The sequence below is a fragment of the Scomber scombrus genome, chromosome 20 (assembly GCF_963691925.1).
Source record: "Scomber scombrus chromosome 20, fScoSco1.1, whole genome shotgun sequence".
Taxonomy (NCBI): domain Eukaryota; kingdom Metazoa; phylum Chordata; class Actinopteri; order Scombriformes; family Scombridae; genus Scomber; species Scomber scombrus.
Genome location: NC_084989.1, coordinates 11,477,527 through 11,721,319, shown reverse-complemented (window position 1 = coordinate 11,721,319; position 243,793 = coordinate 11,477,527). Strand labels below are relative to the sequence as shown.

General features: G+C 40.1%; 11 protein-coding genes and 1 non-coding gene across 17 annotated transcripts; 7 read left to right on the top strand and 5 right to left on the bottom strand.

Annotated features, from left to right (window-relative positions):
- The first annotated feature begins 3,185 nt into the window (after nt 1–3,185).
- myripb (myosin VIIA and Rab interacting protein b) lies at nt 3,186–99,109 on the top strand. The gene is made up of 17 exons (XM_062441957.1): nt 3,186–3,310; nt 45,560–45,781; nt 70,063–70,199; nt 81,710–81,796; nt 82,544–82,641; nt 82,983–83,063; nt 83,731–83,892; nt 86,175–86,343; nt 87,364–87,890; nt 88,188–88,337; nt 88,579–89,367; nt 89,666–89,728; nt 94,727–94,918; nt 95,028–95,189; nt 95,563–95,652; nt 95,897–95,957; nt 99,066–99,109. Exons 1-17 carry the CDS (start codon nt 3,201–3,203, stop codon nt 99,107–99,109), a joined length of 3,144 nt encoding a protein of 1,047 aa, XP_062297941.1. The 5' UTR covers nt 3,186–3,200.
- A 2,925-nt stretch (nt 99,110–102,034) lies between these two features.
- On the bottom strand, nt 102,035–103,996 carry prlh2 (prolactin releasing hormone 2). The gene is made up of 3 exons (XM_062441856.1): nt 103,929–103,996; nt 103,207–103,390; nt 102,035–102,240 (listed from the first exon to the last, which is right to left on the bottom strand). The coding sequence occupies exons 2-3, from the start codon at nt 103,367–103,369 to the stop codon at nt 102,035–102,037; spliced, it is 369 nt and encodes a 122-aa protein (XP_062297840.1). The 5' UTR covers nt 103,370–103,390; nt 103,929–103,996.
- Nucleotides 103,997–106,611: 2,615 nt separating this feature from the next.
- On the top strand, nt 106,612–106,684 carry trnar-ccg (transfer RNA arginine (anticodon CCG)). Its single transcript has one exon. It is a non-coding gene; the product is annotated as a tRNA-Arg (tRNA).
- Nucleotides 106,685–107,658: 974 nt separating this feature from the next.
- shrprbck1r (sharpin and rbck1 related) lies at nt 107,659–118,329 on the top strand. The gene is made up of 15 exons (XM_062441725.1): nt 107,659–107,985; nt 108,084–108,372; nt 109,561–109,735; nt 110,747–110,824; nt 111,083–111,224; nt 111,363–111,453; nt 111,555–111,873; nt 112,281–112,381; nt 112,620–112,790; nt 114,495–114,655; nt 114,830–114,941; nt 115,548–115,727; nt 116,082–116,180; nt 116,402–116,545; nt 116,801–118,329. Exons 1-15 carry the CDS (start codon nt 107,972–107,974, stop codon nt 116,879–116,881), a joined length of 2,157 nt encoding a protein of 718 aa, XP_062297709.1. The 5' UTR covers nt 107,659–107,971; the 3' UTR covers nt 116,882–118,329.
- A 1,879-nt stretch (nt 118,330–120,208) lies between these two features.
- On the top strand, nt 120,209–134,805 carry oplah (5-oxoprolinase, ATP-hydrolysing). The gene is made up of 28 exons (XM_062441387.1): nt 120,209–120,327; nt 121,283–121,496; nt 122,338–122,529; nt 123,178–123,292; nt 124,654–124,777; nt 125,443–125,638; nt 126,031–126,196; nt 126,493–126,631; nt 127,289–127,356; nt 127,863–128,038; nt 128,156–128,296; nt 128,462–128,574; nt 128,792–128,962; nt 129,100–129,237; nt 129,527–129,665; nt 129,780–129,892; nt 130,154–130,305; nt 130,543–130,703; nt 130,857–130,958; nt 131,072–131,246; nt 131,944–132,128; nt 132,219–132,365; nt 132,487–132,621; nt 132,861–133,010; nt 133,114–133,271; nt 133,398–133,558; nt 133,667–133,764; nt 133,938–134,805. Exons 2-28 carry the CDS (start codon nt 121,326–121,328, stop codon nt 134,088–134,090), a joined length of 3,939 nt encoding a protein of 1,312 aa, XP_062297371.1. The 5' UTR covers nt 120,209–120,327; nt 121,283–121,325; the 3' UTR covers nt 134,091–134,805.
- Nucleotides 134,806–138,178: 3,373 nt separating this feature from the next.
- foxh1 (forkhead box H1) lies at nt 138,179–140,740 on the bottom strand. Its single transcript, XM_062441873.1, has 3 exons — nt 140,267–140,740; nt 139,392–139,496; nt 138,179–139,147 (listed from the first exon to the last, which is right to left on the bottom strand). The coding sequence occupies exons 1-3, from the start codon at nt 140,738–140,740 to the stop codon at nt 138,179–138,181; spliced, it is 1,548 nt and encodes a 515-aa protein (XP_062297857.1).
- Nucleotides 140,741–155,201: 14,461 nt separating this feature from the next.
- On the top strand, nt 155,202–162,501 carry ppp1r16a (protein phosphatase 1, regulatory subunit 16A). The gene is made up of 10 exons (XM_062441650.1): nt 155,202–155,448; nt 156,042–156,112; nt 157,248–157,393; nt 157,751–157,854; nt 158,299–158,423; nt 158,586–158,711; nt 158,794–158,869; nt 159,024–159,153; nt 159,262–159,424; nt 160,496–162,501. The coding sequence occupies exons 1-10, from the start codon at nt 155,202–155,204 to the stop codon at nt 161,024–161,026; spliced, it is 1,719 nt and encodes a 572-aa protein (XP_062297634.1). The 3' UTR covers nt 161,027–162,501.
- Nucleotides 162,502–166,477: 3,976 nt separating this feature from the next.
- si:ch211-217a12.1 (alanine aminotransferase 2-like) lies at nt 166,478–177,102 on the top strand. Its single transcript, XM_062441915.1, has 12 exons — nt 166,478–166,621; nt 166,726–166,879; nt 171,927–172,016; nt 172,163–172,271; nt 172,458–172,591; nt 173,261–173,504; nt 173,644–173,723; nt 173,979–174,115; nt 174,272–174,446; nt 175,752–175,907; nt 176,181–176,293; nt 176,458–177,102. Exons 2-12 carry the CDS (start codon nt 166,733–166,735, stop codon nt 176,546–176,548), a joined length of 1,476 nt encoding a protein of 491 aa, XP_062297899.1. The 5' UTR covers nt 166,478–166,621; nt 166,726–166,732; the 3' UTR covers nt 176,549–177,102.
- A 73-nt stretch (nt 177,103–177,175) lies between these two features.
- pdia4 (protein disulfide isomerase family A, member 4) lies at nt 177,176–183,214 on the bottom strand. The gene is made up of 10 exons (XM_062441914.1): nt 182,972–183,214; nt 182,161–182,326; nt 181,838–182,043; nt 181,605–181,743; nt 181,288–181,493; nt 180,988–181,146; nt 180,419–180,570; nt 180,030–180,186; nt 178,310–178,543; nt 177,176–177,888 (listed from the first exon to the last, which is right to left on the bottom strand). Exons 1-10 carry the CDS (start codon nt 183,045–183,047, stop codon nt 177,473–177,475), a joined length of 1,911 nt encoding a protein of 636 aa, XP_062297898.1. The 5' UTR covers nt 183,048–183,214; the 3' UTR covers nt 177,176–177,472.
- Nucleotides 183,215–183,454: 240 nt separating this feature from the next.
- Nucleotides 183,455–223,297, bottom strand: LOC134002640 (polycystin-1-like protein 1). The gene is made up of 57 exons (XM_062441981.1): nt 223,199–223,297; nt 218,883–219,028; nt 218,070–218,204; nt 217,701–217,873; nt 216,785–216,946; nt 216,312–216,652; nt 215,150–215,236; nt 213,213–214,386; nt 212,649–212,817; nt 211,830–212,069; nt 211,569–211,701; nt 211,289–211,492; nt 210,719–210,900; nt 210,424–210,627; nt 210,133–210,296; nt 209,795–210,052; nt 209,641–209,703; nt 209,244–209,447; nt 206,006–206,071; nt 205,749–205,928; nt 205,585–205,662; nt 204,962–205,104; nt 204,371–204,491; nt 204,122–204,251; nt 203,670–203,862; nt 203,461–203,517; nt 203,113–203,352; nt 202,641–202,898; nt 202,449–202,562; nt 202,086–202,234; nt 201,907–202,007; nt 201,096–201,294; nt 200,873–200,956; nt 200,505–200,712; nt 192,166–192,272; nt 191,922–192,021; nt 191,710–191,838; nt 191,417–191,590; nt 191,118–191,304; nt 190,836–191,017; nt 190,300–190,745; nt 190,089–190,173; nt 189,792–189,977; nt 189,593–189,711; nt 189,391–189,501; nt 189,175–189,283; nt 188,860–188,943; nt 187,793–187,934; nt 187,392–187,657; nt 187,180–187,284; nt 186,730–186,870; nt 186,329–186,463; nt 185,870–186,082; nt 185,544–185,705; nt 185,219–185,383; nt 184,986–185,074; nt 183,455–184,890 (listed from the first exon to the last, which is right to left on the bottom strand). Exons 1-57 carry the CDS (start codon nt 223,295–223,297, stop codon nt 184,500–184,502), a joined length of 10,287 nt encoding a protein of 3,428 aa, XP_062297965.1. The 3' UTR covers nt 183,455–184,499.
- Nucleotides 192,536–200,105, top strand: LOC134002255 (uncharacterized). Of its 6 annotated transcripts, none has more exons than XM_062441565.1 (18): nt 192,536–192,671; nt 192,806–192,868; nt 193,187–193,239; nt 193,466–193,594; nt 193,798–194,702; nt 194,870–194,911; nt 195,001–195,035; nt 195,183–195,237; nt 195,518–195,580; nt 195,852–195,914; nt 196,140–196,202; nt 196,354–196,416; nt 196,525–196,587; nt 196,813–196,875; nt 197,027–197,089; nt 197,198–197,260; nt 197,469–197,597; nt 199,772–200,105. In XM_062441565.1, the coding sequence occupies exons 5-18, from the start codon at nt 194,381–194,383 to the stop codon at nt 200,053–200,055; spliced, it is 1,371 nt and encodes a 456-aa protein (XP_062297549.1). In that variant the 5' UTR covers nt 192,536–192,671; nt 192,806–192,868; nt 193,187–193,239; nt 193,466–193,594; nt 193,798–194,380; the 3' UTR covers nt 200,056–200,105. The 6 variants fall into 6 exon arrangements, with proteins under 6 accessions (XP_062297549.1, XP_062297551.1, XP_062297552.1 ...); XM_062441566.1 differs by having other exon boundaries at nt 192,546–192,671; nt 192,764–192,868; nt 193,062–193,239; XM_062441570.1 differs by lacking the exon at nt 199,772–200,105 and adding an exon at nt 198,165–198,202 and having other exon boundaries at nt 192,546–192,671; nt 193,062–193,239.
- Nucleotides 223,298–233,543: 10,246 nt separating the features above from the next.
- skida1 (SKI/DACH domain containing 1) lies at nt 233,544–236,009 on the bottom strand. The gene has a single exon (XM_062441876.1). The coding sequence runs from the start codon at nt 236,007–236,009 to the stop codon at nt 233,544–233,546; it is 2,466 nt and encodes an 821-aa protein (XP_062297860.1).
- Nucleotides 236,010–243,793: the final 7,784 nt, after the last annotated feature.

The window sequence follows — 243,793 nt, the reverse complement described above, 5'->3', positions numbered from 1 at the left end:
ATATCAATAGGCTAAGATACTGTGTTAGTTTTCCAATGTCAGTAAAGAATTTGAGGGGCAAAATACCATCAAGGTAGTCAATCTTCAAATGTGAAAAACATATGCCCCTGTTGCTTCAATTTATATGTATACATATACATACATGCAAGATTGTTAGAAATGACATCTGAGTTGTATTTAGAACAATAGCTTTCATTTATGATGTATTAAAAGGCTATGTGTTATTAGTACAAACATGGAATAGTTCAACATTGTTGGAAATATGCTTATTTGCTTTCTTTACCAAAGTCAGATGACAAGAGCGATACTGCTCTCATGTCTGCTAAATATACAGTAAGTATATTAAAGCATAAAAACTGGAAACAAAATGGAAACTAGCTAGCTAGTCACTACATTTGGCCAAGAATTGTTAATCACATAATCCGCTGTAAAACTGTGACTATTTAAACTTTGGTTTTTGTACAGATTAGGCAAACAAGATCACAACCCATTTTTATGCTAAGCTCAGCTAACCAACTGAGTGTGTTTGCTTCGTATGTCCTGATCACCTGACCGTCTAATGATTGATGATTAAATATAATTGTATATATAAAGCGTTATTGAATATAATTTAAAAAACTGATGAATATTTAAGGAAATTGCTAGAGAAAACTTTATCATCAGTAGTTTTTGTCAGGCAGGTGAAACAAGCCGTTAAGTGTTTATTTTCTTAAGATAAATGTTGCCTTTCAGTCCAGCATAGCCTAATATTTTTGCTGTTTGCTAACAGCCTTCAAAGTATTACTGCCAGCAACATTGGGATGGAAATTGGATGCATAAAGGGTTTAGGCGTCTGGGAACATTGCACAGTGTTCTGTAATATGAAGGGATGTCATCATGCTACTTCCTTTGAACATGAGGTGTGCTGTCATACAGGCTTAGGCAATATATATTTAAAAAAATCATTTCCTGTGATATGTAGATCAGTCACAGGTGGTAAAAGTAGAAGGACCACCCACCTAGAGCAACAAAATGTGACTTTGAAAGATTTATATGAAATTATTACATGATTTATATCAAAGAAACAAAGGACTGACGGTGCCTGACAGCCATATTGTGTTTTGAGAGCACATGTTTAGTATGCATGGCCACATGTGACTGAGTGTGTATTCTAACATTTTGTGTGTAAAGTTTCTGTCAGACTGAGCCTTTTCAGAGGCAAAGGGCAAGGTCTCTTATCACATCAGCTGAATGAGGAGAGTTTGTGAATGGCATTGTGACAGTCTGTATTTACACTGCGATACCAGATTTCTGAGACTGAAAGATTTTGCAGCTTTTCTCCGCTGTAGCTGGGAATGTGACAAAAAGCTCTTTCTCACACTTTGTGTGTGTATGTGAGATTGAGTGCATAAGACAGAGCGCGAGAGTGTGTGTGTGTGTGTGTGTGTGTGTGTGTGTGTGTGTCTGTGTGTGTTTGCCCTTGTGGGTTAGGTATTACTGTACTGAAACAAATGACTCATAAAAAGCCCTTGTTGGAGAAATCTGTTAGTGTGAATTAAGATGATAGCTTGAAAAACAATATTCCTTTGGCTTCCCTGAAGCTTTTTCTATGAAATGACGACCACTTCTCCATTTTTAAAGAAACAGATGCTCCAGAAATGGTTGATGATATTAAAATATGCATTGAATGACTTTCACTGTAGCAAATTGAGTGCACAGTATAACCTTGGAAATTTTAAAAGAGGAAAAATGACTCATCACTCTTTGGTTAGCTTATGTAAAACCCCAAAATACATCTAAATGTTTTGTTTTCATTTTTTTAAAATCTGACAAAGTTGAACAGCAGTCTGTCAAGAGATGGGACCTGAGCTGAACTGGAGGAATGAGTGATACCCCGAGTAAGAGGAGAGGCACTCTGTCGATGAAGCTATTGGCCCAATAATAGAACGGACATAATTGTCTGGCCTTCTGAGTCATCATTGCTCTCTCGGCTGCCTGTGCACTCCCATCTACTTGTTTAGCCACCGCAGTTAATGGACCTTCTCCTTCTGTCCATCTCCCATCCCTCTCTGCTTCTCCCTCCCTCTGGTCTTCCCTCTGTGTTCCTTTTTATGGGCCGTCCCTCGGTCTCTCCTCTCCATCAGTCTTTTTTCAATTCCTCCTCCATGTGAATTTGCTCATGTCCTTCTCACCCCTAACATATTTGACGTCAGACACGTTTTTAACTTGGTACAATCACAAACTGAAACCAGATCTTCAGCCTTAAAGTAGGAAACCATTTCCTGTACGTCATGTATAGTGTTGACTATAAAAAGGTTGACTAGCAACATGTCAAATGATATGAAACAAGATTACACAGCCTAATGTTTTGCTAATATGCTGCGTAGCTTGGTATCTTATTTGGACAAGGAAAACACTCTAGTTAATGTGAGCTAGTGTGTTTACATTAGAACACAAACCCACTCACATACCAGATAAAATGACCAGCTCGAAGTCTGTTACAGGTGTATGCTACTGTGTTTGGTTTTGTTGAGTGTGGACACTTCTTTATAGCTCCCTGTCTGCTGTTTCATAGTATCAAAATAGCCTGAAGAGACCATACAAAATGCTATTAGAATACGCACAGTAAGTAAAGTTGTTTGGGTTAACAAATGTACTTTATTTCTGCCTAAGGGCAAGTTTAAGTATCAAACTAGCATAGACCTGAAACAGTAAGAAGAAAAATCTTTTCAGCCACTGCACTCTGGTTTGGAAACAAACCTCTTACTCAATTTTCAGCTTCCTCATACAGACAGTCATGCTGCAGGAAAGCAACTGGCGCCACAATATATTTTGCTCACAAGTCATAAAACTAAATGTGTATTACATGTTGAGATGTTACCATTTCAATGTATCTTTCTGTTGGATAGCTGTTTTAGAGACTAGAGACCTATTGATGTGGTATTTCCTTAGCTAATACATGTCAATGAAAGTTGTAAATTACTCAATACCAAGTGTACACAAGTTGTGTTCAGAAACACTGGCAAGTTAAATGTCAATCACATGAATGTTCAGGTTTAAAGGAGTGGATTGTTTCTACAAATGCACAAACACATTTTTAATTTCTCCATCCCTCTGTCTTCCTCCAGGGTTGTCCCAGCCTCGGCCCCCAGAGCAGCAGCGCCCTCGCCTCTCCTCCTGTCTCGGACCAGCAGCAGCCTGACGTGTTGAGGCCAGGAACGATGGGCCGGAAGCTGGACCTGTCTGGCCTGACAGATGATGAGGCCGAGCACGTCTTAAAAGTGGTCCAGCGGGACATGAAGCTGAGAAAGAAAGAGGAGGAGAGGCTGAGGTGAGATGGGAATCTCCTGCCAGCATTTTTTTCTAGTATTTAACACTTTTTTTTGTATTTAACACATTTGAGGTGACACATACAGAGTGATTTGAGAGGAGCTGATAAGGAGAAATGACATTTGCCTGTGAGCAGAAATGACCAGATATAGTGTGTGCAGCTGTTTCAGCTGACAGGCACTTATCATGGCACTTACTGGCAGCGTCTGGTTTAAAGGACCAGTGTGTAGGCTTTAGTGGCATCTAGCAGTGAGGTTGCAGATTGCAACCAACTGAATACTCCTCCCCTGCTATGCATGTGGGTTTCTGTATAAACATGGAAGTGCAACATGGCAGGGCTCTGTGGAAGAGGATGTCATCTAAGGTGATAGAAATACACCACAGTTCTTATTTTCATGTGATTTTACACTAATTAAAACATACTTGAACAAATATTACATTAATATTATATTCCATTTCTGCCAAGTCCTTTCCACTGAATGCCACTAAATCTCACACATTGATCCTCTAAGTCTTCCCTCTACAACTTCAATCATTTCATTGCTTGATGTCTTTTAATTGTCACTTTTTATATAAGGAAATATAAATTGTAATGATACTGCAGCTTGTACATTTTGGACATAATAGCACCTGAGCTTCAGGCAGAGGTGGCTGGTTGATGTGGAGCACTGGGGCGAAAACAAAAGGGGGAGCCTCTGTGCTTTTAACCTGTGCTGCTAGTTGATGGTTTGGGACACAATCAGCTCCTTTTTCATTACCTGCAATGTTAACTTGATGTAGTCTTGTAGTGTTAGTGTTATCACTGCTGCCAGACAGGTGATGCAGGTGCATGTGATTACAGCGATATATATGCTGTAGTAGACAGCCATTCAGTTTCAGTTGGACCTTGGTATTACTGAGCCCCTCAAGATGATAATTTTCGTTCATGTTATTTCAACACCCTCTGAGTCATCAGCAGCTCCTGCACATTCAGAGCTGTCGTCATCGCTCATTTTACTTTACTTTTACTTGGTCTAGCTTGCATGAGCTGTCTCTCTTTCATTACCAGTTGTGGTGATGGGAAATTACCAAACTGTCCCATAACATCAGCTCTCTGTAGGTTATCCTATGATCACAACATGGAGTAGTGTTTGGAGTCCCTGATTAATATAAGTAGTGGTGAGTTCACAGATGGGGCTAACAAAGCCTCCCCCCAAGCTGGTTAACTACCTTTGTAGTCATTAGGATTTAAGGGATATTTTTTAGAATATTTTTTAGTGCTCGTCTACACAGAAGTTGCATCAGTGAAATACCCAGTACTAACACATACTGGTGGAACCATAAGTTCATAAGTTCATAAGTTCACGCCCACTGGAGAACACTGATTTGTGACTGCAGAAAAATGAATGAAATGTTTTTGTCTAAATAAGTCCAAAATAAGTAAAAACTAAAACAAAGTATCGAAATATTTTGATTTCAGTTTGGCTTGCAAAGATGTTTTTGTCAGATCTTGGTCAGAAACTAACACTGCGTCATGGCAAATGTAATCAAATCCTTTCTTGGTGACTTAAGACAGCTTTACGGGCAGATGATTTTATTTATGCATTTTAATTGATGGGATTGGCCAACAGACTATTAATCCTCATGACATCTTTATGCATTTGAAGTCAAGGCGTCAGTAAAACAGCCCGACACTCTCAGTTATGAATGTATTTATACTTTACAATGTAATCCACAACATCCCTTCTGTTTACCAGAGGTTGTACTTGACATCTGTTCTCATGACGTCGGATTGAAAGATGGCAGCGTGATTTTTAAACAAAGCTGCAGTTATTTCTTTACAAGTTTTACAGCAGTATGGTTTATTGCAGCGTCTCCATCTGGACAGCCTGCTGTAAGGAGTTAAGATTGTGTTTTCAGCTTGTGGGCTGTCAGGTCTGTCAGGGTCAGTTGGGCCAGGCCTCAGGGCTCTGCTCCGGTGTCACAGCTTCTTACTTAACATGCGACAAGTGCTGGCCCGTTCCTCCTCCTCCTCACCTCCTGTCTTTCACCCCCTCCCTCCTCTCCCTGTGACAGCCTGTATTTAGGTAGGGAGGGTTTCAGTTTCATTGTGACAGGCCTCCATGGGGGTTTGGCCATGAAATGTGTGGTCAGATCAGTGTGTCTACTTTGCATTGTTTCAGAAGGACAATACGACTATGTTGTTTTACAGTGTTTTAAAGTGTGGTTGTACCCTGCAATTTCGTAATAAACAAATATGTTCCTTTGACTACCTACCAGGCCCCAGCATCAGCTATTTTGTTTTGGAAATGTGATGTCTTCCTTCATATTTGAACTGTGATTCTCAGCGGTTTCATGTTCTTGAGTGGATGCCATGAGTGATTAGGCTGCTTTACTTGGAGCACTAAACATCTAAGCTGTACTCTGAGGAGCATAACAAAGTTGCTTCACGAACCAGAGAGCAGCCGTTAGTCTGTGCTGCTAAAACTCAAATTCAACTTATTTTTCCAGAATAAGTTTCAAAACAAAGATGGTGTATTCCCAAATTACTGGGCTGTGAAATTTTCTCCCACCAAGCTGTCATGAGTAATCAAAAAGACTTTCTGCCTCGCAGGCTGTTAGTATTACTGCAAAAAGATAAACGGATTAATGTTGATGTAATAGCGCAGAGATACTCATTAAGCAACGGTTCTTCATAAAAATAATCAAAGCTCTTTAATTGTAGCTTTATTGAGTTATTATGACTTGTTTGATGATTTAAAAGCAAAGTTTTCCAAAGTGGATATTAGATGCACGTTGACAGTCAAATTTGCTTGTTTTAGCAGTTAAAACCACTAATCTGTTACATAATTACCATCTGGTAGAATGGCCTCATTTTTATTGTAATTTGTGCTTTAACTGTTAGACATGTTTCATGCAGCAGAACCTCTTGAAAGCCCCATTAAAGGATACTGGGTGTTAGTGTTTCCCACACTTCTCTGTAATTTATGAGGAAAATGTATTTAGATAAACGATATAAGTGAAAGGGCATTACATTACTGCACAACTTCAAGTAAAGCTCCATCCTTTAAAACTTAAAGTCCCACTCTACTCTGTGTTTTGCTCATTGTTACTTCAGCTGGATGTGTGACTGTCACTGTGCAGAATGATGTATGTGCAGAAGCTGCTTTGCATTCACCTTCTGAGGGGGGAAAGTTTCTTGCTTATTTGAAAATCTGAGATTATGAGTACCTATAAGCATGAATTGTGACATTGCAACTAGTTTGGAGCCAGTGTGTTCCAACTTACAAAAGTGTGATGTGGAAACTTGAAGCCTACAGTGCACGAACAGTGAAAATAAACTTTTCTGTGAAGGAGGAGACATCCTGTGTCCGGCTGTTAAACTTTTGAAATGACAAATATTTGCATATTCATTGATTCTGGATTTTTCAATAAAGGAGAATGAATAGGTTGAATATTAAGATTTTGAAGGAAGGAGGTAATTATACTTTTTGTGAGGAAAAAACATGTTAGACAACATGTTATTATTAATAGAATATATTATTATTACATTATTGATATATCTTACAACATGTCTGGAGGGGATCTTTCAGTAAAACATACATAATATATCTATCATATATTTCTGTAATTTTGTATGTTTTTTTGTATTTTTGTGGAGCCATTGCCTGGTTAAATCAACATTATTGATGCACCATATTTTATAAGATGATCATATGTTTCGTATGTTAAATCTTTATCAGCAAAGTATCTAGCAATTGTAGTTGTCTAACACAGTAGATGTAGTGGGATTAAAATAACTGTAATATATAAAAACATGATTGAACACCTTTTGAATTATAGGGGAGTAGCAGAGAATAAAGTAACATAAATCTTTGAAAATATACTTTTTTTCAAAAGCACTCTTTATTCTGAGTAAAACAAATTGAATTGGATGAGTATGTGTTTACTGTTTATCAGAATATTATATATATATATTACAACCCCTGTCAGAATCAATAGATTTATAAAATAAAAATCAATTTCTCCTAGTTCCTCCTAGTAAATATAAATCCACTGATAATATAACACAATTTCACTACATTTTCAAGTGTATAAGATTCAGTAGAACATTTGAAGTAGTAGCAAGTACAACCTACTACTTAATGTTACTCCATTTAATCTTAACAACAATGAATGTCCTCTGTCAGTATCTGGAGGCATCTGTTGTCTTATGAATTGCATTTGCATCAATCTTTTTTCCACTTTATCTGATTAAAGTGTGCTGTGTGCTGATGCCTGTGTACAATCTAGATACTGTAGTTAATAGAGATCAGAATAGCATTTTGGTTTTGCCGCAAATCACCGGAGAACAGAAATAGAGAGAGAAAACCCATTTGCCTTTCATGAAATATAAAATGTTGCAGTATACAGTATATGAATAGAAATATGAAACTTGCTCACAGCAGATGGTGGTTGAGTGTTTCAGGAAGAAGAGCTCTCCCTGTGGGATTTTCTTCTCCATGCATGGCTGACATTTGTTTTTGCTTCCTTGAATGAAGTCAGCCCTGCAAAGTTGTAAATTACCCTGTTGAAGGATTCATGGGATGGTTTATAAGCCTCCGCCGGCACTTTAAATGCTCCATTCTAATTTTCTCCCATGCTGAATAATACAAAATGTTGAAAGACTTAACTGATATTACCTTCGGTCTCATAAATACTGAATTGTAATAAATATGTAAATAAAAACGACGCACACAGCAATGAGCTCAGTCAAGGCTGATTTTCACTGTTTTCGAGTTTAGCTTTCAAGTTTTCATGTGGGCAACTACATGTCGTTTATGATGTCTGTGCACTTATATGCTTTTATCATTGTGTGAGGGAGTTTTTGTTGTCATGCAGTGTATTAGTGTTATTTTCAACTGTACAACAAATCAAAAAAGACTGAACTTTTGCAGATCCATATTCGTCCATGACAACATGACTTTATTAACAAGTAAACACAGGCTTTCATGAGGTGTCTTTGCCTTACTTTGTATTATAGAATCTGATTTTGCATGATTAAATTGTCAGAAACCAGTTATTAGTCTTGGTACAGTATTGAAAAATCTCCTATGACCATTGGTGAGGGCATTTCTGATATTGCTGCACAGCAGTAGGCTATTATTTACTCTATTTGCTACCGCATTTAATTCAACATTTTAATATATAATTCCATGTTTATACTGATGACAAAAGCACTCTTGGTTAACCTAAACTGTTGCCTGATTTCTATGAGAGACTGGATATTTATGACTGGATGATTATCATATGGTTCACAGTTAAGTAAAAAAATAAGTGAAGTCTCTACTTTTTTCTTGTGTCCTTACGCATGCTTGAGGCGTCACATTTGTGGCGTCACATTAATGTCCCAGTATCTTGGCTAAATATGAGAGGAAGACTGCTCGTGTGGTTTTTTCCTCAATAAACTCTTGAAGATGTTCTGGGGTAAGCTGAAAGATGCTTATTTTGGTTAATCAAGGCCAGTGGTGAGTCTATGTCCGTTGGGAAAAGGGAGATTCTTTTATGCTTATGGCTCCACAGACCCAGGCGCCGATTTACAGATTGTGTACACATGGCAAAACACTTTCTGAATTTTCATTTATTAAGTCGCTGTATTCTATGTATTCTATTTTTTACTTAATTTCATCTTATGTTTATTAATATTATTAAGTAGGTTTTATTTTCTGTCTCTTATGCATTTACATGTTTTATGTTCAATTCATTTTTGATGTGAAGCACTGTGTAGCGCGTGTCATTTCTTTAGTTGTAAATCATTTTAAGCTGCACTTTTGTGTGAAAGATGCATTGCAAATACATTTATTATAATTTAGTCCATTAGCTTTTATTAACTGATGTGTTGCCGTCTCGTTTATGTTCAATTCTTGTTTGCTGTATTGTTTTAAGCTTGTTACAGTCAATTGTATACAATTGTATTGTGCCTGTGGTATTAATTTTGAAGCAATTTGTAACTTTGTTTTGGAAACTACAACACTGTATATATAAATCTTCAGTAACTTCCACGTGCACCCTAGTTGCTCTGCTAGTGAAGGGCACGAGTGTGATGCTGCCAATTAGAGAGGGCGAGCAGCTAAACCTCTGGCCTCCTCCATCTCAGTGGCCATCCAGCTAGAGAGGCTCATTATGGAACAGCAGGAAACTCAGGGGAGCAGAGGCGTGTGTCTACTTAACAAACAGCACAAGCACTCCCAAGGGAGACAGACTTTGAAATGATAATAGATGGAAATAGTTATCCACCACTGTGTCTTTGTGGAAGATGGCTGGAGCTCGAGCTATTGGTAACTCTTATGGATAATTTGCTCTCAGAGTCAGGAAGGATCCTCTTTAAACTTATCTGCTTGTATAGGTAGGCCAATTACTGTACCTGTAAGGCTTACTTCAAAACTAACTTCAATTGCAGCAATGGCAGCTCTCTCCTCTCTATTGAAAGAGAAGGCTCTACATTATTTCAACTTATGAGCTTGTTGAATAAGGCAAAAAATTATTTGGAAACTGAACAATGCTCCGTGGATAAGTCTCAATTATTTGTGAATGTGTGTGCAGGCGCCATCGATCACATTCTCTCAACATCGTAATCTCTCTTTCTTTCTTTGTGTCGGGTTTCTGGCTGGAGAATGCAACCCTGTCTGCTGTAACAATTGTACCCGATTGTCAGAGGGTGATATTTTGCATCAGCAATTTTAATTCGTTTGTCAAATCATGAATGTTTTTAAAATGAAAACTTGACAAAACACAATGTTGTGTTCAGAGTACACAGATCTCATTAGTGTTTGACTTTGTAGTGTTAATCAAACCATCTGTTAATGCTTTTATTATAAGACTAGAGAGTACACATTTACAGCCATTTAGGGGGTAATTCATTTAGTAAGATTTGAACAATTGGTCAAGTATATGTGTCATGCATCCAAAGGCTTCAGCTTCTTTCTATCTTTTTAATTGTTGTTTTCTCTTTTCTAGCTCTCAGAAATGGGACAGGCAGGCAGGTACGGGGGAGCAAGAGTCACACTGAGAGGCCAGGATCTTTTTGAAAGAAGGTGGCAGAGGATGTCACTCTGTCTGGGACAGAGCTGACCTCTATTTCCTCCTGCATTTATCCTGTTGACTCTTTGTCTACAGACGGTAGAAATACACACAGCTTGTCTAATAGAAAGACAACGTCAAAATAAATGTTTTGCCAAGATAAAACTCTGTCAGGTTCTGTTTTGGCCCAAATGGCTCTTTATTCATGAGGATCGATAAATTGGCGTAATTGGATTTCAGAGCACAAGCAGTCAGAGGATATTGCCCTTCGTCGCAGGACAGTCCCTTTGGGCTGCTGTGCCATCTCCTCTATTAAAGCAGCACTAAATGGGGACAGATCAACCTTCTGCCATCGACTCTCAGGCCTGAGGTCATGTCCTCCCACAGCATCTGCTCAGATTTCAATTTAAGCCGCCATTTGATAAACATTCATCAAATTAATTACAATAGACAACCACAGAATATTGAATCGTCTATGTATTAGCTTGTAACTACTTGATGATGTGTTTTTTTTAATAAAGCTGGGTTCCCAGACTACTGAACTAATAACCTCAACTTGTTTCTGTCAAGGGAAAATCCAGAAGTGGTGTAACTCGCCGGTGCAGCTTTGTGGCCGTTTGAATGGCTCCATTGTGTTAAACAGACACGTATTATTCCTTTCTTCTCAGTGTCTAAGGTGTTTATTCTGTGCCATAATCCAGTGTCGGGTCCCTATGTTAACATGTGACATTCTTTCACATGAAACGGGCCCAAAGCTGCAGGGATGTGATGTGTAACTGCACATACAAAGAGGACTCTTAACAGTAAAACAGCTTCATGTGGCAACTCAACCCCCCACACCCTCACCCCCACCACCACCATTTTTATATAGCAGCCAGAAAAGCGGGTCTGGAGAGAGTTAATTTCAGTCTAGCTGTTGTTGTGGCAGTTGTTCTCTTGGCTGCGGTTTTCGTTTGTTGGGGATTAGCTGTGTTACGTTAGTGGTGTGGGTTATTTGTCTGAGTCATGTTGATATGGATTGTTTTTGATGTGGAAGTGCTGTGTTTGTGTATGTGCTGATCTCGTCAGCAGTGTGTGTGAGCGCATGGTGAACGGGAAGGGCAAATCCTTCCGACCTTTTTTTCTGTTGCTGTAGTGGCAGGTGTATTACCAGTATGATTTTGTGAGTCATTTCACAAAGTAGAGGGTCACATTTTAATGGTTATACAGTAGCTGTTTGGTTACTAGATTGAACTTTTATAACTGATATGTTTACTTTTTTATCTTTATATCTGGGTTTTAATTTTTTAAACGTGGTAAAGCAGTGAATGAAAAGTTAAAGTATAATAAGCCTGCATAGCATTTTAAGTGAAGATCATCAGTTCTCTCTCTACTTATTACCTATTCTGACTGACTTGTGGCTATGATTGTAGAGCTGATTGGTAGGGGTCTGACTGTTGTGCAGTAGATGTTTTAATAATGTCATTCTCTCCCATGATACATGATGGAGTACCCTGTTGAACATGAAGGTGGGCAGATTTAAAGTTCAAAGTCTAAATGAACTGTAAAAGGAAATGTATATCAAGTTGTAATCTTGTTCATGTTTTTATCTAAATATTGAAATGACACTGAGATTTGAAAACTCTCTCTACCAGACTGATAGGAAACGTTACGTGCTGATTTTTGATCAGCATGATTGTGCTTTAATTTGCTTTCATGTGTTCAGGGCTGTTGAGGTGATCTGTGCAGCTACAACAGACTCTGTGATTTCTAATTAGTCTTTAATATGGCCCTTAGTAGATGATATTTAATATAATTAAACTTAATTAGCAGGCAGAAATATAGTCCCTTGGACCACTGCAATTATGCATGGGCATGGTTACGCATGCTGTGTTTAGTCTGTCTGTCTTTTTCACACACACATGAAGGTCCATTCATCAGAGGTCCACCAGTTTTTTACATTAAAGGGGTCATTTTATGCTTTTCCATTTTTTTAGTATATATAGTCATATCATATATATATATATTTACAATGTATAGTTACAGTGACAGATGTTCATATTAAATGTGGCTGATGTGTCAAATACTGAGGTAAACAGTCAGTTTCCAACGTTTTTTTGTCTACTTTCAGCCTGAGCTGATGTTGGCTCATGACAGATTTCTTTATGTGGTCACCTGCTCTATGCACAGTGCACACGTTTGCTAGTCATTCTACTAACATTATGGCATTTTACCATTGTAGTGAGGGTAGTCAAGCCGAGCCATGCCTCGAGTTGAGTTGGCACGCTGTGAGTGTTTTTCCATTGCACAGCACGGCAACATAAAATTAGTTGTTGTGAAGTTTTTTAGCACTTATAACAAAGCTTTTCTAATTCAGTGAGGAACACGTTTCATTTCCTGTGAATTCTTCATGATTAAAGTCTTCCGATATATATTCATCTAAAAGCTTTTAATAGCAGTAAAGCAGGAAATGTTTGGTTTGTGTCGGCAGTAACTTAATACAACCCTGATATGGCTGCCCTTCATCAGATTTTCGGAAAGTTGGCCAATCAGGTCAGGGGTGCCTTAAAGAGACAGGAGATAAAACTGCCTGTTAAAGACATATACTGAACTAAGGTGCTGCATATAGGGCCAGCATAATAGCTTCCTTCTTAATGTAATGCAGTCCCTTACACCTTATTTGTCAAAATAAGAAAGGTCAAATATATTTTTACCATCCATTTATGAAATATATGTTGTAACATGAGTTAACACCTTGGGGGTGTTGGGCCAATATGTCTGAGTAAACATTTGCTTCAGTGGATGCTGTTGCACATTTAATTTCCTCTTTATAGGCTACCTTATCAAATCCATGATACATTTAAACACATAAATTAGGATGCATAATGTATGTGTATTTTTTCAAATAAAATTTTGAGCAACAGTCCACAGTGCATCAAGCTTGCCACTTCTTCAGTGCAATAACATTCAAATTCATGCGGATGATCTGTCAAGCAAGACAGTTGTACTTGAACATAAAAAGAAGTTTGGAGCTCAACATTCCAACATGTCTAAACCTTTCTGAATTTTACGTTTTGCCTGTGCATCAGCAGACCCTTCCTGAGCAAAATGTCCTGAGCTGACAGCGGTTTACGGCGTCTTACGGGGGAAGACTCTGATTTCCCCTGAGTGTGACATATCAGCAGCTGCATGGTGCCGCTGTCCTCTGGAGCTGCTGAGCCCACGGGATGGGCTGATGAGATAGTGAAAAATAATCCACCCGAGCTACTTGTGGCACAGTTGCTTTCATAGTCCTATACGCAGCTTTAGCATTTCCAGCTGACTGACTAGATAGGTTTCTCCTCAGTAACCTTGCCTGCATGAATGTGTATAACTCTGTGTGTGAGTGTCTGTATGTGGCATTTTAGCCTTTGCTCACTGACGGTCAAATGAAGGTGAACGGATCACTGCTCAGCCTTGTCTTCCTCCAGATAAACATGTATAAATTTTTACAAGAAGATAGACTCTAGAGTTCTGTAGGAAGACTCTGAGTAATCGCCTGAGCTGTTACTTTTGTATTTGTCCAGGTCTGCAGTGATTAGTCCTGCTACCAGCCAAATGTCAAGGGCTGTTTTGACTCACAGTAAAACAGTTGGTTGCAGCAGGAAGATGGTGTTATCTCTCTTGTGTGATTTTCTCATCTAGTCAATCTTATTATCTCCACCTCTGTTTCTCCCTCCCCATTTTCCATTCAGAGGTCCTATCCCTCTCAATTCCTCAGTCTGTTCTCTCTCCACCTGTGTTTTCCCTCTGTAGACCCTCATTAGTGGCAGCTGTGTTGTTTTGAAATGGAGGGCAGCATTGGACGAGCTGCTCTCTGTCCAGAGGGAGTGAGCGATGCTTGGTGAGACAGCAGGGAGACTTTCCTTTTGTCTTGAATAACCTCAACACTTCTTATCCTAGTCTGACTCTTTATTACGCCCAGGCCAAGAGACAGAGGGCTCATTTACCTCCTAGGAGCCAGTCATTTATCCCATGGGCCTTATCTCTTGTGTGATATTGAAGTGATTGAACTTCAGCCAGCAGTGTTAATTACAAAGGTTTTGGGCTGTTTGCAGGAGCGCAAGCCAGCAAGGCAAGGTTCAAGTACTCGGACACAGTCGGTTAGCTTCAGACAGAGACTGTCTTTATGGGAAGTGCTCGGCAGAATGAGAGAAAGTGAAGGATCCTCTGCAGGATTACTGTGTGTCTGAGAGGTGAGGAGCAAGACAGACAGTACACTCTGTGCAAGGTGTAATTTGCCTCATTACAGACAATGAATCCCCCTCTTCCTTTTGTATAACCTGTTGCACTGTGGTGTTCTTAAACCCTCTCTGTATGCAGGCTATGTTCTGCCTCTGTTCCAGTTGTCTTAACTCTTTCTCTGTGGTGTGTTTTCTGCCATAATCCCCTCCAGACTCTTCAGTATGCTGTCTGGCACTGAATAAGAATGCCGAGGAAGACTTTACATATCTGTTGCATCATGTGTTTCCAGTTTTGTACTTTATAAAGTTGTTTCATATATTCATTTTTCTTCAGAGACCGGGCTAAATGTCAGCAGTAATCACATACAGTAGAGAATGTATTAGATACAGTGAAAGGTTTACCTGTCGGTTAGTCCATTTAGCTTAAAAAAAAATCTGGATATGACCTCCTGTACATCCATATCAGGATTATAGAATTGAAACGATTAGTCGATAAAGCAATGGATTGATAAACAGAAAAAAAAAAATTTCGGCCATTTTTGAAGCAAATATACCAAACAGGAGTAAGATTTGCTACTTCTTTGTCATATGTCATCTTACACTGACTGATAAAGGGTAGTAGCAGCACTAGAGATATTTATGTAACCACCTTATGTATGGTGATGGGAATCCAAAGACGGAAAAAACAATTTCACTTTTCTAACTAAATTAGCTTTATGTTTGAAATGTATGTTGTGCATATGTGTATTGCAGAATTTCAAAGATTTGGAGGTATTATCCTTACCTGCATGCCCCTCAGTGTGGGGAAGCAGAAGCAATCTGTTTACATTGCGTCACATCATTGACGACAGAGCAGCATCGACATTCTGCAGAGTGCTAGTGTTGGTAATACTTCATCCATTACGCACACAAATAAGCAGACACACTAACACACACATGCACAGACAAAATTACATTAGTGTAGCGCTTTCCCCACAGTCCTGTATTTCATCCGCCCCAATTAGATGGGGATCTCCAGCATCTTTGCCCCTCAAGCCACAACAGCTTTAATTTATGAGATGGCACCATCATATATGAATGTATAAGACACAGAGGATCACTTGACTGTACATTGACTATGGGGCTGATGCTGAGGTTAGCTCAGGGCAGTTTTTTAAATAATACTTTTTTTTTTTTTTGCTGGTTTCAACTTTTGAAATGTGATTATTTATGCTTTTTTCTGTTTTTTTCTGTTTTTCTTTTTGTATTGATGTTGATGTTAAACACTTTGTGACACGTATTCATAATGTGCTGTATAAATTTTAAATTAAAAAAAAAAAGTTTTACTAACTTACTTACATAATAGTAAACTGATTGACTTGAAAATACATTTTAAGTCACCTTTGACTTTGGGAAATAATTGTTCACTTTTTTCTGACATCTTTTAAACAAAGCGATTAATCGTAAAAACATCCGTCGAATTGATTAAGAAAAGAATCATTAGTTAATCATTAATTGTTTTCTTATAATGAGACCGCTCTGGTTTATTTATTGCCATTTTCTCCTCTACTAGTTTTAGTGTGTGTGTGTGTGTGTGTGTGTGTGTGTGTGTGTGTGTGTGTGTGTGTGTGTGTGTGTGTGTGTGTGTGTGTGTGTGTGTGTGTGTGTGTATGTGTGTGTGTGTGTGTGTGTGTGTGTGTGTGTGTGTGTGTGTGTGTGTGTGTGTGTGTGTTTGACACCTGTGTTTAATTTCTTTCTCTTTTCTCTCTTTCTCTTTGTATAACTCTCACTCTTTATCTCCGCCGATGCCAACCTGTTGACACATTATCTTTCCTGCACTTTCTCTCCTGAGTGTTTGTCTCTGTCAGTATCATCATGGTTACACACTATGTTTGTGTACAGTGTCTGTTCTGTGTCTGACGACGCCTTACATTGCTGATGGCTTTGATTCGTTTAAGGGGCTCGCTCTCATATTAACCCAATACTAAGGAGCCACATAAAGGATTCACAATTAAAGCAAAGCCACTTGATTTTCTGTTCTTTTCTCACTCTCATAAGGATCATGGATTATATTAAAAACACCTCTTAAAAAAGCTTTTATGAATGAGACTTGCTTTTATGTACATTTATGGGTTGTGATCCTGCTCCCTTTAAATCTGGCATGTTGTTACTCCTCTTTTATGACTTGCTTGTACTTATTTTTTTACCTCCTTTTATATTTATAAAGCCAGTCTTATACAATGAATATAAATTGCTTTTATAAGTGCTGTATTAGAAATTTGTTCTTATGATGTTGATGGTAGGGACAGTGATAATTATGTATTTTAATGTGGTTAAGATTATTTGTATGCATTCACTACCGAATATAGTCTTCAAATAAATGTAATAGTAACCAGTTACTTGCATCAGCTCCTCATAAGCCCCGTCCTTTCCATAATTCCTAGCACCCATCAAACTGCGGCTTCTCAGAGTGTGATGTTTGATATTTTGACAGAGCTCAAAAAATCTAATGAGTCTCTTGGTTTTTCTTGACTCTTCAAACATGTGTGGGTGTATTAATGCGTGTGGGAATTTACCGTTTCTCTGGTTACACTACATTCCCACACAGCCACACAGTTCCTGTGAAAAAGAAAACAAACTCATGACCTTCCACCACAATTGGAGTAAATACAGAGAGGGACATGGATCATTGCTACCTCAAGTTTATCCAAATTAAAAATGTCACAAGGAAAATATGTTACTGTTAAAAAGTTCTCTAACCACCTTCCTCTCTTTTAATTAAAAGTCAAAAACCCATCAAACTCCAAGGAATATTATCTCAAATATACAGAAATCACCAAACATTTATTCATCACACACAGTTGTAAACACAGTGAAATGCTCAGCATCTTCAGTGACATTCAGTGAACTAACTCACCAATAATACAAACAGCACACAACTCCACTTAAATTGACCAGACATGCATGGAATCTGTGACTTTCCATGACTTGTAATTATAAAAACCCTATAATTACAGTATAAATCCCTCTACAGAAATCAGATTACCGCCATCACCGACTGCAGTCTGAGGTGAGAGGAGCAGGCGCCGATCATATAATGTGATAGGAGAAGAAACCTGTCAGTCAAAACCTGCCTCATCAATAAAGATTTTGTCAAAATCATCTTTTTCTGTTCAGATAGAGAAACTGCATTTTAAGATGGAATGAGATTTCTTTGAGGGAAAGGAGTGAGATGGATGTTTATGATTTAAACTGTTGATTTGAAAACCTCTAGTCTACACATGCTCACCCACTAGTCTCGCTCTGTATTGTTTCATGATTTGGGGGTGCCACTCTACCACCAGTGGCTTTTTCAAGTTTTTCCAAGAAATGTGTTTCTCAGGGGAACCATCGCTGGTTGAGCAACTGGTTTCTGGAGATTATGAGTCACATCTGGTGCTGCGGCCGGCTCGGCCCCTTCTGTTAATGACTGCAGGAGTAGAGTGTTCTGATAAAACTGTTGCTTTGGTAGTGAACCAGCAAGCTGAACACTCATCACAGCTCCACGTTTTTTAAATGTTTACCAATGGTGGGCTATTGAATTCAGTTCATGGCACATTTCAGAGCCGTCAAACCTTTAGCCCAGATTCTTGCTGTCAAGTGTTTAAACGGGTCACCTTATCTCAGTAGTTTATCCAGTGCTTGTGGAAAACACTTACAAAAGCATTCTTTTTTATTATGCTACCAGGTAGTTAGCACTGTTTCAGTTAACATGTCGTTGCTAATAGCAACCACTACTGACACAGCTCCATGTAGCAGTTAGCTACAGCTGACATTTTTAATGCTACATCCAGATTTTTGTCAGATCTGTGAACATGCAAATATTGATAATCATCTTCTGTCTTCTCCCCAAATGCACATGGTGGAGAGTAACTTAGTACATTTACTCAAGTACGGTACTTAAAAATTCCAAAAACAGAAAACAGATCACAGGTGTATCAGAACTTATCCCTTCTTGCAAGTCCTCCAACTTTAAGGGGAGAAATGAAGAGCAATACTAAATCACTGGAGTACTGTTCGAAGAGTAAACAGAAGCCTAGCTCCCCTTTGTATCACCCCTCTGTTGCTTTAGTATTATAAGAGCTTTGTTCAGTTTTATTAACAATGTTTTGAGAACATTTATAGATGGTATTTCTTGCTTTTAGATTTGAATAGACTCTTTGGGATTTCAATCTGCCTGATATAATTTGCACCTCAGCCAGTACTTTCCTACCTTGCCTAACTTCACCTGCGAATATAATGAAATCTATATCTGTTTGTATGTTGTTCTGTGTGTTCTGTGCTTTTGCACACTCCTGTATGCTTGTCTAAGGAGATAGGAGAAACGCAAAGTCTGTGACGTGTGGTCGGTCGAGGTGAATGGTGATTGCAAGGACGGGCAGGGGGAGGGGTAGACAGGATAGGAGGTGGAAAGACAGAGAGAGAAAGGGAAAGGTAGATAGGAGAAGGACGAGAGAGAGGAGGGAAGACAAACTGTCGGAGGATGTTTTTCATCCGTCCTTGATGAGACACAGGAGATGCAGATGCTGCTAGCTCTGCCCCATTAGCTGAGGCTGTTGCTGGTTTGTTACAGCAGCTGCAATGTGTTTGTGTGAGAGAGGAGAGGTCCTGATCAAATTTATGCTTTATATATGTATGTGTGTGTGTGTGTGTGTGTGTGTGTGTGTGTGTGTAAGCACGTGTATTTATATAAAGCATCTTTAAAGGGCTCAGGAAGGTGTATGAATTTATCTTCTGTTCAGTACCAAAATGAAGACATATAGTGCAGCATTAATCTCTGGTTGTATGATTAAGTGCACAGACTGAAGGCCTTTGCTTAAAGCATATTGCAAAAGATATGCCGTTTTATCATGCGTCATGGCATACTGCTGATGATTCATTGTGTCTAGGGGAGTCACACCTCCCTCTGTGTAAGTGATTGAGATAGCATTTTTTGGAATGCAACTTTAGTGGCTGGAAGACGAAGTGTCTGCTATCTTCCTCTGCTGTCATAATCCATCCGTACATGTTGTCTGCTCCTGTTTTTATTGTTGTTGTTGTTGTTTTTTAGGAGGCAGTGAGATGTAGCCATGTGGGGAAATACCACAATAACAAGCAGTCATGTGTCGCCCCAGCAGAGCCCTATAATTCAAGCCGCTCCTGTCAGAGGAGTGTCTCCAGTAGAGGCGATGGAGCGCCATCCCCTCCTCCAATTACTCGCTGAGTCAGAGTCACAGAGCCAGCCCATTAGAAAACTCTGACCCAACTGAGGCTTGACTTTTATTCATGTGTTGACTCCGCGTTAAATGATTGTTGCCAGTATGCTGCTTTTGGTTTTGTCACCTGATCCATGCCTTTTTTCCCCCTCATCCCTACCACCAACTTCCTTCTTCTATGTCTCCTTCTTTCAATTCCTCTCTTTGATGTTTGTGCTTTTGGCAGGACTGCTAATACCTTCTCTTGACATATATTCCATTTTCACAGGCTTGGTACCTTCTCTTAAAGCTGATCCAATATCCTCTGCTCTCACCTCTGTAGTCCATCACTCCCCTAGTAATGTTCAGCCATCGTAAACACTTAATACTTGGGGCTGTACAGTATACCATAGTGTAAGGTGGATTAAGCCTGAGGCACACTGCTCTTCTGCTGCTACACATTAGTTCAACACTGGATCGCCGCCAGCTCCACATCTGCAATGACAGTTGTGGTCAGGTGAAGGAAAGCAGTGGTGTAGGTAGTTGAGGACATCTGGAACATGTGGAATACATATCCAGACTTCTCTTTGTCATTTAGGGAAACCCAACATTCATCTTTAATCACAATTAAATATATAGTAAACTGAGGTTATATCCTGCTCACTATGTTTAGCAGGACTATAACCACTTTTTCAGCTAAAGCGGGAACGACAGATTGATAATCCAGTGTATAATGGAGTGGTTCAATAATGTGCCACCAGCACCACCTGCTTTCTTGGTTGTGAGACATGTTTTGCAGGGTGCACAGGAGTCAAACTGACTCTGTTCATTCCTTCTGCTTTATTTGAGACGCAACTGTGTTTTATGTCTTTGTCATCTGTATTGAGGGTTTCGCCCAGCTGCATGGCTCAGTTGCCAGGTTTTGAGACGCTAACCCAAATATGTTAATGGAGCTCTGCCCCTGTACTTGAGGGGTTGCCAGGCATGACCACAAGCTGGATTGCGAAAATGAAATGGCAAAGAATATGTTCTGTGGAAAAAAAAGAGGCATGTAATAGAATACAGTGCAGACTATAAGCAGTTTTGTTTTGTCAAAGGAAACTGTGATTCTGTTAAGTGCTGACTTTGAGCTTTATTTTAAAGGTGTTTATATCCACAGCTGATGAACCATGAAGCCCTTTTCATATTAGCTCCCCAAGCGACTCCTACACTGTTCACACAGTACACTGTAGATGTGAACACCCCCAAACACCCTTAAAGCTGAAAGTCAGCACTTTAAACCCATAGTTACTTTTGAAATCCAGGGTGCTGGAGAAGAGCCAAAACTATGAAAAGTGCATGACTGTCTTAATTCTCACAGAATACAGTAAACTCGACTGTAGTGTGTCCTTTTTATTTTTAGTTGTACAAATATTTCCCTTCTTTTTGAAGTTATTGCTTCTTGATTAAGAAGCAGTGACTAAGAAAGAAAGATTCCTCTAGACCATTAAAATGCACTCCAAGTCTCTAAACCCTCCCTCCATGAGTGTAGTCCTGCAAAATGACCTTCTCTGTGGGACCCATAGGGAGCACTGTTGTCCATGTTGTCAGGGCTGAGCTCGTCTACACATGGCTGCACTCGGTCGGTCTCACTGGCTGACCGCAGGCCTCAGACCAGACTGAGTGACACTTCTGCCAGTCTATTTTTAAAATCAGTCTCAAATCTGAGTTTTGTCCGTCACATTCAACCCTAATGCAGATTTGTAATCTGTTCTGCTTTGTTACTGGAAAAAAGAATAATAATTGCTAAGGTTGTCAGGAGATTTTGTATGAAAATATATGTTTTATTTTTCACTTTAAGACATTAAAGTGATATTGTCCACATTTGAAATGAAATACAAAATTCAATTTGTATTAAGGGGATTTTTGCATTTTCTCCATGGCTTTTTGTAACGTACTAATAAGGATTCAGCCAGTCCAACAGCTGATGTGTCACCGGAAGCTTTTATCATTTCTCTGTAAGAGAAGTGTTTATAGGTTATTACAACAATTTAGTGTAGAGTTAATTAATTCCAATATTAATTCACTGCTTTTAGTGCCCTCCTCTGTATTCAGGTGTCATTGCACATTTCTAGCATCCTCCAGTGCTCAGTGCCTCTCAACTTGGCCTCATTTGCTGCATGATATTACCCTGAACAGCTGAATTATGTCTTTTTTCTAATGCTTTATTGTACTCGGCTCTCTCTCTCTCTCTCTCTCTCTCTCTCTCTCTCTCTCTCTCTCTCTCTCTCGCCCTCTCCCTCTTTCTCTTTCTCGTGTGGTTAAAGAGTTGACAGAAGGATTTGGTGATATTGTACCTGAAAACTAATCATTCTTTCATTTCCGGAGGACTCCTGACAATAGTCACACACGCGCACACACACACACACGCACACACACACACACACACACACACACACACACACACACACACACACACACACACACACACACACACACACACACACACACACACACACACACACAAACAGACAACAGACAGATTTGTAAATCAGAGTAGAATAGTAGTTCTAAAGATTGAATTAGAAATGCTCTTACAAGGTTAACACTAACACTTTAAAGCATTTCTGTGTAAAGACAAACTCTAGCAGACACACAGTCAAACTTGGAGCTCTCAAGCTATCACAGCTCAGACAGGCTGGGTTGGTTTGCACAAACACAAATAAGGAGCGAACCGTATCTTTGAGCAGCACGAGATGATCGTAATAATTAGCGGGATGAAAGAAGACACTGATATAACATAGCTTCACTTGAGCAGGCAGCACACCACAGAATGCGTCGACAGGGGAAAGGAGCAGGAGGATGTGAGTGAGGAGTGGTGGTGGTGGAGGAGGAGGAGGGTAATAATTAGCTGAGCTTGTCATTCTAGTGATTAAACACTGATTTAGAAGCATGCTCAGTGGATGCGTGGAGTTAAGTTGGCTGTACTGCTGTTAGACGCGACATGACATGTGATGGCCGGGTCACTGCACTGCAATGCAGCAGGACAGACTTGCAGCTCAGTTCGGCTCCATATCTGCTCCGTCCATGAAGGTTTCACTGGGGTTTGTTTGTAGGCCAGACATAATGTTAAAATACAGGAAGAGTTTGCTCTTGTGCAGTGATCCCTTTAGTCATTTGGACCTTAGTTTTTTTATTCCTTCATCAAGAGTAATACTTTGCCTCAATTCCATATGATGATAAACGATTTTCATTAATGCTGCTGAAGGAGGCTGTTGTTTTCCGCTATCTTCAAAATGAAATTAGTGTATGTATTCAGACCTGCGGGCTGAATGCTCCAATAAGTAATATACCTTGATGGTTTCTATTGATGGAAAGTTATATTAGCCTTCTCAGCAGATACCTACTCTTGTATGATATTGAAATAAGCCGGTACTCCTCTCACATAAGGTTCATATTAATAACTACATACATTTTGACTCATCTCAACATATTCCTGAATAAATGCACAACTTTGAATCAAGAACATTTATTCCTACTAAACACAGTCACCTTGATGAATATTACATGAGAGTAATAAATCAACTGTTCTCCTTATTTTTTCTAACATGGCTTTTTAATTTCCATCTTATTGTGAGACATTTCACTGCTTTTATATTGTGCATTGTCCTCCCCAGACAAACTGCAGTGCAGAATTGGTTGTTGTTTAGATTAATGTTGAGGCAAATATTGTATGTTGTATTTACATCATTTTGCAGCAATGTCATGTGTGTGTACCAGTTAGGAATCCTGTCCAACAATTCTACTAAAAACTGGCTTCTAATGGGTTTGAATCCATTTTTTTAAGTGGATATTTCTTGTCTAACTTATTTTATCTGTACTACTTATTTCTTTCACTGCAATAATTTTAACAATCAGTAATAAATGTAGGAGTAATACTCAGCAGTAGTAAGTGCTGGTTCAATTGGTCACAAAGTTTAATTCAATCTGTGGAGACATCTTGGACTCAGTTGCCCCTCTGAAAGTAAGAAAACCCAAAGCCAAAACTAAGCCATGGCTGAACAACAATGTTCATGTTCTTAGGCAACTATGTAGAAAGGCAGGACATAAATCAAAAAAGGAAATAATGTTGAAAGGCTTTTTTGGCAAATTATCACCAATCTGTCAAAGCTGCAAGAGCAAAATATTTTGCCACCATTATTTCGAGAAATTCCACATTCCCAAGGTTCCACTCAATTAATTCAGTTCTCAGCACTGTTGCTGATATCTGTCATGTGCAAACCACAGCCATTCGTGAGGACCTCTTAAACTTTTTTTCCAATGAAAATCGATCACATACAATTTAATATCGCACTGTCTGCTGACAATTCCTCTCACGTGTCTACCTGCTCTGCAATGACTTTCAGTCTGTGTCTCTGTCCCACATTTATCACATGGGCCTAAAAAATTCTGTTAAGAGAAAAAATAAGAGAAGTCAACTCCAGATGCACCAAATGTTCTTAACCAGCCAAATCTGCTCTTACCCACTTGATCTTAAATTGGAGGCGTGAGGCCGATGGTTTGTTAATCTGTAAAGCATAGATAACACCCCCTAAACACTAAAGAAGGGCAGGTGTTGTGCTGTGTGCAAATCCTCTGGCACATGTCCAGGAATCAGAGAGATGCCACCAAAAAAAGCCTATAAGAAGAAGATGAACTTTAGCAGTAATGAAATTGACGTACTGTTAAATAAACTTAAACTTATTATAGTCCTAATTGGGATCAATCGACCAATAGTATTTCTTCAGCCCACAAATTTAACAATCCAGTTATTAAAATGACTTTGACATGATCATTCACCTTTATGTTCATTTAAATATCTAAAAGAAGGATCCAGAAATAATCATACTACTTGTAGAGCTTCTTATCAAAAAACACAAATACTATAAAACTACTAAATAAAACTTAGATGAAACATGAATAGTTACCAACTTCATAACATGACGACAGGTAAACTTCTGAGTCAAATATATGAAAAGGAAATCATCTGTGAGAATGTGTTTTTTTCTCCTTTCAAGTTTGATTTACATCTGGCAGAGCCTAGAGGTCTGTACAGCAGAGGCCCAGTCATTATTTAATCATTTATGACGCATGGACCTGTTTCTGGTAAGTCCCTACATGACATGAAGACTGTAGTTGTAATTCTGTCAAGCCAGTTCCCAAGGTAACACTGAGAGGAGTTACATTCTCCACATGAGAAGAAATCTCGCTGTGGAAGCTCAGCTTTTCTGGTGCTGCGCTGTAATTTATGGCCCCACTTTGTATTATCGACACTTTATTATCCTAACATGCTCTAACCGGTGTTGTCGCCGTACAAATTATTCTCTCTTCAACCACAGTTCAAGTTGGATATATTTATGAAGCAATTATAATAAGAAAAGTGTTTTTTTCTCTGTCTAAGTGATTTACAGAACAATCAAAAGCTTAATAAACATGAGGAAACAAACACAATGCGGGTGAAGACATGATGTTAACTGGAGCATTAATTATTAAACACTCCCTTCTCTCTGTATACGAGTTGATGACCTGAAAGGAAAAGGACATCATGTGATTCCAGTTTTTATTACATTGTTATCATAATCAGGCCATAATGTCATTGAGTTGTAAGGATATGTCAGAAAAGACAAGAAAAGTAAAGTTAAATGAATAATACATATACTTATTTGGCCATTCTTCACCCTTCTTCTTCACCTTCCTTATCTCTGCTTGCACCTGTTGGACCCTGCATTGCCCAGTGAAATCATATTCCTATATTACAGTCATATTTTATGGCCCTTAGTTTGGGCAAACTGTAGATACTTTATTGTTTTGTACTTGCTGGTAGCAGTGGCACAAATACTGTTTACCACAAGCCACTCTGGGGTTTACATATGCTGCCATATACCTCTATAGTGACTTGCACTATGATAGCCATGTTATAACCTTTATTACAGCCTTGGGATAGTGCAATATAATCTTATAGCTTTATTGATACTTTTTCATAATGTCAAGGAGAGGTAATAGGTTCCTAGCGGACTTGTTCATAAATATATCAGATTCTGTCCTGTTGAAGGCAATTTCAGGTGGGCTTTTTTGCACCACTGTAAAACACCATACAGGAATTGAGTAGAATCAACTAATCATGCCATTCACTTCAGTATGTAAATTGTGTTAAGTTCAAATTAATTCAACTTAAAATGTCTTAATTTCCTAACTTAAGTTCACCTGACTTGAAGTCTTTTGACTTGAAATGATGAATTAAATGAATGTACTGCTGAGAGTTCACTGAACGTACCAAATTAAGTTTTAAAGAAAGGCAATTAGCAACATGCAGTGCTTGAGAGTTAAACTCTCCAGAGACCCTTCTCTTTTGTAGTTTGAAGAAAACATATATGATGAAAACTTGTTTGTCTTTAATACATATTAATGTAAGTTATGGCCGTTGTAATGAAAACAATGCATAATGGAGATTAGCATAGAGTTCAGTCCCTCCCGTGTAGCTGACTTTGTGCTGACTCTGCAGCAGCTATGACTTCTTTGTCTCAAATGAAAAACTGACTTATCAAACTGTGAAAATGCAGATTGAAAACAAATTGGACTTTGATGTTTGTTGACATGACTGAACAGTTCATTCAAAATTGATACATTATTGAACTTGTTATCTGTGAATTCACTTATCTCAGTTAGTTTTATACTTTCACAACTCACAATACTACATGAAACTAATTAGTCAACTGAAGTTCAGTTGACTCATTTTAAAGGTTTTAAAAGGTTTTGTGTTTCTAATGTGAACCAGCTCAAAATAGTGTAGCAATGGTCCCTAATACTGTAGGCTTGGTGTCGGCATGAATTTGGGCGTCTCACTAGTCGGTGCAAAGGTGTGAGGGCTCACAATAGAGGGTTATGGGGGCTTTTAGGCATGTAGCTGTGTGTTAATCAAACTGTGTGGGACACAAGTGTAGCTACGGCAGCAGAAGGATGCAGCAGTGATTCATAGAGTAATACAGCCCACTTCTGTGTGGAGTTTCAGGCCTACAGAGGGTTTCTGTGTAGGACTCAGTTTTAGAAAAAAAAAAGAATGAAACTGACACCCAAATACATCAGGACAAGAAAGGGGCCGGGAGAAAATGCAAATGTGTGTGTAAGTTTTACGAGCGTGCCACTTGATTACCTTCACTTCATCTTCAACTCTTATGCCACCTTGTCAGTCATTTCCTGTTGCCATAACAACGGTTGCACCTGCTAATGAGATTGCCTTCGTTTTTAGTCGTCAGGAGATTTTGGATTAAGATTCATCAGCATGGCTCTCACGTAAGTGCACATCACCACAGTGACATGATGAACTGCTTTTTCCAATTACTGCTTTACCGGCCCAAATTGCCTACATGTCACACACCGCATTCACAACCATGATCATCTCAATGGCATATTATCCTCCCAGATATTGTAGATGAAATTTTTGCAAATGTCTCACATATAATTGTTCATTGAAAATGAAATTTCTGTCTTCTCGTCAGCCTGATATTATACTCAACATGCTTATACCCAGCAAGGTATCATTACATAGCAGCTAAGCCTATCTTAATATTGGGATTAATGTCTAGATAAGGATTTGTACAGTATTAAGCCGCTGTACATGGATGTTCATCTGTGCATGTCGTCCCAACTACATGTACATGATGCACAGACATTAACATGTGCACGTTTATGCACATGTGCAGTTTATTTATGGCATATTAGGGCAGTGTGTGGGGAGAGTGTATATTAATGTACTTAAGCATTAAAACATTAGAATTGCAGTTGTGAATCCTAAAAGCTTACAATACACAAATTCAAACAGTGTGTGCGAGTGTGTTTGTTGGGCTATTTTTCCACTCCATCTCGTAGCAATCGGCATGCGTCCAGCTATGACTCATCCATGTGTGTTGTAAACTGTGCACACACACAGACACACAAACACAGACTTTCTGAGTGATAATCCGTTTCTTCTCTGCGCTCTACCCACTTTCATCTGGAAATCCCTGTTTGTTTGCTCCAATCCACTGTTCCTCCCCCACTGCTTTTTCCTCTCTATCATTCGCTCCCCTTTCTCTCTCTGTATTCTTTCCTTCATCTCGCTTTCACCCCGTTCCGACTGTCTCTCATTGTCTCCCTTAGATTGTCCCCTGTCAGCGGTGTCTGTCATACTCAGTCTGTTGCAGTGTATCTGTGGCTCGAGGCAACAGTGCTGTCCTCTCATCACCTGTCAACGCAAGAACACAACAGAACTCATTCCACCCCGTACAATGCATTAAGACCAGTGAGTGAGATGGTCATGTTGCATAATGAAAGGAATAATTTGAAATTTTCAGACCTGCACTTATATTCTTTATTGTCTAGATGAGCAAATCAATTGTTATATTATTATTAGTAGCTAGTAGTAGCAGAGGTTGCCTGGCAACCTCACAACCACAACAAGACACTGATGCTATGACCTTTGGCCATTTATTTGTCTTTTTTGCTCCTGTATTAACCGCTCTCTTACTCCTTGCCTCATTAGTGTATGCATTCAGTGAGAGTCTGTGTGACGAGTTGCAGGTGGAGGTTCCTTGAGTGGCTCAGGTGACGGGTTAGCTTTTGGCTGATTGGCAAACACCGATAATTTAAACATCAGCTGATGCCGGCTTCTGCCCCCCTTCTTTTTCCCATTCCCAACTATTGGGGCCTTATTGCTAAACCCTAGAGTTGTCTGTTAGTCGGGTGTATTTGAGTGGTTTCAGTAGGCTTGGACTAAAAGATGTGAGCCAAGTGTATATGGGAACTTTCCTATCATCAGTTGTGTTGTTCATTGTACACTGTGAATATTTAAAATCAAGGTGGCAGCCACAGTCAGTAGTAGTGAGAAGCCCTTTTCTTTTTGTAAACCATTTTTCTCCTGTTCCTCTTGGTCCAGCTTTATTTTTGTCAGGGAAACTTAGGGTTTGGGGTTAGTGTATTTCTGTTAATTTTTGGGACATTGCTCAAGTCTGAAGCTTTAGTAAATAAACTGCTACATTGTGAAGTTTGATGGTTGTTGGGCTGACCATTCTTGAGGTTGGGAAAAGTAGGGGCTCTAAGCATATTGTTTTCCTAACACTGAGAAGTTGCTGATTACAATTGTAAGCTAACCAGCAGCTAGCTGTAGCTTCATATTTAACATACAAGCATGAGAGCAGTGTTAATCTTCTCATGTAACAATTCCCCCCCTCACCCTATTGCCCAAAATGTTGAACTATTCCTTTAAGTATAAAGCTACAGGCAGGGTGTTATTAGCTTAGCTTAGCTTAGCCTGGAATTAAGGAGTTGTTTTTCGGTCCAAACTTTAACAATGCCAGCACATCTAAAGCTCACATTTTAAAATGGTCAAAATTAATTTTAGTTTTTAAACTTTGGATAGGGCTGCTTCCAGTCAGCTAATATTTAACGGACAGACATAAGAGTGGTATTGATCTTCTTATCTTTCTTGCCAAGAAAGCCAATAATCAATTTTTCAAAATGCCGGTCTGTTCCTGTAGCCATGCCTCGTTAGTAGAATATCACATTTTAGAGAGACACAGAAGATGTAGTAAAGGAAGCTCATTGATTTTTCTCACTAAGCGGTTGACTGCATTTTAAATGGCTGATAAGAGCTTGTATTGTCTGCAGTCATGTTTCAAGAGACGTGCCCATTTTTGAGGCCATTTTCTGGCAAAATGAATCAGAGTCTGATCTATACAGTACTGTATATCAACTGTATCTGAATCAATTTTGAATTTTCCCTTGACAGAGGCCCTTAATTCTCTCGGTCTGTGTCTATGCCAGCCAGGTTAATCCTCATTAACATCTACAAGACACTCCAGGGAGCAATTTGTCGTGTAGCCTACTGTACATGTGTGGCGGTGAGTGTGAGAGAATAGCACACACACTTGCAATTGACTGCAGTGTGTCGCAGTTTTTAATGAAGATTTATTTATCACTGTATGCCAGATCCACTCTGAAGTAGTAAGATAAAGCACCAACTAGAGATTTAACGACTGACTCATAGGTTTGGTGGAAAAATAACAAGAACTTCAGAGCCTGCTGGGAAGAAATGGCATGCCCTTTCCTCATTAACAAGAATTTCAAATTTTACAATGAGCTCTGAAACTAAACTAAACTCTTTTCATTAAATGTATTATATGTACATTTTATAATGCTTCTGGTTAGAGGTAAATTTGCTATTGCATTAGTTGCACGGCCTGGAACTTTCTGTGGATGTGGAACTATCTTCTCGTTGCTCTGGGGAATAATTAAGCTGCAAAACAAGACAGTTTTTAATGAAGTTACACTCATTAAAGGCACCTACTGTAGTAGATAAATACTGTAGGCACACTGTTAGTGACCGTCTGTGTATAAGCTGTGTTGACTTCTAAAGCTTTCCCCCTCAGTACTGGGTTCTAATGAATGGAAAAAGGCTCTGTTGTCACTTTGGAAGGTCATCCTCAGACACAGCTGAATTTTTACCGGCTGGGATCGATATAAACTGTTTGAAGTTGCTAAGAGCTTTTTTTATTTTTTTCTCTGTCTCATTGCTGTTCTTGCCTGACATTTATCTCTGTTTGGTGTGTTGTATATGTGTTTTTGTTCACACAGCTACACGCTTGCGTAACTTTTCAAGTATAACGTTCACTTCTTTAACCATTATTGTGTTTACTGCTAGATATTTTGACAACTAGGGGGCAGAAGATTTTGAGGAAAACTTAAAAAAAGCAGCCTTGGTTCACATTTGCAAGTTGCTAAAGCTAATAGCAAATAATTGCCTATTTACAAATTCAGCAGATAGTAACAAGAACATCCAATTGGCCTTGTGTTCTTGGCTTTTACCTCTATTTTTGCCCACCTACATTTGAGAAACATACAGTGATACATTTCAATCCACCTGTTTTTATCCACATTTTCAATTTGCTCCTAAATTAACCTGAGTGGAAATATTGAAAATTCTGACATATAACACATTTTGCAAAAAGGTTTTTATGTTTGGCTGAGGTGAGGCTGATGAATCGATAAAAGCAAAATGGAAAGCAAAGGCGAGGCTGATGAATTGATAAAAGGAAAATAGAATAATATTAATAGATTTAATGATTAAATCATGTGACTGTGACCACTTATGTTTCCACTCCACTTAAGAGATGGAAAATCGTGACACCTGTGTGGAGTAATGAGTACACTAATGCTCCTCAAATTTAAACACGAAACAAACACAAATATCATATTTCCATTATGCTTTCTAAGTTGTTTTTCATAGTGTGAGGTTTCAGTGGTGCTCTTTTAATTAAGTTATCTCGTCGCACCTGCTTCTTCACCACCAGGTGTTTATAATGATGAAAAAACTCAAAATATTCTTACTATGTCATTAGTAGTACAGCTACATTGTTGCTCTTTTTGTCTGGCTCTTTATAAACTTGCCCCTGCTTTTTAGCCAGGAATTATAGTGGGAGTTGGAAAAGCTGTTTACATTACAGTTTGTAATCAGTTGGCGGTATTCGCCCTTTTTGGGAGACAGCTGACGGCAATCAGATGGGGAGATAAATGGTTGCCATCGAGGCTGTCTGTTCAGTTGAGAGTTGGGGTTGTGGAGGTTGACACTTGCTGATGGTGAAGTAAACACACAGCGTGCCCTTGCATGCAGACTCAAGTAGACTGCCTGCCAAGTCTCTGATCTGCCAAAGTTGGATCTTAGCTGAGTGTTCACGAAACGTGCCATATCAGTGTGAAAGTAGTGTGACAGTGTGCATGACAGAAAGATTACATTGTTATCATTCTGGGAAGAGGTAGAGTGTGTAGTGGTGCCGTAACTGCAAATATTACTGCTGGTTAATGTAATAACTGTCAAAATGTCTTAAATATGTTGCTTTTAATAATTCAAAATGTAATCATAATGAATTGTTAGATAAGCTACCTTCCCATTTATGCATTAACCAGAAATGATTCATTCATGAAGGCTGTATGTGACTTACAATGATTTTATATATTCAGTTTTATGTTGTAAGATATTACTAACTTTATTTTACTTACATTTTATTGTAAATATTTATTTTATTTTATTTTGCAACTTGATTTTTATTATTACAACTGTAATTTGTAAGGAATTATTTTAACATTATTAAATACTGTACATTGCACATATAAAATGAAAATGTTAGAATTCGAGCAGAGAATTAGCAATTGATAACATTTATGATTTTATTGCAATCTCAACTCATGTGTAATGACAGCTACTAGCATCAGATGCTAATGCCTGTTCTTTTGTGAAGTTGCAAGTGTAACTGCAGACACACATATACACATATCAGATCATGGTCACTTTAAGGGACATAACATGGAATTACATTAATTTCCTGGAGACTTAACCTAACCATAACCATAACCACCACTTGCCTAACCCTGACTCTAACCTTAACCTTAACCAATGACAAGCCATCCACAATGAACTGGTCCCAAGTCTGAAATTTGTTCCAAAAAGAAGGCTGTGACAGACCACACAAACACTGTGTTACACTCACAGGGATAACTAAGGAGCTGTCTTTCTTGTCTTTAAGGCCATAAGCTACAGTGTGACCTATGAGTCAATGTCAGGTTACCAATGAAGGGGGAATGGATGGGGTGTCAGGACTGTGTCAGTCGCTGTCATCGCTGTCATTGGGGTTTGTTACTTCATTAAAGTGAGTTACTGAAGAGATGACTGGCTAGGGACATCCTAGCTCCAGGGCCGAAGTCAAGACCAAGAACAGTCAAGGCTGAGTTCAAATGGCCTTGAGCCCTAAATGTCAAAAGATCCTTTATGCATGAACATATTAGTACATACATTTCACAAAAATGTCTTTTATCTGACTTTTTCATACATAAAACAGCTCACAGCTCTGATATTTTGACATATTGACTGCATTTGTGTTGAAATAAGGGTGAAAATCTCTCCACCATTCTCATGCTAACTTATTTTATAACAAACAGATGGAATAGAAATGTATTAAATAAATAGTAACTGCACTGCACACAAAAAAATCTCATTTCAGTTTCATAAGGTTTTCTACCTTGACTGCACTTCATTGATGACTTGTACTTTAAGCTGATAGACGTTTATGCTTTTATGCAATGAGGCAGTTTGCCTCCGTAGCTGAATGCCATGAGATATGACTTTCTGACCGTTTTGTGATGGATGAGCCATTTTTGCCATTTTTGCCTTCAGCTGAATGCAATATTGTTGTTATTCTATGTGGCTCATAGCTCCAGAGTGTGTGAGGGTGTCCAAACTATGTGACGGGCTTGCTATGATGCGTGAATGCGTGTGTGTGTCTGTCTAAGAGTGTCAGTGTAGATGTTTTTGTTGCAACTCCTTCTGATGTTGCCAAGCTCTGAGGGGAAAGCAGTGAGTGAAAATGCTGTAATTGCTGGAGCAAAACTCTTTTAAGTGTCCTTTCGTTTTGTAGTAATCTTCCTGGTCACCCCAGTCATTCAACCCTACACCTGTCCAGCTGTGATAAATCTCTTTGCCTTAATCATTTTCTCTCTCACTCTCTCTCTCTCTGTCTCTGTTTCCCTTTTACTCCACTGCTAAGAAACCCAATGTGACCTGAGCAAGGACAAAACCGATGTGGATTTCTCTCCATAAAGCTTTTCCCCGTTCGCACTCTTTCTCTCTTTCTCTCTCCAAATCCCAGGAGGCTGACTTGTGTGATTGTTTGCTGCAGAATATTGTGCATGCACATGAGTTTTGGTTCGTTTGAACATGACTGCCTTGGTGTAAACTTTTATGTAACTGCAAGATTACACATGGTTTTCTGCCTGCACACTTCCATCAAAGATGAAAAAAATCCTTTTACTGGCGAGAATGCCTTAGGAAATAATAACAGCTTTGGAAATGAATGTGAAGTTTGAAAGGACAAGACCACAGTGTGAGTGTGGTCTGGAGTCCCCATGGTGCAAGCTGTCCAGACACCATATATATATATATATATATATATATATATATATATATATGTGTTTGTATGTGTTAAGGCTAATGTAATCATCTTCATGAGTGTCTCTATTGGGTTATCTGAGGATGCTTGAAGATGAGAGAGTTCACTGCAGCTCACAGCAGCCAGTATAAAAAAGCTGTAGTAAAAGGCTAAAGCAAATGCAAAATGACTATGTGGTCTGGATATGCAAATGTCTGAAATTAAATAACGCTTGCTCACTATTTCAGGCTTTCATAAAAGTCATAGTTATAATCTGATCAAGTTGTATTCAATTTAAATTCCACCTACCAATGATTTTCAACAAATTTTTGTAAAAAGCTGACCTTTTCTTTCCATCATATTCCCCCGGGTACAGCGTATGTTTGATTCAATGTGCCACTGAGCCACATCCAGGCACATTTTGGTTTTATGTTTTCACAGGTGGATGGATGGAAAAAGTTAAAAGAGATATTTTCACATTACTTTTGCATCCCTGTGTATTGCAGGTGTGAATAGCCTGCAGCAAGTTCATTGTGCCTGACATGCACTGTGAAGCACAGTACGAGTGTCTCTGTCATGTTGACTCTATTGATTTGCCACCCGCATTGTATTATCATTAAGCCAATATGCATGTCTGTCAGCCGTAGGAGGTGCATTAAGCTTGTTGGTGTGTTGCCACAGATCCATAAGCAAACAGAGCTACACGGACAATCAGTTTCCACCTTGATTTCTGTTATGTTTTTCCTCTCTTTCTCTACTTCTTTCTAAATGACATCTTCACAACCTTTTCTTTCACTAGCTGTATTATTTCTAGATCACTAATTTGCCACCATGTCATTGTGTAACTCACTTCTGTATTGAAGGCACTTATGCAAAATGCACTTAGCACTGATAAAATTTGAGGCTATAGCTGCTTCTCTGCTTTTCTGTCATTATCGGTCCTTCTGGTGCTCAAATCAAGTGCAGTTACAAATATTCTCTGTTCACAGCTGCGATCAATAGCTTGTCTTCTACATTCAATACTGAAATCTAAAGTTGCTTTCCCAGCACCTGAAAATGTATGTGTGTGTCACAAATCCATCAGGCACACTGAGACTGTGTGAGTGTATTTGAGTCTGTCTCTGTGTATGTGGCGTCGACATGGCCTCTTACCAATGTTCCCACAGTGCTGAAGCCATGTGTGACAGATTGATTTGATGTGTGTGCGTGAGAGAAAAAGAAGAGCGTCTATGCATGTGTGTGTGCGCGTGTGTGCGTCAGTGTGGGTGTGTGGTGTAATGTGACAAATGTCAAATCTGTCACAGATGCACGTCCTGTACACCACCTCATCAACACACACTCAGAGTTCAGGTATAGCAAGCAGGTGGGCTGTGGCTGCCAGTCAGGCTACCTCACCTCAGAGTCTAATAAGGATCTGAAGTCCTGGTCAGTCTGAGAGCCCTGGGGCCCCCATTATGTCAGAGCCGCATCCAAATCTCCATCCCTGTAATTGAATTGGCGTCTCCCAAAAATAACTTCCTCCTCTCTTCTGCTTGGTTCAGCCCTAATTATTCCTCTCTGCCTGTCTTTTTTCCTTGTTCATTCTTCTTTATTTTCCCCGCATAGAGTTCTCCTCTCATCACAGGGGAATTCAGTGAATGATGCTCCTCTGTAGCTCTGCGTCTTTGTTGCCACAGAAATAGCCACTAGCTCCCTGGCGGCTATCCAAGGCTTCCTCTTAAAGGGAAACTTGGGGAATTTTTCCACCTGAACCCTATATTCCCATCATTTTGTGCATAAGTGGCTAATGGGGTAAAGATTTTTGAAATTTGTCAGGTACTGAACGAGAACACTTCAGCCCGCAGCAGCGAAAAGGGCTGCAATGTAATCCTTTGGGCCAATTGCGTCCCATTATGTACATCCGCTGAAAATGCATGATTTGCCACTCTTTGACCAATTTGCAACTCCAAAGTTCCTGTACTTTTGGAAAGCAGGAACTTTTTGGGGGGCAAAACAATCTTGCTGGAACTTAATTAAAAACCCTGGACTCTTCAGTGGAAAAGCAGGTAGAAAAATTGTGTTCCTCAAAAGGTTCTTAGTACCTGAGGAAAGTTGCTGTGGTCGAAACACAGCTATATATTGTAGAGCTATTGCTACTATTAAAACTGAATGGTGAGATAAAGGAGCTGAAGTGGATTGAGATTTTAGTTGGATTTTAAGAGATATTGTTTAATTTTCAGAGAATGTGTGAATGTATAAGTGAAAATGAAGCTGGTTGAAGTTCGGAGATTACTGTAACTGCTGCCTCACTCTACATGAAGTATATACAGTATATGAATCATAATGTAGCACACTGGCAGCATATTGTAGGCTGCCATTGTTCCCTTGGGACTCCCTAATAACGGATTGACTCTCCCATTCAATGCAAACACTTCATTGTCCCCCTGATGGTGGTACTGGTGTTGGATGTGTGTTCAGTAGCCCCCCCCCCCCCCCCCCCCCAGCTTTCTTTTCTGGGCACATTTGGTTTGATTTTCCTGTGTGAATAGAGATTATTCAGCAAAGGAAAGAACAATCTGTGCCTGTTACTGTGGTTTGTAGGGCTACAGCTGCTAATCTGAGATATAGCTGGAGAAATTGGATGAAGGGATGAAAGGGAGGAGAAGTGGCCTGATGCAGCTTCAATAGACGTGTTTGATGAAGTGAGGGACAGGGATTTAGTTATGGATTAAAAGAGCTAAGGGTACATAGGAGAGTTGAAAAGAGAGAATCCTGATCAGATAAATAATAATATACACCACCTGCACACAAAATCACCGTTACCTTGCTTTCTTCTTCTTCTGAAGCTTTCAATGTGAGGTCTGCATATGAATTTTGTGACCCTCATCACAGAAATCAGTATAAATATCCACTTTTGCAGCCCATCTTTCTCTTGATACAGAGAAAGTCTTGTGAACTGCTTCAGCTTCAATTTTCTGGGAAATGATTGTGCACATCACTGAGAAAGGATGGTTGTATTAGACAGACGCCCCTCTTTCATTTCAATCTGTCAATAACGAGTAATTGCAGGGTCAAAACAATTATATTAGAATGCAAAACTGAATTCCCTCACTTGCAAATTATCTCAGCACCTTGCTGAGTTCGCGGTACGGTTTCTCACCAGTCTTTATCTCTCTCTCATTTTCTCACATAGTTGCCATGCGGGCAGGCCATTGTGATGGGAAACGTTATCAGTGGAGCGCACATTTGACTTGGATTGTTTCCCAAAGTGAGGGCTCATTATCAGCCTGTTGGATAATCGTTGCGAGCCGAAGTCAGTTCAGAGCGAAGTCTCCCCATCACCCCAAGACTTCATTTTAGCCCGGGGTTCACAGAGAGGAGAGGAAAAGGGGTTAGACGAAAAGTAAAGAGGCTAACAACTCAGAGTTTTAAAAGGATCATCAAGTCACAAATTCTTAGAAAGAAAAAAAAAGTGGAACAGTTAGTGCTCATATGCAGAAATCAAGGAAGGGCAAAGAATGGAACTGAAGTATGAAATTGAAAAGGAGAAAGGAAGGAGTTAACTGTGAGCGTGACATTATCTTAAATCAACGCCAGTATGATAATCGGCTTGGAAGCTGTGTATAATTGATTCCTCAACTGCATATAGCCTTTAATAACCGCTATGTCTTTGCTGTAAAGCTGTGGGTAAATGTGACATTAAAAATGCATTTGACCATGTCAATGTTAACACTCTCACTATATGCATATGCTTGAATAATGTTATTACTATACAGTATGTACACACTCACTGTCAGAACAAACAAAGACCTGTCCTTCTTTAGGAGAATTTGCCATGTGATGTGTTACCCTTATAGTATGTCAAGATTCAGTATAATTCTATGCGTCATTCCTCAGTTGCAGGGGTGAGCAAACACAAAATTGTGCTGCACTGTATGCAGACATAGTTGTTTAGGATTCTAGACATACAGAGCAGAAAGGCAAGGAATATATTGCGTATAATCATGTCTCACACTCAGGCATGCATACAACACACATGATAGGACTAGGATACGCAGCAGGCTATCACACATAGACACAAGGAGGGTGCTGTTTTGACATTTAAAGGGAACTAAATACTTATGGAATGTATAACTGCCATGACTGCATATGAAGATGAATGTAGGGAGGTGTGATGTCACCCATTTGCATTAGAGTGAATTTGAAGCCCAGAGTTGCTGTTTATGGTGCCAGAGCCATCCAAATAGAGAGTGCAAGGTGTTGTCTTTCATGCTCTGGAAACACGCCCACTACCTCAGACCAAGTATCAAGTCACATTAAACTTACTGAAATATTGCGACAATAGTCTGACTTCCGGTGCGGGGGAGAGCAGCAGGTGAGCCAAATGTCAATCACAGCTGTCAATCAGCACCCACACGGCAAACATCAAAATCAGCTGTGAGTTTTGAAATCTTATTAATGGAGCAGTAGTGACGACCAGCACACTTACTAGAAGGCTAAAATTTAGTAATCGAGATCATACTGTATTGTCGTGTTTTGATGGTTGTTAATTGGTGCCAGGGATTTTTTGGAGTCAGCATGTAGCAGCTATTGGCACTTTAAGGTACATCCAAATGAGCTTCAGTGTCAAGCTGTGGTAGTTGTTGCTTGGCTATGATAGTATGTGAGTTCTGAGTGTATGTATGTGTGTTTTCTAATAGCTTTTATGAACTTTTATACTTTCTCATTTAAGGAAGGAAAGGAGAAGGAGCAGCAGCAGCATGACATCATCCCTGCTGTGGTCACATTGAGCTCATCATACACTTACCTGCAGAATGATATAGGCAGGTAAGCTCAGGGAAGCAGAAGACATATTGCGCATGAAAAGCAACCACTGTGCCTGATATTCAGTGTGTTATTCAGTTTGAAGATGAGGGAGAGGGGAATAGCAGCAAAACAGAAAGAGGAGAGAGCAAGTTTGCGTTTCCTCTTTATTCATGCAGTGGATGAATAAACCACACCAAGGCCACCACAGAAAAATGAACACAGTTAATAATGTATGCTGTATAAATTAGTCACATCCCCACTCAAAATACAAAGAAGTTGGAGCTCAATGTTTAAAACAAGGTTTTTATCCCAATAAAATATATAAAAAAGTAGTGTGAATGCTGAAAACTAGGTTCAAAAGATTGAATGTTGAGTAAGTTTTTAAGTTAATTAATATTAGTATGCGTCGCAACTGAATCCTTTGGTTGATTGGCTAACCCAGGGAAAGTATACTTTTATTCATTTTCCCACTTTAATAATGCTATTCTGGGTCTGCTTCCTTATCAGTAGTTCTCTTGTACTTGGTGGAAAATCCGTTTGCAGTCTGAGGACTTTTCTTCCTTTCTTTCTTTCTTTCTTTCTTTCTTTCTTTCTTTCTTTCTTTCTTTCTTTCTTTCTATCTTTCTTTCTTTCTTTCTTTCTTTCTTTCTTTCTTTCTTTCCTTTTGCTTGCAGGGAATGAGGCATAAGCAACATTTTCGTTTTTTTTTTTACAGGCTTATTGTAATTAATGTATGTGCTGCTGAAGGGAAATTCATTTTGTAAAAGTTAAAAGAAGTTCATACGTAAATTACAGTTAAATTGCCCCCCGGTCATCATTGCTACAATAAAAGTGATGTACTGTAAGCTCTGGAGCTCCACTGTGTTTAGAGTTCATGCAGGATTCCGATTGTCAGCCAGGAGAGGTTGAAGGAAGATGATGGACTACTGTGATTATATCTCTCCATCATTTCAAATCACTCAGCTCTTTGATATTACAGATGGCACTGGTCAGAAAGCAAATTACCTTGTTGGCTGCATCCCGGATGAAACCTCTCCTCAGTTGTTGATACTGTGTACTTTTACTGATTTTCTGGAGTCAGAACTGCTGCTTATCAAAACTCTTGAATGAGAGTGTGGGCGTCAGTTGTACTGTTTAGAGTGAAAGTAGGTCTTAATAAATGTCCTCATGGCAATATAAAGTGCATTACAACTGTTCAATTAAATCTTTGAGAGCCTATTGTTGAAATGTAACAAAGCTACCTGATATTAGTTAACCAGTGGATTACTGGATTTTTACAGATAACTCTCCACACATGTAGAAGAGTGAGCAGTTAACTTTAAAATGTTTTTTTTTCTGACAGGAAATCTTTGGATCTTTTTTTGTATTAAACAAGCATCTCTGTGCAGCAAGTAAGTAATCATTTTCAGATGAGGGGTATCTCCCCTGCCTGCCTACAAGTCATATGATTTAATCCGAACTTCCTAGCCCCCCCCGATACACCTGCTCCTTAATCAACAGCGATAGTCAAGCAACGGAAACCCACTACCCTGAAATGTATGATCCGCTTGCCAGTCTGCCACTGCATTGCAGAGGAGAAAGAGAGTTGTCTACTGTAGTTCAGTCAACTCGGCTTCACCCGGTCGGGGTCCAAATGCAAATTTTGTGCTTCGATTGAGACAAAATTTGCTCTGTTCTCATCGCTTTTTTTTCTACCCTGGAGCAGATACAGATTTTTCCAGCTCTAATGCGTACAGAGTATGGGTAAGATAGAAATGTATGTGTGCATATATGCAACACACACTGACAGGCACACGCACACCAACACAGTGTGTTAATATGTGACTTCAGGCCGAATAACAGTAGGAAAATAATCCCTACAAGTTCATGCAGACTTAAGTTTAGTGCGCACACCCATTCATACTGATGATGTTCACACTCAGAATTGCCCGCTTTCAATTAAATGAACCATAAGCGTTCGGGAAGCCATCAATCGATTCACAATTACCAAGTGCATTTGGCTACTGTACACTCGAAAATACACATCGATCCGGATCAATAATCACACACATGAACACACACACACACACACACACACACACACACACACTCTCACTGAATCACTAAGGTGTGCTCTCGCATCCCTCTGCTCCGGGCTTCTATGATTTACCGCTATAATGGTGAACAGTAGATGCTGTAGTTGTGGGTTTCCACTGCAGCAGGCAGATCAAAGCACTGATCAAAGACTCTCTGCTCTTATTGTATGCTCATTCTCTCCAAGATCCTTTCCTCAGCTACACTAACACTGGGTTAACATTACTCCAACATGGCGCTCTCTCTTTTCTACAGTATCTCCTCTCTCTGTCTTTTTCCCCTTAATTGTTTTCCTTACATAGCATCTTAAGTATTGTGTGCAGTTGTGTGCACGTGTGTCCATAAATATATCCCTACCATGCAGAAAAGCCTGTGTGCAGTGTGAATTAACTTTACTATGTGACGTGTTAATACAGGATTAGATTTCTGCCCTTGCAGATTTTAATAGTCCCTCACTATTTATTCAATAATTAATTCCCATTCCTAATGCATGAAGGTGGATGGTACTGCGCTCTCGGGTTATTTGGTGCATCACAAAACCTGAAGGTATGCAGCATCCTGTATTTCAAGATGCTAATAATATATGCTATTATGAAGTTGCTAATGTTTATTACTCACTCATTAGTTTCAAATTCAGCTAATTGAATCCCCAGAAATATTTCTTTTCATTGCCATAATATAGCCACTTATTGCGGTTGCGACAGCTTTGTATACTGAATGATGGATACTCTCCTGCTATCACTTTCTCAGAGATGTTACCAGTACTTTAGGACCGGAAATGGTGTTTTACAGTAAATCACAGACTTATATCATACTGGTGTCTTTTTAGCACTCCTATTGTCTGAAGTAATTACAGTGATGCAGGGAAGCTGCTTTTTCTACTATAAAAGAATAATGTTACGTTTAATGAATTTACACACTCATATGTCTTCTCTTGACAAAGTCCACAAGCGAGTTCATACTGTGAGGTTGTGTTGGTTACTATAAACAGTAATTATCATGAAATAACATATTCCAAACACTATAGTTATTCTTTTGCACCTGAGATGATTCATGAAATTGCCTTTTAGCCGTGAGTTTCTCAGCATCATTAGTTTTGAGAGCTATAACTCATGAGCATTGCGCTGAGCAACACAACGGCTGCTAAGAGGGTGACATGTCATTAAAAAACCTGCTTTGTTTTTGTTTTCTGGCTGTGCTGCACAGCTGGACCTCAAAATGCCATTATCTTAATTATAAATCTGACCATAAGTTTACCAGGAACCTTGAGCTTATGAGCAATGCCTCCTGTGTCAGCTGAAAGCAACAGAGAAAAATGGACTGAAAGGAGAAGGAGAAATGAGGGGACTCTGAAAAATAACTCTGTTAATAGATCGCTAGCAGACATAGAGCGAGACAGTGAGGAAGGAGAAGCAGGGCAGGCTTGATGGGAAACGAGAGAGGGATGAGAGAGAGTCGAGTTAATAGATCTTCAGCACAAATAATATTTGCCAGGAGTGACAGGCTGTCAGAAATGTGCTGCATATCATTAACTCCACATACTGGTTTTAAATTACAAAATGAATTGGTATTCAGCTGAATACTCTACGCCCCTGTTAAACCCAGTGTACCCACGACACATGCACTGCAGTAACTGATTTGCATAATCAATCATTTTTAATTTAAGAGTTTTGTTTTCTTGCAAACTTCCATTATCCGTACAACTTTGTATTGCTCTTAATTTGTCCACAGTGAATGCTGTTAATCATGTTGACATTAAACAAGACTCTAATGGTTATCTGTCTAATAAACTTGTGAAATAATATGAAAAAAAAGGTTTTTGTTAGATACAGGGGCCGTTAAGGCACTAAATGTACTGTACCAGGGCACAAATCTTCATATGCTTTGACTATTGTCTAATGTAATTTAATGGCTGCCTTTGTCTGCAGTCCTTGCATTTACACTGTAGTCACGATTCCCCGTTGTCCTCACTGTCCCTGTTTATCCTGTACTTGCGTATGCTCCATGTAGCAGTGCATCCCACGGGAACAAAGATAATGATTTAGTGTTGAACTGCTCAATTGTGGCTCATGGGTAAAAGTTCACTGGAGCCAAAACAGTAAAATCCTCTGTAGTTATTTTATTGTTCAGTTCATTGCTTCACTCGCTTTACAATCGTCAGGATTTGTTATGTTTCTTTGATTTATGTTAATATGAACATATTTGGGGTCTGTGCTGTTGGTCAGATAAAACAAGAAATTCAAGTATGCTTGGACTCTGGGGAGTTATAATGGGCTTTAAGAAAAGGATGAATTGAGAAAAGAGTTGGCCGATTAATCCATGTTGTGATAGTTAGATGCAGCCTTTAAGTTGACAATGCATATTGAAAAGTTTTATTTATTTGAATGATCGACCTTGTTAAATAAATAAAATTTGTGCTTTTGCTTTTACCTGAAGATTAAAGTGTGAATGTTAATGAGTTTAACTTAATTATTAAATGAAATATATAATATAATCACTAGATAGGAAACACGTGTGTGTACTTAGCGTTCAGTAGCATTTAAAGACTCCTCTTAAAGTATCTCCAGAACATTATCTGTACTGATGTAAGCTGTTGAATGGTGAGAATTAGTAGCCATAAAAGTCTTCATGTTAATCGACTTGTGTTATTTCTTACGAGCTAATTGTACCTCACTGGCACCTGTATGACCCGCATGTAACTACAGCTACAGCTGAGAGATGAGCACAGGTTTTCATGTCTCATTAATGGAGATGTGAGTTAAAGTGAAGGGACGTCATGCATGAAACCCCTTTCCCTCCCGGTCCTTAGATATATGTGTACATTCGCCCACTTATTTAATTAAACGGCTGCAGCTAGCCGTCATATAACTGGGCTGTTCATTAAACCACATCACAGACGCACAGAGAGAAAATAGATCCTGATCCTAATCAGACCTGAAGGAAATGATTTCCAGACAAAGGCTTCTTCTAGTGAGATCTAAAGGTATGCTTTATGTACAGTATTTAGCTTGCTTAAAATGTCATTTCAGTTTGGAAATGTTGGATATTTCATGTTGCAGCCCTGAGAGAGCCTGTTTTATTTATGCTGCTCGTACTGTAGGTTCATTTAAATTGTTTTCATTTGATTGGGGCCTCCGTTTCCCAGCAGCTGTGACCTTGCATGTGAACGCTGGATACGAAACCCCTTTTAATCATCTTGGTATATTACAAGCATGTCGGTGTATATATGCCGACCACTGCCCTTCAACCCTAACACCCCTTCCCCCCTCCCACTTTCACATGACACTGTATATGAAATGGTTTGTTCGTCTTGTTAATATGCTGCGTCTAATGATGCATATGAAAAGCAATCAGCGAGGCAGCAGAGGATCTGCTTGAGGAGCAGCGTTAATAACTTAGGGAAGCGGGAGATTGCAATGCCCCCTCTCACACCACGTACACACAGGAAATTCACAATATGCTGGATTCAGCACACTGTTTTGCCATACACTTAATTTTCCTTGTGTGACTTGGTGGTTTAGTCGAGGTGAAGACACCTACACAATTTACAGTACATTTTACATCTGCGTGTTGCATGTTCACACAGGTTTGCTTGTTGCCTCTGTATTAAAGATGTTATTTTTGTCTGTTGTGCGCATGTCTTCTCACATATTCTGTAAATGGCATCTGCTCTGCATCTGTGGGATCAGTGAACACACTCTGGGCTGTAACCTGGCTCTGTGTACTGTATAGAGGAGCAGCTTGAATAATTTACTCACTGCCCATTCGTGCTGAACCCACTTTCACACCTCCCCAGTAGCAGCAACAGCTCCATCTCTGCATCTCAGCCTTCATTCACACCTAATGACAACTGATGGGCGACAGTGTAAACACAGATAAGTGTGTTACTTTAGCTCCCGTGTGTATTATTTCAAATCTAATTGACCCCAGTTCGATGTGTACTGATGATGATATGTTTATGATATAAATGCAAACCATTACATAATTTATTGTAGCCTCTGCTTGTGGTGCATTGCTCAGTCAGCAGAAATCCTACGGAGGAAAAACCCATGTGCATAATTTATGTGAGCAGTTGAGTACAGGCCTCAGATAGCATGCCTGCGCTGCTGGTTAAAACACTGATTAACAGCCCTTATTAATCTGTCTCTGCTTTTCTTTTACCTTGAATGTCAAACCTTACTTGTCAGTCGTATGCGGCTCTTGGGACTTCAGTGCGAGCAGTGGATTTTATTTTATTTTTGAACGAGCTTTGGTCAACTATTTCTGTCTATAATCCTAATAGTTCATTAGTCTCAGCTATTCTCTGAGGCGTTAAGATTAGCGAGGTTCTGCTGCTCTTTAGTGCGCCTTCATGACTGTAGTTTAAAACTGTAATTTTTGGACTAGAGCCCAAACGGCTCCCCATTATGGCTGTAAGCTTTTCATTACGGCTGTTTTTCTCTCAGGCTTTCATTACTGCTGTTGTGTGTGATCTCCAGCAACTAACCTTCGATTTAGTAGTAGCACTATTTATGCCAATTTACTACCATCATCCCTATCTTCATATTGCTTTTATTCAACATAGGTGTTATGCAGAGGACATGTATGCCGTGCACCTCTCAGCTGTGTTTTGTATAATGTGGGCAAACAAGGCATGACAGGTCCTCCCAAATTGAAATGTCAGCCATCATGTTAATTCCACAGAATCAGTGCACGAAAGGGAGAGAGAAACAAGGAGGAGCGGGCTTTTCATCAAACCTATGACCCCCTTCTGCCCTACCCTCTTGCTGTTGTAATACCCCCCACACACATTTTAAATTTTCATTTGTCATAGCATCTCCAATTATTCCGCATCGCCGTCCTCCACTGTTTCCCCATTCTACCTCTCGACTAGACGCTCACCACCCTCTCGCTCTCTTTCTCCCCCTCCCTCTCCTGTCCCCTCTCCCTCTCTCACGCTCTCTCACGCTTTCTCTCTCTCTCTCTCTCTCTTTCCCTCTCTCTGTTTCAGTGAGATGAAGCAGGAGCTGGCGGAGGAAGGCAGCAGATGCTCCATCCTCTCCAAGCAGCACCGCTTCAACCAACACTGCTGCATCCGCTGCTGCGCGCCCTTCACCTTCCTGCTCAACCCCAAGCGCCAGTGCCTGGACTGCCAGTACAACGTCTGCAAGACCTGCTGCACATACAACAAGAGCGACAAAGCCTGGCTCTGCTCCGCATGCCAGAAGGGCAGGTTAGCATTTTCACACACATTCACATACACACCGGCGGTGAAGAGATTAGAGTAATAGAGGAATGAATGAGGGACTGGAGATACGGGAGGAGCTGTGAATTGGTAGACTGGAGGGCGGTGAAGTAGGGGGACGACTTGGGATGGAAGATAAAAAAGGGGAGATTTATGAAGGGGGAAAAAAAGGAAGAGGTGTGAGGGAACATGGGCATGGTAGGAGACAGATGTGAGGGGGAAAAAAGTGAATGAATGAGACGGAAGGAGGACTTTGATAGAGTAAGCGCTGAAAGGATGGGTGTTTTCAGGATTAGGTTTTTTGACTTTTCTGAGCTCCCAACTCTCTATTCATTTTTTAATTTGAATTGAGAATGTTTTCAGCTCTTTTCACATCCCTGGTGGTTTTACAGCAAAGAAGGGAAAATATATGGGGCCACTGAAGGAGACGTAGTGAAAAAAGGATATGGAGAAAGAGAGGAAATTGAGGGAAACGTGAAAATGTACACTGCTGGAGAGAGACGGATACGCAGAAGGGCAAGGAAGATAAATCAGGATTCAAGCTTTAGGATTTTTGACATGCTACTCCGATTTCTTGTGGGAAATCTCCCCCCCCTGCTTGTTTTGTGTCCCCCTGCGCACACACTAGAAATCTGGCTTTAAGGGGAAAAGATGGAAATGTGTATTATTGAATAAGAGAAAACAATCTGAGGAGCAGAAAGTGCTGGGGGAATGAGCTACAGCTGGTTTTATTTGCAAATGTGGCTTGCAGAACTTTGTGTAACTGCCTGTGTGTTTGTTTCTTAAAGCTGTTTATGCCTGCATGTGTGGCCAAAGCCTTGGGAGTTGTTCTAGTGGTCCGACTCACCATTAGTTGAATATTAAACTCTGGCTGTCTGGGCAGGGTGGGGTGTTGGAAATACTATTGTCACTCTCTTCTGGATTCATATGTTTACAGCAAAATCAATTGCAGGCTTGGAATATTTGATATGTGAATATGTATATGTTGAGAATCCATATGTTGAGTAGGAGTGTCTATATGTGCCATTGCTTACTGTCACATTTCAGCATCTGCTGTTTGGTGTTCATGTATTTATGAAACATATAATATGATATCTCATATGTCCGCAGGTGGGATTTTGTTTTGGCAGACAACAAAAAGATAGAGAGGCAGGTGTTTTTGTGAGCGGCAGTGCATTTTCTGGCTGTTTGTGGGCGAACGTGGAGAGGTTGAGGTGGACAGCATTGCAGAACATAACAAAGCTGCTCAAAAATGTGTTGCCCCATCCGCTTGGCCCTATTCCTTCCCCTCAATCCCCTCACACTGTCTCTTTCTGTCTTTCATTGATTTTTGCTGCGTGGTATATTGAGTTAGACCCGCTGCCCAGAGTCCCGGTGTATAAGACAGGAGGGAGGAGCCGGAGAGACAGGGGGGAAGAGGAGGAGGAGGAGGAGAAGGAGAAGGAGGAGGAGGTGGGGAAGGGATGATAGCAGTCAAAAGAAGTGGCAATGTTTGCATCGATCATCTCCCTCCCTCTACTCCTTTCTCTCCATCTTTATGTGTGTATGATTCTGCCTGGGGCTCAGTAATGTTCTCATTAGGGGTTTAGACTGAGTCACAGATGGGCCTGATGTCACAACATTGCTGTCTACCAGCTACATATAAATACAGCACTTTTCATTAGCGCATTAACCAGGTTTAAATCTGGTTTTAACATGAATTACTCTCTCCGGGTGGAGTCATGTCATTTGGAACAGTGATTTACAGCCTGCATGTGAGTGTTAGCTTGAGGCTACAGAGGCCCCGAACATTTGGAAAATGGCTATTACAGTAGGTTACTGTCGGAGTAGTTGTTTGTATAGAAAAAGCATTGATTTGATAATCAATGCACTCTGTTGGGAAATAACTGCAGAGAGGAGGGGTTCTTAATAAAAGAATATGATCTTGTGCAGTAATTACAAAATACAAAAAGATTTTATTTTAAATAACCAAATTCTCTGTATTCATTGATTAAAAATAGATCAACTTATCAGTGCTTTCCTTTACGTAAGCATTTTTGGCTCTTTCTGTGCACTTTCTAAAGGGGCTCTGCTGAATTTAAATGCAAAATCATCGATTCACAAGAGAACAGACCGCCAAATGGTCTCACTAACATGCCGTCAACACTCACAGTAGCAAGGCTGTGCTGTTTGCAAGTGCAATCCATCCAAGGAAAGCAGATTTGTAATCACCACACACATGGAGACACAGAGTTTTAAGCCACCCACTCACACATAAATGCATACAAAAATATATGGACGTATATTAGGGTGGACACATGCACATGAGCATACATTCATGTGAGCATGTGAATTGATTATACTGCATGTTGGTTAATTACACTTATGAGCAGCTGCAGTTGACTGGTTTAACATTTTAGTTTTGCTAATAAAGACAACCAACTGGTAGTCGATGTTTGTCTGTTGATGACAGATGGTGTATGAAGAGGAAAGACTCAGTGATTCAGCAGCTTTGTCATAACACCTTCTTAGTTTTGTAAAACACACACACATACAAACAAACGCACACACCTGTATATGCACCACACATAGCTTTCACTCCAGAGAGAGTGGGACAAGCGTGACCATTTGCAGTCTGCTAGGATTAACCGCATCCTCTGCCCATCGTCCCCAAACACACTGTAACACACACACACACACGCACACACACACACACACGCACACACACACACACACACACACACACACACACACACACACACACACACACACACACACACACAAACACACACAAACACACACACACACCACATGACTATGGTTCAATGAGCAAAGCCAAAACATTTTTACTGGAAACTGAAGTGTAATTTTTTCTTGTTTTGGGCCCCACACTCACAGCAGCGAGGAGAATGTAAAAGGTGGGGAAGAGAGATGAGAGATGAAGGTCAAGAGAGGGGGGGGGGGGGGGGGGGGGGGGGGGGGGGTTGGCAGGAGGAGAAGAAGACATTAAGAGAGAGAATGACAGAGGAGGAACCTGTCCTAATTAGCAGAATGGGGAAAGCACTTTTAAAAAAAAAAAATCATTAAATTCTTCTTTTGTTTTGACTCTCACATCTCACACTCCATTGTTCCTTTTTGTCTTTGCCTTTGCTGCTCCCTGAGTTTTCTGTTCTCTTCCTTTTTATTTTTTGGTCCTGTCCTATATTCTAATTTATATTCTAATTCTCTTTCACTGTCACACCTCCCCACCTCCCCTGCCCACCTGATAAAGTCTCCATTTTCCACATTTACATTTGAGCTAGTACACCTCTGTGTGCTTAATTTGCAGAAAAGGACTGCTCTGTGCCATGAGTCCTAAGGCCACTGAATGATGTACCTTTTTATATATAAATGTATATGTGCCTGTGAGCATGTGGCAAACTGTTCTTACCGATTTATAGCTTTTATAATCTCGCCCTAAAGCATGTATGTTGGTGAACATGCACACAAACACACAGACAAACAGAATAGGCCAGAATATACCCACATGCACACGCAAACATACACTCTTACTTAATTCAACTGAAATGTGTGTCTGTGTGTGTGTGTGTGTGTGTGTGTGTGTGAACTGTAAGACGGTTGTGGTGGTGTAACCCTGTAGCTGACAAGAAGCCACACACACACACACACACACACACACACACACACACACACACACACACACACACACACACATATACTGTATATACACACAGAGTCCACATTTAATTATTTGCTTCTTTGTGATGGCGCTGCCTTGGTTTAAAGGCCAAGCAGAAGCCGGGTAGCTCAGGGGCCTCAGGACACAAGCTAACAAGCACATACAAAAACTCGCTAGTCGTAGTAGTTTGTTTAACCACACAGATAAATACTCTCACATTTACAGATATCACATGCATGTCAGAGCCATTTATTGTTACAAGCAGCAGCCCCTGCTTCTCTCTCACAGACTGAACACAGACTGTTTTTATTGCTCTCCTGTAAGTGGATGGGTTTTGCAGCATTAAGATGATTCAGATATCAGCAGACACGTTGTCAGTCACACAGCAGAGTGTTCAGTCAGGGATCATCCAGGTGATGATGAATGATGACATCATTTAAGGGTGCTTTTTTAAATATGGATGAAAATACATCTTTTTAATTTAAGAAAGTAGGCATCAGCAGCTAATCAATGTTTTTCTTTTGCGTCATTAAACATCAATGTAATTTTGATAACACAAAATGACAGTTCATTTTGGAGCAGTTCCCTCCCCTTTTTTACTCTCATCCTCCTTTTTAGCCTTACCCGACCCTTTAGCTAGTTGATATTGGTTGATGACATTGACCACTTCCCAGTCTATGCTGTGACTGGTTCTTGTCTGGTGTCTTTTATGATGTTCCTGTGTCTCTGGTTCAAGCTGCTGTGTGAGTGTACCAGTAGATATCATACAGTGTTAAAAAGATGGTTGTAGCTTACTGTTTAATTATCAACTGGTTGACAAAGCCAGAGCCCTTCTTAACATATGAAAAGGTTGAACCTAGAGCTGCAGTGATTCATTGAATGGTTAATTGTCAGAAAATCAATTGCTATCTGTTTTGATCATTGATTTATTGGTTCAAGTCATTTTTGAAAAAGAAATGTTAAAACTCTCTTATTCCAGTTTCTTAAATGTCAATATTTTCTGATTTATTTTGTCCTCTATGACAATAAACGTCATATCTTTGGGTTGTGGACTGTTGGTCAAGACAGTTTTTAATATTTTTTAGTTTGCATGACTCACAGGTTACACACCTGTGAGTTTATGCACATAATGTTTTTTTCTGCATGTCAAAGTGATCCCACAAATCTCAATTGTAGTCGGCGTGTATTTATAAAGACACTAGTCATATAAATTCCATCTGAACTCATATGAACCCTCTTGCTGCTGCTAGACAGAGCAGGAGAGTCACAGCGTGATCTTTTCCTGTCCTCCTTGCGGGAGAATTTTTATCAGTGCGGATGAGCAAAACTAGTCTTAGACAGGAGGAGTGTGCCCTACAGCACCTTGCTGCAGCCACCACAGACATCTTGGTTTTTTAATAAGGCATTTGCATGTCTGTGGGTCTTTCTGCTCTGCTGCTGTGTTTTTGTTAATATTTACACTTTCCATGTGTAAAGAGAAATGGGAGGAAGAGAAGAGGGCAGATTAGAAGCAGAAAAACAGCAACCACAGTAGATGAAGAATGGAAATCTCTCATTTCTTACACTGCAGCACTATCAATTTGCACTGTTTTATTTTAACACCAGCCAACATAAATGTGGAAGAATTGTGGAGCTCTATTTTGGGCTGAAACCGGGTGTCTGAAAATTCCCACTCTTGATACCCAGGAAGCTTTTCATGAATTGGAACAGTTTGAAGAACGTTGCAGCTGAACCAACTTGCAGCCCCTCATCTCTGTGAGCTGCAGGGACAGGAAGAAGAACCACTAATCACTCTCTCTCCTTTCTTTCCTCCCTCCATCCTTTCCTCTCTCCCTCCTCCGCGGCCTTGTCTCGTGTACAACCCATCTGACAGAGGAGCCACCAGTCGATCGTAACTCTCGACAGTGATTTGTACTTTCTGCAGTCGGGCCCGACAGCAAACACACATGGAGAACCTCACACACACACATAGCACACTGGTGATTTAGGTTCAGGTATCTCTTGGTGGTCCTGAGTTTGGCCAAGTACCTTGGTCTCATGAATTGAAATTTAGCCTATATCAGAAACTGTGCTTGAATTGTACTAATGCAATTTGTGCTTCATGTTTCTTAAAAACTAGTTACTGTTTAGTTTTTCAGCCTTGAAGACATCTCTGTGTGTCTTGTCAGTGTGCGTGTGCAGTACCTGTCTGTGTGTGTGTATATACTGTATGCTGTATTTATATTTATGCACAGCAGAGTGTGTGTGGATGCCTGCTATGTAAGTGATCGCCACTTTGTGAACCCTTGTGTTCCATGAAAAGCATTTTTCTCTGTAGGGGCTGAGGTTCTATAGCAGGTAATAAATCACTGCTATCCAGGTAAATGTGAGTACATGCGTATACACAGAGAAATACACGCACACAAAGGGAACTTTGAACGTTCCCTCTTGTGGGTGGGTTAATTTTTGTCAGTCGCGTGTATACTGTTGTGTGTTAATTTGCAGATATTGCTCTGAGTCATTTATGTCTCTCCGACTCTGCCGGTCGGCCTCTGGCTCTCATTCCCCCTCCTCCTCCTTTCCTGTTTGTGTGTGTTTGTGTGTGAGACTCTGATCTGAAACCGGTCACACTGAAACAGCACACTCTGCAGTTCCTGTGATGTGTACCTGCAGGTTTGTTCCGGTAATTCACGACTGGGGAAAGCAGCTGCTATGTCGGAGCACCCCACGTGAATGGGGTCACTTTTGGCTCACGGTGCTCACACAGCAGACCTGCAGCTCCAAGGTGATTGGAAATCTCATGATTCCTAAATCGGTTTATGCAGTAGTTGGCTAGTGGATCAGAATGGAAGCTAAAGCCCTTGTTGTTTTTATTGTGGGTTAGTGGGATTGGAGACGGAAACTGTGTGCCACAGAGTGGAGCAAGACAAAGAGAACACCTAAGAACACTTATTCTTTGCAGCTTGTAGTGACCTAACACCCACTAAAGCTGCTTTATTATTGTCTTTGCTGTGTGGTGCATTCAATGGTCAAAATCGCATTTTGCTTAGAATTCCTTTCTTTCCTTGGTGGTGTTTGCCAACTGCTTGAAAGTTTAGAAAGTTGCAGGTACAATTCCTTAAAGCATTTTAATTATCTTAATGTAAAACAAGTCAAATTGATCCTTTTAAAGGATTTATTTGCAGCAACTGTTTGACCCAGCTCCAGTGCAGTGTTTCTACGAAAAGAACTTAAGTCATTTATTTTCTAATCATGACTTCAAAAGTCATGACCTTTAATCCATCCACAAACACTTACAAAGGGAAACCTCATAGCTCCATAATCCCCACACACTGATTTACTCAAATAGAAATTTTGATGTATGTATAGAATCTCTATTCCCTCTGAACCCCCCACCCCCCCACCCCCCACACCACCACACCACCACCATCACTGGCCCCAGGCTACAACGGCTGGTTTCTGAAGATGTGAGCAATCAAACACATCTCCAGCGCAGGGAGGCACCCCACGGCGCAGCCAGTCATGTCTCATTGGGCTGGCAGCAGTGGCTGCCAGGGGAGGATGCAAGCTTCATGACTGGCAGATCAATGAAGTGGATCTCAGCTTTTTGATTAAGAATTATAGGACCAGTGTTTAAGATGGCATCTAGCGTTGAGGTTGCTGATTACTGCCAATCAATACTCTTCTCCTCATCCTCCCATTCCAAGTGTGAGGGAGAATGTATGGCGACCGTGAAACTTGCGAAAAATGCGAAAGGCCCTCTTGAGAGTCAATGTTTAGTTTGTCTGTTCTGGGCTACTGTAGAAACATGGCAACGTGGTGAGTTCTATGGAAGAGGTTCTGCTCCCTATGTATAGATAAAGGCTCATTCTAAGGTAACAAAAATACAGTGATTTTTAATTTTCAGGTGTGATTAAAACATAATTATGAATGTTCAATTTCTGTGAAATCTGTTCTGTTAGATGCTATTAAATTCTTCTACTGCACCTTTCAAGAAACTTTAATATCACTAAATTCTAATCCATTTGTTGCTTTTTGTTCACTCTTGCTTTTTGTCCTCTGAATTCTAATATTTTTGGCATGCAGTAATAGAAAGGTATTTAATGAATAGTAATGTTTCTTTCCCTCCTTTAACTTCACCCTTGACTTATTCTCTCACTCTCTTGTGCCCTCATCCCTCCCTCAGGCAAATCATGCTGTCTGATCTCCTGCCACAGTGAACTCTCTGTAGCATGAAAGAAATAAGATATTGGCGCAACAAGATTTTATTACTCATCACACATTCCTCACATGTCAACCCAAGATTCCTCTGTAATGAAAGAGAAATATTTGGTTTTTTTTAAATATTCCAGTATTTCCGTGTACGCTGAATCTTAAGTTTAGTTTCATTTTCAATTAAGTACTTTTAAGCAGAATTGAACTACAAATGTACTACTGAGAGGCTGCATAGATAGGGGATTAAAATGAAAGGCAAAACAGCTCTGTTCCCAGATGACAGTGACCCATCTGGTTGGTGTCAGATCATGTTAAATGTAGAGTTTGCCAGATGTGGCTAATATGAATCTGTGTCATGACATGATTATGTTGCAAAATCACAGAACTACTTGTAATCGTAACACGTTGCTATAGATTGAAATAGGATGATCAAACTTGATCAAATCACCCCTCAAAAGTGTATTTTGAGGGCGTATTCAGGGTAGTTATTCATAACTCACCAGCAGGTTTCATTCATGTGACCAAATTAGTATTTATGGAGACTTAAATTTGCATTTTGTAGGGGTCTTTTTAGCTCTAAATCATAATCAATTTCAGCTGCATGCTTTTTGGACAAAAAGGAAACGGTGAACACTATAAGTAGGAGACCAATCATCTGTGAAACAGAATATGTTAGGACATATAAGTAAAAAGAATAACAAAAAAAATCAAATTTACTAAATAATATTTTTACAAGCCATTTAAAAAGTCATGATTGCATTTACTTCTGAAAGTCAAAGTACTGAAATAAAATAATTAAGCTGCATATTTAGTTAAAATAGTCTTTGAAGCATGTGCGCATTCATGCTGAGAAATATAATGCACCCATCTCACACGCACATGGGTTTTGTGGACTGGGAAATGAATAACAATTATCAGAATATGCTAATGTCAGTATCCCTCCCACTCCCTCTGTGCTGCTAGAGTTCTGAGGGACTTCAGATGGTGTGTATGTACACACTCTCTCGCTCTCTCTTTCTCTGCTGCATATCAATGGTTGTGCATCGCTCCAGGCCTCTGTCTCATTGCACCTCCTCTCCCATTTTTCAGCGCTTTAAATGGGGCTTAGCTGCAGAGCTGTCTGCACTCCACTCACCTTGTTTAGTCATGATTTCCCACTTGAGCGAGGAGTGCTGTTTGATCTCATTTGTTTAAAATCATCGGATGTTATTAAGTCTGTACCTCCTGGCCTCTGGGTCCAGCAGGTTGGTGCTGGCCGGCTGTCTGTGCACTTGTCTTCTTGCTCCCCTCGTCGACTGGAGTGCAGTTTGGAAAGTTATTCTTGCATAAGTTCCTGCTATGTTTTGGAAATAATACTTTTTATTTGGCATTTGTTGAGGTAAATTTCTTTCAGTCGATTAATTTACTGTTACTGACTTGCTCAATAAACCATCTGAGTAGTGGAGCAAATACAGAATTGATACAGAAGGCTGAACATTTGCCATAATTGCAGTGACTAAGTGTTGATTGGCTTGTCATGATATGTATGATCAAAATAAAGCACATAACATCAATGGTGCTATTTTCATACATTGAATTTAAGTATAATTCCTGCATCTGTTTAATAATAAGCAAATAAACATATTGTTACTTAACTTGCTTCACAAAACACGTTTAAAAAGTGAACACTTACAATATAACAATGCTTCAGTTTTATGAAGCTGTTGACAGTTGAGGTACCATGGGACATTTTTCAGCAGGTAGCTGCTCCACTGTTGATACAGATAGCCCGGAGCAATCAAAACAACTGGAAAACAAAAGGAATCCCTCTGTCCTCCCCCTCTATCCCTCTCTCTCTCTGTCTCCTTGTCTTTTGGGCTATTTGTTCCAAGCAGCAACAGAGGAGCTTGGGTGATGCTGTCTGATTCAAACGGGATCAAAGCAGCTGTTCATATCAGGCCTGCCAATGGGAGAGATATCAAAGCAGCAAGTAGACACACAAGCACACACACTGGCTCCCACTTAAAACTCTCACACACACACATGCAAAAACAGAAAGTGAGGCACATGAAAGCTCACAAAAGTATACACACAAACAGAAACATACACACAATAGCCCAACTGTAAGTTTATGTGGTCTTGCGCTGATTTTTTACAACGAGAGTAAAGGCTGGGAGGACACACTGCAGAGGCAAGACATTTTGTGCGTATGTGTGTGTTTCTCAGCCAGTTGCTTTGGTCCGCACTTGAGTACTATTTCTGTGTTCGGATCTGCCCAAATGAATCATACCAAGTGAGAAAACAAACCAGAGTCAACTGGAGTCAACACAGGTTTGAAAACAGTCTCAGTGTATTTGTGGTCACCTGCAGAGGTGAGCTGCGGAAGCCCTGCAGCATCTGTAGTGACTGCCTGACTTGTGAGTTCATGCATTTTGAATGAAGGTCTCTCCTCCAATCTAGCAGCCCCTCTCTCTCTCTCTCTCTCTCTCTCACTCTGTTTCCCTCTCTCGTTATGTATCTCTGCTTTCCTTTCTCTGAGGCGTTGAATCTTCTCCACTCGTCTTCAGCTGAGATCATTTTTCACGCCGCTGTCAAACAGCCGCAGGACGCACATCCACACACTCTGTTTCTGTTTACCTCAACACCCTCTGAAACAAACACATCTTGGGTACATTGGGTACGCTTTTTCCCCCAACCAGAGCGAATGAGTGAGTCTGAATCTACCTCTGCCCTCTACATCAGTCTGCTGTTGATGTACTGATGGTAAATATCCTACCTGCAGAGGGCACACTGATGTTATGGCTACCACCTGGTGTCAGTGCTTCAAATATCTGCTGGCACGTAAACACATATGCACCATTTTAGACACACAGGGATGTAACACAACATGTAGGACAAAGTAACAGCTGCAAAAAACATCTTTAAACATGAATAAATGAGCAGATCCAAGTATAAAAACATAATGAAACAAACATAAAGACAGACAAAAACGGAAATGTAGAAATAAGGCAGAGTGTAAGCTAAACATGTCTTTGGGTAAGCTCGTCATGCTCGCTAATCCCTTTTTCCCCACCACCTCCATATCCTATAACACACACACAAACACACTGCATTTCCCAGCATCCTGTCATCACTGTAGTTATGTGATGTTAAAGAGGAAATGTTTTTTTGGGAAGCTGCGTGATTTGCATTACTTTGTCCCACCACTGACCATAATTACATCCTCCACATATTCAGAGAACAGCCAATTTCCTTCTTTAAGCTCTATTCAAGAGCATCCAATAGTGACATTCCTCCCAATGGAATGCACTTCAGTATGTCTGTTCTTACAATCAGCTCTCCAGCATTTAGATTTTACACATTTAGCTGATGTTTTTGTTCAGTAAGGAGTGCAGCAGTCACAGCCGCAGCACACAGACAAAAAACCCAAACTGTGGTACATAAATGAATATGAACCTAGCAGGAAACTTTGATTTTCCAGTCACTAATTGGATGAATCCATTATGTCATTGTTTTAAACTGACACATATAGTGAGTATTAACACACACATATAAAACACCAAATAACTTCAAAGTGTACATTTTCCTGTTGCCTATGAATATATTCTATTGTTGTCACATTAGCATTTTCTTATTAATATTGCACAGATTGACAGAGTTACAAAATGCTTCACATAGAATAGTAAAACAGTAACGTAGCACAAAAAAAGAAGAAAAATAATACCACAGTTAAACTGTACCAATACAGCCGAACTAGCATGTAACAGACACCCATGCCTGAATGGTAAAAATGCATTACTTTAACAGATAGATCAGATAGCAATGTTGCGAAGTCTGAAAAGAGCTTCACATTTCCAGTAACTTGTTTCACCAGCAGCCTGCAGCTTAGCTACATATTCATACATTGCCTCAATGTCTTCCAGTATTGACTTCGTCCTCAGATGGAGAGTATCACCTTGATGTCTGTACTGATCTCACTCAGAGGTCACTGATAATGATCAAAACAATTTCTAGTGAGAGGCAGAGAGAGAAGGTGTCTGTCCGCCCCCGCCTTCCACTCTCTGCTGCTTCATGGCTTCAATTACTCAGTGTGACGGCATCGGTATGAATAATGCAGTGGTCCCCTGCCCTGGCCTGGAGTGTGATGCTGGCCTGCATGCACACACGCTTGTTGACATGAGAGAAAGAGGCCAAAGATTCTCTTGAATGATCAAAGCCTAGTTGGAATAAGAACAGCAGCAATGTGGAAGCTGAAACAGCTATATGTTTTACACCGGTCATCCAAATGAGCTTAATTACTATACTAATACTGTATCCCTATGTGATCTTTGTACTGAGATGTCATTATGATCTAGTGTTGCAATGTTTAATAGTGTTTATAGCTGAGCTTTTTTTGCTCTGGGTTATTTTTGCTTCAGGCTATTGTCTTGCTGTTGAGGGATGTTTTATCCTAATGAGGCTGAGTCAGGTAATTAAAAAACTAGATAGAATATACCATTTACAGTAGAAGTTTGGAGACACCTTCCCATTCCCTTGAATGAGAAAGTCTGTACTGTAGTCTGTCTGGTGCTGTATATACTGTATATGTAGCACATCAATTATAATCTAACTGCATTTTGAAATAGTTTCAAGGCCAAATTTTGTGCACTCACACTGTGGTAAATCCCTCCTGTGATCGGTAAGTTATGCAGGGTAGAGTTGACTGTCACAGGGGCCACCAGTTGATGGATGGTGTTGTATTTCGACTATATGGCATCCATCTCCACATGCAATCTGTTATTCTCCTGCTTCACACCGTCACCCCTCTCCAGTATACAGTCCACTCATATGATCTCTAGCCTGATTATACTGCGGCCATCTGGGCATGACCACACTGTTAGTCTGACTATCATCATTTACATCAAACATAAACACCATCCTTTTTGAGTATTTAATTGTTTCTCAGATTTTGAAACATTCAACAGGAGAATTTCAGGAAAAAAACTTCAAAATTAGATGATGTCTCTCTGAATGTCTCAATATATTTGGTAATAGACATGAATGGAGTGACCAGCAGGGGAAAAAGGGCAAAAAGGGACCAGCTGCAAAGGCTGCAAAGTCCATGCCAGAAGGACAAAGGCCAACAGAGGCTATTAATGTTATTTCGGATCAAAGTAAAAAACTGAGGGAGGTTTTCTCCTCTTCTGTTGGTGAGCCATTCCCCTCTCAATCCCTCCATCTGTCTCTGTCACCACCAAATCAGTGATGGCACAGAGAAAAACACCATGCAGTAAATGGGAAAGGATGGATGAATAAGAGAGAGGAGATAAGTGTGTGTGTGTGTGTGTGTGTGTGTGTGTGTGTGTGTGTGTGTGTGTGTGTGTGTGTGTGTGTGTGTGTGTGTGTGTGTGTGTGTGTGTGTGTGTGTGTGTGTGTGTGTGTGTGTGTGTGTGTGTGTGTGTGTGTGTGTGTGTGTGTGTTCGCGTATGAATTTGTGCTTGTGTGTATTGTTTGTGATCTGTGTGCCGAGCATCAATGATTCATCGTCATCCGTCTCCCACGCCCTGTCTGCCAGACTGAGCCAGGAGAGTGTTGTTTGCTCTGCATCAGCATGTGAGAGCTCAAGGTACATGGTCACATGTGCCCTCAGTCCAGTGAAGACTCCCCACACTCAGTGCCAGGAAATAGGTTGTGATGTCATGGGTGCAATGTAGATAATTAATAAATATTGAACAGAGCGATCATAAAGTGTAAACATCCTGATGCAGTGGTTTACAGTCTAGACGCGTAATATACAGAACAGGCTGATGCACACTACAAGAATAATTACCCCTTCATTTTCTAACTCAATATACATCAAAACTACACTGTTTCTTTTCGCCGAGCATGCAAATTCACAAGTTGAATAATGGTGAGCTTTGACCTTTGATCTGCTGGATTTCACACTGAAAATAGGAAACACATTCTTTAATTTCTCAGTCGAGTGAGCTTCAATTAAAGTGTGATTCTACAACCTCTGTGCCAGGTGACTAACCAGTCAGGGGCGCAAATACAGCAATAAACAAATGAGCCTAACCAGTCATGTTAACTAAATCACACAAATAAGCCAAGTTTAACTGCAGGGATGCTCCTGAACCTTCTGCACTTTTTTGCTCTTAGTGAGATCTTGAATTTTGTTATTGTGCATGGCCAGGTTCCTGGGTAGTTTTGTCTTGTAGCCACGATGCCTGCTGCTGAGTGTTGGCGTTGCTATTCATAGTGTGAATCTTCGAGGAAGTGCAGAAAATGCTTCATAAATATATGCATACGTACAATGGTGCTGTGATAAAGTGGTTACAGTTGGAATCGGCTTTGAGTTATCAGCATTAGACTGAAAATACATTTTACTGCAGAAGAACTTCCTCACGTTCCACACGTCTGCTCTTCTGTTAGCTGTTCATTTGCATAAAATTGCACTTACTTCTTATTTTCAAGTTGCAGAGATCTCTACACTAGGTTTCAGTCTTCAATTTTTGTGTCTTAGTGCTAAATTGAATCAAGTGGATAAAGTTTGTTGCATGGCATTAGTAAGAGAACTTGATACAGTTTAGTCACAGAGTGCTCCATTCACAAAAAGCATTTTAGACTGCATTCTTGGTCCATAACATGTGCACAGTAATGTCACATAAATTAATTAATTGTTATGAAAAATGTACTCCTGTTAATGGTTCAAATTGGTAACTATAATAACAGAAGGAGATAGGAGTAATTGTGTGTATGTTAAAAAGTATTTCTGGTCCTGCAGTCTGCACTTTAAAATATGATAACTGCATCAAATCATCAAAGTGTTCCTTGAGGCTCGGTCTATTGCTGACGCCAGTGTAACAGTAGTGTTTTGATAACAGCTACAGTATGCTGCATTTACAGAAAGAGAGAAACAATCAGGCCAACAGACAGCTGACAAGTCAAACTGAGAATAATGGAAAACAAAGACGGAAGTTGGAAGAAAAGTCTGCAGTTCCAGTGGTGATTCTGTCTTCTTGATTGGTGTTGTGTGACTAACTTGATTGGAACTGCTCCCAGATTGAGGATAGCCAGAGGCTTGTTTGGGAAGCTGGCCACTCATTGGTTTCCAAATTGGTGGGAGTGCAGTGAAACGGCTAACTTTATTGGCCTGTTTTTTGTTGCCTTTCCTCCAATGAAATGCACTCAAGAGAGTGGAATATGTGGCCTTAAGGTCACAACTACACAGGAATCATTTCAGTAGGAAAACACTGAAACTGCAGACAAAATACACACTAATGTGATAGGAACTTATTTGTTAGGGCTATCAAAATGTCATTATCTTTATCAGAGAAAAGCTGACATCTCCTTCAGGCGAGGTCATTCATAATATTCATGAAATGGCTTAGTAAAATAGAGCCAGACATGCTGGTGTTAGTGATCAGATTTGTGGATATGGATTTTAATGTGCCTCTCTGTGTCTTTTGACTTATGACCCATTTGTGTTTGGATTTCAAACACAAAGCACTGTCCAGTTTAAGTCTTCAACTGGCAGCAATCTGCCCTTAAAACATTACAAGCAGTGTTAATCTGATTTATCTTCAGCAGCATGTGGCCTCTGCTGTGTAGAACATTAAAGCTCTGCTTACGTGAGATATGATGACACTAGTGCATTATTGGGAAATGTCTTTAAAGGCAAGTACTGCTGCAACCTGAAGCCTTTTTAATCTGGAGAGCAAGCAAGCACTTTACAGTTTCCCATCATGCCTTTAGGCTAACAGTTGAACTGAGTTGAACTTTTACATTTCCATTCGAGCCAGTCTTTCTGTGCTCTCTGCCTTCTTTGGTCACAGTAAAGCTCATTTATGTAGACAAATGTCAAACCTTGATCTCTGCAGTTGCTCTGTAATCTTCTGTGAAACTTCCTATACACTATGTTTGTCTTTTATAGGGAAAACAAAGGTTTTTCATAGCTTTCTGACTTATCAAGTAGTTTCAACAAAGACCGATGAATCACACGCTCTCCTCAAGATCTTAAAAGAGCATCTGCAGCCAAACATGGTTTGCCTGCTTCCCCCGCTTTTCCGTTGAAGATTGATTCACATGTATTACATAGACTGGGGATGTGCTTTGAAAAAGACTTCTACAAATAAACCCCAGGGAACAATTGCCCCATGTGCTTGGACTCCATGATGCCAATCAACGCGATGACCCCTTTCCTCAACGTCTCACATGCTCACTGTCCTTCGTTTGCCTGCATTTCCCTTCCCCTGTCGTCCTCTGCCCTCTCTTTCCCCTCTGTTGCTCCTCTCCTCCATCTCTAACAGGTGACAGCGTATATGTAGTCTGGTGTTGTCAGACCAGGTTCCATCTGCTCCCTAACAGGCCGTTAAGACTGACATTTCAGTACTTCGGACTCTGGCAGCTTCAGTATGCTGTTCCCCCATTGTCCTGTTTGTCCTTTTCTGAAATGACTTGATGTCTGCGGATGGAATTAGGTTAATGACCTTCACCCTCTGCATCCATCTCATTTTTTATTCTCTCAGTCTCCACTGAATGCTTTTACATTTTAAACACTGTACCCATATAGCTGACACTGTCATCAGCGGAGCTGAACTTACAGTACAGAGCACAGGGGCCGCAAACAAGCACTTTTGCAGGTCTCTTGATGGATACATTGGCAGTCAAGGTCCTTTGATTACAGGACAGATTTCAGTAACAACCCTGTATGCTGTGTAATAGAAAAATAAATCATCTTTTAAAAATATTTCTTGCGCACTCATTGTGTAATCTCAAAATTCCTGTTATTTCAAAGGATTTTCATTTCCTGGCCGAGGTGTTTGATGACAGTAATAGGATAAAACCAGAGTTCCCACCCAGACAGTGACCTTAAAAAACCTACAAAAAGCCAGTGATGCCACCTTATTTTAATTTAATTACCACCACAGCCTTTGAATCTTTTTCTACAAGGCTTTGAACACATTTATTTTGTTTACAGACTTTTGCCTCTTTCAGTCTCTAATCATATTGGCTCTACATGATTTAGACTCTCCATAATTGCTCAGATAAAAGCTGCAGGGAGCTGCAGTTTTCATTATCCACACAGAATAGCCAGATGGAGGAAGACTTGAGCAGTGAAAAGCGTAACCGCAGCCTATTCTGTCACTCGATTTCCCACATTGCTGGGCTGCTGCAGAGTGCTGCCTCCCCTTAAAATCCCATGTGGTGCTCTAGCTGTGCAGAAGCAGAAAGCAGATTATCTCCCTTTCCCATATGCTCTATACATCTTCACCGAAATAAATGTAGATATACAGCAGCCTGTGAAGAACCTGTCTACGGACTTTGTGGGTATACTCAGACTAAAAGTGTAGGCTCACTTTCATGTTTAAGTGACCTACTGTATGCCCAATATCAATTCATGCCCTCATCCAAAAATGACCCACATGTGCAACTGAACAATAAAGGATGTGACATCTGGCCAGCTGTTATGAGAGCCAAATTGTGCTCCATGCCCTAACCTAATTGTTTCAAGTGCTGGATTACTCTACTGCATGAATGCTCTAGTTTTGTTTTAACTCGAGGCATTTCCCTAAATGTTATTTTATTCCATGCATGAAATGTCATTCAGTAAAAACTACATGGATTTTGGTATTTATTAGATTATATTGTGGGCACATGGACTCAGCTAATATATGTATAAAATGTTCAACTTCAATTTTCAAGACCAACATTTTTTGATTATAATTAAGGGAAATGTGAGGAATCATGAAATGATGAAATCTGTTTGTAGGCTTATCAGACACCAAAACATTGCACAGTGGTTTGTGACACTGTGAGACTATATTTTACAACTCTGGAAAGTTAGTATGGGGACAACTATTTTTTGTGACAGCAGCTCTTTATTGGCAAAGATTGTCAAGTAAGTAGATTAGGGGCAAACACTGATGGATATTTTTCACCATTTTCTGACGTTCTAAATGATCATTATTTGCAGCCCTAAAAATCTGGCATTCATATTACATAATCTACGAGGAAGGTGGGCCCCCGCATATTTGGTTGTCCAACACAGCACGGATGACGCTTGCAGGATGATGTTGCATTGCAGTCTGGCAAAAGTTGAGCAGCAGAGATTCAACATTTTTCTTCCAGATGACCTGCTTTTGCACCCCCATAACATCCTACAACTAAATGAGAGAGCTTTTTCAGGGGGGCAAAAGTCAGTCTGGATGACCCATTTCATGATGAGTCATTACATAGTGGTAGTAAAGGCAACGGTATGCTTGATTTGAACTAGTTCACACAACTAGTTCAACTATGGGGAGAATGACGCACACTTCCAGACAATTACCCTTCAAATGCATTCATGGTGTTGCACTTTCTTATATGTACAAAAAATGTTTGAAACAGTTGTGTAAAGAAAAAAAAGAGAGCTTGAGAGAGAAGTTTAAACCCTGCCTACTTCTGCACCTCTACCCACTCTCTAAATGAAGTGGGCATCACTGTTGAATTGTTACTCACAGAAAGTTATAAAAAATTGTCCAACACAGCCCAGCCAATTACAATGTCAGAAAGGTGTTGGGATAGGGGGTCTCTGACACTGTTCAACTGTCTGACAAACACTTTGTTTGAGGTATACTGAGCCCTTGAGCATTCTGCAAAGGATGTTGACTCTTCGTGCAGAACATTTTTGACAGAATGAGCAAAGCTGAGGCAAGATTCTCCACAGCTGCTCTGAAGAAAGACGATAATAAACTATTGTATTGCCATACCGTGATAGGTACACTCGCCCTTTTATCTATAGCGGCGAGAGTACAATCTATTACTGTGTCAGGATGCACCGATAGTAGAATATCAAGTGTCAGATATTAGTTTTACAACCTAAAATAGAAAACTGTACAGTATTGAAGAATTTCTATAAAACTCCTGCTGTGAGTTTTATGTAACATTTTAGATATCAAACCCCATTCACTCTCACCTTCTGCCTCGTCCGTACAGAGAATATTAGATGTCTCAAATGCCTTTTTTTTGGTGTTCTTGCTTGTTGTTTTGCAAGGGTCAAGGTCTAATCTTGTTTTTCTCTGATTAAAAGATATTTAAAATCAGTATTGGCAGTGTTGCACAGATCTGACAGTCTAACTCCTAAAAATCAGGACCACTGCTTAGGAAATCACAGTGCGGGCAGCTGTGTAATTCACTTTAGTTCCTCGATCCATGCTCTGTCTGAGAGCACTTTGTCCAAATATGACTCATTCCCCAGTCCCTCATACTGTGCCATGGGCTCCTGCTGCTGATACATTCATCTGGAACACCCAGGATAGTGAAGGTCTGCAGCCAGAGCAGTGTGACAAAGAGGAAGAGGGAAGCAGAGGAAAGACGGAAGGGGAGGGAGAGGGTAAAGATGGCAGCTTTAAGTCTTGAAGGTAGAGATGGCAAAGTAAATTGGCTGACCGCTGCCTGGAGCTTAGCTGCTCCTAAATTTAGACCATAGCTGCATTCACTTCACAGGTAAGTGAAGTGAGGGCAGTAATAGTCTAATCTGAACTTTCTGTTGAGCGTTGTGCTGCATGCAAATGTGTCTTCTCTCTGACCTAAGGTCTGATTATTTAATGACCCTATGCTCTACATTGGGGACCCTGCCAGAGAGACCCTGCACATGTGGTCGCACACTGTACTGTAAGTTCACAAAATTCTCTCTCAATGTAGGTGAGTCTAACCTCAAATGAATTAATATTGTGAGTAAGCAGCACACAGTGTGCTGTTTTGTATGACTGCATTGCCTGTGTGTACACGCACTAAGCTGAGGTGTGTGTTTGTACTATGTTGTACTGCATACAGCTTACACACAAGAACATGCACTGTAGCGGCCCTTGGCATTAAGAATCCCAGCAGAGAGTCTCTAACGAATGCAATCATTTTAATCTTCTAGCATTATGATGAGCAGCATGATGAGCATCACATCTGCACTGTGAAAACTGAAAATAAATACAAAAATTGCTGCCTGTTAACCTTTTCACTTAAGACAAGTACATTTGGTTGTAAGCAAATCATATACATTTCAACTGTGTAATTATTATGTTAACACTTACATGTGCTTCACATTAAACAACTTAAATTTAAAAAACACATGTATTGACAACAATGAGTGTTGTTAATTAGCATAATATGCAGTGTTTCTGGCACCAGATAATGACATTTAAATAGCACTCCATGTAACTGTTTTCTTACCCGTTTACACAAAGAGCCCAATACTACATATTCCACTCTACCTCCACTTTAGCTATTTAGCTATTCATTACTTTCCTGCGCTCATAGTATATTGTTATACACCTATGTGAGAGACTGACCATGTATGAATAATTGAGCTTGTGGTCACTCACTCACACACACACACACACACACACACACACACACACACACACACACACACACACACACACACACACACTATAAACCAGGAAGGCAGAAATTACAATTTTTAAAAAAGAGTAGACAAAGCAGACAAAGAATGAATGGACACAAGCATCCCTCACCACCTTACATGTATTATACACATGATCTCTTTCCATGTTTCCCTTCCTGCCCATCTGAATGGCAATCACAGAGCCACAGACAGGAGATCAATATTCCAAAGGTTACATGCAGGACAGCTGCTGTGAGAGACCTGTCTTCCTGCCTGCTGCAAACTAAGCGCTGTTTTAAATCATACTGACTGGTTGGTAAGGTTGTGCCCATGCAGGTCTGCTGAAAACCTTGTTGGCTTTTTAGCAGTTGACCCATGCCCCATGTACTTTGTCTTTTGGCCTGTTGTGCCAATGCAGAATATATTTTAGAGGAGTGTTAGCGCTGTGCTGCAGCAACAGAGACGACAAAGCCCAGAGAAAATCTACGCACTGAATATGAAAATACTGTATTTATATACTGTATGTGGGTTCCGTCTATTTTATGCTCATATAACACTGCTATTTACAGCATGTACTGACAATATATCTCCTTTTTCCACCTTTCACTCATACAGAAATCTGCCGTGTCATGTACAAATACATGAACACATGAGTTCTCATAACAAAACAAGAGCAAGAGGTGTAATCTGATGTCTCTTGGTGTTTTCTGGTCAAAGTCAATGAATGTTGGTATGATTTAGTACTTTCTTATTCCTTCATGAAAAATGCTTTTCATCAGAACAGAATCATTTCCGCCTTCATACACAACAATAGAGTTGATGTAAAGGAAGCAAGACTGAACTAAATATGATAACTCTTCCAGCGTTCACTCATTAAGACCTCACAACTTGAGGGCTTTAACTTCCCGAACATCAGGCGCTTTGATTTTACCCCGAAGCTGAGAACAATCTAATTTTTCGTCTTATTTTCTTCTATTAACAAGAACAGTCACTCTGCGAGTCTTCAGAGGAGAATAGAGTCTATTTGATTTTCTGTTATAGTCAACCCCCACCCTTCTTTATTCTCCCTTTGCTGCTCTCTCCTCTCTCTCTACAGCAGCCTCAACAGAGGCTGAACCAATTCATTAGAAGGCTCAGAAAGTCAATTATGGTAATAGTTCCCTTTGCCGGGGGAGGCGGGAACCAAAGCTAGCTACTTTTTCCCGCACTTCTTCTACATATTCTTCTATATATTTTATTTAGAGCTCATTTAGATGTGCAAATCGATCTTCTGAAGTTTAGAGGGCAAAAAGGGCTGCATTGAAGAGTAGAGGATGAGAGGGGAAGCGTTGGTTCCCAAGCTTCCAGCCAGGCCAATGCGAGCAAAGAGATGATGGAGGAAGTAGACCCTAGTGTCAGGAGACCATCCACAGGAATCCCTCTCACTTATTCATGCAGCAGCTGAGCATCAGGGACTCTCCCAGCCTCATTATGAAATGTGTATTTGCAGAAGCTCACACAGCGCCGCAGCTCTTGCTTGAAAGCCTCTGCTTATCCACTCCCTTCTTCCTCTCTTTTTTACATTGCATCACTCTAGGGGAGCGATGTCATGCTTCAGTCATCGAGACGTTGTCCTAAATCCCCCTCCCCCTTTTTTTCTGAAAGGCAAAGCTTGGCTAATTTGAACAAGTTTGGGTAGCTGGCTTTGACAGAAGCATATGCCTGAGCTGTAGTTCACAATTACTTATCATCTGTTTCTGTGTGTGTGTGTGTGTGTGTGTGTGTGTGTGTGTGTGTGTGCGCGTGTGTATGTGCGTGCGTGCATGCTTGTGTGTGTGCGTGTGTGTGTGTGTGTTGCTCAGGCACACAATTTAATTTAAAAGGTGATTAAGATTCTACTCAGATAACTGTACATCATAACCTTGCAGCCCCTTTTCTGTTCTTCAATATAACTTTCAGTTCAAAGGTCGCTGCCTGTGCCTCCAGCTCATTTCAGAGTGCAGGTGGACCCTATTTGTATTTCTGCCTCATACCCCACAACACCACTCTGGCACACTGTTGCTATTCGAGATTCATTTCTGTGCCTTCTTCCTCAGGCCGAGAAGGAGATAAAAAAGAGCGTGCCTCTTCACTGGAGCTCGGTAGCTACCATTAGAGCAACTAGGTTGACCCGTGGCATGAAATTAAGGAGCTGAGGCCCATTGAGCAGCCCAGCTGATAGAGGCAGACTGAGATAATAAATCCACTGAGAAAGAGAGAGGGAGGTTGAGAGAGAGGGAAGGAGGGTGAGGATGGATGCGGTAGCCCATGGAGCCTCAGGGGCACTCAGGATTCCTTTATTAGCGTGGCTATTTTCACCCTCTCCTTCAACAGCCTGTCTCTTCATTGAGCAGAGACATCAACATGAACACACACACTGAAACACTCTGTCATGTACTGTGTGTACTCCCTCACTTTTCTCTGCTGCTCTTTCATAAGCAGGGTTATTTGAGTCAGTCTTAGCGGGATAAAAAATAAAATGAAGGGGTACACTGAGGACACTGAAATCAAAGCTCCCTTAAAGGACAAGGCTTAACATATTCTATATTTTTGTGACTGTCAACAAATCCCATTAAAGGACCAAAACAACAGTCACCAGCCTCATCCTTAAAAGACATGGTGTTGGCAATTTTTCGAATAAAGTCGCTCATTATTATTGAAACACCCATGTGAAGGAAAAGAATGATGTTATCATTTACATAATAATTACCTGATCATATACATATATGTTACACCATATTTCTTCATCAGTAGTTTAATGCTGTAAGTATAAATAAATGTATGATTCAAAGGTTTTTTACAGTTTCAAGTCAGTAAATCACAAAAAAATCAGTCCTCATTTCATTAATTAATAAAGTATGAAGGTGTCATAGGCTAATTAACAAATTATTTATATATAGTAGGCTGTCAGTGTGTGTAACACTTTACTTTAAGTCCCCATATTATTTATCAGTATAGTAAAATACAGTTGTAAAAAACATTTTAAAAAGCCTTCATAGGAGAATGTAATGTACTGAACATTAAGAAAAAAAATTGAATGTAGTTAAAAGATCAGCTTTTAAATACATTATGGTGATATTAACATTTTATAATTGTAAATTCTAAATCTGGGGATCTGAAGTGTTACTAGTACTTCTTTATCTTATTGTATGCACAAAATGTTCACACAAACCTAAAAAACATCATAGGTGCATGAATATTCATACTGCTCAACACTTACACTCATAAATATGTGAATAGCTTTCATTTACATGTTGTGGTTGTGTGTGTATTTGTTTAGCTGATTTTTCAGTCTTTCTGATTTAGCCTGTTTTTGACTGAGAATTTGACTGTAAATCTGTCATTGTGTGTGCAGCATCTGTTTAGTGTTGGGAATGTGTGTAGCATGGAGAAGCAGAGCAGGAGGGGACTGCAAGATTAAACAGAAAGTTGGCAGAGTTTCCTTCAATCCAACGCAACACCGGCGCAAAGGGAACGCTTTTCTGAGGGCTTTTCATAACACGCTCCGTTATGAATTACCGCTTACATAATCATCTGTTCTGTGCTGAGGTCTGACGGGTTGGCATCCAAGCACTGACCGGCCTGGCACCAAGAAATGAGGAAAAGCCTGGAAAATGATGTGGCGGTCAGACCTGAAAACCTGAGCATTCACAGGAAACAAATACTCTTAATCTGTTTAACACAGCCTCCACATACACACCAGAGCCAATTATTTGCTTCATATCATAGAACAAGGCTTCAGTCTGACAGCAAACAAGAACCTTAATTAAAAATACACCTGCCTGGCTGTAATTCTTGTGTAAAAAATTATCTCTAAGGAAAAGAGTAATCCTCATTTTGTCTCAAAATGACTGAAAAGGTTTGGATATCTGCACTCCATAGATACTCAAATTAAACAGATTTTATGGAAGTCTTGGCTTGAACTTAAAGTTATAATCCTTGTGTGACTATAATAGAATCTGATTCCTGTCAGTTTCTTTGCCATCTGTTCTTTTTGACTTAATGTCATGTTTTCTTCTTTCTTTCATCCCTTCTTCCCTCTTTCTTTCTTGTCTGCAGGGTTTTGAGGACACAGTCCCTTGAATGGTATTATAACAATGTGAAAAGTCGCTTCAAGAGGTTCGGCAGTGCCAAGGTTTTGAAGACTTTGTACAGGAAGCACATTATTGAGAGAGGAGCGCTCTCTGATCTCCCAGGTAACTTCAGCCTTCTTTAATCAGCCATGCATGGTCTCTGTTATGCTGCCATTTTTTGCTCTTTATTATCTATTATGATTCTCCTCTGTCTCATCTTTCGATTGTACAGCAGCCTTCTGTCTCTGTGTGATGTTCGTGTCAAGCTGTGATGAAAGCGATTTTCACTGTTTTGGCCAGAGACTTAATATAACTCTTCCTCAACTCGGGGGGAAAAAAGAGACTTCATTTCAGATGCAAGACTTTGGTCGACCAGAGTAAACAGAGACAAGCTGACTTGATTGCTCATTAGTTTGTTTTGTTAAATGATCACTGACGTTGTTTCACACATTTTGTTCTCTCGCCGACTGATTCACTTATTGACTTTCTCTCTGGCATCTAGAAAGAGAGATTTTTACGACAGAAAAATACACTTGATTACACACACACACACACACACACACCCACACACACACACACACACACACACACAGTAAAGCTCAAGGAGTCATGCTTTGTTCTTTCACTTTCCTTTGAATTTTATTACATGTGTATAATGTGTTTTATTTTATCACATATGTTTATTTGATTAGTGGAGTTTTTTTCCCTGGCGTGGCTTACTATTGATAATACTTTTGCTATTGCACTTGTGAATGTGAATAAGTCATCCCTCGCTTGAGAGTGTGTGCGTGTTTTCCGTGTGTGACACACTGCTTTGTGTGCGTGAGCATGTCAGCGGTGATGGCTTCTCCGCAGACATGTCCTGCCAGTTTATCCCTGCGGTGGCTTGGGTCACTTTTTTGTCCACAGTGAATTGTTCCTGCGCAGGACAGCAGCAGGACGGCTTTTATCCAGCCCCCCTCCCACCCCTCAGAGAGCACAAGAGAGCACAGAGGGGATAAATCAGGACAGACATGTGGCGAAACTGGATGAGGTCGAGATGGCGGGATGTTTAGGAATTCACCGGGTCACAACTGGGGGAAGTTTATTTTGGGTCCGAAGTGCAAAGTGAGACAAAAGTAACCAGTAATAGTAAGCAATGATGAGAAAATACATCTGCAATCACGCAACCCACACAGTAGAGGAATGCTCTAACTAGCTGGCAATGCTACATTTCTGTTAGTGCTGCAATGCTATTCCATTTTCCTCTCTGCAGACAGCATGTCTAGCCAGTGTGAAACCCAACATAACTATCTTGACAGCTAACAAATAGCTAGTGATGGCTCATCAGGGATCTACAAATATGTTGGTCAGAGAGAGGCTTATGTTGCCTAATACCATGATATGTCCGTTCAGTCTTCATTGTCCTGAGGATATTATTTTGCAGCAGGGCAGCATTAAAAACATCACACATAATGACAATAAACACACACTGGCAAGAAAACCAAAGAATTACATGCGCATGGTTGAATTTCACTCTTAGTCATCCATCTGATGCAGGACAATCATGATTTTTTTGTTGTTGTTGCTGTAGCGTCTGTGTTGTTGTGTTAGCAGACAAAATTATCTCTTTTTAAACCTCCAATTTTCCAATTTCCTCTCCACTCCCCTAATCGTCTCTCCTCCTCTCCCTCTCCTGTCCCCTTTTCACTCTCTCCCTCTACATTCCTCCATGCATTGCTGGACTATTCTCCTCTCCCCTCCTCTCTTACATCATCTGGGGAGGAGGAAGGATTATGTGACTGGGTTGTTGGTGTCCCATGCAGCTCACATGAGCCCGGCAGATTATACAGCTTCCAATTCTCAAATACTCGCATCGTCGCTCCCGCTAACTGGCCAGCTTGCTATATGATTATGGATATACTGTAATGTGTAAACATGTGTATGCTGCTTGTGTGTATATGGATATCAAAGCTAAAGTCAGATACTGTCTGTGTATATGGGAACACATAAGATTTATTGGCTGGTAAAGATTTTTCCCTGAGTTAAGGTATCATTTCTTTTCATTTTGTGTTTTACTGTGTGTGTTTACATTGAAATATCTTGTTGATTCCATCCTTCACCCTTCATGTGATTTATCAGATTGAAAGGGGATCGTCAAACTGTCGAGAGGAAGCCAAGGTTACACCAGCAAAGATATGATTGGGTTCTTAATTTATATGAATTGAAGAAAATGTGTTTAACCTCTTTTGCAGCAAATAATAGGACATGCTGTGTGTTTATCGCAAGTTTATAGTAACAGATTATCATGATGAATTTATCAATATTTCCATGCTTTCAATTGAAGAGAATACAAATAAATCAGCACTAGATTGGAAAAAATCAATTAGAAAAAGATGTTGCTCATCAACAAACTGATGTTACACCATCTACTTCACTCTGAGAGAAAAAGCTTTTAATATGCTGCCCAGAAATTCTGCCAGAGTCTTGATACCGGTCTCCTCTCTTCATGCATATAGAAGAGCTGCCACACGGGAATGTAACAACACTCTCATAAACCTTCCCATCTATATGTGAAATATAGGCTGCCTTTAAATGTACCCCAGTTAAAAATGCCTTACTTCTTTATTTATCACCAAGGGACCAGTGCTAGTGAAATCAATTGTACACTAGTGTGAAATGGCGGCTGACATGACAGTCGGAAAGAGAGATGTGACTGTTTTACATCTATCATGTCCCCAGAGAGAATATGTGACCTTCAAACCAACAGGCAGTGAAGAGGGAGAGAGTGATTTGTATTTTCATATCTGTCATCTCCAGTGGAAGGGAGTAACGAATACTCCTCCCTAGAGAGGTTTCTCATTAAACATGGATTAAATGTTTTTGGATAGTAAACTGTGTAAAGAATAACACATCAGAGAAGACAAAAAAGAAGATTTTAAAGGAATCCTCCATCATGTTTACATTTTGCTTGAGCAGCTAAATTTCCCATTTTTCAGACCTCATCCAAGCACCTCTCCCATGAAGTGGATGGGCAGATGCCAAGCACTCATCTGAGTACCTATTCAATTAGAAATTAATTCCTTTGACAGCAGTATAGCATGAAATGAAGCAAATACATGTGCAGCACTGTTTACTCATACATTAATCTATCCTCAGCAGTATAGTATTAAAGAGCTCCAGCCCGTGGTGCATGAGAAGCTATGTGTGTCAACACATTGAAATCATTACGTGTGATAGAAAACAGTGGAGCCACTGTAGTGTCCTAGAAAAAACATCTGTCGAATAAAATAAGCATGTCACTTTTTAAAACGAAATAAATCAATACAGTATTAATTCTTATCATTACAAGTGTCTAAACACATTGATTTGGGATTTTTTGTATATCAATAAGCAAAATCTAAATGTAAATACATGCCTTTGAAATGAATAGACTGACTTTTTGGGAAATATACCACTAAAATAGGTAGTATACGACTCAGCACAAAGACAGAAAATAGGGAAAAACAGCAAGCCTGGCTATGTACAAAGTTAACAATATCCACTTACCAAAGCTTCAAAGCACACTAATTAACACACTGTATTTTGTTTGTTTAATCCACAAAAGTGTTAAAAGGTATCATATTTTTATGAGGGAGATTATGCGCTGGACAAACTTATGGTGACAACAGTTACTGCAACAGGCCAAGAAATAATTTTCTCACATAACCCCGCCGTAAAACCTCAATGTGTTGTTTGAACACTTGTAATGTGTTAATGTATTAATAAATCTTTTCATCTAACACTCAGCAAGAGGAGTGTTTCCCAAAGTCACACTACAAGCCAAAACTGCAGATATATCTGGTGGTTCAGCATCTCTCTAAAATGTATTTGATGTTTGTTTCCACCGTGATAAATGGATATAAGCACATGTGCTAATACTTGTACATTTTCAAACAGCTCAGCTGTTCGTTTAATATCTCCATCACAGTGTAATTCTTATACATAACTTTCTACCACTCTAGTCTGGTTAAATGGTACATCATTGTAAAATTCACCATGAAATGCAATGTGATGAGTATGTTAAGAAATACCAAAAGCAGGAGTGATGATTTTTTTATTTTTTTTATATTTTTTTAAATCTCATTCATTTCAAACGGGGGATTACCGTTGTCCCACTTTTCTCGTGCCTTTTGTGTTTGCCGTCACATCCCTCCAAATGTCTGTGGGAGGCTTCGCACTTATCTAGTAAGATAAGGGTGACTTTAGAAATGTCAAAACATATCATCACCTTCAAACATGCTATTCTCTCTGCTGAGAAAATTGAGAGAGAGGAGAAGCAGAGAAAAAGGGAGTGCCGTGTTTTGAAGATTTTTATGACCGCAGCCACTTGTTAAATGTGATAACAGAGAAAGAGTTGATGTCCTTGAATTACCGCAATATATGTTTGATGTTAATGCAGAGACAGAATCATAACTGATAGCATCGAAGAATGCAGTGATGCACTTTATTACTTGGCAAGATAGGACCCACTTATGTAACTTAATGATGGTAACTTTCAAACAACATTGTGACAATATTTCTTGTTTATTCTTCTTAACTGAAACTGAATCTCTATAAGAAATAAGTAAAAAGGCAGTTTATTTCACTGTATGTGCTTTGAGTGTGTGTATGCTCTGCATGTGGGTTTTTGTGTGTGAGTGTGTGTGGTAATAGGAGAAATATGAGCTGAAACATGCAGATTAAAACTCATTAAAGGGATGTGTCGAAAAATTGTCAAAATTATCATTTGGAGCATATAAAATGAAAACAGAATTGGTCCCAATGTAGAGCTTTTGGGCACTCCAAAGTGTATTAAGGAGTGGGGGTGAAACATGGTCACCAATAGAAACAAAGCATTTGCAGTATGACAAGTAGAAGGTGAACTGTAGTAGAGGGTAATCCTCCTGAAGAAATTATTATTTTTTCTCCTGTCATGATTTCAATGTGCACGTACCAGAAGCCTCAGGTGTCCAGCCAGAAGAAGACAGGCTAGGCTGTAGTCAGACCAAACCAGGTGGTGCGGAGGACCACTGCATGGTTGAGCAGAGATGTGTGAGGATGCGGGCATGTTTGTTTGTCATCTAGAACGTAACCGCTCTTGTCTTTTCTCGTGTCTTTTCTTAAAATGAGTCGACAGCCGACATCAAAGTCTAACTTTACTTTTTATATTATCAAAGAGAAAACAAATGTCCTCCTTAAAAAAAATTTCCCATATGTTGTAATATGTATGAAAAGCCCCAAAATGAACACTGGAAGCAGAATACTTGATTACTATAAGCATTGGTGTAGAAATTATGATCTCCCATAAGTGGTTTCCACTGTACTATGCTGGGCAAGTACTTGCAAGGATTGCCATTTTATGTGGGCCGAACAAGGTCAGATGATGAATGTCCAATTCATTAAAATGTTTCTAGCTTCCGGGCCATTATTACAGCTTTTATGAACAGCAAAGCCGAATGAACCCAAATTAAACACTGCTTTCATGAAAACTGACAGCAGTATTCTTTCATAACTGTGGTTATATCAAGAAAAGGGAAGTCAGTGCCAAGACAATACAGATGACAATGACCTTCTTAAAGTAGAAGCAGAAGGACTTCTTGATTCACCTGGTCTTTCTAGAAGTTTGTACTCATTTAAGACTCCTTACACCTCCTTCAGATTAATCTGCTTTACTGTAGCTCAAGTACTTCAGACACTCACAGGCGTTTTGTCACTTTTTGGATCAGTGTCTGTGTTCTTTGAACTGAAAGCTTGGTGACTCAGAGTACAGTGTTGTGTCTGTAGGGATTGGAGGGCAGAATGTTAAACAGAAGCCCAAAGCCACTGCTGACAAAACGCAAACAACTACAGGGCTCGGGCCACTTTGGTGTCAGGAATGAACTGACTCTGCTACACCCAAGTACAAATGCCTGTTTGTCTCCATTCATGGACATAAGTGTAGATTAAAAACTCTGACCTCGGCTTATACAGCTATATCAGCTATACAGTAACTGATCTATGTATAAGGTAATAGTTGCCCCAAACTGACATAAACAGTTATTTGCTGGTGTGGTGCAAGTATTTTCTCACTGTATAGCATGGTAAGGTAAAATAAGTTGTTTACCTTGATGTTGGTGTTTTGGAGATGTGAGGAAAATGCAGTAAGAGTCAGTTGTCTGCAGCTCTTCATCTAACATCTTACTGTGGCCAAACGGTACTAAATATATCTATATCTTGGTAAATAGACCTGATAAATTGAACTCCAAACCTCATATTCAATTAGAAACTTCACAAGTAGTGCAAACAAGCACTGTACACAGAGACACAGTCACCTCTGGTCGCCAATGCAGCCACTCATTTTGAGTCGTACAAAACAGATATTATTTAAGAGGGGGTTAGTCACAGTTAGCCACGGTCAGACCTACTACCAAACAGGACCATTGAAGTGCAGCTCAGCATAGCTATTCCCCAGCCATGGTTGACCGATTCAGGTACATGGAAATACAGCCCAAGGCTTCTTTTGAGTATGGTATGGTAGCTCGCAGGTGACAGTAGTTGCATGTAAATGTAGAAATGAAATGCTAAAAGCTAATTGCTAATTATCGGAGACATTTTGCTTGTTCATTTTGCATTCCACCTCTATCATTTGAACTTTAAAGGGCATATTTGCCCTGGGACTGGTTCATTTCTGCATGCACACATGCACACACTTGTGAATGCTGCAAGCACCACTTGGATGGGAGCGATAAGTGTATGAATGCAATTACTATTATAATATAAAAAGAGCACGCTTTTGTTTTAAACACCCTACTTCATTTATCTTTGAGTTTATTTTATAACAGATTGAAATTTCATTGGCATCATCTCAACTAAAGGTGAGTAAACTCCTAAATAAAAGAGACAAATGAAAGAGTGCAAGTTTGTTTACTTTTCTCAACCTCCCAGCTTGTCGTGATGTAAACAGACATCCTGTCGCTTCAGCCATTGTTCTGAGGACGCTGTTTATGGGACTGTGTGTGCTGCCAGATGCTGCATTGTAATTAAAAGGCAACCGTCTGGACTCTGCTTCCTCCTCATGCTGCTGCTGCTGGCACTTCAAGAACGTTAGCTCTAAGTGGAGCTTTACTGGCTCATTTATTTATACACTCTCACACTCTTTCTTTTGTTCCTGCTGTCTATCCCCATATTCCGTCTTTATGACACTCTATTTATTTCACTCAACTTAATCCCCACATTGTGAGAATTTGCAATTTGCTAAGTTTCCAACACTTTTTTGGGCCAAAACCAGATAGGACTGATTTCTTTTGCATGAAATGGCCCCGTCAAACTATATTTTTCAACTGTGTGTACATTGGTCATGTCATAAACAACCTCCAGCAACTGGAACTTTTAAGAAGTGGGAGATGTCAGAGCTCTGAGAGGACAAAATAAAAAAATACAAAAAAAAAATGCCTTTGACTTAGCTCTTCTGGATATAGAGTGACCTGGATGACAGACACAGAGCTATGCTGCTTGTGTCTTTTGCCTTATTAAAATCTGTCACATAGCACAAAATGGTAACATTTAGAAAAGTGTGTGTTGTCACTACTTCATCAGCCAACGATAGTAACAAAAAAATACTGACCAAATGAATGGAAGAATCTTCAGCATGTTTTGACGCAGGGTCTTCATCAGGATGTTTTACATAAGATGTAAAAATGCAGCCTATATACTGTACATGAAGGCTGAATCATCAGTTATCCGATGAGAGCTAGACACACAGTTGGCTTCAAAACAAAATTACATCTGCAGGGGTTCAGTAACATTTTGATATTGATATAACAGCTTCGCTGTGTACCAACAGCTCTTGTCATCAGTAACAAAATGTACTTGCTCTGTACATCAATCACTGACAAACGCTGTTGGAAAACTAAACAATTTAGCTGTATTAATAACAAAAAAAACAACCAATGTATGGACTTGATATATCATTCACACACACACATGCTGTGCATGAAACAACACAACCTTGAAGATGCAGGCCGCCGCTGTCGTCTGTGCAGTTACCATGGCGATATCGAGCGATTTCCTCATCCACTTCCTTGAGCAGTGGAGTGGCAAGCAGCAAGGAACAAAGGTGAGATGATGGTCATAGAGAGGAAATATGGAAGTTGATCGTGAGGAGGAATGTGCTGGACTGAGCGACACACACTGACCTTCCATCACCTCTGTAATGACAAGGCAGCAATGCCAGTCTAGGCCAACCAATGAAATAATCACTTCCTCAGTGTATCGTAGCTACCTTGTCATGTGTGATTCATGGATGAACAGCATGCATGAATGGAGAGAACGGCAATATGACATATGAAAAATGCCACGAGACACATAATTAAACCAAGTTCTATCATGCATGGTGTTCGTAATATCACAGCTGACTAGTGGTGGAGGAACTATTGTTTTCCCCCTCCAGACATGTGTTAATACATATAAAGTTGATCTGCTTGGAACAACAGTGTGTGTCTACATCCAACTGTTAGGGACAAGAAGAAAAACATCTTTTTGAGTAGAGGAGGACTTTAAAACACGTTTTAAAATAGCAAAACATTTCCATTTCCCTTTCATTGTTAACTATTAATGCATTAACATATCAGCTACATTTTATTGTTATAGCTGGTTGAGTTGGAGCTCAATTTGGCACTTAATATACAGCTGGGTAATGATCCATTCTATTTTATGGGCATATATTGTATGTGAAATCTCAATCTGCAAAGTAGAATTGGTAGTAACAATAGCTGTTAAATAAATATGGATTTAAAGTGCAATATGTTCCTCTGAATTGTTGTGGAGTGAAAATATAAAATATTGATAGTAAATTGGAGCCAATTTATATTGACCAGACCAATATAGTATATTGGCAAATATTAGCTTTTATGTATAAGTGTCTGTGTTGGAGGTAGTTTAGAAGTAGTGTTGTCTCCACCAGAGAGCACTGAGAAAACAAGTTAACAAATGGGTTTTTTATGTTTTGTTAAAATACCTCAAAGCCGTCCCTCACAAATCCACTTAGTTACTTTCCATCACTGCATCTGACAGACTAATGAAAGAGATACAATAGTGACATGATCTTCAGTCCCAGTAGACAGTAACACATACCAGATCAATTTCCTTGCTTGCCCGTGATAAACACAAGAATGCCACAACAATAAGGCGTCCTGCAGACTGCGTCCATATAACTGACAGGTGACAGCAGTGGATTATTCTGTTTGCAAATAGCAAAGTTCTGCTGACAGGTTGTTGTTTCAGAGGTTGGTGTAGGGATGAAAACAGTGCTGAGCTGTGAGTGTAGTGTTGGCTTAGGATGAAGTGCCATGATGCACAGTCCTTAGAGGGTCTATTAGTCTGTTTATTTGTGTATTATAGCTTCCCTATTAGTCTTTGTGTGTGTGTGTGTGTGTGTGTGTGTGTGTGTGTGTGTGTGTGTGTGTGTGTGTGTGTGTGTGTGTGTGTGTGTGTGTGTGTGTGTGTGTGTGTGTGTGTGTGTGTGTGTGTGTGTGTGTGTGTGTGTGTGTGTGTGTGTGTGTGTGTGTGTGGCGTTACCTGCCCGCCTGTCAGTGTGTGACTTGCGAGGCAGCTCACTTTCCCTGACAGTAGTCCTTTTGTGTCTACATTGTCCTGAGCTGCTGCAGGTAATTTCCCCACCTACTATCCCTTTTCACACTGCCAGAAACTATAATTCAGGTCTAACCAAGCGAGAACAGTACAGCTCTGTTGAACGCGACTTCAGTCAGAGTGAGACAACTCTGGCAGTGAAGGACGGCTGGAGTGTGTAATGGTTTGGAGACTTGTTAGACCGTGCTGTGACTGGGACGACTGGGCTTGTAAGTGGAGATTCGCAGCATGGCAGCATGAAATCAAACACACACTCCTTCAGAATGTTGCCACTGTTAAGGCAGCTGTTGCCTGTAGTTAGATGTGCATGTCAAAGTGAAGTAATGTGAGGGTTTGTGATTGCTAGCTGTATGCTTACAGGCTCTGCACTAAAACGTTGCAGTGCTTTGACAAACAGTTCGTCTTGCAGTAAAGCTGGAACAGAATAACATATCTGACAGCTTGCTGTGTTACTGCTGCTGTCAAAGGGGGGGGGGGGAGAAATGCCAGCTTCTTTCATTTTGATGTATTTGTTTTTTGTTTGCCTGTCCCTGCACTTTTAAGGATTGTGGTTTCAATAAACCCTTTCTGAAATCATTTTATAAGTTGTTTAGCCGATATTTGCACAATATATCTATTTAAGTAAGGCGCACACTTGTGTGAGAGTTCTCATCCAATGGCAACACTGCGGTGCAGAAGAGTGATTTCTGTAAAATGGTGGGTTGTTTTCTTGGCTGTGTTGCTGTTCGCTATGGCAGAGATTGGTGTGTGGCTCCGGCTCCTTGAAGGCAGAGTCACACCAAACCAACATAAGCATTCGAATGTCTCTGTGCATTCAGCCATGAATTGTAAACAGGAGCACGGACAGGATGCTGCTGGCTAGATTATTGGCTGAGGCGAAGAGACAGGCAGAGGATGGGTGTCATGGAGTTTGGTTATGTTTGTTTTTTTGTCAGCAGCAGAGGCCGAAGCTTTGGAGCAAAGCTTGGTGGTGTTTTGGCTGCGGTTAATGGATGGAAATGAGCTGAAGTGAGGATCAGAGGTGGAATTGGACACAGGATGTTCCTATGTTTTGTCTGGATTCGTGGTTGGGAGGTGAGATGAAGATGTGTCTGGAGCTCGGTCAGTAAAGAGTGCTTACTTCTCTTCCTCCAACTGCTTTATATTCTACCTCGGTGGTCTGTCAGATCCCTCTCCTGTGCTGGCTGACACTTTATCTTCTTAATAAACTGCACGTCCATGTACACTGTCTTCATTTTTACAGCCTGGCTGTTGAGAGGTCCACAATAAACAGCAACCACTAGAGAGATATCTAACATGCGTTAATGGGCCACAAAGGGAATATGTGGTTTTTGAAGGCGGGGATGTTGTAACCGCTACACCTTCTCTGGGCTTTTACCGTCTCGACTTTACTCTAATTCTCTCCCTCTGCTCTTTAAGTGTGCCTGTCTAAGAATTACAATCACAAAATTTCCATTTAGGTCACACAAATGTCCCTTTGCTAGAACTACAGATTCAGAAGTTTGTCTGAGGGAAGTGTTTACGTAAATATAGCAGCACTAACTCTTAAGAGACTTGGCCTGAATGAGCTGTACAGAAACTGTACAAAAACCTTACTGGTTTATACGCACTGAGAATAGGCCTGTGATGTGTGCGAGTGTGTGATTTGTTTGAAAGGCAAAGAGAATTATCAGATGAATTGTCACATTCTTTCAACTGTCATTTTGTTTCTTTTTTCTTTTTTTTGTTTGTTGTTGTCTTTTTATGCACGATATGGAAAAAGCACGTAGAAGAATACAATGCAATTGACAAGACTACAAAATGTAGTTGACAAGAGTACAAAAAGGGTTTTTAATGGCAGTGTGTGCAGGGTAACCTACTTATAACGTGGCAACGGTGTGAAGGAAAGTCTGCAGCTACGTTATTATATGGTATGATATGAGCAGAGTATTTGCATGTTTGTGACAAGTGACAGATTGACAGCTTTTATCTCTTTCTATCCCTCTCTGTCTTTCTCTCTCTATCAGAAAGCAGTGTTCACGAGGGAAGCACTGGCAACGACAATGATGGCAGCATCTGTGGCAGCGACTCTGCCTTCTACAAACAGAGTGAAGGTGAGAGACGCGTGGTAATGAACGGTCGGCATTTTAAGGCAGTGCAGATGGGTAATTTCAGCCACGATTATAACTGGCATTATCTCTGCCCCTTTACAGTTGTTTCTTGTAGCTTTATTGATTTTTTTCCACCATTTGTCCTTTTTTTCCATTTTCTTAAAAGGTTGAGCTTTTATGTTTATTGCTCATTAATTGTTCCCTTAACGAATAGAGACCATTCTGTAAAGGGCATGTGTGAGGGGTGAAGCACAAAAATGAACTGAAACACAGAGCGACACACTTTTACACATTAAACTACTTGCCTTCACACACACACACACACACACACACACACACACACACATAAAATTATGCCCTCCTACACACTACATACAACCCTTTTAGATGCCATTTACATACACACACCTCCATAAACAATTACATAACAACCAAATAGCCCCAATCTAACGGTAAAGCTAGCATCACTTATTTGCCAATAATTATGAGTTGTTTATGCAATGATTAAGATCTGCCATTTTGATAATGGCAGCTCTTGAGAGGCCAACAAACAAACAAACACTCTCTCTATGTGTGTGTGGGTTCTATGCTTTCATTCACTGTAGTGTTTAAATGCACTATGCGTTTTTATCCTTAATAAAGCTAGGATAAAAAATAAAATTTGGTTCAATTGGGGGTAAAAGTTAGTAGTAGAAATGTGTGTAAGGGGATGTTTGGATGTTTATGTGTGCTTCATGTGTGTTATTTCAGGACACAGTATGGCAGAGACCCTCACAGTCGCCCTGCGTGTTGCTGAGGAGGCTATAGAGGAAGCCATCGCTAAGGCAGAGGAGTTCAGTGACAGCTTGGTGAGACCCCCCTTTTTTTGGTGCTTTCCTATTTCCTCTCTGCTCTTCACTACCCACTTTCTTTCCCTGCTTCCTCTGTCATGGCCTCTTACTTCTCCTCTACTCGCCTCCCTCTTGCTCTCTGTATCAGCGGGATGCAGTCATGGTTTTTGGCTAAGACTGGTAATTCGCTTTGAACAGAATGTGTGTGTGTGTGTGTGTGTGTGTGTGTGTGTGTGTGTGTGTGTGTGTGTGTGTGTGTGTGTGTGTGTGTGTGTGTGTGTGTGTGTGTGTGTGTGTGTGTGTGTGTGTGTGTGTGTGTGTGTGTGTGTGTGTGTGTGTGTGTGTGTGTGTGTGTGCAGGAGAAGCAGAATGAGGCTCGGTATCTGAGGGACCACAAAGAGGAGCTCATAGAGGAACTTGCAACAACTATTGTACAAAAAGTAGGTTGGCTAAAAGTGTGTTTCTGTTTTTGTATGTTTATTTTAAAAAATCGTGTAGTTAACCATATTCAAATGTTAATGCACAGTGGAAAATGAAGATGTCATCAACTGGCAGTAGACCATCAACATTTTAATCAAAAGCTTCTGCATTTTTATTACATTTTCCTGGAGAGATAGCTGAAGAACAGAGAAATGTAAATGAAAATGACTGCAGTTCATTGGTTCTTTTGAAACTGGTATTACAGAGCAGTTTAAGAAAAAGGGCAAAAAGGCTTTGAAAATAATACCAGTGCATTAAAATTCATATGACAATTGCTTTGATTTGTTTTTTTTTAAATGGAGACACAGTTGTCTGATTGCTTTTCAGTTTTAATTAACATTTGTTGGCCATTTAGTCTGTGGAATTACTGTCTTTATCTTCACTTTGTGGCTGTCGGTGCATAATATTGCAAGGAAATTCAAATAGAAGCTGAATTATTGGTCATAAAGTTATAACAAATTATTCATGGCTAAGTGTAAAAGTAAAAAGCCGTTGTGGGATCACAATTTAAGTTTCCAATTTGCATTTATTATTATTTAAATTGTTTATTTTATGTGATATATTTACATTTCTCACAGTCTATCTACACCTTCACTATCATTTTCCTCTTTCTGCTTTCCTTCTCAGATCATCCAGAGGAGGAAGCGTTCAGAGATGCAGACAGAGTATGACTTTGTCTGGCCTCAGCCTCAGTCCCTGATCCAGTCCAGTGAGCTGCCCTCCCCTTCACAGCCTCAATCTTCTTCACAAGGACCACAGAACCCTCTCAAGACCTCCTACTCCCTCTGGGTCAGTAAGCGTTGTCAGTAGCAAAGAATCAACTCTCCACATGATGTATGTTGCCTCCCTGATGCCTGTTTCACACATTTGGTCTTTGTTTTCAGGCTGTGAACACATTTTCATCAATATTGTCAATATTAGTGGGTGTAAACTGCTGAGTCTTCACCAGAAGGATTTGATTTTCTGTTGTGCGATATGTGTCTAAAGAAGGGAGGGTTGTTTTTTCTCTAGTGTGCAGGCTCCTCGCTTCATTTCAAAGCACATACAGTAAAATTCTCCTCTGTCTGTGTTTGATGTGCAGTATTCTGGGTGGACCAGTCAGTGTCTCAGTGTCTTTGCCAGGTTTGAAAAACACAAGAATATTTTGTTTGGCAGAAAATCACTTTCACTTTTTTGTAACATTGTGTTAAATGTGAGGTGAGGATGTGGTGCCATTTTACATTTTGCTCAAGTCTCTTTCTTTTCCTGCTGTCCTCTGTGGATTGTGAATTTGTCGTAGTGAAATTGAGGGAATATAAGAGAGGAAGGTTGGGTGGCTGAAAATCGAAAGTCTGACTCGCTTGAAATTAGACACACTTAATCCTTGTAATATTCCCAGGATTAGAGTATTCTCCAAAAATCATCATGATCTGGGTTTTGATGTGTCTCCAGATCCAGCTGCAGATTAAAAATGTCAAAACTATCTTTATTATTGAAATAACTAATTCAGAGGATTATTTGGACTTGGCATAGATGTGCCTCCTTTTAGTTTTATCGCTATTTTCCTTTGAATAGGGTGAAAAATTCACCAACAAGCAACAAAATCAACTAACAGGTGCATGTCTAATAGCTCTTTTTCCACTTTTTTGAAATATTTTACAGCTGATTTTCTCCCTAAGTAGACAAAAGCAAAGCATGAAAATGAGATTTGAACCAAGAATGAATCAATTTTGATTGATATGTGAGAGTGGGCCAAAGATAACAGTTTACCTGCTCAGTATTCTGATGTTAAATCCTCTCCCGTTTACACGTAATAGCATTGTTCCAATAAATGTGCCAGGGTTGGTGAGAAGTACACACAATATAGCACACTCATTACACAGACACACAGAGATATACAGTTACACATATTCACAAATCAGCCATACACACATACGCAAACACACACACAAACACATACACACACACACACACACCTGGCAGTGGTTCACGCTACAAGTCAGCAGGGACTTGTGGAGATTTGTCATCGTCCCGCGTGTGAGCGAAGCATCAAAGCTGCACTCCCCAGGCCTCTCCGTTCTGTTTCCCGCTGTTTCACTCAGCGAAAATCAAAGTCCTGTGAAATACACAAGGATCCCCCTCAACTGCTCAGCCTGCCACGGGACGGGCTCTGTTTATCAGCTCTCTGCAAACACACTCAATAAGACACAATGCTGTACATGCAAATGCACACTTTCTTGCCTCTGTGCTGCCTTAACATTGATCCTTACTGTAATCTGTGGCATCTCTCTAATCCCCCACAGCCTCACACTGTGCCTATGAACCTTTACCACTGTTTCCTTAAGCTATAAACAGGACAACAAAGACTTGAAGAGCTAACCTTTAACATGTGCTGTTACTCAAAAGACAATCTTAAACTTCTGATGTTACCTTTATATAAAACACATTGACTGAACTGTGTAGTGTAAAAATGTAAAAGATTATGGCAAAGAAAACCCACAATTGTATGCCTACATTTTTAGATGGCAAGTTTGGCATAATGATTTTGTCTTGAAGATTTAGGAAGATCTCTCATTCATTGTCATTGTAAAGACACTTTATGCGACTGAATTATTATAGTAGCACAAGATCTCTTTAAATGTATCTGTCTGTCTCACACACTGACACAGCATGTCCTCTCTGGCTTGTTATTCACTTGTTTTCTAGCTCCACCTGCTGGTGGGAATTTTGAGGTGCACAGATTTCTGCCAACACAGGAATGAGATTAGACAGACCAATTGCTCTCCTTTTGAATTTTGTTGATAATATATGTGGATGTAATATATGACTGTTCCTGAATACTGTACAGCTCCCTCTGTCGAAGCAGCAAGATTGAAAGTCTGTTTAAAGGGGCCTCTTTAGAGTCAAGTGAACAGTGTGACAATTATTTCAAGAAGCTGACATTCATTTTCGATTACCTGCACTTATGGCCGAACCTGTCCTCTGACCTGTGCATGCACTTCTGTGAGTTAACGGTGTATACTGTCTGTACTGTGACCATTCCAGTATTTTACCACTCACATTTGTGCTCCTCTACCTATGTGTGATTGCAGCGGTCACGCTCAGCTTTCTCCCTTACCAGCGACGACTCCCCAGAGAAAGGTCCAGAGGACGAGGGTGCCGGGGCTGGCGGTGGCTTGCATGAGTACGCCTCTCTGAAGAGGGAGGGCAAGGCCACGTCTCTACCCAGTTGGAAGAGTGTGGATCGCCTGGACAACTCTAGTAACTGCTTTTTAACATGTTTTAACACAACAGCTAATGTCAATGAATTCTCCTAAGCATTTGATGGCTATGTTATTTGATGGATTAAAGATGTCCTGTCTTGATAGCTATGTACAATATGGTATCATGTGACAATGATATGTGTGAAGGAAAGTTGTATGTCCTCGTCCCATCAGATTAGGTTAGTATTCAGAATAGTTATCCCAATCATCAAAATTGAGTGGCTATGGTTGAGTTATATTTTAGATTTACCAGCATTTTATCCAACTCTTACTAGCTTTCTTTACTTTGCACTTTAATGTTGTACTGTTTTTAATGCTGTGTACATGGATTCCCATTTAATTTCAGTGCAACTAATATGATATGAAGGGAATTGCTGTTGTTTTTTAATGAGGAGACTAAAGCATTTCGTCTGTTTCTATGTTCGATACTGGAGAGTAATTACTTCATTCAAATGTTAAACAGGTAAAGGTGCAATATGTAAGAATTATGTAAGAATTTAAGTTAAAAACATTCAAAAATTAACTAAAATGATCAAGACAATGTGAAAAAACAACAGTTTTAATACAATGTCAAAGACGTCTATATATTGTTATTGTGTTGCAAAGATTTCTACTGAAATTAGCATGCTAACCAGGTAGCCCTGGCCCATTCTGTCTGGTAATACTCACTGCAGCACAAGATGTAGCACTTCCTCTTCTAGGTTAGATTAATTCAAGTGTTAGCTCAGCATTAGCAATGAATTCATATTGCTATCATACTTGGTCAAAACCCTAGTCACCTAGTTTCATGGCCAGTAATGGACTATTGTATTGAGAATGGAGTATGAATTTGCCAATTCTTGCATATTGCACCTTTAAACATGCAATCTTGTATTGATGCAAAACTTGTTCTTTCCATTACAATAATGTTTCACACTCTCACATCTACACACACGTTTCAATGAAGTGCAAAAGAAAAATATGAAAAACAGTTTGTTTCACTAACTTAACTTCCAGCTCTCTGGTCTTGTTCACCCAGGTGCATCCTCAGTTCTCCAGAGTCCAGACGGTAACTGGATTGCTCTGCACAGCTCTCAGCTGTCTCGGCCCAGTCTGCTAACTAAGAGGAAAAGCCTGGTGTTCAGTGTGTTGGAAAAGGAATCCGGCGTCGTCTCAGCTTACGACGAAATGGGATCCAATTCTGAAGAGGACGATGAGGGTGGCTGGGGAGCAGCATTGAGACAGTTCAGACGCAAACTGTCTGACGAGACTTACTACACAGACTCACAGCACGACCCAGAGTGGACATACACCCAGCACCTCCCCATCACCTCACCGTCCTCTGGTCAGTACACCAACACAGAGACTCTCAATTCGGACTCTGAGGCCTCATCCGTGCTGTCTGCATGTCCTCGCAAACCGCCTCACAACCTCCTGAGAAAGAAAGGACCTCCGGACACACACCTGCACCCTCACCACCAGCCGCTCTACCACCAACACCAACACCAGAACTTCTCTACATATCCGCTCCTTTCGGAGACACTGGATGTGAACTTTAACCCGAAGGTGATTTGTCTTAACGTTATTGCTTTGCATATTGAAGTAAATTTAGTCTTTATCATTATTAGATGGGATGCACAACGTATTGTATTTATAAGCTCATCATGTGTTTTTTATTGAAAATCTTAACATGTAAAGTAGTAACTACAACTGCCAGACAAATATAGTGGAGTAAAAGCTATAATATTTCCCTCCCTGAAATGTAGTGGAGAAGAATAAATAGTATCAAATGGAAATACTTAACTACTAGTGCTCAAAATGTTAGTTAAGTACAGTACTTCAGTAACTATTCTCTGTTTTTAGGTAATGGGAGACAGCAGCGAGGCAGAGGAGAGGCAGAATGACCCCATCAGAAGATCCCGGCGACGCAGAAAAAGCAAGAGAGAGTCGTCATCGGAACAGAGCAGACCTGCAGGCCAAAACCCCCCACAGTCCCTCTACCCCTTGGTGCAGGTAAAATATCACTCCTGTAGTTGATTATTAATAGTAACTGAATTAAAATTCCATGTGGTTATAAAATACTGTTTCACCATTAGAAGGCAGCAAATCCCAATTCTGTAGTTGTTAATGCTCCTGGGGCTCCATCATCTCTTTAGCAATTGTTTTTTTCCAAATGAAAGTTTTTTTTCCTGGATATTTTCTTATTATTTTTTTCTTTTTTGTGTGTATTCCTGTCCCTTGTTGTCCACTCAAGGAGAACAGTGGTTTTCTACTCAATGCCCTGCTGAAGAGGGGTTTAAGTGAGGAACATCCAGTACCTGACACTTTGCCAATGGCCCCAGCTGCACTAGACGCCTTCAAAGTAGATGCCATGACACCTGAGCCAGAAGATTTGGAAACAGTGGCCCCGAATTCAGCGGCTCCTAGCCCTCCTCAGCCCTACTCTCTGGCTCCGGGAACCGAGCACTCTCTCAGCAGCTTGGGGCCTGGATCTGGCTCTGGAGACCCTCTGGAGGAGGAACTGCGATGCAGACTCAGAGAGCTGGTCAGCCGCGCCAACAGCAAAGACAGCAGTTCATCTGAAGAAGACTGTGCAAAGTGGCCTGCAGATAAACAGATGGATAAAGAATGTGACGGACAAAGAGAAAAGACAAAGTTGAAAGATGCAGAAAGGCAGAGGGCAAGTGATAGATTAAGAGCCAGCAGTAAGGAAAGAGAGAAAGGAAGTGAAATAGGAGAACAAGTGAACGGACAAGAGATGTCAAGACGTGAGAGGCTAATAAAGAGTCCATCGATGAGTGAAGAAGGAAGAGTTAGGGAGAGGAGGTTACAGAAAGGAGTAGATAGTTTGGAAGAGAAAGTAGATGACCAGGAGCAAAAGAGAGGAGACAGAAGAGAGGGGAATAGACAAAGTAAGAGGCAACATAAAAGAGATATGGACAAGGAAGCAGGACAGAAAGGGGGTGGATGGAGGAGCGGATCCAGTGCAAGCACGCCTGCTGTTACACCATCTTCCCAGGAGGGAGTGCTGTCTGACAACCAGGTAAGGTGATGAGAAGAAAATCTGGCAGATTTTTTTGTATTCACCGCCCATGTTCTTCTTCTGTCCCTGCACTGCTAGATCTGTACTGTCTGTCTGTCTGCCTTTTGATACATTTATTTTTTAACGACTTCTCAACCACCCACCTTCCTCTCTCTTCCATGTATTTATGTGACAAACACTGTCGCTCATCCTGTGCTTTTCTGTCTTTCTCTGTGCTTCACTTCTTCTCTTTTTGTTCGGCTGGCCTGTGTGTTTCTGTGTGTGTCTCTGTGTGCGTATGTTTGTCTGTGTGTGTCAGGAGCAACAGAATGACTTGGAGCAACAGCAGAGGCTTCAGTTGCTCTCCTCTCTCTTACAGCAGGTGAGACATTGGCTAAAAAAAGCAAAGGCATCTTGTGATACGTTGTGCAGGATGCAATGCTTTGAACCACAGGTCTTCTCTGCACCATTTTGCATTGTTTTTCAAAAAATCATACAGGAAAACATCCATCATAAAAAATCTGGAAATACATTTTTTTTTAAATTGACAAAATCCTCAAAAGGTCAGACTACAGCATAGCCACAAGCCTGGAATTTATTGCATAAATAGTAATTTTTACTCTTCACAACATGAACATCTGCAACCAGTTAACCTTTCTTCTCTGGAAGATTTTGAAAGGCGTTTTGGGTGATATAAGAAATAACTAAAATCTGAAAAATAAAGCACAGCAGCAGGTACAGCAAAAACATAGCAGACAACACTGAAATGCATTGAGTATAAGAATGGGATCTGATGTTAACAAACTAATGACATCCTGTTACAGGTTAATTGATATTCCATGCCCATACTATATACTAATTCTACTTTTATACTCTAGGAAAGTGACAACGTATCCTTAAAAATGTCAGTTTGCAGACTAAATCTGCTTGATTTGGGTGTGCTGTTGACATACTATACATTAGTGTGTACAATGGCACACACAAATTAAATTGAGGAACTATTCATTGGATATTCTGGGGAAAAAAGCATTACATCTTTAGGGGGGAACACTGTGTTTCCTGTTTGTGAGGTTTAATTGGCAGAGACAGTTGTTTATATTTGTTGGCTTACATACCACTACTAGTGTATTCTACCTGCAAAACCAGCTTTACTGTGATTCTGTTGGATTGTAAATTCATAAACATTCAGACATCAAGGATAGACACACACACACACACACACACACACACACACACACACACACACACACACACACACACACACACACACACACACACACACACACACACACACACACACAAAGAGCCATGGATATTCACTTTTAAGATCACCCCCTGTGTTTCTGGTGTTACTTACATCTGAGACACGTGGGTCGATGTGTCATTAGCCAGATTCATTATAATGGCTTCTATGAGTAATGCTCATCCCTTACAATGTGTATGACACATCTACTGGTGTGATCTCTTTCTGATGGTCTTCACAGCTACCTTTTGAAACCCAGCCAAATCGCTCAGTTTGATGTGAATAGGGGGAAAACATATGAGCATGATATTTGTGTCTTTTCATTCTTTATTTCATATTTACATCAAATTTACAAAATTAGTTTAGAAACCTCGTTATTTTTAAACTACATTTTAAAACTCCCGCACATTGTCTGGCTTACTCCTGACATATTTATTAATGTTGTGGGTCTACATAACCATCAGGTATATGAATAAACATTACAGTAGTTCCTTGTATATTTACACTTAGATGCTGGAAAGTTATCCACTCAGTTCCACCAAAATTAGGTCAATTGTTGATTGAAATACCCTGAGAAAACCTACACATTGCTGCCCAAGTAATCATTTTCTTTAAAAAAAAAAAAATCTAAAACATACACTCAAAGATTTTGAAAAAGATACAAAAATGCCAAATTGAAAATGAATATGTGCATGTAACACTGGCACTGGATTTTATTGACTGTAGAAGACATAATGTATACGTGTCAGACTGTTTGATCTGTTTCTTTGGAGTGGATAAGAACATCAGACTCTCAAGCATCCATTCCTCCATCGACCAACTCAAGTCAATATCTCAGAGTTGTCCTTGCCTCTCAGTCTTTTTAAGATCACTGAATGGTGATTTTTTTTTTTTTTAAGAAAGAGATAAGATGTTCAGTTTGCTGCCTCTCATCTTTCACCCAGTACTGTCTCTCATCTTGACCAAAGTGCTGCCCCTCATCCGTTTTCTTTCCCTACATGCCTCTCATGTCATCGGCTAAAACGCTGCCTTTCACACTGTCACAGTATCTGTCTTAGAGGGATCAATATGCATCCAATCCTACTGATCAAAGCTTCAGCCAGTGATTCATTCATTATTGAATAACATCTGTCTCTCTTCACCATGCTTTCCTTTTCTTGCACAGTGTTTTCATCAATTCAGTAAAAACCCCAGTGCTTTCTTTACCAGGCATCTTCACAGCTGAATTATCATTTGTCACAAGCAGCCTGAATTTGCAAACAGGCCTGGATTTTTGGATGAACAAGCTGCTCCAGTTAACAGAGACACTGACCAGTAAACACAGTGACCAACTGTTTATTAAAATGTTTTTTTCAGTTGTTTGTCAATGGCATTTTAATATGGTGGCAAGTGTGCCAACTCGCGTGTCCGTCCATGCCTTAATTAATTACTGCAGCTTGTGACATTTAACTAACAGTGTTGATGTAACATGTTGTCACTTTTTCACTTTCTTTGTAAACTTTTGTATGAAATCAGTAAAAAATTTTAAAGTGAAAGTTTAAAACTGGTGCGTTCATTTATTTTTGGAGGATTTGCAGTAGTGGACATACAATCTTGGATAAGGTCTTTATATCACCATATCCACATATACAGTTGTGACCAAAATTATTAGCCCCCCTTGTGAAATTAGACACAATTCTTTATTTGTCCATGGAAATGGCCATTAACAGCATGTGTTTATTATTGTGGAAACAAATACGCTACAAAGACAAAAGTTTGATTAGGATATTTTATTGATACAATGAGTTGAAACAAAAAAGGGCAAAAATGAGAAATCCAAAATTATTAGCCCCCTGGCCATTAATATTCAATAGTGTACCCTTTCTGAGCCACAACTGACAACAACCTCTTAGAGTAGTTCTTTACTAGGTTGGCACAGGTCTCCTGAGGGATTTTGGCCCATTCTTCCACTGCAAATTGTTCCAGCTGGTCCAAATTGCGTGGTTTCCGAGCATTGACATTCACTTTGAGCACCCGCCACAGATTCTCAATAGGATTTAGGTCTGGGCTCTGTGCGGGCCACTCCAGGACCTTGGTTTTGATATCCTTCAGGAACTGTTGGACCAATTTCGATGTGTGCGTCGGGTCATTGTCTTGTTGGAAGACCCAGCGACGACCTAAGGATAGACTACGAGCAGATTTCTGGATATTATCCCTCAAAATGTCAACATAATTTTCTTTTTTCATGATGCCATGCACCCGAACAAGGCTCCCTGTGCCTGAGGCTGCAAAACAGCGCCACAGCATGATGCTCCCACCACCATGTTTAACTGTGGGAACTGTGTTCTTAGGGTTGAAGGCCTCTCCCTTTCTTCGCCAAACATAAGCAACATCCATGTGCCCAAACAATTCCAGTTTAGTCTCATCAGACCAAAGCACAGACTTCCAAAACTCATCTTTACCTTTCAAATGTTCACGGGCAAACCTTAGTCTGGCTTTGATGTGCCGCTCTTTGAGTAAAGGGGTTCTTCTTGGACGATGGCCCTGAAGCCCACCACGATGGAGAGCCCTCACAACTGTGCTCCTTGAAACATCAACTCCAGAAGAGGCCATGTCAGCAACAATCATCTTGGCAGATGTCTGGAGATTCTTGCTAACATCTGACAATTTTCCTCTCTAGAGTTCTTGAAATCTTGAGCTTACGGCCACGCCCAGGTTTGTTTCTTACAGAATTTGTCTCCTTGTACTTGGCAATGATGCAACGTACGGCGGTTCTAGACAATGTGAAACGCTTAGAAATGGCAGTATAGCCTTCCCCCTTATCATGAGCCTCCACTATCTTCTTTCTGAGCTCAAGACTGATTTCCTTTGTCTTTGGCATGGTGAGTAAAAGTAGTCCCTCTCAATAATGTGTTCAAGTGCCCTGTTCCTTGGAGTCCTTTTATGCTGATTGAATGTCCAGGTGTTGTGAGGAAGCCAATTGACTGCACAGGTGTGGTTTGAAAGCTGATTGGTTAATTAGGTGTGTTTTTGAAAGCAAGAATTCACATGGGGGGAAATATTATTGACCACCCCATCATGGGGGCTAATATTTTTGACCTCCCCATTTTTCTCTATATTTGATATAAAGCAAAAATGTTATTTTATATTCCAAAATGTACCAAAAGCTACTTAAAAGCACTGGTGAATGTTTGATAATATCGAGTTTTATCAATGCTGCAAACATTGGGAAGAATTTTAGGAAAATGTTCCATAATTCCTGGGGGGCTAATAATTTTGGTCACAACTGTATATAGAAAATTGATTGATAAAATCCTGATTCCTCAGCTGCACACCCAACCATCATAATTGCTGTCCTGAAAATAATCATATCTCTTTTTTTGAAAATGAACTGCACATTAATAGGAGAGATCCTGTCCACTGCAACATTTTTTAATCAATCCTTCGGCTTTGCCTTAAAACACACTTTTTTTCCTTTCCTCCTCTTCTTCTTTCTCCTTTCACCCTCTGATTGCTCTTTCCAGGTCAAGCATGTAGAGATGTGCATTTTCATAAAATAACTCACTAGACATGAGGAAAAAGTGTCACAAATATGTCACTTGCTTGATATCCTTTTACAGAACCTTGCAATGTGAGCAAGGGGTCTGAGATGCTGATAAAACACAAATCATTGAAGGGGTTAAACCACATTGAGTGTATTTGCTCAAGTTCATTTTAGAATGATGATTTCAAAATCTTTTTCCAACCCTAATTATTTTAAAATGTCCCAAAAAATTGCATAATTGCTTTTTGTTGCATCCCCTTGTTAGCAGAATGAAACATATTTTCTCATCATCATTTCATATAATTATGCTACATTTAGCACCCGGTTTGTCATTAATGTGATTTTTTTTTACAGATTTTATATAGCTACATGCCTCCCACTATGTCCTACTTATGCATCAAGCACCTAACATATCTTAACAAAGCTTTCTCAGTTCAGCACTGAAATTGATTTTGTGGGGCTATTCATTCATAAAAGGATATTTTTGATTAATCATTTTTATATATTCCTTTTTATTCATAAATATACTTAGTAGGTTAAGTCAAATGAAGCCTTTCTAAATGTATTATTTTGATCACTGACTGTTGTGCTGTGTGTGTGTTCTTTAAATGAAGCAGAAGTACTCGGCTGCCTCTCTCTGCAGCATCACCACCGAGGTGCTGAAGGTTTTGAATGCCACAGAGGAGCTGATTGGTGAGGCGGGAGGTGATAGCTACACCCCGTCTGAGTCCATCAGTGTTTCCCCCATCTCCAGCAGCTCTGAGACCCGCAGGCTGGACCAGAGGCTTACTAAGATGGAGGAGAATGTAAGCTGAAGAGCGTCATAGCCCCTGAAAGTTTCACTTTCAATGAAAAAAAGTTATGTTGAATCCATCCTAATAGGAACTTAATGTCTGTGTCTTTTTCTCCATGCAGGTGTACCTGGCTGCCGGTGCTGTGTATGGCCTTGAGGGGGCACTGGGGGACTTGGAGCAGTGTGCCCGCAGTATTAGCAGTGATACCACAGACACAGAGCTGGCTTTCCTGGAAGACCAGGTGGCCACTGCAGCTGCTCAGGTCCAGCAGTCTGAACTACAGGTACTGGAAGGGTTTTTTTTTTTACCTGCTCGTCAGTGTTTTGCTCTTCAGTTGTCTATGAGCCTAGCAGCACCCCAAATGCCAAACTTTTCTCCCAGCTCACACACATTGTTCATTTTGTGAACAATTACTTCATTTTCAAGCCATTAGTTCTAAAATTTTGGGGTGATGTTACATGCTGCAATAAAATCAGGTGTTGGACTACATTGTAACTTGGGTACAACTAGCCCTGCTGCTTGTTGGTGGGTCAAACAACTTATTGTTGATAATATAACTAGAAGGACATCCTACTTGCCCGAAGCAGAACAAGTGTTGAATTAATATATCTTGTATTGGATTGTGTTTGTTGAATGAAGCCTCTTTCTCCTTTCAGATATCAAACATTGAGGCCAGGATATCAGCTCTGAAAACAGCTGGGTTGAATGTGACTGTCTGCAATCACTTCTGCAAGTCCAAGCCAAAGGTAAGTCATTGCCCTTAAAGCTCCATATTAACTCTATCACACACACACAAGCATACACAGCTTTTTAACTTAAGGTTCTCTATCTTGTCTGGTGAATCCAAATATCTTTGTCTGGTTGTGTATGCTCACATTTTATCATAATGTACAGGTATGATAGGCAACTGAAGGTAACTGACATAATACTTAAAGTGAGAAAATGTAGCAGGTTTAAGTGTTGATGGTTTGCGGATTTATCTCATTACAGCCTCAAACCCTGGACTCATCACGCCATCAGAGGAGGAAGCTGCCAGCCCCTCCACTGAAAGGTATTAAACAAGGTTATTCATTCAGAGAAAACAATCTTGTTTACTAAGAACTACTGCCATGGCACAGGTAGTACTGCTAAAATGTGTAAAATGTGTTGTTTGAGGATTCAATTTCCACTTAGCCTTACAGCTGCACCAGCTATCAACAGGCCACAAAGTATGCTGACCTGAGCTCAGCTCAGGCTAACAAATAGAAACTAGAGTTATCATTCATTGTTACAGTCTCAACAAAAGATTTTTTTGCTATCAGCAGCAAGCCACTCTCAAGCGTTTGTATCTCTACTCTCTGTCTTCTCTGTGTCTGCCTTGTGACAGGCTTATATTAGATAAGACCCACTCTATTGATGTTTGGCAACCAATCAAAATGACAAATGAAAACCTGTGAGCGTGACGGTACACACATGAAAACCAAGTGTATACTGACATTTTATACAAGGGGAAAAAAGATAAATTATAAACGAGACAAATCCACTCCTAAACTACGATCAGAATTAAAATAATGGTAAATGGGTTTTTTGGGATCAATCATGATGTTTTCCTAAAAGTGAAGAATTTCTGTCTGGCTTTGAATGTTAAATTGAACCTAAAATTGAAAACCTCCAAATAGTTATACATTCAAGCTGATTTTGCAAACACTCCATGGTTAGAATTAGTTTCAGTATTGAAGCAAAATTAAAAATTAAAACTTAAAATTAAAAATGAATCCTAACAGTATCTACTTAAGATGCAGATTCACTCCAAATTTATTTTCTTGAAACACCCATATATCCTCCAATAAATTAGGCAAATTACAGAAATGTAAATTATTTTAATCATTACTGAATAACATAATCACTTCACATTTTTAATAATTCCAATTCCAATATTTAAAAAACGTGACATTTTAAATCTATACTTGCAGAATAATTAATCCAAGCTTTTGAAGTTTGTAACTGTTGTGATGTTGTACCCACATTTTACTACTTAAAAGTCATCAATAGGTTAAACCACAGTGATGTGAGTGTCTTAACCTGTACCTTATCAATCCATACTCTCTTGACCACAAAAGCCTTGTACGCATACAGTCTGTCTCTGTGTGTGAGTCAGAGAGAAACCGAGACAGCTAGAGATGGAGAATGAGACAGAAACAGGGGGACACTTTTATTCATCTTTAGTTAACATCACACATTTTGTGCTTTGTTCTAAAAGAAAAGATCGGTGGCTGAATGGATGTAAAAGTGAATACACCTCGTAGAAAGGGACTAAGTAACTGAAAAGCTCCATTAGATGTAAAGCAGCCAAATGGAAACACACAGTACAGGAGGATAAGGCTGTTTTATCAACCAACAAGAAGTCGGTTCCTTTTCATGTCAGTGAATGGCTGTCTTTTATAGGGTTGGAGCCTTCTTTATTTCCTGTTTGTCTCATTTTTTCTTCACCAGCATCCACACAATAGCTCTGATTCAGGGTGGCTTTTTTAGCACAGCTCCAAAGACATAGGGCAAGCAGGACAATAAGGTAAAATCAGTGACCAAGACATGTGATCATATCAAAGTTGTTTATTGAGTTTTGCAAGAACATACAATTGTGTTATCAGAACATTTATTTAAAAAAAGTTTTTATATGTATATATTAACTTTAGAAAAGACATTATTAAAAAGTGGCAATTGACACCAAAACTGACTGAGAAAAAAAAAATTCAAACACAAATAAACAAACAAAAAAACACTCAGTACAGCAGCATATCACCATAGACTGCATGCCACAACAAACACAGTATTGATACCTTTCCAAACTGCAAAAATGGCTTCGATCAGGAATGAGTTGTACATTTATTCTCTTAACAAACTGAAAGAATGGATCCCATATTTTCTCAAATTTATTGAGGGAGCTACAAAGTCAGATTCTTTTCCAATCTAAGAAAATAAAGGATATCTTGTATCCACTGGGTATGAGAGGGAGATACCATTGTGTGTAACATGGACTCCAAGAAGCTATGTTGGGCAGTTTGAAAGAGTAGGTTGTGTATGGGATAATTCTTAGCATCTGTTCTAATAGGAAATATCTCACTTTTATTTCAGGTAAAATTTTGACAGATACTTGACTAAACGATTGAAGAGTGGCAAGGGCCATGTATATACTGTATACCATATCCAGGATTCTATTATTATCAGCATTATTTTATTTTTATTTTATTTTTTTATTTAAAAATGTTTCTTTTGCTCTATTTTTTCTTTTCTTTTTATTGTTTTAACCCATTTTTCTTATACTTATTTGGTGAGGGGAAGAGGGGATGGGAGGGAGAACAGGGAGAAAAAGTTTGCTTTGTTGCATGTAATAGTGACTTGCTGTTTGATTTGCTGTAATTTGCAAACAAAAAACTAATTAATACATTTATTTTAAAAAAGAGTGGCAAGGGTGGCAGGGACAGAGACAAACAGGCTTGAAACATACAAAAGGAGGTCATCTGCGTATAGGGAGACCTTCAACTCTGTACCATTTTTATATAGGCCTGGGTTAGATGGAAGCGCTATCAAAAGGGGTTCAATGGCAGTTGTAAATAATAATAGTCTTAAGGGACAACCCAGACTTGTAAAGCAATAAATGCGAAAATACTCAAATGGAATATTACTTGTCCTTATTGAGGCTTGCGGAGAAGAATAGAGCAGCTCAATCAAAACCAAATTTCTCTAAAGTATAAAAAATGTTATTCCACTCCACTCTCCAAAGTCTCATGGTTATTAGAGGTGGAGACATTGTAGATTGAATTGATCAGATGTCTAAGGTTAGAGAAGGACTGCCTGTTTCGAATTAACCCTGTTCGGTCTGAAGAGAGAATAGATAGTAAAATGGATTCTGAGCATGGCTCCAACAGCTTTGATAACAATTTAAAGTCAATGGGCTAAGGGATTTTTGCCTTTTTTCAAGAGGAGGGAAACTGAGGTTTGAGTAAGACTTTGGGGAAGGAAACCAATATAATCATATCATTGATTGCAGTTTCAAGTCCATCACAAGCTCTAAGTTTATGGCTGCAAATACCGCGTTGATAGAACTCAGCTGAACCAAATGTTACGACTCGTCTTTTTATGGACGCTACTTTTGCTCAGTGCTGTCATTTTTGGATTTCAGATAAATTGGAGCCAGAGCACCAGGTGAAAGTGTTTCGGCCGTAGTGACAGTCAGCAGCACAAGAGTCCCTCATGGCCACTTCAGAGCCGCAGGGACGGGGAGGCCCCTCTCATCCAGTGCCTTGACCCAGCGTCTGCCTCCAGCTCCAGGCCAAGGAGGAGTCAACACCTGCCCTGTGCGACACTCAAAGCACTCAGTCCTCAGCCAGGCACGGTACCGCGTCAGTCAAACGTCTCACAGATGCCTCACTCCGTTCTTTCCTTTATCAGCCTGAAGACATGACCTGCTTTTCCCTTTTCCAGTTGATCCTCAAATATCTCGCCATGCACATAAAACGTCAAGCAAGGATGACTCGACAGTCGGTGTCTCTGCCTTAAAATCTGCAAAACACTCCTCATGACCCCAAATTTGAAAAGAATATCTGTACAGAAAAAAAACCCTGTAATTTCCTTTTTCTATCTGTTTGCAAGAGTATTGTGATTTAATGTACAATGAAGACGTGTGGAAAAATCATGTGAAACTTTCTGTGATTCAGTGTCCCAAAAAGAGGCTGAGCCGTGTTTTATACTGCATCTTTGTCTCACCAAATGAAATGTTACAAGGAATCATTATCATACTGTAAGCCCCTTGAGAGCTTGTATGAATGATTGTCAGTTTTCACACACACATATACACAGCTATCAGATGGTAATCCTCATTTTGGGGGATGATTGTACCTTTTGACATTTTAAACATTCATGAACTAAATTACCAGAAAATAGTGTTTAGATGTGTAAAGTATCAGGGCCAAAACATGTTTTTCCTTCTTGCCTGCCACTGAAATTACTAGATGGCAATAATGGAACACAAAGCACATTCTATCATTAGTGAACAGCCTAAAACAAACTAGTTATAGGAATTGTTTTATAATTTTCTTTTTCTTGTTGTTTCTTGTTAGATGAGAAGATTGATACCACTCACATGGTATCAATCTTCTAATCTAACTCTCAAGAAGAAAGAGAACAAGGGTATTTCCTAAAATGTTCCTTTGATTAAATGCCAACTGTAATGATTTATAAATTAATAAAGAAAATGCTGTTAAGTACTGATCAGCAGTCACACACATACTCACTACAGCCTTAATATGGAAGCTACATTAAAGTTAATCAAACATGAGGTTTAAATAAGTCTGAATGTCAGACCAAAACATAGCTTAACATAAATAGTATAGGTCTGACGTTCAGGTTTGGCCTGATAGTGATCTCATTTTTGATTTAAAGAAACTCAAGCCACCCCCTCATGCAGTATTATTTTACCCAAAGTCATTTTCTTCCTCTCTGTTGTTTTCTTCGTTTACTTTAAAACTTCGTGGCCTTTTTATTTGAGCGAAAGGTATTTTCATGTTCCCCACTTCGCTGGGTCATGTCAGAACTTTTGTGTTGCATTCAGAAAGTCTTGTAAAGATTTTTACATAATGAAGTCTAATGGGCTAAATAACAAAAACACCATAAAACCATGATTTTGTTACGAGCAATTTATTTTTGTACTTACTGAACATTTTTATGCAATATCACTGAAATAGGTACTATTGCTAATTAAAGGCTTTATTCTCTCCTCAAAGGAGCCCTCCTCAGTCGGTCCCGTCAGACTCTCTCATGTGTGATGACTCAAAGTGCTTTCAGTGTATACCTGCATTTACCATATGATATTCTGCCAGTAATGCAATGGTAAATGTTACAAGAACACGGCATTTTTGGAGCGGCTAGTACGATCCATACTGTATTTGTACTCCTTAAACACTAGATTAGAGAATATTGCCTTTCATTTTTGGGTTATTTTACTTTACTCTGTGACACTTACATCAGTCAGAATATCCGTTAGCCATGCACATGGTTGTCAAAGCTTTTGCTTGATGATTGGGCTACAGTTTAAGAGCGGAAGAGAATTTCCTGATGGACTGCTTGAACTGAAAGGTGTGATGATCTTCTGTATGAATGCTCTGCCCCTTCTATCAGTGACCTTTACATCCCAACCTTTCACATCTCTGGTGTTGCACATTGATCCTGTTCCTTTGTCAATCTTGAGGTGTTGATGTATAAAAAGCATGTTTCTGGTTTTATCAAATCGATGTACAAATGCCCATGAGAAGCACAGCTACAAGGGTCCAATCATCAGTGTCCTGTATTTTTCTAATGTAAAAAAAAAAATACTATCTCATCTCAGAATTTGTTAATATATGTATATGTGTGAAAAGATGGATATGATATAGAATAATATGTGTATTGCCCAATCATAGTTGACCGATATTTCAGTGTTGTGTGCAAGAGACTGTGTATAATTGTCATGACTTGTAAGGCTGGATTCACACAGGACATCTAATTTACTGCTGTAACTGCGTCCCAGATACGGTCTCAGAAATGATGAGATATTCACACAGAGCTTAAAACAAATATCACTTTGTTCCTGTTTAAATCCAGTGTGAGTGACTACGATGAGGTTCACTGTGCACAGCTCCACAGGTGAGCCATTCACTTTTACGTGCAATTGTTTGTTGCAATCCATATGACATGTTGGGGAAAATATTAACAAGCAAAAAATACAGATTCTCTATGTGCCACAGTACTCTGAGAGAAAAAAGATGTATTATGAAATGAATAAAATTTGCAAACTTAAAACAAACTAACTCTTCTGAAGGAAAGTGTTTGTGTGCAGCAGCTTCAATAACATACAGAATGAGGATCAACAGATGTAATCACAACATCCTGGTTTATTAATCAATATAGATTGCATTTTCATATGTACAGGTACATTTGGAGAGTGATTTCATCAGAGATTTTGTCAACTATTAAAGGCCTCATAACAGAAACCAGAGAGAAATACAGAATGCAGTAAAGAGCGAGGGCGAAAGAGTACTTAACTTCTATCAAGATAAAAAATGAAGACACTCAAAGTTTGGCAGACACCGTGGATGGATGGAGCCGAGCATGCTGTCACGGTAACCAATCCCTGTCCTCGCCATCCAACACTTTCTTGAGGTTCTCCTTGTTTCTGAGGCTGTTGAAGAGCAGCTCCAACATCCTGACAACAGGCTGCATCCCCCTGCTGCCCAGAGCCTCCACACTGCTGTGCCTCTTCCCGAAGCGCCCGATGGGTCTCACCCCGCGCCCCACGTACCAGAACGGGTCTATCTCTGGACCTGCACACCAAACAAGTGCATCAGTGACAGATTTATGTAATGCTGGAAGCTTGGTACAGAGTAAATTAGTATAAAGAGATATACACTGGTGTTGGAAGGATGTTTGTCTGGAAGTGACTAATTTATGAGAACCATTTAATCTCAACTTCAGTTCTAATTTTCATATTTTCAAAATCTAAAGTCAGACTCCAAGTTAATGCTAAATGTAAAGCAGCAACTCCAGTTTCACTTATATATATCTTAATATAGATTGTTTATGTGTATACAGATTCTTTCCTCACCTTGTTACCCTTACAACGTATATATTAATCATCCACTCATTTCTTTATATTTAATGACAAAAATATGCTAAAGCAATACTGACTGCTAAACCTACTGCAAAATACATCCAGTGCCTGTATTACAGTAGCATTATGAAGTTTATAGTAAATAGTCCTGTGGCAAACTATCCACTCTTAAACATGGATAAAACCTAAAGTCATTCAGATGATATTAATACATACATTTGAATGTATGTACTTCATAAGCAATATATAATAATACAAAAAAATACAGCAATAACCACAATATTGCTGTACATAATGTACATACTATATAGCAGATTATGAAATAGGGTGCATTATTGATTAAAGGTCAACCACACATTATATTATTAAGATATCCCCACATTTTGAGTTGAATAAAGTTGTCAAGTCGAAAGAAGTATTTAAAATATTTTGTAGCTCATTGACAGCATATCTTAAATCTATGAAACAGTCCAGTAGTAAATACTATTTTTTTCTCAAATATTTGTCAATAAATCTCCATGAGAATAAGAAAAAAATCAGGAAGTACAAAGCCACTAAAAACTCACCACTGCGCGCCACAGAAACGTAACCAAAAAAGTATTTTAGTGATTTTGTAGCCTATCAAGTCTCCCTTTATATAAACTAAAAATAAAAATGGCTTAATAAAACCAAGCCTTACTTCTGTTGTCGAGATTGTGGACAATGTGGAAGTCGTGCTCCACAGTGGTGCTGTGCGCGCAGCTGAGGCTGGAGGAGAGGAAGAGGAGCAGCGCCAGAGCTGCGGGCAGCCAGCGGCTCGTCAGGACGCAGAGCCGGACATCAGCCGCTCTCCCAGGCAGCATGCTGTGGAGTCGCTGAAGGCACTGCAAACACAGAGGTCGACTGGTAAGCACGGCACCCACGGTTATAGAAAATTGATGCTCTGGCAGAGTAAAGCCTGGTGTCACAATTATACTACAAAGAAACATTAACTGATACTATAGCTTATATAAACAACTCTGAGTCAGGTAAGAGCATTATAATTTTACTTTTATTGAATACCGGTGGAAAACCCTAGCTGGTTTGAACATGGAGGATTAAATAGATAATACAAGGGATTAATTAATCACTAAATAGGATTAAGTGGTTTATACCTCAATGAGCAACAAAGCTCATACAGGAATATTATATGTTGAACTTACCAGGTTTTACAGAAAAGGCATCACTACATTACAAATGTTATAATACAAGCCAAATAAAAATAGTTAACTCAGATGCACTTGGAGTAACCCATTACCTATATATCAAAAGAATGGCCTAAACAATCATGTCATTCTCTTTCTTAACTCTCTTGGCTGTGATACATTAAAATTGTCAGCTTTTAAAAAATGAATAAGCCCAAACAGCAACTCGTTCTCTTACCCTGAACTTTGGTAACAGGCTGAGGTCAGCTGGCGGAGGTCTGAAGTCGTTGTTGTTGAGCAGGTGTGCTCAAGCTTATATATCCATGCTGCCCATGTGGTTGTTGGATGATGAATCAAGAACGTCAGTCACACAAAGTGATCCCAGACTGCAGGATACATCGCCTCCTCCCACTCTTTAAACCCCCCTCACCCCTTTGAGAATGGGCGCTTGGTTTTGGAGTTTTCTTGATGTCTGTCACGCAGCAGAGCAGTCCATCAGGGAGTCAGTGACATGCAGGCAACTTTAAATTAGTGAAGATGGGGGAGACCCACCTTGAGTAGGTCTGTCAGACAGTGACCCGGAACTGTGGTGGGCGTTTTGATGAGGCTTTCATCAATCAGACTGGACTCGGCAAGACACAATCAGCTACTGAAAAAGAATTCTGTGTATTCTTCTATAGGAAACTATCTTCTTGTAACTTTTCTCAATGATAATCAGCTCCAAATACTGAAATTTTAAATGCAAATAACATAAAGATAAAATAAAAGATGTAATTTTCAGCTTTAGCACATCTTCGGTCACATTTTATTTTACTGAAACATATTTATGTGCATGTGAATTCATGCTGTACATCAGTATGTCAAGAAGCTGTTATGTGCTGAAAGGTGACAGCAATGAATCACAAGTGAGAGGCAAAGGTAACGAGAGCTTTGCTCAGAGATGTAAAGTTGCCTTAGGGACTAAACAGCATGACTGTAAAGGTCAGGATACTGTACTTAACAGTGTAACTCAAAATACAACCAGTGCAAAGCTACAATTTTTGGTATAAATCCATTCTTTCAAGCTCCAATAGTTCTTTTGTTTTTTTTTACTAATAAAAGGAATACATGCTTGTTTATATTCTGTGAAAATCCCATGACTAGTTGCACCCATGGTAACTTTACATAACCAAGTAAATTAATTCTACAGTAAATGCAGCACTAAATTAATGAAGCAATTAATAACTTAATCAACAAAGAGATAGTTCATCAGCAACATTTTTAATAATTGATCAGTGATTAAAAAATTTGTTTAGTATAATAGTAACAACATTAATGTGTACATTGCTATTGTGCATGTTAAGGAACATAAAGCATAAATGATTTCAGGTCACAACATATCATTTATGCTATGCAGTGTTTATCCTGTAGATATATTGATCCAATTAAAGTTAAACAATACCAAAAAATACAAGTAGTATATTATTGTCCATGTATGTAACATCTGATGCAAATGCCTGTATGTATGTATCCATGTGCATATATGCATGTACACAGCTTCACCAACAGAGCAGCGTTTTTTAGCTCTCCCTCTCAGTTTAGGCCGGCTGTAATTTGGTTGGGCTCAGATCAGATGGTGTGATGCAGACACAAGCCCAGCCTGTGGGATAGTACGGCTGCAGTAATGAGAAGATAGCTTCCTGAGGATGTGTAATCACACCTGTACATGGGGGCTTAAACAATAAAGCAAATTTGATTAATGACAGAGAGCCCTTATTTGAAAACTGTGTGATTTGTTGCTTTCTCAATGCCCAGTCACAGGCAGGTGTGTGAGATGTGTTCCTGTGTAAAAACACAGACAAAAACATACAGTAACATTTTGCGTCATCACTGATTTGTGAGTAGAATTTGTCCTTATTGGTGCTACTCATGAAGACATTCATCATAAGTTGATTTCTCTGTGACAGATCTTGACACTTCACTTTAAACTCTTTACAGTGATTTAAAGCTAAATATATTGCAATTTTTTTTATATCCCAAAACTTCTTTTCATGCTTAAGGTCCTCAGTCTTTGAATCATCACTCCTACAGGATATACTCTACATTTGCTTCAAAAGCACACAGGGTGAGCACTGTCCTCACTTTCCTGCTCAGCATGTGTTCCTTTGTATCATAAAGCTGCCTCTGACACATGCCTGGTTCCTCCTCTTCAAACTATAACGTCATGGTCCAATCAGCACCTGATTGAATGGCTTCTTCTCGCCTGTGTCATCGGTGTGCCTGTGAATCAAGGCACGGATGAGCACCGGTGAAGTCACAGCGTGGGGTGACCAGCTCCATTACACGTTAGGAATAAAATCTGTGAGGGATTATGGCAGCACAAGCAAGAATTTCATTTCAAGTTTCTACTGTATAATGGTATTTCATTCATAAAAAACTGTAACATACCATCATTTGCTCTAGCATCCTGCTGCTTCAGTCTTTGAGGAACGTGGTATTGATTGAGAAAAACCCTGCAAGCAGAATGATTAACAGCTTGTCCCAGCTAAGCTTGGTGGTCTAAATCATTCCCATGACGTGCTATAGTATATTTTGTTAATTGCCTCATAATTCGTGTCCAACATCGTGTGTGGGCTGGTCCCTTTATTGACCAGGTTTGGTTTGCCCTCTTTCTTAAAAAAAGCTTCAGTTGGGAAGTGAGTGGTCGACAGGGAGATTTCTTTGAAGGCTTTCCTGCTGTTGTTCCTTTCATTCAGAACAAAGAAAGACATATATCAATACATAAGTGATCATCTTGATAATTTTTAAAAAATATTTTCATTCTCTGAGGACAGTAAACATGTACTCTGAAATAATGTAACATCAAACAAATACTATATTGCCACAATGCAGCTTCAGCCTTCTAAAGCAACAAATATTGATTGATTTGATCAACTAACACAGGTCCAGTGGCCTAATGGATAAGGCATCAGCCTCCGGAGCTGGGGATTGTGGGTTCGAGTCCCACCTGGATCGAATCAAGCTGAATTTATAATGAGTGTAAAGGAAAATCTCTCATCAGAAATGAAGTGCAGGGCTTTCCAGGTTTACTACATTAATGCAATGACATTTAAAAAATGAGCCTAATATGCAATAGGTGTTTATCACATGTCATTTGCTGAAGAGCCTAAATATAAAATAAGAAAAAATGCAAGTGTTTGTGACCCAGAGTGATATTGTCAATTCTCAGGCTGCATACAAGTCTAGTTAATAACTACAGACTAAAATATTATGACTGCAACCAGTGTCTTTTGGTTATAAGACAGCCAAACATTAAAGATTAGTGCTAGAGTTATACATCATAGTTTACACTTTTTAATGTTTATATATTTCATAAATATCTAAATTACAAGTCACAGTATAGACATGATGAATTACTTCTAAGAAATTGAAAGATCCCAAAAACTGTTTTCAGCTTTTAAAAAAGTAAGACAGAATGGAGGACAAACATATTTTATTATATTATTATATGGGGTGCTTTGCTGCCCCTCTGTGGTCAGATATGTTGCCTGCCCACACACACATATATATATACACACACGTTTCCGACACTTCAGAAGACATTTCACTAACTTACATGCATTTCCTAGAAACTAACCCTAACTTTAGCCATAACTACCACATGCCTAACCCTTACCCTAAACCAAATCCTCTCCACAAAGTGAATGATTTACATTAAGGGGACTTCTTTTTAGTTGCCATAAGGGAGGCGGCTTCCCACAAAATGACTGTAACCAGATTTACTGTACATCCCCACAACACACAAACACTACTTCATAACACCATCATATTTTATTGCACTGATTTAAAGCAGCAGTCTATTTGAGGAAGAATAGACATTCGTAACCTGGTGATATTAACCAAAAGCCACCCACAGAGGGGGAAAACCAGCTAATTTGTCAGTCAGCTAATAAAAGCAACAACCCTCATGAATATTACAACAGCATACGTCATCATACCAGCAACGCATGCGCAAAGCGAAGTGAAACCATACGCACCACTACCAAAACACTCAGACAGTGTTACCATTATGTAACGTTTCTAATACACTAACCTTGATGTTAGAAGGGTAATTGGTACTGTGTAGGGAGCTGCTATAGTGGAAAGAAGGAGTCTGCCTGAAACGCTTTAGCTAAAACGGAAGAGGAGACTAAAGCTCTCACTTTGGACTGGGGAGTTTGTGGAAGTCGCTCCAAACAGTTGTCAGACTGCGCACTTGCTTCCTGTTGTCAGTGTGACAAAAACAACCAGCGACGAGAGACCATGTTACAAACGCTGTGAGAGGGGAGAAACTCAAATTAAAGGACTGGTAACGCCGTGAGGGCAGGAGGTAAACAACCCTGTGCTTTTTTTCTCTTCATGACTCTGCGGGCAGGATGGCGCTGAGCTCGGACGGGTGGACTCACACCGGAGGTCTCACACCGGACCAGTCCGCCGCCGCCGCCGCCGTGCCCCCGCACCACTATGGGGCCTCGCAGCCTCAACTCGGCTGCCTCACCGTCCTCATGTCGGTGCGGGTGTCCGTGTGTCACTCGGGGATTCGGCCGCTGTGTCTTCCGGGAGCAGGTGATGAGTCACTCCGCTTGCAGCTTAGCATGGACCCGGGGAAATCCGGGGAATTCCGACTGTCGCTGCAGGACAGCAGCGGGACTGGCCGGAGTGTGGTGAGTTCACACTGAGACTGCTACTGGATTTGTTATGGTGTGTGTGTGTGTGTAATAGTTTTGGAACTTTGATGAAAACATATCTTAGAGAAGATTTTTAAAATGCTACATGGAACATATAGTGCAAGGTTTTGTATGTGATGTCAATTCAAATTTTAGTTTAATGAGGACCAGCAGGGGGTTTCCAACCTTGTTGGCTTGTGACCAGGGCTCCCAGAGCAAAAATAACCTGTGGGCCCTTATTGGCCCCTCCTTTACTCTTTTTCTCTTTCTATGTATTATGTATGCAAGGCACCTATCAGGTAGCCTCCAGAAAACCAGGCAGACAACCAGTGGGAGCCTTATTATATTTGATTCAGGACATATTTATTTGTTTTATGCAATATATTATCGTTGTAGTATTCATTGTGTTAACATAATATAATAGTCAAGGTACTAAAATGAGTTATGAGTGTATTTTGGTAAATATTACCCAAAAATTTGCAACAACCACAAACTTAATTCCCACCCAGTGTTCCTGGAACCTTCAGGCACCCTCGGGTGCTATAGGGCCCCATAGCCTGTTTAGTTTATTCAGCATTGCTCGTGATCCAGTGAAACAAAGCATTACATCCGACCTCTCGTCAAAGGTTTTTACAGACCTGAAAAATAGAAAAATCAGATAATTCTACAATTTGTCTTGTTTATCATCTTGTTAATCATCTGTGGAACATCTGTGTACTTTGCATTATTGATTCTTCTGCTGATTATTTTCTCAGTTAATGTTTGAGTCTATTCGTCAATAATGATCATTGCAATTTCATCATTATTGGGTTTTTTTGTTCAAAAATCCAAATATTATTAGTTGAAATGTTGACAGTTTGTCTTTAAAATGACTTAAATGATTCATTGTTTGCCAAAATTATTTTCACATCTCAGTTGATTAATAAGTTAATCGATTAAGTGTGTCAGAGTCAATCTTCAGTAGTCTGAGGTTTCAATAGTTAAACCTACTGTAACACTTCCATTTCTAAGTTTGTTGCAGTCATTATAAAGGTATGTTTTGCCAAACTCTATAGTGAGGCATGTGTTTTCCTTTTTAGAATGACGTCAACTATGATTCAGATAAATGTGTGCATCCTTTTGCTTCCCCAATTCCTTCTACCTCTTCTCCTCTCATTCTTGCTTTCGCTTCCTCTTTTTTTTCAGACCATCGCTGAGTATGATTTGAAAACCGTAAACTATGAGGTGAAGTCTCCAAAGTGCCACGAGCTGAGTTTAGCGTCACCTCCACATGAACGCATCAGCTTCAACTTCCGCTGTGAGCAGGAGGCCCAGGAGTGGGCCACCGTGATGATGTCATCATTGAGAGAAGCACACAAAGGTCAGTCTCCCTTTTCACTTGGTACTTCGTGTTCCTTTTGACAGCCACAACACAAAGATAGTAAATATTTAATTTAACAAGGTCATATGAACATTTAAATCTACACATTTGTTGTGTATTATCAAGGGGTGGAATTCGCCCTTTAGTAAACTTAGTTTGTGCAAACTAAGCCTGACGTCTTGAACTGTTATTTATTTGTTTTAACAAAAGAGCCTTTCAGTGCCTTGCTGGCTGCTTGTTAACATCATTATAATCAATCTCCACCACTGTAACTGCGCTTCATATTTGGACTTTAGAGCGAATTTCAGTAAATGTCCCTGTGCTTGCTTACATAATATGCCTTTGTTTTCCCACTCACTCAGTCACTGCATAAAAGTTGTGAATGTAATTGTGAAATAATAAAAGCTTACATACTTCGGTAACCACTGTAAGCTGTCATCACAATGATATTTGAATATACGTATGCAGATGGGATGAGTATGGTTTAATGACATCTTATTTAACTAACAAAAAGCAGCTCAAAGTGCGGCTGATTCAGGAATGTCTCCCTGGAATCTCCCTCCGGTGATCCACTGTGCTCAGCCAGCTGGGAGGAGACCTCAGGATTAGACTGAGGACATGCATAAAGGACCACATTTCCTAGCTGGTCTGGGAGCATAACGGGATTAGAGCTGTAACTAACGATTATTTTCAGGATCAATTAATTTGCCAGTCACTTTCTCAATTAGTCGATGAATCATTTTATCTGTAAAATGTCCGAAAAAGGTGAAAATGCCTGTTATCATTTCTCAGCTTGTTCGAGTTGATCTTAGATGTCTTACTCTGTCTGAGCAACAAAATCCAAACATATTCCCTGTGTAGACAAAGAGTTAAACATCTCAGTCTACAGCAACAGTCAGAGCAAAGTTAGTCAATAGGAGAGGTCTGTCATACAGTTTAATGTCTCTTGTCTTTTTCTTGTGTTCTTCTGTTTAAGTACTTTTTCTTACTTTCAACATTTGTAATTGGCAGCTGCCCCTCAAGGTAATGGTACACAGTGTCCTCCGGATGGTCTCCATCTTCAAAACACCTCGGCCTTGCAACGAACAGGTGTGTATACTGACCGTCCTCTTTACCTCTATTAAATGTTATGTTAGATGGATCCAGAAAACTAATGTTTATTTATTCATTTATTTATTCATTCATTCATTCATTCATTGAATCATTCTTAGCCCCCTAGTGTTTGGAGGTATGGCAACATCCTCTGCACTCACTTGCCTGTATGTTCACCTGTGTGGGCCTGTCTGTGTTTTTGTGTGCATGTATGTATGTATGTATGTATGTGTGTGTGTGTGTATCCATCTATAGAAGAAACGTGCATAGACCTGACCCGAGCTATAGAGGCAGGTGACATGCAGTCTGCTTCTGTCTTTGCTGCCACGCTTGCCCGTCAACATGCTGCGCTCAAGATCCAGCCCTCTGCCAGAGACTATGAAGACACGGAAATCAAGTAGGAGGATGATTATTAAGATTTTCAAATTTCAAAACATTCTTTACAGTCAAAAATGTCTTCAATCATAGACTTATTAACAGTTTTTGTTATCATCAATTTGAAGGCTGATGGCTTGTGTTTCCTTTTATTTAATAGTTTGGCTGTTGTAGTTGAGGATTCTTCTTCATCTTGTTGTGTCACTGTCAAAGTTTCCCCACATATGACTACAGCAGTCCTGAAACAGCAGGTTAGTCTGAAAAATGTTTCTCTACATTTTTGCCTCGATTAATCCATACCTGCCTAAAAATTGTAAGTTTCTCACTCCTTTTTCCTTTTCAACCACCTCAGATGTTCCTTGAGTATGGCTTCCACCCACGGGTGCAGCGCTGGGTGATAGGCCAGTGCCTGTGCACAGACCACCGCTCTCTGGCCTCGTATGGTGTTCGTCAGGACGGTGACACAGCTTTCTTGTACCTACTGTCAGCCCGCCATGCTCGCTTGACACTCCAGGCCCTCCAGCAGGACCAGGAGAGTGCCCTCCTCCTTAGTCCTTCATCTCTGTCTCTCATACCTCCCCTCCTTGCTACCTCTGCAAATGGCCCTGCATCTCAAGATAGGAGACCTTACACCACCTTGCCCCCGAGACTCAATAGCAACAGTAACACTGGTGAGTAGTAGTCGGTCTGTCACAGTGGGTCATGCAGTTATGAACTGTTTTAATTTTCCTGTTTGAGCAATTCCCAGGGTTCACAGTTTGATCTGATATATTACTGTTAGTACGTAGCAAAAATAAATGTCTTTCTACAACAAAAGCAATGCTTTATAGTATACCGTAAAAGAAAAACTTTCAGATGCTGCAACAATAACAGAAGATATGATCTCAGCACATTTTACAATCATGATCACAGTACTAATACTGAGCCAAGTTGTCAGTTGAACAAACTTTATAATTGTTTTGGTGTTGAAGAGCACAGATACAAAGCCATTTCCACACCATCATAATGAGAAGATACATGAGCATCCGGCCTTTATACTAATTGCTTCCTACATAATTCTTCTCCTTAAATGTTTTAGGTGGATCAGAGAGAGGAAACATCGGTGAGATCAGGGATCTCATCAACCTAGAGATGCCTCAACTCAATGAAGCACTGAGCCCGAACACAACCTCCACCCAGGTAATACACAGAAGCTATGATGGTGTGATTTAAGCATGTTTAATTGTCTCTTTATTCACACAATTTAAAATAGTGTGAATAATAGATTTGATCAAATATGTCATATGAAGTTAATAAGCCCTCAGTTGCATGAAGGTTGTTTTTTTTACATGTTAAAACATACAGGAGACTACTGAAAAGATCAAATTCAACAAGACTAATTTAACGTAAAGAATAAGAATGCTCATCTGTGCTTCAGGGTTGGTCGTGTCCGTCTTGCACTTACATAAACAAACCGACACGGCCGGGCTGTGAGATCTGCAGTACCAATCGCCCTGAGAACTACATCATCCCGGGGGGATACCGACCCGATGCACTGGAACTCAGACGGATCCAGCAGGAGAAGGAAGCTATCAGACAGTACCAGCAGGTAGGAAAAAAATATACACAAGCCTGTACCTCTGAGGAAACCTTTCACCCACGCACGTCTTATACCCACATGTATGCATCAACAATTTTTTCCATCCGCTTAGACTAAAACCTTATTTTGACATATGGGTGGGTGATATAGAAATTACACCAGCACAAACACTTTGGCTCCATGTAAATTTAAAAAGGCAGAAATACCATTTGGTGGCCATTGCATACAGTTAAAGAGCAGGTTTGGGTCAAATAGTATTTGGTGAATAGGTGAAAAATTAAAATAGTAAAGAGAGGAAACTTACTTTAATTTACAAAATGTGGAAAAATTGCATTAGAAAGCTGTGGAAGATATGTTTTCTTTTCAGATTGCAACTAGAAATCCCATTACTGTTTGCATTAACACAGTAGATAATCCACAGCTTTCTACAGCACTTTTTTTTTTAGAGGTTATATTTCAACTTTCTGCATTCATTTTTACTTCACATTCTTTTTTAGAAATTATTATAGTTAATATAAATCCTTTTAATGTGTTTTGACGACAGATGATGTACATTTCCTGTGAAGTAGTTGTTTACAGCTTCATGCTTTTTCCGTTACATTGTGAACTGCAGAAGAATATGTTAAAGTACACTGAACTTAAAATACCTCAGTGTGTTTGTCCAATCTTGATAGTGATTGTTATTTATGCTTTGACAGCATGTCAAGTCCTTCTAATTTGTCTGTTTTAATAGTTAAATCATAGACAGAATTATTTGCAAATGCTATGTGACTCTTGCCTGCTGTATTAAAAAAAAACCAAACACACACAAAAGAAAAGGTCACAGTGGCAGGGAATGGCGGTAGATATTAGGTGAGGCTCTCTCAGTTTGACTCTCTTCTCTTCTGTCTCTGTTTTTTTGAAGGAGAAAGGGAGAAGAGAGGTGCTGAGGAGTGCTGGGGCTCAAAACAACTCACTCCTGTTTAACCTGGACCAGGACTACTGAACACGTGCACACACAAACAGGCATACACCAGACACTCACTTTAAAGTCAAAATGAAAAGAAAAAATGCCGTTTTAACTGTTTTAATTCACATCCCAGGTCACATTGTGCACCCATTTAATAATATATGTGTTCCTGTATCAAAATCCATCATGTTTACTCTTGTAAAACAAAATATGATGTGTGCTTATGTGGATTTGAACCAACACTGCTCCAGTGAAAAGTAGAGCATGAGTTATTTTTAGTTTTTTTTTTAGGGGTTTTTTCTACATGAAAACATAATTAGAGACATTTTATCCCCACCAATATACTGTATGTTGGTCAGGCTTTAGTGAAAAGACTATGGAAGACTTTTCCGTGCATTGACAATCCAGCTGGACAATCATGATCACTGTTGACTTTTAGCATCAAGTTACTTTTTAATGAACTCTTAAAATGGCAATTGTCACAAAATTGAATGTATTATCCTAGTTTTTAACTTTGCACTGTTATTGTATATACTGTCAAACAAATGAAAATAAAATGTTTATAAGGTAAAAAAAAAAAAAAAAAAGTGTTTCTCTGTGTGTGTATGCATGTATGAGTGTGGGGAATAATAATTGCTTTTGTTGCCAAAAATACTTGATTTTGTGTGTTACCGAGCTCATTATGCCGCTCATGGCCAAATCTCAAAATAAGTAGTATACGAAACGTACATTTAACACTCCCAACAACACCATTCCTTGTCCAGGCAAAAGAAGCAGAGCGTATGGAGAATTTTGAACGGCTGGTGATGATGGATGGCCAGGACTTGGTGCCTAACCCAGAGCAAGTGGACTGCAAGATCTGCTACGTGGAGCTAAAGCCAGGAGACGGTGTCCTGCTTAGGGAGTGTCTCCACTGCTTCTGCAGGTACGATTTTTAAAGGAGAGGAATTAAGGATGCAAGATTTCTTGTAAAGGGATGGGAAAAGGGATAGTTTGGTGAAATAAGGGTCAGTGCAGTCAGCTTGAGCAGCGCAAGTAACCTGTGTTTTTTCCTAGCCTGATTAAATAACTGTGTTACTGTGTGTGTGTGCCTGCCCAGAGAGTGCTTACGTTCAGTCATCATGCTGAGTGAAGATCCGGAGGTGCCCTGTCCCTACAGAGATGACACCTATGCCTGCACCTGTTCCCTGCAGGAGAGGGAGATTAAAGCTGTGAGTAACACCTGGCTAATACACAGTGCAATTCTAACCACTGTATTAGCTGGTAGTATTGACATCCTAAAGCATTGTACCACTGCAAAATGTAAATCAATTTTAATCTACAGTGTTGTCATTTACAGCTAGCAAAAGGGAATACGTATATCATTGTCATTTCTCACCACATCTCACTTATTTTGAGCTGTTCAAAGTTGTTGAAAATCAGATGTAGCCAAGGAGACAGAGCTACTGCAGGGATTTGTTTCTGGCCCAGACGATGGCCCAGCTGACATTATGCAACAGTTAACAATCCAATTCACGTGGCCACAGCTGCTAAATGTTGCACAATAAACTGATCTAACCAGGACTGCTGAAATCAGGCTGCTGGTTACTTGAAGAGAAAGAGGATATCCTGTGAGAAAAGTGGGCTCTGAACTGACAACCAATCATCATGCGGGTCACTTTTCCCTGAAAAAACTGACTATACGCCTTAATCTAATAACAAAGTTGTAACAAACTGTTGTTTTGTTCACCTGCTTTTGGGACTCATATTTTAACCTGTTGCTCGCATTACTTGTATTAAATAGCCTCTCTGCTTTCTTTCCTTTTTTTCATGAACAGCTGGTTCCAGCAGAGGAGTATGAGCGTTGGCTGCAGAGAGGTCTGTCAGTGGCGGAGTCTCGATGTGAGGGCAGCTACCACTGCGCCACTCCAGACTGTCTGGGCTGGTGTGTGTACGAGGACACAGTCAATGTCTTCCACTGCCCCGTCTGCAAGAAACACAACTGCCTGATATGCAAGGTATTAAATATATACAGTATACACACAGAAATAACACAGTATTTCATTATTTATAGCTGTAGTTTTGAGGAAGTCTTGTCTCGTTGTGAACACATGACAAGGTGCATTAAATGTGCATATAACCATGGCACAAGTGGGGTTAAGATTGCACCATGTTAATCAATCAGTCAGACCTAATTAATGACAGGTCCTTTGAAGGAATCAGTGACACTACACAGCTCAGAGTGGTCACATGTTTCTGCTTGGTCACATCAGGCTAAACAGTGTTAAAAGACAGAAATCATTCTGTCTTTATGCATCACAGACTCTTAATGTCTGTTTTGTTCCTGTTGCTGTTTTTACTTCTCTCCTTAGTATATTCATGAGGGAATGAATTGTAAGCAATACCAGGATGATCTTGCAGCTCGTGCTATAAATGACTCTGCCGCAAGAAGGACAACACATCTACTCAAGGTGAGCTGTAAAAAGGTCTATTTTTGATCAGCTGTTACATGTAAATTTGTCTTCGGTACGCCATCTATTTTTAACTACAGATATCAATTATGTTAAAGTTATGTGCTAACAGAGCAAACAGGAACTGGCATTACTTTACCACATCCTCCCATCTCACATTATCTCTTTCTTCCTCTTGACCTTTTGTTCTCCATCTAACTCTGTTTCTGGTTCACAAACAGACTCTGGTGCAGTCAGGGGAGGCAATGCACTGTCCCCAGTGCGGCATCATTGTGCAGAAGAGGGACGGATGTGATTGGCTGCGCTGCACTGTCTGTCACACTGAGATCTGCTGGGTCACTAGAGGGCCACGCTGGGGTCCGGGGGTAAGAAATCTTTCCTTCTTTACATGCAAGTCTCATCTACATGTTGTTACATCAACTTAACAAATGAACCCACCTGTTGTCTGGATTTTTAAACTGTGATTTCTGGTTGGTCTACATCTGTGGAATGGCAGTATGATAAATTAACTTTGGTCTCCCCCCATGTCTTGTTTTTTAAGCAGCCAGATCTTGTTGTTAAAAGATTAATTTTTACTTGCATTATAGTTCAAAGATTTGTTTACTCTGATCCTTTCAAAGGGTCCTGGAGACACCAGTGGAGGATGTCGCTGCAACGTCAACAATCAGAAATGCCATCCCAAATGTCAAAACTGTCACTGAGAATGTTGGGTGGTCCGACTGTAGAAGGGAATGAGTTATAGAACTTGAAACAAACTATTGACTGTTACAGGGAAAAGAGGAATAATGCATTTTAAAAGGTGCATTTAGGCCAAAACTGCAGGATTGTTACATAAAATGCATCCCTATTGTTATAACTGGAGATATTCTCAGTTTCCTCTTTGCAAATTTCTAACCATTACAAAATAATCTTTGACTTTTCAGTGTTATTATTATTATTATAACAGAAAGTATACTGTACCAGTCAAAAGGTCATACAAGAGAAAAGGGCAAGTTGTGTCCAAACTTTTGACTGTTACTGTATGTCGACATCTAGCTTTGCCTCTCATAAGCAAGGAAACAAGGGATGTATGATTTCAACATTTCAGTGGCTAACATAAATTCAATTGTCACTCGGAAAGAATCAAAGTTTACTGCATGTGGTGCCTTCTCAAAGGCCTGCACTGCAAACGTAGCAATACGGACGTGTTGTGTTGTTTTGGTAGTGACATACTGTACCTGGATGCATTAAATTAAAAGTGAAGTGGCCTTATTCTTGTGCACAAAAGCTGTAGCAGGGTGTTTATGATGAAGTTTTCTTGGAAATGTGATGAAATCCTTGTTGTGTCCTTGATATGCTATTTTTTGGCATTGAAATATCAGACTAATGAGTCTGTGGACTTCTTAAGAGTTGTATATTTTTTCTGTCTGTGTGATAGTGTGACTGCGTGTGTGTTTTGTCACCAAAGAGGTTTGAAATGAGTGTGTGTCTGCTTGTTAATCAGCACTCATCTGTTGTTTTACCACCAGACTTTTAGTGGAACCATACTGATTACGTTGTGTTTATCACTCACATGTGTGGATGTAACACACAGCGCAGCTCCTGCCTGGAGTGCAAAAGTCACTGACACAGCATCTCATGCTGATCAGCTGAGTATTGAATACTTAATAAATGACTGAAATGAGTGTATGGATTAATAGTCAACTATTAATTGCAATACTTGAATATTATCTATAAGAAAAGGCACATGTACACATTTAGTTGATAAGCTTATATTCCCGTTAAGGAACTCAAATATTATTTATACGGTGCATGGTGGTATTAGTTGGCATACTAAATGGCTTTTCCTGTTTTTTATGGTCTGTGAAAATTTATATCCATAGTAATATTTTGAATTCATGTATGCATGAATTTGTTATTCTAATAAGTTAATGGATTTTCACATTTCCTACATGATCATAACCAGGAGAAGAGTGAGAACCTTCACCAACTGCACTCTCTGTTCACTCAGAAAAAAATACGATTAAATACCACAGTATACCCTCAACTACACTACTGCCCTGCACTGACAAGCCATGAATAACTTTTTGTTACTTGTGTTTAAGTGTCAGCTCTGTGTTGCTGATGTACCGTTGTGCCTTAATGATCAATAAATACCCTTTAAACTGGACTTCTTTGTATTGTTTTATGTCCAGTTCAATGAACGATATCTGACAGCTGCTGAACTTAGTCAATATGTTGCTGGAATGATCACATTTAGTAGGGTAAATGTTTGTGAATGTGCCTGAGCATTATCAGTATGTAAATATGAGCTATTGTGTCTTCATCAAAAGTGTATTTTTGAAACATGCATGATTAAAGGCTATAAATCAGTTAGTGTGCACTAGTCTTTTCTAATTTTTTTTTACAGAGTAGATGTAATTTCCTGTATTCTGGTGCCTTTTAAAAGGTGTTTTGACAAATGATGGGTACATTTAATAATTACATCCAGAGGAAGCGTTTGGTCCCAGATCACATAGTATTAGAAGATATTAAAAAGGTAAGTATAGAAACTGGTGAGTCTATATGTCACAGTTGTGACATATATATTTATTTAATCATTGGAGTAATATACTGGTGAGAAATTCATTTGCAAATTTATTGGGTGGTCTATGCCTTTACAAATAAATGACAATGAATTTGAGGGTCCATTATTGATTTACAGTTTGAAAGTAAGCATAGCATAAGATCGTTCAACTGGCTGGGAATGGTATGATATTAAGTTACATTTTCAAATAAGTGATGTTCTCCTGACTTTATTGGTCATACAGGGCACCTTGACTGAAAACTAACTCCAAACTGTGGCGCCATCTGGTGGTCAAAACTAACAGTAAGTAACTAATATCTTGTTTGATGAAATGTGTATGCCTGTGTGATAAAGAGAGAGAGGTTTATAAGTTAACAGAAAGCTAATTTGTCCGAAGAAAAAGTAGACCTACATAAAAGCAGAAGAGGCACACTTGTAGTATTTATAAAAAATCAAAAGAAAAGATAAATGCAATGTTTCAACCAGGTTAAATCAGCGAGATATGGATTAAAAATAAGAAGTTAAGGCAACTATTTGAGCAAGTATTCCTATCCTTCAGTTCATTCTGCAGTTTAGGGGCCCATGGACCCTGACCCCCCAACATACAAAATGACATACATGTGTCACAGTACAAATGTGAAGATGCACTCAGGCTTTAAAGAATCATCAAGTGTTCACTCTCTTTTATCTAAGTAGATCTCACTCAATCCGATGTTTAAAATAAGCACAGGGGAACAATTCAATTTTTTGACTCTTTAAATTCTCCCGTCATCTGTCACCTGACCATCATGAAATAATCCACATAATCACATGACATTAAAGGTGCTACAGTAGGTGTGACATTAAAATAAAATAAAAAATAAAAGGTTTCACTGAAACAGCCCTGCTCTATAAATTTCCTTCAGTAACATCCACAATAACTTGTACAAATGGACACCTCGCACCTATCACTGTCCATGCATTAAGTCATGGCCTTATGAAGTCTCCTGCCAGTTGCTGCCGAATCCTGGCCTATTTATTTAACATTGAACACTGGGACTTCATACAAGCTGGTTTTGAATTTATGAAATCATATTTTTAATGATGATAATATTTTTGGCCATTTTATGTATTTACATTCAATCAGCACCTACCTATATTTGTTTTCATTGTTAGTGGCACCTATTAACTCACTAGATTGAATGATACTTAACCTACTGTATATTACCAGTAGTTTTGATATTCCTACTAAAGTTTATTCCTGTTACTTGTAGTCTATTTCAGTTGTTTTGTTCATTTAAAGACATCAAGCCACCTATTTTAGAGCACATTCAAATGCGCATTTAAATATATCTTCTCACCTGACACAACTGCCTGAAAAGAGCACCAGTCACACGCACCAGTGGTTGCTCATTCAGTAAGAGAGGCTCAAATTTCAGCCCACCGGCTCCTCTCAGAGGGGAGGAGTTAAACCTCAGACAGACTACAGCAGACACAGCTCCGACTCGACTATGTAGTTGATCGTGTTTTACAGAGAGCGATCAGAGAGCTGACGGGAGGAGGATCCGACACAATCCGGATTATCAAAGATTAACACTGTGACTGTGCAGCATCGGCGGACAGGTGAGTTAAAATAACGGTTCACGGTTTCTGCTTCTTCAAATCCTTATTGCTTCTGCGTGGTTGGGGATATGCATGCTCCCCTGCACACAGACAGTGAATGGGAATATAACCACAGCATGCACACAGCTGCTGAGCCGTGTTGGAGCCTTTCCATTTTATTTAAAGGTTGTTTTGGTCGCTTTGAGATAATGCAGTCTCCTCATTTATCAATTCAGCAATCGCTTTGTTGTCTCATAGCCCAAACTAAATGACTTGATTCCTGCTCAGTCCGGATGTTTATTATAGCCTTATCTTACTTTATGGTGGCAGCAATGTCAGCGATATTCCTTAAAAGTTCACCTGCGATTTGGATGTTTTCATGTGATGCAATATCCCTTTAAAATACCATCACTCTGCGTTTCACTTTGTTTTTAAAGTCACAGCAGCCTGTGACCTGACCCATTTTTGTATTAAGCTCCTAATGCTGTGAAACCCTTTAAAAGACTCAACAGCATGTTTAAACTCACAACTCTGAGATGTTTTGTAAAAGAAAATGAAGACAATATGTATATAAGGCACAAAAACATAGTTTAAATGGCAAACATTACAATTAAAAAAAAAGACCAGACTCTGGAGATTAGATGCATAATTTGTGTTGTAAATATATTGTGTGTTTGAGTGTGTTGTAAGCAGGAACATTAATGGAGGGCTGTCTAGCTTAGTGGTTGTCTAACAGATACCACCATATTGGGCAAACTGAATTCCTGAAAGAGGGGATAGATTAGAAACGCAGGCAAAGAGAAGAGATCATAATAAATGCAATCTATTTGTGTCATTGTATTGATTTTGTGAATGAAAACTCTCCCCCCCTTTCTCCTTCAAACAGCATCTCACCTGTTCTCTAATCAGCTCAGTATTTATTACAGAGGCGATAAGAGTTATCTCTCCCTCTCTCTCTCTTACCGTCTGACTCCAGTTAGTAAAAGACTTAGGAGCAGCAGCTTTTTTCTCTCTTCACCATGGCTGAGACTAAGGGGAAATTCGACTTTGCCATCGACCGGGGAGGCACCTTCACCGACGTGTTTGCCCGGCTGCCTGATGGTCGTGAGCGAGTCCTGAAACTGCTGTCCCGCGACCCCCAGAACTACAAAGACGCTCCAACTGAGGGGATCCGCAGAGTCCTTGAAGAGGTAATATGACAGGATGGATGGATAGATAGATGTATGAATACATACTCTGAAAGGGGTCAGGCGGAGATAAAGAAATACAGGTGGTGGTAGCCTGAAGTCTTAAAGGTTATGGTGGTTACTGGAAAGAAAAAGGGTGGATTTGGATTGAAAAACTGTAGATGCCCAACATTCACTCGCTAACACAGCATGCGTGTGGTTGAGTCTGAGATTTTCAAGAGAGCTATCTTGATTTGAGACATATATTCCAAACTGTGCCTCTTGACACTAATTATAGTTTTAACATAAAACTAAGACATGAGTCTGATTCAAATTCAGTTAATGTACCCCTAATTCACATTTTTAGTAATGCCATTATATCAATAAGCTGCTTTAATTGCCAGAAGAAAGAGATTGTGTTAATGACGGGCAGCTAGCTCATGGAAATGTGTAATTTCATGTGTAAAGCAGAAAAAGAGCTGGGTGCTGAATATTGAAATAGATTTAAATGTTACAACTGGCATGAAATGCGATGAAATGTGACCTTGCTTAATGTCATGTGTTAGTGGAAGAATATATGAAGCAATTGTAGGTTTTGTAGTCCTTAAGTTTAGAAATGGAAAATCTTCCTGATCATTAGTAACACAGTAAATATAGATTTTTTTTCTAATTAATTTTTTGATAATCTTGTGAACTTCAAGGCAAATGAGCAGACAGCATGAGAGCAGATAAAACATGTCTGCAAACCCGATCAGACAACAAAAGAAAAAGATAGCATATTATGTAATATCTTATATCATGTATAATATCACAGTAACATCATCTGTATGAACTTTATGTTATATTTCTGTACATGTGTTAATAGGAAACAGGGCGCACCTTTCCTCGCGAACAGCCCGTAGACACCTCTCTGATTGGCTGGATCAGAATGGGTACAACGGTGGCCACAAACGCTCTGCTGGAGAGGGAAGGAGAGAGGACCGTGCTCCTGGTCACAAAGGGCTTCAAGGACTTGCTGCACATTGGCACTCAGGCCAGGCCCAAGCTGTTTGATTTGGTTTGTAACGGTTGTTTTCTTAGCCCGTGAAGATCTGCATAAATGTTGCAAATGAAAATGGAAAGAGTTAACAGAGGTGCTAGATTGTGAAAAAAGTACACAAATTAATTACTTGACCTCTGACCCTCACAAGTACACTTGAGTAGCTCATCATCGTTATGCCTTTTTGATTATAGCTTATGTGTTCATGAGTATTCTGGACACAGGGCTAGTGCCCCTTCAGGATTTAGTCATTATCTCCTGTTAGAGATACAGGGGGCAGGTCTTGGAGTTTGCCCCAAGACCAGTTTACCATTAATGGTTTAAGTGGTCACTTATCTGTGAGGCTACATAGCAAACTGTCAGAATTGCAGTATAAGAAAAGGTTAGATAGAGTGACACTGTAGATTATTATGCCATGAACTTTCTTTGTCTCATTTTATGTGCTATTCACATACTGTAGAGCTAAACTATATTCATATAACACATGGAGGTTTTCCCTGATCACTGACTTCATTACTCTCATGCTGATATTATTTGGTATGCATGTCGCAATATGTTACGCTCATCCTAATCTGTATGTCATTAGCATGTACTGTTAGACAGATGGTTTTCTTGTTAGTGCACCTGCTCGGAATTTACATAACATATGTGTGTGTTTGCATTCAGGAGGTGGCAATGCCTGAAGTGCTGTACGAGGAGGTAATAGAGGTAGATGAGCGAGTCGTCCTCAGGCAAGATGGCTGTGAGCTGCCCAGGAAAGATCCCAAACGTATTGTCACAGGTGTGAAACAGAACTATTTGTGCTCTTTTTTTAATTGTGGTAATATTGATACAGATACTCACGCACATTTCCAGGTCTATATTTATATTCTGGGGAGTTACAGGAATATCTTTGCATGGTTTACAGTTCAAAAGTTTATTTATCTTATACTGGCCCTTAATGCTGCCCCTCAGTTCAGCCTCTGTCTGAAACAGCCCGTTTTAGCTACTGGCTTTTAGGCCAGCTCTAGAGTCCATGTAAACAAACAATAGTAGTTGGATGTTACTTCCTTTTTCAGTCTTTGCTCAAAATATAAACTGCATAAATACTGTACCAGTCAAAAGTTTGGACACTATTGGTCATTCAAGGGAAGGGGAAGGTATGTCCACAATTTTGACAGATACTGTACATCTATATATGTTAATGTTGTTCCCCAAATTCCAAAATATGCAAGTGGATAACACGAACAGCTCATGGAACAACCTTAGCAACACTGACTATGGAACGGATTGACGTTCGTAGGTGATGTTGCAATATGATGTCAGAGCAAATTGCCCTTGTTTTTGACTCAAATGTGGCATTTTTATGTACATTGGACCATGTTAAGCAGACATCAGACATTATTACAGTATATAAATGACAGATCAATCACAAGAAACATGATATGTCCCCTTTAAAGTTTTGGTCAGAACCTTAGATGAGCTGCAGACCCATTCACTTGACTATGAATAGCAATGTCAGTCACATGGTTGGTTCATCACTTTGGTCCAAATTGAAGTATCAATCTATATGTGTATACATTTTGCACGTATATACATAGTGCCCAGTAGATTAATTTATTACCAAATACCTGCAAAGTAATGGCATTCCAATTAGCCTCAGCTTTGCTTTGTGTTTAATGCTAATTAGCAAATGTTAGCATGCAAAATGCTTAACTAAGCTGGTGAACATGGTAAACATTACACCTGCATTAGCAATGTTAGCATTGTCACTAAGCATTTTAGCAAGCTGATGTTAGCATTTATTTCAAAGAACCACTAGCTAGTCGAACCGCTAGCATGTCTGAAGATTAGTTCTTGTTTTACTACTCATACTTACTCATATATTATTACTCATTTTGTTTGGGTTAATATATAAATCATATGAACATGTACATACTTTTGTTTTGTCAACTTAATACGTTTTTTCCCTGACTTGTACTTCCTCCAGTTCTCCTTTCTATCGTTCAGTATCTCTTCCAAACTTTTTCAGTAATTATGGAAATGCAACAAACACAATACATTTTAATTTTGGTTGGGAATGTAGGAATGTAGTCCACTGGGACACACATGGTAAACTGCATTGACTAAATACATTTCTCTGCATGTGTGTTGGTTTTTCAGGCAGCACAGGGGATTCTCTGGAGGTGTGGAGAGAGCTTGATCTAGAGCGTGTGGAGAAAGACCTGAGAGGAGTTTTGTCCCGTGGGATCACCAGTCTGGCTGTCCTTCTGCTGCACTCATACACGTCAGTACAGCATGTTTCTGTGCTGTTAGGCATGGAGCTGTATTTGCTCACACTCCTTATCTAATCTCTTCCCTCTATTGTCTTTCTTTGCTGATCACTTTCTCCTTCTCTCACAATCTCTCCATGCATGGGACAGATTTTTATTTTTCATTGAAACTTCTAATTTACTCCTCACTTATAGTAATCTCCTGTTATTCTTATCTCAATCTGTTTCTGTGGCAGTACTGGTATGTCCAATCTACGTGTCGGGTTTCCAACAGCCTTTTTTGTATTGTGTGCAGTCCGTGTGGTTTACTGGGTGGAAGTTCATGTTTTTCTCTCTTTACTTCAAGTGTATTCCCAGGTGTTCTTTAAAATCCATTCACATTTGAAGAAACTACTTCTAGTGTCTAGTAGTGAAATTAATCAAAGCAGCTTAATTCAATTCAAACATGTTAAAGAAATCAGCGGTAGACAAACATTTCAGCTCCATGTTTCATGTCACAGACAAAGCACTCACTTTTCTTTCCAATAGGGAAAAGGGGAAAAGGTGATTTTGAGGTTTTTAAGTGATTGGACAAACACGATATAGTGCACAGCAGCTGTGAATTACATAAGAGCTGTACCGTATATTTGACTTGCATTCCAGCTCCACCACATTCCTTTCCCCTTCTCTCCCTTCTCAGATGGTCTGCCCATGAGAAAGCAGTGGGTGCCCTGGCACGTCGCCTGGGCTTCACCCAGGTGTCTTTGTCCAGCGAGGTCATGCCCATGGTGCGGGCGGTTCCTCGGGGTTACACCGTCTGCGCCGACGCCTACCTTACACCTAAAATTCGGCAGTATTTAAAGGGCTTCACCTCTGGATTCAAGGGTGGCCTAAAGGTGTGTCCTGTGATTGCTTTGTTCTTTTTTTCTTTTTTTAAATCAGTATGTGTGCTTGCTTTTTCAAGGGATTAGACTACCATAGAGGTATAAATTAGGTCATTGATGCTCTTCGCCCTGCAGAACACAGACATGATTTTCCAGATGTTCCAGTAGCTCCAGTAGCCACTGTTTACAAAGTGGAAGAGTGTGGGAAATGATACTTTCACCCACTGGTAAACTTAAACAATTATTAAGTAATGTCCAAATAGCTTTTATATGTATATGTTTTATATATAATAGTGTTCTATGAGAAAATGTTTATCCAAAGTAAAGTTTTTATCTGGGTTAAAGTTTAAGACTTTATTACATCTGACCAATACTAATGATCTCCTTTTTCTCTCGGCCCTCAGGATGTGGACGTTCTGTTCATGCAGTCAGATGGTGGTCTGACTCCTATGGAGCAGTTCTGCGGTTCACGTGCCGTTCTGTCAGGCCCGGCAGGAGGTGTGGTGGGATACGCCATCACCTCGTACAGCCAGATGGAGAAAAAACCTGTGATTGGCTTTGACATGGGCGGTAAGTTGGGGGAAACATTGAGGGAGTAAGTTTAGCACGTAGAACAAACAGCAAGGACACAGTCTATGGGAGCAACTTCCTGGTATTGTTTTGTAGCTCTTTTTTGCACAGTCTCAAACTTTGGTTATTAGAAATAAAGGTTTATTAATATTTGAATTTCACTTATTTTTACACATTTTTCACAAATGTTATCAAGAGCATAAATGTAATTACTTCTTGAGAAACCTTTTCAGACTCTCAGCTTTTCATGCTCCTTGTCCTCCTGACTTCCTCAGTCTTCTTGTCTTTCTGTGCAGGAACATCCACTGATGTGAGTCGGTATGCTGGCCAGTATGAACATGTGTTTGAAGCTACCACAGCCGGGGTCACGTTGCAAGCACCTCAACTGGACATCAACACTGTGGCTGCAGGCGGAGGGTCACGACTTTTCTTCAGGTCTGTCAGCAAATCACCAAAAATCTGTTTTTGTCTGATTTAATTATGACACCAGGACGCAGTAAATGAGATCTAAATACACCACATCGCTCACATTGCTCTTGAATATTCAAAACTAAATTTCACAGTGATTTATTTAATAGAACGAGCATGCATAAGTGTCAGGATGCAATTAGTTATGTAATCTCTGAGAAGGTTAAACATTTCCCAACAGCAGTTTTGATCACTGACCATATAATTTATGCATTCCTCGTGGTTCCAGTAAATGGTTAACTTTGTGGGGTACTTGTAAAGATAGGGATGTAAAAGAACAACCTGTAAATGAAACACATTGTATGTCTGAAAAGTTGGACAACAAATTTAGAAATGTAAAGTATTATATGAGTCTTTTCACGATACTGAAGCTCTGAAGGTTTGAGATCTGATGTAATCTTGCTAAGACTCATGTGAAGGTCATGTGTTCTCACATCTTCAATGTTCTTTCTGTTTCTCTGAATCTAGCTTTTTTTTTTTTTAAACCTTATACTGTATAACGTTATTTAATTAGATATGTGGGGTTATGGCTGCCGGTCACCCCAGCAACGCCCTCTCATCCTATGTTTTCCCATTCTCCTGTCTCGATCTGTATCCTCCTTTTCCTTTCTTTTCCTTTCTCAGATCAGGGATGTTTGTGGTTGGACCAGAGTCAGCAGGTGCACATCCAGGACCGGCCTGCTACAGGAAAGGTAACCGATTACTTACCATTTATCAAAGAGCTTCTTTGGTAGATGGTAAATTATACATTTCTAGCTCACATTTTTCTCCCTCATTGGTTTCACCCTCACTCTTTAAATCATTGTCATTCTGGGATTTTTGTGTTTTCCTGCTCCATTCCCTTCCCCCTTGCCTGAGTTGATAATCTGGTTCAGCTGTCTGAGCACTGTAAATTGGCATGCCAAGCTTTAGATGATGTAACTCGGGCTTGCCTCATAGCTCTCAGTTGGAGCTGTTACGTGTGCTCTTCATTGCTGATGTTCCCTGTGGGACAGTTGAGTAGTAGCTTCGTTTTGTACAACATGGTCTCCTGTGCCTGTGTACAGTTCCTCAGGCTTTCACAATACACATAAAACATGTTAAAATACAAGATTGAAACACCAAATGGAGCATCTTGCACAAAAGCAGTCTTTAAAATGTGTTTAGATGACTATGAAAAAAACAATAATTATATTGATTCCCTGCTGCATTTTGCTAGGTGGCCCTCTGACTGTGACTGATGCTAACTTAGCATTGGGTCGCCTCCTGCCTTCCTTCTTCCCAAAGATCTTTGGACCTGGAGAAAACGAACCGCTGTCCTCAGAGGAGACCATGAAGCATTTCCGACATCTGAGCCAAGAGATCAACCTCTTCCTGTCTTCTAACCAATCACAGGCAATAATACTATACATGATATATTAGAGTTTTAATTGTCTTAATAATTATGCAAGAGAGAATTAAGTATGACTGGAAAGAGAAACTTTGAGTAACTTGTTATGCATCCATTTGCAGGTTGGTGAAAATGGCGCCCACCACTCCCACAAAAGCACGTTGCCAAACAGCCAGTCAGAGATGAGTGTGGAAGAGGTTGCTATGGGGTTTATTCGTGTTGCGAATGAGGCTATGTGCCGGCCAATCAGAGCTCTAACACAGGTAAATTGGCTATTGAAGACTTACCTCTAGCTTGGTTTAAAAAAAAAAAAAAGCAACACCATATGTGTTTAGATTTTTTGTTCTTAAATGTGTTAAATGAACATTTGAAAACTTTTTTTTCTCTCTGTGTCTCCTTTCCTTCACCCGCCTCCCCTACTTTCACAGGCTAAGGGTCATGATACATCTCAACATGTGCTGGCATGTTTTGGCGGTGCAGGTGGCCAACATGCCTGTGCTATAGCCCGAGCCTTGGGGATGAAGACTGTCTTTATACACAAGTAAGAGTAATAGATTGTGTTTCTGTGTTGTTTGCATGTGTGTGTGTGTGTGTGTGTGTGTGTGTGTATGTGTGTGTGAGAGAGAGTGTAAGAGGTGCAGGAGTGCAGTTAAACAAGTCATTTAAAACACAATGGATGTAGCAGCTCCTTTTCTTTTATCTGTTCATTGATACCAGTAGCATAAACCATAGTAACGTAATGTGTGTTTGTTTTATAGGTACAGCGGCGTGCTATCGGCCTATGGTCTGGCTCTGGCAGATGTGGTGGAGGAGGTGCAGGAGCCATGCTCGCTGCAGTACGAGCAGCAGTCTTTCACTGACCTCAACTGCAGGGTGGAGCAGCTCTCAAAACGCTGCCATGATACACTCTGTGCACGTGGATTCACCAGGTAAGCAAGAAACATCACATGCTCTGGGGCTTACCTCATGCCTCTCCACGTGCTTGTTGTTTACTATGTTATATCCTGAAAATACAATGCTGCTTTATCCATTGATTAAAGCCGTCTTGTGTTTCTTGTTCTCTCAGAGGTCAGATTACCACTGAGGTTTTCCTTCACCTGCGTTACAAGGGCACAGACTGCGCTCTCATGGTTACCGCTGCCGGTCACCCCAGCAACGCCCAATCCTGTCGAGCTGGAGACTTCCGCAGCGCTTTCACTGAACGGTTAGCTTTTTGTTTACAAATTTGTCCGTGTCATTGCTTCAACCATGTATTCACTCATGTGTAGATATATTATTGCAGTTTACTCTTCTTTCTGACTGCTATTTACACTGTATAAGCAAACACACCATCAGATTAATATGTCCTTTCTCCATACGAGATAAGCTTGGTCAACTTTGGAGCAGACATTTCTTTATACTTCTCATATTTAATTATGTTCCCTCTAGATTGTACATTTTGTACTTCTCCTCTCATGTTACACCCCTCCTCTGTTCTTTTTTTGCCTTTCTAGGTATCTGAAGGAGTTTGGCTTCACCATCCCTGACAGACCTATCATGGTTGATGACATCAGAGTGAGGGGTTGTGGCAAATCTGGTATCAAATCGGTGTATAAAACAAAGATGGGAAACGGACAGGCCAAACCTGTCACGGTAAATTAACACACACACACACGCACACGATTGTACAAGTCAGAACAAAATAGAGGTTGATGGTCTGAAAAGTTTAGAAATGTCATTATGTGTCATCTCTGTTCTTCTCTGTAGATGACAAAGTGTTACTTTGAGGATGGTTACCTTGACACCGCTGTGTATTTATGGGAGGAGCTGCCATGTGGTCACAGCATCCAGGGACCAGCCATCATCATTGACAAGAACAGGCAGGAATTTTCCACTTACTACCATTACAACCGTTCATATGTACATCTTTGTTCATTTTGGTATTCATTATGGCCTGGTTTGTTGCATTATTGCTTTTCTAGTGAGGAATTTTTGTGGCCATGAATACATACTCTGCTACCGCTTTTACTGTTAAAGTAAATTTGGTTTTAATCGAGGTCGTTAAAAGCTTTAAAAAATGCAATAATACCGTATTTAACCTGTATAAACATCTGTGCCTCTCTAATCTGTTTGTCCTTTAGCACCATCCTGGTGGAGCCATGCTGTGAAGCCTGTCTGACTGAAGGGGGCGACGTGTGCATGACTGTAGGCTCTGACCCTCACTGCGCCCTGGGCACAGAGCTTAACACTGTGCAGCTTTCCATCTTCTCCCACCGCTTCATGAGCATTGCAGGTCAGTGAATGTACTGCTACAGAGAGATGGAGAGAAATGACTTGGAGAAAATGAGGGGAGAACAGAAAGCGGAGCAAAGTTAGAGAATAATCAGTCAATGCTTGATCTTAAAAAATAGGTTTAAAACAAGTGTGGTCTTCTTTAATTTCTTTTTTTATTTAATATTTTGCTGTCCGTCTTTTCCTTTGAAGTTTTTATCAGCCTGCTCAGTTCTGCTCCATCTTTCCTTGTCAACAGAACAGATGGGCAGAGTTCTCCAAAGAACATCCATCTCCACCAACATCAAAGAACGTCTTGACTTCTCCTGTGCTGTGTTTGGACCAGATGGCGGGCTGGTGTCCAACGCACCACACATCCCTGTCCATCTGGGTGCCATGCAAGAGACTGTCCAATACCAGGTGACGTGTGTGTGTGTGTGTGTGTGTGTGTGTGTGTGTGTGTGTGTGTGTGTGTGTGTGTGTGTGTGTGTGTGTGTGTGTGTGTTTCTGACTGCAGACATGTTGATGAAGTAACACAGAGTGAATGAAAGGAAATTCTTCTTCTCTGTGCAGATCAGATCACTGAGGAGCAATCTGAAAGAAGGAGATGTGATTCTGAGTAACCACCCGTGTGCTGGAGGAAGCCACCTCCCAGACCTCACAGTCATTACGCCAGTCAGTCTGTCGAGCTATTATTCACTCATTCTACTTAACGTCATAGTTTTCTTTTACTTACACAACTCTTCTCTTTAACTCTATCTCATCTATCTCTCTCCTTTTTATTCCAGGTGTTTAGAAAAGGGGTGAGCAGTCCAGTGTTCTTTGTAGCAAGCAGGGGGCACCATGCTGACATTGGAGGTATCACTCCAGGCTCCATGCCCCCACATTCCACCTCCCTTCAGCAGGAGGGCGCTGTCTTCATTTCCTTTAAACTTGTCACCGGTGGGGTTTTCCAGGAAGAAGGTAAGACAGCAGCACCCCTACTCAGGCTTGCAGTCAATTTTTTCCTGTGAACACTCGCAGTATTGCAGTGAAAAATTCTCCTGCGGCCCAAAAAGCATTTCCCCCAGAGATCACCTTTTTAAAAGAGACTGTAAACTGTTGACAGGACACCTCTATTCAGTTGATTGCAACCTGTAACCTCATCACTAGATGCCACTAAAACCTACACAGTGCACCTTTAACTTGTATATAACAGTAGTTTTCAGGTTTTTGTCAAATAACTACAAATAGCTCATAATTATCACAACAGCCAACCATTTTCCAAAGCACACAATAAATATTTAGATTGACCGCATCCATAGTGTCTTATGGATGCTAAAAAAATCCAAAATAATATTTTTTTTAAACTGATTTTTTTGTATTTTCTAAAAAGGTTGGAAACCAATCTAAAAACATACTGGAAGCTCTGGAAATTGCCCCCCCCCCCCCCCCCCCCCACACCTTTGTTAAGCATGTGATGTGTTATTAAAAATCTAAAACTTGCTAAACTACCAGTGTGGCCCTGTATGAAGAGCTCACATAATCATTGTTTTGACACTGAGCGTTTTTAGTCTGTCTTCTTTAACGTTCCCGTCACTTTCATCCTTCTTTCTTCCATAACGCTCTTCTGTTTGTCCCTCTTTTCCCTACTGTATTCCTCCCTGGGCTTCTCTATCAGCTGTAACTGAAGCTCTGATGGCTCCGGCCCAGTACCCAGACAGCTCTGGGACTCGTAATCTCCATGACAACCTGTCAGACCTACGGGCTCAGGTGGCAGCCAATCAGAGAGGCAGCCAGCTAGTGGGGGAGTTGATTGACAGCTATGGGCTGGCTGTTGTCCAAGCATACATGGGGTACATTCAGGTAACCGTGGCTACAAGTGAAACAGTATTAAAAAAAAAAAGAAAATATTGTATTTCTGAGAAGTAGTAAAGAAGTGTCTGTGTGTTTCAGAGTAATGCAGAGCTGGCAGTGAGGGACATGTTGAGAGACTTTGCACGTCGTCGACGGCAACAGACAGGCGCCTTGGAGGTGGAGTCTGAAGATTTCATGGATGATGGGACACCAATCAGACTGCGGGTCCAGATTAATGAAGAAGAGGTGTGCACAGAGTCTCCTTGTCATAATAATCCTGACATTTTGTCTTGCACAAGCCCAGAATATAAACAGGAGTAGGAACAGATCATTACTTATTAAAATGTAAAAACCTTCATCACTACAGGGCAGTGCAGTGTTTGACTTCACAGGGACGGGGACAGAGGTGTGGGGGAACTGCAATGCTCCTCGGGCCATCACCCTCTCTGCCCTCATCTACTGCCTGCGCTGCATGGTTGGACAGGACATCCCACTCAATCAGGTGAAGTATCTTATTCTAAGAAGTTTATTCTAGGTGGGGTTTAAGGTATTTTTAAGCTTCGATCTTGTATTTTTTGGCAGGCAGAGCACCTTTGGGATACCCCATGTTTGTAATACCTGCACAGGAAAATCCTGCTCTTAAATGCTGAAAAAATATCTTATAAAAAATATTCAAGTCCAACTAACTATGTTTCACGTAGTGTTTTTATTAATCAGTTGTTTCCAATTTTTCACATCCAGGGCTGTCTTGCACCAATCAAAGTCATCATCCCCACAGGCTCAATCCTCCAGCCTTCCCAGAATGCAGCTGTGGTCGGAGGAAATGTGCTCACATCCCAGAGAGTGGTCGACGTCATTTTTAAGGCATTTGAAGTGTGCGCTGCCTCGCAGGTGAGAAAGTAGGAAAAAAATAAAAATATTGACCAGCGCGCCTCTATGTGCACGGTGGTTCTGTTTGTGTTAACTGCTAATTTGTTGGCTTTGTTTTTATCAGGGCTGCATGAACAACATTTCATTTGGCAGTGAGAAGGTTGGTTACTATGAGACGGTTGCCGGGGGAGCTGGGGCAGGACCAAACTGGACCGGGCGCAGTGGAGTTCACAGTCACATGACCAACACCCGCATCACTGACCCAGAGATTCTGGAGAAACGGTGAGACATGAGATCTAAAATAACAGAGGTGCTAACTTTAAAGTCTTTAATCATAATAGTATTGATCTGTCTTTGGTTTCTCTTGATCTGTCTGTTTGTGTTTGCTGCTGTTCGTCTGATGTTCAGGTATCCAGTGATTTTGGAGCACTTCTCCCTGCGACCAGGTTCAGGAGGTGCAGGGAAACACCACGGTGGAGACGGTGTGATTCGGAAACTGATGTTCAGGGACCACGTGGTTCTATCTGTACTGACCGAGAGGCGAGCCACCCACCCGTACGGCCTCCAGGGTAAACTGTCAACCTTTGAACCTCCCTACAAAAGTCCTCAGCATTCAGTGACCAGTGGCCTCATTTTCTTCTACTGTTTATACTGTGTATTTTCTCTCTGCTGGTCAGGTGGTGAGGATGGTGCTGCAGGGCTGAACCTGCTTCACAGAGCAGATGGTAGAGTCCTCAACCTGGGAGCCAAGACCAGTGTCAGCATTCAGCCTGGGGTAAGCCTGCATTATGTGTATGTGTGAAATAACCACTATCAAGAATACCTGTTTTAATGCTTTTTTTCTACTTGACGGAATTTTTTGCAGTTACATGAAAACGTATGTATTCTAAAGATGATACCTATGATATACACATATTTTCATTTTTTATGGTCTGTCTCCCCCTACAGGACATGTTTTGCCTCTACACCCCCGGAGGAGGAGGACACGGAGTGGAAGAAGAAGCAAGTAAAAGACCCCAGACTAAGCGCAGGCGCTTGAATGAGAGTTTCCCTGAGAGAGGCAGCGTCTTTGAATACCGAATGGCACAAGAGGGAGTGTAAAGAGATGAGAGAGGGAGAGTTAAAGGACAAGTCAGAAGTAAGAGGAGACTGAGAGAGGTGGGAACTCAAGCAGAGTGACATATGGAAATGATGGAGATGAGGATGAAAAGGAAGAAATCAGTTTCATAGCTATACTGTGAGAAATTAGGAAATGTTAATGTCAGAAGGGAAAACATCATTTCAAGACTAGAGCGAGGCTAGCAGCTACTAGTTTCAGTTTTTAGATAACACTGTTTTGCAGTATCTGGTGCTAACAGATATTCAGTAGACATTTAACATGTAGAAATGTCACCTTTTTATCAGGATTTGTGAACAACAGGCTGTGATACATGAGCAGGCCACATGACTGAACAGTATTAGCTCACATTAAGGCATCACTGAAATTTGTTGCTCAGTTAAATTAAAATTTCCATGGTAGAATATTTGTTATGTTACTATCCAAGGAAACTCTGAGTAACCCTTAGCAAATATTTTAGCACCATTTTAATAACACATATTCTGTTGTTTTATTTTACAGAGACATACTGTGTGTATTTTCATAATGACTATTTTTAATTGATTCCAGTCCAACTGTTAAGGATAAAGCCAACCTTGTGAAGCAGCTGCTACTCTGATTTAAATGGAAAAAACACTTTTACTGTTCTTCATGAGACTGACACATTTCTAGAGTTATTTTAACACGGCAGACAAATAAACCAAATTTCTAATATTGTGACTGACCTTTTTTCCCTCCAATTCATATCCTGCAAGAGAATCGTTGTTTTTTAACAGAAATCTGTTGACAGTACATTGAAATAATAAAAAAATCAGTAAAATATTTGAAATTATTTTAGATTTATTTATCAAATTGGACAGCAGAAAAATCACTGTTCAGTGGGTTCAGAGTCACCATCATCTTACATTCTCCCTCCACTCAAAAATGTGTTTTTGTTGTCTCCTGTCCACAATGTTTTAGCTTCACTATGCACAATGATTTATTTGCAGAATTTGACTCTTTTTTTGACTAATCTGATGAAGAGGGAAAGTTCCTCTGTACTCATCAAAACTTTGCGTTAAAGGTATGAGCAGGACTTCTGATGTCACAGCTAGATTGAAAGCCAATTGTTGTCCAGTATGCAACATTACAAGTGTGATGTGGAAACCTGAAGTCTCTAGTGCACAAACACTGAGAATGAACTTTTCAGTGAAGTAGGAGACATTTTGTATTTAACAGTTAAACTTTTGAAATGAAAAATATTTGTATATTCATAGTTTCTGTAATTTGTAGCGAGGGGGTAGAAGTAGGGGTTGTGGCAAAAACAGGCACCAATTATCATTCAGAATATTTTGATATATCGTAAGACATGTCTGGAGGGGATCTTGAAGCACTTTGTTCAATATTTGTTTGGTCCGGTTGCCCGTGAACATTGATTTAGGAGTTCTGTCTAATAGGGAAATGTCAGGAAACTTGTTCAAATTCAACTTTACTGCCTCCAAGTGTTAGAATATACACCGCACATACCGTACACTGCTCGCCCAGGGGACTTGCATCAATAACAAATGTGCAACTTACTAGGATGTGACTATCAGTCATACGTGCAAATTCATGAGAGGGAGTGTTGAGATACAACCCAGAGTGTATTTTTTTATGTGTGTGTGTGTTTGTTTGGGGGAAGGGGGAATGTCCCAAGTGGCGTCCCCTCCTCCCATCTGTGAGTCAGGAATGAATGATCTGGGAGCACTGTAGGAAAGATGGTGAGGGAGTGCAGGCATGCGTAGGCAACTGATAAAGAGATAACGGTTGGAAGCAGCAGGAGGCTGACGGCTGCTGGACTGTTGATGTAAATCAGCTGACGGTATGTGTGTGTGTGTTGTGGAAACTCCAATACAGTGGCCATGGATCATGGATCAAAGATAGTTTCCTTGTTTATGGATTACAAATCCTGTGGTAAAACAACCCATCATAGTGAGAGGATTTTAGACTCACCCCCTGGTGCTGCCCGGAATGATCGCTTCACTTTATCCGCTGACTAATCATCAGCTTTAGAGATCTGTGCTCTCATTATGGAAGAGTGAGAGACTGTGTGGACAGAAAATGAGCATGAATCCAGTGAAAATCCATGTTTACAAATTACAATAACATGCAATTAAATAAATATAGAAACACCAACCTCAGCCAGTCTCTCTGGAAATGAAAAAGCAACCACACAAAGGTTTGTTGATAAAATTAGTCATACTGTACATAACATTCCGAGGCTTCTACAAGTCAGGAAAACTGAAATTAAGGAGTACAATAGCTGTAAAGAGAATCGTAAAAATAAATAACTTAAAAGTGCAAATTATGCAGTTCTGCAGTGCCTTAAATTGACTAGATAGGTTTTCCTTCACATATTTCACATTTTTTTGAAACTTTCCTTTACATTTTTGGCAATTTAGATCAAATAAAAATAATGACTGAGTATGCTATGTTTTTTTTATATTATTGTTTTGTATTATTCTGTGTTAAAACACTTATAATCAGAAGGTTTGACACACAAAGTGACCTCCTGCCTCCCCTGGTGTAACTGTATTAACCCTTCCCCTGCCAAGTGTATGCAGAGCTTTGTATTTACAACTACAATACAATAAATAAGTTCTAATTTGTGAAACAAATATTCACACTTAAAGTAATTTCCTTAAAGTGTGAATATTGTGGGGAAAAACTCAAAATCTAAACTGTCAGTATTATAAATAACAATCAGTGACTGCAGTTTATAAGTGAACCAAACAAACAGGCTGTTAACTATCTTTACATGTTTTGTAACTTGGTACTGCGATTTGAAATGTTCAGTTATAAAGCTGTTGAATAGTCAAGTAAATAAACCAGTCAGCACTAAACAGACATTTGAACAACTATGTTAAAACTGAGTAGAATTAATGATTCTGTGATAAAATTTCAACCTGTAAAGATTCACACCATAAAAATGAGTGAGTGGGTTTGGTTTAACGTATTACCATATAAAACACAGAGTAAAAATACACAGCATTTTATTACATACCCTGTTTAGCACCATAAACTTATTTTGATACTTCAAGCTGTTTCAACTTCAGCTCAATACTGTACAAAACTTTTAACAAGACCACAAGAAAATGGCAAAAAAAAAAAAAAACTAACAAAACATTCACCTGTCGAGGTAGGAGGACATTCATAAGAGATATTTCCTTTGGAAGATGATCATAATGACATCAAACAGTGCAAATAACCTGCAGTGCAAACTACACAGCAAGTCAGTTTTAAAAAGCTGAGGTAGGTAGCAGCGGTTGTGCTGTGGTAGATTGTTTCCATTGTCATGACAGCATGCAGCAACTTTACATACTGACTACAATCAAAAATGCAGTCAATTTCCTTCACTAAAAATATTTCCTGTAATGTGAAAATTAGTCAGATTGTCAAATATCAGCACAAAAAACCGTGGAAAAAATAACCATAGTCAGCCTTGTTAATCAGGATAGTCAAAGCAGTAGTGTAAATGACTTGTCCTATATATTTAACCATCTGAACCAACAAACTGAAACTCACAAATGACACAAGCAAGACTGCAGTGTGTTCACTGATCTGTGCACACACACACACACACACACACACACACAGACACACACACTGTGAAAGGAAAAATAGTGGCTGGTTTCACTGAAATAATGCCAGTTTTGTACATTTGTCTTTACGTTTTGTCTGCGTGTCACATTACTGTAACAATCAAGAATAAAATTCAGCACATAAAACATTCAGTAGTCAGGTAGACAACATTCAGCAGTCAGGTAGACAACATGCAGAAGCAATTCACAGAGGAAAGAAAATCATGGCAATAAAACAAAACTGTGCAAGTAAGACTGGCAGTGCAAAGAGCCTGTAATAATACACACTCCATTTCATTGATAGACTGAGGTAGATACGTGTTTGTTTAGTTGTTTGAGGTAGTTTTTTTCCTGTAAAACCAGTTAATACTTCACTTCACAGAAATGTGTCTTGATAATAGCTCCTGAAATGTGTCATAGTGGTTTTGTGACTGTACATATTAAAGTGACAAATTGACTCAGTTTGATTGAAGGAGTCTGTAATTCAGTGTCAGTCAGTACTGAGGGTACCGGTTTATGGGAGGCCCGTTCTGCAGGGTGTACTGACTGGGTGGTTGGTGATGTGAGTGAGTGTTCTGATTTGCTGGGACCAGCACATCAAACACACTTTTATTTGGAGGCACAGACTGCAACATGTTGTCCAGGTCCATGATGAGAGGGGGGGCTTGAACAGAAACTCGCCCGCTTGGAAGGATAGGCCAGTAGGCATGGCTTAAAAAGTGGCCTGGGGCCATAGGAGAGCTGCTATAGCTGTAGAGGGGAAGTCCGCCATGTAGTGGCATTAAAGGCCCTCCGTTGAATCGCATGCTAGGTGGGGCAACAGCATTGGGGGGAGCGTATTTGGCGTAGGATGTAGGGAGCTCCCATGGAGGTGCAACAGTCTCTCGACGGGCTGATTTGTGCAGTGGTGGTCTGTAGTCTTCATAACCATCTGACCCTGCTTCACCATCAGGAGGAACACGCTTCCCAGACAGTGACACACCTTTCCATTCTTCATCAGAGGAGGAGGAGGTGGAGGCTGGACTAGCAGAGCTGGCAGAAGCACTACGGGCAGAGGAGGCGTAGCGAGGTCGTAGTGGGGGTGATGGTCGAGGGTGCTCCACCTCACCCCAGCACTCCCTGGTAGACACGTCCATATCCCCAGAGGCACTAGTCGGCCGCAGACTGTGCAACAAAGAGTCGATGGCGAACGATGAGTCCAGCTTGGGTAGGAATAAGTCCTCTTGGCGTGGGGAGAGGTTTCTAGAGCGCATGGGAGGGAGGGAGGTCACAGGGTCGGAGGGCGGCTCAGATTCTGGCTTGTGTCCCTGCAGGATGTAGGGGGCCAGATCCTGGGCAAAGATTGTCTCATCCTGGCGCGATACAGCTGTGTTCTGCCTCTTGAGGAGCTCCAGGGGAACACGACTTAGCTCCACAGCCCAGAAGTTGCCTTTGCCCTGGGGCTTCCCGGGGTCTTTCAGCACCTACGGATGGAAGGAGGACTGACAATGAGTTTTTGGCCTGTCAACCAAGTTAGGCAGGAATTACCTAGTTTCAGATAACCGTAACAATAACAGTAGATCAAAGCTTCAAACTGGTTTCAGACCCCATGCAATCCAGATGTTAAATCTTGTGTTTCATGAAAACTTTCCATGTCTTGTGACACAAGACTACAGATATGGATTAAACAATCAAAATGTGTTCTACACTTTAATTAAACATACAAACCTTAACAAAACAGTCATAAGAGGAGAGGTTGTGTCGTACAGAATCCCGCCAGCCTTTGTAGTTCCCTTTAAAGAATGGGAAGAGAGTACTGATCTCCTTGAGGATCTAAAAATAAAGAAACAAAAAGAAAAGTCAATATTGCAGCCTGGTTCAATGTGAGCTCTGAAGAAGTTGCTTTTCTACACAGTATTTCCGTACTTTTGTAGGCCTAATTGGGCCAAAGATCTGTTGAAATATGGTGGTGGCTGTTAACATTCCTATTGCTGAATACTTGGGAAAGAAACATTTGCATAACTTTGTACATTAAGACAAGACTGCAGAACTGCAGTCTAAATACTACACACTTCACTTGAAAGTTATTTATCCTTAAGACTCATCATGTGCATTTCCTTTGTATTCAGCATATCAGAAAATACCCATTAAACCAACTGCAGCATGATGTGACCATTTACTGTATATCTTATCTGTTTCCTGATACAGATCAGTGTCTGGTTTCACTGCGGTCCAACCTTATCAAAGCAAACCCAGAATGATACTGGTGGCAGTCACTCAAGTGTCATCAAACGTTGCTGTTTTATGTCACTTCATGAACTGTAAGCGATCTGTCAGTGTGCTATCAACACGTTTTAATAGAAAGGAGAAATTAACTATGTGATTCAACCTACTTTCCTTATAGAAATACACTACAAATCCTAGTTTGTCTGTGATGTATTTGTATTAATAATAATCAACCGCGAAGCTTAAAAGCAGTACCGTGCGTAAAACACACCATGTGCCATCTATATCCGCATTATCTCAGATAATATATAACATATATGTGTTATATATAACACTGTGCACTCAAACACACGAGCAATGTGAATTATTTTGTTTACCTCAGATAAAGTAAGCTTCTTCTCTGGGGACCTCTGAATGACCATAGCAATCATGGCAAGGTAGGAGTACGGTGGTTTCGGGTACCGCTGATAGTTTTTCTTCTTCCCTCCGCTGGTACTTTTTTTCTCCCGATCACTGCTCCACAAGTCCCGGTTAATAGATTCCTGTTTAAGTTCAGCATCTTGAACATTCGGGTAAGATGAGCCCGGTGGCGCGGCTTTATCCATGAGTGTCGTGGCACTGGTGAGGTGTTCAGGACGAGTTACGTGCTTCTCCAAGCGCAGCGGCTGCTGGGGAACCATCTGAGCTGGATGGTGAGGCCAGTGTTGGGCTGGAGAGCTCCGCGCTAGACCGCAGGGAGGAAAACTGGGCTGTGCATTTCTGTGGAAGTCAAGTTGATGGTCGTGATGTTCTCTGAGGTGGGACAGAGCGGGTGGTGCCAAGAGGCTCTGCCCCGGCCAGTGCTTTGTCATGCTGATCAGCCAGGGGGGAAGATCTGCCCGCACGTTCGGACAGGAGGGCGGAGAGGGGGAGGGAGGCCAAAGAGTCGGTCCTTAACTTCTGGCAGACTGCTGGCTCCAGGCTGACTCTATTTGAAGAGCAAACAATTAACAGTTTCATGTAAATCCCGCTGCGTAATCGAGGAGAGAATGACGCGTTATCTGAGAGCAGCATGACTGATCGCCGCGGGGGGCTGGGGAGGTTCGAGAGGGGGAGAGAAAAAGACAGTAAACCTGTAAATAACCCTAATATCAACATGCCACTTACAACGCAGAGATGCCGAGTTTACTTTGGAAACATGCAGCGCTTACAAGATTTACGCACGGTGGCCCCAAAGTGCGTCTTGGTTGAGGCAATAAACTTTACTGATTGTTTAGTTTTGAACGATTCCACAGAGAAAAGCAACAGCTTCATTTTTTTATCCCCATACAATATTATATTTAAATCAGAATTTAATGATACTGAAGACTTTCTTCTCTATAGTGACAGTTTCAGAGGCTTAAGGGAGAGTAAAGCATGTGGGGGGCGGGGTGGGATACACGAAAGAGAAGTAATTTCGATTGAAGCTTACATGCAATCAACAATTTTTGGGGAGCAATATACATAAGGAATGGCTAATATACAAACGTTGAAAGATTAAGAAGTTGGTAATTGTGATGTTTTGGTAACCATTTTAATAGCATGCATTACATGAATTAGTCTTTGTTTTAAAACATGAGTTTTTGCAACTCCTTCAGATTTAAGAGGAGGAGATGTTTTTTTAAATAGCCTAAGCGAACTGTTATTGATATTCCAGAGAGCAAGCCATACACATGCACAGCCTTCTAACAGACTCCTTTTAAACGAATTTTTACCATTTGTAACTGGTCAGCAGATGCAGAATTTTAAAAATGGATGCATAATTGTAATGCTCCGAGAACGCGCAACAGTCGGGGGTTGTTTTGCGCACAGTAGGCTCTCCCCGGGACTATGCAGGATGTCATTCACTGTTGAAAGAGTAAGTTTCGGGAATGCATGTCTTTTGTTTAAGTTAACGTAGTGCTAATGTGCAAACTCTTGCTGCTCAGCAAGACAGTGAAAACAAGTTGGATTAGAAGAAACCCCATTGGCAAGCTGGAGACTGTTCCTTCCCGAAAGAGCTGCTTAGCATGTGAGGAAATACGGGGGCTATTCAACACCATTTGTGGGTTTTCTGGCGCTTACAAGCTGCTAAGTGTCCTAGTTGGGTAGGACATTCACACCTTGAGCAATCATGTTTCCCCCAGTTGTTGTAAACAGCTTCAAGAGATCTCTCAGGGTTATTTTACTCAAGTCAAGAATCAACAAAACCACACAACACCTTTCTATATCTCTGTCACTGTGACACTGAGCTGTAAACTTTTACTAATGTTACTTTACCTTTTTATTAGGACACTAATTGACATATTACATCTGATAAGATAAAGAAACGTAACAAGGATTGTGTCACTAAGATTTCTCCCCAGAAATACACAGAAACTTAAGAATACGAAATATGTCTATTAGCACTTGCTTTAATACTAATATGTTGAGATGTCACAGAATTTTAACTGGGCTGAGTTAATCTACAATTAACCTCCATTTTTGAGTTGCTGGATATGAATGCAGCAGGTCCACCTACCTGCAAAACTACATTTGAGTGCTACTGACCCTTTTCCCTTTAATGCTTTAAATATCCATTTAGCAGATTAAAATGTGACCCGATTGTGCCTCTCTTGTAAACTGAGACCAAACTTCAAAACATGCCCTTTAGTTTTTAGTTGATTTGTGAAGAAGCCCTGGTGTTATTTTCACTAATTCTTTCCATAAATAACTGTATGGGACTCTTACCACATGAGTTTGCTGCTTTTGTGGCAGTAAAATTGCAGTAAAACACCAACTGTGAGAACTTGTTTTCCAGCTCAGATTGTTTCCCTAACATGGAGAGCAACAAACTTCCTCCACCTGCTGCAATTTGCATTAGTGGTTTTCTTCTCTGATTGCCATGCACTACTGCATAGATACAAAAGTGTGTCCCCCTCTAGTGGTTTCACTCAAAACTCAGTGGTCTCCAGCTCTCCACAGATAAAACAGTCACTCCATGTTCAAAAAGTGAATTTAATACCAGTCATACTCTATGTGGTTTTCTTCGCTTTCTTTCCCTCTGTGAGCTGGAAAATTAAACATGTACAGACGCAGCCCTCACTCATTATGCACAATGTTTGGACCTTATTTACATGCCCTCTCATAGTGAAGTGGTCAGTGCATAACTAATTTAAATACAAACTGTCTATCCACCTCTTCCTGTCTGCTGGAGTGCCAGTTAATAGGTTTTGCCTGGATTAGCAGCGAGAAGAATGGGAAACCATATGAATAGGACAGCATTCAGGACAAAGTTGTTCACATAGGCTGATTGTGTCTGGACAAATCCCCTTTTCATAAGCTGTCCGAGGATGCACCCTGATGCTGATGGAAAGGAGGAGTGAAGTTAAGCCCCTCTGAGAAGACCGACTGAGCAGGATGAAGAAAGTGAGAGAAAGTCTTCATAGTGCTGTCACAGCTACAATACTTCAAGATTGATAAAATAAACTGAGTGGTGACTTTTTCTTTGTGCAACTATTTCGATTTACAACAAAAAAGTGTATATAAGCTCCAACCTTCAGTTTGAAGGATTGGCTCATTCATAATATGATGAAGAATACATGTTTTCTTGCTGTCCTGTAGCGGTAAATAACCATACAGATATTGAGTTTGAAGTCATTTCTGCCACCACCCTGGTATGACAGACATACTCAGACCATTGAAAAGTGGCATGTAAAAAAAAAAAAAAAAAATCCACCAGTAATATTTCTCTGGTGGAAAATGTCCAGTGAAAACTGTTTTCAGTTAAGTTTTTAATGTAGACACTGTTTGTGAAAGGACACAGTGCTGATCAATGTAATGTAAATGTATATTTTAAAGGCTGTCCGGCACCACAAATTTCCTTACCAACCCTTACCAAAACAAGCTGGACATTTTGAAGCTGGTTCGGTGCCAATGACTCAAAGACTGGAGGAGGGCTGAGTGAAGAAATTTGGGCTGAATAAAAAGGAAAACAAGAAAAAGAATGTTCACTGTGCTGTCAGATGTGATAATAACTTAATGGCTCTTGTATGAAATAGGTGACATTTTGACATTTTTGTTCCACTGAGCAAGATTTAATAAATCTTGTACCAGCCATCTTCAGTGTTTTAAAGCTTGATATATATTCGTTGATTTTTGTTTTACCCCTTGTATGCAAATATTGATATATTTAAAATACCACAAAATTAGGTATCCTGACCAGAGATGACAACAGTGGCTCATGCTCTCAAGCTGTTCCCTCCTTGCATCTGCTGTGTTGGTTGACTGGGCCATGTAAGGGTGAGTTTTAAAGTCATCATCACTGTCTGTATTATTAGTTGATTCTGGTGCTGCTGGGAGCCTCATTTGAATTAAACAAACAGTCTTAAATTACTGTACATTGGAACATGAGTATGCATGCAAACACACCGTTAACATTTGTCTTAATAAATAAGATTAGGGTACTTTTGCACTTTGATATATCATACCTACTTGTTTTTACAAAGTATGTGTATTTTCTTTTTCCTGCAGGTGAACTTAGCAGAAAAACAGAAGATATAGGTCAATGTGGTAACACATTTTTAACCGACAGTCATACAATTACTTAAGAACAAAACAGTATCAGTCAAAAATGTTACTGGTATTCAAGTGAATGGGAAAATGTGTCCTTTTGACTGGTACTGTATATATTTTTATTGTTTTATAATGTTCTTGCTGTAGCTGCAAGCTGTGAGGGTATTCGATCTCTTGATTAGCACAGAAGCAAATATTTTGAGCTAGTGAAACGATTTGTGAATGTTTCACAGCTGTATTTCTAAATCTACAAAAACTGTTTTTTTTCTGCACATTACTACAGCTGCAAACCTCTATTACACATTCACAAACCATTTCACAGGCTAAAAATATTAATGACCCTTATTTCCTTTCACACTGAAGCCCCTGCAGGTATTATTGGTAGATATTTGAGGATGTGGTTATCTAAGAATGAAACATCAGACTGATATACCACAAAGCCTAATACTACCACAGTAGCTGTGACTACTGTTACATTTGCATAATATAATATCAGATTTATTATAACATGACATCTGCCTTATAAACAGATAGAGTGAGATTTGTGGCTGCAATGTTTGAGGAAAAACCACAACATGAATACAGCCTGCAGACCTGCACCGCAGCTTGGAGCCTCTGCCGCCCTCTAGTGGAGGCTTTCCTGGGGGAGGAGAGCGCGCAGGTCCGGTTGTTATGGTGAAGCATTTCCCCGCAGGGCAGGAGGCTGGAGCAGGAACTGGACTTGTAACGGAGCAGGGGCAGCAACAGGAGCAGGAGCTGATACAGTTTCAAGGCTGCTGACCTGAACAGGAGCGACTACAGACAGTCAACTCAACAGGTAAGATGTCGCCACATTGATTTATATCACTTTACGTCGGTATTGTTCACCCTGCTCGGTTTAACTCCAGTTAACTAACGTGAAGTTGCCTCTGAGACGACGTAGCGTTAACATGTAATTCCCTAAAAACACAGGTAGGACTGAGAAGGAGGCTAACCTGAGCCTAGTGTTATGTTAGCATGACATAACATTCAATGAAAGCTGCAACAGGTACCTTACACTCGCTTTCTCTCGCTCTCCTTTTTTTGTTTTTCAAGAGTCGGCCACATAGGATAAACTCGCCGGTGTTAATGTTACGTGCAGCCGGTGGCGGTGCTGGTGCACGAAGCCAGATAACCAGCTTCGATGAACGGTGACAGACTAGCCACCTGTTGAGCAGGTCTGTCTGTGGACCGCTAGGTTAGCTAATCTGCTGCTCACAGGTTAAGAGCTAAGAGCTTCCGCCGTCTCTGTGTAAGCTGTTTTAAAGGTACTATACAGCACTTTTGTGAAAGTTATCTGACAAAGACAGTAGCTAGTAGTTTATAAGATAATATATATCTAAAGTTAGGCTGACATATATGGCACCATTTATAGTTTCCCAGGCTGTAAAGTATCTCCATTACTCGGTGTCAAATAGGTCGAGTGCAATCCAGCACAATAACATTGTGTATATTGCTTAAATGATGGCTTAAAACATCACTTAGGTTTTTATGAACATTGAGGTAGGTTTTTAATGCTGTAATCATTCCTCCTGTTCATACTGACCATTAGAAGATTCCCTTCATAATGCACTTACAATGTAAGTGATGGGAGCCTAAATCCACAGTCCTACCTCTGTGCAAGAATTATAAGTATTGAAAAGTTTATCTTAAGCCAATATGAAGCTTCAGCTGTCCAAATTAGTCAAATCAAGTAGATATCTTTTAACCTAACAGTCTATTCAGTGCCAAAGTCCCTCTTTTTGTTACTATACTTCCTCTAAAGCTCAACAGGGAAACACTGTCCGAGGAAACACAAAGTGGGAATGGTATACTAAAAAGACTGTAAATGTGACAGATATCCACTTGATATGACTAACTCAGACTGCTGAAGCCTCATATAAGCGTCACATACACTTTTAAATGCATTTTTGCACAAAAAGATTGTGTGGACACACTGTGTATTTTGGCCCCATCATTTACATTGACAGCAAATTTGAAGGGAATCTTTTCATAGCCAGTATGAACGTGATCCTATCCTTTAAATAAGTGTGTTGGACAAAATAATGTAAAAAGGTGTAGTAAAATTTCAATGTAGTCTAATACAACAAATTCACAAACTGCCTGTCTTTTAATTCTCTATACAGTTAAAGCTTTCTGACAGACATGCATTAGATTGTACAGTTTTTCATGTTTATGTGTCAAGACTTAGTATCTTCTATAGAGCTAGAACAATTAGTCAATCAGTCTAATGGACATTTGACACCTATGCAACATCTTTGTTGAGTGATTGTTTCAGTCATTTATCAAACAAAAATGCTTATCATTTTCACTTTCCGAATTCTCCAAACAGAATTTGCTGCTTTTCTTCTTTGAGTTTTGCATTGATGGCAGGCAAAGACATTTAATGCTATTGTTTAACGTTTTATAACAATCAATCGAGAAAATTGTCATTGTCAGAATTATTAAAATAATCATTAGTTTCAGCCCTAATCTTCTGTTCAGATGCATCATCTTGAGGAGAAATAAGTATTATCATTGAGTTTTGTTTGTGGTTGTTTTCGCCCTGACTCTTTGGTTCTGAAAACATCCCTGAGTTATTAGCCTAATTAAACACAGAGACATTTATTCTTGTCAGGCCAGTCTTGCTCTCAAGAGGTTTAAAGTACTTATTCAAAGGCTCCGCTTCAGTATGTAGAGTCAAATATTTGAAGGTTTCACAACATACCGACCAAGATTAGCTTGTAGGCTTCTTGGTACACAACATGACAGGACACACAGGCACGTGCCTGATATGAAAGCTCTGACAGGAAATTTCGACACTGAACTTAGACGTTAGTGGACTGTAACCCTTATGATCTCACAAGGAGAAAGTACTTTTAGATAATAAGGCAAGGACCAGAAGCCGCTATCCAAGCTGAGGTAATCATTATAGAAGGATTTCTCTGTAATCCTTGTATAGCTTTTTTTCTTCCTGATAAGATGAATCCAACAGTTCAAATGACTCAAGCAGTTATTTAAAGGTCAAGTTGTATTTGCGAGGGGTTGGTTCACTGTTGCATTCCTTCTCTAGTACGTATGCTTCCCCTTGTTTTACAGCCTTTACTTGGTGAGGTCTGTAACCGAGGGTCTTCTCTACCATCATGTCTGTGTATGACATGACGGATCATCACATCCTGCTGCGGGGAACATTTAAAAATTCTCGCTCCACTTCTGTGCCTGCAAGTCTTGACCCTACTTCCTGCTTAGGAGTAAGTCTCCTCTGTCTCCTCCCCATCCTTCCTCCTCCTCATTTTCTGCCCTGTCTCCTTCACATTCTTCCCTCCACATCCTCTTACCCTCTCATTCCATATCCTGTTCTCCACGGCGGGAAAAAAAAAGAGCTAAATCTTTGCCTGTTTGTGTTCATCAAATCTGTGCGAATACTTGCTGATCGGCCTCTATCACACACACGCACAATGTCCTGCTCTCATTCTACTCAGTGGCATTGCTGAGATTGCTGAGTGATTATGAAGCAGCTCAAACCTTTACACATGACAGGACTTAATAAGTAGACCCCCCTGCTCCTCCACCTCCTCTCTTTTGCACCAATTCTCCTCATTTTTAACATGTACTTGTATTTTTTAACATTTTCAGTTATATTTTTATAATAAACGACAAGAACCTGAACTGGAGGGAACATGCTGATTATGTCAGTGAAAAAGTAACCAAATCTATTTCTGTAATTCCTCATATCGTATTATTATTCTTTCATTTATCCTCACTTTTGCAGTTACATTTACCACAACTCCTTGTCTTTCTCTTGCAAATATGCTTTTTCGACTCCTTTAATTTGAAAAGTTCAACTTCTCACAATTTATGATGTTAACTTTTTCAAAATATTTTTTTTAACTACAAGATACAATTCAAGGAGGGAAACGTTCCAGATAATGTGGGGTCTTATTTGAAAATAACTCTCAGATTTGCTCTTACTCAACTAGACAGTCATCTAATCTTCATCCTCCAAATATCAGACAGCTGATACAGGAGTCCGAATTTAATGACCTGCTATCCTTATTGGCTTAATAACAGTTAAAACTGAAAGATGTTTCAGCAAATTTAAGGAAACCTTATCAGGAGATGTACTCTAGGAAACGTTTGGCATTTTTGTATGAAAAAAGATCAAAATAGACGCATATGAATTTCCTGTTGATCACCTTGTGGTTTTAGTTCGAGCTGCAGCAGCAAAACAATGTTTCTCATGATTTGGCAGGCAGATTAGGTCACTTGGCGTCCGTTCAAACAGTGGTCGCGATCGTTCCCGACTCATCAGGCCGCATTGACTCAGCATTGTTTGTGTCAATGCACGGAAAGGTCTTACAGGTCACATCGAACAGCTCAGCGGGCTGCTGCTGCTGCTGGTAGTACACAACAACTGTACAATAATGACAAACCACGAAGCAGAGCAGGAGTTTAAACTGTGTGTGCTCTGTTGTGTTCTTGTAAGCTCAGTTGCACTTCACTCAGGTACCACCCTCTTCATGAATGTATGAGCTTCAGTGTTGTGTGTGTGTGTGTGTTCATAGTAGTCTATTCATCCCAGCTGTTGAATGGAAGTTTATGTTCCTCAGCAGCTGTAGACAACCCTTCCTGTGAAGTCATTAGGTGGAAAAAAAAGTCCTCAAATGTCAGATTGATGCAGCGATATTTTTCTAAACGTGCAAAATATTTAGTCATATTTTCAGCATGTACGCTCTGTTCTGTATATAATATTAGTGATTAACCACTTCTTTTTTCCCTCTGTCTGGGCTCAGTGTGACTCAGAGAATCACAAGGCTCTTACAGAGTACTGCCACCAACAAAATCCCTGTTCCCTGTGTGCGTGTGTGGGGAGCTTAATTTGGCAGAGGCAAATCTAACTAAGGCTAAAGAATTGCGAACTCATGTCTCCGCATCCGCAACGATAATAGTTCACAAGTTCTCAAGTCAAAGTAGAAGACTGTTGATGAGGGCGAAATATGCGAAACACAGAAACGACAAGGTAAGCTCACAAAATCTTACACTTACACTGTTTTTTTCCCCCAGGCAGTTGCTTTTTCACTGCATTACTGAATTACTTTCCTTACTTTAATTTAAAGCAATTTGTTATTTCTATATGTACATAAAAACATGTAGCGAGTCAGTTAGTTAACAATAACCCTGGTTGTATCAGTGCAGAAGTTATTTCTGACTGTTCTGTGATAGATTTTCTTTTTTTTGTTGAATATTTGTGTCAAAAATAAAGATTTAGAAAAAAAGGCTTTGATTCTGAGCAGCCGACTCCAAAACCTGATGTCTGTGCCTGTTGAAAATACCACTTTTAATCACAGATGTCTTGGAAATATCTTTTTATAATGAGTTGTCTACCCATGACCGCCATTAAGCTTCAAATGTGCTCAGAAATGCAATGAAGCGCTCGACAATAGGCTTTTTTCACAGCAGACATTTCAACTTGTCATAGCAGGAAAAGCACAATTTGACTGTGTGTCACTTTTGCTGCTAGTTCGCTGTTGGTGAGTGATGTAGGCTGATTAGTGCTCGACAGCATGCTGAGACTGACTGAGCTTCTGGTCACAACTGTCCCATGCTGTGAAGATCCTAAAGCTTTTTTTTTTGTCTCTCTCTCCTTTTTTTTTTGTCAGCACATCCTGCTCTTTAATTTGTTAGATTACGTCCAAATAATAGCCCTCCCTGGACAGGGATGTGTCTAGGATGCTATTTTAGACTTGTCTCCACTTTCAGGCTCTAAAACATTCAACTGAAATGCTATCGTTAAGTAAAATTTTTCAAAAAAAGAACATGTGGAGCAACATGTTTACATTGTATTGTATTAGATGATGAGAGTACAGAGATGATACGAAACAAGGGGGTAGAGAGATGGGGAGTGACACACAACTAACCGCGGACGTTGTGATTATGTGTCATGGGTCTTAACCTGTAGGCTGCCGGGTCACGCCAAGACTGAGAAATCAGGCACAGTGTCAAATAATGGCTCTGCTCTTGGTGGACCGTGATGCATTCTTTATGTGTATGTGTGTGTGTGTGTGTGTGTGTGTGTGTGTGTGTGTGTGTGTGTGTTTGGACCGCGCAGACTCAAGAGTAAACATCATGGTGTCTGTCTGAGTTTCTGCCTCAGATCCATTCCCCCGATACCCTGCACTGATTTGCTATGGCCGAGATTTTACTTGTCTAGCTCGCTGTGCCAAAACAGCTAATCGCGCGCGCGTGTGTGTGTGTGTGTGTGTGTGTGTGTGTGTGTGTGTGTGTGTGTGTGTGTGTGTGTGTGTGTGTGTGTGTGTGTGTGTGTGTGTGTGTGTGTGTGTGTGTGTGTGTGTGTGTGTGTGTGTGTGTGTGTGTGTGTGTGTGTGTGTGTGTGTGTGTGTGTGTGTGTGTGTGTGTTAGTGCGTGCGTGCGTGCGTGCGTGTTTTAAGTGTTTGCAGAAGCAGGTTTAGGAGTTGACAAGATCCATGGCTAAGCCCAGAACACCAGGAGCCAGGGCCAATTTTTAACATATGCAGAATTTAATTTTACTGCATTGTATGAATACTGCAAACAGTAGTATTAGTAATAGTGTTTTATTTAGGTCCTTACCAACAATTTTCCAAAAACATAACATAAATACATAACTGTAAGGAATTAGATCAAAAGCAAAACAAAAAATGTTACATTTATATTATATTTAATATTAATTATTACATTTTCAATTGCATTTCACCCAGTAACACTTAACTAAGTTTTGCTTTTAATCACAAACACTCAGATTCAGTCAGCAGCTGGTTGAAGTTACTGTTCAGAAAAAGTTACGTTACCAGATAAAAAAAATAGATTTGGGGCTTCTGTGAAAACAAAGCCACCCCCTTAGCATTAAAGATGGCCTTTGTATAAGTTAGCACGGTTCATAACAGCCTTTAAATTTTATGTTATGCAATGAGTAAGCCTAATTGCCGCTATCACCTACCTAACTAATGACCTGTCAAATCTGATCACTCGTCTAATGTACCAGCATATCAACAGCTATAATCTTCTTTAGCTAGCTGACGCGGCATCAGATAGACATATTGTGCTCCATTAAGAAACACTATAAGAAGTCTATGGCTCCTTTTAAGGTGGTAATTAACTTTTTATCCAGCAGAAGTTTGAGTTCCTGATGAGATTTTTGTCAGCCAAGAGACTTTAGGTTATTATAAGTGTTTGAGAGACAATATTATGACAGAAAGAAAAAGATCTATGTTGTTTTTTTTAGAGTGAGTGCGTGTTTGTTTCTGTCCTTTAGAATATCCTGCTGTTTTTAACATGGGCTCACTTTTGTTTTCCCATCATAAAAAAATACTTAAGTCTATTTCCCACTAAAACACAGTAACATAATCAAGTGGTGTCCATAAAAAAGATATAAAATCACTTTCATCTTCAGAGTTTAAATATTTAAAAGTTACAGCTTTTACAAGTGTGCAGTATACCAGACACAGCACGTCCTGCAGTTAGGTGAGCCAGTGTGTTCTGGGAAAGGGTGGTAACACAGTAAACCGGTTTTATTGTCATGATCATAATAATTGGTGATAAAAGAAAAATGGACGGAAACAAAGCAACACATATTTGTCATCTACTTACTGTAGTCAGTTGCCCATGATATCAGTCTCCAAGCTGTTGTAAAGATGTACATTTCTGGTGACATAAGCTTGGATTTAAACTCATGTCAATTCATTTCATTCACCTCTGTGACAATGGAGGTTGTCCTCATTGTCACAATGCTCTCTCACAGTAATATTACAAATCCAAACTAGGCCTTCTGTGTGAATGTGTCAAGGCCATTGATGTTTAAAATTCCAACTGTTGAGAAGTGCACCATCATCACAATGAAGCTGAACAACGTGTAACACAGCTTGTGTCTTATGGCCCACTAAAACATGAAGATTAGTGGAGGCATCCTGTTTGCAAGAAAATTAAATATTTATAGTTCAGTTTTGCACAAATCCACAAAAGTGCATGCAGAGCAAACAAATGAATGAAGTCACTTTACTGTAACATACGGATGGTCCAGTCTGCCGTTTTGTTAAAAAAAAAAGAGTTTCATTTGTCAGCCACACAACACAAATCTTTAAGAGTGGGATCTTTCTGAGCTTTCAGATTGTGTATGTGGAATTACCCTACTTATACAGAAGTTAAGCTCCTGCAGGGATTTTCCCCATTTCTTCAACCCTTTCACCTTTTAAAGCCCCTTAAAATGCCACAAAACATGTTGCCTTTTTACATGTTTAATTCAGTTTAGAGATGACCGAAAACAGGTTAGACCACTAACTGTATGTGGCCTCACTTGTCCCATAAGGGTTTGGCATGTTATAAGTTTATTTCCTGTTGATTTTTTGCCATGACCATTTTTCTTGTAAGAGGAAGACTGTTTAAAAAAAGAAAAAGAAAAAAAAGTCACCTCGTGTATACCTTGATTATAAATTAACCTAGTCATTCATGCCTAATCCATGTTCATGGTTGTATTGTTTGTATGAGTGATCCTTGTTGTGGCCTACCAGTCTACAGGGGAGTGTTAAGCTTATGCCTCAATTTGAGGAAATCCTTACATTGTAGCTTATGACAAAGGTTGAGAGGTGCCCTAAAAATAGTAAGAAAAGAATAGTAAAGGAACAAATGACACATTTGTCAACTGTTTGTCTCGATGTACAGAGGACATATATAACTGTCTTTTCTAATACTTACAGATATGTAGCAGTAATGCTACACTACATGTTATTCTTATGCACAGGCATAACATATCAACAGTGTGTAATGTTTTATAGTACTACTTTATAATAAGTCACCATTTTAACCTATTTTGAACAACTTGTGAACATGGTTTAGTTTAGATTTTATTCTGTCATAAAACATCCTACACATAACACACACACTTACAATTCACAAAAAGAAAAATAGGATTACAAATTCAACCCAACATGGACATGCAGAAACACAAAATACAAAAGGTTTCATAAGGATACCTTTATCACTCTAGACTTGATGTCTTTATTAGATAATGTGATATCCGCAAGCATTAATTCATATTATTTTTTCATCAAACAGAAAGGATAAAACCAGCCGAAGGGATCTTTCACTCCTAGCGATTCATGGTTTATATGATGCCTTTAATCATACATAAAACATTTGCCTCATTTGACAGTGGTACCTATCTTATTGGCTATCTTATCCACCAACTAGAGTTGATTAAAAGTTTGATATCCTGGTCAAATGTGCATGCTACAAAAATCTTAAAAGACGGCATTAAACGCAACAATTTTTTGTTGAGAGAATCTTAGAAAAACTCAATAAATTAAATTTCCCAAAACATTTTAAACCTCATAATGTCACCTAAAAGAGATGAAAACTTAAGAGGAGCCATGCAGCTGTGTATCTGTTTCCTGTCTAACGAGCTGATTTATGGAGAGCTGTGGTCTCCCTGCCCACCACCCACCTTTTCATGCAGTGGCTCTGTGGCCCGGGACCGTCTTGTCAGTCGCTCTCCCTATCTCACTGAGTGCCTTTAGTTGACCTTCCTCTCAGCTCTCACAGGCCCAAGCCTAAATAATAAATGAATAGCCTAGAAAGAGCCAAGCATGTGTGAGAGCCACGTAACTCGTCTGGGAAATTAACGACAGGTAATGAGAGCGATCCTTCTGACCGAGGCTGCCCGGATTAGAACGTGAAACATGTCACATATTGACTATATAACTGCTTTTCTACAACATCCCTCTATGAGTCTGTGCGTATGCCGACGGCTGCAAAGTGTGCGTCGGGCCACAGGGTGTGTCAATCATTAATGAAAAGCGTCCCACCGTCTCAGGTTTCCTTCGATAGAGGAGTGGGAGAGGAGGGAGTAGGGGGAAGGAGCTCAGGGTTTAAAGATAACAGGAGGAGGAGAGCAGTGTGCATACATTGTACTGTAATACAGCACTCACATTTTCTCTCCCTGCTTTGTTTCTTCTCTTTTCCAGTCCACAGTTGCAGTCAGAGGATAATGTCATTGAGGAAAGAAACACTGAAACCTTCGTGCCTAACGTTCTCCTCATGAAGACCTGCCAAAAAGTGCACCAATGACAAGATGACATTGGAATAGTCTCCACTCACCAACAAATGATATTTGAAGGCTGTCAGTAGGCCTTGTGTGGATTTATCATTTACTGCCAGCATATTGTCACTATGGATGATCATAAATTGGCCCCAATTTTGGACCCAACTGTTGGACACAGTCACCACCAATATGGACTAGAAGCTACAATGGAGCATCTAACCTTGAGAGTAGTTTGACTCTGCATTTCTAGCTCTTTCTCTCTGTTTTCTATCTCTCTGTCCTGCAGTGGATCATTGGCCAAGTTACCCACTATTGACATGGATGGGAGGACTGACAGTTGGTTGCAATTCACAGCTTGGATGGTTTGGACATCTCTCTCCCACCTTGGCACCATAAGAGTCTAAAAGATGGGAAAGAGACATTGCAATTCCAAGCCTTGCTTATTTCTGAAATCATGGAGATATCCATCACCTGATCCCACAACATAAGTGGCTTTAATTTGTTGTACTTTGAGATTTTTTTGTTTTCATCTTTTTGCACAAACTGCTAAGTCCCACAGGCCCTAACATTGGCCTGTTTGGCCCAACAGAAGAGCATATTTAAGGGGCACAGGGGAGGCATATGAGAACTTAAGAAGCCTGAAGCTTGGATTTAAAATCCTCCTGGATTAAGGGAAACAGTGTTTTCGTGGCATGGCAGCAGATCACGGCGAGCTGCTGGCTGAGATGTCCACCATTGGGCGTCTGAGTGCCACTGAGCGCCTGAAGCACGCCCAGAAGCGAAGGGCGCAGCAGCTGAAGGCTTGGGCACAGATGGAGAAGGACACCGCACGAGGATCAAAGGCCAAAGCAGATAAGAAGAAGGGGCGGACCATAAGAGTGAAGTTCCCCAATGCTGTCACCCTGCTAGATGCAGCTGCACGCAACGATGTGGATGAGGGTTGGTAGAGACATGCTTATAGTGGACACATACATGCACACATTCACAAAAGATGAGTTATAGAGCCTCAGATTTGATGTGTTTTAAATTAAGTTAAATAAGTTAAATAATACAATTAAGAGCATCCAAAGTTCAACCCTAGACTAATCCAGGGCCTTCCTACCTAAACCAATCAAAATCCCCTAACATGTGAAAGCAGCCGTACTCTTTAACATCAGGGGATATTGTGACCTCTGCATTTCCCCTTTTTGTTTTGTATTAGACGTAAAGTTTCCCGAGACAGAAGCACTTCTCAGTCAGTGGCATGGTGCTCTGTGAAAGACACAATTCAAAGGAAGCTATTCATGCATAATTTATTGTTGATACGTCACACTGTAATTGTAAAAGGACAAGACTTTTGTTTTCACAGGGTGAAGGCTAATTATAGGGGCAGATATTTTAAGTCCATTGTAAAGTTACACACAGACCCACTGAATGGGATCATTTTCTTGTATCTATTTAAGGAAACCGATTTCTGCCACGTGTTGTAATGTTTATGTGGAAAAGACAGTCATAATCCTGTGTGTGTCTGTGTATGTTTATGTTTCTTCTAGTGAGGGAGCTGTTAAACAATGGTATCAGCCCAGATCTGGTCAACGAGGATGGACTGACAGCCCTCCATCAGGTACGCACATACAAAGAGTGGTGAAGAGGACATGATCCCTTGTCGGCCTCCCATGTTAAAACCTGCAACGTACAACCAAGCCAATTATTAATCATTTTCATAAATTCCCAGAATTTCACTCACTGCATGCCAAAAAAACAGGATCAGTTTGAAAATGCACACTCAAATTTCCACCTCTGGTAATATGCAAAATATGGGTGTGAAACAAAATAACTCACATCATCAAAACAAATTCCACAGGTAATCCACATACTACAGATACACTCCAGTCAGCATGTATGCCATTTAAGTGTCTTCCATGTACACGTACACAGGTTCCCATTCCTGCACAGGCTTATATAAGCAGCCTTGCAATAGATGGGATCTACACAGTTATACACTAACAGTTTGGGACTACCCTTAACAAGTCACCTTTTGTGTAGTGTGTGTGTGTGTGTGTGTGTTTATATTGTATGCGGTCACAGCTTTGAGCTCGCTACACGCTGTTTGCCTTTATTTTGTCTAACTCTTAACTTATCTTTAGTCTATTTACATGAACACACTGATTCATTCCCACAGTTTTATTTAGAGGGTCAGAATTTGGAAGAAGTAAGGGCAGCTTGCACAAGCCTGCATTCCTTCACTGAACTGTTTTAGAGTGAATACATCGTAAGATTCCCGTGTTTTATGTGACGAGACCTTGAGACCCGCAAACCTAAAACGACCTTGCATCCTCAATATTCCACATGGGCTCTTTTTTCCACCATTCATGCTCTCTGTGTTTTGTATTTGGGTTTATAAGTTAGCAACACAAACACACGGCTATAAACTCATCAAAGTAGTACTTGTGAACACAGAGAACACTTTATAGAAGTTGACTCTGCTCTTCCCCTTGGAAAACTTGGTGTTTACACAGCAAAGGGCTGGGCTACGCATGCAGTTTTTTTTTCTATTACATGATTATTTTTGGCCACTAACCCACTGTAGTGGCCATAAATAATCATGCATGGTTTTATCCATTTCTCTAAATGCTTGTTTACCTGCAGTGTACTTTCTGTGTTTGTCTATTCCTCTAATGTGTTGTGTGTATACTTTTCTTCACATGTTTATAAATCTACATTTTCATGCATATCTACATCTGTTTCTGTCTTGCCAGTGCTGCATTGATGACTTTGTGGAGATAGTTCAGTGCCTGCTGGACGCTGGCGCCTGTGTGAACGCCAGTGACAGTGAACTGTGGACACCACTGCACGCTGCTGCCACCTGTGGACACACCGGACTGGTGCAGCTCCTGATTCAGGCGTGAGTTTAAACCATGAATTTCATAACTTTACTGTCACATGCAAGTTTGTTTCGTGCTGTCATAGCTCTAATAACATCATAGTGTAGAAATTCATAAGCTGATATTCAGATAAATGTTGCTTCATCCTTTCATTCAAGGAAAATGCATATTATTCTCTAGGTCTGAGAGCGGTTTCGGCGAGAGTGTCTAGTTTACATAGACAATGCAAATGTGGCTGAAGCTTGACTCTCTACTCTTTACTTTGCAATTGTACATGTTCTTGTTAGGGAGTGTCACTGTTTTGTACTCTAATCCAATTGTATATGGGTGTGTGCGTGCTTCTGCTTGTGTTTGTGTGTTTGTATGGACAATTCTAGTGGGGCTAACCTGATAGCTGTCAATGCGGATGGTAACATGCCCTATGACCTCTGTGAGGACGAGGCCACCCTTGAGCTGCTGGAGATGGTTATGGCTGAGCAGGGTCAGTGAGTTGAGTCAAATGGAAACAATCACTCATTTTATAGCATTTTTTATAGCATTTTTGGAAAGTTATGCAATCTTTCTTTCATAACGTGAAGCAGTGTTTAATAGAGTACAGACAGAACAATTGTGCATGAAGGAACATTTTATTTTAGGAAAAATAAAATCTCCAACATCCTTCTTTCACACTTTAAATCAGGTGGCAAAGATGACCAGTCACAAACTAAAATTTTAACAAAATGGCAGTTATACACTCAAACTATTATTAACTGTATGTTTTTCTACCCTTGGTCCTGTGTGTGTGTGTGTGTGTGTGTGTGTGTGTGTGTGTGTGTGTGTGTGTGTGTGTGTGTGTGTGTGTGTGTGTGTGTGTGTGTGTGTGTGTGTGTGTGTGTGTGTGTGTGTGTGTGTGTGTGTGTGTGTGTGTGTGTGTGTGTTTGTGTAGGGATAACTCAGGACCGTATAGATGAATGCCGAGGGGCTAAAGAGATAGGCATGCTGGCTGACATCCAGGCTCTGGTTCAGAGTGGAGTGGACTTAAACACTCAGGATAATAATGGAGCAACACTGGTGAGAAAGAGAAGCATGTAGATAAAAACTTAGGAGAAGGAAAACAAAACAAATAAAGTTCTTTTTTTTTGGAAATTGCATTACACCCACTTGTCTTTCTAAATATCAACTTTAGTCCTTTTAAACCTGCCAAAACTTTTTTTTGTTGAATTTTTCTTCCAGCTCCATATAGCATCTGCTAACGGCTATGTGTCTGTGGCAGAGCTGCTGCTAGAGCACAGGGCAAAGGTGGAGGTGAAGGATTGTGATGGCTGGACGCCACTACACGCTGCCTCCTGCTGGGGACAAGTAAGTGCTGCAGTCACATCAAAAAATAAAAACATCATCCTTCTTAAGTCGGCAGTTAACATCGTTTATATTTGTTTCATAGATCCCAATGGTGGAACTGCTGGTGGCACACGGAGCCAGTCTAAACACAAAGTCTGTCCTGGAGGAGACACCGCTGGGTAGGAACTCAAAGCATTTTTGGTGTTTTACTCTATTTCAACAAAGCAGAATACATTTTACATAGCAGCAGCCTCTGATCCAGAACCACTTCTTGTTAGCCTCTTTCCTTTTATACCTCAAAATGTCTTAACTTTTGCACTGTGGCCTTTTCAGATGTGTGTATGGATGAGGAGGTCAGAGCCAAACTGATGGACCTGAAGCACAAACACGATGCCATCATGAAGAGCCAGGACCGGCAGAAGGGCACACTGCAAAGACGAGCGTCCAGTACTGGAAGCAGAGGGTAAGAGGGGATATCAGGTCTGATACTGAGAGCTTAAGGGAGTAAAAAGTGCACATAACATTGGATCAGTTTAGTGCTTTACTGTTCCCCGCTTCCTCATTTGTCCAGTAAAGTGGTGCGTCGCGTCAGTGTGAACGAACGCTCCAGTCTGTACCGGCGGGAGCACCACAAAGAGGCCATGGTGTGGCAGGAGCGCGGCCGACAGCCAGAACCACAGGACGATGATGAGGACAGACAAACGAACAATGAGCTAAACCAGCATGCCACCATGGTGAGTAAGCACCGATTAAAACTTTTTTTTAAGATTTTTTTTTTTTTTTGGGGCCAGTGGACTTGCGGATCAAGTGGCAAGACATAGAAGATTAGTCAAGATTAAAGCCATCAAACAAACAAACAAACAAACAATTTGATGCGTTTTTACAAATAAATGCTTTTGAAAATATTTAACCAAGAGAAAGCTGACACCTATGAGGGAGATATCAACCTGAAAACAGCAGCAAGAAAAAGAGTGAAGTGTGAATTCAGATATTGCTCTTGTTTAAATTAAGATAATGTCTTGAGTTGAAGCTGATTTAAAAAAAAAAAAAAGGCAAAGGCTATTTGCACCCCTGGTGCAATTAAAAGTGGATACTATTTGTACCCTGGTATATATAGCAAAGTGTTCTATTTGCACCCGTCTTGGTGCAAATATCAATGTATACTATTTGAAAAAATGTCAGTTGTGGCGTGTGAACGTGAGCAGCTTGAAATGCGTGTCTTTGCATGTATTTGGTATCCATGGCAACCATAGACTTGTCTGTCAAGATTTGATTTCCATCATATAACAAACTGAAGGTTGTAAATTCAGGTATTTTCGGGTTGTATGCATTTACTTAACAAAGTTATGAAAATGCAGCAGAGTTTTTCCGCTAAAAACATTATCAATAACTGCTGCTGCAAAGACTCGAAACTTTGTCTCCTGCACTAATGACGGACACGCTACCCATTACACCACCGCTTCGGTCCTTTGTAGTGCTGTGACAGCCCAATATGTTTGCTAATACGGAAGATAGATATTGCCGACAAATAATTTCTAACTGCATTCACGGAGGAAAGATTATGAAAATATAATACAACTTTCCCGCCAGAAATGAAAATAATAATAAAACAAACATTAGAGATGAAACCTTTCTAAATTTGCCCTTTTCTGTTGGCGTGGAAGATGAATATTCTCCCTGTTTTCACATTGTTATACGTATAGGGTGCAACTAGCTCAGCTGTGTGGCCGAGGCTATTTGTACCAGGGGTGCAAATAGACACTCCGTTAAAAAAACATGTTTTATTGAATGTTCTTGTGTTTCAGGCTGCTGGGAGTGCAGCCACGTCTCGTGTAGAGGAAATAGAGACTCCAGACAGGAAAATCATGTCCAGCCTCGGGAATGGAGGGACCTCTGTTTCTCTGGTCTCCTCTGTGCCTGGAGAGCTGTGGAGCAGTGGGGGTCCTCGCAGCGCATCCTACCAGCTCAGTCCTGCATCTGGAGCGGGGTTAGCATCTGGGTCTGCAGAGGGCGATGGGTCAAACAGTATGACTCGAGAGAAATCCCACCAAACGCTGGCTGACCTGAAACGCCAGCGGGCAGCTGCCAAGCTCAACAAGTACCCAGCACCTCAACCACCTTTGCCCTCTCCCGTAGAGGAGGAGCCTGTTTTAGAAGCCGAGGTGGCGACTCCTCAGGTCCAGAGGGAGCTCCAAGGGACAGTTAGCACAGAGCAGGTAGCCTCCCCCAGCCAGGTGTACTTCACCCCAGCCAGCGGAGATCCTCCACTACTGAAACTTATAGCCCCTGAAGAGGAACAGTCAAACAACAAGGACCCTTGCTGTGGACTCATGTAGAAAGCCGCACACACACACACATGCACACACACACACACACACACACACACACACACACACAACCCCACACACACACTGCCTATAGAGTACAGAAGTGGGGCATGTTACACTCCAAAGTGGCAAAAACATTTCAAAACAGATACTTTTTGTTCCCAATTTAAGGCCTAATCCCGATGAGGGTTTGATCTGCACTGCATTTCGGAGATCTTTTTGTTCCCCTTGTTTATCTTTTTTAAACAATCTGATACATTTTTTACACAACGGTCCCAGCATTCCCACTTGCTGCCTCTTATTTAGAGGCTGCATGATCTAATGATGGTCAAATGTCCATCTAGTGACTGAGAGGAGAACTACAGGTCCCAGTGTCTGCTGTACTCAGTCTCTACAGTCATTAGTTTACATCCATTACTTCACTACTCAAATAGACTGATGTTTCATTGAAATGCCTTAGAATCATATGGAAGTTGAATTATATATTTAAAGCTGAATGAAATTAACTTGCATCTCAAGATTTATTTTAAATTAAGAATGAGTGAATGAGGTTTAAGTCCTTTTTTTTGTGTAGAGAATGACTGGTTTGAAGGTGAATCTATTCATACATATACTCACATTTATTACAAGTAAAATATTTTTATGGTTGGCAGATTGCTCAGTTATGATAGTTTCAGTATGCAGTACAGCTACTCTGAATTAATAATGAATTGACATTTAGACAAAGTAAACAAGGAAAGTTTCCTTGCTTTTTTTTTTTGACTGAAAATGTACTGAATTGTTTGCTTTCGTCACTTTTACAATGCACAAAATGCCTACATGTCAATATCTGAAAAGGTGCAATTTGTAAATTGTGTTTTTCTTGAAAACAATGTGAGTTAATTTATAATTAAATCCACAGATAATTTACTCAGCCCATCATTATCACTTCTAGATTTCTATTTTGATGTCAGTATTTGTATTTTTCTACCCTCTGAATGAAATCACATTATTTATTCTATCTGATGCTGAATGTGGCTCATGGTGTACAGATCTTGTACCATTTTTTTGAAAGATAAATATAATTCTGTAAAGAACTACAATAGGTTTGAGGGCAAGACATTTTTTGACGAGAACTATCAAAGAGATGATATATAGTTTTATTGTCAAACTAGTAAACTTGTCATATGATTTATCAAAGGTTGGTGCCTTTTTTAAGTGGCAGATATAATTTAGGTTTGCAATGCTTGCACAAAGTCCCATGTGTAAATTTGGTGAGCAGTGGGATAAAATGATCAGACGTGGACTCCAGCTGTCAATGCACTTGATTTCTTTACTGCATTTTCAGCTTTGTAAGTGATTTTTTTCTGAGCCCTGTTTAGACCAAACAAAACATAAAGAACTTTGTTTTCAGAAATGATTTTTGTATTTTTTTTAAAGCCAGTGATCTTATTTAATGGATGTGGACATTGTGACTGGTTATGTTTTTGATCTTTTTTTTTTGAAGGAAGGAAGGAAGGAATAAGATAAACATGTTTGAAATGAATCATCATATTGCAACTTCATTTTTTGAGGCTTTTTTTGTATGTTTTACATTTGAGTTCAAACAAATAAGACATGTTGGAAGCCAGTTCAGAGTCAAGTGATGGCGTCATGGTTAAAGAAGGGGCGTGATCATGATGTTAACCTCCTGTTCCTGGCTTGTTTACTTGTTTACCTAAAGTTGAAGATGCCTTCCCCTAGTGGTAAAATGTAGCAGTTGCATTTTCTCCATCTTACATCATGCGCTCACTCACTTTGAACACATCTTGTATATCACAGTCTCCTGATCCAGCTGCCACTGCAGCACATAATACACATAATATAAACTCCACTACACTTAAGATGAACTAGCGAAGTATTTTGTTGTCGCCTGCTGATTGTGACAATGCAAGTTGAAGCATAACTTTACATTTAACAACTTCTTGTAGCATGTTTTTCACTCACAATAATTCCAGCCCTACCTCTGTCTACTTGCATCCCAAACATGCATCAACACATAGATCTTAACCCTTTATGGGATATGTATGTGGCCTTGGCAACAGTTGTGCATTGGGTGTGTTTAAAAATGGAAGTCCAGACATGTTTTGACTGTGAGCCAAGGCTACTGAGCCTCAAGTCGGACCTGTATATTTTCAAATCCTCTCATTTGAGCCATTTTAGAAGTATTATCAACCATTTTATGTTGATCCGTCGTTTAAAATTAGATATACATAGGCTAAGTGGAACAGACTGTCTTGCGATGCTGCCAAAATATGCACAGCGTGACACACAAACGTCACCCAGGCGTCACATGTGTGTATGTGAACCGTTTTAGTTTGGGATATCGAATGTCTTGCTCATGTCCTCTCCAATACATCTGGGAGGTTTCACTGTCTCACACTCTACTTCTCATACACAAGATTTGCATTTCTGCATATCAATGAAATCATGCTCTCTTATTATCTTATCTCTACATTCTTTACTCAATAGCTGTATCCTCAGAAGCAATGTGATCATGTTGTTCTCTTTGCTGTTCCCAGATAAAGGTTAAACATTGCTTTTAGGTCAGAAAATGGTGTGACTACAGCTTACTGTAGCACCTTGTCATGTAATGTTTTTCTTAGTTTAATAAGACCTAAGAGGTGCTGTGAACCATGTAACAGGATGGGAAATGCTGAGATTCAAGATTTCAAGGATCATTTATTTGCTAAGTATAGAAATACAAGGAATTTGCCTTGGTTCAGCTTTCAGAAAATGCCATTTGTATTCAGTAAAAAGTCTAATAAATAACATAACAGACACTGTTATGCTGGGGGTTGTGGTTAAAGTGGCAGGTGCAAGGGGAAATAGCAGCATGTTGGTAGGCTGAGGGGGTGGTTAGGTTAAGGAGTTAATGTGTTTTATGGCACAGGGGGGGGAAAGTGTTCTCGTGCCTGGCCTGTGATTCACTGTCGATCTCTGGCTTCACGCCCAAACTGTTTGATTCATAATCTTAAACACAAAGGTCAGCCTACAGGAAACAGCATTTCAAAACAGTCACAACACTTGCTATACCGCGGTGTGACCAACAGTCTATTTTTGTCAACTGAATCTTATTAATATTGTGGCAAAATGAAGAAAAATGGACACTAACATATGCAATTTAAGGGTCTTTCTGGAAATTCTTCTTCTTCCTAATGCAGGGTACATGATACGTTCAAGGATCCCTGTCACCACATGCAACCCCAAGACTCATGCACCAAAGCAATGCAGAGGTCTGTTGTAAGATAGATACTCTTATCTGACAGTGACAGTGCCCTCAGTGTAAAAGTCCTCAACGTTCGTGTTTATGAGAGGTTCATTACTAAAGACAACTTGAAAACCCAAAACAACATGTAAGTATCATGGGTCAAAACAGCAGTCCTTACAGTACCTAAATACCTAAAAGTGTTTATTTCTACTTCATTCTTTTAGTCCACTTCAAATAATAAGAAATATTGTACTTTTTATTCCATTATTATTTATTATATGACCACTATAACTAATTGTTACTTTAGATATTAAACTTTTTTATCCAAAATATATGATTATTTTATGAAATTAGTCTCATTAAAAACTCCAGAATCTATGAATATGCAAATATATTTTCTTTTCAGAAATGTAACTGCTGGACACAAGACGTCTACTACTTCACTGTATAGTCTATTTTCAGTGTTTGTGCTCTGGTTTTTACATTTAACTTGTGTAAGTTGCATACAGACTGGTAATGGCTACCACGCTATTTGTGATGTCACAAATCATGCTCACAGGACCACCACAGGAAAATTTCCACTTTTGACAAATTAATGTGAAAACAGCTTGATGTATGTATGAAACACATACATCATTTTGCACAGCGAAGCTCAAACATCCAACTGTAGGAAGAAGAAAAAAACACCTTATAATGGATTAAAGCTACAGTATGACAGTTTTGTCTCCCCTTCTGGTAGTGAGAGTAATTACAAAAACATTTAACACGTCCTTCTGTCATAGACTCTGCAGTAGCCTACTCTGTCAACCCCACAAAATGACTCGATATCAGAATTTGATCCCTTCAGTCCAATAACATTTGGAATGTCTAGTCTAGTCTTGGAAAGTCTAGAAGAGCTGCACGATTAAATCATATAATCCTTATTCAAGTTAGCAGAGGGCTAAGTTAGCAGGCTATGTTCATGTGCCTGCTCTGCCCATAGCATGTCATAGAGCATGCGCTATATGCATTTATGTGACCAGCGTGGGAATATCAAACCCAACACCGCATTAAAAACTCTGTATACTGTGAAATACAGAGATTCACTGATTATGCCAATTCTTTCACATTTTCCCATCACAGTAATGGGCATAATCAGCATTGTGTGAACTCATTTGGCAAGGGCTTGAATGTAACAAATATTTGTTCACATGTTCTGTACTGCAGGTTTAAACCAGTATGTACAATGTGCAACGGGTCAATCGCAGTGACAAATCCAAGAATTATCATCAGACTCAGTTAATTGTATTGGTTTTGATGGCCAAATGTTTTCAGCACAGCTTGATTCATTCCCACCAGTGTTTTCAGTGACAAAGCTGCAATAAACCTGACTGCACAAAAGACTATATGTAAACTGGTTAACATAATGGAGCATTTAAGGAACCACATATTTCCCTCAGGAATTGGTGGATATCTAAAAGGTGAGTGAATATTTTACATATATTACATATGTGTTGTTGCACTCTTAACTTAGGTGAAGTTATGAACGGCTAGTTATGGTATCACCGTTCATACAGACATATGTTAAGGATTCCGATTGCTTTTATTTTTAAAGTCGCCCTCCACTCTAAAATATTTTTTCTTACTTGTTCCTCCAAGTGGATGTTTGAGCGTCACCGTGCACAATGATGCATGTGCAGAGGCTGTTTTCACATTCATCTGCTGAAAGTGGAAAGTTTATACTGAGCTCATTGAAAATGCAATTTGAAGGGGTGGGGAGCGTGATTTGTGACATCACAAATAGTTTGCAAGTCAGTTCTAGTCCGTTATTCAGATTACATAAGTGTGAACTAGACACTGGAAGCCTCCAGTGCACAAACACTGATAATGGGCTTCACAGTGAAGTAGTGATTTAAGGAACCAAATATTTCCCTCAGGAGTTGGTGGATACCTAAACGGTGAGTGAATATTTTACATTCACAAGCTTTCAAACTCTAGGTTTAGGCTAATGTGTTTTTAATGTGGCAGTATTGTGTTGTTGTTGTTGCATTGGTACTTTGACTTGCACTAATGATTGAAGGTTGCATCTGAAACTATAAAGTGTTTCAAGAGTTTAAAGTGTTAAGTTTTTGTTTTTTTTTCCACGTCCTTGCGCGTGAAGAGCACTTGAAATGTCGGTCTTTTCTCCGACAGCACTTGAAGGGGTCATCTGGCAGGCTGAGAGCCGGTGAAGAAATCCAGCCAACCGCGTGCAGGGACGGGTGAAGGCGTGTCGCTCGGGTGGGAATATGAACCGATATGAACACCGTGAGACTCAACTGTCAGTTTTAGAACTCAGAGAAGCTGGAGGAGACGAAAACACACCCGAAGTGACTTTCTACTGAAGAAGATAACTGGTAGCTAACAGACGACACACTTTACCAGCTCATGTACGTTTTTCAGCTACAGTTTGGCGCCCGCTCTTTATATTCCTCACTCTCCTCCATGTTTCTGTCCGCAGTGAGACGATGTCCCAGCAGGCGGTGAACGGGGTCCCGTACAGGGGGAAGGTGCTGACTGTGGACAGCATGAACCCCAATGTGAAGCGGGTCGAGTACGCGGTTCGTGGTCCCATAGTCCAGCGGGCGGTGCAGATAGAGAAGGAGCTGAAAGAGGTAAAAGACAAGTGTTTGTTTTTTTGTTTTTTTGTTTTTTTTGGGGGGGGGTTGTAACAGTAACACGCGCACGGCACAGTGCACGCGGACCGGAGTAAAACTAATGCACGTGGAAAAACAGAAAAACAAATATGAAAAAAAGCTAATGTTAGATATGTGTTGTTGCACTCTTAATGGAGTTCGGTAAAGTTATGAAAGGCTGTTACATGTTATCACCATTCATACAGACATATTTGAAGGATTCCGATTGTTTTTATTCTTAAAGTCGCTCTCCACTCTAAAATATGTTTTCATTCTTGTTCCGTCACCGTGCACAATGATGCATGTGCAGAGGCTGATTTGTGACATCGCAAACAGTTTGCAAGTTAGTTCTAGTCCGGTATTCAGATTACATAAGTGTGAAGTAGACACTGGCCTCCAGTGCACAAACACTGATAATGGGCTTCACAGTGAAGTAGTGAACACCTTCTGTCCAGCAGGAAAATATTATCACCAGCCACTTCATTAGGTACAAGTTGTGCAATCTAATGTAATCCAGTACAACAGCTCTGCCATAAATGCAACTTTTTTGAAGTTTAAACATTTAAAATTTTTGTTGAGATTATCTAAAAAGTGATAATTCTACTTTTTGTTTATTACTGAGGTCCTAGTATGTGATGATGGTGTAGTAGGGTGCATTATATTGAATGGTGTTCCTAATATTTTGTCCACTCCAGTAATGGGGGGCAAAATATTAGGAACACCAGTCAATATATAATGCTCCCCTGTACGCCACCGCCACTTAGTATTCCTGACAATGCAGTATATTGCACAGGTGTACCTAATAAAGAGGCCTGTGAGTGTTATTTATTCTGCATGTTTTGTAATGAGAGAAAGAGCAGATGTAATTTTTTAGGATTTTTACAAGATAATTACACTTTTTTTGTGGAAAAACTGTATCGGACACCTATTATAATTTTTATATACATCTTAAAACATGTCTGCAGGGTATCTTTAAGGATAAAAGAGGATGTATAGTAAATACAAAACTAAAGTTGTGATGACTGAATGAGCCACACAGCTGTTGAAATTCCCTTAACAGCTGGAATTTAAAGTCAGATTGCAGACAGATACTGCTTCCTGTAAAGTGGTAATGTTGTGATTTCTTTCTAACACATTTTGGAAATTCCTTTTTAAGAAAGAAAGCCCTTTAGCTTAGTAAGTATTGAAAGTGCTTCTGACACGCAACTGCTGTGAACAATGAACCAAAAAAGTTATTTCCCCGCTCTGTTTCCTTGAGATACAATAGAGAAGTATGATGCTTGCCTTGGACAGTTTTTTGCTGACTGGCAGAGAGATGGAGGCAAGACATAGACAGTAGGTCAGCTTTTTAAAAGTCCCTGCATGACTGTTATGATCTGCTAATACACTTCCATGCAAAACAACTCGTGTTACATTCTCTTGTGGTAATATTGATCCACTTTGCTTTCCTAAGGAAGGGCAAGCAGGTTGAACAGGCTTCAGCCATCTTTTAAAAGCTGTAATGCAACCCTCTTTGCAGTTATGTCCTCTTCACGTGACACGGTAATGAGGGGGGGCAGTCATAGATGGCTCTGAGTACATTTCACTCTCTCCTCTAGCCTGAGGTGTCTGCAGGATCTAGAGTAAAGGATGTGTATATCTTGGAGTTATTACATAAGAAGTACAGAGTACATTCTCTGTCCTCTTTTGTCTCTCGTCTCTTGTGTTTGACTACGTCCCTCCTCCCCACGGGGGAAAGAGTTCATTGGACTAATCCGCAGCTGTGAGGCCCAGTAGCGTCACAGGCCTTTCTCTTGCAAGCAGCTCCATTTCTGCTGAAAGTGATTCTTGGTAGTGCACTTGTTTTTTCTCCGCTTATATAAGGAAAACCAAAAAGAAACCAAATGCTCCATGTTTTACTAGAATAACTTAAATGATTTGTTGCAATAACATTGTAACCTTTTTTTTAATTTGGGAATTAAACAGGTTTATGTTACAAAGGTCAGAAATTTTCAGCATTAGTCCACAAAAATGTATTCAGGATATGCTAATAGTGTGTCAACTAACAGTGAAAAAAAGTGTTTTTCCTGAGAAAACACAAGAATACTAGATAACTAAAACTTTTTTTTACATGTTTGGTTTTCTCATTAACGTTTACACCACTGCTTACAACAGTTGAATGACAGAAATATAAAATTCTGGAGTTTTCTGAGAGGTCAGGAGGGTTTTGCGTTGTTGCGGTTGCTTAGTGGTCTGGGCGATTGCTTCCTGTCAGTTCTGTGACTGGAACACTTTTACTGACAGCTCAGCAGATTTTATGCAAGTGTGTGTGTGTGTGTTTGTGCATGTGTGCACTCATGTGCTGATGACCCTTATAAATCCTTACCCAGACATCTGGCATGACAGTGCCTGTACTGCAGTAAGCTAATTCGGGGCTTGGACCTCAGCCGCTGACAAGTTTGCATTGTCTGTGACAGTGTAGTGGTGACAATAGAGCAGGAGAATAAAAAAAGTCTAGTCACAGAAATATCATATTACAGTACATTCTTTGTTATTTTTCTATATTTCTTCCATTCCCTGTGATTGGGATCTGTTTCTTCAGAATTAATTGGGAGAGTTAGTTTTACCTCAGGTAGCATCTTGATAGACATAATATTAAGTTGGTGAAATCACATGAGCAAAGCAGCAATGGTTGTTTTTCAATTTGCATCAGTTTCAGCCTGAATTAGCGCTGATTACTCCAGCATGGCAGAATGCTGTTAGACGGATGACCGTTTCAGATTAAATCATAAGACTAAAGTTAAACATTAATTCTGGACGGTTTTCAGTTCCAACTCTATTCAGCCTGAGTAGCCACAGGGTTTCCTGGCCTGGTTCATAAGTCCGGGCTGTGTAATCAGTGCCTGGTGCTGACTGAGCAGGAGAACTTTAGGCTGAGCAGGGAACCGGCTGGCTCCTCTTTAACCCGGAGAACAGCAGCCTCTTTGTTGCTTGAGGTCAAGCTGGGAAGTAGACTAAAACTGAAACGTGATGCTTTCGGTTATTTAGATTTCTAACAAGGTCGAATCGGACTTCACGCTAACTCAAAGAACCCTGCAGGCCTTGCTCTTGTTGTCAGGGAAGTAAGCAGTAATGAAAATATTGGCTTAGGCAAAAGGAAAGTTCTCCCTTTGCCCTGGGAGGTGTTTGGACTGGTATTTTATCATATGGAACATGCTGAATCATGAATGATCATGTAAACAGCATATATAAACTATATTGCATTGTATTCTGGCAATCCTGGTTAACCGGACAAGCATTGGGGTGAACTTGGAAAGCAAACCAACCATGCTTTATTGGTTTGAGCTTTGTCTAGCGTTCTCTCCTCTCCAGAAAGATATGAAAAACAAGATTAGCACATTTCGAGTGATATGTTCTGATTACTGGCTGGCCTGAGTAACTGTTACAACTATTTTCTGCTTATATATGGCGGGAAATGTCTTTAATTAGATTTAAATGTAAATGACTACAGTTCTGTGTTAGTGAGAACACCTAAGTCTTTAATGTCAAGATGACTGTTGAGCCTTCAGGAGGTGTAACTCAACAAAAATGAATTGTTTGCTAACTGCCTACACTGGCCCACCCTCAAAAACCTGAGGCAGCTTCAGTCATCACATTACAACACAACACAACAGAAAGTTCATAAGATTTCTTTAGTAATCAGAAACATCTAGTATGTGTTTAATGAACAGAGACACAATCACAAGGCTCCCGCCAAACATTATTTGCAGCGTCTGTACCTGAACTGCAAATTAAACGCATATTTGGATGATCTTAGTTTCCTCACACTGCGAGTGAAGTGTTCTCCACATACAGCTAGAACAGCAGCTGGCTTGCAGTAGAACAATGTCACAACCTCAGTTTTATCAGATAGTGTATCTTCTTTGAGAATAATTAATGACGACTGTTTAAATTGATGATGCCATAAAAACAAAACAACTCCTTTTTATGATTACTGTAATATCTCTTAAAACCATGTAGGTTAGTAGGCCCTGACATGAAGTAACAGGGGTCATCAATTGTCACATTATGTCATATGATAAACAGGAACAGGTACAGCACATTGTTAGGATCAAACAGACATGCAGGCACTAAACCAGAGCTCTACGAGATCTAATTAGGTTTGAGATAAATACGAAGGATTTGCTTATTCAATGGAGATCAATAGTGAGTGGATAGAAGGAGCAAATGGTTTAGATGGGGAGAGGAATAAAATGAAAAAGGCTCAAGCTCGTCATGTGATTAAATCAACAGTTGTTGACTAGTTTCCCCCAACCGCAAACAGTGACGGTTTGTGTCTCAGTGAGCCCCAGCAGGGTTGTCCCTGTTCGGACCGGCACTTCCTGCTCCACAGGCCCTGTGCCAGCCAGACTCTGTGCCAGGGTCTTTGTAAAACCAGAAGGGTGCTAATGAGAGAAGATGCATGTGTGGGTGTTGAGGGGACCAAAGGGTATGTCTGTGAGATGCATACAAGTGGCTCTGATTTGATTTGCATGCTGAACCATCAGGCGGGGACAATTAGAGGGGTGGGAGCTGTGATGTAGTTGGTCCTCTGGTTCTCTGTTTGCCTTGTGGAAATGACAAAACTTGAGAACATGCATTAGTCAATTTATGGGAATATATATTCATACTATACATATATACATCCGCACTTCCCCAAATTATTTAATAACAACAATGTTTATGAAGCCACAGAACAAGAGAGCGAAAGACACCTAAGCTTTGGCACCGAAGAGAAATGTCTTTAGTTTTATAAGCTTGTTGCTAAACTCGTGTTTTACCATCCTTACTTATATTACTTACATGTTCAGACACATTCTGTTTGTCTCTTGTTCGTTGAAGAGCTGTCACCACATGTAACAAGGAATGATTTAATGAACACAAAGTCACCGTGTTCTCGCTTTCTTTTAAACAAACCTCTACACCTCTCCCTTAATGCATGCTCAAACACTTATGTGGCTTTCTTCTGAGGGATTCCTACATTTGTGGGTTTGTTTTATCTTTCCAGGGAGTCAAGAAGCCTTTCACAGAAGTCATCAAGGCTAACATAGGTGACGCCCATGCCATGGGTCAGAAGCCCATCACATTCCTCAGACAGGTTGGACTGCTTTGTAGAGCTTTGCCTCAAGCTTGTGCTAAATAACTCATAATTATAGGTGCATATGTAACACATATACTGCACATGTCATGCCTGTTACTGTTTGCTACTTTGTGATTGAAAAAAAAAAAAAAGTTTTCTCTCAGGTCTTGGCTCTGTGTTCCTACCCCGAACTCCTGGAGGACAACAAGTTTCCAGAGGATGCCAAGAAAAGAGCGAAGCGTATTTTGGAGGCCTGTGGAGGCCACAGCATAGGTCAGACAACTCCCCCTCACTCCACCAACCAAGTTTACACCCTCAACACCCTACACACACGTCACCAGCACTACCCACTAGCACCATTTGTCTTTTCATTAATAATTTCTCTGGGTCGTCTACACTGAATAAACACAGCTCTAACAGGCCAGCGTTGATATCAAAGTTCATTTTTATGTGTTCAAGGGGCCTACAGTGCTAGCCAGGGTATCGAATGTATCCGTCAGGATGTGGCGCGCTACATCGAGAAGAGAGATGGTGGAATCTCCTCCAACCCTGACAACATCTATCTCTCCACCGGGGCCAGTGATGCCATTGTGGTATGGGTTACACCTCTTATTCTGTCTTTTCTAGTTAAAGTGCTGACATACTGTAGACTAGACTTCCCAAAACTGTCTAGGTAGGTTTTTTGAGTTGATATGTTGCCTCAATCGAGCACAGTTAACAAGCTTTTGGTATGATTGGCCCATGAAACGGTTCTTTATTTAACTTCTGTTAATTATATACTCAGCAGTCATACTTTGTAAATCTGTGACTTTATCCCTGCCACAGACCTTTGTCACTGTCAATATAGCTTTGACCAGTTTTGTGTAACCTAACCAGGCTACTGAATGACGTCGATTACAGCACTACAAGATATGTGTCCCATTACTGTTGCCTGCAATGATAAACTTTGACATTTTAGCCCAGTGTGTGTGTAGGTGTGTTTGGTTAGTCTGCTATCATAAAGTAGAAAAGTTGTGCACTCTGTGTGACCACTTCTTACATTTTGCCAAATATGTCAGTCTAGATTTATGCAACTGCCTCGTCATACATCAGTGTCAAACAGGCCTGATTAGTTGTACATCTACATTCCTTATTAATTACTGTCACCGCTGTTGTGACACTGACATCTCCAAATTGAGTGTCTCCTCAACTTGCCTCCTTCCTTCTTTTTTCCCTTTTCCTTTTTCCTTTCACCCATTTCTCCCATCTCCTCCTCATCCCAGACCATGCTGAAGTTGCTTGTGTGCGGCGAGGGTCGCACTCGTACAGGAGTGATGATCTCCATCCCCCAGTACCCTCTGTACTCAGCCGCACTGGCAGACCTGGGGGCCGTACAGATCAATTACTACCTGGACGAGGACAAGTGTTGGAGTATGGATGTTGCAGAGCTCAGGAGATCCCTGAATGCAGCGAGGCAGCACTGCAATCCCCGCGCCCTTTGCATCATCAACCCTGGAAACCCCACTGGTATGTGTGGTGTTCGTAGTGTCCATAAGATATGAAACAATAGCTGGAAATGTTTTATTCCAGACCTCGGTAGCTTTTTTCCCCCTCTGTCAGTACATATCTCCACTAATCATCAAACCTTGTTTGTCTTGTGTGACAGGTCAGGTCCAGAGCAGACAGTGCATCGAGGATGTGATCCGATTCGCTAAAGAGGAGAATCTCTTCCTTATGGCTGATGAAGTAATTTACCAATGTCATTTCCTTGATTCAGATTTTTGTGTCTGTCTTCAAAAGTCTCACCAAGATAGGGTTTATTACAAGGCTGCTGTATTGGATTGAATTTTATTACACATGGTAAATGATAAACTAGTTTGTTATTCAGGCAGTCACAGTCCCTGTATTTTTATGGCTAATGATCAAAGTGTAGTTATTTGTTTATGAACAATGATGTTATTCGGCCTTCTGTACTGTATTTAAGGTGTTTTCTCTTTATAGGTCTACCAGGATAATGTGTACGCAGAGGGCTGTAAGTTTCACTCCTTTAAGAAGGTGCTGTTTGAGATGGGACCAGAGTACTCCAGTACAGTGGAAATGGCTTCCTTCCACTCCACCTCCAAATGCTATATGGGAGAGTGAGTAGCTGGACACACACACACACACACACACACACATGAAGACCTGTGTGTAAAACTTCTACTGACTGTGCTGCTATCGCTAATGTGTACATATCCTGCATTACAAGTCTTCTTAGTATTTGACATTTTCTGCTCCTCTGTTTGCTTTTGCAGGTGTGGATTCCGTGGAGGCTACATGGAGGTGATTAACATGGACCCTGACGTGAAGGCCCAACTCACCAAACTAGTATCGGTGCGTCTGTGCCCCCCTGTCCCTGGACAGGCTCTCCTCGACCTGGTGGTTAACCCCCCGCAGCCTGATGAGCCCTCCTACACCACATTCATGAAGGTCTGAAAAACACACAAAGCACCCTAGCTAATACACGTGTTGGCAAATGCTCAAAGTGTATGCAAACACAAAGTTTACGCATGCAAATACTCGTAAACACTACAGCATATAATCCATGCACACAAAGCCTGTATTGAGTGGGCTAAAGTTGAAAGTCCTCACATAAGTACACTGAATTATCTGCTCTTGACTTGTGTTATGTTTAGTTTTCTAAATGTACATCATTTAGAGATGATGATTTTTGTGTCTTCTTCAAAATTAGAAAACAGGTTTGAGCTTTTTAAAGAGGGTCAAATGCTGTCTTAATGGTGGCAGCCTGTGTATATTAGTCTTATAGTTAAGTTGAAACTTTGTGTGGTCCAGAATCAATTAGGTTGATGGTCATTAGTGTGTCCACAAGTCCAGCTATGTGTAGTTGTTTTACTGTGCACAACTGCACGTTCCAGCACCAACATGTAGAATCATCAGTTAATGCTTATAATTTCCCAAGTAAACGTGTCCATTTTTGTGACTGACTTGAAAAGATAATATCATATATGATAGATACGTTTATGTGTGAGAAAACCGTATCAGTCAACCAAAGGGATTCTAAAAAACTGGAGGCCCAGTGCACCTGAAGTAGGCAGTCTGTTCCAGTTATCTTGGCAGAGATGTAGTACTTCCTCTCACCTATAGAGTGTAGGATGTTACACTACAACTACGGCATACAAAGTGCTCTGCACAGTTCAGCAGTGTTGCTGGGATGAGGTGAATGAAAGTGGTTGTAGGCTATACATTGTGATGCCAGTATTGGCCACAAGGGGGCGAAAACAAACCAAGGGCTGAATCTTCTAAATCCTGTGTCTGAACAGGATATGATAAAGCCCGCCCCATTGTAAATGCTGCTCCTAATGCAGCTGTCATGTGCACCAGTCAGTAGGTGTGGTGTTCACAAATTTACCAGAGAATATAAATAATGGAGGGCAGATAGAATTATTATTGCCAGCCTGGAAATGTTGTTAATGACAGGATGTTACAGATATAACTTGTATAGATATATTTACCATGAAGCTGGCAACCTGGTTCAAGGTACATTATATATGTATGTACTGTAACATTTATTTATCTATTAACATTTACCACTGATATTCAACTTTGTCTAGTGATGACATTTTTTGGCACCTGAATGCAGTTAGTTTTGGCTTCTGTGAGACAAGATTGATTTGAACATTTGGACATACAGTTTATAGCAGATTTGATTGCATTTCATATTTATAATTAATGTGACTTTCAACCGTAAAAAGTTTAACCATTGTTTCTCTCCAGGAGCGGACAGCAGTTTTGGAAACTTTGGCAGAGAAGGCCAGACTAACAGAACAGATGTTTAACAAAGTACCTGGCATCACCTGTAACCCTGTGCAGGGAGCCATGTACACCTTCCCCCGCATCACTCTACCTCAGAAGGCAATTGACAAGGCCAAGGTCTGCTCTAAACACACACACACTTAGGTCACTTTTGGGGACACTACATAGACGTGCATTCATTTTCATATACATACCCTAACCATTTATCCAAAAGTAAGCATTTTACCAATTAGGGACATGGCTTGTGTCCCCAATTTACTGGTATTTAGTCTGAAATTTGTCCACAAAAGTAACCTATGTCAGACAAACCTAATTTTCTCTTTTAACATTTGTATATCTCTGTGAAAGAATTGTTTGTGTAAATACAAATATGTGTGTGTCTGTTCTCAGGAGGAAGGTCAGGTCCCAGACATGTATTACTGTATGAGGTTACTGGAAGAGGAGGGCATCTGCCTGGTGCCAGGTAGTGGTTTTGGGCAAAGAGAGGGAACTTTCCATTTCAGGTTAGTACAGCAACTCGTGTACCTCACTAAAACCTGGATTTTGCTGTCATTTAGATGAAAATTATTAATACACTAAGAAAAAACAACTACTACTGGTTTTATCACACGTGAGCTTGTCATCAACCCACCTTCATCTTCCTGCTGTTACATCTCCTTCTGTCCAGGATGACCATCTTGCCACCCACTGAGAAGCTAAAGGTCGTGCTGGAGAAGATCACAGCCTTCCACCAGAAGTTCACAGAAGAGTTTTCATAATGATCCACCACCTTTCAACATCATCTCAAGAGCCAACTCATTCAGTGCCTTTGGGCAGATGAGGCAGCACATTACCCATTTCTCTCCTCAAGGCTGTTTCCACATTAGATCTGATTTTATTTTTTAAAAGATCTTTTAACTGTTTTGCATCAGTACGTTGTGTTGTGAGGACAGCTGATGGAAACATGTGCAGTCTTGTTTCCTGCTCATGTGTACGTACAGATTTACAGTGCATGATGCACTTTCCCAAAGTGTTACCCGGCCAGGTTTATAATGTTTTAAGATGTCTGAGTGCTGATTGTTGTCTTCTAGAGTTTAATATATTTCAGATGCTGCTACTGTGAGGTGCATCGCTCTCCTGCCAAGATTCAAACAGCCAAATTAGTTAACAATGAATTCAACATGTTGGCAGCTTACTTGATTAACCTAATGATGCACCGTGTTAATGAGCATTGCCTTGGCAATCCATGTATTTCAAGGCCTGTCAGAATGTAGCTATTTGTATTACTAATGTTAAAATTGTTCTTAAATGATTAAAAGTCTTTAATTTCTAACGTGTGTTCTGAAATTGATGCATTAACTGTATGATAATATAGTTGCTAAACACTTTCCAGCTGACTTGCTGTGCATCTTGTAGCCTGTTACAGCCTCATAACATTTTTAATTTTATAATAATTGTTACATTTGTTTGCTGGCCGAAAGCCATCGTTTTCAGTTTTATTTAAAAAGACTCAAATCTTCAACAGTGCTGACATGCTTTTTAGAAACAAGAATGCTGAAAATATCTTGGAATGAACAGAAACTAAAATGATGATTGAACATTGTAATCATCTCAGTAACACCATTTACACTGGGTTCCCTTCACCTTCCCAGAGGCTTCCTCTCGGTAAAAGTTCTTAGCTACTCGTCGAGAGAGAAATTTTTTCAAAGTTCGTCTCTGGTCTGTGATAGCTTTGTGGCGTGCTTTTCCAAGAACTTGCTGAGCCCGTCTACTGTTCTGTCTCCACCTTCAAATTTGACGGGGCTGTTCTTGCTGTTGCTTGGTGCAAAGTATATCGTGGGGAAGCCTTCCACTTTGTAGCTGTCGTTTGGCACGTCGTTGGCTGTGGAGTCCATCTTGGCGATCACTAGGTTCTTCTCCCCCTTGTACTTCTTGCCCAGAGCCAAATAATCAGGCTCCATTTTTTTACAGTGGCCGCACCAGGGAGCGTAAAACTCGATGAGGACGTCCTTTTGGGTATCCATGACGATCTCGTCAAAGGTCTTTCCCACCACAACCTTAACAGGTCCCTTGTTGTTCTTTGGCACAGGCTGGGACTTGATGATGGGTTTGAGCTTTCCTGTGGGCCGCAAAGTGAGAACAAGGGTACATTTTCAGTGTGAAATTTTAAAAGCACTCAAACTGAGCACAAAGTGATCCACCACTTAAATGCTCTTTAATTCTTCATCATTTACTGGAATTGAGGGTTTAAGTCAATGTTAGGATAATTCTTCAGATTCAAGTTATTTCATTTTTCTGTAAAAACACTAATGCAAATTTGGGTGTTGCGTTGAGCACAACAAAAATCGCATGGTGTAATATTAGTCTGTAAATACACAAAATTGTATTCTTTCCAGACTTCCAAAATTATTTTTACAAAAAGGGAAAGTCACAATAAACAAACTATCTGACTCACATTAATCATCACACAAAATGTGCTGCGTTTACATCATGTCATCCTTCAAAATGTACGTGATTCAGCAAAAACAAATGTCACTCACCTTTCTTGAAAGCCATAACAAAGTCTCTGAGCACCTCAGAGTCAAACTCCTCTGGCTCCATGGCAAACTTTTTGCCTTCGTCTGCCAAAATTCCTACGTTCACTTCCTCCCCGCTGTCGCTCAGGCCCAGGCTCTTGAGCTCCTCTGCGTAGTCCTCCTCATCAGCAATGGCAAATGCGTACTCTGGGAAGTCCTTGGCCACCTCGAGCACCTTGGACCTCCAGAACTGTGTGGCTAAAAAAGAAAGATAGACGCCATAAGAAGCGTGTTACTATGACATTCTTCAAGTTGGTGGTGTTTGGCATGACTGTTATTGTACAAGAAAATGTGTCTTACAGTGAGAATAAGTCCAAGTTTGACAACATTTAAATTGAGAAATATAATGATGTTATATGTGAATTGCTAGAAATGAAAATTCCAAAACAAGTTTGTTTTTTGCATTAAGAAAGAAAAAAAACATTGTAAAACTGCTCACTGGACAGAAATTTAAGAACTTTGCCTTTCTACCTCTCTGACCTAACTTTTCTACCATTTAATAATAACAAATGCACCACAGTCACTATCATGAATCTATGCAATTCACAACAGTGTTCAGACTTCTTGAGATGTAAAGAAGTTTTGTGGGCCTTGTCAGAATCTCTATGCTAGCTACCGGACCTGCTACCCTCAACTAGAAATGTCTGTTTGCAAAGTGGATTTTTATGAATACCTACAAATTTGTCACATAATTACTACTGTGGAAGTGGCACAACAACTGTCTCTGGGGTTGCCAAGGATAGAGGAGATTACTGAGAGCTCCACATTATAGAAAGGGGAAATCTATTTTCTATTGTGCTTTGTTAGACCATCAAAGTTCTGATCTTTGAAACTAAAAAATCTGGGATGTGATTTTAGTGATGACCAGTGGGACATTATGTGTCAGAAAATAATTGAACAGAATTATAAATGTACCCACAGGATGCATCTTAACCCACTCAGTTTAAGTAAGATACACCCTACTCATCTTCTAGACGTCATATTCGTAAAATATGTATAGTCAATTATCTACATTTCCTCTTTGGTACACAACTGGAGAGGACACAAGACCCCATATCAGCAAAGAGGACTGGTGTAATATCTTATGTAGTAAAGAAATGCATCTTGCTCACTAAAACCCAAACAAAGACCCCCAATGTTTAACTTGTACTAACAAATTCTGAATGAAACACTAAAACTAGACACTTGTAGTTTAATAAATTAGGGGAATATCTTTCTGAGAACACGGGAACCTCTTATGGACCTCTGACCATCAGCCCAGCCCAGTTAGAAAAAGAAAAAAACATGTACCGTGACCATAGTTGAATTGTTTATTTTTTTTATAGATGTGTTTACTTATGCCTAATCATTTTGTACTTTATTTCACTTTAGTCAACATTCATAAATAAAAACAGGCCTTTACAAATTAAATTGAATAAAAAAGGAGCAAAACTCAAATGCACAGTTCTTGTCTCTAAACGCTCTTTTCTTTCAATTTGTTTGTTTTATATTTTACTTGTTACTTTGTGGTTGAGAACTATTGCTCAACAGCGTTTTCCAGCTACCGCCTAAATAACACGAGCCATATGCTCCAATATTCCTCTTGCCAAACTTTCACTTGTAGGTGGCGCTGCTTCCTTAAAAACAAAGCTGGCTCAAACAAACACAATTTGACAGACACCAAATAAACAGCATCATGACTTACCCTTCCTATAGTCAAAGCTGAAATCAACACCATAGTACACAACCACCAGCGGCCTTTTGGTGTAGCGTTTGGCATCATTGCTTGGCTTCCTGTGGCCCACCAGGGGGATCATGTGCTTTTTGAAGAACTCCTGCACTTCTGACACCGACGTAGAGTCCTATGAGATAAATTAATGCAAGTTGTTGTAATTTGTTTCTACATATATCAAGAATTAGACAGGAGTAAAACCCCTTTATTGCTACTTTAGTTCATTCTTACACTGATACTAGAACTGAAACTGCACACAGTCATTTTATGATTCTGCTGACTTTCATACCCCATGAAACCAATTCAAATCCCCCCTAGTTAAAAAAAGAACACACTGATATGAAAAGAAATAAAGACAGTACCTTCACTGTGAGTGTGTGTGACGCTGGTTCATGCTTGGAGCGGAACTTTTCAGGCTGAACAATGACGATCTGACCAGGTGAAGCTTTGAGAAGTTTGGCCACATCGGAGTTGAAGGAGTGACGGAAGCTGAAATCTTCTCTCAGTACGTTACCTGCAAGACGGATAGTAGTGGGGGGAAAAAAAAGTTTGATTGGCATGTGAAGAACAACAAGAAAGATTGTCAGACAGTCTCTGCACATAACTATCTTGCCAAGCTGAGATATTAAAACTCTGACAGAAAAAAAAGTGACTGAATGTTCAATGTGATGGGAAAGTTCAAAATCTATTCAAGTTTAATGTCATAGTGCAGTGGCATGCAGAACATCACTGAAACAAAATGTTATCATCTATCTTCCTGCAACAACTGTTTGAATCTTCCTTATGTTTTACACAGTCAACATTTATCTTAAGATGCCATTTCTCCTTCCTTGTGGTATATATATGGATAATGACTCTTACATTGATTCACCTGATCAATGCACATTATAATCCTGAAAATATTCCCAGCTCATTAAATGTTCTTACTTACAGGCCTCAATGTAAGTCTCAAAGGCTGCGTCCTGTTCGCTGGAGAACAGGCCGACTATGACAGCATCATCGCCGTCCTTGGTGAACTCCTGCACTTGTTTCACAGCCTGAACCTGTTTGGAAGGAGGTCCTGCCTGCTCCTTCATGTAGTCAACAATGCCTAGAGAGAAGGAAAGAGGTAGGTGGAAATGAATGCACACATGCATGCAAACAAATATTTGCATAAAAAGGGAAAAGCAACATGGAAAGACTTGAATGATTTGTCTACTGTATAAATGATGTGACGAAGACAGTGACCTACCCAACTTCTCTCTGGGTCCATTGTACTCAAAAATCTTGCCCTTCCTGAAGATCTTGAGGGTGGGATAGCCCGTGACGTCAAAGCGTGAGGCGATGTCACTCTCCACAGTGGCGTCCACTTTGGCCAGAAGAATAGGAGGTGTGCGCTCTTTCAACTCCTTGGCAGCCTTCTCATACTCTGGAGCCAAACGTTTACAGTGCCCACACCTGAAACATCAAATCAAATACAAAGGACAAATTAAGCTTTTATTTATCATAGGAGTTGCAATAAAAAGGTTAATAAACCATCCGTATTTCATAATTAGCCTGGTGACTGACCATGGGGCGTAGAACTCCACCAGGATGATGTCGGCGTTGTTAACAGTATCATCAAAGTTGTCCTTGGTGAGCACCAGCGTGGCCTCAGGAGGGGGTTTCCAATCAGGTTGGGAGACCTCTTTCACCCGGGCAACAATGGCTGCAACAGTCATAATAAAAGTCCCCATATTAATGCTCATACCTTTCAAAAAACATGGTTGGTTTTGGATTGAAAGGTTGCGATGCGTTCCTACCCTTCTCTGTCCTGTCTCCTTCATAGTCCACAGGTTCCCCATTTTTCAGGATCTTGATGGTTGGATAGCCCGACACCTCGAACCTGTTCGCCACCTCAGTTGCTACTGTCGCATCTACTTTGGCCACAGGTATAGGAGGGTCATTTTCCTTGAGAGCCTGTGCAATCTTTTCATACTCCGGTGTGAACTGTTTGCAGTGGCCACACCTACAAGGATAAAACGAATTATTACTAGACTCAAAAATGATATATAAGCATGCTGAAAAACAGGTTTGAAACACATGCGTTAAATATCTCAAAGCTGCAAAGGCATGACAGACGTACCACGGGGCATAAAACTCAATCAGAACTGTATCTTTCCCCTCCATGAACGTCTCGAAGTTCTTGTCATTGAGCACCAGCACGCCATTCTCATCTTTCACCTCTGTGTCATCTTCATCCTCCTCGTCATCGCTGTCCTCTTCAGTCTCATCCTTTTCCTCAGCAACATCTTACACCAAACAAGAGAAGAGACAAACTGATTTCAAGAGGATACAAGCTAGAAACTGTGTGTTTCTGTCATTACAACGCTGCTTATTTCTATTGTGTCTTTTACAGATTTTAGTTAACAAAGCAGGTGTGGGAATAACATGTAGCAACATTGTCTGTAACTGAATGATATGAGCAGAAACAGAGCAACCTGAATTAGTATTTTAGATATCTTTTAAATACATTTTGAACAGACACAACACGGTTAACTGTAATTGTGTGTCTGTGTGCTACTTTTTGGGACACATTTCAGACTTAAGGGCAGTTAACTGGGGACGGCTTGCCCAATTAGAGGCAAAACCTGTGTACCCAATTGAGAAAAAGCTAAATCTTGGGCCAGTGGTTAAGGTTAGGGTTAGGATAAGTCTCCAGGAAATGAATACGAGTCCATATAATGTCCCCAAAACTGACTAGGATCTGATATGTGTGTGTTGACATTAACTGACCCGCGTCCTGTTAGCTTGCTAGCAGACTACCTACAGTAACTTAGCTAGCTACTTTGCATGACAGTGACCCGCAGGAAACACATGCCAGCAGCGACACTGCTTCACTTAAACACCGTATTTGGTTGTAATAATCGCACGGGGTTGTCATATAGTCCACTTACCGTCTTCACATCTGCTGACAGTTGTAAAATGTGCAACGCCGAGCAGGACGATGAGCAGCAGAGCAGCCTTCTTCATGGTGCACAGATGATACAGCTTCCCCGGTGATAAACTCAAGCAGTAACGCTGGTGAATGTCATGAAAACACTGCCGACTGCACACACTCGCTGTTCAGATCGATACAATACTGCGGGTGTCTTTGGTTTGTGGCTTCATACAAACTAATGACTTCTGAAATCACGCACGCCTCCTCCTCCGTCTGGAACTTGTCTGACTTGCCACGTTCTGATTGGTCCTCATCATCTGCTGTCCACCAATCACAAGCCGCCACTCAATTGATGAACGCGATACGTTGAAGTATGCTATTGGATAGTTTTATCTATAGTTTTTCCTGTCGGACTTGTTTATGGGTAAGTGGGTAAGAGCAACAAAGTCAGAGAGACTATTATAAAAACTTTATTTAGGTTTGGTGACATTTTACAACATCAACACATATGATACATGCACAATCATTACCTTTCAGTCTATGTTGCCGAAAGGGTCACATTGTTATAATCAAATATTTATTGTGCAAATCAAACCTGAAGATATTTAAAGAAGCATTTCAGTGTCTTTAAAGTCCCCTTCCACTCAAAACTATGTTTTTATTCTTGTTCTTACAGTTGGATGTTTGAGTCTCGCTGTGCAGAGTGATATATGTGCAGATTTTTACACTAGAAGGCTCTTTTCACATGCAACTACGGAAAGTGGAAAGTTTCTCTATGCCCACTGAGAATTTAGTTTTAAGGGGTGGGCCTACAAGCATGATTACAAATAGTTTTAAACCAATCCTGGTCCAATATTCAACTTAGACAAGTGTGATGTGGAAAGTTCAAATGCTTGGACACACTTTCCCATTGACTTGAATGAGAAAGTGTGTTTAAATTGTACACACTTACTGCAAACAGGTAGGCTACTGTATGCTGACAATCATGGATGCATTAACAAGAAATGAAGAAGCTGAGAAAGGACTTAAAATAGGGGTTGTTGTGTCCGGCAGCAAAACTTCTGAAATTAAAAAATATTTGAATATTTATAGATTGTGGGGATGGAGAAGGACCTGTTGTATATTTAAGGATTTTAACAAGATTTTTTTTTTCTTTTTGTAAAAAACAAACAAACAAAGAAGCATATTATACACAAGGTATCATTCAAACTAGAGTGTTTTATACATATTAAAACATGTCTGGAAGGGATCTTTAAGATTATGTCTCAGACTACCTTCGGAGTTGGATAAATAAATATTAAAGATTTGGTTGCAAGGTTTTGAGTCTATTTAGCTGAATGATGACTTTAGTTGGGATGTATCCACGGCTTACTTTGTCTTTGCCCTTACCAATTTTAATAACCAGAATAAACACTTTCTAATTTGTAAAGACAAATCAAACATTCTTGACATATGGGCAAAAAGATAATGACAGCAGACGGGCAGATGCATCCTAACAGAATAGGAAAACTAATGGATGTCTCGTTTTCTTAGTGTTTATCTGGCTATACACTGCCAGGCTCTTCATGGACCAGAACCTCCACCACTACCTCTGTATGGGTGGCCTGAGTGGCTGTTGGACCCTCTGTCCTACACCTACCACTTGTACTGAACCAACAGCTGTTACTTGTCTTAGTATATTGGCTGCTTTGCATCTCCAGAACATTACAAGGGCCTGATTGAGACGCTGCCCATCTACTTTGCGGGTGCTCTGCCATCCAAAGCCCTGTAGGAGATGATGACTCTGGGAGGGACAGACCGTTTCGTCCCTTAAAATAAGGCTGCCACACTGTAGATTTTGAATGTTCTTCAGATGTTGTTCCACTCTGCTTGGGACTGTCTGATTTTTGACCTCTGTGTGCAGGGAGCTGCAGTATCTCCAGTTCAAGCTGGGATCTGGTGATGCAGTGCAGAAATGTTGCAGAAAACCGTGGGAATTCTAATCATTTTTCAATATTTGCTTCAAAATGGCCTACAGGTATTGTTATTACCTGAGCAGTTGAGGCACAGGTGGGCTTTCTCCATCATCATTGACATCTGTGTGGTCATTCACCATCATTTGTTCTGTTCTCCTAAAGCTCTGTAACACATGCACAAAGTGTTAAAACAGCAGTAGCCTACCAAAGAACCACCTTCTATCAAATAAAGTATTATATGTGAGAGCATGTTCATACTGTATAGGTGGAGGCACTGTATGTATGCATCTGTGTCTTTTTCTTCTGACCTGTGAGTCCATGTCAGAGGGTTCCTGCATGAGTGAGCTGACAGGGCTGTCCTCCCTGTAGCGATGGTCTTTGGGAGGCAGCATGTGGTGCAGGCTATTGGAGAGCGCGTTGAGTCTGAACAACAGTTCATCCACTAAGCTTTCAAATTCCTCGAGGTAATAGGTCTGAAAATGCAAAACGCAACAGGATTGAAGTGAAATGGAGTTTTAATTTTATGAGATATCCTGGCTATAGTCTCAATTGTTTACAGCGATTACACCAAGATAATTTAACAAAGATATTTAGATATTTAGAATATATTAGACTAAGCAGCTTTTTCCTTACCCTTGTCTCCGCATTGTTATCAGTCCGTGTTGGTCTATGATGCCCAGTAAACTCAGAAACTCTCTGTCTGATGCAGCTGGATAATTCTCTTATGGTGAAGACATCACTCCAGCTCTGAGATCTTCTGGCACTTCGGACCAACGAGGACACCACACCTGTCATCTAAAAGTAAGAAATTCCTTCAAGAACACAACAATGATCTACGCAGACTGTTTGTTCTATGAGAATAATTTGTTTGAAGACTGTATGCATAAATCAGTATGTCTTGTATCTATTCAGTCACTTTTAGAATTTTACAAGGAAAACAATTAAAATATAGTACGTACCACTGCTGTCCATACTACTGTGCAGAACAGATAGAGAGCTCTGTAGAAGAAACCATGTCCCAAAAGGGGGAGGCCCCCGACGACCCTAAGACCCCGGTAGTGACAGAGCAGAGTCAGAAGGGAGCGTGGAAGAGTGCTGAAAGCCCAGGAGCTTTGTACAAACAGCAAGTTCCCCACACAGGACAGCGCCACCAGCAGGATAAAACCTGAAATCTAGGACAGACAAAGAAACTAAAGTGCTGTCTTCATGTGTCTGTGTAGTAAGTTGTTTCTAATCAAATCCAAGCTTCAAAATAATGACTTTCCGCACATATTGCAGTTCATTTTCAGACAGCATTATTTCTGATGATGCACCGATGATGATGATCACTTTTTCTTGCAACAATATATTAAAAAGAAGTGCTTAGAATCAACATCTTTTATAACAGATGGTATTCCTGCACTAAGTGTTTTTTTTACCATTGGCCAGACCAGGCTGGAGAGCGAGTGGGCGAAGAGTGTAGCAGAGGTAGACAAGGTCCTGTTCAGCCCCGACACAGTCACACATCTCATGGTGACAAGGAATAGCATAACAGCACGCAGAGCACGAATATACTGCAGACATAAAACGTTAGCATGAATGTGATCTCTAACCACAAAGTTGGGTTTTCCATATGTATTTAATAAAGGTGTGTTTAGCAAAAACAACAAACCCTGTACACAGTGTGTCTTCTGAAAAAGTAATCTAACGACAATGTAATGTTAAGCCAGTTTTAATAATGTTCTGCAAACTCTTTATTTATGCTCTAATAAATCAAACACAAAGAAGGACACGGAGCGAGCTGGTATTTAATATGTGTGTTCCTTTCTTTTTCTCTCACTTGTTCCCAGGTAGCCAGGAGGCTAACATCCACATGCTCTCTGTAGTTGTGTCTCTGCAGCAGCTCCACAACCTCCATGATGACAACAGAGTGATATATGTAATGAACATAGTACACTATGGTCACTGTCAGCAGAATGGCCTGCAGGGAGAGACAGATACAGTGTATTTCTGGTACATTTCATACTCTGCAAGCAAACCCTACTGTGTGCTTTCACCTTCAAATGCTTTTTCTCTGTGGTTTACTCAAGAGCTACAGGTTGCGGTACCCTGTCGGCTAGGTCACTGTGATCCTGTTTACACTGGTATGCACACAAGTGGGTGAGTGTGTGTATTTGCGCCTGTTTCCATGTTAGCTGCGTTTGCATGAGCCTTGTAATCTTTTGTGAAAACATTATGTTGGAATTATTATTTTGCCTAGGTGTGTTTATGCGATATGTTGGAGACTCACTTCCAGCCAGTTGCAGGGCGTCCTGCAGTATCCCATCAGCCCTTGCTGCCCTGCAGTGTACACTTGAAGACAGAGATGCAGCAGAGACAAGAGGAGGAATAGAAGCTGCAGGAGAGGTGAAGAAAACATGAGGAACTGCTAGTATTAAGTTTTAAACTTAATACTGTGTTTATTTATCCTTTTAAGATAAACTGAATCATAACTACTTTTACCTGGCAGATCATGACAACATAGTCCCACACAGCAGGAGTGTGATACACCCTAACTGACTGGACTTTGGCAGAGGGCAGCAGGGCACCGGTGGGGCTCTGCTCAGCTAGCAGGGTCACACTGCTGAACAAGTTGGGTGCAGGGCTGTACAATGTGAACTGGACCTTCAGGGCCACCGTCTGTCTGCCGAGCCAGCCAGCTGAACGCAGAAGCTTCAATCTGAACACAGCGTCAGACCTCCAGAAGGGAAGAGGATGCATAAATGATGCTTATGATGACGTTAAAGACATTAAGGAATGATTTCAGGAGACTTTCATTTGGGAAAGCTCAAATAACAATGCTCTCCTATGTGTCAGGTGTATGTGCGTTTCTCACTTTGTGTGGCCGAGGCTAACTGCAGTACTTGGTCCTGAGTAGCAGCCCAGGTGATCACATGTCCTTGGAGGAGTTGCCATAGCAACCATAGCATCTGACTTAGGGTAAGTGGATGCTCTGCTCCCAGATAATAAGTGAATATATTCTTGTACAAGACTCACATCAGAGACCTGAGCAGTCACAACAAGCACATAGTTAGAGCAAAACAAAAAGTCAAAGGTACATTCAAAAACTATATTTATTTATTTATTATTATTATTTATTTTATTTATTCTTGCTTTCACTGATAGATATTTTGTTTATAGTTACTATATTTCAATATTTTACCTTCACTGTGCAGAATGATAAATGTCAATGTCTGGAAGTTAATCATGGTTCAATATCCAACTAACACAAGTGTGATGTAGAAGTTAAACTCCCAAAATGAAACATTTTTGCATATTGTTTTTGTTCTTCTTCTGTTCCTGTTTATAATCTTCAAAAATCAATTACATTTGTTTAATAAGTAGAAGAAGAAAAAATGCAAAGATCTTTAAATGTGACACAAAAGTGTCTTCAATAAATGTATAGTGCAGGTTTTTTCCTCAATCTGAGCACCTATCAGGAGGATTCATTACCATCCAATGTATTAAATCAAAAATACTGCAACTGTATATTAAAATTTTAATTCAAGTTAAAGATTTAATTATTTTGAGGCAAATCTGCCCACTGACTTATTGCATTCAAAATACACATTGACTGATCTATTTAGTAGAGGCTTGGGCCCATGTTTGTGAAACAGCGCTCTCTACAGGCAAAACACATAAATGTGAAGACTTTAGAAGGCAACTTCTAATATGATACAAATTATTTTCTTCAAATTCAAGTGAAGAATACATCCTGAACGTTCACAAAATATGTGGTTAATTTTTTTAAGACTGCTGTTAAAAAGACATTTTAAATACATACTTTTTTTATAATGCAAAACTGGTATCATTCAGTTTTCATTCTTATCATCTGTGTGTTGTCAGTAAATGAAATTATATTGGCACATGTTTGTGATAAAATGAGTTCGATAAGTAATGGAGTACTACATGTAAATGCATGTTTCTTTACCTGTTTCTGAAATGAGCTGGAGATCTCTGTCTTCCCCAGGATCGGCTCACCAATCAAGATGTGTGATTGTTGGATGACATCGAACTATTGAGTCACGAAAAAGGTAAAAAATAGTTTCATTATATATGGTGAAAGTGTCCAGGAGACTTGTCCATGTGGTCAAGTTAAGTCATTTAAAAAATATATTTTTATTGCATAACAATCTTTGACAGAGTGAGAACTTTCATTTTAAATTTCAGGATTAATGGATGATCCTTTTCAGCGTATCTTAGAAATGTTCATGGAGTTCTGAATCTCCATTTATTAATAGTTTACCTTAGTTGTGGCTGATGAATTCTTGTACAGTAAGTTAAGCAGACTGCTCTGTGTCCACCTCCACCAGTCCTCACGCTTTTGTATAGAAATGAAGTCATTATCCTGGCCGCTACTGAAAGAAATAAAAAATATATTTAAAATATATAGTTGATAAGTGCTTGTAGTGTGTTTGTGAAAGATGGTAAGTTAGACTGCATGTGTGTGTGTATGCATTACCCTAGAAACTGTTTTCTGACAGCTTTATTGAGGTGGTAATGGTCACTGAATGAGCTGCCAAAGGTTATACACAGCATGAGGAAGAGCATGGAGACGCAGACACACAAATCCCTGGATGGCAAAGAGAAAGAGATGATTCCTCACACATTTACACACAAAGAGGTGCACATATAAACACATAAGCACCCACACATGCACACACCTGAGGCTTTTATGGATGAGAGTCTCTCTTCTTTTCCTCCGACGAGTCCTCCTCAGCTCTGCTGGAGTCAGCGGACGCATAAGACGTAGGTACCTGGCTCGCTGACGAGCTCCAAGAAGCTGTCAATCAGAAATAAATGACTTGGTGTTCTAATAGAGTAGACTGGAACAGGTAAAATGAGATAAAATGTTGCTATCACCTTTTTGAGGTATGAACATCCTTCCTGAGGTAAAGCAGATGGCCTGAACTGCTCTTCTGGTCGATTAGCACCATTGTGGTCCAACAGTATAGAAGTCTCTATCTCAAAGTCTGTGATACTTGAGAAACTGTGAAAGTCAGGTCTTCTTCGGTACCAAAGTGAGACAATTAATGCTACTGCAAGTATCTGAAAAAGAAAAAGGACAATTGCAAAGAATGAAGCATAAAACTAATAGTATTTTGTTGGTTATTTCAATATAAGATTAGGGATTAAAATGCAAAGCAGATATAATTTTACCACAGCTGGCTGGATTAGGAAGATGCAAGACAACAAGGAGAAAAAAAGAGAGTGTATCCAAAGCAGGGACTTGCTGCTGCTGAACCTGATGAATGAAAACACATGTTCATAAATGTTACAATGACACAGCATGACCCAGGTTATATTTACAACAAAGAGAAACACGTTACAATAAATTAATACAGTTTCACAATCATTCATTTTCCACTACCTCAGTCCCAGCACCACAGAGAGCACCAGACAGGAGATGGACAACAGCAGACACAGTGCCCAGGCGAGATAGTGACACCACTGCAATGCTGATCTGACTCGTCTCCCTCTCAGCTTATCGGTGACGTTGGAACCGCTGTTGTGTCTGGACCACGCTGCCTGGTGAAGCTGGTCATCCTCGAGGCCACTGTTGGATGGATCTTTTTCCTTCATACCAGACAAATGATCTTTCTGGGTTCCATGAAACTTGCTGCTCTTGCTAACACGACCCAACCCTTGATCAACCTTGTTTCCGTCTGTTATCAGAAATGAGTTTTGAAGTGCTGGCCCTGTACTGCCTTCAACTTCCAGCGCATCATCCCTCCTTATGACCACATCTGTTTGGATCACAGTTTTCTCATTTGTGTCTTTGTTTTCCAGATCCCTTGCAGACAGCAAGTCTGTACCCTACAGAAAAAATGAATGAGGATGAAGAAATGCTATGAGGGCAAGGACCAAGAGAAGAGGAAAAACAAAAAGAGTTGCTCAAAGTGTAACCTGGTGTTTCTTCCTCCAGGCTTCCTGCGCCCACTGCTGAATGCTGCTCCAAGAGGGCTCAAATATACTGTGGTTCACTGAGATGGCATCTGTAGGACAATGAGACAGGACAATGAACAAGTAAGGAGACAAGAAAATAAAGGAGAAAACCAATGCAAAACAATTAAGTAAGAAACAGGATTAATGCATAAAGACACAGAGTCACATGACCAGATGGTAATTCAGTGTCACACAGTAGCAAAATAAAGGCATAAAGGCATCATGTCCATGAGAAATTCTCACCATCAAAACAGTCATTGTCAGTGTTTCTGCCCTTTGTGTGTTGGACCCCTGACCCTATCAGCTTGACCTCACACAGTCGGAACAGGAACGATATCACTGTTGCTGCTGGCAATACTGCCACCACACTTAATATCCCAGTTGTCACGGAAACAGCTGATACATCAATAATGCCCACCTCCAATGGAAACTATAAACAAAGGATTAGGAACCACAGCTTTATAGTGACAATTCTCATGCATTGTCAATCTGAAACCTTGACTTTAAAAAAATTATATATATATACATATATGTAAACCAACCTGCTCATCCATTTCGGATATGATTACTGCACTGACACACGCATAACCCAACAACAGCAGCAGGCACATGCTAAGTCTTTGCGTGCGTGTGAACGAGCCTGGGCAGGGGCAACTGAACACAGATATCCACATGTGGAAGTCAGCCAAATAGTCAGATAGCTTCAGGCACAACATCTGCAAGCAAGCAGGTGGAGACCCAGGGTCACATGAGAGAAGAGATTAAAAGATGTTTTCATATGTGTGTCTGTGTGTGTGTGTGCGTGCGTGTGTGGGTGTGTGTATGCATGTTGTACCTTAGCAAAGCCTATTCCATGGGTACAAACACGTAGCATTCGCTCCACCTTGCCATCACCTTTGCTCACAGCCAACCAGCACTGATTGACAAAGAGCCAGGTGCGGCCCTTCACGTGGCCTCTGATCACCTTTATTGAAAGTAGACAAAAAAACATGTTGATGGTCAAGTTTAAAGTGGAAACAACACGTCCACAAAACAGGCAGACTTTACCTCAGATACTTCCACCAGTTTGAGGTACCAGTTTGGGGAGGGTCCCGAGTTGTCGTGCCAGATGTGAACCCCCCACACTGCACCCAGGCTGTCTGCTGCACTGTGGTGTCAAACACAGAGAATCCAATGAACAAGGAGTTTATGAATGATTTTTTAAACCTACTGTATATATTGTGTGATATAATAGTAGAATATGTAGGAAACTAAAAATATATGCTTTTTTTTTTAGATATTTGGATGTTACCTGAGTATAAACGTGGCTTGAGAGTTCCTACTGAATAGATAACATCCTGGGATTTGTAGTTCTCTTGTCTGCGAGAACCCGTCTTTACCATACAGCACTATGTAGACCTGTAAAACACATAAAGACAGTTCCTTAGACACAAATTGCAGTATGTGTACCGTGTGCTGGACTAAGCTGGATTTTATAAGGATATTTTAGTAGCAAAAACAAATTCTTCTGTATTTTATAATCTACTCAGTGTTAAAAGGCCTTTAGCCCTACATTTGTTATCAAAGACACCTGTTTAATTCTCATAGAGCTGAGAAACATAGAGAATTGAACATAGTGTGGAGCTGAGGTACAGCAAGAACAAGATGGAGAAGCTGGAGCAGGAGAATACAGGTTCATTCACACAGTGATCAACAAATTCATGCAATGTTCACATAGACATTACTTTTGGGAGTCATTTACTGTTTCTATTCCAGCCATACAGGCCAGACTGACAGCCAGTGAAAGCAAGAATGCAGGTAGGTATTTATATTATATAAAATAATATCTAATTCATTCATGTTTATCATTCTTTTCAGTTAAAGAGTTAAATGTAACCACTTCTTCTCAGATTCAAAATAAAGTTTTAGTGTAAAACTAAATGTATTCACAGTGCTGGAGGCCAGAATGAGCTCCAGTGAAAACAAAGTGGAGGAGCTCACAACAGAGAATGCAGGTAAAAAACGTATAAAGGTAAAAATGGCATTTTATGTTTGAAAACAGATTCTTGCCAAAAAACTGTATCTGATATAAAGTCCAAAAGTGATAAATGTGAAGTGAAAAGATCTTTTTAAGAAAAAACAAGTTCAACATATTGGTGAAATGTTACATGTGGATGTTAATCTTAACTACTTTTGCCTCTATTGCAGATTTTCTAGCCAGACTAACATGATTTGAAAATAAGAACACAGCTAGACCTACACAGTAACCCAGAAAAAGATGGAAACTCCTGACCATACCCCTACTTTACACTAAGTTTTAAATGTGTTCACAGCATTGGAGGCTAGAATGAGCTCCAGTGAAAACGAGGTGGAGGAACTCAAGAGAGTAAGCTGCTTAAACTGTTATTAAAAGTCAAAATGTGATATTATGTTGGCAATGAGGAGGATGCTGAAACTGAGGAGAATATTCAGTGCACCAGAAAGCAGCAGAATGCAGCAGTGCTGCCTATCAGCATCAAATGACTGTAGATTCAACAAAAGATGCAAGTTATTTCCTCACAGACTGCACATCAGTGACATTCTCTATATGTGCGTCTTCCATGTTTCAACAGACTGACCAAAGGTGGCATTTTCAGTCAGTCTTACTGACACAGGACAAGTTGAACTCTTCAATACTGAAACCACACTTAAGTTCAAAAAAGTCTTCACCAACATTGGCCAGGCCTACAACCCAACAACAGGTATTCAGCTCTTTTATATTCATTTTTCAGTACTGATCTGGGAAGGGGGGAAAAAACCGTTGATGTTTTTCTGGTTTTCCCTCTGTGAATGCAGCTATGAAGTACTCAGTTAATTTTACACAGTTGCAACATTGCTCTGTTAAAAAAATATAAGCGCTCATGAAATCCAAATTACTTGTCTGTATGTGTTTTTTTCTGGTTAGATGACCAAGACTCAACAAAATATTCTCACTTGAAATATCAATACACTTTGCACATTTATGAAGAACTAGTTTAAAGTTTATCAAGAACTTTAACTCTTAACCCCAAACTCCTACAGTGACACTCTGTAGATCCATCTATGTAACCCAGAGTGCAGCAGAGTCTTTATGTATGTTTAGTGCATGTTTTTTGTTGTGTTGGCTTTTGCAATACAATCTTTAAAACACAAATATAAATACACATCAGATGGACCATAACCCAGTTGTAGGCCTTTACAACCTGTTAAAGTAAGTCTGGGAAACAAACACATACACCCTTAGGAAAAATAAAAGACTGACATTGCTCCTATCAACTCATTACACTATTAACTTTCACTACAAATTATTTTAAAAGAACATCATTCTAACTAGTTGTTTTCTTTAAATTCAGCTCAGTGTTCAAGGATCTTTGGTGTTATTTTTACATTCGTTATCAAAGACACCTGTTTAATTCTCATACAGCAGTTCAGTGACCTGTTTTACGTGTATATAAAGACAGGAACAGAGTCAGACTGCATCTTGCTGTCTAAAGAGGTGATATTTCACAATGAGGCGTGCTGCAGCTTTTCTGGTGTTGCTGCTCTGTCTGTACTGGACGAGGGCTCAGGGTGAGAGTGGAGGGGTGACAGGGAATGATATCACTCAGACGGAGGTTCAGTCTGAGATCCTGGCTGTCAAAGCAACCAGTGATCAGACCAACATCACCCCTGATATCTGGGCTGAGCTGAAGGGGCTGAGAGACATGGCCATCGAACACAGTGTGGAGCTGAGAACAGCAAGAGCAAGATGGAGAAGCTGGAGCAGGAGATTTATTGTTTCTATTCCAGCCATACAGGCCAGACTGACAACCAGTGAAAGCAAGAATACAGGTAGATATTTCTATCTTATAAAATAATATATAATTCATTCATATTTTTGATTATTTTCCTGTCAGACTCAAAAGTTAAATGTAACCACATATTTGAAGTGTTTAGTGAGATGAATATTTAAGGTTCAAAATAAACCTTTTAATGAAAAACTTTAAATGTGTTCACAGTTTTGGAGGCCCGACTGGCAGCCAGTGAAAGCAAGAATGCAGGTAGATATTTATATATTTAAAAACAAATTTTAATCAATAAATGTTCACGATTCTTTAATTTTACATATTAATGTTAAATGTGTTGACAGCGTTGGAGGAAAGAATGAGCTCCAGTGAAAACCAGGTGGTAAAGCTCCAGATACAGAATGCATGTGCTTATATCATTATTAAGAACAGCAGGAAGCTGCAAAATACACAGCTGCCAGCTTTTAGGTACACATACAGGTATTTCAAGTTCTAATTATGTAGTTTATCTCCTTTGAAATAAAAGACCAAAATGAACGCCAGTGAAAATGTGGTCAAGGAGCTCCAGAGAGAGAACACAGGTAAGCTTTAAAAAGGGTGTGAAAATGACACTGAATATATTATGTTAGCAATGAGAAAATATCAACAGAGATTAAAATAAGTGTAAGGTTCATTAATAATATTTTTGCAGTTTTGGAAGATTGAGCACCAGATTAAAGTGAGGTTCATACTGAACTTTTTGGTGGAAAATCTTAAATGTATTTACAGTTTTGGAAGCATGACTACAACAGTGAAAGATGTGTATTTGGACAAAATTATATCTTTTTAAAAGATAAAACAGTAATTTAAATGTGTTCACAGTTTTGGAGGCCAGAATGAACACCAGTGAAAAAGAGGTGGAGGAACTGAAGAGGGAGAACACAGGTTTTAATTACCAAACTGACTGAAGACAAGTCAAAAGATATTCACCTATTCAGCAGAGATGAGTTCAATATGAGATTTTAAATCTGCCTGTTGATCAATTAATCAATTAATCTGATTATTAATGTTGCCTTCTATTACAGATCTTCTAGCCAGAGTAACAGCATGTGAAAATAAGAGCACAGGCTGTCGCCATAGTGATCATGTTAAAACCTTGAAGCCTGCTGACCATAAACATACTTCACAATAATATTAATGTTAAATGTGTTGACAGTGTTGGAGGCCAGAATGAGCTCCAGTGAAAACGAGGTGGAGGAGCTTAAGAGACAGAATACAGGTAAACTGCTTATATCATTATTAAGAACAGCAGGAAGCTGCAAAATACACAGCTGCCAGTTTATTAGGTACACATACTGTACAGGTATTTCAAGTCATATTTCTGTAGATTACTTCCTTAAAATGTATTAACAGTTTTGGAAGTAAGAGTAAACAGCAGTGAAAATAAGTATTTGAAAAAAATTATATCTTTTTAAATATACAGTAACTTTAAATGTGTTGACAGTGTTGGAGGCCAGAATGAGCTCCAGTGAAAACGAGGTGGTAAAGCTCCAGATACAGAATGCAGGTAAACTGCTTATATCATTATTAAGAACAGCAGGAGGCTGCAAAATATACACGGTTGCCAATTTATTAGGTACACATACAGGTATTTCAAGTTCCGGTTATGTAGATTACCTCCTTTAAAATAAAAATGTTAATGTTAAATGTATTCACAGTGTTGAAGGCCAGATTGAACTCCAGTGAAAATGTGATGGAGGAGCTCAAGAGAGAGTACACAGGTAAGCTGCAAAACGCACAGCTGCCAGTTTATTAGGTTCACATATAGGTATTTCAAGGTCCAATGTTGTTTATCTCCTTTACAATAAAAATGTTAAATGTGTTGACAGTGTTAGAGTCCAGAATGAGCTCCAGTGAAAACGAGGTGGAGGAGCTCAAGAGACAGAATACAGGTAAACTGCTTATATCATTATTAAGAACAGCAGGAAGCTGCAAAATACACAGCTGCCAGTTTATTAGGTACACATACTGTACAGGTATTTCAAGTCATATTTCTGTAGATTACTTCCTTAAAATGTATTAACAGTTTTGGAAGTAAGAGTAAACAGCAGTGAAAATAAGTATTTGAAAAAAATTATATCTTTTTAAATATACAGTAACTTTAAATGTGTTGACAGTGTTGGAGGCCAGAATGAGCTCCAGTGAAAACGAGGTGGTAAAGCTCCAGATACAGAATGCAGGTAAACTGCTTATATCATTATTAAGAACAGCAGGAGGCTGCAAAATATACACAGTTGCCAATTTATTAGGTACACATACAGGTATTTCAAGTTCCGGTTATGTAGATTACCTCCTTTAAAATAAAAATGTTAATGTTAAATGTATTCACAGTGTTGAAGGCCAGATTGAACTCCAGTGAAAATGTGATGGAGGAGCTCAAGAGAGAGTACACAGGTAAGCTGCAAAACGCACAGCTGCCAGTTTATTAGGTTCACATATAGGTATTTCAAGGTCCAATGTTGTTTATCTCCTTTACAATAAAAATGTTAAATGTGTTGACAGTGTTAGAGTCCAGAATGAGCTCCAGTGAAAATGAGGTGGAGGAGCTGAAGAGAGTGAATGCAGGTAAACTGCTTGTATCAATATCAAAGAGTCAAAATGTTGTATTATTGAAGGAGTTAGAAATGTAACAGTAAATTGAGGGTCATCCTCTGTGCAGCAAGATGCAGAGTGACATTAATACAGTTATTAAATCAGACAGAAGAGACATATTTCAGCTGTTACTGATGTGAGAGGAGCATATTCTCACTGTGTTTCTTTCACATTCACACAGACCGACCAAAGGTGGCATTTTCTGCTGCCCTAACTGACGAAGGAAAAGTTGGACCCTTCAGTACTGACAGCACACTTAAGTTCAGTAAAATTTTCACCAACATCGGCCAGGCTTATAGCCCAATTACAGGTAATTAGATATTTCATCTGCTCACACTGATTTCATTTAAGTTATTAGATGGTCTTTTAGATTTATGAACCAATTTGTCATCTCTTAGGAATTGCCTTTTTATGCATACTTTCTATCGCTATAGATGTCCAGGAGGAAATTATGTCCTTTAAACCTTTATATTGCCTATTTTGCCATTTTTCCACATTTAAGTTCCTATATTGGTATTTCTTATTTTCTTGGTCGGCTAGCTGTGGGTTGGAAGCTTTCAGATAAAGTATGTTATACTGGGATAGACATGATGCCATTTTGGTGAAGGGACTTTAACATACTTTGCACATGTTTTAAAACACTATTTAGCTACAGTTGCAATCAGAAATATTCAACCCCCCAAAGATTTTAAGGATTTATCTATTAAAGTTTTGTCAAAGAGCCAGATTCTTCTTTGGATGACTTCTTTATGAGTTGAGTGATACATAAAATAAACACAGAAAATAAATGATCTAGTATTTGTGTGTAACAGTATATTTTGTTAAGATAGCCATGTCACAATTATTCAACCCCTATATAATATTGTTGTTTTTAAAGCCTTCCGCCGGTTTTTATGGCCTAAAGTGGAGTAGAAACATAATGAAGCCTTTGGGAACTCTATAATGATCCTTCATTTGATTCAGCTGTGATGCATATATAAACCCCACCCATGAAGGTATCCAAGGTGAGCTGCAATCATGGGAAAGACAAAGGAGCTTCCATAAAGCTGAGAGAGGAGATTATTTCATCACACCTGAAGAGCTTTGGGTATAAGAAGATTTCCAAAACATTCAACATTCCGAGAGACACCATTGGGAACATCATAAGGAAGTTCAAAACATCTGGAACAGCTGCAAACCTGCCTGGCTGTGGAAGAAAGCCCAAAATTTCATCAAGGGCCCATAGCAACTTAGTCAGGACAACTGAGAAAACCCCCCATGTTACTGCAAAACAACTACAGGATGACCTGTTGAAGGCTGGTACAAGTGCTTCAGTGGCAACTATAAGACGTGCACTGAATAAACAAGGACTTCATGGCCCGACTCCAACACGCTCCACTCTTGACCACAAAGAACATCAAAAGTCGCCTAGAATAATCCAGGAGGAATTTGGATAAGACTACAGAGTTTTGGGAGACAGTTCTATGGACCGATGAAACCAAGCTGGACCTGTTTGGACATATGGACCAGCGGTATGTCTGGCGTGCGAAAGGCCAGGCTTATGACCACAGGAATACCATCCCCACAGTCAAGCATGGAGGTGGATCATTGATGATGTGGGGCTGTTTGTCTGCAGCAGGAACTGGCAATCTTGACCGTGTACCTGGAATCATGGATTCCCAGAAATACCAGGCCATTTTAAGGAGGAACGTGATGTCTTCTGTTGACAAATTGAACCTTGGTGATCATTGGACTTTCCAGCAGGACAATGATCCCAAGCACACCTCCAAGTCAACCAAAGCTATGTTGAGAAATGGATCCTGGAATGTCCTGGAGTGGCCTTCTCAGTCACCAGATTTAAATCTGATTGAAAATCTTTGGTGGGATTTAAAGAAGGCAGTTGCAGCACGGAAGCCATCAAACATCACTGAGCTGGAGGCTTCTGCTCATGAAGAATGGGCAAAGATACCGATCGAGAGGTGTAAGAAGCTTGTCAGCACCCACCGAAAATGTTTGTTAGAAGTTATAAAAGCAAAAGGATGCTCCACAAAGTACTGAAGCTGGGGGTTGAATAATACTGCACATGCACATTTGTTAAGAGAGTTACATTTTTCATTTGAACTTCAAAGTTGAGTCAACTTGTGTTGTCAAAATAACTCAAATATGTATCAATAAATATGTTCTGTTATTTAATGAGGTTTTTTGTCACTTATTGTCATTATCCTTCATACACATCACTAAAATGTCTTTTGAGGTGAGGGGGTTGAATATTTCTGATTGCAACTGTATTTTTATTCATTTTGACTGTCTTTTTCATTCTAATTACTTCTGTGAAAGCTTTGATAGTTTAATAGTGTTTTGAAAGTGTTTTCACTGAACTGACTCCTTGATCAGTTCTCTAACAGTCTACCAAACACAGATTTGGCAACAAATTCCTCAACACTTAGATATACATATAAAGCCTGACAACAGAAATTAAATGAATCATTTCCTCTTTTGTTGCAGGTATCTTTACAGCACCAGTCAGAGGAGCCTACTACTTCAGATTCCATGGGTTTGAATCACGGACATCAATGATAATAGGTATTGGACTGTATCACAATGACAAGAAAATTACTGTTAGTTATGATACAGAGGATGACATTGGTCATGTCACTGTGTCTAATGCATTTGTTCTTGAACTGGAAAAGGGAGATGTGATCTACCTGGTCCTCATCTCAACCTGTGGTGTTTATGATGATCTCAATAATCGTACCACTTTTAGCGGATTCCTACTTTATGCTCTGTGATGTCAGCTGTAAAAACACCCATAGTTGAGTCAAGTGTCAAAATTACTCTATTAAAAAATATGAAATCCAAGTAATCTGTGTGTGTGTGTGTGTGTGTGTGTGTGTATTTTTGTAAGGTTACATGAACAAGACAGGATGAAAAAGTCATCTGCTGACAATATCAAACAACCTCCCCACAAATGCTTTAAACAACTTGTGTTGTAGCACAACAATATTCTTTGACTCCATACACGACTGTTTTATAAAGAGGGAGCTCAACAAAAATATTCCGGTATCAAAGTACTGCGAAGGTCATTTTGATAGGACAGCAGTATCCAAATGACCACCCATATCATCACTGATCATGATCAGTCTGCTCATGATCAATTATTTAAGAACTATATGGCAGTTTAAATAAGTGACTAGTGTGATCAACACTGCTGGTCTGAAATAACAAATAACAGCCTTACCTTTGCGCTCATACTGGCTGCAGAGCAGAGACCGGTGTGGATGGTCACAGCATAGAGGTATGGATCACATGGAGAGTTGTCAGTAAGGTAGTGGACTTTCTGATTTTCCTTGGAGATGACATCGGCTCTCCTGCACACCAACAACCCCGGGATGTACAGACACACACACAGTACCAGCACACAGAGCACTGTCAGATCACTGGACACACTGAGAGGAGGGGGGAGAAAGGAGGCAGAGGAGGGTGTTATTTTTTCATTGAACGATCATAAACACACTAAATGATGTCTGTGTCCTAGTGCTAGTAAACAGGTCCAAATTACGGCTACAGTTAAAGTGACAGTGCTCTTTTTAAGCGTCAGGAGTTCACCTTAGGAACGGGTCCAGATCAGCTGTGTCATGGCTGCTCTGGATCTGCTGCTTCACCACAGTCAACGGCCTCAACTGGTGACAACTGAGAGAAACACAAAATTCACAGAAATATGAAGGGATTCATTTCTGTAGATATTCACAATGTGTAATTTTTTTTTTTGGCAGTTTGTGTGGATGATTTAGTGTCGTGCATATACATAAACACATAACTCCTGTCTCACCTGCAGTTGACTGCAGTGTTTCTGTCTTCCAGCTGTATTCTGCAACCGAGGTGTGTCCATGCCCTCTGGTGGTCGTCCCAGGACAAACACAGACTTCTGTCCACTTTGAGACTGTAGTTGACCTGGCTGCTCAGGTGATTGTGTCTCGGTGGCTTCGCAAAGTCAGCGTTCAGCAGGGCCAAGTAACAAACACCTGGAGCTAAAATATTTCTGATTTTTTTTAAATATTCACTGAAATTATATGTGAAGTGTCAAAACAAGTACATCTCCTGAGATACTTATTGCAAAGAATGAGCATTGCCTTGGCAACTAAAGTGACGAATAATAATCAGCTTTCACTAATATGATCACACTTTCTATGGTGAACCCATATTTTAGACACAGATAATATAGTATTTTTTACAAATTGTGTACAAGTTGTATATTTGTGCAGTTTACAAATATGTGTTTAAGACTTGTAACAAAGAGGAAATGTAACAAAACAAAAATGAACAAAATCTGCGACATTTATTAAACTAAATGAGCTTTGGATTGGCAATTTTGTGACTGTCAAATTTAAACTCTCTAATATGATTGCAACACATTTTCTATGTTGTCAATGTCTGCCACAAATACAGAAGAAAATTAGATTGTTATGACAAGTAAAACTCCAAAAATGACATGGATTGACTGAAAATATGTTTTATATTTTGCTAAGTCTTGTTGAATTATTTCAGTTACACTTTCTGTATAAAAACTTAATTAATGGATGATGAGTCTGATACATACTTTATTGAATGAGCAGAAATGTAGTGACCAAAACAAATCTTACTATGGAGGTAGGACGGTGGCAGAGTGATGCGTGTACTGTTGGTCTCCCACTGGTGAATCCTGTGCAGATGGTGCATGCTGGGAGTCGGCCTCTCAAACATACTTTCACAACAGAGAGTCATGGTTTAGCTTTGTGGCACATATGGTAGATTGATCATGTTGTCTTTAGTGCATATCTACCTGAAGAGCAGCATGATTGGAAACGTCTTGTTGGGTGGTGGCACAAACACCACACTCAGCTGGATTGCCTGCTGCAAGTGCTCCTGGGTAATGTTGAAGCTATGATAATTGATCTGGCTCCGCAGGAGGACGAAGTCACGCACAGAGCTCTCCTAAAGCGCAGATGTGATCACATGTAACATGTAACTACAGTTACTCATTCAAGAAATATCCCCTCGAGAGCTCATACAATTAAACATCATCTACTTAAAATTAATCCCCAATTTCATTGATAAGTAGCATTTTTTAAAAGTTGCTCATCATTGACTTTTATGACTTAGTTAACTTGTTGAAAACAACAAGAAAGAAGAAGTAGCAACATACGTTTCTTGGTGGTTGCTGCAGCTCAATGTTGATTGGCTGAAGAAGGGTTCGAACAGGAATTCTTCTCCTCGTGCTGCATTCATACAGACTCAGATCAACCACCGGTCCACTCACCTGGAAATCAGCAGAGGATTATGAGAACAATGCCTCACCTTTAATCATTCAAGTGTCAACATATCATGCCAGTCTCACCTTTCCAGGATAGCGGGCCCAGCTGATAGGGCTCTGGGTGAGCTCAGTGAGCAGGCTGAGCACACACGGTTGACGCTGTCTGCTCTCAGTCTCTCCTCTGCGACCAGCAAACAGGAGCTGGATGAGGGAGGGAGGCATGTAGAAGATGGTTGCGCCACTGCTGATGACTGTGGAGGTTTGGTTTTGGTTTGTAACATAAAAGGACATGAGACCGGTGATGACTCTGTGCTCCCGGATTTTAGAGAACAAGATGTACCTCTGAGAAAAGAGACAACTGATGTCAGTCAAGAGATAAATGGAAGTGCAAAACAAATTGGTGAGTGTGAGGAGACATGTTTTTTCTCACCAGCATCAGATCTGAAGCAGTCTGCAGAACATCATATACATGCTGCACCGCCTGCTTTATTGAAATAGATGTTTTAATAAAAACACCACTGCATGAGTCTGATATGCAGTCATTCAGAGCACCTACAGCATTTCTTATGTTTTCACCAGTAAGTGAGTCTGATTCCAATTCTTGTGTAACATCAGCACTGTTGGTTGTGAAGTCATAACTGTTGACAGCCGCCTGCAGGCTGTATGAGAGCAGAGTGAACAGGATGTTCAGTGTCTTCTGGTCCAGATGGTAGCGGACTGGAACAGTGGACTCCGAAAAGTGCTGTGAGATGGCATGAACATGGGCCGTCACACGTCTGGCACTAACTAATGTCACCTAAGAAAGATAAAGCAAGTGTGAGAAACAATGTTCATCTTTCAACATGCATCTATCTGCATCTTTTTGCCAATGAAAGTCCATGAAAGAAGGCAACCATTCACCTACCTGGCTCGTAACTTGTAAAAGGTCTTTAAGAATGCTGATGCTGTCTACCATTGATGCCTAGGATTAAATGACATGTCATCAAAATGCTTTAAAAGTTGGATACATTTTTTGAGATCTAACTGACACAGAAAGGTATGGAGTGTGAGAGGAGCTAAAAGAGAATATTTGAGGGGACTGAATGAATGTCAGTCATGAATAAATGTGTGCACCTGTTCGCTGCTCTCAAGTTCACACACTGTGCAAATGAGTATGTTGCGTGTGCGTCTCTGTGCATGTGTGTCGGCCTCTGTGTCCATGCTGAGTCTGTTTAGGATGCTGGAGATGAGACTAACGTAGTTACGGATCTCTGCACTGTTCCCAAGCCGGACCATAGCTGACAGGTTCTTCAGACCTGATTCTGAACTGTAGAGAGAGAAAAGCTAGTAATACAACAGTACAAAATGTTGACAAATTGACAAATAATGGCAGGTGACTTGCACAAATGCCTAAATGAGCAGTTATGAGGGTTATAAGCACCATGTTCTGACTGTTTACTGTACAAAACTGTCTGTACATCACAACATGTACTTATGGCATCTGCATGGCAGTAGGTTTAACAAAGCTGTGAAACGTGACCCTAATGCTCACGTAATGTAATGACATAGTGATTGGTGAGTCTTACAGCTCCAGATCAGGATCACGATGGGGTGAAAAAGTGTCTCTGAGGAAGTTTGGCTGGACTTGGACGGTGACAGGACAGGGTTTAGTGGTGGTTCCATACGCGCTGCTTCTGATCTTTATGTAAATAGTTACTGTGGGAAATATGACAATCAATCACTCAGATAATCTGAGGGAAATGTCTGCGATAAAATGTTGTGATCATACATCTGTGTGGAATGTAATGGCCTTAAATCAATGTTAGTTTGTTTACCTTTATAGCCGTCGCTGCGGTCTCCAGAGGGAAGGCTGAAGTAGTACTGGAAGTCTCTCCCATGGTACAATATCCTGGGAGGTCTGTTTCCGACACTGAAGCTGTACTCATACAGTAAGTCCTTCAGCACACACACACGCACGCACACAGACACACACACACACACACACACACACACACACACACACACACACACACACAACACACACACACACACGCACACACTCTCAAGTGGGAGGGTTGACATAAAACAATTCATGACAATAAATCAAAGCTTGAGAGAAAAAGTAGGAACATTTGTAACTTGTGATGGTCAGATTGCTTATGCATGTTTACAGTATAAAATCTGAATTTTCCTTCTGCATGGGACACATTTTAGCATGTAGTTATGGCACCATTAAGCAATGACAATACTACAGTGAATGGAAATTTAGCTCCTTTTGCTTCAGCAACTGAGAGTATTCCTAAGTACTAAAAATATATTAAAAAGCACTATCATTGGCTCCCACATAGTGGAACTGAGAGTCAAATTTCAGTGCTTGTTCATTTAATTATTTGTGTAAATGTGTGTGTGTGCGAGATGGGAGATACCTCTTTCCCTGAAGTGCAGAAGATGCTAAAGTGTGTGTATAACTCCGACCCTTTTATCGGTTGCACCTGGCACGTCATTCCTTTTGGAGCAGGGTTGGTTTTTAAGAACATCTGAGTCCGGCCCAAAAAACTACTTTGAGAGTCTGAGTATAAAAGATAAAACGGAACAACAGTATTAGCATCCAGATCCACTCCTTCAATATTACTTTGAAAAACAAATGATGGACTGACACAGAATCAATGACAATGTCAACCTTTTTCAGGACAAGTAAAAACATTACATTTTGCACTTAGAAAAGTCAAAAGTAAATAAAAGTTTTAAAGCACTATAGAACATCTGAGGAGGTTTCTGTGATAACTGCAGTATTCCTTTGCTGGTGTTTTTTAAATTAACATGGACATCATCTCCAACAATGAATTTGAACATCATAGCTCACTTTGTGTTAAGAAAGAGCTGTCTGGCTTGTCTTTAATGACTCATTTTGAACTCAAATACTTTCACAGCCGTAACAATGACCATAATCACCAACATGTTAGGAGGTAGCCTATATTTGCGCTTTTATGGGTTTGTTAATTGCCTGTTGCATCGTAGCAAAAATGTCAGTTATTGATCTCAAACTTACTGGCCGTGACCTCCAACATGTATCTATTCCCCGGTCTCAGACTGAAGGGTCTTAAGCTGAGCAAAGAGGAGGAAATTCCTGTAAAGATAGACAGAGGGAGACAGGTGACTAAACAGATAAAGAGAGGAGTAATGTGTATTCATAGAGTTTTCTGAATAATGTACCTGTGTAAGTGTAGGACTCAAACAGCCCTCTGTCTACTAGGTCTCGAGGTAAGTCGAGCAAGGTTGGCTCCTGGATCACAACAGACGGTCTGGAATCCACCAGATTGCTCCCCTCATCAGCATGTGACACTGAATAAAACACTGAGTCATCTCCTGGACTGAAGGTCTCATCAGCCACACCTAAATATACATACAAGTTACTATATAACCTTTTACATGTGTTACAATTTGCATATAGACACACATACAATGTGTACCTGTGGGTCTTCCTGCTGAGATTCCTGGGTCTCCCTCTTCTGTGCTCAGGAAGGGAACATCATAATCTAAATATATAAAAGCAGATCAGCTTTATTGCACATTGTAGATTCACACTGAAAATATGCATGCATAAAAGAGGTTTGATTTCTAAATTTGACATGATATCACTTTGCTGTGGGTTGGTTACAGGTTAGAAAGCTAAGATTAATAAACTGCGGCTCCTTATCTTTGATAAATAAAATGTTGTTAAACTTTTTGTAATTGATATTTTTATATTAACAATGGATGAAATTGCTATGTGAGAGGAATCACAGGGAGTGATGAAAACACAGAGAATTATGACTCGACTCTGCAGTTCACATCAGCTCTGAGGGGCTTTTTGCCATCTTTCAGCTCACTGTTTTGGTTTTACTGACTACAACTACAACTACAACGTTACTGTTTAACTTCAGTATTAATGTTCTCACAAGTGTAGAGTCAGTGTCAGTTTAGTTATTTAATAAACTGGCTTCACATAAGCTTCCAGGTACCAAACAACAGACAGGTAAAGTTAGTGACAAGCTAAGAGCTTGTTTCTGCTGCCCCCAAGTGGCTAAAACAGGGGTTACTGCAGGTTTAAAAGTCTTCATACATCCATGTTTTTACTAATTGTGCCTTATTACACATCTTCTTCGGACTATGTATATGTGCACAGACTGTGTTTGATCCACATTTCCCTCACATAATTTCCCACCAAACTTCAACCTGAACAGAGGTGCAATTAGCCAGAATGACTTGAGAACACCTGTGCATGTGTGCACAATATTCAAATACTAGATTCAATTTCAATTTGATTTTGACTGACTGCAGAAATAGGCTCCTGAGAAATGGAGCAAATTCATTCCCATTTTTCATTTAGAGAGAGCAAAGTTATGGTTTTGCAACTCCTTTTTTTAAAATATTAAAAAAAAAATATAGGCCTATGTGTGAGGTGAAAAAAATGTAAGCAGTCTATATCAATTATCATTTTACTACTTTCAGCAAACAAGTAGTAAAAAAATGAAACACTTTGGATTACCCTTTGAGTTGCTACAGAAGAAAGTTTGTTTTTAATTAAGCATAGACTACTTGACATATTAAAAAGTGACATCATGATTGACAGCTATGACGTCGGGACGGCTGAGGGGGCGTGACCCACGGGCCGTCTGTCATCCCGCCGCCTGACTTTTTTTCTTTAAAAAAATCTTTATTTAAACGAGAATACATCCTAGTGTCTACAACTAGGACGACAGCATAAGAAACACTTTAAACATAGCAGAGGGACTACGGATGGAATGAAAATAAAAATAAGGAAAATAGACTATTACATAAAAATCATGAAGAGCTTAAAAAAGTAGTGTGTTTTAACAGCTACCACATGTATTGTTTGATATAAGCTGTATGCTCGGGGAAATTTGCTGTTGTTGTTTTGTTTTGGTTTTTTTTGCTGGAAAAATTGGATTTATGAATATAAAATGTGGATAAAGCGATAAGCAACTTAATCAAATAAAATTGCAAGGCAAGGTTACTATCGAATTCAGTGAAACAAAACAATACATTTTTCCAAAGTAAAGAAGGACTGGGACTGTTGTTAAGCTAACAGGAGAATAGATGTGGAGCAGCAGGAGAGCTCTGCCCTGTTGGGGCAGCTTTGGGCCTAGCTGTCAGGGCTGGACCCATGGCGGGAAATACGGTGACCGGAAGAGTTTGCTTAATATGCTTAATACTGCATCTCCATGAAAAAAAATGGACAACATCAGATAAGGTGAGTCATATACAGATTCTCTCTCTCTGTCTCTTTAGTCGCCAATGTCCTCTTTGACAGTTAAATGTTGCTTTGTGGCTGTTGTGTAAATATATCTCTTTAACAACAATGCAGTAGAGATGATATTGTGCTGCAGGTAGTTTGCGTGAAGCTGCACTGAGTTGCAGTGAGCTGTATGGACTCATATGGAAAGTGCCTGATTCATTTTGAATTTTTCAGTTTTGAATTGAGTGTTTGTTCCGTCACCTGTCGATCAGATGTGGTTTGTGAATGAGTGTTCAGGAGGTCTGACTGCTTACTTGTGATTATTTCTTCATTCTTGTTCATTTTAAAGCTGAGAATATTGAGTAGCTAATAAACTTAAAGTAATTTGAATTTAAATCTTTCAATACTAAAAGTAACTGGAGTAATAGCAGTGTTAACATGTCAGGCTATTTTAGACATTTAGATAAGTCTGTGTAAGTCATGTATTTCATACTTTTTGATATGAATGTACACTGAATGTGTTTAGTGTTCAGTCTTTTCTGTTCAGCACTGATCTGTACCTCTATCAGATTATACGTCTTGAGGTACTCAATAGGTAATACTATAATAATACTATTTTTTTTGTATACTATGAAAATAAAACACATAGCAAACATGTGTAAATCATGCTGTCTGTTTTTGAAATGTTCAGAAATGGGCACTTATTTGTTCAGAAACAATATGCTGAATTTCTTTAAAGAAGCAACTTTTTCACTGCTAAGGGGTTTTTATTTTTGAAAGCAAATTGTTTTATTGGTATATAAAATTTACTCCCTGGATATGATTTGTTGATTGGTTGCTATAATTAAACAGGTTATGCTATAAATTATGTTGGTGTATGGTGTATAAATATCGACTAAAATTGCTCTTTTAAGTCTTGAGGAACAAAACTCAACTTCTGAGTTGTGTATTAAAATAGTTCTTGATTTGAGATAATGCTTTTTAAAATGATCTGCTTTATAGTTATAGTTATAAGTTATAATTATTAATTCCTATATAACATTACAACTAGACCAGCTACTAGTGCTTTTGACAATTCATTCATGCAAAGTGTTTGTGCTTTGTTGCAGTTTTCACAGTTTTGAAGATGACCTAACCAGCTTTAATTATACAAATCATATTGCAATGTGTTGTGAAGCTTTTTTTATTCATATTAATTATCGTTGTTTAACCTTGAAGATAGCCTATGATAACTTGCCACATACTACCATTTTAGGCTAAATAATGTTTTTATAAATATAATTTCAAATGTGAAAATTCTTCTGATAATCATTTCCTATCCTGATCCAACCAATTATAAAGTGTTCTTCATGCATAATCCAAGTGGTTAGGTGGTGTACAAATGCAGGACATGTGTTTCAAATTACAATTTTTTCCCCATGACTGCAGGTGTGACAGCCAAAGTTTCAGCTACATTTTGTTTCCCTCACCCGGTTGATCTCCCACTTTGCCGCTCTCCAGCACAGGAAAAGAAAACTCCCAGTCAGTAGAGGAGTCTGAATCAATAGGAAATTCACTGATAACGTCACCCTGGCCGCTACCACTGTCAAGGGCACGTGGAAGGTATTCAGTGGAGGAGTACAGAAGCTCTAGATGGTCAATTTCTTCCAGAGGATGATAAATGGGCTCCTCTCCTGGACATAAAGAGAATATGCTGTTAAATAATTCATAAACTCAGTTTTAATACAACATTGACCTTACATATAATTACTTCTTGTTGGTTTCTTTATTGATGTCCAGGACACAAACACTTTGGGTCTTTTTAAACAATATTGGATTTCAATAAAAGCTAGCAGCATCATAGCAGTATAAACAACTGCTCATTACCTGGCCCTGCTGTTCTTCTGTTGACTGGGGAAGAGCTAAGAAGGGACTGTGGGTCTGTCAAACCTGTGTGAGGAGTAAAAGGGAGATGTCAAGTTGAGCAAATTATACTTCTAAGATATGCTCTCCTCAGAATTTGTCACATGTAATAACACACCAGCGATGCGTGATGTGTCTCTGTTCCTCGTTAATGCTGTCTCGCTGTCAGTCACACTCAAGTTTAGCTTTTCGGCTGCAGTTTCAGAAGCGTTCTCAGTCAGATAGACAGTAGGGAAGGCTTGAACAGTATGAGTGTAGTGTGGAGAATCTGCAGCAGGTGGATGCAGGGAGGAAGTCCCAGGAGTCTGAGGAGAAATGGCGGGACCCTCAATGATGGTGGACGGAGCACTGAGATCCACTGTGTAACAAAATGGGACTAGAATAGAACAGAAGAGGGTATAATTTGCTGAAAATGTCTCTAAGAAATTAAATTTTGGCAATTCACAAGAGCTTTACCTTCTATGACAGGTTTGGACGAGGCGTTGACCCGGTACAGGCTCCAGGTGTACTGGATGTGTTGTGGGGAAACATCACAGTCTTCACACAAGGCATTGATGGAGAAAGACTGATCCCAGTTCACCTGGTCTCCTCGGCACTGAGGGCAGTAAACTTCCACCTTTCTGGATTGACATACATTCAAGTCCATGTTATAAGTCAGTTCAGGTGAGTGATCTTCAACTATCCAAAAGACAGTACAGTTATAGTCATTGGGAGATAGTGATATAGTTTTTGTTACATAGCTCATACCTATTTACATTTGGTGTGACTGTGATAAAGGTCTCTGTTGAAGCTGAATGTTCTCCGCTGCTGATGGTAAGCGTGAACCGAAACTGGTCAAAGTTGTGTTTTAGGAAACCAGCAGGAAATGTGAGCACAGAGGAGGAAGTGGTAATGTGTTGGTTGAAACAGGAGCCGGTGATGGAGCTGACTGGTTTACATCCCCAGCTGAAGCTAAGAAAAGAAAATGAAAAAAAACAGAGTCAAGTTTGGGTGCACATTTGAGTGCAGTCATAAGTTTGAGTGCTGAGCAGTTTCTCTCTACCTGACTGGGCTCACGGGGAAGTCAGGGTTGTAAGATCTCTGCCCGTCCAGGGTTACCACGGTGGTGTTTCTGTTGTTAATGAAGACGTTGGTGCCGCCCTGAATGGCCGCCACAAGAGGGCTGGGTATCACTTGAACTCTCACACTGTAGTTACTGTACACCACACTGCCGACAACCTGAACCTGCAGAACAACGGCAGCTACAGAGTCAAATCACAATCACTCAAATCTGTAAAACTTTAAATATCACAGTGAATAAATTAATTGTGTCTGCGCTGAATCTGCAACCAAAGTTGTGGTTGTACACAAGCCAATTTACATTTTAGAGTATTTTTTTGTATCACAATGAGAAATATCAGAAATAATTCACACTTGATTTTTTTGGATTAAAACAAAATAGCTATAACTATTATTTCAGACGTCAGAGTTCTCTGCACCCTTTAATTAATTGAAAACATGAATTATCTTACTATGTGGCAACCCACCAACAAAATATTGATAGTTTAAGGCTTTTAATTGTGAAGGAATCTCCTCTCTCCTCCATGCACAGCAGTGTTAGTTGGCTACTTACCCTGGCTATGGCAGTGTAGGTGTCATATTGCAGGAGATGGCTCGGCAGTATGAGGCTCTGTCTGTGAGTGTGTATGAGAGGCAAAGGGAAGACCTGGCCTGCAGAGTCAAACAAGGTCCAGGTGTAGTGAAGACCTCCTGATATGTCACAGTCAACCTGAGTCTCATAGGTCACTCCTAGACGGATAACCTTGTGTCTTCGTACCTAGGAGAGGAGATCTTTTTAGTTATACTCACCACACTGATGAGATGAAGGTGACAGTCCTGCTGGTAAAATATACCTGTAGTTTGAGAGGCCCCATGTTTTTGACAGGCGGAGGCTGACACGGCTGCTCCACAACAAAGATGTGGCTGCTCAGAGAGGCAGAGCTCACCAGGTTGGACACAGTCACCCCCACCCTGAACTCGCCGGTCCTGCGGAGAGAAACGCATAGACTGAATGTACACAAGAACGTCAGTAAAGCAGATAAAGCGTTTCTAGGAACACCACACACATTTCAAGATCATCACATCAAGATTAACAGTGAAACTTTCTGGCTCACCTGTGGAAGACGTGCTGCTCAGTGCTCTGTCCCCACCGTGTTGTTCCATCTCCGAAGCTCCACAGGAAAACAACGTCAGTGCCCACGTTGACCCGGCAACTCACCGTCACCGTGTGGTTCTGCAGGACAGAGGCCTGGTGGACCAGCCTGTTGAGCTTCACTGCTCTCTGGATGACCAGCGGGAACACTTCAGAGGTGAAGGAGGTCCCACCAGCAGATACGACTACGACTACATCATACCTACATCAAAGAGATGAGGATTTGAATGGTGGTGTTGTCTCCACGTATTCTTGTGATTTGCTGTTCTCTCACTACCTTTATGAGATCATTTTGATGACTTATTCTCTTAAATATTAACAACAACCAAAATATTAAGAATTTATAAATGTATATTTAGGACTTTGAATTTTTAAAACTGAACCCCTGTTCATACAGCATTGTGTTTACATGACACAGTATCTTCTTAATACACATTTTTCTATATATAATAATACACAATAACATTTACAGTAATGGAAATGCACAAGCTTTTAAGTTTACTAGAACTATACACATAATTTATCCATTCATCCATTCATCCATTATGGAAATGCACAAGCAGTATATATATATATTCTATATGGAAGTGTAACAGGATATTGATGGTGATGAGACACTTGCAATATTTTATATTTCTGACCGTTATTAGTTGGAGAATGGCTTTAGTTCATAGAAAAACAGGACATTTATTATTACTGTGTCACATTCACATAGCACAATTTTAAAGTCTTGAAATAGCAGCTACACTATATTTCAGCTATTTGTTTCTGTGTTTTGTACCTGCCGGGAGCGTAGTATCTTTTGGTAACAGTCTTTGACGTTGTTCTGGTGGATTTGGAGTCTCCAAAGTACCAGAGAAACTCCACAGCCTCCATCACATCAGCCACAGCCAGGAAGGTTATATCTGTGTTTGTGGGATAAGCTTGCTCTGCTGCATGAATCCGCACAGCTATAGGACAAAACAGATTGCATGGTCGACATGTTATATATGTGCCACAGAAATGTAAACACTCTGTGACAAAGAGATGAAGAAATGCTGCTGTTTAAACATATTTTTGAAGTAATATTGCCTCAAGAAAATGGTAAATATTAGAAAACGTGGGAAAAAGACAGATTAGAATATGCATTCTGAGCATTCATTTACATAGTTATGCTGAAGCTTGTATTTTCATTAACAGTAATAAACAGTGCCACATTGAGATAAAAGCAGAGACGTTGATAGAGCTAAGGCTTTATGTAACAAAGCAGCTGTATCAGATGGTGCTTGTACATTAAAAATGAATTAGTATTTTCATATATTTCTGTCTATGTTTTGTATTCAGTGAGTGTCAGTTACTTCCTTACTGTTGTCAGTCAGGTTGTGAACAGGTCTTTGACTGGTGGGTGGTTGCCTGGTTGGATTCACTTGTGGTGACGGCTTCCGTTTCCCCTCAACACTCACTGTGACGTTCTTGTTCTGAGAAGACACTCGATTCTCAGCTCGAAGCTCAACCACAACTGTCCCAGCGTGGTCAAAAAACAAAACCGCTGCTGCCTCCTCTGCTGCAGAGTAGTTGCTGTTTCTGTACAGTAGTGTTGCATTCACCAGCAGAGACACAGTCATGTTTGACCCTGATGTGACGGCAAATAAAACCAAGTGTTTTTGATTTGTCGTGATCACACTCAGAACATTTAACGACAGGTCTCCGACTGGATCTTGAACCAGTATGTGTGTGTGAAAGGAGGCCCAGCTGATTGGGTTAAATGCCTTAACTGTGACATTATACCTCCCTGCTATTGGAAGAGACACATTTATGTACCAGTTTTTGGTTGTTCTGTTAATCACAACAGCATCATCCAAACTAAAAATCCAAACCACTTTGGACTTCACACAGCTGACGACCTCCAGGCTGAATTCAGATTGTGTCGGAACAACTGACATCCAACTCCCAGAAGGCCTTGGGGCTCGTAAACGCTCATGCACCATCAAAGCTTGAGGCAGGACAGCGGAGAGCAGCACTGATGAAGGATCAGCGGTGGAAAGCACAGAGGCTGTGAGGTGATACTGTCCTGCAGTGGTGGGGAGGCGGCAGTGAAGGTGGAGGTGCACATGGCAGTCGGAGCAGTTGGACATGTGAAGGAGGTGCACAGGGATGAGACCATTAGAGGGGGGGTGTGATTGGGTGCCACTGTGACAACGGATGTTATTGTGGTATTGATTGAGATTGTGATCAAAGTTGATGTTTCCATGGTTACTGTTGCCTAAGACATAATCATTACTGATTTCTTGCTTGGTAGTTTTTCTTGTGTGATTCTCAGCTTTATTAATGTTGCCGGTGTTGTCGCTGATGTTTTCATTGCAATTAGTAAAGTTGCTTCTGACATCATCGTCGTAGTCTGTGTTCAGTGTGAGGTTGAGAAGAAGAAGGTGCTTCATGGTGGTGAGCAGCTCCACCTCTACAGAAATAGCCTCTCCTGCACTCAGCTGATTCCCAGATACACTCACTTTTAAGTCAGAGACGGCAACTTGGACAACTGCCTGCACACCCACAACACACACAAATGTGAAATTAAAGGATCCAGTCATATTTTCAATTTTTCTACATATCACACCCCATTAAAATACCAAATAAGTACCATTTAAAAATCCCAAAATCAACAAAGAATTTATAATACTAAGAAGTGTTGTCTGTGTAGCCGATTAAAAATACATTGCATCACATGTTTCCATAGTTAAGATGAAAATGGATGCTGTAGTTTGTTTCAACCATCCCACATACTCTGTCCCTGCTTATGCACCAAATGTGTATCAATCCACAGATGAAAATAGTTCCTAACAAACACAGTATTTACTCCTGTTTTGGTAATGTTTGTAGAAATCTACAGTGCCCAGTTGTTTGAGGAAAAGATTGTGCTTTTTATTTTTTTAAAGTGAAACTATAAATTTGTGACCTGTTTTTATGATCTGCATGTTCTGTAGAAACTGGCGGGCTTGAGGCTGTGAGCCAGAGACAGACAGGGGAAGTCGTAAAGTACAGAGAGACAGATGGAAATATGCTAGTAGCTAAATCTGGCACAGTACATGTCTTCTCCTTATGTGAGATTGATGTATTTGTGTACTTGGTCCCTGACAAATAAGTGTAATAAACTATATAAATCAGACTAAGGCTTTGTTGGTTTTGGCTTATTTTAATGAAATTCATTCACAATAAGACAAATTGAGAACATAAACAGATGAATCCTTTTATTCATCGATGCCACATGTGTGAAATATTTTTAGTGAATGAAAGCAGAATACTCACAATATAGATGGTTTCCTGTGTCCATCCGTAGGTAGTGGAGGCATTAACTGACACCACATGAACTCCCTCAGTTTTAAAGGTCCAGATCTGAAGGCATTAAGAATACAATTTCTCAGTTGTCAGATTAAAAACATTACATAAATTGTTAAAAAAAGATTTGAGATAAATTATTAATGTTGTCGAGTGAACACTACACTTTTACATTCTAACAGAGGCCTCATAAATTCACGTTATTTGATGATTTTTTTTTGGTGTCATATATCCTTAACTACTAAGATGAATCAAAACGAAACTGCTGCATCCTCTAAAACAAATCAACACAAAATGAGCTCTGCATCAGAGACAGCTTACAAGGTTTCTCTCTTCCCCCCCACCAGTCCTATGAGCTGCATGTGTGCATGATCATGGAGGAAGAGGATGTCAAATAATTCATTACATAGCTGCCAGTGTAATTTATTGCTCATGGTGCTTTTGTGAACTGGTGATTCTTGAACCCTATGAAATGAGAAAGGTTAGTGACATAATTTAACTTGAGCGAAGCCTGAGTGAAAGTTAACATGTTGTTAAAGCTCTTTCTTGTTAAATTTAATACATTTTTGCCTTTTTATGTATGTTTTTTTAATTCTGTTCAAAGACCACAGTTGCTGTCAAAAGCCTCCCAGACTTGACTCAATGATCAATTATATTTGACAACTTTATAATTCTGATGAAATGCATTTTATAACCAAACTTCCTACATATAAATTCCATATAAATAAAATTATTTGTCTCCAAGTACAATTGTTCACTACATCCATTTCAGATATTTACAGCCCTGTTTATTCTAAAAACAGTATGCATACAGTTCCTCCGTATTTTAAGCTGTTATGAGAAGCAGACAATGAAAATAGCATAAAAATACAGACAGAAAAGATTAATCATGTTCTTATGCTTTGCTATAAAGTAATAACAAACAGGCCAAAAACATATTGTTGTCATTTAGGGCCAACAATGTGCCAAAGTTGCCTCATAAATAATGAAGTTTTATTGATTCATGAGCACAAGAATAACATCAGATCCAGATAGTAGTAAATATTAAAAAATATCTGCTGATCATCTCAAATATTGATTCTAAGATACATCTGTGTTAAATAGTTGTGATATTTTCTCAGTCTCTACATACCACAGTGCTGTTCAGACAGTCAGTGTTTGGGAGGCAGTCTGTCTTTACACCCGTCCTCTGCTCCTCCACCCCCTTTTTTTCCTCCCTCTCTCTGTGAATTAACCACCAGGTGAACTCTGCTGCCAGCCCATCAGCCACGTGCGCCTGCAGTGTGACAGGGTCGCCTACGTACGCTGCCTTCACAGTCATATTGTGGGAGTTCATCTGTATGTAGGGGGTGCAGGAGGGGACACCCAGAGGGCCATGAAACAAAGAGATCACCAAGGCGTCAGGAAATGGCTGCAACACAGAGAGTTGCAGGGTGGAGGAGAGTCTGGATAGAGGGTTGGAGACGCTGACATCTACAAACAAAATAGAAAGGTGGAGAGGTAGTAGGTGTTATAGATCAAATCTGTAATCATTTATGTTTAAAAGTATATGAATTCCTCAATTTTTAATTACTGAATGCAAATAAGTTGTTCTTGCTGCCTCACTAATTTCATGTTTTCCTGAAGTTTCTAAAATCCAGTCTGATGACAAGGCAAAGGAGCCGTCATCCAGCACGTTGACATGATGTGAACTTTGACCCGCAGTGGTCATCCCCGAAAAGTCCACAGTGACATGAGAGAGGCTTGTCTCTCCCACACCCAGAAGCCCTGGAAATAAAAATGAAAAAGTACTTAAAAATGATGTCAATATATTCAACCATTAACAAAATGATACCTATTATTTTTGCCACTGTGTAGGTTGATTCCTTTAGATAAAAATATTTGATGAACCACTGCAGATGAAAACTGCCTACTACAACATAAACAAAACATTTTCTTGAAATAATTATTTTAAAATGAGATTAAAATCAATTATTCCAATGCATTTTATCTTTGCTAATATTAATTATAATTAAACATTTGGTATTATTTTTAAATATATAATATAGATAAATTATTGGTATCATATTTTCATATGGTTCTGCAGCAGCTTTGATATTACTTTGAATTTTTGTAACAACAATGTAACACATACAGTATTTTAGGTTGAAGGCTTTAATTAAACTGGTTTGCAGATGTATTTTATGTTTGCAGAATGGGGGAAAAAGTTATAAAACTAAAAAATGTAGTCTCTCTAAAATTAAATCTAAAGTTGAAGCTTCCACTACTCTTTTCCTCTGTAATAATAACACTTTTTTTTATCAATACATCATTCAATGAATGCAGCTAAAAAATACTTGATGATAAATAAATGAATAAATACATTGAAAAGAAAAAAAACAGCAGACTCTGTAACACAACTGGGGGAAAAACCCTCCTTTCATTGTTAACTTAAACAAACCTCTGGGTCAGGTTTGACACACCAGCCACTGTATGCATATTTCCAGGAACAAAACCTACAGTGTGCAAAGTAGCAGCTGACCTGTGGGCTGGCTGGGGCGTCCAGCCAGGTTTCCAGAAACCTCCAAGACAAAAGTCCTCCCAGCATGCACTCTGTCTGGAGAGGTGGACAGACTGATGCTGTGCAGAAAGGGTCCTTTGGTTCTGTAGAGTGCCAGATTTCCCTTTCTGCTTCCAACAGGCAGGTACAGCACGCTGGAAAAGAAAAGAGATGGAAATTTGACTTACTTCATTTGGTGTAAAAGTATCCAGGACAAGTTGAACAGAAAAAAGCTTCACACACAAAACCTTCATGAATTTTAAGCATTAAGTTGTACTGAGGAGGTAGTAACAGATACAATATTGAAAGAAAAATGAATAAGGAAATAGAAAAAGCAGCATCATGTCTCACCTTTGTCCCTCAATGTCTCCTCTGATGTCCTTTGACCCTTCATCGAGAGACGTGTTGAAGCACTCATTGACTGTCCAATCATGCAGCTGGTTACCACAGTAACAACTCTCTGAGCTTAATGCTGCAGTCTGGTACCTTCAACAACAGATAAGTTAAGGTTAATATAGCCTAATACTCTCCAAAATAGTATCTAAATGCTGCACATTTCCTCCTTACATATCTTGTGTTTTAGAAAGATGTTGGGAATCCAAGATGTGATTAATTTTAATAGTGTAAATCTGCAGCAACAGACTGCATGTTATTGCAAACGGTACAAAATATGTTTCCAAATTCATGTCTGATTGGTGCAAAAGTCAGCCAATCTCTCTCTGAGTCAAAAGGTCGAATGATCATTTATTTGTCACGTTATAAGGCTTTTTGTTGATTGCTTGAAATGCTTTTCAATGCGAAGTTTTAAGCCATTTTTTCACAGCATAACATAAGAAATACTGGGGGGTAAAACTGAGCTGTCCTGACATTTTTTGTTTCCCTAAAAGAAATCGGCCTGATGTTTGGATTTTTACCCTACAACCTATCTCAATGTATTTCAGTGAGAACATATCATCTACAAAAGTGCCTGATCATTTATAAAAACATCTATTATTTTTTATAAAACATTAGGCCTATTTGTGACACCTTTGATAAAATATTGGTTCCAGTTGGAATACATTTTTTTTTTAAATCATTAAGGTGTTTTTTCTCCGTAATTTTAACGACACAAATATCCAAACCAGCTTTGCAGTGAAATTCATCTTATTCCTCATGCTCCCTCACCCTTCATCCAGGCAGCGCACAGAGCAGGTTACCGGGTCAAGGTCACGGACACCCTCGGCTGGATAAAGTCTGCTGCTGGCGTTGACACACCCCATGAACCACGGCTGCTCCCCGTGACCTGCCGCAGACGAGCCGTGACAAAAACACTGCAACGCAATGAACGTAGAAAGAAAAGCCCTGAACATGTCTGATCTGCGAGGTTTCAGAATAAAGGCCGCAAAGAACAAGAGGGGCAGCTAATGGACAGACTGCGTTTGTTGAAGACTGAGAAGAGGAAGAGGAAAGGAAAGGAAAGGAAAGGCAGGTGTTAACACCACAGGCTGTGTGCATACAGTTTATGAGTGCGTAGAGGAGATAATGGGACTGTATGCAGATGGGATGGAGAGGAAGGAAAGTTTCAGTGGATCAAACAAGAAAAGCGACCTTTAATGACAGGCCTGATAATATATTGCACTGCAAAAAAATAAGCAATAGTTTAATTTTAGAGAAAAAACTGAAAGGAATGTATTAAAGGCTGCAGTTTGCTGTGTTGTATGAAGCTGACCTGTTCAGTCTGTAGTCTTGTTGGGCGAACTCGTCGTTTTTACTCATCCAATTATTTCCAGTGTTTGGCACGTGGCGTCATGTTGTTTGAGGATCTAAAAAAAAAAAAATACATACCTGCCCTTTAAAATATGATCTTTATACTGTATACGTCGTGTTTCTGTTATATTGTCCATTCCGTGAAAATCACATTATTACAATTACAAAGGTCACCAGTGACTGAATACAAAATGTGCAATGTTACAATATTTTCAATGCAAAGTGAGGAACCCCCCACATGTACAAAGATATAGCTGTTTTTTTAATTATTGGTTTATGAGGCTCAGACACTTAAAATAATTTAACAGTCTAACATGGGGAATAAAATCATTCGTGATCACGTTAAACCACACAGAAGAAAACATGCATGGAAAAGAGGGGCGTGTGCTGCTTTTGTTATTCTGTCTTCCTCTTTGTGTGTATTTTTCCTTCTAAATATCTGCATTTATGATAATTCTTGTCATTATTAAACCGTTTCATTAAGATAACCTCAATTGGCCTGAAGTGACCTGGCCCCGTGCCAACATGCCTCAGGTGGGCCCACAGCGCGGAACCCAAGAAAGAGATGGATTCATCAGATTTCCCATCACATGAGCGACATGACGGTCACACAGAGGCACGAATGGGGAAAAAAAACCCAACACGTTATTGATTTGATTCCGTTAATGTCCGGTGGCCCGTTTGAAGCCTGTTGGATCATCAGAGGATCAGAATCAGATCTGTATCCTTTCACCAGCACCACAAATTCATATATGGTGTCCCTAAAAGCATTTACAAATATTCACATCATGTTTTAATATGTTACTGGAAAACAAATTATCCTTCTGCCAGTTAAGGGACCTGCATGATCTGCCACCAACCTGCACAAGTCTTAACAATGAAGCAAAGTCCAATAAAGCTTCTATATGAGCAGCAATGAGTTTACAATCTAAATATGAATCTTAACTGCTATTTACTTTGATTTATTTATCTATACAGACACAACGTATTTTTCTTCATGAGTAAAATGCCAACGGGGTGATCCACTGGAGTTTTAACAGTGTGTAATATTATCTTAAATTATCGCTCTGCTTGAGTCGGGATCTCAACTTATTTGCTTAATTCAAGGAAATACCCGGAAACGTGGTTTTAAACTAGAAATGAGAACAATTATCTCTCACGCGTTGGTATTTTTGTACATGGTTTAAGAAAGGTGTCACTTAAGCCACAATTCAGAGTTTCCTCTCACGACGCTTATTTTTTTGCAGAGCAAGTCTGAGCTGGGAGGCTCAAAAACGTAAAAGCACAACACAACTCGCTACGAGTCTTTCTTCTGAGTCCAGTTTGCCCTGCGAGCCCCTTTGCTGAAAGAAGCGTCCCCGTCGTGCAGCTAACTCCACCGGTCCACCTTAAAAAGCTCTTCCGGTTCTCCAGACATCCCCTTTAAGAGGACTTTCCGTGGCTCCCTGTCATCAGCAGGGGGCGCTGTCAGACTGCACCATCTCTTCATGTTGACTGTAGCAGAGAGAGGCACAGTGAGGGGAATCAAACACATTTTCTCTGTCCATTTTTTATACTGAATACGCGCGTATTTTGGCGATTTCGTTTCGTCTCTGCGCTCCAGAACTCTCACACCTTTCCACGACGTTAAAACCCAAACTGCACGCATGTCTGTGAACAAAAACCCACACTGCTCCTATTAATCTCCAGAAATACCACACATTGTAGTTTGTTTTATGTTAATTAAATATTGATTCAATCACTTGTAAGAAAGCAAAACAGTCATGGAAGTGAAACTTATATTTGACGTGCTTTTACGCATCAAATTTGTATCATTTCATGGGAATTAATTCATACTGAAAATGCTTTATGTTTCATTTTGCTGCGGGACCCCCTGGAGCCCCTTCATGGACCCCTGGAGATCCCCGGATCACACTTTGAAAAGCATTTCCTAACCATACCCTAAGCATCTATATGTAGCGCTGTAGTCTTGGCAGTGCGTAAAACCCACCTCAGGCCTGCTAAGCGCGAATAACCTGCTTAATTCGTTAAGCCTGCGCTGTGTTTGCAACTGGTGCACGTGGTGATATAATTAACGAATGATCATGTCAACGAAATCTTTAAAAAGAAGCTGCTGGATCAGCGTTACGGCGCTGCGTAACGGAGAGTAGTAATAAACAGACGAAGCGTTATGTAAGCGCCTGCAGTCTGCGCCCCTACCGAGGACCCAGAGTCCGCCGGAGAAAAGAGCACAGCTGACTCTGGTAGACTGTGAAGTCGCATGAAATGGAGCGATATTGAAAGTAGATAATGTATTTAAGCTTTTCTTATAAGCAGGGAAGCAGTGAAGGAAAAATGTGCCGGTAAATTCAGTTTCCCATCATTTCTATGTGCATCATTTTAACGAGTCCATCTGTTGGCATTAAACTGTATGAGAGGAAATTAAAGAAGAGAAATCATGATCTCTCTTATGATGATGTGCTCTTTTCAGATGAGTAGATGAAAAATAAAATGACAGTTCTTCAGGTGACGATCAGCGACTGGAGGTCAAAGCTGAACCACCTTTTCTTTCGCCACCATCACAAACAGAGAAAAGAAGCTGAGACATTTTCATAGAAAAAAAGTTTCATCTCTCATAAATGGACTCAACAGTTTCTGCTTCCCTGTTCCGATCCTGTCCACTGCAGCTTCTTCTTTCCAATCAAATTATTTTTGGTTTTCTGGGTTACTTTCCCCCCCTGAATTAAGACAAGACTCTTCAGATTGAATTAAACCATTAAGCACATTGATCTCGGATGATAAGGCCAGGTCTCCCCGTATCTCATCTTTCTAAACTATAATAGCAAATGAGCCTGTTTCTAACGGCTCGATTACGTTTTCTTTTTAATCGAGTAATGTTTTGGCCTGGTGAGCATGTTTCTGTTTATTTTCTTGGAGTGTTTCTAAGAGACAAAAAAGTGCAGGAAACAGTGAATCCTGCTTAGCCGAGCAGACTCTTCTCTTTACAGCAAGGATATAATATGTTCATGTTGATAAATTGTTAGGAATAGAAGTATGACTAAAGTGGTTTTATATCCACTAATGACTGAGCAGCTTCGTGAAGCTTTTAAACGGGATAGTGGCCTGTATGATGGTTACCAATACAGTGCATTTATCAACGTAGTGATACTTGAAGATTGCAAGCTCAGAAGAGAGGAACACTGCTCTTATTTTTCTTTTTTGCTCAAACTAAAATGAGACAAGATTAGTAGATTAGGAAGTCATGGCTGCGAGATCCACAGTGAGAGAGAGAGAGAGAGAGAGAGAGAGAGAGAGAGAGAGAGAGAGAGAGAGAGAGAGAGAGAGAGAGAGAGAGATACAACTCAATCCTCAATTGAAATTAAAAAATGAAACCGAATGATGTAAAAAATAGAATTTGTTTTATCTATTTAAAACATATATTATAATGACGGATGAAGCAGTTGCAGCCTATTTTAGTTTCACAGAAATGGGAAATCTCATGTTTTAGCAGCTTGTTATTCACACACAGGTTTTTTTTTTTTAAATATTATTATTGTTTAATACTTTGTATTTAATGTAATTGCTTATTGTTGCTTTACTGTACTTTGAGGATTTTTCATCTTTTTAGCCAACCTGAAGAATACACAACCAGTCTATAGTGCCTCACTATTAGTAAATGATCACTTCCCACTTTGTGTTCATCAGTTAATGAAACTTGACCAACATCTCATCCAATCAGCTCCTCGGAACAGTACCTGGTTCTTCTCTCTGTGCGCACACTTGTTAAAGGGACTTGGGTCTATAGAGGGTTGTTGCGTGCCCCCAAAACTCCTCTGCATCTGGTCCTTGTTCATGCATTCACGAATTCATTTACAAGCTGCTCAACCACGAATCCATAAAAGAGGACTGGCAACTGAGGGGAGGGGGGCGAGAAAAATACATTTTGGAGGGTCGTGATTAACCAAAAACATCCAGTAAAACCGCAGTTGTGGGAGAGAGGTCAGAGGAGATTAGTCTTGTGTCAGAAAACGTCAGAAATAACCAAAAAGCTAATTTGATGACATGCTGATTAACGTACGAATTAACAATTAGATAACGTCCATTAACTAATATGTCTAGTTAAGTAATCACTTAGGAAAACAGTCCATTGGTGATTTAATCGACCTATTAGGACGCAGCACAGGCTTAGCATGCAATTATTAGAACCTAAAGCTTTATTAAATAATGAGCTGCGTGTCCTTAGTGTAAAGTCACCACTGTGTTTAAACATGTAAGTTAAACATCCTTTTTTTTTTTTTCTTTAAAGGCTTTTTGACGGCGATCTGCTGCTTTTTCTCCCCTTGGGGGGAAGGCAAGGGAGCTCTGCAGACTCGGATTACACTCCAAACAAGCTTAAATCAGGCCAAATTATTAATGAAGATCCACTGTAACACGCAGATCTTATCAGATATGGGTCACCAGGGGCGTTTTCCTGTGTTTGACGACAACAATGGCAGGAGAGAAGAAGAAGGAAAAAAAAAACACATCAGAAAAATTGGTTTAACAGGTTAGTGTCTAACTAATGCGGTCAAGATAAAATAAAAGTTGACTATAGAGAAACAACAGGAGATTAAAAAATATAAAAAAATAAGCAAATATCAATATTTTATATTAAAGTAGCCTGATATTCAATTGACAACATATTTGAAAAATGACACAAAGTATAATAAAGTCAACACACTGTCAATTGAGTACTATAATTGTCTGTAACAATATTACAGTGATACAAAAATAAAAACATAAATCCTTTATCAAGTTAGTAGAAAGAACGACATCATACATCTAATTAAAAATGGGAACACCGATGGAGGAACATTTTCAAAAATGTAAGGTCACGTTTAAACTGCACAAATGTTAAACCTGAAATCTGTCTTCTGATACCTTAAGTGACAAATAATGTAATATAAACTCACAATTGACTACTAGTCAAACTACTGAGTTTTTTATTCACACGTGAACACCTTCCACACCCACTCCCTGGTCAAATTAAGCGTTAGTTACAATGAAGCTTGAATCCCCAGCTTTCCCCTTTGTCCCACATCCTGAACACCCAGAATAAAGAAGTGGCTGAAAAAAGTTGGCAGAAACCTTATCTGGCAAACACCCAGACAAACCCCCCCAACCCCAAAAAAGTGTCATATTATATTTCCCACCAACCCAATTTAAGAAACTTCAGTTGAAGAAGAGAAGAAAGCAAGCTCATTCGTTCAAATCTGCTTTTTGACACATTGTGTCTCCTGCCTGTGTGCCCTGCAGCAAGGCAACAGGCTGTGTTTTTCATCTTCTTGACGTTTGACATATAGCCCTAACTGAGCACGAAAGGCTGTGGGTGAGAATATCTGTCGACTTAGGCAAGGGGGCAATGGCACTGACATACTAATCAATAATCTACAAGCTGTGGCCTGAATATGTGTGGCCCGCTGACAAAGATAAGTCTGAGTCAGTGTTTCTGTCTTAGTGGAAGAACTTACTTCTGGATGAATCAGAGTTCAGCTGCATGTGTTATCTGCTTTCAACATGTATCAAGTTTGACTCTGTGAAAAGGTTTAATTGTAATAAATATATTTTTTAAAACACATCAACACAAACTCATTGTATGTGCTTATAATATAAAAGATACATTTGCATTATGTCTCCTGTGTTTACAGAAGTGGAAAACCTCAGTTGTTGTGGCTTTTTATCCCTGGCCTCCTTGTCCTAACTCCCTGGTATGAGGGGTCAAAGGTCACTGCTGCTTGTGGCCTGTGTTCAAATCCCCCTATAGTGTGTAATGCTCTCAACTGACCTGTCATTTTATAAAAGGGAGCCAGTGACCAGATATGCGTTTTCAGGCTGTGCAACATTTTAATCATCTGATACAGATCAACAGTCTGGGGCCTTAAATTGTCTTCTCCAAGCAGACTTTAATACACTGTATGAATTTAAAACTGCATTTCAGTGATTGCAGTTTAATCTATTATTCATATACTTCACTTCTTTTTCAGTAGAAACTCTAAATATGTTGTGAAGGAAAGTTCTCCAACAGGACAAACTCTGCAGAAAAAAATCCTGTAATACATTTTCATGCAACAATACAGCAGTGAAGAGTTTAGTTTGGTCATTTTTAGAGGTAAATAAGTCTGTGCTTGTCACAAGGTGTTTCTACTGTAGCTTACAACAAAGAAAAACTTCAGCAGCAAGGAGTGACAGGTTGCATGTGTGTGTGTGTGTGTGTGTGTGTGTGTGTGTGTGTGTGTGTGTGTGTGTGTGTGTGTGTGTGTGTGTGTGTGTGTGTGTGTGTGTGTGTGTGTGTGTGGAGGAGGGGTTGCCATTCAGTTTTCACCAAATTGTTTGTATTTATTTTTTTAACAGGTTTTGAGTGTATTTTTTTAAAGAGCGCTAATAATTATCAGTTTTATTATGATAAAAAAATAAAATAAAATGATATGAGAATAATCACAACAAACAGTTGAGTGTGAGTATTGAAACACGCACAAACATGAGTCATGTTCAATCATTCGTGTAATAGGATTAAGCAACTTTAAAAACTGCACAACAGGAATTTCAAACTTTATTTTTTAACTTATGTCTAAAATATGGGTCACTCCAAAATATGCATTTCTATAAGACAGTTAAATTGTCACTATAGATGATACTGTTACTAAGGGGCTTTTTTGCCTTGCTTTTTTTTTTTTTTTTTTTTAAAGAAAACTTAAATTTGCATATCTTTACTTAAAGCACGTTTCATGTCTTGATGGGAAACTAATTTCCTCAAAGTTAAAAGAGTCAATATAATGTGTAATGGGTAATAGTGTTGTTATTCCCCGGTTAAAGCTGATGAATAATTCATAAATAAACCTCTAATAGGAGCCGTGGGCTGTATGAACACCACAGGAACAGAAAACTGAGGCGAATGGAGAATATTTGTAGTGTTTTAGTAACAGCAGACATTTAAATATGTTGGTGTTACAACTAAATGAGAAAAGGCTTCACTTTGCCTCCCTGTTGATCAGCACCAGGCTTTAGAAACTGACCTTCTCCACTACAGACGGCAGTGACCCGGGCTTGTTGATAACTGATTGAATTGTATATGTTAAAAGTTGCCCAGTCTCTCCATGCTGCATTCAACATTAGGCTACATCTGGCTCTCTCCTGTCCGCAGAAAAGCCTTTACAAATGGAGTTGAGCCCCATGACCGAGCAGATCCTCTGGTGCTGGTTTTCCCCTTCCTCTCCCGATGCAGAGCAGGGAAATCCAGCACACTTTCAGCTCTCTGGCTCCTCGGGTCTTCTCTAAACGTGTCTGCAGCGCTTTGGGCTCACTTATTAACTAAAGAGCATTCTAATTTCATTTCCACACGCCCAGCCTGGAAAATACACAGAGTGGAGTCATTACAGCAAATATGTCCTCTGTTATTTACTAATTAGACAATTTAGTCTTTGGTAGACTATTTCAAAAATAGTTAATGGTGCACTTTAACTCTACATAATTTTAGAAATTGACAATTTGAGGCTACAGTTTAAAATAAGGTGCATGAATTACGCAAACTTTACTTTTGTCAAGTCAAATGCTTGCATAACAGAGAGTGTGTGCAGGTTACATGCTGAAATAGTTTTAAATTGTTGAAATTACAACAACGACAAACCGTCTAATGGCTTATTCAGTGTTTTAAAAAATATATACAACATTTGGCGTTTAAATGTGATTTTAAAGAGGAAAACGTTGCAGCTGAAGAGCAGTTCCTCCTCTCCTCTCCACACAGGCCGCCGTCCCTCCCTCTGACCCCGGGTCCGTGCAGGGGGATGCCGGGTAAACCCCGAGCAGAGGCAGCGCTGTTTCCCTGCTGTTTCATCCCACCAGTGAAGCCACGATCACGGTGACGGAAGCTCAACAAATACACGATGTTAGTGGATATGAGGTCATGTAAGTCATTAAAGTGATCGGTAAGTTTTCTAAATATGATGGAGAATTAAAGATAATTAAAAATTAATCCGCTGCCCTAAATAATGACTGCATATTATAATATTATAGGACCTTTTCACTGCTCCCCGTGGCATTTTGATGCATTTATATCCAGTCACCATATACACTTGAAAGGTAAAATGAACGTGCCCACAGGCTCTAAATGTGACCGTTTGTGGGGCTTTTGTTAGAAAACGATTAACTCTATTTGTATGAAATAATGTGTCTATAAATATAAATAGACTTCTTGTACAATAGATCGGATTTGTGTTGTAGTCAGTGCCTCAGTGTATACGCATAGGCTATTAAACGATGATCCATGTTACTCCAAGCCTGTGCGCAAAATCACAATCACTGAAATGTGAAACACGTTTACAGCTTACCATCCTGCACAAAAAAGGGTCAAATTATTAAAAGCAAGAAAAGAGAAATAGGAGTTGAGTTGGAGAAGAGGACACGTTCTTTTATTGTCCTATTTAATGTACGCAGTCTCTCAGATCTGCCTTGTATAATTCGTGTTAAAGAGGGAAAAGCAAACGGTTGGCACAGAAGAGGAGTCATCAGATTACAGCGACTTTTCTTTAGTTTTACACCTTCAGCTGCAACGCTGTCGGTACTGTTTCACTCGATTAAAGGAGCAATAAAATTCTACTGCTTGAGTGAAAATGTACAATTCGTCATTTGGATTTGTCGTTGCTGCAGCTGTAGATTGAGTGTAGAATCAACAAACACACGGACACACACACCTACGTGCTTACAACACACATTTACGCATAATCACGCACTCAAACCCACACACACACACACACACACACACACACACACACACACACACACACACACACACACACACACACACACACACACACACACACACACCGGTAACAGCTTTTGTGGCGGGGGGGTTGAGTGTTATCTGCAGACTTTAAACTGTTTATATTTCCTTTGATATATACATTTTTTATTATTGCAGTCTGTCAGCGTGCATTTCAATTTTAGTTTGATCATGCAAATGTTTTCATTTCATATTTCATCTCTGAATCCAAAGCAGCCCCCCCTCCTCCTCCTACCCCCCTAAGCAGGCAGCATGTCAGGGGAGGAAATGTGCATTTTCACCGTTTACGCAGCGAGCCTCGTGTGTTTGAGGTTCGGGCAAGCGCCGTTTTTTATCACGCTGAGCAGTTTTGGGGGGTTCCTCAACTCCCCGAGACCCCTCCACGTTTTCACAGAAGTAAGGTCACAAATCCAGACATACGCAGAGAGGCAGAACAAAAGGTGAAATTGCTGATGCATTAAACGCAAAACACACAGATACACACGAACCCATGACAAATTCTCCCCAAGATTTGTTTTTGTTTATTCATATTTTTACCAAATATTATGAGCTTTGGAGTGACCTTGTGTGAAGGGGCGAGTGACGGGCAAATACTTCACAGTCGAGAGATTAAACATAAAAACGTCCTGACAGCTTTTATCGGCCTCCATGTATTTAATTGTCTCAAAAATCAATGCAAAGTGCTGACCCTGACGCGGCTTGTGTCTGTCAGCATTACCCATAACTTCGTTTCCGAACAGGCAGCGAGCGACAAATATCATTTTGTCTGCAACAAGCCAAATGTTACACAAAATTGCGATGCAGCTTGCTCAGTTCCTTTTTCCCCACTCCACGTACTCTTTTCTATTGTTATTCTATAGAAGTTACAGTCTACTGGTTCCCAATCCGCACTGGAATTTAACCCTGAAATGCCAGCAGCAGTATAATGGCTTGTCTCTGCTCCCAGTATGGCCCCTCCAGGCTCCAGCAGCAGCCGTGCCGGGGCCAGACAGCCTGCCAGCCCCGGCTCCCCTTATCAACCTCCGGGGGCTTTGGCCTGGACCATACCGCAGAGTCCCATTAATCAGGGAAACATCACGTCAAACATGGCAGATTGAGCGATAGGGGCAAGTCTGGTCAGAGCTTTTTCTTGCAAAGTTGAGTCGTGGTCCTGCGCTGGGCACACACACACACACACACACACACACACACACACACACACACACACACACACACACACACACACACACACACACACACACACACACACACACACACACACACACAAAGTGGAACAGCCTTTGGGCGACTTTAGCAGTTTTCCTGCTGTCTCCATACCACAGGTGCTTATGGTGTGGTTATGAAGGGTTTTGTATTACTGTATTTCATCTCCACCATATAGACTTCGCCTTTTCTGCAATATCGCGATACCAACTCTGCAGTGTTTCTACACGAATTATCACTCATTTATATGTTTATCAAAGGGAATAATACACGCAGGCTGTTTGTTTTATGAGTTGCTCGAAGGTTCAGCGTCCCTGCAGGAGTTTTTCTTTGTTTAGGCCAGCTTACTGAGGTTTCTCTCTACTTCATATATTAAACCGAGCACGCTTGCAGCACCTCATTTGCAGTGGTTGCTGCATGCGTAAATGTCTGCGGTTTGCCTCTTGTTGTTATTGCAGTCTCCGCATGCCTATCACTTCTTTCTATCCCCACACCCCTCAAACACGCCGGGAAAGGGAATCCCTCCTTACAACAGTTGAACTAAATAGAAGCCATCTTTGACTAGTATTTTTTAGTCATTTTTAGCTTTAATGTAACTTTAAAGTGGCCACAGTGTGGATCCGCACTATGAAAGATCTATTTGGCGACTTTTTCTTTTAAAATCTGAAACATCTGTGCCTCAGGACAAAATCTGTTATTTAATTGAAGACTGGATATGTCTTATTTTCCCTAAACGCTCTTAAACGTTTATGAAATTACTCCTGTTAGGGGGTGAATTGAAAGGTTGAGGACATTTTATGACAAGGGAGGGCAAGACATACTACAGAGAAGGGAAACTCTTAATCAAAGATGAAAAGCAGCTGTTCTCCCAAAAAAAAACAAATATAGCTAATAAGAGTAAAAATAGAAAAGAGAACACCCCCATAGAAAAAAAGTAGAAAAATCACTTGACTGTAAGTTGTTTTCATAACCCCTCTTATAAGGCAAATCCATGGGCCACTTTCTGCATCATTAAATATGTTTAAACCCCTTTCCAAAACAACATATGATGGTCCAACTCCAAAGAAAGAGAAACAGTCTGATAATTACACTCAGTCGCGTTTAATGAATGCTTCATAATTAAAAAAGAAAAGAAAAGAAAAAAAAGAAAGGGAAAGTGCTTCAGAAATCCACCGTTCAAGTTTCCATTTCGAGTGCAGTTATCCTTTATATATATTCACAACAAAAAAAATTAAATCAATATACAAGAAACCCCAGGAAAAATTCACAAAAATAAATATTCAGTTTCATATAAACAACCAGTGACTTCAAATTCCATGTCAAAAACCTGACCTCAAGTATTGTATCAAAAAAGCGAAGTAACTGAGTGAATGAGGAGGGCAGGGGAAGTGGGGAAGAAGAAGAGGAGGAGGAGGAAAACGAGGGGAGGGGGTGAGTGCAGCTTCTAGCTGCTGCACGATGCAATTGTTTACATTGATAGCGTCACTGTCAGAGAGCTATTTGTCTTAACGGTGGAAAGGGCCCTCCCAACAGGCCATGACCACCATCTCCTGTCCCTCGGCCCGCGCATTGTGAGCACTGCGTGAGAATAGGCTGGTGCGCCAGGGGGGGCGAACCCGCACAGCTTTGGGCGCAGGCTATTCCTCTTCTTCCTATGCCGTGCAGCCCATGCTTTTGACATGCGGATTAAAGGTTGAAAGCTTCGCTCTTGCAACACAGCAACACCCCCTCCACCCCCATCATCACCCCCCACCCCGCCCCTCACCACCACCTCTCAATAACCCCCTCCGTTTTACTGCTAGTCTGCTCATATACCAAGTCATAGCTTTAAAAAAAAAAAAAAAAAAAAAGAAACCTGGCTGAGAATATAAGTTCAAGTTTGAATTGTCACTCCAGCCTCAGAAATAAGGCCCATGGTGAGTGGGGGGCTTCATGGCTGCAGAGTGGTGCTTTAATCACATGGTTAAACATCTACCATATGTATCCACACTGGTGAAACGCACTTTTTTTCCTCTTTTTTTCTTCTTTTTTTACAATCACCCTTTAAATAGTTCCTACAATCCTCTGAATGAATGCGCCCTTTGCTGTGCTTGTGAGGAGGCTGACATCATTCACGGGCTTTGGGTTTGTTGTGATCTGGCTCGCCATAAGCTGGGCCTCTCTTTGTCGCAGACAGAAAAAGCCTGCCAATTAGCAGAGCGCGTCCTGGACTGCCATTTACAACATCTACACGTTTTTCCTTAAAATACCTACATGTAGGTGTAACTCCAGCTACTGGATTGACTCTTGTTTAGTGGTGGTTGAAGGTGTGTACATTGCATTGAAGCCTGAATACTAGGAAGCTACTGCTGAACTTTACAGGGGCTAAATAAAACAGGTTTGGGTTACTACATTCACTGAGGGGGCCATATTCAGTAGGCTGCATTAAAGATGGCGATCTGTTTGACAAAATGAAAGAAAAGCAGAATTTATTTATTTTTTAAAGAAAAAAAAAGATTGAAGACGCCCAATTTTAGGAAGTAATTGACATCTCTTCCACTTAAGGACGAGACAATTGACTTAATGTAATAACTGAATAATTAACTAATGTGGCTTTGCGGTAATTCACATATGATTAAGTTATAGAAAACCAGAAAACGATGTACTCGTGTTTTATCGTTGGAAATACATGTGGGTTACTCCCAAATATTCTAATGGACGCAGTTTGGGCTCTGTATCCAAATTTAACAGTCACATATTTAGCCTTTTTTTCCTCTTTTTATCTTTCAGACATCATTTCACACAGAATGATCAGAAAACACTAAAGCTGAAACAAGACCCCCCACCCTCTCTCTCTCTCTCTCTCAACAGTATCAAAGTGCAATGCATTTAAGCCTATCTCTTGTGCTTTGTCGCATTGTTTCTGAGTAGCCATCGGGCTAGAAGGTGTTATTTTGGTGCTGTTTTTTTTCTCCCCCTCACACATCCTGAATCATATCCCACTCCAAAAAACCCTATCTTGGACGTCGTCGTCGTTACGGCTCTGATTTACGTTTCCTCGACTTTATGGTAATGCTGTAAACACAGACTGGCACAAACATGGTGTGCAGAGGAAATCGGTGTCCAATAGGAGCAGGACGGACGTGAATCGAGTCTATTGTGAGACCTCACGTGCTATGAAGGTCTGAGCCTTATTCTGTTTGATTGTCTGTACATAAGGCCTGTGTTGTGTCTGGGCCTGCGTCTGTGCGCATTGTCACACATTTTTGCAAACCAGGACTTACTCCGCAGAAATAAAAACAAAGACAGAAAACCAGATCATAAGCACTCTTAAAAATAAAAATAAAAATTTAAAAAAGCAACAACAACCCACAACCACCAGGAATAAATCCCTGTCAAATCTAATAAAGGCTTAACTGTGAGCATGTATAGATAGACATTAATAAACCCATTTTTCAATAATGCTCTGAAATTGAACACTTGGACACATGGGCCACTCTGGCCAAGCTGGTCAGCATGGCAGTCATTAAAAAAAACTCAGCTTTGATATATATAAAATATACCAAGTGGCACAGAATGGGAAACCCTGATATATATATATTTTTTGATTTACCAAGTCAAACTTGTTCCAGCTAGATCAAGAAAAGCCTCATCACAAGGAATGCTGTGATTTTTTTTTTAACCTCTTTCAAACAAAGCACAAACCAGTGAAACCCTGGCACCATACAATCCAACAGGTCGAGCATATAAAAGCGAAGGGGAGAAAAACAATTCAGGAAAAAAGTCAAGTAAACACAATATTGAGAACTTAACATATTGCTTAGGATTGGTAGCTTATTTTAGTTTGTTTAAGCGTAAAATCCACGAGTCTCACAGTCCTGCGTTTTCTGAAGCTCCAAAACAGGGATCTTGTGTGGTTTTCCTCGGTCAAACTTCAAAACAAAGCGGAATGTAAATCCATTCACAGAAAAAAAGGGGGAAAAGAAAAAATAAAAATAAACATCGATTACGTTGCGAACCATTTGCTCACGTTAAGACTCCGATTAGGTTGGAGATGAACACGGTTGAGGCTTTTGTTTTTTTGCTATTAAAAAAAACCCAGTTTAGTATTTCCTAGTTCTCTGAGCGTGTGGGGGAGGGAGAATCTGGCCGCCCGGCTGCCACCTCCACACGGGGTGGGACGGAGGGGGAGGCCCGGGGCCCCTCAGCGAGTTCAGGGAGTAAGCAGGGCACAGATCTCCGTCGCTGCCAACAACCAGCGACGGCGGGAATGGGAAACTTGCCATCAGGCTGAAAGACATTTTTGCAGGCGACGCTGAGGTGCTCGCGTTGCTGCGTTTGCGTCTGCTCGGTAAATCCTCCGGGGATCCCTCCTCGCTGCCCGCGGGACGAGAAGGAGTGGAGGAAGAAGAGGAAGAGGCAGCCTTGTTGACCCTGGGCACAATTTGTTTTGTTTGCGTCTTGGAAACTCTGGGTTTCTTCCCCAGCACTGGAGCCCTGCAGCTTTTGTTCCTGCTCTCTTCCTCGATAGTAGTACACGGGCTGTCCTGGGTGCTCTGGAATTCCTGAGGATCACAGGGGGACCTGGGGGCCACATCAGAGCCCCTCTCGGTGGCTTTAACACTACTGTTGAAAAAGTCCTGTTTGATGACTCCGCTGGGATATTGACCAATGCTGCTCTCTGCTTTATCACCTTTACATTTGACTACAGTGGCCTGGCTCTTGTATTCATATTCATCACAGCTTTCCTCCACTTTAACTTTCACACTGTGGAGGTTGAAGGGTGGTGTCCTGGCTGCCCTGCCGCTGTCCGAGCAGGGGGCGGCGGTCACAAAGAGCTCCTCTGCCTCGGTCTTTATTTTTTTCAGTGGAGTGGGCAGTTTTAGTAGGCTGGCGGCCCTCACCTCCCTTTTGTCGGTACATTTAGAGAGCTTGGCGTCTTTGTCCTGGTCACACTGTGCGCTCAGTCCCGGGGGACATTTAGTGGGATGCCCCGGTGTCCTGCGTGAGGGGTGAAAGGCCTTATTCCGGTTGGGTCCCGGTGATAAGGTGGTCAGTTCATCCACAGGGTCCGCCTCAGATGCCTTTTCCCGTTTGGACTCAGTGAAAAATGTCGGTGTCTGTAAGGATCCAGAGATTTTTCTAGTTCCACTGCATATAAATTCACATTTCTGGCGTTTCTCATGTCTGCTGTCCCCTGTTTGTGAAGTGGCAGCATGATTCTGTATCCTGTGTTGTTTCTCTTGCTGCTGCTGCTGATGGTTGTTGTAGTGAAACGTGGGCTGCAGGACCAAAGGTGCTTTAGTGGGGTTGAGAGTTTTGGCAAGAGAACCGACCCGGGCCCGCCTGAACCGGATGCTCTGAACCGAAACACGGCTGGAAACTGAGCTGGAGTCGGACTGAGAGGAGCTCTCCTCCTCTTCTGTGCTGACCTCTGAACTCTCCGACTGCGTGTCATCTTCATCCTCGCCTTCTTCCTCTTCCTCTTCTTCCTCTGAGCTCCCGGAGTTGCTGGTGGTGGAGAAGCCGGAGCCGAAATCCGAATCGTGGTACGCGCGGTCCGAGTAGGTGCTGGACTCGGTGTCGCTGCTGTAGCTCTCCGGGAAACTCGGCTCGTGGTGGTGATGATGATGATGATGGTGATGCTGGTGGTGGTGGTGATGGTGAGGTCTCGGGTCAAGGTAGAAATCCGGACTGAGGTGGAAAGCACCGAATGAAGTCCCGGACGATTTGGGTTGCACGAGCAGCACCGGCGGTACTTGGTGATGCGCGTGTCTGCTCCTGCTCCATGAGTGCCTTGCACTGTCCCTGCCGCCGCCCCCCTCGCGCCTCCTCTTCCTTTTGTGAAGTAGGTCGCCGGCTGAGCGCGAGAGCTTGGACTGAGCTGCTATGGCGGACTGAAGCACCACCGGCTGCCGGCTCACCGAGCTTCGGAAAAACGTGTGCCTTTGGCTCAAAGTAACGCGGTTCCCTGTTATTTTAGCTGTTTCATAGTTTTTAAAGTGTTTGTGACTGGACTTTGTCGCCGAGCGGTTATCTCGCCCACTGGATTTGTGGTAAAATTGAGGTAGTTTGGAGTCGGTAAGGCAAGGAGTCAGCTCTCTCCTCTTGCCCGTTTTGTTGTGAAGTGTGAGAGTCTCCGGGACAGCGTGCAAACTAAACCAAACTTTTTCCTTCCATAGCTCGGCGTCCGCGTGGAGGATCCCCGAGGAAGCGTCCCCATCCCCGGGGGAACACACCGCTTTCGCTTTCCTTTTGTTGGACCTCAACACTCGCTCAGTCTTGCAGGAGAAATACAGAGCCTCCACGTCCTCCCGCGATATGAGAGTGCATTTAGCGGCGTGGAAAGCTATAGAGTTTATTGCTTTGAGCTTCCGCAGCTCCTCTAGGTCGCAGTGGTGCTTCTTCACATTCAGGTGGTCCATGCGCTTGTGCACGGTGGTCCGAGGGATGTTCTTCAGCAGGTCGGTAAAGACCTGAGACAAAGCAAACATTTGCTTGCCTTTGATGAGCAGGTATCCCAATCTCACTCCTTGCATTTCCTCAAAGCCACACTCCAGGTCTCCCATGTTTTATGTATCAGCTCCAATGCATTAATCCAGTCACTCTCGGTATATGGATTCACCAGTAAATGGCATGGAGCTCATGACATCCTGCTCATACCTTTAAGCCATCCACACTGCTGCTCCTGCTGCGTCATGAAATTTCAAACTTTGACAGGCAGAGTTAAATGGAGCTGCCGGTGTCTAATAGGTTGAATGAGCCGACAGCATCCACTCGGCGCCTCTTGCCCCGGTCCGGCATGGTGGAGGAATGCGACGGATGCGTCCACCAAGCCGGGGCTGCTACTACCTGCCTCTGCCGGCTCCACTCCCCTCTGGTCGGCAGCAGGACGAGGGGTAGGTGTACACCACTGCCTCAGCCAGAGGGATAAAATAGCGAGAAGAGAGAGAGAGGGAGAGAGAGACAGAGAGAGAGAGAGAGAGAGAGGGAGTTGTGAGGGTGGAGGGGAGGGAGAGAGAGAGAGAGAGAGAGAGAGAGAGAGAGTCAGAGACAGAGAGAGAAACAGAATAAGAGCTAAAATGCAGCTGCTATTCTGGCTGCTCGTTGAGCCACAAATAAAATGACAGAGAGGGGAGGTGCGCCAGTCTGGAGACACCTTCATCAATTAATGCTCTTGGAGTCGATGCCCATTGGACGCTGCTGACAGGTGATGCAATAAAAATGGATATTCCATCCCCACCCCCTCCCACATCCTACCATTACAATAGTTTACAATTGTGCCCACAACCCTCCGCTGTTTGAGTAAATAATGCAGTCATGACAAGTTCATATTTCAATAGGTGAATAAAAAAAGCTGCTGAAAATCTAATCCAGGTCACAGCGTGTTTATAACTATGGTTAGGTGGCCCGAGTCTGCAAAGTGTCACGATAAGACTGGAATGTATTGTGCTATTCCCTTTCGGATCACATGAAAACGCATGCGGTAGTACGTCTATGCAATCGATTGTATGCTGGTGAAATTACTCTACACTCCGGCTATTTTAGACGGGTGGATTTCTGTTAACGCAGTGCAGCTTAAACAAAGACATTTTTACAATTACATAGCTGCTTTTCCACGTTCAGGCTGCTGCCCTGACCAAGGCTCGACTCATCTGTTTTTGTTGGCTCAAGCTTTTCCTCCATATGATTTCCCCCTCGCTAGCAGCCTATAGACCAGAACAACTTATCCTGCAGCATTTGTCCAGACTGCATGGGCCTGTTTTAATTTGTCTGCCTAAACCGAAAAAAATTCCTCGTCATTTTAAATAATTTTCTACACCATTTACGTCTGAGTGTGTGTGTGTGTGTGTGTTTGTGCGAAACAATTGGAAATATATTTTAAAAAGAAAAAACAATTTACTATTTACGCATGTAATTGTAAGATTTGTTAAACTCATACTCCTATCTATAAATTATATATGAGGATTTAGAGGCGAGTCACGATACAGGCGAATCTCTAGTTAAATTGTAGCCTACTTTTCAGCCTAGAAAACAACGTGAACACTGATTGGACAGGCTAAAAGTGCAGAGTCAGGGTTGCTTTTCCCACAAGATTTTCTAGTCAATGTAGGTTAAATGTGCAGCCAGTTAAAAAGCAATCAGGATCTCTCATTAAAATGCATTTAACGTGTCAATTATATATGTTATATATACAATGTTATATTTGGAAATACGTTATCAACAAGTAGCTTTTCACAATTGGGGGAACAGGAACATGTTGTATTATTGAAAATAACGTATTAACACAGTCGGCTGTGTGATTTCTAGGAGTTCTGTGTATTTATGTGGTAGTGTCGTTCACACATTTTGTGCACTTTCACGCATTGTAATTATGCGCGTGTGAGAATTGCACGTGCACTGAAAACACGCGCACGCACACACACACACACACACACTGACGGATACGTTTTTACATAACATGAACACAAGCATATGCGCACACTGTTAACACACACCTACACACACACAGAGAGAGAGAGATATGTCTTTTAAGAGCACATACACAAGCATATAGGCGCAACACACACAGAAAGAGAAAGCCACGGACGATCTGAAAGACGCCTGTTATCTACACGCATACACGCACGCACGCGCGCACACACGCTTACACGTAGATTCATGGGCGTACATGCTACATAGAAAGTGGAAGAAACGCAGACTGAAGCCCCCTCCCATAGTGCTGTCCAAATAATGTGACTGTGTTGTATATTATAGCTATAGGCTAATTGTCTGAATTAGGTAGGTCTATATAAGGCTGTTTAGACTGCCTATTGTGTTTCGCCCCTGAGCCATATTTTTCCAGTGCTCCCCGCGTTATGTCCCGTCTTTGTTGTCTATAAAACACGTGAATCCCTTGTGGCCCGTTCCTCATAGGCAGCGCTGTGCGCAATGGGGCCAAACTCAAGACTGGGCATGCTCATCACCACAATGTTAAGCCTATTTTCTTATTTACGGGCTCTTAACTGTATGCTGAATGGCATCGATGTTACCTCGATGTTAAATCAAACAACGAGTTTTATACGTACAGATGAAGCCCCTTGAAAGTTCCCGTTCAAGCTGAAAGCCAGCTGAATGGCAGCTGACTCCCAGCCGGCTGCCAGCCGACTCAGCAACCCCCTCCTTCTCCTGGGCGTGTCTATCTTTTCCTGTAAACCCACCTATTCATTGTAATACAGGGTATGACCAGGTGATGGCGCTTCTGTCACAGAATAGCCCACATATTCTATGAATTTTTACTGGTCATCCGAACCAGTAAACTTACTTACTACCTAACATAACCCACTGACTTTTTATATGCACGCACCACAACTTAGAAAAAATATTTTAAATTTCAAGGAAGACCATGACTGAGCAAACAATTTGCAGACACAGATACATGACTATCTTGAATAAAAAATGCGGAGTGTCTATTTGCACCCTACACGTAGCCTATAACAACGTGAAAACATGGCGGGTATTCATCTTCCACGCCAACAGAAAAGGGCGAATTTAGAAAGGTTTCATATCTTATGTTTGTTCTAAAGACATTTCTGGCGGGAAAGTTGTATTATATTTTCATAATCTTTCCTCAGTGAATGCATACAAGGGTACGTTTCTCAGTTAGACACGTTATAAGTAGGACCGGAGCGGTGGCCTAACGGGCAGCGTGTCCGTCTTTAGTGCGGGAGACCTGGGTTCGAGTCTTTGCAGTAGCAGTTACTTATTGACAATGTTTTCAGCGGAAAAACTCTGCTGCATTTTCATAACTTTGTTAAGTAAATGCATACAACCCGAAAATAACTGAATTTACAACCTTCAGGTTGTTAAATGATGGAAATCAAATCTTGACCGATAATTCTATGGTTCTCTGCTATGTGCCATGAGTTTAATATGTGTTTAATGATGTTCTCTTGGTTAACAGGAAGTGTGTTTGCCTGTAGAGTATTTTAAGAGTGTTTTTATTGTTTAGCAGTGAAGAAAGGAAAATGAATGGGATGTTTGTGCTAGAAAGAGAAACAAAGTGTGCGTGACAGGATTTGGCAAGAGTTCATACTTCAAAAAATCGGAACACATTTTCAAATCAAAAAATTAAATAGCCTACTGACTGATTATTTTGTTATTTGTTTTGAATCTAACACAAAAAAGAAAGACAAATTGCTTTTCATATTTCAATTTTAGGCTCAGATCAATTATACGAAATGGAAAAACGTAAACGACTGTATTTGATTTTAGGCAAGGCAAGACAAGGCAACGCAGCTTTATTTATATGAAAATGAACATTTGACAGTGAGAAATTAGAAACAAACGTAAAAACAAGGAATTTACAGGATGATTAACCTTTCATTTGATGCTGGTTTGAATATTCTCACACAAATTATGCCAGAGTGCTAAAACTGAGAATGAGTAGTTCAGCGTCTGCTAATTTGTGAATTGTAGAATTGTTGAAAAATGTGCAAGCCAACCCCGGTCTATTCAGTGCATGCTGTAAGTCAGATAAGCCCATCCACTTTATTAGCATTATCATTGCTTAACTTTTTGTTTGGGCTTAATGGGCTATTTGGTTCCATTGCCACACAAATCACGCAAGAGTGTTCATGGCCGTTGCAACTACAGTACTTTCTGAGAAGGGGTGCGGATTTGGCGGGGTGATGATGGGTTTGGGGGGGTGGTTGGGAGCCTGTTCCATTGTCTTTCAAAGCGAATGCCCCCCTCCCCCCACACCTGTGCATGTCTCCTGGCAAACTGTGAATCCTTTGAATTGTTCCTCCCACGGCTCTATTACGCCTGCTCTCATTATGATCAAATTATTTTAACAATTATGTTTTATAACATATTGCCAATAAAATAAAAGTACTGAACAGACTCACTGGAGCTGAGGTTAATGTTAGCTGCACGGACAGAGACGTGTTTTCTCAAGCGAGTTCAAAGTGTTATCTATTTTACTTTCTTTTGACAATGACACGCTGGATGATGATTTCGGAGGTAATCCGACAGGAGAAGGATTGTGTAAACCAGTCGGTCTCAACAGGGCTTACGATTGGCTACGAGAAAGTGACGTGTCGGGGGGTGCCTCGAGTGGGAGATCCCCCTCCATTCATAACCCGTTGTGCGCCAACGTCATTCATTTCATTTCATTTCATTTTGACTTTTGACTTTGTAATTACCGGATAACGGAAACCCAGTATCAGTGTCAGAATATAATAGCAGCAATAAGAAAAGAATAAAGAACAATAAATAATAAATACAAAAAAACAAACGAACAAACAAAAAACTATAAGAACAATAATAGTAAGAAATATGTAGTAAAATAGTCGTGACATTATTTACACCGTCCATTGAAATACTATGTATTACAGTAAATAGCGCGTCCTGTTTTAAATCACTAGACGGGGTATGTCACATGGGCTATTTCTTGGTTTGACAGTGACAATGATTTGTCAGAGGTCCTGTAAAATGTACGGTATCTTCAATTGCATCCTTCTAATGAATTAACTCAGTTTATGTCCATGGACATTATAATGAAAAGGCTAAAGGCTTAATATTAGTTTGCATCCAGCGTGCTGCGTGGACTTCATTACGTCTGCTGCACCGCTGCTACCACAATTATGAAATGCTAAGTTTATTGTCAGTGACTGTGACCTTCATAAAAGTAATATTTTACAAATCTGCATTATATAAACTAACGAAATTCGTTAAAGTAAGTCATTTGGCGACTTCTAAGTCATTAAACTAAGTCTTACTTTTACTGGAGTAAAGAGTTGAATCAGGACGTCTGCTTTTACTAGAGTCTTTTTTACACAAGTATCTAGTACTGCATACTACACAGGCATGACTCAGAATAACAAGCTTGCACTTTTTAATCATAGTGCGTTTTGTTAATTGATCGGCTGTGTTGTGTTTTACCGGCGCACAGCAGCTTCAATTGCATCCTTCTAATGGATTGAACTATATTGCACCCTTCATTAGATAGATAGATAGATAGATAGATAGATATACGTTATTGATCCCAAGCTGGGAAATTATAGTGTAGCAGCAGCATTACACAGACACATAGTGACGATACAGTGACAATAACAACAGCATATAGTATAAGGCTACTTTATGAAGAAGAATAGAAGTAAATACAAGTTATATTAGTGTGTAAAACTAACTCGGGTCTCCTGCACTAATACCTGCGCCTCCCCGTGGAAAAATGAAGCATTGCAACTGGTTTTCACTCAGGCAGTTTAGGGGCGTTTCCAGTCGGGGCCTCATTGACACGTCATCGCATTTCCCCCCTGCTTCCATTATCGGCCAGTCAAGGACCTATCAAGGGGCGGTCAAGGAGCCATCACGGAAACAGGGGAAATTTCTAGTGGCTTCATCTGTAGGCGTTGCTGTTAAAGCTGCCTTTTAAACCTCTGGATATGATTGGATCATCTCCACAAAAACCCATTGTTGGACTGTAGAGTCTTACACTAATCACTGACGTACAGAAACAAGATAAGAAAAAAAACTATAAGCTATTTGAATGGAACTTGGTGTGTAATCATGGGAAGAAATACCAAAGTTATAGATATACCTGTAGCTACCACACACGTGCGCACGTGTTTTAAGGATTTGGGCTCATAGCGTTTTACCTACAAATGTTAAACTATTTGGACTATGTTTTGATGTGGAAAAATATTTCCCTCTCTTTCTCTTTCTTTCTGTCCTTCTCTCTTTAAAAACAAATCGTGAGCGTTTCCTTCTAATGTGGGAGCTTACATTACAATGCCTGTGCGTAATGTGGCATAAAGTAGGGGTGATAATTAATAGTTAGACTACAATTAGTAGCCTTGTCCTGGGAAACATATCATTCTGTTTAGTTTGTATTTTATTCAGTAATCCACATGGGCATAGGACTTGGGGTCAGGGTTGCTGTCGAAACAAACCATGAGAGATCACTGTCTGTATGCAACTATCAGTGCATGCTATATTTTAGCTCAGTTAACTCCTGTCCAACTTCATACACCTCGGGGTCATCAGACCTGCAGTCTGCACCGCTTCAAGCACAAGCAAGGGACCTGCACGTTGAGCTCTTCTTCTTCTCGCTCGACGTGCAGCAAAACACGCGTTTCACGTGCTGATTTTGTATGATAGCGTTAATACATGAAGCATGCGGAGTTTCACGGGTGCAGTACAGTGAAGGGAGAGGAGGGGCCGCTCGTTGAGGTCCGGATCCCCGAGGGAATAACTAGATCCCAGAACCACGATGCACCGTACCCGGCCAGGGGGACGCAGGAACAGACGGCTTGTTTCATCCTACATCCGGAGTACTGCATGCTTCGAGATCCTGACTTTGTTTTTAGTTTGACACAGACGTGCCCAGTGTTTTCTCTGCTCACACACAGTATATTAAAGGCTTTTAACTTAAATGTTGGAAACTTAAACCTGCCTAAACTGCCAATTCCTTTTGGTCTTCATCACAAGTGCACGCTCTTCCTCGAATATTAATGTCCCTCAACATAAATACACCCTAAATTAACTCAAACAGAAATTGTATGCAGCTTACGTTTGCTAGGTAAAAACAACGTACAAATAGCACGTTGTAGTTACCATTTCTCATGTTTTGCCATACAGGTCTTTTGAACAATGCTGTAATGTAGTGTTTCAAACTTCAGACCATTTTCAAGCATATGACTATGAATTGACACACACGCACACACACGCACGCACACACACACACACACACACACACATATTTGCGGGAAACTGAGTATAGTAGTATTCTTTTCGTGAAAAGTCTTTATAGGAGACTCACGTTATTATTATTATTTATTATCGTAGTTGTATGTGACGACTGATATATAGCTGATAATCAAAATATAAAATGAACAGGCTAAATTTGCCAAAACACATCTGTCAGTGAAGTTTCTCATCCAGCGGTGCTTTCGACACAATCACCTCTTGCAGACTCACGATCATTGCTTGTTTCTTCTTCTTTTTTTAAGAAAAAAAGCTCGCAGTTTATCTGTATTGGAGGCATCTAAAACATCCTAAAACAATACTATAAATTATCATAATTAATTAATATAATAACCTTGTATACATATGTGAGTACTTCCGAAAAAGACCAGGGACTCCTCATGATGCAGGTTTGTGATGTACCAGATGCCATAGGGCGCTTATTTCCTCCTTTTCCTGAGCCTGGACGTTGGCCGGGACCGGAGGGGAGGGGACAAGAGTGAGTGGCCGAGGGAGAGACCTCAACCACGGTGGAGGTTTCTTTCAACTGCCCGCTGTGTGCTGGTAATGGAGGAGAACAGTCGACTAAATCACGTACTTTAGACCAATTCAGTGGCGATTCCTA

Coding starts and splice junctions, on each gene's coding strand:
- prlh2 (XM_062441856.1), bottom strand. CDS start 103,369: ATGCTGCCTGGGAGAGCGGCTGATGTCCGGCTCTGCGTCCTGACGAGC. Junction 102,241..103,206: donor CCACAATCTCGACAACAGAA/GTAAGGCTTGGT, acceptor TTTGGTGTGCAG/GTCCAGAGATAGACCCGTTC.
- myripb (XM_062441957.1), top strand. CDS start 3,201: ATGGGCCGGAAGCTGGACCTGTCTGGCCTGACAGATGATGAGGCCGAG. Junction 94,919..95,027: donor TTACTAAGATGGAGGAGAAT/GTAAGCTGAAGA, acceptor TTCTCCATGCAG/GTGTACCTGGCTGCCGGTGC. Junction 95,190..95,562: donor TCCAGCAGTCTGAACTACAG/GTACTGGAAGGG, acceptor TTCTCCTTTCAG/ATATCAAACATTGAGGCCAG.
- si:ch211-217a12.1 (XM_062441915.1), top strand. CDS start 166,733: ATGTCCCAGCAGGCGGTGAACGGGGTCCCGTACAGGGGGAAGGTGCTG. Junction 172,592..173,260: donor GGGCCAGTGATGCCATTGTG/GTATGGGTTACA, acceptor TCCTCATCCCAG/ACCATGCTGAAGTTGCTTGT. Junction 174,116..174,271: donor TCCAAATGCTATATGGGAGA/GTGAGTAGCTGG, acceptor TTGCTTTTGCAG/GTGTGGATTCCGTGGAGGCT.
- skida1 (XM_062441876.1), bottom strand. CDS start 236,009: ATGGGAGACCTGGAGTGTGGCTTTGAGGAAATGCAAGGAGTGAGATTG.
- oplah (XM_062441387.1), top strand. CDS start 121,326: ATGGCTGAGACTAAGGGGAAATTCGACTTTGCCATCGACCGGGGAGGC. Junction 125,639..126,030: donor GATTCAAGGGTGGCCTAAAG/GTGTGTCCTGTG, acceptor CTCGGCCCTCAG/GATGTGGACGTTCTGTTCAT. Junction 129,238..129,526: donor CGCAGCGCTTTCACTGAACG/GTTAGCTTTTTG, acceptor TTGCCTTTCTAG/GTATCTGAAGGAGTTTGGCT.
- foxh1 (XM_062441873.1), bottom strand. CDS start 140,740: ATGACAAAGCACTGGCCGGGGCAGAGCCTCTTGGCACCACCCGCTCTG. Junction 139,497..140,266: donor AGAAGCTTACTTTATCTGAG/GTAAACAAAATA, acceptor CTTTATTTTTAG/ATCCTCAAGGAGATCAGTAC. Junction 139,148..139,391: donor CTTATGACTGTTTTGTTAAG/GTTTGTATGTTT, acceptor TTCCATCCGTAG/GTGCTGAAAGACCCCGGGAA.
- pdia4 (XM_062441914.1), bottom strand. CDS start 183,047: ATGAAGAAGGCTGCTCTGCTGCTCATCGTCCTGCTCGGCGTTGCACAT. Junction 181,147..181,287: donor TGGACCCAGAGAGAAGTTGG/GTAGGTCACTGT, acceptor CCTTCTCTCTAG/GCATTGTTGACTACATGAAG. Junction 180,571..180,987: donor TGAGACTTACATTGAGGCCT/GTAAGTAAGAAC, acceptor TCCGTCTTGCAG/GTAACGTACTGAGAGAAGAT.
- LOC134002255 (XM_062441565.1), top strand. CDS start 194,381: ATGAGGCGTGCTGCAGCTTTTCTGGTGTTGCTGCTCTGTCTGTACTGG. Junction 195,036..195,182: donor TGAGCTCCAGTGAAAACCAG/GTGGTAAAGCTC, acceptor TTGAAATAAAAG/ACCAAAATGAACGCCAGTGA. Junction 197,261..197,468: donor GCTGAAGAGAGTGAATGCAG/GTAAACTGCTTG, acceptor ACATTCACACAG/ACCGACCAAAGGTGGCATTT.
- LOC134002640 (XM_062441981.1), bottom strand. CDS start 223,297: ATGAACAAGGACCAGATGCAGAGGAGTTTTGGGGGCACGCAACAACCC. Junction 189,978..190,088: donor TCCTAATCCAGCCAGCTGTG/GTAAAATTATAT, acceptor TTTCTTTTTCAG/ATACTTGCAGTAGCATTAAT. Junction 189,712..189,791: donor GATGTTCATACCTCAAAAAG/GTGATAGCAACA, acceptor TCTGATTGACAG/CTTCTTGGAGCTCGTCAGCG.
- ppp1r16a (XM_062441650.1), top strand. CDS start 155,202: ATGGCAGCAGATCACGGCGAGCTGCTGGCTGAGATGTCCACCATTGGG. Junction 158,424..158,585: donor ATAATAATGGAGCAACACTG/GTGAGAAAGAGA, acceptor TTTTTCTTCCAG/CTCCATATAGCATCTGCTAA. Junction 158,712..158,793: donor CTGCCTCCTGCTGGGGACAA/GTAAGTGCTGCA, acceptor TTTGTTTCATAG/ATCCCAATGGTGGAACTGCT.
- shrprbck1r (XM_062441725.1), top strand. Junction 115,728..116,081: donor ACAACTGCCTGATATGCAAG/GTATTAAATATA, acceptor TTCTCTCCTTAG/TATATTCATGAGGGAATGAA. Junction 116,181..116,401: donor GGACAACACATCTACTCAAG/GTGAGCTGTAAA, acceptor GTTCACAAACAG/ACTCTGGTGCAGTCAGGGGA.